Source organism: Struthio camelus, chromosome 11, assembly GCF_040807025.1.
Source record: "Struthio camelus isolate bStrCam1 chromosome 11, bStrCam1.hap1, whole genome shotgun sequence".
NCBI lineage: Eukaryota > Metazoa > Chordata > Aves > Struthioniformes > Struthionidae > Struthio > Struthio camelus.
Genome location: NC_090952.1, coordinates 11,136,423 through 11,424,780, shown reverse-complemented (window position 1 = coordinate 11,424,780; position 288,358 = coordinate 11,136,423). Strand labels below are relative to the sequence as shown.

At 40.9% G+C, this 288,358-nt stretch overlaps 1 protein-coding gene across 7 annotated transcripts; it reads left to right on the top strand.

Moving 5' to 3' along the window:
• Positions 1 to 119,097: 119,097 nt before the first annotated feature.
• Positions 119,098 to 275,473, top strand: GRIA3 (glutamate ionotropic receptor AMPA type subunit 3). Of its 7 annotated transcripts, none has more exons than XR_011143383.1 (16): positions 119,098 to 119,652; positions 120,437 to 120,595; positions 154,491 to 154,730; positions 187,964 to 188,151; positions 207,727 to 207,780; positions 209,309 to 209,470; positions 212,929 to 213,096; positions 216,236 to 216,340; positions 217,691 to 217,798; positions 219,008 to 219,214; positions 229,980 to 230,356; positions 237,832 to 238,030; positions 252,363 to 252,610; positions 253,171 to 253,285; positions 271,343 to 271,457; positions 273,850 to 273,989. XR_011143383.1 is itself a non-coding variant. In XM_068956616.1 (16 exons), the coding sequence occupies exons 1-15, from the start codon at positions 119,562 to 119,564 to the stop codon at positions 274,093 to 274,095; spliced, it is 2,667 nt and encodes an 888-aa protein (XP_068812717.1). In that variant the 5' UTR covers positions 119,098 to 119,561; the 3' UTR covers positions 274,096 to 274,097; positions 275,063 to 275,473. The 7 variants fall into 7 exon arrangements, 6 of the variants coding, with proteins under 6 accessions (XP_068812717.1, XP_068812715.1, XP_068812718.1 ...); XM_068956616.1 differs by lacking the exon at positions 253,171 to 253,285 and adding an exon at positions 275,063 to 275,473 and having other exon boundaries at positions 273,850 to 274,097; XM_068956614.1 differs by lacking the exon at positions 271,343 to 271,457 and adding an exon at positions 275,063 to 275,473 and having other exon boundaries at positions 273,850 to 274,097.
• The last annotated feature ends 12,885 nt before the right edge of the window (positions 275,474 to 288,358 follow it).

Below are 288,358 nucleotides of genomic sequence, written 5' to 3'. Positions count from 1 at the left end.
GAAGTAACTTATTTCTCTTGGTGCAAGCAAATTGCTCAACAATGATGGTGCTGTGAATTAGATAGGGAGAGCCAGCTTAGGGGCAGGATAGGGCCTCTCTTTTAGATGTAGTGATTGCAAAAGGATTAGAGCAAAAATTGTTCCACCTTTTTAGAATGGGATGATTTATATTTCCTTTATGAACAGGAGATAAAATGTTCTACTTCTTACATTATCTGCAGAAATAAAACAGAACTAAAAATACACCCTAATGCAGACAAGTTTAAAATAGAGCTCAGAGCAGACAAGTATTCATAAGCAAATGAATTAATGCTTTCTGACTAGTTGGCCATATACCAAAATATTAAATGTAACCTTTCCTAAATGTGTGTAGTTTTATTCCATTGCTAGGCAGTGAGTAGAATCGAGTGGCAGAACTGGACAATCTTTCCCTGAGTGAGGTTGAATCACTGCTTGAGACAAGGTTTTGGTATTGTGCAGATGAACTTTTTGAATTTGTCCCTTCAACACTCATTTTCCTGTATTCTCAAATACTTAAATGCATGTTACAGCAACTGATTTTTTGGCACTGGTCATTAATGTTTTCCTAAAGGCATATGAGAAGGGAGCTCTGGACAGGGCAAATGTCAGTCTTAATCTGATTTTCAGTGAAATGAGACTTTTGAATTTTATACATCTGTTAATTTGTTTATCAGAAGTGTTCCCTGTCTTACATCAACATCTAAGGTCGGGGGGAGAGCAAGTGAAAGGATTCAGTTCAGGATATTTCTGGTGGGTGGGAAAACACAGAATGAAATTTTTGTTCCAACTGTGACTGCAGCTTTGGTTGTTGGGTTTTTTTGTATCTATCTTTAGAAGATCCATTAACTAAAAAATCTTACATGGACACTTCTGCTATCGGAGAGATAGAAAACCGATTTAAAGAATTCAGCGTGATCACCTTTTCTCCATTTGGCAGTACCTGAGAAATAAAAGATTGGGTTATGTTCTAGTCAGTCACTGACTTACAGTATGATTTTTTGAGCTAATTTTCTGCAACCAAAATTCCAGAATTAAAGGTATTCTTCCCTGTTTCAGCTGATCTTCTAGCAATCTATGCTTCAGCTCGTTTCCGCCTCATTGCTATGTTTGCTAACTGGCAGGGAATGTATATCCTTCACCTTTCACCAAAGGAGAGAAATATCTTTGCCTTTCCATCATTATCATCCAATATCTTCTCAAAATGAAATAGAATTGCAACTCCACTGAAAACAGGGCACTAATTCCCAGTAACTAGTTCCTAGAAGAGCACACTGTCCATTTTAATCCATTAGCCTCCTTCCATCATAAACCATGTTAATGTAGCCTATTCATGTAATTAATCTTTTAACTCCTACAGAGACAAGAAGTTGCACACTGTGCCTCATCAGTGTGATAGGTGGCTACGTGGAGAGCTGCATCAGAAGTCAATATGGATGTTGTGTATACATGATTTGATACTGTATTTTATGGGCTTTATCTGGAACCCTGAACTTGCATCTGGTCATAGCCTTTTGCTGCATGTTGGCAGTCCTGCATAGCTCTAGGTGGGGGCAGTGCTTGACTCTGTGGGGAAGGTGGTCACAGAGTTTCCTGTCTCCAGGCCAGTGGTTCAATGCAGCGCTAAGGCAAGGTTCCTCCATTGTCATCACTAGAGGTATTGCTTCCCTTTTTGCAATCTCTGACCAGCCTTTTATCGACCAAAGCTTCAATCTTGTAGTTTGTTCAAGGCAGGAGGAGAAATCTGTGTTAGGGTTAGGCAGGTTTTTAATTTGGCAGTGGTTTTTCAGAAAGAATAGCTAGCTGCTTTGCCGACCACTAGAAATAGTGACTTTGCTCGGTCCTATCTCTCTTACACTCAAATCTTGACTCCAAAAAAAAAAAAAATTTGCTTCTTTCAACCCAGGGCATGCTTCCAGCCTTTGTTGTGGCTGCTTTTGTTCCTTACTGAACTCTTTTATAGTCCCCCACAACGTTTCTTCCTCTTCGTTCTCTTCTCAACTCCTAGCTGACCCTCTTCTACATAGTTACATTTTTTCCTTTTTTTGTACTTATTTTGTCTTATTTTTATCATGTAAGTGATGCAAACTAAAGAAATCAAGCAACAGTGCTTCTACCGGTTAAATTAGAATTAGTTTCTACTGCTTAGGGCAGCCTTTTAATAGCTTGATAATGTGATAAACTGGAAACAGAAACCGTAAAACTCCCTTCTTTGCCTAAATTCAGTTTTCCGTATACATTAACTACGTCATTACTATCGTCTGTGCTAGCAGCAATGCTTAGCATAAATCCAAATTAAAGAGTCTGTGAGTCAAAGAGATAGTGACAAGCTTGGACTGGAGTTTGACCAGCATCATATGCATTTGTAGTAGCTAGAGATAGAGCTAATGCCCTTTAAGGTGCTCTTGTTCCACTCTCTGTGGCTCTGCTTTGGGCATCGCTGCCTGAGCTTCAGTGCTGCTCTTTTAGATTAGCCTTGCAATTCTGAAGTCTCCTCTTCTTGAGATGACCACTTTTTCCAGTTGTAATGCAACTTTTGTTAAAAGGTTGATTCAAGGAAGGCTTGCTCAGAATTTCAGAGGCTGGCAGTGACTGTTGGTCAGTTTTTGCTCGGCTTTTGAAAGCCATTCTGTAAAATAGCCGTTTTTTTCCTACCCAAGGAAAAAGCTTGTGTGGAAAGTAACCCTCTCTGATCACCAGGTGTTGTAACTAGTGTGCGGGAAAGAATGAGCCAGGCTTCACTTTTATATGTTGCTTCATTTTCTCTTAACCAGACTTGGTGCTTTTGAGAGGAAATATGTGCCCTGTGGTGGGAATGTAGAGAAGGTATTTATTTCTGGGATTCTGGATGGGCTCTGAAGCTGATGGTGCCTGTAGATTTCAACACGATTTGAACTGTGAAGCGTTGTTTTGACATCTGCAAGAACACCTTCAAGATTACACTTTAAATTCTCACGTTTCACCTTCCGCTGTAACTTTGAAATGCAGCAATGTGGTCTTTCTGCAAGTAGGAACAGTTGGTCCCTTCAATTGACTAGTAATTGCAATTCCATTTGTTACTAGAAAGATAATTAATTTTTTCCAAATAAATTTTAAAAATACCTATGTATTCAGGTGTTCCTATTGTCAGAGAGGACTGAATATTTGAAGGCTTTTCACTTTCATGGGGCAGCAACAGGTAAATCCCCAACTAGAGATTTTTGTTGGGAACATCTGGGTTCAAGTTATCTGCCAGTACGTAGAGAATACAGTACACAATAAAGACTTCTCATTCGCCTCCAATTAAGCCTGCCATTGGCAGTCCTGCCTATTATCAGATGCAGAATAATAATGCAGAAATGCAGTGACCTTCTGAAGCGCTAGGGCTTGGTCCTACAATCACATCCTCAGACAATTAGATTCAGTGAAATCCCGGGGATTCTCTTCCCCGTGAGTAGGAAGGACAGTAAATCTATGGGTATGTGCCTTTACTTAGGAAAACGCTATGACGTTCCCAAGAAAGTTACCATGTCAAACTCCTACCCTGGATCTGTTGAACCTGGTGATGCTTTTTGCTTCCTAGTTTAGTTGCAGTTCTTCATGACTGCTGAAATCTTTAAAATAGTTTCATTACAGAAGATTGTAGCAGTATTCTGTTTTGCGTTTGAATAAACAGTTTGAAAGGACATAATACAAACAGGGATATCTATGGCTGAATTTAGCACTTTGTGTACTGATGCACTTGTGTTGTACGGACCAGAGAGAGCTTTTTTGGTTTTGCTTTCTCCCTTGCGTTTGCCGTACAATCTGAGCAAAATGAAACAGACGTCAAACCCCCAAACACTATTTACTTAGCTGAGCACACAACATTCCTGTTAAAAGAAGATTCTCCCTATTGCTCTGATGTAGCCCCAAACTGTGCTGATAAGGAATAGATGAATGCAAAAGCCTGAGTTCTGTCACTCTGTTAAAACAACAAGCTATGCTGATGCAGGGTTCTGTGCCATAAAGTCAAAAGACAGTGACCCTTAAAGGTAAGATATATCAGCAGGGAAGGGCCACTCATGTTTAATGAAGTGCAGCTCCTTTTCTGGTTGGTGCAGTGATGCAGTGCTTTCCTACGTTGTTTCAGTGCTTGGCAAAGATTCAGTCATGCATGCATCACTTTTATGTAAGGTCATAGTCAAATGTCTTTACTGGTTATTCTAACGTTTTAATAATAACATTATGCCTTCCATTCTAGTACCTCAAAGTATTTGTGAAGTGAGGTAGATAAGTACTGGGAGAGTAATTTGCAGAGGATAGAGACCTTTTTTTAAAATGAAGCTGTGCATAGAAACTCCTTACATGTTACTTGTTCAGCTTCAAACGTCAGTCCAGGTCTTTATCGTGATAGTAATTATTCTGTAATTCATGTGTCTGTTTGGATGATGCAGTAAGTCTAACTGAAATGAATGAGAAGCAGAGATGCGCAGTTACTCTGGAAATCGGGCTACTTGAGGTGACTAAAGGTGGATTTTGTTATGTAATGGTAGGGAACATTTCATGTATTTTCTTCCAGCATGTTGATGTTGTACCATTAACAACAATGATGATTCCCTTTTAAGTCAGTAAACTTGAAATATTTGTGAGCATCTGTATCCTTATATTTCCCACCACATTACACTTTTTCCTCATACTCTCTGCATAAGCTTTCTGATTTTTCATGTTATATACTCCCCCAAAGGACCTAGATAAGTCTCAGTTTGCATTTAGTTCTCCCCTGAAGCCCTGACCAGATGGTACAGAGGAATATGCATCCCCCAGGAGGTGCCTAAAAGTCTGTTCAGGCCTAGCACATGGAGTATATGCCTGCAACATTGGCTTAGACCTTCCTGCACTTTCATCAAACATTGTCATTGGCTGGGAGAAAATACAGGTACGTGTTTTGGGATGCTTCTCGTTCGTGGTTTGTTGAATTTGATTTTCAGAACATTCAGTACAACATCTGAAAGAGATCAGACAGTGTCCCTCAGGTGGGCTCAACAGGATTTGCAGCCAGGGCCATGCAAGGAAATTACACCTGAGTTACTGCTTACCTTGTGGAAATAATGCTGTTCAGGTCAAATAACTTTTCCTATTATCTTTTAATTCCAGGTGAAGCTAATTTGCCCTTAACAGAAATTTTTGAAAGTCAGTTACTGTAGAATCTATTATTTTAAGTTTATTAGAATGATAATACCTCTAGGAGTACGGAGAAAAGTTCTGCTAAATTGTAAGCATATGTTTTATGTGGTTTAATTAACAAAGTCTTACAACACTTGTTGAGAGACGCAATCATTACTGACTTTACACTTGCTCAAAGTGATCTATGAATTCAGCAGCAGGGTTGGAAACAGAACCCAGGAGTCCTGATTAGCGAGACAACACTTCAGATAAATGAGTCACCTAGACTCCTTCCTGGTTACCTGTGGCTGGTTTGATTAAGGAGCAGTACTGTTCCACAGAGAAGGGATTGCTTCTCCTGTGATCCAATAACAGCCGCAATTTTAAAGTTTCATCTCAAGTAATATTGCCTGCATGTAAAAGGATGAGGGAAAAAAAGGCTAGAGAAAGGACTGAAGGAGGAAGATTTTGACTTGAATATCAAAACTCTTGATTTTCCTCATAGGTAACACAACTGCAGAAGTCTTATTCCTATAATTGTGTAACTCTTTTCTGATCCATCAGATGCTCTTTGCCTAGTATTGTGTGATGGGAATTATAGATTTGTATTAAAAAATACTGGTTTCAAATGTGTTACCTTTTAATTTCATTGGTGGTCCTCACTGAGTGGAAAACACAAGGGTAGAGTTGATTAATAAATGATAATTTTCTTAAGGAATTCTTTCTAATGCTTTTGGAAGAACAAAGTATTTACAGGGTTTTGTTTGCATACAAAACTGAGATAAAGTGTTGCTAGAATTCAGACATTCTCTCATAACCACATGGAATCAAAACTTTATTTTTTTTTAGTGAAAGCTGAAATTCTGATATAGTTGGCATTTTTGGGACCCTAAAACTATCCTACATATTTTAAGCCTTATTTTGCCTCTGAGACAGGACTAAAGAAAACAAGATATATGAAAAATAACATGTAGAAGCTGTGAACCTTCAGTTAAAAGTCTATTCTGAATATCTTCATTAGTGTTAGGATGGCAATCTGCAACCTACTTGCAGTTCTCATTTGCCCCTGCTAGATAGAGGCTGCCTCCCGTGCATCATTTCAGAGCATTTTTGAGATGCAAGAACTCTCCGAAAAGGTTTTTACTTAAGTTGCAATCCAAATGATTGCAACCCATGTATCCATGGGTAAAAGAAGAGTTGTTTGAATCACTTGCCTACTTGGCTCTCTTGCAGTTCTCATTTCCAGCAGTGCTAATGATGAGAGCAGTGCATTAGCTCTTGGTTTTCCAACTCCAGGTTTATTTACTCTTTACCATAAGTTACTATTGCTGTGTCTGTTAAAGCATTCCCCCTTACAACAGGCAAATCAATATTCATTTGACATTTGCAAGTGGAACCAGAAACTGGATGGACGTGCAATGATTTTGCTATCGTAATTCTAAAACAAATATTCAGAGGAAAAGGCTAAAAAATTCAGAGGAACGGCTAAAAGAGCTTCTTAGCATTCTTCCTGTTAACCTAAGGAAGAAGTGGATATTTGGCTATTCTCAAAACTGTTTCTTGATCAGAAGCCTTGACCACACAGCTCCTGATTCAAGTGGATATAAAAAAAAAAAATGCTTGATATGCTTTGGAAGAGGGACTTGGCACATTTGTAAACAGGGTTTGGTCTCTTTTCAGGTAGAAAGATTTAACTTGCCCATCAAATGGAAAGAATATTTCTCTGTCTAATGTAAGCATTGAGTCATGTTAAATTAGTTCACTGAAAATGAAAAACATCTAAAAGTCGTTGGACAGAAGCTATAATGAAGCATATGGGAGAAACTGACTATGACTCCATTTCAGCACCGAGAGCCGAACTAGCGCTTCGTTTGGCTACCCAGATAGGGCTCCTTGCACACTTGTTCTTTCTGTAGTATTTATCTGTTTTTTATGTATTGAAAACTGCATAAAACTGAGGTAACAAAGACAAAAATGTAATTAAATGCACAATATTGTTCTGTAACTTTCAAAAATTGAAACTTTTCTAGTAAAGCTCTGCACTTAACTAGTACTAGTACTTAACTATGTATGAAATGGGAAGCGGTAGCATAGTCCTACAAGTTTTGGGGGCCTGCCTGATAGAGAGCAAACTCCGAAGGGAATAGCATCACCCTCGTTTTCAAAGCTAACCATATCCACGGGTGCTGCAGAGCATGTCTGTCTGTTCCTGTGGGTTTCACCAACACCTGCAAAATGGGAAATAGGCTGCTCCTCGCAGGGCTGGTATCAAAGCATGAGTTTAAGAGTCCAGGCAAAGCTTCTATCCAAACTTTTATTATTTTTCCCTAATCATTTGAAATGTGGAGAGAAAAAAAAGCTTTTCATTCGTATGTTTAGCAGATATTACCCAAAGAATATGGGGAACAAGCATTGATTTAGGGACTTTTAAAAATCAGATCACGTGAGCTTAAAAGCAGGACAGTTTAAAAAAAAAAAATCACAGGTGTTGATTGTAGAAACAATGATCAAACTATAAATCAGAACCAGATGGGAACTTCACTGAAGTTTTAGTTGTTTCAAACTATAGCTCTGATTTAATTCATTGCAAAGGTAAATGCTTGCTTTTTTTTTATTTGTCACTTCTAATTCTCCAATTTGGATTTTGTTCAGATCGATGTTTAGAATATAGTTAGAAAAAAAGTGTTCCTATTGAGGTTTTAAAAAATGAGGGTTCTTCAAACAAACTTTATGCAAAGCTGTCAGAAACCCACGCCACTGGTTAAATTGTCAGGTAATTTTATTTCCTATGAGAAGGGAGTCATATATAGATTCTAGTCTTAAGATGATTCATATATTTCTTGCTCATCTCCCTACTGATCCCCTCCTACAGAAAATACAAGATACAGTATCTCCTGCAGAAATCTGTGCAAGTCGGTCTCACACACGTTTTCTTCTTGCAAACAGATACATGAATAATCCAGATGTATATGGATTAAAATAGTTTGACAAGGCAATGAAGTTTCAGTATTTTAATTGATCCAGTAAACCTTGTACAGTTCTGTTCAGTTAAATGAAAGAACTCTTAACAGCGTTCTTCAGAGTATTTCATTCTTGTGTTCAAAAATGGATAGTGTTACGGCACATTCTGAAGATTAGTGTATGTCGGTCTTTTAAATGTAAGCAGAATGTCTTTGTCAAGGGAGTGCGAGTATTTTATAAACATCAGAGAGTTCTGGATTGATTTACTATGTTTAGAAATAATGTTTATATAGCCTGCTTTTTGGTATGTACTAGTCTAATATCCGTTATGTAAATGCTGCATATTGAGCACAGGGGTTCAGTTCTGCTTGCTGTTCCAGTCAGATAGTCCTATTAAGTTAAATAGCAATTTTCATGCCGGATTAAGACTTCAGCACAATATATATAAGTATTTTTTCATACCAAGAATCTAATATGAATCAACTACAATTTTTAGGTATGGTAAAGAAAGAATTGGAAAAAGAGATCTTGGCTCTTCTTTTTATCATAGAAATACAGGTTTTCAATGCATATGTCATTTGATAGCCCACCCATCAATATATGAACAATAACAATTTAGTAAAACAAGCCCCAAAATAATATTTTAATATTCATTAATGGAACGCAGTGACACTGAGGTGCATTTATCCTTTAAATTGGCCTGTACTGACATCAGGAATCATCTAATAGAATGACAAAAAACTCTTCCAAAGGGTAAAGTGATTCAGCTGACAAACTGGCAATTATTCCCACAGACTTTTCAAGTCTGTCTTTAAACAAAACATTTGTTCAAACATTCTGCTAAGTGCCTGTGTCACCTGCACTAAGATAAATGTGGCATTATATTCCATCAGTTACTTTCAATTAAAGATATTTCAAATCATGTTGATGTAACTGGAAATGCACACATTTCAGATTTTGGAACTGTGAGATTTCATTTTCTGTGGTGACTAACAGGCTATCTAACAAAACGGATGAGTTATTTAATCAGTTTAATGGCTACAGATTTTTATTCATTCGTAAGAAATATACATTCCATTTATTACGTCATGATCACCATCGATCATAACTGTTATTATTGCAGGGCCAAATAAAGCCAGATTGTTTTGCCTTTCCTTGCCCTAGTCCCCCCTGCTCTCTGCCCTTTGCACTGGTTGGACATTTGCAGCGGGTCAGCAGTAGACATACAGCACTGTATTGTTTGGTTACCGTTTTCAGCACACGGCTTCAGGATGTCAAGGCATCTTAGCCAGTGACTTTACCAGAAGAGAGAATCTGGTTAGTTTAGCATAATTTGGTAGGCAGCACACAAAATAATAGTCTGTCTCATTAAATATTTTGGCTCTGTAGAAAAGATAGTTCACATTTCTGAAGCTGAAAGCTGCTTGTAAAGCAGGGATTGCAGAGAGAAGCCATGTATTTAAATTAGCTAACTGTTAAGGTTAGAAAAGAAGGTTCGTGCAAGCTGCCTTTTAGATTTGGGAACCATGAGTCTATAGGGAAGAGTCCTAAAGAATACCTTATGTACCTGAAAGCTTTTATTTTTCCTTCCCCTCTCAGTCATATCACCTGATCTAATAAAAGTCTTACTTGTGCCTTGGACCAGTCTAGCTACAATGCCACTGTTAGTGAGCCCATAAATACCTCCAGGGTATAAGTCAATGTTCCATTGACACATAAGATTTATTCACAGTATTGATAGCAAACACCCCATCATCTGCTAAAATTAACCGATTATGTGCTGCTAAATCCTTATGGTGTTTGAAAATCCGAGAGTGAATGCCTTGCTCATACAGGAAGTTCTGCTGCAAACAGGCCAAAATCACGCCTGCATTAGAAAGCTGTTAGAGTAAGAAAAATGCCTCTTGGTCATCACGAAAGCAAAGTGGACGAGCTTCTCACCTCTCTGAGGAGTGCAGGGCACAAGCCTGTGAGCGAGGCCTGGGGTTTGTTGTATATTTTAAAACGCAAGGCACAATGAGTGGGACGTTGTTATTAGGACCGAACAGTCTTTGCCATTTACATTGTAATACAGATGCTGGTTTTAAACATATACATGATAAAGTCCTGTACTAACACTGTATTTGGTTCTCAGCTGGCCTGCCTTTGTGTGAAAGCTACATCAAAATCAAAGTTTTTTACTCTTGCTATCGGTAACAGCTTCATTTCCTGCTCGCTTTGGTTGCAATAGGAGGAGGCAGTTGCAAAGCAAATCCATGTGCACGGTGGGGCTGGGGGAAGCAGCGACGAGAGCATAGGCAAAGTTAGAAGAGACTGAGACACTCCTCCTGCTCGTCCCCCTTGCTCCCCTCCCAAAAATAACAGCGAAAAGCTCATAATTACTGCTTTCTAGCTGCAACTTTCCCAATAGAAATCCATAGGAAAGTCCCCCTTTTGTGCTGCCTGAGTGCGCCTTCACGAGGAACTGGCATGTTCAGGACTTGGAGCAGAAACAAAACCTGTAGAAAACCCCAGCAAATGGGACTGCTGAGAAAAGCAGAAGCTAAATAGTTCATGGTGCACTGTGTCAGAGAGCTCTAGTTCAGAAAACAATTTTCTTGGTTTTAGAGGTCCAATATAAACTGAAAAGAAAGTAGGTTTCATGGATTTGTGACAGTTCACACTGAATGATTAGAGAAACAAAATTAGGGCTGTAGAGAAGAAATTCTCTCTGAAATTCTCTAGATATATTTATTGAGTTAACCCGTGTGCTGGTACCTGGCACACACAAGGTAAGATGGTGACGTTGGAGACGGTCTGTGTTCTCCCAGTGTTTTGCAGAAGAGTTTTTAAACTCTTAAATTACCAGGTCAGAACCTTGGAATTTCACCTTTCTCATGGTTGTTAATTTATAATCACTTTAGATCACCTGCATGTGGTAACCTAGTACACTTTGGATTTTTTAATGCCTTTTCAAAATTGATTATTTTTATGTGTTCATAATCCTATGTTTGAGTAGTATTAAGTATTATGGTATCAAAATAATGCATTATTTCTGCTATGGCCTGTTCAATAATATATTTGGTGGTTTCTCTGTGGTAGAAAAAAACCTCAGATGGTCTTGAGAGGCTCTGAGCAACAGTTTGTACCAACACAAGGGAATTCTGGGTAGCAGCATTTCTGGAAAGCTCTTGAGAACAACTCCAAAGTATATTTATAACAAGTTTACTGTAAATTTAGTTAGTAATTGCTTCAGGATAACATGGTTCTCCTCCAAAAAACTAAAAAGATATTGTTCCCAAGAATAGCATGTAGAAACTCATGAACAAAATTAACTAACTTGTGAGCTAAGATGGAAGTAAAGCCAAACCTTCAAAATCAAAGCTAGGCTACATGCAGTCAATTCAAGTCAAAGCAGCACCTTAATTCTATACACATGACATCCTTTCCCTTATGCTTCTATTCTTTGTCTTTTCACTGGTGGCCTTAATGTCTGCCTATATAATGTAATACATTTGGGGCTCTGTATGTGTAGTAATAACTAATAATGTCTCCAGCTGGCATTCCCAAAAATGACAGCTTCTGAAATACAAGCAGTCATATGACGTATAAATCTTTCTTACGAATTTTAGCAAATTCTACTTCTCTGCTAGATTTGCCATCTGCCTTTCAGATTCATGGTCTGTGGTTTGGTTGCCACATCTTTGAGGCAGTGCAGGACAAAGTTGTTCTTCTTGTATTCCATTCAGATCTTTTTAAGAAACCCCAGAGGACTTTACAGGATTGCATGTCCCCAGAGCCTGATGCTATAGTTTAGTGCCATTCTTGCATGGAAAAGATGCAAAAGGGTTTCGGATGTGTGACTGTGCAATTGCCTCACTCGGGGAGCAGTGCCAATCCAGATGGAAATGAGAGGAAGCTCACAAGATGGCCAAAAAATAAAGTGGAGATAATATTTACCCTTCTAACAGAGTTTTCATAGGCTGTTTTGCTAAGCTTTTGTGACGGATTTGACTGGTGGTTTGCTTTATACTATTGCCTGTTAACATTAAGGTATTATAGCTCACTTAGATCAATGTCTTACCTAAAGCGCTAGGAAGACTTAGGAAGAAAAAGAAAGTTGAAGTAGATACATCCAACATATGAGTATTTTGTCCGCTTCTCCTTGTACAGGAGTTCAGTGCTGTTCAGAGGAATTGATGTGGGTTTCTGAGGCAGGACAACCAACCATGCAGTCAGCTGGCGTTCATGTGAGTATGTTTTTCTCTTGATGACAAACAGAATATCCTCAGAGGTTTCCAGACAATCATTAATACTAAATAAAACAATTAGGCTAAATTAATCTGACTGAATCATCAGTCAGATGACTCAATGTTTTTTACAAGACTTTCTCAGAGAGAGCACTTGAATGATTTAGGTAGTTTTGACTTCATATGAAGAGCTAGATCTTCCTTTGAGGTAAGTCAGTAGGCTGGCATCTGCTGAGGCTCTTGTTCTACGTGTCTGATGAATTTGACAGTTTGTATTTTGCTCAGTAAGTAGAGGTGTACACAAAACTGATGGATGTTCTCTGTTCATCTGCAGCTGGGTGGGTGTACTCTACTGCAAAGCAACCATTGGAAATGCTTCCGTTTAATACTATCATTTTGGTGAGGGTAAGGGTTTGCAAAATGAACTCCTTTGGCATTATGAGACATGGTTTCCTAGATCGTGCCGTAGGTACAGGGGTAGGTAACAAAAACATTCTTTCACATCAGTGATTTTAATCAGTTACCTTCCTCATTTTTAAAAAATATTCCTATAACATGGTAATGTGAATAGCATCATTCTTTTGTGGTTGCTGTTTTCAATTTTTTATTTGAATGTGCTTTCAATTTTCCTCTCCTTTTTTTTCTGAAATGCCTAGTAATTTTAAAGCTGAAAGCAAATCTTTCCAATCAAAAAGTTTTAGTCCTGGTGAGTCTGGAACTAGAAAGTTAGCTATTAAGGAGTGACAGCAAAAAATACTTGAAGCTTTGGAATATTTGCCATAAAGGCAAAATATACAAAGGAGTCGAAGATACAAGATAGAAGGACAATGTGCAAGAAGAGCACTTCTGACTCCTTTGGTGGCTCTCAGTGAACCTTACAATTATTTTGTATAGCTGGTATTGCTGCTGAAAGGGACAAGGGTTCCACTTCTTGTTGCGGGACTTTGTATATACTGCTTTGATGAAGTGTTTTATGAATAAGTGTTCGAATCGTCTGGAAGGAGCAAAAGGGCAGCAGGTTTACAAAGGACATGTGTAACAATGGTCATAGTTTGGCACCAGCAGCCCACTGGACAGTTTCGGGACAATTATAACCTGTAAGATATTTTAAAGAAAACATAAGATCACGTGAATTAAATCTGAAGGAGAAAGAGCACCTATACTGAGAATAACGTACTCCAACAATATGGGAGATAGCTTATTAAAGTTTTGCTTCCTTTTTTTTTTTTTTTTCTTCTAAGAAATTTCCTTCTGACAGCCTAGGACAAGGGTGGAGAGCCAAGGGTGTAGGCTCAGGAGAGGTGTCCCAAATGCTCTTTACCGTAAAAGAAGGAATAACTGTATGTGATTCTTACTGTTCTTAATGGAACGAGCACGCATTATGTTAAGAAATCTGTAGGCTTGTAGCATATTAGGCTGAAAGGTTATTTATGTAGCCTGCAATAACCAGGTAAGAATGCAGTTACTCACAGACATATAAACACATGCTAATTGCTATCAGTGGCAGCGTTCTGAAGAGCATACATTTTTTATGCATCGCAAGCTGCTAAAATATCCTGGCTGCTTATTTCTGCATGATAGCCTCTCCATTGAAAAAGCACTAGCAGAAAAGTTTTCCGTTTTAGTATTTCCACCAAGACTTTAAAAGCTTCCAGTGAAGGTGTAAGAGGGATGTGATAGACACAGTATTAACATAAAGTTTAGAATACTTATCTGCTTCTGCTTCGCAGGGAAGCACTCATTCAGCTTCCTGTAAAAGCAAAAAGCATAAAGAGACTGGGATCTGTTATCAACCCTCTTGGGCAGAACTGCAATACGGAGTGCTCTGTCTAATATTGCTTATCACTAATTTTGTGCATGATAACTGAAGCATGAACGGTATCTGAGTGGGAAGCAAACTAGATCTATAGCTGCATAGCCAAGCCTATCAAAATATATTGCTGAGCCCCTGCTGCCAAGCAGCTCTGCAGAATATCAGCTGAAGCAGGAAGTTCCAGCTCACTGGGCCTCTGCTCACCATATGCTCCTGCAGCCTCACCTGTAATAGCAAATAGCTGTGCTCAAGGGTAGGGTGCATTAAAAATTAGGAAGGGATGCTGGAGTGAACCTGCATGTCATTGAAAATTGACAGTTTTTGTTACATGCCATGTCTTACGGAGTTGTCAGGCAATGATAATGAAGTCAGCCCTGCTGAAATCACTTACCACGAGTGAGGAGCATATATATTATTCTTAGAAATATATATCAAAGTCATGCTGTGGAGAATACTCTGAAGAAAACCCGCTATTGTCTGACTGCTCCTTCTATAGAAGTACTAAAAGAAAGGATTGGGATGTTATTATATAGCTAGTTGTTTAGAAAGCAAAGTTCTCCTTTGTAGGCTTATCCTACAGAGGAGGAATCATGGGCCTTGGAAGTGGCCAGCTCTAGGTTTCCACCAAGGATATGGGATCACAGGGCTGGATTTCATGACAGTCCGTGCATCCTTCATGGCTCCATGTTAGCTGTTGGTTACGAATCTTACTCTGGTGAGGAGTCTAAGGATGGTCTCTTTTTATGATGTATGACATCAGAATCATTCTGAGTTTTGTTTCTAATAAAGTATTGAAGATAAAAACGCTGAAAGGAAAATATTAATGTCTTGTTTTATAATAACGTGTCTAATACAGGGTTTTTCTGATGTAGTGACCCTTAGCTACAAACTATTTTTTGTGGGAATTAATGCACAAATTCGTTTTTGTGAGGAAAACCTTTGGTGAGGGTTTCCATTTCCCAATTCATTTAAGAGTGAAAACCCCCTTTGCACTAACACCATATTTAGAGCAGGTTACTGAAAAAGTTTAGTGAGATCAAGTTTCTATTAATATATTATTTTCCCTATTTATAATGCAAAGGAATCTTCAAAAGTTTCAAGGCTTGAGTGCCTCAGGACAGAACGAGCTCAGCAACACCCAAGGGAAATACAGTTTCAAGTAGAACTTTTTCTTTAATGGGGGAGGATGTTTTGTTTTAATTCAAACAAAAAAAAAGCTTGAAGCCAAAAGGATATCACCTCTCATTTACTTCGCTTTCTGTTTTGTATTGGTCTCATTACTGTGATTGCATCTGAGTGAATGGCCCCAGGCAGCTGATCAAAGCCTCGCGGGTAACTGGTGCCTCTTCCCAGGAAGGGCAGAATGGGGCTACCATTGAAGCGTTAGAGTGAAAGAGTGAAGTTGCTGGGAAAAGGGAAAGGGAAGATGTCATAGAGTGGTGTCTGCTGCAGTCAGTGCAGTGACACATCTGAATGTCTTGCTGCGAGTTAAACATTGTTTTGCTGCTGACAGATAATCTCTACAAAAGAAACTTCCTGCTGCCCAGCTGCCTGGGAGTCCAGCTGTGGAGAGAGTCAGGGCAGGATTATCATGAGCTCCCTGTGAAATCTGTTTAATAGATGTGGCTTCATAGCCAGAGGTGATTTGGATAAACATGATCTCAGGCTGTTTAGACATAGCATTAGATAATGCAGTTTCAGCCAAAAATGTTTTTCTCTGTTGTTCTAAAAATTAATGTTCCTATGATCAATTTTGGTCCTAATGACATATTTTTCTCCTTAAATGTGCCCTTCTGAAAACACTGAGGGCAGTAATAAGCTGGAGTCAAGTGCAAGTCAAATAAATGGACAACTGCTAAGGGAAAAAAAATTAGTAACTGCTATAAAATCATGTGCCATTAACAGCATTTTATTTTGACCATAAATGGCAATAATTATTCTTTCATGACTATTTCAGAAGACCAGGACAAGTTATTGGGATGGAATGAGATGGGGAATTGTTCAGTTTAACTGTACTTACTTCACATTAGAAATTCAGGCAATGCTATTTTCCTTTTAAAGTAAAATTTGTCATTTCTATCCAGGTAACTTATTTGATATTTTGTGATATCAGTTATGGCTTTGATAATCTTCCTAATAAATGTATGTCTAAACCCCCCCACACACATGAAAATGAACACGTAGCCTAACTTCCAACATCAGAAAGCATCCAAAGTAAGTTTGCAACAGAGCTCTGTAGGCCGTGACACCAATTTCATGCTTTATGAAAATCTTGTGTTGTTTAAACTGTCTGGATAACCAGAATAAAATGATGAATTTGTTCACATTAATTAAACATATTACCTAAATGATGCATTATGAATGCTCTTATATCTTTACTGTTTTTAATTTCCATGTTATAAAAAGGCTTGCAGAACAAGAGGTGTGTTGCGAAGGGGAAGGAATTACTAAATACTTTGAAGATTTTAAATAAAACATTCTGTATAGTTAATTTTTCCTTAGAGCAAAATTACAGTGCACTTAAGATAAAGTGAAATGTCAATGAAAATAAAAAAAACAATATTACTAGTGACCCATAAAAAGAACTCACAAGCAGGCAGGTTAATCAAGTATTCTTTTTTTCAATACACCTATCTGAACTTCAACACAAAGTAATTAATTTCAGGTGCCAGTACAGAAATACATCAAATATTTTCTTTGGATTTGTGCTTTTTCATAATACACTAATTAGTCCTTTTTACATTGTGACTTTGTTAAAGGAGGGAGGTAGAACAATGCTGACATTTGAAAGGTCTGACCTTACATTATTCTCTAATAATGCAGTGGACTGGTAAAAACTTCTTTTAACGCCCAGACAATTCCAAGTTGCTTTGCTGTGTGGATGCAGTAAATAAGCCATAGCAAACTATTAGTAGATTTTTAATCTCTAAGTAGGTTTTCTTTTTTCCACCATAGGAAGGATCTGTTATATTCTCGGTGCAAAGGCTGGCAGGTTATGCTGACAGGTACGCTGCCCGCTAGAAAGGGTAGGGGATAGTACCAGGGCTAAGGCCTTGGTGAATTCAGCCTTTCTTCTGAGGTCCATTTGCTGTCCTATTCTGCTTAAAAGTTTGTGTTTTTCAGTCCAGTCCCACCTGGATTAAAATCTGCCAGAATGAACAGAGTTTGGAGCTGTAGCCAGCTCTCAGCCCCCTTCCTCATCTGATTCCACTTTTGCAAGGGGCTGTAAAACTTTCTGCTGACATCTTTCTTGAAAAAATGAGCAATTTAAAATTTAAAGCAGGGAGGTTTCTATAAAAAGAGAAATATTAGAAAGGAAAGCATAGAATATCTGAAAATAGGAAATGTGATTTTCACTTCTTTTTAATTAAAAGTTTCAGGATAGTGCTCACCTCTAGTTGGAGGCCAGGTAGCAACATTTTTAACAGAATGGAGTAAAATAAATAAAGGAAAGTAGTGTTTTTATTTTTAAGTGTTACTTTTCACTTTATCTCTTTGAATAGTAAGTAGTACATTCTCTATGAAACCGTTATTTGTAGCATTTACCCGTTTTTCATATTTTCTGTTTTTTTTTTAATTTCACACCCCAAATAACTATTCCTAAGGAAAAAAAGGTGCCAATTTGAATTTTTTCTCATGTAATTTCCCTTCTTATGAGTATGTCTAGTACTGAGTGCTGAAGAATGTGTATTAACAACCATAGGAACCTATTGTGAGACAGTACTTCAGCAAAGCAGTAGGATTTAGAGAAGAGATGAATTTATTATATATAATTTCCTTAAGATGTGGAGACTTCTGTTCCAGGACTTCAGTCAATTGCTCTCTACCTGGAGTTAAGGATGTTTTCTAGAAAAGTAAAACCTTTTGCAAGAGTCTGATTGACCGGATTTTGTCCATACAGGATGTGAAAATTGGTCTGTGTTCTAGCTAATGATCCAGCTAGAGCTTCCTATGCTGGACAAATACAGGGCGTAGGTAAGCACCTGCCGTTACAAACATAATAACAGAAGGCTGAAAGCACAATCCATAAAAGATAGGAACTCTATGACCATGTTGTGTCTGTACAATTGTACATTAAGTTTATTGTTGAAGTATAAAAGCTACTTTAATTTTATGAGAAGTCTATACCTGTTTAGATATATAGCTAAAGTTGAGATATCCTTTATAAAATGGGCTTTGTTATGGCCTGAACATGCAGCTTATCACAGGGAAGTAGCATATTGCATTGATCCTCACTGTAGATAATGAGGCTGCCTGGGAGTAGCAGTCTTGTCAAATGAAACAAATGGCAGGTAACGAGTCAAACATATGGGATAGTTTCATGTTTGTTTTGAATGGAACTGTAGTAAACAGGGTAAAATCGTATGTGAGGAGATACACAGGCGGGAGGGTCTATTTCCAGCCCTCTGAGAGAGCAAAGAGAAATCAAGCCCTTGAAGAAGAAAGGGGCTGAATAAGGCCTTGGGGAAAAGGAGAGAGGCTCTCACGCTTTGGTGCATGCCCTGGGGGCACAAGAGCTCTTTCTGCAGCTGCCTCTCACCCTGCCAGGTGGCTGGCGCTGCGGGCAGGATGGCAGGACATTGGGCACGGGACCCTCGTTAGCCTGGCACTTAAGTACAGGGGCGATGGCAAGCAGGTAGAGCTCTATTTCTGGCAAGCGATGCTTGTTGCTAGGACTGCTATTTAAACAGTATCTAGGGATTGAGTACGCTTGTCTTACTGCAATAGGTGAAGGGCTATTACCAAAAATAAAGTATGTTGGCAGATCACAAAATGGTAAATTTAGAAGATGAGCAGGATTCTTGTTCAAGAGTGAGCGCATCAGCATGTACAAACGCAAACACGTGGCGGGCCCAGGTGTCTGCTTATGCAGAAGAGAGAAGGTTGGGGTAGCAATGCCAGCACTGAAGAAAGCCTCTTGCTAGTGCTTGTTGTCTTGGCAGCCGTTGCAAAGCACTCGGTCCTGCTGCCGGCTTTTCAGGCTGGCCAGTGTCATGTGCTGCCGGCACCCACAGCGGTGGATGCGGCTGGGAAGTACCTGAGGGAGCTCTCGCCCCTTCCCCGGGAGCAGACATACCCGAGAGCAGCAGGGCAGACGTGGGATGAGACAGGCCTGCAGGGCTGCCAGGAGGCAGTAGGCATTGCTCGGTAGCAATGAGCTGGGGCTTCTGTGGTTAGTGGTTGAACCTGCTATCCCCATAATACAGTGTATCATTGAAATGTGCTTCTTGCATATTCTTTCCCTGTTCATTTTTCTCCTCCATAAGCTGTTCTTCCCCTAGCTCCCTTCTGCGTGTGACTGAGGTGAGGGGCTCATTCTGGGCATGCTTCTTGGCTGGTCAGTTGCTATTCTTTCTCTCGCTGATTTTGTCTTTGTAAAATGTTTTAGTACAGATAGATAAATGATATATATATCATCTTGATCAACAGCAAAATGTGATACTTGTTCCAATAAAACTATTAACTCCTGCGTGCTTCCCACCCTGCCCTTGTGGTACTTTCAGCATCCTTTGCATGGTAGCCAGAGTATGGAGACTGTTATGCAAACATGAAATGTTATCGACGTGTGTTGTGAACTTGTGAATGGATGACATGTGGTGCTTATTTATATAGACTTGTCTTAACTAAATCCTGACTATGTACCGTAAGCTTCAGTGAGAACAGTTCGGCTCTGCTCCCAGCGTGTGTGTGAAGAGTTCATGTTTGCATAAGCGATACAAGTCCAAATGACACGTGTACTTTGCACCCAGGTTGTGCTCTAACAAAAGCGTTCTGTGATAGTGTCTCTGGCTCGGGTGCACCGGAAAGCATCTGCCTGGTAAACTCCTGTGCACTTTGTTAGGCATCTGAAGATGCTGGGCAAAAGAGAAATTTGGTCTGACCCAATATGGCCAGTTTTGAGTGAGAATTCAGCCTTAGAAATGTGGTTTCACACGGTCTATCTGTGCTTTGGAATTAAAACCAGAGCGTGGAAATACAGTGTTGTCAACATGTCAGTCTAGCTGACACCTTTCAACTGGCAGTGAATACTAATTATCTTCTCCATAGCAGACAATTCTTCCGTCTAGTATTGTTTCATTAAAACACATCTGAAATGAACTGCAAAGTCTATTTGGTTCTTATTTTAAAGGAATCTTTCTTGGGTAGATCAGGCCAAAAATGCGTATTAAAAAAAAAAAAAAAAAGAAAATCATAAAAGAGGAGATTTCATTTGAGTATTAATATTTTTAATAAACTAAAGCAAGTCTTGGAAGAGAATTCTTTCCTTGCTGAAGATACCTGTACTGCCATCTTTCTGAAGGCTCAGGCAACCCCTAGGAGGAACTATGTTACCTCTCCTGTATGTTTTCATACTTTTCCCTTGTGTTGCTCTAAATATGCTCCCTTTTGATGCCACAGTAAATAATACTACTAACAAAGATTTCCCTGTAGTTTAAATGTTACAGACCTGAGTTGTTATGCCATTAGGATTTCAACAGATCTGTTCAAGCCAGAATTTCCATTTCCATTTATAATGTTTGAACTGGAAATGTAAGTTTTATATTTTTCAATTGTTTCATAAGTGAAGCAGAGCAACCAACTGCCTCGGCTCCCAGGGGCTTCCTGATTTTACCTTCTGGGCCTCCTTGCAGGACCCTGAGTTGTTGCCTGGAAACTTCAACACACCCAGTTGCCTTGAAACTGCGGACTGTGAATCTGAAGTCCATATTAAGGTACAGTCTGTATGTGTGGGCTCTCCCTAGCAATAGATCTGTGAAGACCAGATTTGCCAAAAGGCATCAAGTGAGCTGGCAGGAAATTGGTAGGTTTCTGATAGAAAATTGTCTGTGCTTTGGCAAAAGTTTGCTAAAGCTCAACTATTTCTACAAAACATCTGTTCTCAGTAAACTGGTAAAGATGTTCCCTCTCTCCCGGAAGCTTTCTTCACTGTCTCCCTGAAGTTTTGTGCACGTCTGGCACAAGATGGAAGAAATTCTGATGTTTCTCTATGACAGTTGCCTTTATACGCTCTATTCATGTCATCTCATGAACAAAAGCATTTAAAACCATGTTTCTTCTTTGGAGAGGGTAGTTTGTAAACCACCGTATATCCTTTAATTGTCCTTTTCTGCGAGACCTTTGTCTAAAAAAAGAGCCAGAGCTTAAGACCTTGGCCCTGAGTATGACTTGATATAGGCCACCTGATTGTCTGCTGATTTCCTCGTCAGAGTGGTGATGGAGGCAGCACGTCCTGCATTTCTCTCTCTAATCTGACACCTCATACATTGTCTGTTATCAGAACAAAATGGAAAAGAAAATCCTGTATAGATGCCTCTTTGGGAACCTTCAGAAGTAAGAGTTCAATAATGCTGAGATTTTTATGTCAGTATAATAAGAGCTTAACAGATTGTAGAAACTCTATTTGTTGAAAGCTGTGTAAGCTGATTCAGGGTCAAATCCCAGAGTTCTTGCTCATGCCTCCCTCTGAATTTCCATTGGTCTCACTGGGATAACTCAAGGTCTCTCTCTGTTTCTGGCAAGGTATCCCTGTGCTTCTTCACTTGTTATTCCAATGGGCGTTCTTTCTTCTCACAAGCTATGTTTCAGGGAGATATTGAAAAGATGTTACTGATGCAGTTAACGGAGCAAATAAGATCTTCTGTGCCTGCGATGCTGACTTTAACATTCTCTTGATGCTACAAAGATATGAAGGTTAGCTTGAACCTTGATAATCTCTTGTAATGTAGCCATGTGTCAACAAAGCCACAGGTGTGACCACAGAGATAAGATGATAATTTTGAGTCTATTATAGTTCTTTTTCTCACAGTTCTGCTTATAAAAGTTCAAATCTCTAGTAAATAGAACAGGGACTTACCTTTTTGTTTCCCTTTGTAAAATGGTATCCTGGGGTTGTTTCTTGGCAAATCCTGATCAAATTGGCTGAATTTATAAGGGCAAAGATGTGTTTTTTTAACTGCCGGTTTGAGCTAACCCCAGTCTTGCATCTGAAAGCCAAGCTGTATTCTGTGTGATCTAGAGAAGGCAACCTGTAGTAACACTATTGCAACAATGGCATGGGAATCAGTTCAGCTAACAAAGTGTCGTTTCGGAAGGATTATTAGGATTATTATACTGGATGTAGAAACAGGTTCTTACTTTGCAATCTTGTTTCTGGGTCACAAAAACAGTAGAACCCAACAATGTTCCCTCAATTCTGTTGTCTCTGCGATACTCAGAAGAGAAATAAGCATTCAGACTCTTTTTGTTCATCCTAGGAATATGATGAGATTCTGAATTTGCATAGGGAGTGGATCAATGACTAAGAATTTTTCTGAGATTTCTTCAGATCACTTTGCTAATCTCTGTAGTATGTGGAGACACGTTTCCTATGGATGATATTGTTTTCCAGTAGCCCTTCAAGACACCTGACCCCAAGAATACCTTTGTGCTAGGTGCTATACAAACAGGTATTACACAGCATTTCCATGTGACTGTTTTTAATCCTCAGACTATAAGGTAAACAGAGGGTAGGAGAAAGGAAATAACTGCCCTTTTTAGTGCAAAAAAAATTGCAACCAAGTTAAGGGCATAAAGGTAACCAGTAGAAAGTAAGAAATGAGCTTTGATTTTTCCCTATTATGATGCGGACTCATGGCACAAAACATTCTTCCTGTTAAAAACTGTTAGAGATGGCTCATTAATGATAGTGGAACTAATCATTTGGTGCTGTTCTGGCCCTTGCCTGAAGGTATCGCACAAGAAAGTTTCCAAATTGACTGCTCTAGAAGTAGTTCTGGTGGTCAGATATGACAGACAGGCAGCCCCACTGCAAATGTCCTGTGCTGCCCATCTAGGAAACTCTCCTAAGCTCTGTGTTTCTTCTCAGGCCACAGCATGAGCAGCAGTCGATCATGCCACAGCGAGGGTACGGTTCAGTGGAGCCAGAAGGGTGACTTGCCTGAGTCCCAGTCTCACACTTCTTTCATCTCTCATGTAATACAGAGCTCACTAACTAACCTACCTTTGGACCAAGCTAGGAGACCGCGATCATCTTCTCGAAGGGGCTGCAAAGCTGCAATTCTGTATCCGAAATACTTTTTTTTAGCACAAACTGAATTATTTCATTACCTGGAAGCTCACGCTTTCTAGAACCTGACATTGTAGGGAACAGAGCATTAAGATGACAAATAGCTTGTAAGCTTTTAACCAGACTACAAGTAATCTTTGATATAAGAATTGCTATAGTATCTGCTCAGAATGAACCTTTCCAGTAAATTGCTCTTGCCCATTTTTAATGGAACTGAATTCAGCCCTCCTCCTTCTCTAGGGGTGTTCAGATTCAGATATAAATGCTGCAGCTTATATAAAACAATGAAGTTTGATCCTGTAAGATGCTGAGCTCCCTCAAATACCTAGGTAATGTCATTGCAAGCAGGCTTTGCTCAGCACATCCCAGAGCTTGGCACACAGTGGTGGTCTCAAACTGTTCTCTGCCTTTTTCCAGCATGAACATTACCTTCCCTTCAGTTTCCCCCTTCTTTCCTTGGCATTGCTGCTTTTCGAGGTTCCTTTTTAATGAAGTCCACCAGAAAGGGTGTAAGTAATAAAAATGACAGGAAGAACATGGCTGGACTAGCATGACATTTCCAAGCCAAGAGCCTGCTTTTGTGTCACGGTGTTGCTTTCCTCTGGCCCATCCTCGCCGCCTGTTCACACTGCAGGCTCTGAGGGGCAGGTCTGGGCTTTTCCTCTGTGCCTTAGCAGCATCTGCCTTAATGGGGCTCTATTCTCTGCTGCCTCCCAGCAGCTACCAGAATAAATCATTGTAATACCAAATGGCAGGGCCCAGACTTCCAGTGCTCAGCTGTAGGCAAGATGAATCTACAGTTGCTGAGATCCTTTTTCTGTAGAGGCAGCAGACAGGTTAGGGGCATATTTCTCTATTTATTCTTGGAGAACCATCCTGTTTGGGAGCTGTCAAGTAAAATTTCAAATCCGAGTTTTCTAATTCATTAGTTCTTAAATCAAACATTTCAGCTTTGTGTGTATAGCTGACTATATTGATTGGGGGGGTATAAAAGGCAGCTTGAGACATTTCTCAAGATTTCTGCTGCTTGTGCTCTCTGTCTCTCTTCTCTCTCTCTTTTTTTTTTTTTTTTTTGGATCTGTCTTTATTGCTTTATTGTGGCAATATGTGGGGCAGGGAGGAGTTCTCTTGCTCCATCTAAGTGACACAAGGTCACTTAGACTGACATAAAAATACATTCCCTCTTGCCACTGTGGGAGATGTAATCTAGTCATTTGAATGGCTAGTGAACAAGGGCTGCATCAGTATTTCTGTCAATGTTACTCTGTTCCAGCGCATGCCCCAAGGCATGGGTCACAGTTTCAAACAGTGATGAAAATATTAACATTTTAAGCAGGACTAAATGCTAAAAGCTTTAATAATTATAAGCCTCGGTGAAAAATAAGCCAAATACATTTGAAGGAAAATAGTCCATAGATCTCTTTGCTTGAACAGATGAGGATAGCCTTGCATCCTATGGAACTGGGCTACAGAAAATCTTGGTGTAATTCCCAACACTGAAGTTTTCATGTGATTTTTCTGGGCCTCTGGTTTCACATGCTCTGTGCCTGTGCTCCTGCTTTGAAGTGGGATAATGATGCTCCCTTTTGCTACCCTTTGACCACTGCAATTACAGAGCTGGAGGTCAGTGGCACGTTAAGTGTTTCTATAGTGCCTAACAGATTCTTGGTGTTGTATAAAATATCAAGATAATTTATATCAATAGTTTATAGAGCAATAGTTTATAGAGGGAGCAAAATCATCATGTTTTCTGAATATCTAGTAGAAGCTATGTGAAATTAATTCTAATGTAAAAAAGTCTAGTTTCTAAACTTCATTACTAATACCAAGTGAGATTTTAAAGAACGTCAACTCTGTGAAGCAAAGATATGCTCTGTATATGATTTTTTTAAATCTGTTTATGGTAAGAGATGCTGTATTTTAATGCATGTCATAACCTTATAAAACACATCAGCTAAATTTCCTCTATTAACTGGGCTTTTCTCTTCCATTTGAATTGCAATCTTTTTCTTTAAGAAAACACTTTACATCATGTTGTCATGACAACAGAATATGCTCTTAGGTTGAAATGCTGACATTTCCCCCCTATGTTCATAATGCACCCACTGCTCACTCCTTCCTTCTTGGCCAGTTTGAAGGGTCTCTGCGCATAAATGTAAATCTAAAATCTACAACACAGAGATGGATTTTGGGGCCAGAAAAGGCTGGCTGCCATGTTCTTCTTTTTCTGAGTTTGAGAGTCTGTGTAAGTGGGTAATCATTTTAAACCTTGGGGATACTATTGTACCAACATCTCTAACATAATTCAAGAGATGCTCAGGTACAAGGGCATTTTCTGTATCATCAAAAGACATCTAAATTGTCTCTCAACCAAATGTTTATTCTGGAACTCACCTTCAAGCAATCTTGGATCTATTCCAAATGATATTAGGAGAAAAAAAAAAAAAAAAGCCTATGATGAGTTTGAAAATATAGAAGCCCCAGAATACGCTGTTAAAATCAGTAAATTCTATTTTGCCTTATTATCCTCTGGAGATGTTCATAAAATTGAATACATGAATATGAGAGTCCTGTAGTCCTTAGGCTATTCAGATGCAATTCACATATTTCCTCCCTCACCTAAGAGAATAGGTGATGTTGAATTCTAATTATAACAATTCCTAGAAAATTATTTTATGTCCATAGTGAGTAGAGGCCATAGTGAAACATGGAATGATATTAAACAGTAGTATTTATGAAAATATCTATTCCATGCAGCTTCGCTGGTGATTCACATGGAGTATAAAGCCTGAAGATGACCTGTTAGTCCAAGACTTCATTACGTCCCTACATTACTTCCCTATAATAATCTAACAGTCATGCCAATTTGTCTCCATCTTTCTTTTCTAAATAAAGCAATAACTTCCATTTTTGGTAACCCCTTGTCTTTGGTAAAGGTACATACATAGCTAAAATTTCTTTTTTGACCCTTACATAATCTTCTGAATGTGTGGAAAGATCTTTGTAGATAAAGGGAGTGCCTGGTCTGGAGTGAACATCTGGAATGGCTAGGAGAAAAGGGAAAAAATGGGAGGACTTACTCGTAGGGTATGGCTGGCTAGGCTTCATACAAATAAGTGCCAATACAAAAAATTCTCATTTTTTCAAGCTCTGAGGACTCTGAGCTTTTTTCCAGCTTTGTGGACGGGTTATAGTTCTGCATATGAGTTAGGCAGAGCAGATTGTCTCACATCTGCTTCCTGTAGGGTCTTTTATCATCTTTTGAAACATCTGGTACTAGCAACTGTTAGGAAGTGGATGATAACATACCATGAATGTGGTCAACCTTGGCAATTCCTTGTTGCTGTGCAGAGTGCTGTAAATAGAAGAAGTCAGGCAGGGATGGCACGAGCATAAAATAATGGATGTGGCTTCAGGGAAAAAGCTAAAGTAGCAAAGTAGAAGAGTAAACAGTAGACTGATGTAGTCGATGAATAACTTTCCCTGATTCAGCAGCTTGTGAAGTGGTTAATTGGTATTGATCATGCTGCTAGTTAAACAAGAATGTTTGTTTTTATATGCAGGACACAGGCAAGGTTAGAACTTCTTTGCAAAACCTTATGGCCCCCTTGAACATTGAAGGATCATTTAAAATCTGTGAGCTAAGGAGGTCTCAGTGGAAAAAATAATTTTTGTATTTTATTTCCTTTCTCGTTTAGCCCTTCATAAAACTACAGCTATGAGAGAAAATGGAAGGGACAGCTCAGAACAAGTCTTCAGCTACATGAAAAATTTCAGAGAGTTGAAATATATACCCTAGTGCAGAATGAAATCCAGAGCATCTAATGAAAATGAGATCACTCAAGCAGCTTCATGGTTGGGGACTCACTAGGCTGGGAGCTGTGGATTCAGCGCTCTCATGAAGAAGTGCAGCATGTTCTTTATCCCCTATGCTGTAGATGAGATTTAGCCTCTAATTTTTGATTTGCATTAGCTAGGGATTATTCTCAAGTTTTCACCAGAGAAAATTTCTGATGAAAATTTTATTAAACTGGATGCAGGTCTCTGAAAAGTTTCAATTTCAGCTAATTGGTTTATTCAGATAGGAAAAGCTTCATTCAAAAAATCCCCAATCAGCTGCAATTATAAGCCCTTTAACTTCATTACGTATGTGGGTCTTCCTGACTGCATAAAACAAGGTGCTTTCCACACCAGTACTGCATCAGAACGAAGTTCTGTGTGTGTGTGTGTGTGTGCGCGCGCGCGCACATTTAAAAGTGAAGATAGATTAGCCAAACTAATGAGTGTAGATGAGTGTAATTCAAATTAATAATGAATTTAAAAATGAGGAAATAATTATGGCATCAAGTAAAACAGCAATATGAAGAAAGCAACTGTAACAGATTATAAAGCTGCCCAGGGAGGCAGCCAGAAGACCACTTGTCTTTAGTTTACTAAACAGAATATTCAAGGCGAGGCACTTAGCCCACTCCTGACATCAGGCACAGAACAGGTTGGTCACTTAAGCTTTGATGGCAGTGACAGTAAATGAAATCTCAAAATGTTATAGTCTCCCCTGCTGCCTTGCTTATCCATAAGGCAATTCAGTACTAGCGTAAGGGCTCCTACTTGCAGTGTCTTCAGTTGACGTTTTTATGTTAGGTCTAAATCTAATCCTAGTCGACCAGTCACTGTAACCTCTACACAAAGTGTAAAACTGTGAGTTTTCTCTCTGAAATGTTTTCCACAATAAAACTAAAGCAACTTACCTCATGTCAACCTGAAAAACATCCCCATTGTGTTGCACCATGATGGAAAGCTTTGGACTACTGTCTTTATTTGTCGTCAGATTTCCACTTAAGCTAGGCCAACATTCAGACCTCACGCATATTTTCAGTCTTCATCTGATAATGTATCAACAGCATGTCAATAAAGGGAACTTCGGTAAAAGCAAATTTTATCTTCCTTTCTCTCCAATTCTGATCATTAGTCTGGTAAGGACAGGTAATTCCTTGGAAGCATTGTCAGTGACAAGCATTTAGCTGAGGTGCTTATATCAAGATTCAAGCTGTTAAAAGTCACTGTCAGTCACCAAAAAGTGAGTCTTGTTCTTTCTGCTTATCTCCCTCTACAACTTATTTCTTCAGGACCATAATTCTACCCTTGTGGTTTGTTCCACCGCTTTTTTCCTAAATGAAGAAAAGTTTGTGCATACAACTGTGTGAAGCATCTTAAAAGCTTCCACTAAGACACTTTAAGAGAGTAGAAGCATTTCAGATTCTCTCTGTTCTGATTTTGGTTCACAGATTCCTTCTTGATAATTTATAAAAGAAATCAAAATTCTTCAGAAAGCTGATACATGCCAGGTCTGGTGAGTGGGGCAGTAAGGTGCCCTTGTATCTTGCAGCTTGTGTGCAGCCTGGCAATCTGTGAGTTAACTGAAAGGTTTTTTTTTTAATTTTCTTTCACTAAACTCTGAGGGGAGTTTTTTTTTTTTCCTGAGCATTGAAGCTCTTTAACAACAGGACTGCAGCATTTCCTGAAAGAAAGAAGAATAAAAAGCTTTTAATTATCTTATGTGCATTCCAGATTTGTTCATCTAGAGGGGATTTATGTGGGCTGTTTCAGTATCACTCCATTTGTAATAATTAGAATACCCTTAATGATTTTTTTCTAGTGGAAACACTTGCTCACGTGCTCACCCTCTCAGTCAATCAGTTCAGTTTTATCTTTTGAAAGAAACCAAGGTCTGGATCATATGAATTAAATGAGCCAATATAACTTACTGATGCCTTATTGGAGTGTGGTGCACAGGGGTTCCAGATCATCTTTCTTTGCAGACCATCATGTGGTAGTGGGGTGTATCTGCCCCATCCAGAAAGCATACCTGGTGAGTTAGGACTATTGCTATGCTATGCTATGCTATTGCACTGAAGCTGAAAATTTCGCTACAAAAGGGAATTACTTTGGCATAGGGTTAACTGTAAGTGGTGGACCAGCCCCAGATCACTCACCATGACGATCTCGGGTAACGTCTGGGAAAGAGCTGTGCTTCACCAGAGGCCTCATTAAAAAAAAAAAAAAAATGCTAGAGCCTTCTTCTCATTTTAATATTAATACTTAATTTCATTATCTAGTAGTTTGTATGCTCATTCTGTTATATTTTCATTTAGTGGCTAGTTATGCGTACCTGGGTCCATTTCAATTTATTTAAAGGAATATTTGCAAACTTGATAAGACCATCATACTCACAACACCACAAAGCTGCAGCTTATGTCAGATCCCTTAAAGTTTTAAAGCGCTGTAAGTTTCCTGATTACATTTATTCCTTATTGAATCATGATAACCTCTTGTTAACGCATGGCATTCTTAATCAGGTAATGCGGGAGTCACCCTGTAGATAAAAACACACTTCCAGGTGAGTCAGCAGCGTGGCCTAGTGAATCAAATGGTAGGGAGGGACCCGTCACTCTAGCCTCTTGAAGTGTGTATCAGAGTCTGAAATAAGAACCAAAGCTTTCTGTATTGATCTGCAGTGGCCTAATACTATTCTCCATGCTAGTGTGAGACTGCCTGGGCTTCAAGAAATCAATGATGAAACCACCAGAGGCTTCCAGACATCTTGAGCCCATCCACAAGGGAACAGACAGTGCAGCAGGTCTTGTATTTCTACAGTTATGAATGGCTTAGAAAAAAATGGCTTTGTACGATGGACAGCATTTCTTCTGCAGCAATGTTTAACAGCATATGAGCCAACATCCAAACCAAACTCAAGCTGTAAAGCCTTTGAAGTTTGCCCATCATCATTTGTAGTTGAGTTCCCCACTTAGAAATAAAGGGTAGTGCTGACTAAAATAAAATTACCGAATTTTAAATTGCTTGTACGCCCACAGAAACGCAGTGGGTTTGGAATTTGACTGATGCACAAAGGCAAGGAATTCACACAACTTTTTCATAAACATTTTACTGGCTAACTTAATGCATGGTTTGTGAGTGAGAAGGATGAATTTTATATTCTGTGTCCCAGACAGGACTTGATAGGAAATTTTACTTTGTGCTAAGAGCCACGGGAGAGCATAAATAAAGACCTGGAGACCAGATTAAAAGAACCTTAAGGAGGAAAGGTGGCATCTGAATCATGTCAGGGTTTTACAGAAGTGATGCATTTCACTGAACACAACCCATTTGTAAAATTTGCTTTGAGCCTAAAGAGAAAACGGAAGCCAATGCAAAGAAATATTTGTTACTTATCTGGGCTAATGAACAATTTGAGGATGCTAATTTTCTTTTCTGTTTTTCTTTTTTTTTTTTTTTTGCATTTTTTTTGCTAATCTGTTTTGCTACTGATGGATCTTTTTTGTTAATTGTAAGTAAAATCTTAAAATACCAGCATTATTCTATTTTCTGTTACATGCATTTTTAAAAACACAGTTTTGTGTTGTGCATGTGCTTTTAAATGAAATGTATTTAACTGAAAAGAGAATTTTGCTTTTCAAGATATTAAATACAATGAGATTAGCAATCTTGCACGCATACCCCCTTTCCCCTTCAAGTCCTAGTTGGGCCTTTACATAAATATAAGCTTGCTTTGTGATAACAGATGTCTCTGATGTGTGGTGAACAACAGGGCAAAATAACACGATTGCTACTTAATCAAGACATTAGGGTGTGAACCTGCCTTGCTATTGTCAGCAAGTACTGCTGCATGTCTTGTAAAATTGGGACAGTTGCTGCAACTGGTAGAGCTTTTATTTATCAGATCCAGCAGTATCATTAAATGAAATGTGACTCTATATTCTATCTATTGAAAATAAACGTTTATGGCCAAGACCAGACAAGAGGCAAATTATCTGTGCTAGTTCGTAATTGTGAGTGAATTTGGTGCCAGAGCCCTCTTTCACCTTTTTGGCTAATGCTGTGTAATGGTCAGTGTGTTGCTCCCTCTGGTCCTCCGTGCAACAGACTTCCAAAGAGGGACCAGTTTTGCCAGCTGAAGTTCTACTTATAAACTCGTAAATCCAACCTTAACTTCTGCTAATGCAGCATGTTCCGCTAACCATAAGCAAGAGAGAATTTAGACCTTTCCTCCTAGTGCTGCAGCTTTGCTAGCAGTGAAGGATGTGGGAGGTTCACCCCATTCCTGTGGGCCTTGCTCTTGTAGTCTCGTCTGTAACTTGGGTATATGGGCCAGCCTGTGTGCACAGCTTCTGTCTCAGTGCATCGTGCTCTCCACAGGAACTTCTGTTAGCGATGTGGTTCTTGGAAAGTGATTGATCATTCCAGGGCTGAGGTAATCATGCTGTGTGGTAAAGCCTCTACTTTTTGTCATTTGTTTGAATTGGTTTCAAGCTATTATTAAAGCCATGATACCTCATCGGTATGGTGAAGAAATCAGGGCTGTTGCGCTGAAAATATTCTTATCATCATTAAGAAATCTGGTAAGTTAGATGGCTGAAGTTGAATTGTTCTACTGCTTATTGTCGGCAGTGGCTTTTTATAACAGCACATGGAGCACCTTTCAGTGACTTGCACTTGAGCAGAACAGGAAGCTGGATGGGTTATCTTTGGTTTTCTCACCTATGCTTCCCTGTGCTGTGTACCAATAAGCTTTAATGCTGCCCAGTTTAACTTTCTTCTCTAGAAATATGGCTGTCTTGCAAGTGCAGATCATGGATGGTTTGAACTGACTGACTAGCTGGCAAGGCAAGTTGTTGGTAATGTGCTCCATCTGCTTTATGTTCTACAGGATCCAGTAGCAGTTGGTAGCGAGACTACAAAGGCGGCAGTCCAGATTTGCATTGTGTCTAGTGTGTAGGCATTAAAGGGAAAAAAATAGAGGAAGGAGTGTTAGATTTCCTCTCAATCCCTGCACAAGCAAGTAGGGCACCTTAAAAGAACAGTACAAAGAGTTTCACTTTTATGGGACTGAAAATACATCAAAACAACTTTTTTCTAGATAACCATTCAATTAGTCCTTTATTGTACATCTCTAGTATTAAAAATTAAATAAATCTTCATCTCTTTAACAAAATTAGCAGAACTGTGAATGAAAAGATTTTAAATCATTTCTCCAGCAGTGTCTTTATCTTTTACAGAGATACCAGTGTATTTAAACAATGTGAAGTATGGAATATGTTAGACTTAGTTTCAGATCTTTTTTCTCTTCTGAAATTTATTCATTTCATTCTTCCTCCTTTCTCAAACACAATGTATGCTTTTCTTCAATTTTTAATTTGGTGGTCAAAAACTTAGCTTTAAGGCCTGAAGACTGAAATCTTCTTGATGCTCACAGCACAGGCATTTTACTTCCTCAGTTGCTGCAGCACCTCCTCAAGTCGCAGTCTTGTTGCAGAAGAAATGTTGTGAAAGCAGGGAGAAAGCTTCTACTTCCCTAATGGATCAGGTTCTCAACCCTTCTGCTGAGCCTTTTAACTAAGGTATTTGCATGGTAGAGGTACCTCCTAGTTAGACTCTAATTCTTGGAATATGAACTGAAGCTGTGAAATCATTTTACATAGGCAGTTATTAGGAATAGCTCTGAATTGCCATTAGTTGCAGCAAGATTTGAACTGATGTCCCTTCCAAATGCAGAAGGCTCCATGTCTTATTGCCACTTTTCTGAGTCATCCAGGTATTAAAATACTAAAGATCCAACAGTTTCCATAGTGACTGTTCTTATTTAATATTTTCCTTCGGCTGTCCTCTGTATGTCTTTGGAGTTGCTGCTGCTCTATCATTTATTTTCTTCCAGAAATTGGGCCTCATAACTGATGGTTAAAATAGCAAACTCTAGAGACCACTTTTCCCCTCAGTATATGCCCATGAGTTCTTTAATGTTAATAGAAATCACATTAGTGGAGAAGTTCATCACTTCGTAACTTACCCTCTTCCTGCTAGAAATCAGAAACTAGTTCATTAACGTTATAGATGTATCCTTTTGTTAACCTTAATCCTGTCGAGTCCAAAACTCGTGCTTTCTCTGGGACTTGGCTTTGCTATTACAAAAACAGATCCTAAGACAACACAAAATTCAACCCATGCTTCCTGTGGCTGTTTGTACAGCCTGTACCCTGCGAGCGCTCAGCTTGCACACCCTCAGCTTTACTTAGCTAGGATCTGCTGAGAAGCCCCAGGGTTAACAAGTTATAGTAACTTTATGCAGAAGAGTCAGGGTGATTTAGTAGAAATAGAAGATTCACGGAGATCTAGTAGGGTACATTCAGGAAGGCAGCTTGAGTCTGACGCAATTGATTTCCATGGCCTGTCTTTGATAATGGATTTACTACAAAATTCTAAGCACTGCCATTAGCTTAGATAAAAATCCTGACATTATATGACTTTAAACTGTGAAAAAGGGTGCCTCCCTGTGCTTGTCTGGAGTAAAAACTCCTTAAAATGAGACTTAAGACATGGCTTAAGAGAGCGATGGGGAGATCTCTTCTTCATAGCATGAGCCCAACTGAGCCCAAGCTGTCAGCAGCTCAGAAAGGAGCATCCATCAGACTGGAGCCAAATGCTCGCGGAGAACTTTAGTCCCCTTTAGCACTGACAAAAAGGGAACTGGAGGAAAAATTAACCACAAAACTAGAAACAACCCCCCCCCCCAAACGCTCTAAAATTAAGGTACAGTCCTTGGTGGTTTTGGTAATAGTTTACTTGTACCTTTGGGACAGGCTGTCCAGGACTTGAATTCAGCTTGAATTGTGTGCTGGGAACACACCACCTTTGAGACACAGCTCAGCTACAGTGAAAGAAAAGACAAAAATCTACTCAGTTAAGCCCAGCAGAGATGCAACTGATCACAGATAACAGGCCTGTCACACTGATCCTTTAGTCCAGTCTAACCCTGGAAGGTCTGCTGAAACCAAGGATTCTCCTACCAGTAATATTTATGTCAAATCCTTGCTAGTATGCCCACAGTATTCTCTAGTAGTAGGTGCTGGGCCTTTAGTAGAGGAAAGGAAGGAGAGGTGAAGATCCCAGTCCCAGGTATAAATTCCTAAGTGTAAATAACTCCAGCAAAAACAGGTTTTGACTAAGGCATTTTGTCCACAGCACAGCCTTACCAGAAGCTCCTGTTCTTTCCTTGGAGCCTTTTGCTTGACAGATACATGTGTACTGCCCTTTGTGAATATACACTTCTCCCTCTCAGTCTATTCTATCAGCCGTCTCTATCCTACCTACCAACTTGTATGAGGCATGAATTGATATATTTTTAACTTTGCATCTGTGGGGGTGCATGTGACTGGCAAGCTGCCAACATCTGTTGTTTCTGAACTCGTGTCTTCAATCATCTTGGAAGTAAGCCTTGTAGGGAGACGCTAAGCAGGGATGAAAAAGGATTTCAGCCTACCTGCTATGTGTGGCAGTAACTAATCACTTGAAAGGAAAACGTGGAGATAAAGTTCAATGCAGAATGGAATAGAGCAGCACAATTCAGTTTGTTCTTTTAAATTTCAGTTGTGAAACCCTCCAAATGGATATCTCTGTACTCAAAAACTAAAAACTATAGCCGCATTTTCAACATGGTCAGATGATGTTCTGGCACCCGTCTTCTGTGACTCCCCTTCTATCTCGCTGAAAGATTATAGATTATATGTTTTAATAGCCTTTCCTTAGTCATTGATAATACAGTTGCCTAAGAGAACAGTCAGCATGGATGATGGAAAATACCTCAGAAATTACTGATGCTGTAGTAATCCAACTCAAATGACCTTGATTGTCTTCAGTGACATCTCTTTGTCCCTGTTTCTGCATCTGGAATAACCATAGCATCTGACCCTTTCATACATCAAGGATCTTAAAACAATTAACAGACAGTAATGAGGTATTTCACCTGTTACGCAGAAAGTCCAGTAAGCATACAATGGTCGTTTTTGCCTTGAATTGGAATAACAACGCAGAGGTGTTGGAAGGGTTGACAGTGACTGTACTGCATTGTGAAGCTGTGATATGCCAATTGATCACACCTTTGTACAGTTTCTTTCTATTATTTCAGCTTAAGATGTTTAATTTTATCATATTTTTGCCCAGTTTAAAGCAGCTCTGCTCTTTGTTTTGAAATATTCTATAGGAAAGGAAATTGTTATTGCTCTTTTGTCGTCTTCCTGTGCTAAGCTTTCTGTGCTGAGCATATTTCTGTACTGTGCTCTAGTGCTCTCCTTTATCTTCAGGGCATTAGTTGTGTTTGTCATAAAACTAAAGAGCATCTGATGTAACTGAAGTTTCTCTTCCTTTTAAACCCTGGAAAAATATATTGAATGTAATGTTTGGTTTTGGAAATCTCATTTCTCTGCACTGTGTGTTGCCTTCTGTATTCAGGCCCTAGATGTGTTACACTGTATTTAAAAATCAAGGCCACTGTTTGTCAGGATACATCCTTGTTCAATTTTAATATTGGAGATATTTTGTATTACATTTCTTAGTCAAATGTTTTTATTGTTTAGCTCAGTTCTGCTTCTCTGTATGATAAAAATAACTGGATATTATCAACCTGTGGAGGCTTTTGGGTAAAACTCTTCTTAATAATTAGACCGGGAAAGCAATAGAATAGCAAAAATATTTGGCTAATTTACTGCAACAGAATCCCAATACAGAAGCCAAAGCCAAAGTCTGTTGCCTGTGCTAAACTCTCTGTGAGGTCAGTAGACTTGCCCGGTAAGGTCAGGTGAAATCATTTCATTGACTTTAGATTAGGCTCAATGTGATTTGTCTGTCTCAAGATTGCGAGACTTAGTGTAATAGTGTTTTCTGTGCTGAGTCAGCCATAGGTAGTGTCCAGTTTATTACGCTGTGAATGTGAAGTCTTTGAGCACAGGTTATTTATCCTCTCCCACTGCTGCCTGTCATCTTTAGCTTCAGATGAGCAGTCAGCCCCTTGTTACAGTCATTCTAAACATGCTCGGAAGTGAAGCAAGTTTAAGGAAGGCAGAGAGGCTGATGGGTACCTTGGTAAAGAGTTAACTTGTGGTGGGCTTTTTAATATAACCTGTTTCAATTTAAGCAAGATGAATGCAGAATTATATACTCTGTATAGTATACTCAAGTATATTTTTTTGTGTAGATGATCTTTTAATTTAGATATACAGAAGAGTTGTGCATCTTGGGAATTCCGTGGTGAGATTAAGTGACCTGTGCATCCAGAAAATTCATTCTCATTGAGAACAACTCTTGCACTAAGTGTCACCAGCCACTCTGCTACGCTACAGTTATTTCCTGCTGTATATTCTGTTCTGTCCTACATCCTGCTCTTCACACGCAAAACACTACTTGCTCTGAGGGCTGCTGTCTGTGAAAGATGCAATGTGGCACAGCTGATTTTATGGGGAAAAAATTAAAACAACAGTGATCTGAAGCAAGTTCCATTAAACCCACAGACCTTGAAAGACAAATAAAATAGATTAGTATTGTAGCAAACAACCTGACAAAGCCTGAGCATTGTTTCAGTTCATTGAGGCTTTGTGTTTTACTTGTTGAATTGGTTACTAGCATGGCAGAAAGTAGATTGAAAAATATAGAGAAAATGGTAGAAGGCAGAGGCACTCAGCTTTGTCCTTGCAAGCAAATGTGCAGCTAGTCCAAATGCCATCTATCACTTTTCACTTGAGAAGTCCATGCCACTGTGGACATTTGAGGCAAGTCTTTCTTACCTTTGAAGAATTACATCTTCCCCTCAAAAGGATGCTAATTCCTGTTTTAAACATAGATCGCAAATAACCCATCAGTAAACCTGACATATGAACGTTTCCTTCATTTATAGAGTCTAGTTTCAGGAATTATTTAACAAAGAATGCCTAAATGTAAAATAGATTACAAAAAATAATTCTCCAGTGTTTTTTTTTTCTACTTAGCCTAATTTAGATCCGTATGAAAGATCTTCTTTAATCCTCTGATATCATAACATAGAAATGTGTTTAGCCTTACAGAAAAATAAATCTTTCAGAGATGAGTTGTTGAAATAATTGATCTATTTAAGTCCTTCTTGAGACACATTTCAAGGGCAGAAGTTATTTCTACATGTCATTAAAAAGACCTAGCACGTCACTACAATGAATTCTTTGGATAATATTAAAGCAGTATCAGATATTTGGCCTCTCAACTCAGTATTACATAGCTTTTTTATGTATTGTTTAAGTGCCTGAGGATTTTGTAGCAATGTCTAATATCTGATAGAACGAGGACCACGGTTTTTTTGAAACTGAATCCTGCCCCCCTGAGTATGAATGTACCTGAATAAGTGGGGAAGTTTTGATTTGGAACTGCATTTTACGACATTGAATAGCTCACTAATTTTGAGTGGATAAAAAAGGAAATTAAACGAACATTAAAAAGTTGAAGCCTTATGGCGTACAAAGGACAAAAGTTGAACACCTGTTTTTTTGTGAGTGTGTGGCAATTGCCGTACTCAAGGAGAGATGTCCTGTTCATTCATAGGCTCTTTCTGAGAGTGGTCAGCCCATCGTGGAAAACGCAAGAGCAGCCTTCACATTTCACAAGTAGATCTCAAGGCACTTTATTGCAGAAGATCAGTATTTTTACCTCTAGTCACGGATGGGAAGAACATAGGATGGGTTGCTGAAGTGACGTTTTGGATGTCGCGCAGCAGCCATGAAGCAGTACTGGACAGAGAACCCCAATCTTCTGAGACTTTCCTCAGTGCCGTGTCTAGAAGGACACACCACAAGGCTCCTTGCACCTGCTCATTGAATGAGTTGCTATAGTAGAAGTTTCTTGCTGACCTGAAGCAGTTTGTGGCAGCCATGAGAGAGACAGTACACTGTTGATTTAATTTATACCTGCTCAGGCACATGTGTAACTCGCTTTGGAGCCTGGCATCTCCAAATCAGGGAGCTGTGTGTTACCACTGTCTGCCTCGGTGTCTAAGTTCACCTTAGATGGAAAAGAGAACTAGGCCACATTTGTCTGATCTTTTTCTGAATACTAAGTGCTTGGTCTTAATGACATAATGGTGTTATTGACTTAGCAGGTTAATTGTAAGTGATGCAGAAAAAAAGGTGTTTCTTTTTATTAGCTTTAAACTTTATTTCTTTTCAGCTTCACTGCTTATTCCCTTATTCTTCTTTCAGTAGAAAGCGTATAGGAGCTCCACATTCATCTTACTATATTCTTCTGTCATGTCCACTCTCCCTGAATTAAGTCCTACATATTTTTATATTTCTCCCTCCTTGCACAACAAAATCTGTTGAGTTCTTGTGAGGGGAAAAAAGAGCTTGCGCTCATTAGACAGATGGCATTTAAAAGGGCCAAGACTGTGTTTCAACGTTGTCAGTCTACAACTGCAGAGATGCTCAAGTTCTCTGTCTTTCCGTGATAATACCTCTGAGGCAAAGGCTGAGTAGGAAGCAGTTATGTCTACGCAGAAAACAAATGACATTTTGTCCTATCATTCACAGCCTGTGAAACCTCTTTAGTCCAAACTGAGAACAGAATGCTATCCTGAGAGCAAGAAACCCACTCAGACAACCATTTCAACGCAGCTTATAAACCATCCACGTGTCTGCGCTTTCTCAATTTCACTATTCAAAATATATTTCCCTTCGCTAAAACAATAGAGTAGCTATCCCGTCTTGTTGCTTCGCTGCAGAGATTACTGAGCTGCGACGGTGCGAAGCAGCAGCTGTGGACCAGCACCAGCCGTGTATCTGCGAGCTCAATCTGACTTAGACTGCACAGGGCCTGGGGGGAGATGGTGGCTCTTCTGTCACTGACTGCAAGTGATTTGTCTGTAGAGCCAGCACAGAGCTCCCAGCAGTGCTTGTGAAAGCAGCATCACAGATGCAGGGCTGCTGCACTAGCTGACAGTGTTGACAGACCTGTTTTGTGGGGGGGCACTTGAGTGTAGCCAGCGATTTTACATTCTTCATCTTCTTTAGTGCTGGACATTTCTAGACATTTTCTTTAGTGTTGCAGGAACAACCTACAACTCTTCTATGTCCTACTGCAGTCCAAAGTTCTGCCTTAAAGTTGGCTCTGTTTTTCTGCTGTAGGTATCTAACTGGCTTTTTTACCATCACTAGTGATGTCTCTGGCCTCGCTGTCCAGTCCTTGCCACTTAATCCCTCTCAGGAATGGTTAGTACTTGCATTTTCTTGAATGCAACCTGAAATACACTTGCAGTGAGCATTTATGCTTACGGTTTATTACATGCCCTATTTCCATCTCCTGCGAGGGATACTTAAGTCAGCTGGTGAATGGTGGTGCTGAGTGTTTCACAGTGGCTGCCGTGGCAGAAGCTGTATCTATTACAATACACTGAAATACTAAAGAGCCGACCTGGATTCTGCAGAGGAAGGTAGCCTGCTAGAGGATCATTTGTAATGCTGACAAGTGCACTAGATGCCTTATTTTAATCAAAACAAAATATTCGTCCGTAATAACAGCAGTCATTCAGAGCTAGATATGATATCATCCTTTTGTATCTCATCCTCCATGAAAATGCTCGGGTGTAGAATATTCAGGCTTGATAAATGCAGATTCTTGGGCATTAATAAGGAATTTCTTTAGATCATATCATGGCTCAGAGGAGTATGTTTTTTGCAATAGAATTTCATGAGCCCAGCACGTGCAGTAGTAGCATATAGTTGCCTTTAGACAACCTAGTCATAGTCTCTCTCTCGCCAGTAAACAGTTCTGTTCTTTGGCCTCTACCTTGAGGCCAAACCTGGGAGAAATTTTGTATCAGAAATCAGTGTGGTGTTTGGAAAAGGAGGAAGAGAAAAAGGAGGAGGGAAGGGTGAACAGAGATTCAGAGCGAACAGATAACTGTCCACTGATTCTGCTGGGTTCTACAACTCCTGCAATTCATAAGCTAGCTCTGAAATAGGATTGCGTATTGCTTTGTCTTTCAGGGTACCACAGAACTGCGCACTAATCTTCTGGAAACTTTGAAATTTCATTTCATTTGAAATAGCCTTTGTTCAAGGACAATGAGTTTCTGAAGAATAAAATAGTTTAGATAATGTATCTTCCATTTATTCTTAGCCCTGTTTCCCATCCTAATAGTTGTCTGTGTTCTGTCACATAATGTTTCTTCTTCCATTTAAAGAATACCAATTTTGACTGTACTGTTGCGGGTTTATGAATTGGTTATTTGAAAGTTGCGTTGTATTCAGAAATCTTGGTGGTGCAGGGAGTTTTTTTAAACGTCAGGATTCTGCTTCTTGGAGAAGACATTTTCATCTCCATCTACTGCTGTTTCAATAGTGAATTGTTCTTCAAACAAAGTCTTAATTCACAACCCTTTCCATTTTGCTAAATGCCAATTCCCTGAATGTGTTTATACTTTCTACATTTCTCTGATGTCTCTCATTGCCTCTGCAAGCTCCTCTGTTCCACTACCGCACATGTACAAAACCTTCATTCCCAGCCCGAGACCAAACTAAGAGCAATAAATACAGGGCATTTCGCATAGGATTTTTTTCTGTTAGGATCAACGGGAGAGTATAGGCACAAAACCATTTTTCCCTTTTTGTAGGTCACCTTTGAAAAAAAATTGGGTGCACTGAATGACAGGCTTGTCTGACATAAGACTCAGCAGCTGTCAAGATTAGCCCGAAGGCCTGGAGGATATGGCCTGACATATGGGTTTCCCAAAGCTCTAGCTGTACCTATTTCACCAGAGCAGCAACAGTAACTCAAATGCTGATGGGAAGAGCAAAACGCTAATGGCTGAGTTCTGGACTTTACTCCTTCATGGCCGAAACTTTACCTTCATTTCCAGTAAACAGGTATCATTCGATGAACCTTAGTAATGTTTTTGGCTGCCTCAAACAAGCCTTTGTTGAGTTAAGACATAACGTGGGGAAAAAGCTGAACTAACAAAGGTGTCCTATGCACAAGAGTGCAGCAAGATCTCTGACCTGGGAACTGGCCACACTGAAGGGCTTCATCCAGCAGCGATCGGTCCCACATGGTGCAACTCCAGGGCCCCCCTCCGAAGTCAAGGCATGGAGATCTCCAGCTTACCTTCCTTGCACATGCTGTGCCCAGGTCAAACTCCTGACTCCTGCAGGAAGTCGGGGGTGGGGGAGGATTACTCCTTTCTTCAGGGCAACGTTTCATTCGAATGTTGTACTCATCTTAGTCGGCTGGTGTTTCTTAGGACACCTGAAAGGTGATGAACACGTATCTGCTATTTATGGTGATGGTCGTGCATTTTGACATAAGCACCTTCTGGTAACCTGTAGCTAGCGCCAGTGCGTAATGCGAGGGGAGCTTTGGGGAATTCGTTAGTTATGGACTTGGTATCGAGAGAGCAATGTGCAGGAAGGCGACAGCAGAAGTGTTTTCTCCAGAGCTCTGTGCCTTGGGGGGCCCAGTGCTTCCGGCAGTTTGGCAGCAGTGGCTCCAGGGGAGCTGGAATGTGCATCTCCTGCAAATGCAGTGTCTCCCTTCCTCCCTACCTTTCCCCGCCCACAGTTTCTCTGCAGAACGTGGGGCTCTAGGGCTGGGCATTTATTTCTGTATTGCTGGAGAAGAGTCAGTATGCTGCTTTGGGTAGAAAAAAAATATTCACACATTGAGTTTAAACAGTTTCAGCTGGAGCAATGAGAGGACTCACCTTTGTTAAAAGGACATATTTTCCTATTTATGTCTTCTAAACAAAGTGTTTTGGCTTTTTAATTTGGAGTATTTATAAACACTTTAATAGAATTAAGAAAACAAAGGCAAAATGGCACGTTTTATTTTGCATTGCATGAAATAGCTCTGGTTGTCCAAAAAGAAACTTTCTTTTTCTTTTCCTGTGAAAAAACTGCGCTGTTTGCATGCTCTGGGTTATTTGAAGCCCTTCCTTTCCTGAGGAGACAGAGATGAAGCTCCACTGAGCTGATTGTGGTCTCACAAAAGTTCAATTTATCTCCTACCCTCCATTTTTTCTCTGTTCTTTGTATTTCCCCTCCAGCCTGTTGTGTTGCTCTCCTTACCCTTTTGTTTTTGAAGTAAATTGGGAGGAACAGTGAAGACCTCAGTGAGGGCAAACGCAGACTGAGGACACTGACTTCACTCATTTTAACACATATGCTCAGATCTCCACCATACTGCACTCCCTTAGCAGCAAGGGAGTGATTTCCGAAGGATGGCAAAGCCTGGCACTGCACATGTCCAGATACCTTGATTTTAATGTGATGTAAAAGAAATATCTGTTCAGTATTCAAGCTGTAAATTCACACTTGACTTGTAAAAAAAACCCTAATCAGAAATCCATCCTGATAGCTCAATTTCATGTCATGCAGACTGGGAGAAGCAATTGTGTCCTCTCCGTGTTTCCAATGCGGAGGAAGGAAACCACTCACCCACACTGATGGGAGCTGCAATTAACAGATCAATAGCATCTTCCCCTTAATAAAAGCCATAGGTCTGTGCTGGACTGATATTTTATTCCTTTATTGCAATCAGCCTGATGGATCTTAGTTTAATCGCTGCATGCATGCCTTGCCAGGTGCGTCCATAGGTAGCAGTAATGGGTCGGAGTCGGACCTTTGCAACAGGCGGCCAGGCTGCCTGCCGCTGGGCTCGCAGCACACCCTTCTTTCCCTACAACAGGCGGCAGCTTTCTGCACCAGTGTGTAATTACTCACCATGTTCCACTTCAGTGCCGTATGTATATTCCTAATGATTTACCGTGTGAATAAATAAGTAGAATAAATTTCCAATGACATACAATGCAAAATGTACATTTTAATCAGCGCAGTATTTAGATTTCTGCTTGGTGTATGTTTATGGGAAAGTTATTTATTTCTAATGACTGAGAGGTGCTCTAGTGGAACTAATTTTGATAGATTATTTTCTTGGCTCTGGCAATTTATCTGATGAACTTAGCCTACATTTTTTAATCTGTGAATTGTCCAAAGCACTTGGACTCTAAATATATGTATTATTTGTCAAATTGCTTTACCAATATTTTTTGGTTTTTAGATTGTTTGCAAGCTGTTTGCAAGCTAGTACTTGCTCCTGAATATAAGAACTGTGTAAATTTATTTGGATTAGTCACATGGGTCTTTAACTGGATGAGCAGGACCCTGATGTGATCTCAGCCCTTATGAATTCAAATTTTACTTCCTATGGCTACTTTTTGATTGACTTGTGATTCATAGCTGCTTTCTTCTCCTGCCAATATAATAACTGACATGTTTATTTATGGAAAGCAAACATAAAGTGGGCATGAATACACAAAGCTTGTTCTGGTTTAGGGGTGATTTTTGGTGCAAAAAATGACTGTGGATAATTACAAATAAATGATAAGCAAATCCTTAGGCTCCAGGAACCCTTCACTCCCACTGGCATATGCACACTGGAGGTGTAGGTCCCTTTCTAAATATGAGGGACAATAGTCCCTGGTGCTTTTACGTTCAGAAATGTCATTGACTGCAACTGTCCAGAAAATGGCTGAAGGTTAAGTGCATAGATAAAAGGTCACCAGTAGCCACAAAGTAAGTCATAACTATTACAATTTTTCATTTAACAACTTGAGAAGCATTAAAGTAATGAATTCTCTATTATCCTTTCCTAGTAAATGCATTCTCTGCATGAAAAGAGCGTCAAGCAATAATCAAATGTATGAATATAACCCAGATAAGAAAAGTAGCTGACACCTGAGCACTGGAAAATGAAAAGCTAACTTTTCCTGTAGCGCAATTAATTCTTGAAACAGCTAAGATTTAATTGAATGGGAAAGCACCACAAGATAACTTTATTCTTGTCATTAGGTCATTTTTACCTTTGTATGAAAGGTGTCATGCTTGATAGAAACCAATTAAAACTGAATTTAATTTTGCAAATTATTCATTTAATCTTTAGTTCTCATTTATCAGTCTAAAAAAAAAGGTAATTTAAAGACATACTGAACATGAATCAAGTGATATAAGTTGTAAGAACATTTGAAATTAGTTTAACAACTTAGATCCTCTACACCGTCAGGAAGTACCTCTAAAGACATTGACAGCCATCAGATTTGACATATGCATTTCAAAATCTTGTTCGTTCAGAAATTATTCAGCCACAAACTTAGCTCTTTGTGCTGATTTTCAGACCTGTAAGCCAGAGACTTTCCTTGCCTTTACAGAACGTATTAATGGTATTGTAGTCATGATGTGGAGATGTAAGAAGTAATTGCAGAAGTCTAACTGAATGTCAGAGAATATCAGTTAGGAGCTTACAATATACAGTGCTGCATGATACTGATGCAGTGAAAATAAAGCTAACGTTAGCAGGCGCTGGGGTAGTACTTTTCAGGATTTTTTAATGGTCTCTTGAAGCTAGACAAATGATCTTCAGAGGGAACTGGCAATGGTGGCTAGCTCTCTGATGGGCCCTTGCATTCGTTCAAAAGATTCAGTGGAGAGGAAGATGCAAATAGTCAATGACTCATGCAAGAATAGCGGTAGCCTTTTTTCTATTTTCCCCAGCTATTGCAGTGTTTTTCCTTGTGCAATCTTTTTTCAGTTTTATTTTTTTTTACTTCTTTACTTTGTCTCCTTTGTAGATTCTGTGTATGTCACTGTGTTGCTGCTGAGGATAAATAAAGATTCCCTCCCCTGGTGCAAGAGGTGGCAAGTACCTGAACACTATCTCCTCTTGAGCATTCACTGAACGCAGAGCGCAGCAGAACTGTGTGGGCGGGTGGGTTGAGCAAGAGCATTTTCAGCTCTTTCAGGAGTGTAAGAGGAGTTAAATCAGCTAGGGAGCTGGTGGTATCCTGTGCTCCTCCCCAGCCCTGTGTACGCCAGAGTTGATCTGATCCCTGAAAAGGCCTCTGAGAAGGTAACACCAGGCCTTCAGCAGGCTTATGTCTCCTGGCATACATGCCAGTGTTTGAAATCTCTTATTTTGTAGGGGATGTGACACGCAGTCCTGGCCGCATAGGTTGATCTGCCTGTGCCTGGGAGCTCTCCAGTTCACATGCGTATTGACAGAGAAGTTGAGGGTCCAGGGAGCAAAGTGCCTGCACACCGTCTTTGATGAGCGGCAGGTATTTCTCAGGCCACAAACTCCAGAATGGCAGTAATTAGAGAATGTTTTCTATGCCAGGAAAAGCTGAGCCTGTGTAGAGTATGTGAGAGTTGTACTGATTCTTTCCTAATCAGTAATATGATAGCATTGGGGAAACCAGGTGTTAATGCTCAGAAATCCTCAGTGGAGTTGTGTTTGGCTCCAGGTCCCTCTGCTCTTTGATCTGCAAGGTCCATCCAGGGTTGTGGTTGATAAATTCACTGTTACTAAAGTGGTGCTGTGCCCTGCTTCTGTCCAGTCACCCCCCTCTAGTTGGTGGTTAAGGTTTGCATGTTCCTCCCTCTGGATAAGGATTTTAATAGCCCCACGGACTGCAGGCTTGTCACACTCCTCATGATTTCCCTGTTGCATTGGGATAGCAGGTTGGTGCACAGTCAGTTTTCTGCTCAGTGCTCGTGTGTATAGTCCAGTGTTGTATTGCTGCCTGTTAGCCAGTATACAGAGAATCAGACTGGAGTCATCCAGTTGGGATAGGAACATCTCTACGAGAGCTGAGCTCCCTCATGGACAGATGCACAGGGCTTGAGGGAAATTCTGTCCTGCACCACACAGTGGGGTAGCACGGAATTGGGACTGGCGTATGTATTTGTTACTAGCGCTCAGAAATACCTCTGAGAAATACCTTGCTATTTCTAGGAAGATCCAACCAGGATTAAATTATAGCTCTGTTTAGATGGCAGTGGCACCTGGTGGCTACCGGAAGTAGAGTTTATGCACTTCCTAAGTTATTATGACACCACCTGTATAATACCCATATATTATCAGGGTGTGGGGGCGATATATCAATAGCTGAACTTCTCTTTGAGCGAGGGAACCACAGGAGATATCAGTTTCATCGATTTTGTATGTCGGGCTATGTGCACCTTTTAAAATGCAAAGCTGGAACTGTTTTGGCATCACACAAAGCTATTTTGGTTGCAGCAAACTAGCCTAAGTCCTTCAACTGCTTTGAACTTGGAAATGAAACACGTGTTACTTTTCATTTTTATTTATATTCATATTTCTCATTTTAATTTTTTATTTAGTCTGGTTTTATATAGTGGAATATGGGTATGCATTTTCTGATAACTAAACGTTATCTGTATTACAAATCATGGATAAAAGTCACATCAACAAAGAAAGCTCATCCTTCCTCTTATTTATATTCGGCCCATGTAATTTTATCCTGAAATGATAAAAATAGTTTTGAGAGATTCACATATAATGTTCATAGGATCTTAATGAATGTGTGAAGTGATTCCATCACAAATGTGTACTTATAAGTTATTCACAAGGTCAGTCTTTGACAGTATGGATTGAGAACAGAATTAAAATGCCACAACTTGTCCAGTTTATCATCAGGCTACTGAAACCATCTCCTCTCTGATATTTCAGCAAAGGAGCCTTAGGCAATCACGGTAATTATTCAGAAAAGCCAATCTCAACTACTTTTAAATGCAAAATTTTCTGTCCTAGCCAAATGGTTGTTAGCAAGGGATTACAGCATTGTAGAAGACACTTTGCCCTTCCTTGTGTGTGAATTAGGCTTTTTTACATCTGGCCAAGCAGCAAAAACAAAAATTCAGTCAACATATTCTGGAGTTCAGGCTGAGATGCACACCAGAAGGTGTTAATAAATATGAAAAAATGCAAACGTGCTCAGTAATACCTAGTTTTTAGCTGAGATCTGAATCCAAAGCATCTTGTGAGAAAAATGTCTACAATCCAGCATGACCTAAGTCTATTTTATGATAACCTTCTACTTATTACTCTTTCAAATTAAGAAAAAAATTCCCTCATCCAACAATAGTCTATAATGTGGTAGGAGAGTGGGTTGGTTTGGTGGTTTTTTTTTTTTTTTGAAGCCTAAATGACATAGGTTGGAAAGCATATAAACAAAGGAGAGAGTTAAATATGGGACTCCCACACCTTTCACAGTTATTTGAAGCAGATCTTCTTACATGCTATGGAAGCAGCTGAGATACACCGATTAAAAAAAAAAAAAAAAAGGAAGCATTGGAGTGAAAAAAAATCCTGTGGTCCGTAGCCTGCTCCCTGCCAGGAATGAACTGCAAGCCAGCAGGGTTGTTCAGGAGGTCTGGATTCAGCTGCAAGCTGTGTGTTAGCAACTGTTACCCTGCTCAGTTTTTTTAGAAGGAAGTCTTAGCAGCCTATCTTCAAAGAAGGATTTAGGACAAGGATCTTAACTGGAATTGAAATACTAAAGCTGTAGTGAGGGACAAGCTATGCACATTTAAGACACATGCCCTGTCCTTAACTCAGGCTGCATTCCTTATCTGTCCACATTAGATGTCTTCTTGCAAGCTCTTACAGATCATATTCTGCTGAAAATGAGGTCTGGATTCTTCTCTTTGGCTCCATTCCCCAGTACCTGGGAGTTGTGCATTGCAGCACCTGAGTCTTTGTGCCAAGGGCAGCCTCTGTATAGCTCTCCCTGTATAGTGAGGCCAGGTCTTCTACCTGATGGCGCTCTACATCACTCGAGTGACTAGTTTATTGAGGTTTAAATGGCCCTTCTGCCTGAAGAGAAGTGTTGGCTGCTGTCTTCATCTGTCATGGCCATCTGCTCTACTCTTTTTTTCCTCTCAGCATGCTAAAGTAACTTCCATATGAGAACAGATTGCGGGACACACATTAGCCTCTTTAGAGACCATAAATGATCCCCAAGGAGCACAGAGTTTACTCTTCAACTCTGATTCCTCTTTCCTTGCAAGCACACTTGCTATCTTATACCACTCTTCCTAAATCTGAGCATTTCAGGCACCTCAAAATAACCTTTTCTAACCTTCCTCTTTGGGGCACATTCTGCCTTTAGTTTTTACACAGACTTCCCATTGATGTCAATGAAAGCTTTATGCATATATTAAGGACGACATATGTCCCAGAGTCAATACTTGTACTTTTTGTAATGCCTTTTTCCCATAGTGTAAAATCATTTTGAATCAAATATGTATCATTAAAAATAATAACGTGCTATGGCTACTTGAGCTCTACAGTTGCATCCACTAAATGAACTTTAATACACAAGAAAGGCAACTCATGTGCCTAGCAGCCTGTGCACTTCCTTCAGACTCCAAGTTGATCAGAAATTAGTTGAACAGGCTTTTAATGTTGCTGTCAGGGATTCCTAAAAACAGGTTTTGTATATGAAAACACAAGTGAAAATGTTTCTCTATTATGTTAGTATTTATTTTCGTATCTTTGAATATCAGTCTACTCCCTACGTCTAGATCGTAAGACTGTGACACCAAATGGTTGTTACTTTGTAAAAATCCCCTCTGCTTTGTTGCGTTCATGGTACGAGCAAAATTTACCTTTGAAATGTTAAAATTATTTGGTAAAAGCAACAGATTAATGGCCACATATTCCAAATACTTAAACCTCACTATACCTTGTCTTTCTGTAGTCCTCAGATTATAAGGCATTTTGGTCCAAATATTAAAAAAATTCTACACAGATCATCTAACATTTTTAATTTCGCCCAGCATAGTATTTATTTAGAGTTCATCACACTCAGGGGACTTCTGATTTTTTGAATATATTTCTGTAACCAAGCAAAACTTAACACCAAGCAAAGATTATTGTAGTGCTGATAATAAGGTACTTCTTCACTGGGGCTCAGATCATCAGAATCACCTCATTTTCTATTAAGATCTATTAAGATTTTAGAATCCTCCCAAAATTGTCTCACAACACCCGAAATCTACCCAAATCGGTTTTCTTCAGTAAATACTTTTTTTTTAAAGAGAAAATGTGTTTGTTAGAAATACCACATTTCCAAATCGCCATTTAGTTCATGCAACATTATGAACCAAAACTGCTTTAAAGTGCCGTTTGGCCTGTCTCACTGACGTTGGCCAGAACTGTGTATTCTTAATCAAAGGCAAATATTGGCTCTTTTGCACTACTACCTAGTATTAGCATTCATGAAAGATTAAAGTACATTCCTTCTTCTTTCTCTCTCACTGTATGTTTCGTACTAAGGTTTATTCATGTAGCTAAAGAAATTAAAATGATACAAATGGCCATTACGGTTTGGACCAGAGATTCCCAGACTCCTCTCTCTGACAGCGGCCAAAAAGGATTACATAAGAAAGAGTATAAGGAGAGGGCAAATGTACACTAATGTTGTCCAGCATATTCTCCCAAGCTCCTGCAGCTCCTTGGAGAAAGTTGGTGACTTTGTATTTAATCACATTAATTTGTCTAAATAGCAGAAAATTTGCCTAGATTATAGGAAATGTGTATAAGCAGGACTAAATCAAACTGTGATACCAACAGAGATACAACCTGAAGAAAAAAAAGAAGAGTGAGATCAGGATAATTGCTTTGAAATTTGCCTGGAAATCCCATGCAGCTATAAAGACTTCCTTACCTTTATCTTCTTTCAGTTTGCTTGAAAAAATCTTTTGGCTTATATTTGCATTAGGAAGTGGAGCTGCAGGAAACAATATAGTTAAGAAATATTCCTTCCTAATCTGGTCACTCATCCAGTGATCAAACAAACTCACAAGACAAGACGTTTTCTGTACTGCTCTATGGTGTGACTCACAACCATTGCTCCGTAAAGTAGCGCTCCCCTGTGTGAATAAACCTGTTGAATCCTTAACAGCCAGCCCAAGGGCAGTTCCTTGTGCTGCTCAGGATAAGCAAAGGCTGCTGAACAAGACTCACCGTTAACATATTAGCATCTTTTTCACTTTACTAACTATAGTCCTGCTTTTATATAACAGGGAAATTTAGCATTCTTCAGAACGTGACAAATATTTTGTCAGATGCCCACAAATCAACATTATATGTAAGCAACCAGGGCCTTCACTGTTTACCTGTGAAGCAGCTTCCAGATCGAGTGGAAGTTAATAACCCTGCTAGAAGCTGACAGGTTGCTTCAGTATAATACCTATTTTAATTGAGGATTTCTGTATTCTGCAGCTTTTGTGCAGTTTGTTCAGAAATCTAATGCTACTGTCACTGATAAACCCTAAGAATAATTTTTCTTCTGTGAAGAGCAGGCTTATAGGAAATTCCTAAAGCAATGACAAAGGTGAAGGAGAGCGAGATGCTCCCATATAGGGCTGGGAGCAAATAGTTCTGTGTGTAGAATCGAGACCAGCAGGCTTTGTCTCTGCCCAAGCCTGCTGGTTTGCTTTGATTAACACACTTAACCTCTTTGTGTCCTGGCATCCCCATTTGAATGGTGAGAGCAGCTCTCTCTTGCTGTAACAGGAGTGACCTTTTCCTACCTGCAGCCCCGAAGTGCAGGCGTGCTTGTCCCTGGGCTGGCTGGTGAGCGTTTGCGCTGTGTTTAGGATGGCTAGTGCTGAGCTTGATTTGCAGAAAGGTGAAATGGCTGACTACTTTCCTGCTCCTCCTAAGGGCCCAGAGGCTTTACAGCCAATACAAGCAGCACCAATGCCTGCAGTTTCACAGTGTAAGAGAAATCTTGGGAGGCATTTGTGCTCTGTCCTTGGCCTGTCCTGCGAGATCCCCTGCAGCCTCCATGACCTGTGGGTGCTCGTTGCGTTACTCTACTGGTGCCTGTATAGCACGCTTTGTTCCTGGCTAGAGCATTTTAAATATTATTTAAATGTGAATGGAGAAACAGAAGAATCTACGTAATCTCGTTGAAGAAGAGGGGCCTAAAAACAAACATCGGTGAAAAGGTCTGACTCCACCTGCCTGTCTGCCTGCTTGAGCACTGCAGCTCAAAGCACCGGCTACCCATTCCTGGTGGCCACAGGGGAGAAAGAAATGAGGAGGGCTCTCAGATAATAAAAGCTTTTCCCACGTTGTCCCTGAATTCAGCGAATACAAGAGCAGGCAGCCCGGCCTTGGGCTCACGTGGTGCTGAGGGGTGACTCCACCACAGGAGTGGGAGAGGCGGCCACCTGCCTCCCCAGCACCGTGGCCTCCCCTGCCGCGGCCTCCCCTGCCACAGCCCCGGGGTCCTCCTATTGCACAGCAGCCGCGATTTACTTACTGACGTTTGCTGGTGTGGCCCAAGCATCAGAGAAAGGAGGAAAACTAAAAAAGTGCTGCTATTTGGGCTAGAGTAGTGACCAGATTAGTAACCCAGCATCCAAAGCGAGGAGAGGTGCAGTCAGAAACGTGTAAAAACCCTCATGGTATGCATAGGATAATACATCCCCGTGAAGGTCACGTCTTGATCTCTGCTATTTGGAAATCAGTTTAATCCCTAAAGCATGAGATTTTACACTCCTTCTAATGTTTCCCCATATTAACTATTCTAAAGCCAGATATTCTTGGCACGCTGTATTGTGCCTCAGCCCTGGAGTCAGGTAAATTTGTGGAAATAAATTTACCTTCATCCCTGCTCCATCTGCTAGGCCTAGCCCTTCCTTTAGCAGTGTCTGGCCCTGCAGAGTCTGTGCTGACCAGTGCCTCCCTGGCAATGCTTAAAGGCAGGCAGCTACTCAGAAGATGGAGAAGCATTTTTAGAAAAGCCCTTAAAAAGTTTAGGTATGCGTGAAAGGATCACTGCGCCTACTTGAAGTCAGGATTGAGACGGCTCACTAGCATTGCCTCCCAAGAGCAAAGGGATGCCTGTTGGCCCCTGTTACACAATGAATTCTACCTGCAACTAGTTTCTGCATTAATGGATGTTCATGTTTTATATTTTTTTTAATTGCTATATTACATGCTTGTAAATAATGTAGCAAAATGTTGAGGAGTTCTAGGCAAAAAATAATTTTTTCCATCAGCTTTATTTGATTAAATTAACACATTTATTTGCATGCTTTTAAATACTTTTTCCATTCCCGTAATTTATGAATTAATACCTCTGGCATGCCATTTTAACAGCATTGGCCAAAACTTAATTACTACATCATGACCACAAGAAAATCCTGTTAATACAGTTACATAATATGTGCCCTTTATATTTTATTATAATCCTATGGGCCTGATAAAAAGAAAACCATAATAAACATGTTTAAAAAATAGTGTACAAATGTGAAGAGATCAGGCTTGGAACCTGTCTTCCAGATACAGCTGCTGTGGAAACCATAGTAGTGTAGTCAGCATGGATTCACCAGAGGGAAATCATGCTTGACCAACCTGATAGCCTTCTATGATGGAATGACTGGCTGGGTAGATGAGGGGAGAGCAGCGGATGTTGTCTGTCTGGACTTCAGCAAGGCTTTTGACACCGTCTCCCATCACATCCTCGTAGGCAAGCTCAGCATGAGCAGATAACGAGGTGGATTGAGAACTGGCTGGATGGCCGAGCTCAGAGGGTGGTGGTGAATGGCACAGAGTCTAGTCGGAGGCCTGTAGCTAGCAGTGTCCCCCAGGGGTCAGTCCTGGGTCCAGTCTTGTTCAAGGTATTCATCAGTGACCTGGAGGAAGGCACAGAGCGCGCTCTCAGCAAGTTTGCTGATGATACTAGACTGGGGGGAGTGGCTGACACACCAGAAGGCTGTGCTGCCATTCAGAGGGACCTCGACAGACTGGAGAGACGGGCGGAGAGGAACCTCCTGAAGTTCAACAAAGGCAAGCGCAGGGTCCTGCACCTAGGGAGGACTAACCCCATGCACCAGTACAGGCTGGGGGTTGACCTGCTGGAAAGCAGCTCTGTGGAGAAGGACCTGGGAGTCCCGGTGGACAACAAGTTGACCATGAGCCAGCAATGTGCCCTTGTGGCCAAGAAGGCCAGTGGTCTCCTGGGGTGCATTAGGCAGAGCGTTGCCAGCAGGTCGAGGGAGGTGATCCTGCCCCTCTGCTCAGCCCTGGGGAGGCCTCCCCTGGAGTACTGTGTCCAGTTCTGGGCTCCCCAGTATACAAGAGAGAGCTGGGACTGTTCAGCCTGCAGAAGAGAAGGCTCGGGGGGATCTGATCAATATGTCTAAGTATCTGAAGGGAGGGTGTCAAGAGGATGAGGCCAGACTCTTCTCCGTGGCGCCCAGGACAAGAGGCAACGGGCAGAAACTGAACCACAGGAAGTTATGTCTGAACATGAGGAAAAACTTCTTTATTGTGAAGGTGACAGAGCACTGGAACAGGTTGCCCAGAAAGGTAGTGGAGTCTCCTTGGCTGGAGAGATTCAAAACCTGTCTGGATGTGACCCTGGGAAATATGCTCTAGAAGACCCTGCCTTGAACAGGGGGGGGTTGGACTAGATGATCTCCAGGGGTCCCTTCCAACCTCAACCATTCTGTGTGAAGTTTCTTTGTACTTTATGGCAGTACAAGCTGCAGCTACTGATCTGGCTGACTGAAGTGATCCATATACGTCAGGTGGCACGAACATCTTCTGGGCTGTGCCATGGAAACCTCTGCTTTCTACAGGCAGAATTGTTGTTGTTTGACCACACACAGTTGCTATTAGTGAATAAATAATAATTATGTGAGTTTTCTAGGCTATCGATATGCAGTCGTCCCTGAAGATGTACTGGAGTATGTATGTACATGATCAGGATTAAAATGCCCTTACTCATCTTCTCTTTAGCTCCATTCTGTGCAGCTGTGTCTTGAAACGCTTTGGGGCAGCCACTGTACTTGTCTGTTTGCTTTTGGAAAGCCAGTAGGAGCACTGCAAGCTAACTGATAAATAGCCCAGTATATTCCTGATCTTATCAGAATCTCATGGGATTTTTCTTCTGTCTCATGCCAGTGGTGTTGCTCTATATATTTACTTATTCAGAGGGCTCTGTCTTTTGGAAATGGCTGAAGGGCCACCAGGACCAAACTTTCAACAGCCACATTATGTAAACTGTAGTACAGGAGCTCTCAAAACTAGAGGGTTCTCATACGTACATAGTGCAGCGAAGCTGACAAAAACCAAATGCCATGTGTTGGCATCAGCGTTATGCAACTCAGTGTGTGTGCACAGGCCCGAGTATGAGTACGAGCAGGATTGAATATGTTTTTATGGGTAGCTACTAAATAAATCCTGGAAACAAGCAGAACAATTTTGAAAGCAAATGTATGCTCATAGTGCCACACAAAAAGCTCTATTTCACTTCTCTATTACAGCAACACCATCGCATTACCCCTGGTTTTAATATGGTAGCCCATTCTCTTTCTCCATCGGTGTGCAGCTTTGCTTATAATGCAGCAGCCTATAGCATGAAGAAAATATTTTGTAAAAGCAGAAAGAAACAATGTACAGGTGCAGAAGGCTGTAGGGTGCAGTCACGGTCGCACTGAAGGTGCACGTATGGGTTTGGCTGCAGCAAGGCCAGGTGTATCCGCAGGTTGGTTGTAGGTGCCTTAGTGCTGCGTTGCCCACACGGCTGGGTCTTCTTTCTGGTGTGTCATTGCTGGTCTGAAGGATGAGGCTTATGCACTCAGACTTTCCACAGTCATCTCAGAAAACCTGGTTAACAAGTAATTCAGGATGCACTACCAATCATCTCAAAGCTTGCAATACACGATTTAAAATTTGGTGATTTGGGTGATGCCACAGCCTCCTGAGAGCCTTCTGTAATCCTCCCTGCTTTAGGGACATTTGGGGAAATGATTAGGTAGTGATTCTATTAAGCCATATACATATTCATGCAAAATTTGTTACTTGAATGCTCATTATTTTTTTCTATCAAAAATATTTAAAAGGGAACACCTTTTGTATGCAAATTTCTGTTTAATAATACTTACCAGGCTTCAAATTAATGAATTGCAAGCGTAATTTTGCTCATGACTTTGAATCACAGAATGAATTAAAGTTCAGTTGCAAAGATGCCATTTATCTGCAGTTTTGCAGTAGATGATTCTTACTGCCCTGTGCGTCAGCATGCAGGCCAGAGATGTGCAGGCTTGTACAAACAAATTAATGAAAACTTCAGCTACAAGATAGCACTTATTTTCTTATATTCATATAAGCTTCCAGTAAGTGCATACTGAATATTTTCAACAGATGAGGATATATATACTGCATTGACAGCGTATCATGTTAGCACTATGAACAGTTTAAAAAATTCCTCCTCCTCATGGATACATAAGGGCTATATAAAGATTTGTGCAACTTAGCTGTACCTACCGATACCAGTCAAAGCGTAGCTAAATCCAATCTTAACACTTTCTAATGTAATAGGCAAAATATGGAAGTCCATGACAAAATTCTCAATATCCGTGCAGGGCTTTCTCTCCAGGGTTGCTTTTTTCTGTTATCTCCTGTGGCCTTGCGTGCAGGTTGGCTTCGCTAGGATTACACAGAGCCTCAGTTTCTCTTTGTCTAATCATTGGTTAATGTGTCCATCAAAAAACTTTAGGGCTCAATATTAGTACAACTGAAGTCTGAGGTGTAAGGGAGAGAATGAGCAGGTAATCCGGGAGCTGTAGGTTGCATTTTGCGCGTTGCAGTCAAGTGGAACAGCTCAGCGTTTTGGTTGAATGAATGATCCTTCAACCAGGAGAAACAGCATTTTAAAACTGTAATGAAGTATATATGTATTACTGAATGTTGCACGCTCCTACATGAAACAATGCTAGTATTGAAGGCAGTTCATTTTGTACTTGAGGACTGTTTCTTGGCAGGTCGTTCTTTTGGTTTCATCAGCTTTAGTTACTGCTTGGTTGGTAAAGAGGAAAAAAATTAATCAAGCCACACTACAATTAATCTATGCTATGGCATGTGCAGTTATTACCCATAGCAAAAAGCAATTTACCAGTACATCCAAAAATAGCATAGGAAAAGTCTTACCTGTAAAAATAGTCATCTTTTGCATTATATCCATTTATGCACTAGCTCAGTAAAGCTACTTCTTGTTGACACTGGGAACTGTTAGGCACTTCCATAAAGTACATATCTCAGTAGGAATTTCTGCTCTTTGTGTTTCCTTTGGATTCAAGAGCATTTTGAAGTAAAGGATTCTTAACTGTGCCCTATTGCATTTTTTTGCTTTTTCATTTTTAGATATCTGCCTCACAAACCTTTTTGAAATCATTCAGATTCTCTTATTGTTTTTTTTTTTTCTTCAGAATATTTGTGTTTTCAGGACAGGTGCTCAGCTCAGAAGCATGGAGGCAAAGATTTCAGAAGGCTCTTTCCTTATGCAGCAGGAGATCTCAGAATTTGGTCCCTTGCGCACTTCTCGCAGAGGTACTTGCCAGGTGTAGGGCAGTACCTTGTGATAGTTTTCTGCAAACAAGGATACTGAAGAGGGATTTTATCGCATTACTGTAAAATTCTTGTCTTTCTGCCAGAATAATCAGCTCCAGTAATCTTTCCTCACTATCACCCACGTAGTCAATAGCAGCACCATTTACTGTCCCCAGTAATAGACCCAGGTCAACTGTTTGAGGCTGATGCCAAACTCGTATTTAAGGGCATAGCTGTGAGCAACTTAGTTGCTATTTTAGCTCTAAGTCTCAAAGAAGCATTTATGGTAGTGAGTTTCTCAGAAAAAAACACTTTGCTTTTGCTTATTTGCTGCTGTGTTTGGCACATAACTGTAGTGGACATGGTCTGATTTGCATCCCATTAGGCTGTGTTTGGGGTCAGCTGAACTGGTTTGCTGCACCAGTCTCATTCCAGTGCGGTCTGCAGAGCACATGGGGTATGACTAGGTGGGAGTCAAGCGTCCCGCACATCTCGTGGTGCAAGCAGGGTGTGCACATAGCTTGTTACTCTAGATGTTTGCCTACCACCACAATCTTAAAAGTCTCATGCTAGTGTTAAAATTGTGGATATTTATACAGAATGAGTATATGAGGCAGATATTCCTTTGTGTGACGTATGATGAGGAATTCTGTCCATTCCTGAGTTTGACCTTAAAGATAAGGTCAGGAAGATATACTTGTGGTTAATGAGCCAATTGGTGTAAAAGACACCAGTCACAATGACTGTTTTCCCACTTCTTATTATGTATATAAATTGATACTGGAGATAGAGAAGAACTGTAGTATCTTCATTGTTCTATACACAATTAGACAAAAATTGCTTGCTGGAGATAATTACCCACTCATGTACAAATCAGAAAAACAAATGGCTCTCTCATTAAGAAGTTTGTGATTCAACACATACTTTTTTGGGGTTGCACTGGCTGTGAAGCAGAGCACATAGAAGATGTATTTTTAAGTTTTGAACTAACTTAAGAATAAATTGTATAATGTGAATTCCATTAAGTTCCCCAGGACTTGCTGATTTGTTCACTTTGCCATATGCAGGTGAAAATTTGAGTCTGTTAATGTAGCATACATGTTGAGGCACAGAAAGAAAATACAAGTTGTGGTAGGAAATGGCCCTTTTAGATGATACAGTTGTATAATGAAATACTGATTTTGTTCAGACTTTTTTTTCTTGCCTATAACCAGTAAATCAACAAATTTTTTTTTACTTAAGTTTCCAAATTGCAACTTTATTGTTGCCTAGACCACAAAGTAAAAGCTCTTTTGAAGACATTCTGTATTTTGGTTGGTAAAGTCTCCCATTCAATGGAGAGCCCCATCCTACCTTCTCTGTTTACATGGTTAATCCTTACTTGGAGAGGTACTTTCATTTGCCCATGAATAGACTACACAGACTTTTTTTTTTGTCTTTTTTTTTTCCCTGAACTATTTCCTTTAGCAGGCAACAGAAATATCCTGGGGTCTTCTTTGGACCTTCTTTCAGTAATTCTGAACTTCACATTGGTTTGGGACTTTGCAACAGTACCACTGCTTCTCTTTGTGTACTTTTTTATGTATTTTAGCTTTGTCCAATGAGTTACACCATCTGTGGTACCAGCTCTCCATCTCTCAGTTATAGTATGCATCAGTGAATAGACTAACGCTGGCCCATAGTCAAATCAGCTGACTGATGATGACCTCCCTCAACAAGCAGCAGCTGTTAATAAAAACAACCTTACTGGGTGATTTAAGTTAGTGCAAATGATTATATATTGGCCTCAAACAAGTAAGGGAAGGGGTTTGCTTTTTAAAGAAATTGAAATGGAAAAGATAGTGGCAGTGGTGCTGTTGTACCCAATATCTGCTGCTTGGCTTCTTTTAAACCTTAAATACTCCCTATAAGGAGAAAGAAGCCCCACTGAAGTAGAAAGAGTGAAAAAGATCATCTACTCAGATAAGTTAGCCTATGTTTATCATTTTGTTATTCTCAGATTTGGGTTTTTTTTGCCAGTCTTATTGCTAAATTCACTTCTCCCTTGATTCTGGGGAAAATGCTGTGTCCTACAGAACTTTGCTGCGCCTAAGGATGACCGCTACTGTTCCTTTTCTGCACAGCTTCTGAGCTCTTTCATTCATTCTCTAAGCATTTCTATCTTTTTTCCAATCACCTGATAAAGTTTTCAGTGGCATAAATATATCTCTACCATTTCAGTATATCCTTGGACTTTTAGCCATCTTCTTTGCTAAGGTCTGCAATAGTAGTTTTGCTAAGTACAGAGCAGTTTTTACTTGCTTATAATAAAATGACTTAAATATGATTAAAAATAAGGAAACTGACACTAATGAAGGGGATTTTTACAGCACTGAGGAAGCTGGGATTGCCAGTTGTGATTGATAGACTTAGAGTTTCACACCACACAGTTCTGCTTTCTTCAATCACCATGCTGGTTATTATACTAAAAAGTTAATGGTGCAGTCAGTGAATCATATATACAGTTGCTGATTATCGAGTCAGCAGAAGGGAAGAAAAAATTTTTAAAGGAGACAGTTTTGGAAAGCTAAAGTTTATCACTGCCTGTTGAGGGAAAAAAACAGTGAAATCACTTGGAGGTGTGGAAGTAGGTTAATTTTGTAATAGCTACAGATGTTCATTACAATTCATATCATGAGAATTTTGTTCGAACCCTGTTAGCATCACAGCCAAAAGATTGTTATGAGAATGTTACAAGAATTTATTCTATTTTTTGTTCTCCTTTAATCTTTGTAGCAATTATGAGTCATCACAGAATTTCTGTGCTCAGTATATTGCCAGTTTTATGATCGTGTCAAAATGCAATACAAAAAGAGAAACTGTGCAAGTTGAATCCATTTTTGTGAAAATTTTAAAGAGAATAAATGATCTGCTTTTGATAAATTGTGGTTCTAGGGTTCTTCCAGATGCAACGTTTTCTAATCATAACTGTGAAGTAGATTGTCACAGAATTCAAGACAGAAGATGTGTGAAATATCATTAAGAGTTTATAATGTGTGTAATAAGTCATATCATCCATTAAACGTATGCTTAGTAAAAATACAATGATGGATAAGCTACCTTCTAAATTATCTCATGGCAATTGAAATCAAACATATAACTTTAACAACAGCAGTATAGGTTCTGTTTCTGGCCTGTAAGGGGCAAAATGACACAATCAAAAATATACATTTTTTTGTTGTGTACAGAGGACATGGGTCATGTTTGAAGGATCTGTATAAATCCAGATCAGCTATCTTGGAGGCAGCAGACTGCCCATTGGCTTGGCCAATCTTACTCCAGATTGCAAATTGATTCTTGTCTAGCTTGGCTGAAGTGTGTGTGGTTCCAGTTAAGATAAAGTTGGCCCCAATAGAGCAAATCAAATCTGCTCAGTAGTACGGTCATGCATTTGGCAAGGCAAGGTATCCGTTTCCCTACCAGTGCCATGATGATTTATTTTACTCTTTTTAAAATTGCGAAGACCTTAAAGAGATAACATTCAGTATGTGCAATTGTATTCGTCTCTTAGAGGATGGGCTAATGAAAAACATTCCTATGATAAATACATTTAGTCCAGTTTAATGTTATTAGATGATGTGATGACTGTCAGCTTTGCAGTGGAAGGGTGAACGGATGCTCGCTCAGAGGAGTGCGAGAACTCAGTTTGCACAGGCATCAGTGGTAACTCAAGGTGCAAGGCAATGGTGCGTTAGGATCAGTATGCTCAGAGGGATGTTCATCTTAGATTTTTCTATTCTATTTCTCTTGTTTTATGTTCTGCATATCACAGGATCTGTTGCTTAATTTCATAAGTTAAAGAAAAACTCTATCAAGTGTAAACAGATCCTGCAAATACTTCAATTCTATAATGAATGGGTTTTGTCCTTAATATTAAAAGGGAAAAAAGGTTTTTAGAGATATTTTATCATTAACTTTCTTTCATTCTAAATATGCCTTAAATGGGGCTTAAGTCATCTACATTCTTCTCTATGAATTTGAGCATCACAAAAAAAGAGTTATTCTTGGGTTGCTTTTGCAAGCCGCAGCAAGCAAGAGTGAGACATGGCGAAGAGGTTGGCTTAGGAAGCACGGTAATATCTGGATCTGAACTTCTTCAACACTTAATTTTCTTGGGGCCTGCAGTCACTAACCAATCTGAATCTTTTCTTTGATATTCTCTTTGGTATGGATCCATAAAATACTGAGCTGATTTCCCAGATATAAGATCGTGCAGAATTTCCTGCAGCAGTGCCCTTTACTCCTGAGATTTTTAGGAAATTTAAGCCAAGGAACTTAAGGTAATTTAGGCTCCTACTTGAAAGCCCTACCAGCTCATTCTGTAACATCTAAAAGATTTGCTTGCTGTAATCTTGGGTTGAGGATCCCTCTTTTTGCCATTAACAGTTATATTTGTACCAATTTTCTAAAGAGGCTAGATCACCCCACAATGAATGCTATCTTCCTCTCAGTCATTATAGTGTGTGTTGTTATGTCATGTAGCGTTCTCCTATAGCTCTTTTGCATTGCCAATTGGTGACACTTGCTACTTTGTATAATTACATGTGATGGTTTTCAGGTACAGTGGTAAATTTTCTATATTATTTCATTAAGTCCTTTTCTGTCATAGATACTTACTACTATGTATGAAATACTTTGATCTATCTCCTCCCTATTTAGAAGGTGAAAGTACTTCATAAGGAATTGCAGAGCAGTAATCCCCAGCATTTTGTCAGAATTGCATTTGCGCTGCTCATCAGTTCCATCACATAAATGCTTTCACACTTCCCTGAATGGCTGCAGCCTAAATTAAAGGCAAAAATCCACATTCCATCACTGCTAATAAGAGCCATCATAATTTTCTGGTGGTGCGCAAAGACTCCACTGAAGATTGGAGCCTGCTGGCCTTGGAGCCCAGGCCTAGTGCTTGCATGCAAGAAAATAGAGACCTCCTTCCATCCTCTAGGCAAAGACCAGGTTCTGCTCCTGCTACTCATACTGAAGAATTATGAAATTACCTGCAGGGCAGAATATTTCACGGCATGAATGAAACTGTAAGATCATTGTCTTTCATGTCCTTTAAAAATATCAAAACAAGGAACCCCCAATGATGCTGGCTCATGCTTCCAGGGCTGATTATTTCAGGTAATGTAAGCTAGTGCGTGAGGAGAACTGCAACTTTCATGCTGTTGGTCTAAGTGTTAATGGATGCCTATATTTAATTCCTTGATGACAGAAAGAAATCCAGTCTCATGAAAAATATAAGGCAAAACTTACTACTCTTATTAACAGGAACTTAAGGCCATCGCTAGCAGTTGCTAGTGGGGTATATAAAGATAAGAGGAGATGTTTTATTCCCTGCTGGCACAGCTTATCAACAGCGCGTGTCTGCGCTAGCAAAGGGAGCCTGTGTACTCCGTACAGGGCTAGGACAATCTACAAAAACACTCAAGGATCTGGGAGTAGCTGCAGATGCTGCTCCAGCACAAGAGGCAGCTGTGGCCTCTCAGGCTGCCATGCTCCCTGCTCCGACGAGGAGCAGATGTGAGTAAAGAAGGGGGAATGGAAAGTAATGGAGAAGGAGTGACTGGAAAACAATTTGTACGCTACTGTCCCCAAGTTAACTGCTTGGCATATCCCAGTACTAGCAGGGCTGGGTCCAGCCTTGAGTATCTCCTGAATATTGCTGCTGTTCTGCGGTAGCTTTGGATTAGGGGAAAGTTGCAGACAAATAGTACTGGAAAGCCTTATATAAAAATGGACACAGAGAGATACCTCATGCAGGACAGTGGATGGTCCTGCAGTGGTTCAAGGACTGCTAATTGTTTCTGGATAGACCTTCCTTCAGTGGAGACATGAACTGAGACCAGAGATTCATTTCACATGGGTCAACTGAGAGCCAGCAGACAGCAGTGACCTTCAGGTACTCTCAATCTGTTCATCCCTGTGGGCTAGAACTGAACAGCCTCGCCTGCCGCTGCCAGTTCTGACTCATGCAGTTCTCTGCTGGCCTTTTTTTTTTTTTTTTTATTCTCAAGACCTTGTGCTTTGATTCTGGAAAATCTCTGCAGTGGTGTCCAGAAAAAAATATCAGCTTCAAGCCTTATTTTTACGTTTGGATATATTTATTCAGCAATGTTCAGGAGAGCACTCCTTCCTTAAAGTATCTATACCTTCCAACCAGCAATGAAGCCTCCAAGGAGCAATTTGAATCTTTAAAAGTAGGCAGTAATGCTGAGAAAGAAACATAGGTATGAGATATTACCCACAAAGATTTACAGATCCCCCGAAAGGCTCACCCCACTGGGTGCTCCTAAGCCTCTATTTATAAAGTTACTCTGCCTTACATAATTATGCTTTCAGAGAAGAAAATAGCAACTGCCCTCTGTGGACATAAATCCCTTCTCAAGATATGGTAGTAGAATTCTATCTTCCTGGACTTGCCAAGAATGATGTATGTAAAATAAATATTAATCTCATATGAAGGAAGGAAGAAGGCCAGTCATTCAAGACCCAGCTATGAAGTACTCATGCCAACTTCCACAGCCTGCTGCAAAACGCTGTAGAGCTTAGTGGTCTGAGCTGCAGTCCCAAAGGACCAGTGTTTCCAAGTATCAGCATTTGTTTCTAGAATCACTCCTGTTTTACCAGGTGACACTTCAGCTCCTTTAATTTCCTCCTCTTGTCTTCACAGCACTTTTATGGCTACCTCCAGATACATTCGTCCAAGCATTACCTTTTCAGTGCAGCAATCCATCAGCCTCATAGCGAATATTTTGATGTATTTGGCCTCCCACAGAAGTACAAAACTCCCTAGCAAATCCCCTACTCCTTTAGAAGAAGGTATAATTGTGCTATATCTTTTTTTTTTCCTTTCCCAAAGCAGAGGGGGATTTACAAAAATACCAGTAGAACATCAAAGGAAATAGAACCTATTTGTCAGTTTTTAGCTAGCAAAAGAGAAGCACCAGCCCACCTAATCCACGTGGGTGTTCTTGGTCTGTTCCAACAAGGTACATGCTTTAAAATAAGACTGGGAAAATAAAGCTTAGGAATCATTCAGCTGAAATCACCAGCATGCATAGCCTTGACAGATTAAAACTCTGGAAAATTTCAAGGTGACATTTAGAATGGAGTGAAACTGTTTAAACTGCATTTCACAGTAACTTTTCCGTGGCCCTGTCTCTTCATCTTGCCAGCATGAAGCCAGTGGGCAACCTGCTTGGCAGTCAGTAATGTGTCTGGCTGAGATGGTGCCAGTCAGAATCAATAATATATGTTGTGTATAGGCTAGGGTGATTCAGCAGGCTGTATTAAGACACCTGCTAGATACTTTGTAGAGGTGAGCCTGTTTAACCTTTTAAAACGATATCTGGAAGGTTTTTTGCAGTATTTTAAGCTCACTAGAGGAAAACTACCTCAAGTGACTGCCTGACCAACCGCTTTATTAACCCCTAGCTGCTTCTGAATGCAATGGCGCTGCACTGGGAACTGTGCAGGACGCTGGTACATAGTTTACATCAGGCTAAGGAAGCAAATTTTCAATCATCACTGGAACTACAAGTCTGTTCTTCCTGTTTTCAGAGTAGTTTTATCAGGCAACCTGCTGTTTTTGGCATGGAATTCCGAAGCGCCTATAAACACCAAGAACTTTGTTTTCCATGATTCCACTGTACTTCATGCAGTAGCAGCAATTTGCCCAGCTCTCTCTAACTAAATTTTGCTTCATTCTCTGTTTTATGCTTGTTGTGTCCAAACTTTATTTTTGCAGTGACATGTGCCACTTGGATAGTGGCAGTATGAAGTTCCTTTTCTCATTCTGACATTAGGTTTCAATCACAGTCTGGAACTGTATGTAACTTCTGTGGGTGAAAGGTGCTCACTTCATTCCTGATGCAAGGGTGGTGTTGATTTTCCATGGAATCACAGAATGGTTGAGGTTGGAAGGGACCCCTGGAGATCATCTAGTCCAACCCCCCCCTGTTCAAGGCAGGGTCTTCTAGAGCATATTTCCCAGGGTCACATCCAGACAGGTTTTGAATCTCTCCAGCCAAGGAGACTCCACTACCTTTCTGGGCAACCTGTTCCAGTGCTCTGTCACCTTCACAATAAAGAAGTTTTTCCTCATGTTCAGACATAACTTCCTGTGGTTCAGTTTCTGCCCGTTGCCTCTTGTCCTGGGCGCCACGGAGAAGAGTCTGGCCTCATCCTCTTGACACCCTCCCTTCAGATACTTAGACATATTGATCAGATCCCCCCGAGCCTTCTCTTCTGCAGGCTGAACAGTCCCAGCTCTCTCTTGTATACTGGGGAGCCCAGAACTGGACACAGTACTCCAGGGGAGGCCTCCCCAGGGCTGAGCAGAGGGGCAGGATCACCTCCCTCGACCTGCTGGCAACGCTCTGCCTAATGCACCCCAGGAGACCACTGGCCTTCTTGGCCACAAGGGCACATTGCTGGCTCATGGTCAACTTGTTGTCCACCGGGACTCCCAGGTCCTTCTCCACAGAGCTGCTTTCCAGCAGGTCAACCCCCAGCCTGTACTGGTGCATGGGGTTAGTCCTCCCTAGGTGCAGGACCCTGCGCTTGCCTTTGTTGAACTTCAGGAGGTTCCTCTCCGCCCGTCTCTCCAGTCTGTCGAGGTCCCTCTGAATGGCAGCACAGCCTTCTGGTGTGTCAGCCACTCCCCCCAGTCTAGTATCATCAGCAAACTTGCTGAGAGCGCGCTCTGTGCCTTCCTCCAGGTCACTGATGAATACCTTGAACAAGACTGGACCCAGGACTGACCCCTGGGGGACACCGCTAGCTACAGGCCTCCGACTAGACTCTGTGCCATTCACCACCACCCTCTGAGCTCGGCCATCCAGCCAGTTCTCAATCCACCTCGTTATCTGCTCATGCTGAGCTTGCCTACGAGGATGTGATGGGAGACGGTGTCAAAAGCCTTGCTGAAGTCCAGACAGACAACATCCGCTGCTCTCCCCTCATCTTTCATGTGTTGATGTCTTCTACTGCGGATTTGGTTAAGGCACTTATTTTACAAAATTATATAGTTTGTTGTAAAATGACTTCATAGACCATAGAAATCATGGAAAAATTAGTACTTTGGAATGGACCTCTGGAGATCTTTTATTCCAACGTCCTCTTCAAAACAGAGTTAATTTCAAAGTTAAATGAGGTTACTTAGGGCTTTGTCTATTCAGGTTGAAAATCTTCAGGGATGGAGATACATGTAATGTAATGTTATGGTCTCCCTTCCTTTCTCTCTGTAAATGTGTTTTCCTGTAAAGGTTGAGTATATATATTCCTTGAGTATACTCAAGGAATATACTAATTTAGGCAAAACGAGCCACAAGAGCTGCTGCTGCTTGTGTATGACCCGAGAAAGGTATAGAAACTCATTCTGCCCATGAAACAAGGGTTTTCATTCAATTGTTACAGCCTTTTTTTTTTTTTAAACAGATGGAAACTTTGTATCTTAAAGAAGCCGATCTCCATTTTCATGGTTCGTACAGAAACGTACCACCTTATAACAGTTGGCTTTGTTAATCCCTACTCCAGACCAGCAGAGAATTTTTCACATCCTATTAGTTTAGCCTGTCTCTCTAGCTCAGTTCTTTGGCTCCTGAATTGGTTGTCATGCATTCATACTCTGTAGTTTTTTAGGCCACTTAGGTCTTCAGACGAGAAGGGCTTTAAGTCTGATTTACTGTGTCTTTGTATAATACCTAGCCAAGAGGGCAATGCCTATCTTATGGATTTTGAACATGACTGAAAAACAGTTTTTTTTCTCAAGTGCATGGAAAAGGAAGATCTCTCTGGGGAAGGATCGTCTAACCCCCACACAGCTATCTAAGGAAGGAAGGAATTACCTTCTGGAGAAGTTGTTCTCTCTTCATTGACTGGATAAGTAGAAAGATGCTTAACTTGGAGAAAAGTAATGCTAGATGGGATATACCACAGCAAGAGTAGGAGCAGATGTGGGGGTCAGTTTTCAAAGAATAGCCTTGCAAATAAGCGGAGAATTTTAGTATTTAGCTACTTGCTTGTTTTGCAGTATCCTGTTGGCACGCACTGATGTTGCAAGAAGCCTAGCTCTTTTGTACAGCATTAGTTTTCACTTAAGGATTTTGTGCCATGCTCATGTTTTCATTTCTGTGGTGGGCCGAGCTGAGAGATGGGGTGGGAGGTGAGTACCACATGGCATTTCATAGCACAGTTGTCACAGGAATGGCAAAACCTACTCAGAGGATGCTGAGGAATTAGCATCCTCCTCCCAGCCACAAATGGAGAGTTTCCCAGAGCTGAAAGCAGCCCATAGCCTGACAGTGAATGAGTGCACCGCTATGGCATTTGATCTCTTCGTGTTCTGTATCACCTTATTCATGCATGGCAAAGGCCTTTGGGTCTGTCTAAAAGTCGGGATGCCAGGCAGGCGATGAGCCCTGCAGCCGGGAGCACCGTAGAGTGCGCCTACCGCAGAGTCTAGACACAGCTCTACTGTCCGAAGGAGGGTTTAGTGCTTTGTGTAAGGTGAGCAGGTAGGGGTCTTTGTCCCTTGATCTTCTATTGGATATTCAACACGTGTATCTAACAGGGCAGCTGTCCTTGCAGACCTCATAATCATGTTAGTTTGCCTTCAGAGAAAGGAGACTTTTAGTCCTCTACCAGAATTGTTCTTGTGTCATATTCAGACATGCTTCTCTGTATTTCAGTGTTTCACCATATGTCATGTGTAATCTTTGTACAGTTGTGTGAACAATATTGACATGATTCCATTAAATAGGATCTCAGCTATTAATTGTAATGAGTTGGAGTTTATTTTTAGGAGCTTAGAGTACTTAGTGTAGGAGAGCTCTGTTGTTCTAGCAACTGCATGTGTGCATACCGTCAACAGTAAATCATTGTATTCAAACCTCTTCAGGAGTCAATAATTCATTTTATTTCCTGCTATTATAATATGCATAAAATAGCACTCATCCGCTTTCAGAAATATAACTGTGTAACCCATCATCCACTCTTTTTTTCTTGGTAGGTAGACTTCTAGTGAATATCTCTAACTATAGGCATTTTTACTGTTCAGGGAAATTGTCAAGGTAGATAAGGACCCAGTTCGCACTGCACTAAACCTGTGGAAAAACTCCCGTTGATATCAGTGGCAACTGTACAAGGGTTTAAATGTTTCCTCCTCTTTTACTACCTTTCTCCTTGTACTGTTACCTCCTCTGCTAAATACAGTCCACCTATTACATTATGATGAATCCCCAAACAAGGAAGGAAAGAATCTATTAATAGAAACTAGTTGATGACAGAAGCCCGTTATAGTTTCATAAGATTGTGGCAGCATAAAAATCAGTAATGATACTCCTCAGAAAAGAGAATTTTGCAAGGAGATTTTCTTTCATTTCAAGCTGGAGTATTATATTCCTCAAAGATAGGAGAGGCACTGGGAGATGTGTTAGGCCTTACCTCTTTCAGTTACATGAGCTTGTTTCATGGAAAGCTTACTGGGTTACTTTATTTTTTGCCTCTATTGCACTCTCTTTAAAATTACACAGGAAAAAGAGGTTGTTTGGAACCTTTCTTCACACAAAATATAAGAAAACATCAGACTAGGTATGAACTGGAATGCATGCTTGAAAATGTGTAGTATATACTTGAAAGCAATTCAGCATTAAGACATTTTCAGATGAACAAGAGCTGCCTCTTTCCTAGCAGACTTTGCATAGCAAAAGTAGAAAACCTCCAATAGATTTTACTTTTAGAAACAGGAATCTGGTGCTTTTTCCCTATTGTCTCCAACTCCTCTTATTTCAGTGTTTTCTCTAGCCATTTGTAGCCCTTCTGGGAACTTTGCCTTCTAAAGTCTGGTGACTTTGCACTTGATAAAGCAGCATGTGGACCAAGTGCCACAGCTGCAGGGGGGCCTTTGCTCTGCTTTCTCTGGTAATGAAGACAGCTTAAATAATTCTCTTCCTGTCTTCACCCGTGATCTTCTTCCTCCTCCACCTTCTCTGGCTTCCTGTCCCAGCAGCTGTGATGTAGCCAATTTGTAACTTGTCCCCTGAAAGCTAAATGGTCTAATTTAGATCCTAACCCCACAAATGCTTGTGTCAGGCCAGCAAAGGGGAGCAGCGGTGACCAAGAGAGGGGGGGAAACTTCCGACTTTTGCTCCCAGCAAAGCCCAGGTGCTGTGCTACCGTGAGTGACATGTAGGTCCACAGACAAGTAACAGCTGAGGAAGTTAGGTGTGACCTTGCAGCTTGCAAACTACCCAGCAGGACTCACTGAAGGATACGTCCACATGCTGCAGCACGTACCGTTTGATGTACCCCATTTCATTTGCAGGGATGCCACCCTGCAGTGTTTAGCGTTTAGTCCTAGCTAAGGGCAAAATGGGCAACACATGCTACAGATCAGAAGCTTGTCTATCCATCTGCCATGGCCTAAGCTCCATTTAAATCAGTGTAAAACTTGAAAACAATCCAGCCATTCCTTTTTTAACTCAAATTATTTTTGTCTTTTAAATTGAGTATTTCCGTGTCCTGCTCCTTAAAACCTTCTACATGCTTTTTTCCAGCTCTCCACACAGGGCAGACTTATCTGCTGCACACGTTCTCCAGTGACTGAAAATGCTGTACTTCTCACTCCCAGTGCGGCCAAGTCAAACTGATAAACAGTCTTTCCCTTCTCCCATGTGTCACCTTGCAGTGTGCTGAACTTAACATTTTCATTAACTTGACTTTAACAAAACTTTTCGCGATCCTCCGGGGACAGCAGCTCCCTGTTGTAAATGCTCCGAGCTCCGCTCAAGTCAGACAACTTAGGACAATTTACACTGAGGACCGGCGTGAAATACCCCACTGTACGTGAAGCCCAAATTCCTTGTGAAGTTAGATTTATTGTAGCCCTCTGTCATTTCAGCGGGTTTGCCCTGTACGTGAGGAGGGCGTGTTGATGCACCGGCCATCCGAGCATGAGCGTGTTGCTCCGCACAAGCTTCCGCAGCCATTTCCACAGAAAGTTCTTGGAATTTGGATTTCATTGAGGGGGGGGAAAAGGAAAGAAAACGGCGCTCTCTTGAAATGTAATTTTCTTGCTGAATTATTTATTGGCCCTTCTGCTTGTGTGCCTCAGGTATTCTTTTAGGTGAAATGCCCTTAAAGCTGATCACATCAATGCCACTTGCTGTCTCTTCCTCTCAGTTTTCCATAGTACTCTGTCTCCTTTTTTCTTGCATCCATTAGCAGAGCTGTGGCATATCAATTGCAGAGCCTACAGCTTCACGAAGATTATGACGCTAGACAGCTTTGAGTTTCAGGACTGTGTCATGGGTTTTTTCCTTCATTTTTGTCTTTTCATAGCACAAGTTATTCATAAAGATGCCGCGGTCATTTTTCCTTTTAGTTACATTACACAATTCTGGTTATCAGATACATTTATAATCTCGTTATCCCCCCCACATACCCCAATCTCTTTCAATTTGGTGAATGTCATGTTGTCTGACCCATGACTTACCAGCCTGCTTGCATCTTATAATTAAAAGTCGAACTCAGAAACCACCACTATACTTTATACTAAAGATTTAACTCATGTCCTTGGCAGGAAGACAAAATCCTAACCATAGATTTAAAAATGGCCTTCAGAATCAGAAACCATTATGTGCAGAAAAGGTTTATTCTCAGTTCAGCCATCTATAATTACTGTACAATATCAAGCATCTGTCTATCCTATTTATATTGCCAAGATGAAATTATAACCATGGTTATATTCTCTTTATTTTTATACTGAGAGCTAGCATAATCCACATTTTTGCAAAGGTAATCACCCTCAGCCATTTAATGCTATTAGCTTTCAAATTTCACTGAGGTTTCAAAATCTCTCTCCATATTAAATGTATTAAAGATTTTCATATAAAAGTATTTTTGACATATAATTATCTGTTGTTCTTACTCTGTAGATGCGGCAGCATGAGGAGTATTACTTGATTGCCAGGAGTAGGGTTAGCACTAGATTTACTATTTTGAAAAAGGGGATAAAACTCCTAGTAACTAATATCTCCATTAAGGTCCTACTGAGCAGTTGGGTTATAGCACTTAGATCAAGGAGTAATGAGGAGCTATTCACTGCCTGCTAACTCAGACTCTAAAACTAAACATGTATTTCTCCTATGAATAATTCCATAGCTATCAAATGAGATAATGCATATAAATAAAATTCACACATGGTTATGTGTTTGCCGGATACTCTCTCTTACTCTGTAAAACCACTCAAGTATTTCTGCAAAAAAGAGAGGAAATTTCTCAGCTTGCAGTCATAGGTAACTCTCTCTGTTAGTCTGTGTCTCTCCCCTTTTCCACAGTCTCCAGTTTCACTATTAGCATTTTCTTTCACTTGGTTTGACCTGTGCTCCAAGCCTTGCCTTGGAGCCCTATGGCTCTGATTTCTGAGGTTCAGCCTTTGGCCTTCAGGCAAACCAGCCCCCTCCTGTACACCCTCCACCCCCCGAGTCTGAAGAGCAGCAAACTGGCAGTCAGCTCTTTACCATCTTCCTCATTTTTTTGATGCTGTGAAGGGACACAAAACCTGTGTGGACTCTCCAGACCTGCCCTTCCCAGCAGAAGTCTTTTTAGTGCTGCAGTCGCAGGGAGCAGATACCCTGAAGGTTTTGTCATTTGGAGCCAGCCTGGCTGAGAATGGGCAGGGTCATGGTGAAATTCGGAGGTATCTTTCACCCTGAATATGTAGAGAGGTTATAACACACCCTGAAAGAGATGTCAGAAACAGGGATATTTATAACAAAGTTGGGGATGGGGGGGGATTTTCTGGGTTGATCAGCTACATTTGGGAGGACGTTAGCTCCAAACCACATCTGTAGTTTCTAGTGCGACAGAACAGAGGAGCTAGTGGTAGCTGGAGTCTCCTTGCGAAACCCAAGCAAGCAGTTGGATATGTCCCCTTTGGAGTGCAAATGGTCTCTGTGCGTTATCTGCTCGGGCCAACTGGCTCTTCGTGGCAGGATTTCAGACAACATCAAATGCCCAATGTACACAAAAAAACTAAATTACCCTGAGAGCCGCATAGTTCTCCTCACAGGACAGAGCTTAAAGACTCAGAGGTTCTTTGGTTGGGTTTTTTCCTTTTTGTGGTTGAAAGTAAGGAATCAACATCCATACATCAAAATACCAACAAATAATTGAAAATCCAGTTTTAGAAGCAGAACTGATTTTCCTTCTAATGCCCTGACTTGAAAAAACATTATTTTCAAAATAACATAAATACATTTTTTTCTGCTCCTCTGCTGACATTTAAAGGGAATCTTTTCAGCATAGAGTAGCTAATTTTAGACAGGAAAAAGTGAAACTGGTTATGCAAAATTCAGGCTAAAAAATCTTGAGAGACTGTTGACAGTGAGGCTGTTTATTCCTCTCAGTTACAGCAGTCTCAGTACTGGAGACTACTAATAATAGCAGATTTTTACTGTTATTTTATTAATTTCTAATTGTTTTAATCATGCTGGCACAATAGTTTGAGTTATGGTTAGGGAAGCATTGGAAATGGGAATATTAAAATAAGGAACAACAAAGAATTAAAGGTCAAATACTTTGCTGATATGCACAGGCCTCTAATGATTTGGGAGAGGGAGAGGCAGTTATTTAGCAACTCATTTTCTTTGGTTAATTTTAGGTTTTCACTCTTTCTGAGCATTAGGAGAGACCAGATGGTATTGATATTTTGCCCACTTTTATCACTGCTAACCATTCAGTCTGGAACGTGTTTCTGTAGCCTCATTGTCATGGAAATGCACAGACAGGAAACTTTACATCAATTCAGTCGTGTATGTGCTTTTGCAAACTTCTTTTCCTTATTTAGCTATGAAATAAGCCTATTTCTTTCATGAGCATGCGTAGTTTTAATATTTGATGTTGAAGAAAACCTGGTAGGGTTGGCTATATGCAATTTAACGCTAAGGTACAAAATTAAACTTACTAATACTAATACAGGGGCATAGAGGCTTCAGTACTGCATACATACACAGTAGCAAAAGCAATGGAGAGGTTTCAGAAAACTGCTCCTAGACAATAAAACATTTGAAAGGGTGTTTTTTGGGTATTCCTCAGAACCATTAAATATTTACATAGGGTCAGTGTCTGCCCTCACTAAACTGATCAAAGTAAGTGTAGATCAATAATGACCTTCCTTCTGATCCAAAGCCCTTACCATATCAGAGAAAATTCCTAGAGATGTAAAATGAAGGAGAAAAGGGCTACGAGGGAGGTAAAGAAAGCAAACGATGGGGGAAGAGAGAAGCAGAGAATCCATCATTCAGAGGGTCCAGTGCAGCTCTGCCACGGAAGGGCCAGCTTGTACTGCACGCCACACGCGGGTCAGCTCCCGCTCTGTGTACGTGTCCGCTCCCGTGCCAGCTCCTGCCCTACCTCCTCTTCATCATGAGCTAACTAGGTCCCTTGACAGGGAACCCGTATGTGGAGCAGTGGCCAGAGTGTGTCGTAGGCGCTGCACCCCGTGCGACGGGGCAGGGCTGGGGCTGTTGGCCAGCCTCGTCCCCGCGCTGCAGCTTCCCCAGTGCGACTGCAGCTGGAGCATAAAGCAATTGGCTCCCACAAAGCCCATACCAGAAGGAGCCACAGAGAGTGAGGCAGCCCCTGTGAAGTCCAAAGCTTTCTGCTGCTTGTCTGCTGTGTGCACAGTTTTTCTTAGTACTCCTTTGAAAAAACAAAAATCTTACCAGTTCCTCTGAAGAAATTGAACTTTGTTAGGGATATGAAGTCTACTTTAATTTTCAACTTTTGCATTTTGAACGTCTGCATTATTTCTGTCTCCTAAATGGTGTTTGTGAGTCCTCAGACTAAAAACACACAGAGGAAAAATCATTCATAATAAATAGATTAGACAGCAGTGAGGAACTGGAAGGTAGCAATGCTGGGAGCAACCTGCAGGAGAAGGCAAGCAGCAAATGAGATTTGAGTTTGTAATTGATATGGCAGCATGAAAGACAAGTGCAATTTGGAGCAGGATATGGAAAGACATCATGTGACGGATCAGGTTGAAATGCAATATTGTATTTAATTCTGGGCACCAAATAATCAGAAAGGTCAGTTAGGAGTTAATTAGCATGCAGTATATCAGTTCTTGAAGCCACCTTCCCTGGGGGATTCTTCTAACTTTAATGCATTTAGCACCAAACACATCTTTTGCTTGTTCTATTCTCTAGCCATTCCACAGATCTTGCTTTGAAGGAGTCTTTTTCACAGCTGAAAAGTCCAACATGATTTTGTCTTTGATCTTCTTCCTGCCTTTCAGTCTCTTTTTACAAAAGTGGGTGGATGGTGACCACTTTGCCATCGCTTCCCTTCACTTTAGGAGATTAGACCTCTGCTTGCTCTTTTGGCACCTAAGAGCAAGAGTAAGCACCTTGCTTATTCCCAAGTCTTTAAATTTTCTCAGGCTTTTTTTATAAGCATTTCCTGCATTATTTGGGTCAATGTTTGAATCACAGCAGTGAAGAGAAAAGAGGCCCAGGAGGGTTAGTGGCTTCAAAATGGTGCTGCTGTTTTTGTACAGTGTTTCTGCCTCTGTCTCCATTGTCACAGTGCCAAAACCACAGGCTGAATAGCCATAAGTTTTCATGTTAGTTGAAATCATCGATTTAGGGTTAAAGTATTTGAAAAACTTTGCTTAAGCTTGACAAAGCTTACTGACATGCATGCATACTTCTATACCAGACGTAACTGTCATCTTGAAATGACCCAGGAGATGGGTGATTTGAAGGTAGAGATTGAGTGATTTATGATCTTCCCTTCTTTGTTCTAATGCTGTTACAATCTCACTTGAGACCATCGCTGTAATCTTGATGTATGTTACGAAGGTATTTGAGAAAGCAGAGCAAGGACTGGGTAATTAGATTTTGCCAAAGCATCTTCAAGAAGGTGTTATTTTGATGAAATTTTAAACCGACCCTATTGGCTGTGAAATCATAAAATAGCTACTCAGGGCTCAGGCATAAACAAGCTGCATGAAGTAGGGTTGTTCTTTTTGTTCTTGTTACTTATTGTCTCATAATAAAACCTCTGGAACATATATCAGTTTATCTTAATGAAACGTGCTGATCTGAAGTAGAGCACTAGAGGTTAGAAGACAGTGAAAATGTGTATATGTACCCATAACCCACAGCCCGTGCTTGCATCAGCCTGTCACCAAATGCACTATAATATTCTGTCCTGCTTATATACAAATACAAATTTTTAAAATTTCTCTCTACCTAGTTTGGCTATCTAATTATGCTTGATTAATTTTTTGAAGTGCATAGTATTCTTTTGCAGTCAGAAATAGTGGTCAGAACTACTCAGGAAGTTTCTATTTTCTCTCCTGTTTCTATGCCTCTATTTTATGAATTAAAAGAATGTTTTATTTTTAAAAATATTGCACTTAAAATTTCCTTTTAGAATCTTGCGATGGGATTTTAACAAGAGCTAAAATAATTACTGGAAATCACCTGGGCATGAGTTTGTACGTGCACTAGTTAGACCTCTTGAAGTTCTCAAATCTTAGCTGAAATTTCAGGCGTATTAGTGAGACAGTGGTTTTAGGTCCCACAACCTTAGTGGGATTATCTGTCCTTTTCAGAAATCTCCAGTTCCTATGAATGAACACCAGCTTTGTAGCATTGCATAACCTCTGTGCTTTTTTCTGACCTTTCTTAAAAGCTGAATACCTAAGGAAATAGAATATTTCTGCAAAATGATCAAATGTCTTCCTCAAGTATTAAAAGTACTTTCGAAAAAGTACTTTTGAAAAATGGTCTTGATGCAATACTTCACGTTAGTATAGTTATAACTTCCTCGTATTTAGGAATTTAACAAGCAGAGAATGAGAAGAGGTCAACAGCTGAACCTGAATCAGCTTTATGACAGTGGAAATTTCTGCTCCTTTTTCTTCAATTAAAAGACAAATTCCCAGATCTGCGGAGTTTAATTCCTTCATTATTACAGTTTAAGTGTGAGTAGGTGTTCTACACCTCTCTGAAGTCATCTTATTTCTAGTGTTAAAAATTCTTTTATACCAACCCATCAATTGAGAAATGTCTCCTTCTATCCTATGTTCTCTTCCCCCTTTCCAGCTCTAACTTCTTTCAGGTATAATTGGAAGACCTCTCCACCTTTCTGTTCCTCTGGAAGAAATTTAGAGTAGGAATAAATCTGTCAAAACTCACACCCAGTGAAATAATAATTTGGATCATTTACTTTTTGGTGCCTGTGCTCAGAATATATAGAGCGGTGGAAATGTTGCATAATACCTCCTGTTCTGGAGACAGGCTGCTGCAATTATATTAGCAATACTATTCCGTTTTACTTGATTACAAGTGTGTAATAAACTAAGTAAAATTTGCATGGGAGTAAAACAATTAGATTAAAATATAACCCTCCAAATAACTTGTTTTCTCAAATGTAACTGTAAATTCCATATAAACCCTCATTTCTGTATATCAAGCCTTAGTTTTCCAAGACTGCATGATCAATTGACACTTGGAAAACAGGGCGAGTCATGTTGTTTTCATAGTTTTACAGTCATTGTTGCATAAAAATTGCAAAGCTTCCTCAAAAAGGAACTTTTAAAAGATTTTTCAAAGAGCCCAATTTCCTCCCCTTCTCTGCTCCTTGGTGATGATACTGGCTGTGAGATAAGCATGGAGGAACTTGCAGATCAGAGAGACATTGCTCACTCTGTCGCACTAATGGCGCAAAAGCGAGGCGTAAAAACCAAGGACATGGGTCCTCTCCCGCTTGCAGGGTGACCACTCAGAGATAGGACCTTTCTCTGAGCCCATGGTGCTAAGCCCCACTGGCTGTGTGACCCGTGGGGCAGAGGCATCTTTTCCATCCAGGGATGCTATGCACGCAGACTGGGAGACAGGGCGCCGAAGCGTGTGACCTCGTTGCCCTTCCCCATGCCTTTTCCATCAAACATCCCTAAGCAGAAGCAACAACCTTCTGCTTTGGTAGCAGCACTGTCATCAGGGATGGTGGCGACAAAATAAAATGGTGGGTTTGTGCGATCCGGGAGATTTCTGTCTTTCGTCTCATGCGTGCTACATGGGAATAGGATCTCTCTGAAGAGTACGGAGGAGCGAACAGGGCTTGCAAGGAGGCTTGCAGATGTCTGCTTCTCTGCAGGATGGAGGGTGCCAGACACCATCAGCTGCTGTGTCTGCCAAGACCATCTGGGATGCGATCGGGGCCCGGCTGCGATCCCCATGTCCCAGCAGGCTGCAGGGGGAATGCCGGTCCCTGCCAGCCTCCGGGACCCCAACACACGGAGGAGCCGAGGCCCCCAGAGTCACCTGCTCCCACGCTCAGGTGAGACCAAGCGTGGGAACGGTCGCCTCCCCGTGCCCCAAGAAATTCACCATGTTTGAGGACAAACTCACTAACCAGGCAGATTTTCAAACACTTGGAGAAAGAGCCTGAAGAAGGAAAGGCTTTTGAGCTTTCACTAGTGTGAAAGCTGTCTTGTTGCAGGTATAAAGTCCTGGCACGTGGAAGAAATCGCTTCCTTCCTGTGCATTAGCAAAAACACACAAAAGTCACCTGAGTGGTGTTATCTGTCATGGGTAGGGATCAACTAGCATCTGCACACAGAGCTGGCAAATTTGACTAGAGGAGCACAGAGACGGCTGAAAACCACTTAGGTTGCAGCAGGTCCAAAAACATCTACCTGACCGCTGATGGATTAGCCATGGTTTTGTCCAGGTGCTTTTTCCAGCGTTAGTGCGACACACACCAAGGTTGTATATTTGTATGAGATGGCAAACATACTTGCCCTAGAGAAGATCTGTTTCCCTCATCGTGAGGGTGGCCTATAGCGCCACTGTGTTTTGAAGATCAGGTATTGCTTTAGCTACTGTATTTCAAATGGTTTGTTAACACAACTGGTCACTTGCCAAAGAACTTTAATGTTAAATGATTCTTAATATAGTGATCCTCTCTGTTTACAACTTTAAAGATTATGCTTGAAGTTCACAGGAGCGCTTATTGTCCCGGTTTCTCAGGTTTTCGCTGATAAACTTAACACTAAGACTGTGAACAGCAGGGAAGCCTCAGAGTGTATTTGCATTAGAGTGAGAGTATCAGCAAGCTTCCGTCTTGGCTAGCTTGGCTGATGTAAAAGCACATATCTCTGGGACGTAAAGGTTTTACATCATCGTGGATATCATGCATTAATTGGCACTTTGTAAGGATACTTTTTTCCTGTTGTAAGCAAAGCATTAGAAACCATCTTTACTGGTAAGCATTAGAAACCATCGTTACTGGTGTATGATACCTAGTAATTAGCAAACCTTTACTCGTTTCTCTTAGAAACAAAAAAAAAAAAAGAAAAGACAGTTTTGCTGAAGTACAGAATTTGCCCTAGGCACACAGTGCAAGGTGAGTCTGGCGATGCAGAGGGACACTGGTTTGGCTCGTGGTGCTGGTTTGGATTGTTGTGATGTGTTTATTTTGATTTGCCATGCACATTGACTAGACATATGATCTCCTTATTAGCTTAAACAAGCTTATAATGCTCCTCGAAAGAAAGAAAGAAAGATAAAAGGCCAGGACACTTGCAGCTGCACTGTTGAATGGGATAGGCAATAAAGTACACAGTGATATGTGAACGGCTAGGGTAACAAAGTCATCAAACATCTACCATTATAATGGAAATATTTTATTTGCAATTAGGGAGAACAACTGACCTACTTATTTTGCTATAATTCCAGATAGGTTAGTAATGAACCAAAACAAATCACATCTGTGCCAAACAGGCATTGTTCAGTGGTATCCCTGAAGAAAACAAACAACAGTGTAATTGCTTCATTACCCTTACTAGTTCTCTTGTAGTTCGCAGAGCAAGTAAAGAAATAAAGCAACATGGTAGATCCAGAATGGCCTCCCCCTTGTACACAACCTGGAATGGAAAATAACCTTCTTTTAGTGCTAATGCTAATCGTGCCAGCAATGTAAGGCATGAAGCAGTAGACCATTCTCAGTAGAAGAGATCTCCGTCCACCAGATTTTTATCTGGCTCATCCATGTATATCCAGCACAATAAAACCTGGACTGTGAATCCCTAATTATAGGGTCATGTAAGCACTATTTGGGAGATGGTGCATTATATTCATTCTCCCTTCTAGATACCTCAATGTTTAATAATAATAGTCATAAAAATAAAAAGAAACACACTAATAATTACATCTACCATGATAGAAAAACCACCTTGCACTCTGCTTTATCTGTCCCAGAATTTCTGGGGTTTTTTTTGTATGACCCCTGTTCATAATGTGGGAGCCAGGACAGAAGGGAGCTTTTGTTAAGCTTTTTATTGGAAACTATTCATTTCAATATAAGAGCCTGCTTTCTAACAGAAAACACATTGGTATTTTTCTGCGTTCTAGGGCTGGTACAGGCATCTAAAAAATAAGTGTCTTGCTGCAATTCAGAATACTGCTATTTCATGCACTAACTGTGTATGTGCAAATGAGGTCAAACAAAGTCAGTGAAAGAGGAAAATTAATTGAAAGTATCTGTAGGTTATTTAAACAGAATCTGGAAATTAATCTGCTCAGCTGAACGTCCCAAAGCCCAACCTGAGACAACAAAAATCTGGCACGTGTCAATGCAGCTGTAAACAAGGTGAAGAATATTTTCTGCAGAGACCGTAGTTGGCTGCATCAGCACTTTCCGAATGTCGTGCCTGATGGAGGATGTCCCCCCCTCTTCACCTCGTTGTCCCCATTTAGTGTTCTGTAAGTCAGAAGCAACGTGGTGATAACATGGCAAAGAGGTGCTCTGAACTTGATTCAGCAGCACTCAGATCTTTGAATGGTAAATAAGAGATTATCCCTGTGCACAAAAGCGATGGGAGCGTTGCAGCCAAAACAGATGTAAACTGCACTCCTCCCCAGAGACACCTGAGGACTAATATGCCATCTAATTAATAAAATCATAAACTACAAGGCCAAGAGAAACCTCTGTGCTGTAGTGATCTAGGTCTGTTAAACGTCTACGGACTTATTCTTGTTTGAACTGCAGTGCTAAGAAAAACATGTACTTTTGATATCCAAACTGCCAATGATAGAATCCATCACAACCTTGGTAAAAATATTGCAAGGTCTAATAACTGCTGCTGTTAAAAATGTGAATTCTGTTTTTAGCCTGAATGTATCTAGCATCCATATCCAGCCACTGCGCCTTGTTAGAGCTTTGTTTGCCAGCTGAAGAGCCCATTATGAGAGCCATGTTCTCCCCATGGGTTAGCTGGCCTCTTTCCCCATAATTTTCTCACTGATAAAGTAAACTGTCCGAGTTCCTGCTCTCTACACGTTCTCCAGCCTTGTAATCATTCCTACCTCTCTCCATACAATTTAGCAAAAGTCTAGTCTTTAGTAAAGGTCTCACCACTGTCAAATAAGGAAATAATATTTCCTCCTAATCAATACTTCCCTATTTATATACTCAAAGATCTCATTAATCTTTTGGACTCAGCATCACACCATGATGTTTTATCTACCAGCATCAGCCAGTTTCTTTGCAGTCAATGCTTCCATGGTAGTCTTTATCTTTTAAATATGGCTTGACCCTAGATGTAGAACTTGACTTGTGTCTATGTTATATTTTTTGTGTATCTTTGTACACCTTAGGATGTGACCTAGCACACTTAGGTAAGCAGTCTATTTACATTATATATCAACAATTTATTTCCACTTCTCTTTTAATCACCATATAGTGGTCATGTTCATTTTTTCTTAGGTCTTAGATAGAGGCATTAAGTGGCTAAAGATGTGGTTCTAATCCTGGAAGATGCTCACTAAAGGCCTCACCTACTTGGCAAGGAGGCAATTTTCAGTTATATTATAATGCTTATTCCTAGTTGCAAATTTATATAAAGCATGCAACACTTACTTGATATTTTCTTAATCAGGCAGCAGCAGGATTCTACGTATATTGTAGAGATGCCATGACCCAAAGAATGGTCTTTCTGCTCAAATAGTTTTCCAGAAGTTTTCTTCCTTGTTTTCTAAAGCCAGCACAGGAAAGTGTGTATTTGTGTTCTGTGTTACACCTATGGACTGGTTCCGGTTGTGTAGAAAAATGTTTCTGAATATAATTACTTGCTTTCTGCTAGTGTGAAATCATAAGAAAATAGGAGAAAGTGTAGTTGTACATTAATCACTGGTCATCAGTGCCTGTTCAGTTCTGATCTCAAATGTTTGGGCTAAAGGAGTAACCTTACGACTTGCACTGTTACTGTCGGTCTTGACTAGCTGTTGCAGCAAGGGGGAAGAGAAACCAAGAGGAAGCTGCCCTGATAGTGACAGAAGGATTCATTATCTACAAATATACCAAGTTAAAGAAAATTAAATCTATCTTAAAACGCTACCTGTGTCAGCTTATCTCAACCGTGCTGTCCCAGTTGGTTCTCCTGGATAATCTAAGCCATGGAAGATCCCCAAACCACCAGTATTCTATAGGAAACCCTTCAGACTTCTAATGCCTTTAATTACCAAACTCAAGTATTAAGGATCAGCAGAGGCTCAGGGCTCAAAGCATATTTTCAACTGTGCTTACAAACTTTTAGTGTGTAACATTAAATGATATGTGCTTTGTGAAGGTTTCTTTCTCATTTCAAAAGGCAGTTCATGGTATATATTGATCGTCCATACCAAAGTGCAGCTCATCAGTCCATTGCGTGACAAAGACTGAAGAAGAGATTTTGTCTTTTAGTTAAAAGAGTTTAGCACTTTCCCTGTAAGCCGCTCTCTTGACACGCCATCTAGTCTTCCTGTTAATATTCACTTGTTTCCAAGCTATTCTCCTATAAAGGGTGCTTGCTGGCAACTCCTTTTCACTTAGGCCTTTAAACTTGTGGGTGAAAGTCATTCCTATGCAAATAGGTGACTTCAGGAATTGAACTCTGCTAATTTTTCATTAGAACTGTGCAAATTTCCTAACTCTATTGTAGATAATGTGATGAGGAGCCTGTCGGCTACAGGCCAAAAAGTTGAGAAATCCAAGTGTTCTGGTGTATTTATCTATTTTAAGTGTTTTCTGATCATAAATGTTCTTGTCTGTCAACATTTAAAGAGGTCGGTTGCTAGAATAGAAGGCCATCTAGGACAAGCATGTACTGAGAAAACTGGGAATGAAAGTAAAATGTAGAAGATGGAAGTTTCCCTATAGCGCTGGTCCTTCACAAAGTCCCATTAAATCTCTTCTGCTGCTTGGTTGATTTTCCAAGCCCCACTTGGCACAAAACAGTTAAATAACCCTTGTGCTTGATAGTGATCTATATATTGGGGTGGGACTTTTTATGGCGGCATGTGATTTAGGGATTATTAAGACAACAGTGACAGAGAATCTTAAATCACAGCAGAGGTTCATGTTAAATTACATACTGCTGAGTTCTGTGCTACTTGGTATTATTTCTTAATTGTGCTTGCTAAATATATTTTAGAGTTATGTGTCTCACATAGTGATTTATAGGTATAGCTCTTACTTCTGCTCACAAATAAGAAGCATTGCCAGCTCCTTACAGCTGTTTGGCCCACTAAAAACCCGTAACAGGTAGAACATCCTAGTGAGTCATTTAGCTCATTCCCTGAAGGCCATTACCAGATGTTCTCTCAGTCTGTCTATTTTAGGGGTTTTGTTTCCATCTGTTACCCTAGTATCAGTGTTATTCTTCACTAAATTAAATCTGCACTGGGAGGTCCCTAGCATTTTTTTTTCTACTCAGTCTTTTTGGTGTTCTGCCTCAGGCCAAACCCTAACTGCAGTCAGTGAAGGAATCTGAGCCAAATTGGATTTGAACCTCGTCTTCTCCCTGTCTGTTTCTTACGTGCACCTATGGCTCCCATCAAAATTCACTTTCTCCTTGTTGATCTCAAAAGTACTCAAACTAGAAGCCAGCCTATATAAATTTGGTATTTTAAGTCTCATAAACATCAGTCTGGGAGACTTCCCTACAGCTCAAATTAAAACCAAATCTTACTCTCATTTGCTCTGGCAAACCTGGAGCAATTTGTAAGAGGAGCTATTCCATATTTCTATCCAAATTTCTAGTTAAAAATTCAGTTTCAAGATTTTGTTTTCCTGTAGAATTAAATCATTGAGTCTGCTACTGCAATTAAGCTCTCCAGTGGTTTCTTTTTTTCTCCTGCGTGGAATGATTTTTGCCTGCCCAGTGATTCTTCTTAAATATTCAGAACTCCAACAGAAGTTTGATAACAATATTTTAATGAAAATACGTGCACACCAGGACATCTGGTGGAACAATTGTACTTGTTTGTAATTAAACATTCTACAGGAGCAATTTTCATAAGCAACATTTGCTGAGTAAATGTTACATTTTTTAGCAGTACAAGGGGAGAATTTCAGGTTCAGCTTGTCCCTTCATAGCCTCTGTTTCTCAGATGATAAACAAATAAGCTGCTACTACTTGTTATTCTTCTTCTGGTTTTTGAAGATCATTTCTTATCTCTAAGGTGTTTATATGCTATAGTATTTTACTACTCCTGGCTATGCATGCACACATTCCTAGTAGGTAGGAAGTGCTTTTTTCCCAGTTTAGACTGGGAGATCTAAGGAGATCTAAGCCACAGGAAGACAACTTGAAACTGCAGGCCAATGCAGAGGTGTTAGAGCTAGCCCCAAGGTGCTGCTAGATCTGCGCAATGTGATGCAGAGCACAGGCTCCAGGGCAAGTAGAAAGGCTGAAGGGCTGCCTGTGTTAGGGCCAGCTGGTTGAGCACGAGCTCTAGGATTTCTGCAAGACCTTGCATTGCCAGATATAGACCTGCTGATTATGGTTTCTCTAAGGAATCATATCTGTATCTCTTGTGATAACAATAATCCCAAGACCATCCTTCCTCCTGCTTTTCATCCCTCCAGGGTTGCAGATCTTTCCAGGAGCACCAAGAATTTTAGGCTAAACGCTCTGAAAGCTTCACAAGCTCCTAAGTGGGAGGGAAAGAGAGATACCCAGGGCTAGCCAATAGATCAGAGATAAGGGGAAGACAATATATCAGTTGCACAACATTACTGCAACCATTAGACCGTACTCTTTCAAAAACGTGATAATTATTGTTGGTCTGTTTAGAGTTATTAAACAAGCTACTCAAAGCTTCAGAAAGAATGTTTAAATTCTTGATTCTTATTTTCAAAGATCCACATTCTTCAGCTTGAAATATTTCACTTGAATGAAAACTTGCATATAAATATTCAATGAGTTCTACTGACCAGAATAGATATGCTCGTTTATCCTTCTGGCAGGCAACATTTTGAAGAGTCAGGAACAGTTACGCTTCCTCGGGGTTTGGTCCAGAAAGCTCACCTCTGTCGGTATGAAGCTTTTCTATTGCTCTGAGGCCCCAGCTCCACTGAGCCCACCTCATTCCGGAGCTGATGCAGAATTATGTATGCATCCTGTAACATAAACTCGTTCTTTTCTCATTTCATCCATTCTGCAGAACAGATACTCTCTGCTCTCACTTCTTTCTTATGAGTCTGAAAAGTGGTTTCAGGCCCTCCCTTCCACGGTCCCCGTGTTTATTCTCTTTGCTCATAGTTCATGTTTTCTACGCTTGTTCTAGCATCTGTCCTCCAAGACGACTAGCCAGGTCTGTAGGGAAGGGCAGCTTGTGCCAAGAAAGCAGGACCCAGAATTCCTAAATTTCCTACTCACTGTGCATTAGACTCTGTGAAACGCTAAACAAATCACTTACACACACCACATCACAGTGGATGTAATAATAATGTCAGTACTGAATGATGAATGTTATCAGTTAGCAATGAAAACTGCTAGGATCATGAACATGGGAGTATGAAATGTTATTTGAAAAATAATTCAGTACAGCTGTAGCGAATAGAAACAGGGGATGTGGGGCGTTGGTTTCCATTGTTTTTATAGAAAGAGACCTGGGAATCTGAATGAGAACTGTTGATAGCATATACGATGCCAAAAAAGACAGATTAAAAATGGACTAAGTCAGTTTTATCTCTGACCAAACCTGAAGAACAGAGGTGGATGTTAGATCTTGACAGAATATAAGATAAAATGAAATAAATCAGGTTACAATGATTTTTGTATTCAGCTCTTTTCCCAGAGTATAGCTGCAATCATGGCTTAACGCCAACATTTTGCATTAATATCTCCATAAATAGTGTTATCTGGGATAAAATTTGTTTTAATTGGGATTAGTTCCATTAGTAGCATGGATTCTGACCTCTGTATACTATCTCACTTCATACAGCACGTTCAGGCAGATCAACACCTAGGCTGGCATAATTGCCCCCCCCCCCCCCCCCAAATGACTGGTTTTTGCAGAGTGAATATTTTCCATATTATTGGAGAAACCTTACGTATTTGTGATCAATTTGGCTTTTACAAGAGCTCACTAAATTCAGTATTTGCACAGTTAGTCTGGAATTGCTTAAATATAATGAGCAATGAATATCAATTAAGTGATTACTGATGAAAACCTAACCTAGCCTAAAAACAATTAATTTCAGTTGAAATCTGACCCCTCAAAATGCAGGTAATTGACTTGGTTCTGTTGTAATGGAAAGAGTTTTTACTTTAATTTAAATATGTTAACAAACCATGTCAATTTTATAAAACAGGGTGTCGAGTTGCAAAAGCTTTCTCTTTCATTTGCAAATGCATATATCTTGGAAAGCTAATACACCACATGTAATGAGAAATTTTTGCAAAGTGATTTAAAAGCATAGAGAATAATTTGTACCCAAAGGCCCCAACTTAAAAGATGTGAACATGCTAATCTTAATATCCCTGGCATGCTCTGCAAGAGAAAAGGCCTGATCTGTCAAGTTTCTAAGGAATTACATGATCCAAACTCCTTACCAAGAACCTCTTGAGTGAAGGGACAGCTTTGCCTAAGGGATTAGTAAGACCAGCACCAAGAGAGAGGGCTAACAACAGAGTACCATCAGATTCAGTGCCTGTAGCGCTATTATCCTATAAATCCTTGAACTGAGCACCTCAGTTGTGAGGGACCACTTTAATTCCTCTGTCCTGGCAGGCTTGGGTTAGGTCTGGCGCTTCACAGACAAGCCAAGGACTGGAGCTGCCCTTCCTTCGGTGTAGCGTGTTCTGCCTGGAGTTCTGGTCCTCTGGAGTTCAAAATGCAGGAGATAAGTGACATGGAATAGATTTGTTTATTTAGTTAAATTGCCAGTGAATGAATCATGTTTCTGTAGGGCTGTTGTACTAAAATACCAGGGAAGGCACAAGGCTATTTCTTAGATCAAAACTGAATTTTAAAATGTACTTGCCATGACAAGCTGGGGGGAAAAAGTTTGCCCTGCTAAGTTGCATTTCCTTTCAAGCCATTGTAAGACAAACAAAAAAAAAGAGTTCCAAAGTTACAGGAGTTACTAATCATTTCTTGTCTTGTATCCAGTAGTTCAGCAGTTGCAGCACTTCAGCTGAATAGGGAAGACCCAGTTCAAAGCCCTTGAAGGGGCTCAGCCCCACTGGCTGGGTGAGCGTCCTTCTCTTCCAGCTCCAAAACCAAGTGGGGACTTGGTCCCCGCTGCTCTCTGTGCCTAAATCTTGCAGGTCAGCAAGTAGCTAGTGAAAAGGCCTCCCCAGCTCGGGGCGCAGGACAGCCTTGGGTCAGCGAATCCCCCAGGGCTCTGCGTTCCTAATGCTACACGCTGACCACCAAGCCTGTCTGCTCAACACCCATCAGAAATCTTCCACTTTCTCCTTCTTCCATCTCAGAGTATTTGTGATATTAGTGAGTATTCATTAAACTAATGAATTTTGATCAGGTGCCGTGGCCAGCATTTCCGAAATGAGCAGCTACTGTTCCTCAGTGGCCCCTTTTTCAGTGTGTTCATTAATTTTGCACTTGCATTTTTAACTCATCGCTTTGCTCTGAAAGGAGCTCTGGAAATCAATGCAATAAATAAATACCAGTATTAAGCTCTATACTTGTTTGTTATGAAATCCATTGTTTTAAATGAAAATTTCAATACTCACACGTACTACAAAGCAGGATCATTGTGAGTTTTAACCCAACATTCACATACTGCCGGGTAAACCTATAAAATTTGTAGAGGTTATTGGATTTCTTTACTTGTAGATTTCTTTACTATTGATTTAAAATCTATTACCCAGAAGGCTTGCTGACATGCAGCTTTTTTTTTTTAACAATGAAAAAAAGCCAGACAGGACTCTTAAGTCTTCAGACCACTGGTAGTACGCATGATTTTATGTGCAGCCTTTTAATAATACAGCAGCAGGATACACAGATATGCCAGTTTCATTTACAGAGTTGAAATTTGCTTCAATAATTCTTGTGAGATGAAGAAGAGAGAAACTACATATATCCCTTTGCATCAAAAGCCCATTGCTAGCCAGCTTTTAAGACTAGCTCTGGTGCTTTCTTTGTTCTTAAGTACAGGTTGGAATCTATTTTCTAATAGAAAAAGAACACGCAAATACGAATAGGCTGTTACGTACTGGATACTTTCTATACCAGGCAGCCTGCACTGGAGTCTAGCTAGAGGTCTATTATGCATCCTCTTTAAGACCCTAGAGAAAATATGATGTTCATCACCAGTCATCGTCTGTCTATGTAATCCTTCTCCCATATCTACCATCTAGTTTGGAAGTAGCAGTGAACACTGTATATTGGGTATATATTGGATATATATTTCAAATAGGCAATTGGAAGTTCCCTGAACTTTTCTCATGAGATTGATCCCAAGACGAACTGAGATGCAGTCAGTAGTGAGGTGAGGCTGCTACAGTGTAGTGAGAAGGTCCTTCAAGGATCTTTGACTCCTTCAAGATGATCCCCTCAAAATTACAAACTTGTAAAGCAGAAATGGTACATAAATGCTAAAAAACTGAGACAAGGATATTTTGTATATTATGGCCCACAAATGTTACTAATTCTCTGGTACTCAGGTTAGTTGCCATCTACTGGTAGCATTTAAAGGCTTTTAACAGTGACAAGAATGAAGTATCATCAGTCCTTTTTTTTTTATCAGCTTGAGGTTGTTTTGGGACACTAAGCAGTTTTTGCTGTAGGAAAATGATTCATCCTATACATTACAGAGGAAAATTTGAAGTGCCTTAATTCTGCTGGTCTAGAGATCAAGCAGCAAATATTCATACGTGACTTTTCATGACTTTTAGCCAATTTCTTTTAATCAGTCTAGTTACTTCCGGAGTATGAGTACAGCACTGTTGTCATAAGGAATGCTGCCAGCTTTGTAAGTTAACTGAAGCAGTCCTTCTCTCTCCTGTCCGGAAATGGCAAGCGTGGCCCTGGGACGTCAGTACAGCAGTAGCTCAGAGAGAAGAGGGACAGGTACCAAAGCACCAGTGCCACCCCTGCAGGTACAACCCAGGGAGACAGCCATGTGTTGTCTAAGGAAGGCAAATCTCCTAGTGCAGTAAGAAGCTTTGGTCTTGCGTTCTTTTGTTATTACACGCAAAGGACAGTATTCTCCATTAGCTTTCATTTGGTTGTTGTTCCTGATAGACAAAAATATAACTGCTGTGATAAAACTGCGAGATACTGGCTGTATGTATTTACGCCAGAGGGTGAGCAGCGGCCAGGCCACCTATCATCACAGAACTGCAATTCTGCATTATTTTAGTTTCTTTAGATGCTACAATGGTATGCTTAAAATAGGTAGCCAAACCTAGGATCCCTGATGGCATTGGTATTTATCATGCAAACACCCGGCGAAGCGTTCAGCATGTGCTGCACACAGCTCTGGCTGTGTCTGAGAAGATCCCCGAGAGTGACATTTGCTGGGTATTTTCCTGTTAAAATAAGAGAAACTGTGAGGAAAAAATAATAGGCAGAAGATTTGAATGCATTTGTAGGTACTGTCATTTTCATTCTTATAAAAAGGCATATCAAGGACAAGAGTGATTGGAAAGCTTAAGGGGAAACCATAAAGTTTTGCATATTCTGGCTATGTTTACTTCTAAAGCTATGTAAGATAGTTCAAAGTACTGTAAGGGCCCTAGATTAAAGACTCTCTTATAACACTGTTTAAATCTGAGCTTATGGAGATTTAACATCTGTCAAAATAGATGGAAAAAAAAGCAAGATTAGTAACTTTAGGGCCTTAACAAATGGCAAATAGAAATGTAATATTTTTCCTTGGTCTAGTTCTGATTGAAACCTTTAATTCCTGTCCAGTTAAAACTAGTCAATGACAGGAGCACTGAGAGCAAAGAACTGAATAAAAATCAACTGTAAATTACATGGGCTTGGTCCTGTATGCTTATATAGGCCAAGGAAGATGTCCCAGATTAGACAGTGCCTTGCCTTTGTGTGTCCAACTTGAGACAAAAGTGAAAATATAAGTTACTATTTGATGAAGCTCTTAACTGACTGAGATTCATAGTGAATCACAGTCATAGTGATTCACAGTCTGACTGACTAACTTCTATTCTCATAGTAAGGCTCTTGACTTGAAGCCTACAAAACGCAAATATGCTCTGAATATTGGCAGGATTCTGACAAATGTTGCTGGGGCAGTTACAATTACTGGTGTTTTCTGTGTGCCATCACCAGAAGTTACTGTCCCCTCAGAAAAATACAGAGGGTAACATCTGCTAGGGCTTTGGCTCTGCCAGTGCCAAGCCAAGTGTCTTGGATTAACCTTAATGAAAATGGTATTGACACAAGTTGGCCGGATCTGAGCTGGAGCCATTGAAACATGGGCATCATCTGCTGGCTCCTCTAGGGGAATTAACTGCCAGCAAAAACACGCAGAGTGGACTGCTGGGAACAGCAACTTCTTGAACTCGCACTACAAAATTATCCAGCGGTCATTTCATTGCCCTTTTTACTTCTTAATAATTGTCCCAGGGTTATCTAACCCTAAATGTTTAGCTGTCACCTTAACATCTCAGTCTATAGAAAGTAGGGAACCTTCCCCAGATGCTGTCAAATAGAAAGGGGTTTAGGACGACTGCTTTATGGATCAGCATGTGTTTTTTCTTCTCAGCCTTCTACCTCCCTGTATTGGCAATGCAATACACACAAGATCCTTCAACCAACTTCACAGAGGGACAGTATTCACATCAATAAACCTCCTTTTTATGCACATTATCAGGGAATATTGCCTGCAGGTGTTATCCAAGAATAGAAAATGCACCAATCTGGCCTTTATTTAAGCAATAATGACTGATGGAGAGGGTGCTTCTTTTCAGGTAAGAGTGCCAAGACCTAGCTTATCTGGAAATTAAGTGCCAGCCTGTTCCTCCCTGTCAGTCATTATTGCTGAAATAAGTACTAGATGGGGAGGAGGGCTTATTGTTAATTGCTAGGAAATGCTAGACAGCTGCTGATTTTGCTGTTATAGATAGACCATTCAATTTTAAAGAAAAACCTACAGTTAGCTTTTAGGGTGTTACAATTATATGCTGGCCTGCAAGTTGTCTCAGATATGGATCATTTGTATATAGCATTTAGAGATCAGCATAATAACTGGGAATAAAATAGAACTATGCCAAATTTGTAATTTTCAGTATAATTGCTGTTGCACTTGGTTGCTTTTAATCTGCTTTTAAAGCATGCATTAACTTTAAGAGACTGGAACGAAGTCATAGCCACAGATACAGGCAGTTCGGATGCTGCTCTGAGCAATGAGCAGGTTGTTCATTTGGTATTTCTGTCTGGTACTGTGCTTCATTGCAATCCACAAGAAATAGAATAAATATGAAATATAGAAATAAATATAAATAACTTTTGCTAAAGAAATATAGATCTCATTTATATAAATATCTTTATGAGATTTATTTAACTCTAGACGTAAACATAGGTAAATATCACTTATATAAATAAACAGGCTAAAACACAATAAACAAATAAATATAACCTACCACATAAGCACAATATGACAAAATGCCTTATATTTCTACATAGACAAAGGAAGCTTCATTCAGAGTAGTCTTGTGGTCCTTTAGCTCCAGCTTGCAGAGGAACAGCTGCATGGACTCATTCCCATCTCTGCAGGGAATACGATGATGCTGTGCTATTAAGCAGAAGCCTGACTTCTGCAGCCCTCAGGTGCTCTGCAGAGGAGCTCCTAGCAGTGCAGTATGTCGAGAAGCCCCGGAGGCCCTGCCCCTCAGTTAGTTTGGTCCTAGTGTGAGGCCAATGTGGGCCATTGGCAACTGGTCCCGCATTGCAGCAGCCCTAAAAACTCTTCTGCTTCCAGAGTCAAGTGTCCCCTCACCCTCATTGATTAAAGGGAACAGTGGTTCCACCTGTCACTCTGTGTACGTATGTCTGTCTCAAGTGGGAGCTTCAGCGCTTGCTACACTGGGATCAAGATTTCACCCACAGGATCTTAACATGTAAAATATCACTATATGTGATGGATGTAGAACCCTGCCTATCTACTGTACCTTTGGCAACTATTCTGTATCATAATGTCAAGATCACTTCTTATATGAATTATTTGATTGAAATCATGTCCTTTCAACGGAGTTGTATGTACTGATGATACCCAGATGACAATAGCTGCCTCTCTATATGTTACCAAACTTGGCTAGTTTAAATCCTAAGATTCAGAACAAGAGATTTAATAAGGCTTGTAGAAGAATATAATGGCATAGCAGGCTACCCTGGGGCAAGTAAGAACTACTGAAGCCACAGTATTGATATTTTAGCACAGATGCAAAGCAGACTTCATGATTTGCTGCATACATCTCCCCTTCTGCAGCGGGGCTGGCGTGTTTGCCAATCGTACAGCATTTGAACATAGTGTATTACACAGCTCTGTCCTGAGAAAACCAACCAGGTTGTGTGCACGCCGTGTGACATCCACAGACAGGATCGTACCTTGTTTGGAAGAACCACTCTAGCAAGGAGACAAGAACAGGAGATATGTAGTAGAAAGACAGCTCGCGACAAGTGAGTGAGAAGGTGAAATTGGTGATTCAGAACTTTCTTTTCCAAACCAAAGACTGATCCTAAGGCGAGTAGAACAAAAGAGCACGTTGCTTTATGGTTCACACGAATTGAAAGGCATCATTTTTGTCTGAGTAACGAGGAATTGTATTTTAGGGTTAACAGGCACAGAGAGAAAGAGGCATTCTTTTTCATAATGTTCATACATTAGTCAATATTTAGTTGCAAATGTGTGGTTTTTTGAATAACTTTATTTAAATCTTTTTAGGCTTATAGGTATTAATATTACAATTCTTACAAAAATCAACTTGTCCCTGATTTTAGGAGTAATGGTTTAGGATTCAGGCAGGCTAGCTGTCAGTTCGGATCTTGCCAGTGATTTTGGGTAAGTCCGTTCAGTTCTCAGTCTCAGCTTTTCATCTGTGAAATGGGAACAGCAATGATAGTACCGCTGCTTGCCTTACCTGCTCATATATCACTCATATGCGCAGTCTGCTGACTTTTTTTTAAAACCTGGCATATATTATAAACAGTCAGATGTGAGCCTTGGTAACATCATTGGGGAAGAAGTTGTCTCTTTTTGGATGTCCTGTAGAGCCATTATTCCTTGATCTCATATGATCATAGTACCGTGATATAAATGCCAAATAATGACACTTATAGTGGCAGAGAGTCAATGTGCAAATAATTCTTTAAAAAAGATGTCCAGAAAAGGAAAGTTGTTAACTGAAGAAAGTTAAAGATGAAACAGAAACACAATAAGCCAGAATTATGTTTCAGCAGTGAAGAAAAATCAGTGTCTAAAATGAAGTTATGTGTATGTCTAGAAGTTATATATTTCTTTGGTGTCTAGTTTTCTTCTTTATCACTTTGGCTTGAAAACTTTTTCTAGTTATTTTCATTCTCGCTAGGTTCTGCTTTGAACTAGGTCTTAATTTTAAATTATATCAGCTACTTTTCCATGCCAGAGATACATAGTCTTGGTTTTTCTTATCAAAACCTCTAATTTGTCTATTGTGTTAAGGAAACATTGTGGATAGCTGTTCTGGGTTGTCCAAAAGAAGAAGAGAAAAGAATAAGCTGTGGTTATTTGTATACTTCTTACTTTAGAGCTCCTTAGTAAAAGGAAATTGGAAATGAAATGGCTAGTTCAAAGCAGAAACATTTAAATGAAAAGATCCGTGCTCAGTTTCAGCTATTGCCAAGATGTGATCAAATCATTTCTCATTTTATCAATACTATAAGCATTGTTCAAGCAAGAGGTAAAAGAGAAACTGCCACTGTAATTTTTTAATTACTTATCTTTTGTTTATTGGCTTATTTACAAAAGACTTTAGAGACTAAGAATATGTTTGTTTGTTTTTTTTTAATCAGGAAAGTGCTTAGGATTCATTTTAGGAAGGAGCTGGTTTATTCTAAAGTGGCGCAAGGCCACAGCTCGGCTGGCAGTGACAGGGACACGGTGGAGGGTGCAAAGCCGCCCCGAGGGGGCGTGCTGGCGCTGGGGAGCTTTTGCTCAGCTGTTGGCACTGTTCTCTGGCACGCCAGCTTGTGCAGGGGACATTCGCTATTGCCTTCACCGATGGGCCACGACATGAGTTGCTGCGTCCTCGTGGGCCCCAACAAGGGAGTAAATTGAGAGCTGTCACCCTCAGCCCAACCCCAGCCCAGGATGCCGTGCCGCTAACAGCAGAAGTTGGTACATGTATCTGTTTTGCCTGTTATGTTTCCAAAGCAGCTTCAAATTGCTCAAGAATGTCACAATAAGCAAATGAAAGACAAATGAACTCATTTAAAGATAAAGGGGAAGGAGGAGCTGGATTTTCAAAACAGCTTATATGATTTAGAACCATAACTCGTCTCATAACTCCCAATTCATTGGGAATTGACTATCTAAATCTTTCAAGCTCTTTCGAAACTACCACCCAGTAATTTTTCCCTGGGCAGATATCACTTTTCCCCAATGAGAAAAGTGTATCATAAATAACAATCAGCAAACTAACACCATAATATATACTTTTTATACACCTTCACAAGGGTAAAATAATGTCTATATAAAAAAGTTAAAATGGTTTAGTTCTGCCATGGATTAATACCTGCTTAGACTGTAAAATATTGATTCCTGGCCAAATCTCAACTGGGGTAGTGCTTTCCAAGTGTGTCTTCCATTTCATTTTGGTTTAAAGGATCAAAGACGCTCCATTACCCAATAAGGCCAATAAATCAGGGAGACTGAAATCTCAGATTCAAAATCAAGTGTATCTAAAGGCTAAAAAAAAGGTATTGTGTTAGAGCTAGGTAAATACTGTAAAACTGCATTCACCTCACTGAAATTAAATCTGCACCCCACTTCTATGGCACCTGCAATGCTTATTTTCAGTGAACATGCAGAAGAGGTTTCTCTTACTCCCAGCCAGACTAAAGTTCATTGAATGCTTTGAGCCACCTCAACCCCAGTGCGTCGGCACTCCTGCGCTCCCTCCTGGAGCGAGGCAGGTGCTCCCCTCTGATGAAGCTGCATCAGTGCGGCTTCACTGCCAGCAAGGCTACAGCCCCGTGTATGGTTCCCATGTAGCCCCACTCCCCTTGCAGGTATATTGAATATTTAGCATTAGATATGCCACTTCTGTTGGAAGATTTTTTTCTGCTTTTTCCGTTTGCCAATTTTTAATTATTTAGTTTTAAGAAAATATATGCATAGAATATCTGCCGCAGGCTGAGGGGTTTTGGGGACTGTTCAGCTAACATAGTGTGAGTGTTTCTTAGAAAAGGATAAGAGGAAAGGAAGATGAGTTATTTTGCTAATGTAAACATTTTTACAGCATTTTATCAAGAAACTCTAGTAATTTCATGCTTTGGAGAAGATATTTAGCATGGGGTTCTTCTCACTTAATTTTGTCCATCCAGAAACTATATGTCCAGTCTAAACTCATCATCTAGGCTTCTGTAGGGCCAATGGAGAGAGGTATCACAACAAGTCATTCACTCCATCTTTTTTGGACATTTATTTTAGAGCAATATGGGTCACCTTCTGGTGGTGCCAATGTCCTGGTAATGTACAGAGCAGAGCACTGGATAGTTTAGTGTAGACTAATGCCTAACTCCTGATATTTAATGCTAGGTGAGATGAATTCTGGCTTAAAGTTTGGCCTGGGAGATGGCCAACTGTGTGGGAATTGCCTCTTATTGCCTTCCCTGTTTCACACGTTCAGTAGGGACTATTTGTGGTGTTAAAGTCTCCAAAACATCCGTGTGTGTAGCTCCTCATCCTAATTAGACAGTTCCTGTACCTTTTCCAAACACCACCTGTGCCTGTTCTGTCTGAACACCCTGCGGCTGAGCTGGACTTCCACGCGATTATTTTTTCTGCTGACAATAGCTGCCATGGGCAGAGCACAGAAGGATTCAGAAGAAGCAGACAAGCCGAACACACATTTCACCGATGTGCATTGGGGATCACAACCCTCTTGGCCTCCTCAGATGTGTTGGTCACATCAGATCACATCATATTCTACTTTACTTGTTATCTTTATGCAGAATTATTCTCCTTAGAAGCCAGGAGGACAGGGAAGACTCAAAAACTTTTTGAACGGTCTGACACAGTCTGTCCTACCATTCTGCACGCATATGTGGTAGGGTTTCCATATCCTACACAACTTGGAGACTAGCATATAATTGTAGCATCTTTAAAAAGGTAATTGGATTAAAGCATATTTCTTAAAGAGGTATTTAATCTTGTTTTTAAGACTCCAGGGATAGTGAGTCTGCCACCTGTTCCAGTATTTAATTACCTCTATAACCAGGGACTCAGTCTACTTTGAGATTTTTCTGATTTTTTGAGACTTGTCTGATTTTAACCTTTAGCTGTTGGATTGGTATGCTTTTATGAAGGCTAAAAATCTCACATCAGCTTTTTTTTTTTTTAGATGTAATAATATACCATGATCTCCACCTTCTCCTTGGTCAACTGGAGCAGTGCCATTCCTTGATCCTCAGAGCAGAAGGCATTTCCTAGCCTCATGTCTTCCCTTCACCCTCTTAAAGCGTTTTAGCGTTTCCATGTCTTTTGTCGAATGTAGATGCCAGTTGACTTTAAGACCACTCTTGCCATTGCTATGAGGAGGGATAAGATAGTTGGATAATTCCTCCTCTTGCCATTGCTATGAGGAAGGATAAGATAGTTGGATAATTCCTCCTCCTTTTATTCATCCAAGGATGATAGTAGCCTGTACCACCACAGAACTGCAGTGACTGTTCATGTTGAGGCAACTATGCATGACGACTCCAGAGCTTCTCTGCATCAGACACAGTGTGAAGTGAACTGTTCTATTGTGTTCTATTATTGATGTAGGATTAACCAATCTGTTATTTTATAAATCATCCTTCTAATATATTGAGATTATGTTGGCAGCCACCAGCCTTTTGATATTTTCTCAGATTGTCAGAGTGTGCTAAAATTAGTATTGACGGTTGAGAGGGAGCTCACTGACTAGTTCCTTTAAGACTCCTGAGCTTGAGTTATCTGTGTATATTGGTCTGAAAACATTTCTGATTTGAAGATTTAACAGATGTTGCTTCGCGTTTTCCTTTGTTTCATCTGATAAACTTTTTTGAATGTTTCTGCTTTTTAAGCATATTGTGTGAGGTACTGCTCCAAATAGCCACAGTAAAGGGTGGATTTTGGGTCCTTTCCTGAGGAGCCCTGTAATTGCGCTCATCCGGTTTGCCTTTCTCATTGCAGTAATTCCACTTAGGTCAAATGGGAGGGTCAATATGAGAAGCAGCTGATCAAGAAGACGTCAGGTTGCATTTCCAGAACAAACAGTACCCAGTCACAAAATCCAGATCTGGTTTATCTGTATGTTATCTCCAGTTTATAGATGCATATCTACAGGGCTTTGATCTGGTAATGTTCAGATGCAAACGGATTATACTATTCATTTTAGTATCTGATCTTCCTTAGACCTGGATATATCTGAGTGAGGCCAAACTAAATTTGTGCCAGCAACAAAGGCCTTACTGGCTCTCCGTTCTTCTCCACGTAGACAAAAATATATATGTACTTAAGAAACTCAAGCAACAAATGAGAGTAGGAGAATTGGCCAAAATGTGGATGTGTGGGGATGATCAGAAATTTTAGAAAGAGGAGTGGAACATGAAGGGAAATTCTGTCCAATATCAGGAAGTATTTGCTGAGTAAATAGCCCGATGTTTCTGGCCATGAGGTGAAGCAGAAATGTTCTTATGTTCTCCATGTGGATGCAGACTTCTAATGTGTCATCCTTATTGCTCCTCAGCTTTAGCCCAAGGTGACATTTTAAAGGAAGGAAGGAGAGAGATCAGAAATAAGAGCATTTCGGCTTGAACGTAACAGTTGCCAAATGACATTGTAGGATTTACCTGTGCAGGATAACAAACCATATAGGTGCCCTCAATCATGAGAAAAGAATATTAAAAACATTTAGATACATGGTTGTTATTGCAAAATGCAAAGTGAAAATATATCTGAAAGTAATTTTTCCCCATTTCATTATAGTTCATGACATGCATGCTCAATACTAGGCCTCAGCTGTGTAAACTGTGATATAATGGCTTCTTGCCTAATCCTAAGCAGTGCCATTATAAGCAATTTTAGCATATTTTATTGGGTCAGTGAAAATCTTATTCTCTGAAAGATCATAGTGAAGGGAATTGCTTTATGAAAAGTACAGCCTAGTAGCATGTGTGGTTTGGAGGGCTGATCCATGGCAGGTGGATTCCCTGGCGTTAATAAACCTCCCGCGCTTGGGAGCCGCACGCTTCTCTGTGCGTGGCTGACTCTCACACGCGGGAGCTAGGGATCATCAGCTCAGGTACTTCTGTCAGACCTCTCCCCAAATTTCATGGTCTTAAGACAGATAGGTTCTTCTGCAATTGAGTATTTTTCCATCACGTTAACCTGCTAGCTACTGCTAGGTAAACTGCTATGATTTTCAGGCTTTTTTAACACAGAGGCCCCTGAACGCTTTCCAGCAGAAGCAGAGGCATCTGTGGCATGCGGTTAAGCCTAGTGACATCAGCCTGCTCTTCTTCCTTGCCTTTCTTGGATCCCATAATAGACCATTACCCCCCGGGGCTCACAAACCACTGCTGTAAACAAACACACAAATCAAACCATGGCGCTAACACTGCTTGCAGGTTGTTGTTCGCTTCACATTTGTTTTGTCTCTCTGAACTGCAAGGTTTTTAGAGCAGGAACTGCCTTTTTCTGTGTATAATGCTCCATACAGCAAGGGCCAGATTTCAGGTGATTATAGTGGAACCCCGACAATGAATCATGATAATGAGGAAGCACAGGGTTTGTCACCCAATGGCAGAAGGATTCCTCCGTGGAAACCTTGTAAGGCAGGGACTGATCCCAGTGGGGCAAAGGAGGAGGTGGAAGAAATTTTCCCTCCCACTATTGACTCTGGCATTTGTCTCTTTTTTGCTACTATTTTACTGGCACGGTAGGACACAGATGTTGGCCCATTTCAGGGTGTAACGTGCATTTCTTACCATAGCAATTGTACATGCAATAAGGTGCAGTATAAAGTGCTGCGCCCATGCCTGCTCTCTTACGTATGGCTGTCTAAATACTGACAGAAAGATTGTACCCGCGCTGTTAATTCCAGAAATCTGACATTTCTCAAGATGAGGCCAAATGTGTTTACAGATAGATTTCGGAGTTTATTCAAGCTGAAAGGTACCTCTCATCTTTTGAAATGTCAGGCTGCTGCTCCAAGAAAAATGAGTACAAGAGATAGGGCCATTGTTGCACAGCTCCATTTCTAAATGAGCAATATCTGACTGAAGATCTCAACATTCATATGGCTTACTGTTTTGCTATGATATATTGGCTACACTGGTGGAGTGTAGTTACTTGAGCCCACTGATTATTTGCTTTCAGCTGTTCAGACCTCAAAATGTTTGAATGAACTTCCCCAGCAGTCCCAAAATTCCTGTACCCTTTACAACCCTTATATCAATTTCAGCAACTATAATATCTTCACCTGAGGGGCTGTACTTTTTAAATGAGCCACTTAACAAGCTGGGGCATGGGTTTGCTGTAGAGCTGCTCCATATATAGGTAAAGTGAGGCACAAGGTTGTTAAGAGTCTCACTGTGAATCTGCAGTGAGCAGGCTGCCTCTGTGCTGCAAGAGCAGACTGGGAACTCTGGTACTGAAAATGTCAGAAAAATGAGGCTCTGTTGTCTCCTGCTCCAACTCTGAGTGCCTGCAGCTTTGATACTATTTCTCTATACCCACTCTGTACTTCAGAGTTCTCTATAAAATCCACATGTAATATCTAAGCACTCATACCACAATGTACATGTACCTATATGCTGGCTGGAGATGCTTTTAAACAGAAATTATTTGTTCAGAATATGGAACGTGCCTTTTTATTTTCAGCTTAGGTGAACTCAATAACTAGTCTTGTCTCTTTGCCTCCAAATTGCCAGGATATGGAGAATGCACCACTCTGGAAAATCAAACAGAAAGGCAGGACGTTAAGACATGATTAATAAATCACACGTCTGTGTAATCATTTGACTGCCAGAGAAACTCCATTTGGTTAGTCTGCTAGTGCTGGAATCACGTTAGAGGCTGCTGTGAGATGCTAATGTGGATTTGCTGTTGCCATTGAAGACTCGATTGAACCTCTGGCCCATAGTATGAAGGAGCTGGTCTGCACTGAGCAGTGGGACCACTTTGACCCAGCTCTCTGCTAGAGGAAGAAGACTTTTGTTTAGTTTAATATCATTCAATACAAAATTAAAGGTTGGATTATCTGTAACAGCTGGGTGTGGCAGAACCGCTGTGAAGGATCGGGTCACCTAGCTTCTGTTAAAAGTAAAAAAAAAAAAAAAAAAGTGAAGCAGCTTGGAAAATCTGCCTGTAATTTTTCGATGTTTACCTCTTAGGTTTCCTCTTGCTTTAGCGGAGGTGTCTGTTGTCTGCACATCACTTATTACAAATCTCAGTGTTCGACATTAGCTGTTTTATTTTCGCTTGTCTCTTCTGACAATTTCATGATAGTCTCTCTTTTTTTCCCATATGGCACCCTTCTGTGAGAACAAATACCAATATTAGATCTATTCTGCTTGTGCGGAGAAAGGAGGCATAATGATACTTAAATGACTTTTAAATCAAACAAGTGCTGCTGCTTCAGACAAGGGAAGGGTATGTGGAGTTTGTCCTATGGAATCTATTCTATGGGGAAATTTAGCAGATTGTATTTGTATGAACAGGCATTTATCTAGCTGTAAACAATAATAGTCCCTAAATAGCTCTTAACCTACCCAGAGCACTGTAGAAGAAAATCACAAGATCCCACCAAATCTGGGAAAGTAAGGTCCGTAGGAAATCTCTGGACATCGGAAGGAAACCACCTTGTTGTCGCTCTGCTGTGGTCATGCGCTTTTCCGATGAGCTGAATTCTTCGTGCTCCCTCTACATATCTGACTTCAAACGTCTTTTTTTCTGGAGACGCCCACAAATTTTGCTGGAAGGTTCAGCTTTATGTAACACTGGTTTAAACAGATGCTAAACATTGAGAAAACCTTGTTGCCTTCTCTCCTTGGACTTTGGAAAGCCATACAGAGAGGGAGGCTGGAGGTTGCTCCAGACTCAGGAGGTGCTGTCCCTTCATCCAGCAGGTTTCTCTGCAAAGGAGCGGATGATGCTGTCTGTAAGGAACAGCTGCAACAATAATGTAGCACCCGCTTTATTTCCCACAAGGCTACAGTTGCTGTTTATGAGACTTAACCCAGACCTTCAGGCCTTCCAGTCTATTTCCAGTTAATACACCCAGATGTTGAAGATTCAAATTATGTTCATTAACGTGTACTTGTGATGTCTCATGTCATGTTTTTGCAAAAATGATTAGGTATAGCAACTGACTTGGATTAATAACAGTGTGGGGGAAAAGGGATACCACTGTCGTTTTTAATGCCGTATTGATGCCTAGTAATATTATCCTTATGCATTTATTGCTAATACAAACTACGATAGTGTCCATTAATAAAATGGGATATTTTTCTATAGGACAGAAACAAATTGCTAAACTGAAGTAAAGTGAAGTATTAAAGTGAAGTAATTTGAAGTTAAGGCTGACATTGGGTGTGATTTGGATATACACAGCCCTACACCTAACCTCTCAAGAGGACCTCAGTGTCTAACATTTATGAAGCTGTGTATGTTAGTCTATATTTGCTACTACAGCAAACAAACATTTACACCTAATGATGACACATGTATCCTCTTTATGCCATAAACAATTGATTTTCAAACAAAGATAAGAGAATTACATGTTATGTATTCCATCTGTAAAACTAATTAACTCCTTTGATTTAGCTGAGAAAGGTGATGGTTTTTGAAGCTCAGCTTTACTGAAAATTGACCTTTCCATCTACAAACATACCATTTAATTTACAAGAGAAACAAAACCTTCAGAATTGTATTTACTCAGTTACTTTAATAAAGGTCAACCCTTTTCAGAAACAATTGTAAATGTGGCATTTAGCCTCTCATATTTTGGAAGTGTTACTTGAATTTCCACATCCAAATAGAACGTTGCCTTTGAATCAAAAACAACTAAATAAATATGAACAAAGAAATTTTTAAAAATTGTCTCTATTTTCTCTATTTAAGGTGTTGTAATCAACCCTTAGTTTTTATACTTCCCTAGGACTATTTTCTTTCTCCTGTGACTAAGGTCAATTGATGATCAGTACCTACAGGACACATACTAAGAACGAACATAATGGGTTTTAAAAGATCCCCCAAGTTCAGCAGGAAATAGGAGAGGCTTTTTCTTTGACCTTTAGGAAAGAGACTTGGCAAATTCATTGAAGAAAAACTTATTCATCTGAGATATTGAGGCCCCAGTTCAGCACAGCACTTTAGTATATGACTGACTAAGTGTGAGTAGCTCCACTGCAGCCAATGGGTCTGCTCCTGTGCTTGAAGGCAAGCAGAAGTTGTTATTTGTTATTTCTATTGTATCTGAGCCCTGGGATGTCAGGCTGGAACACAGCCTGCTGTGTAATAAACTAAAAAAACATAAAACAAAGAAGTACCCTAAAAAGCTGACAATTTCAGTGCTTTGTTTAGTATTAGGACCTTTCTCAGATCAAAGAATCTAATTGTGCTGGTCCCCAGGCATGGAAATAGGCAGCAGGAAAGAATTTCCACGTTGCTTCTGCCTATCTGACTTACCTGTATAGCTGCAAGGAATAATTCTTTTAACCTGCCACCTCTCTAATAGAAACCGGAACAAATAAAAGCCATTTGGATGAGATGCCCTAAAAGTTTGTGCAATATAAAGAGGAAATGACCGAATAAGAGAGAGGTGAGACAAGCAGAGATTTAAAGCTGTTCTTTTCACCCCCTCGTTTATCTCTGGAAGTGCATTCTTTCTTAAAAGTAGGCACTGCTGGTCAGCTAGGAAGTTTTTTCCCATCTCGTGCTGCTACAATAGGAGAAAGGGTTGCAAGTCTGCCGTGGACCCCAAAGAGCTGTTCGGAAGATTGGACTTGCTGAAGAAAAGCCAGTCTGTCACAAGGTATTTGTGATGCTATTCAGTGTGTGGATCCTATAAGCAACTGCAGAACCCATCCAGCAGCTTCAGTGAAGAAAGGATTTACATAAATCCAATAAAAAAGCTTACATTTGTCATCATATGATAACATTTCAAACTAGCATGAGGAAAATTCTGTCTAATAGAATTAGCCAGAGAGTTGGAGGGCTCAGGACATTTCAGTCAGATTAATGTTAATCTTACCACGATTTACAGTGTGAGGAAACTTTCTCTCCAGAATAAACATACTGGAGCCAGTTCAAAAATGTTATAACTCTGTTGACTTCAGGGCTGCTAGACCTGGGATAAATGAAATTTGTCCTCCTAAGACCCCTTTTCTACAGTTCTTACCCAATATTAAGTGCCACCACTTTTGAGAGTCCCAAATAATTATGAACGAATCCCAAATTATTGTTTCTTTGATCTTCTTCAAAGTCTCATGCCAGTCCTGCATTTTGTGGGCTGAGCATTGTAGGCCAAATTTTAAGTTTGGGAGCTGCTGAAGCAAGAAATTATTTTGCAGAGGCAGCATAAAACATCCTCTAAAACAAACTCAGTGCGACTACATATAACAAGGCTAAGCCATAAATACCTTGCTACATGCAGAAACTGTTCTGGCCTGCTGAAGTTCCCTGTGGTTTCAGTAACAGACAGGTTCAAACGTCTCTTACCTGTGAAAATCTTCAACAAAGGTGAACCAGCTTCCAGCATGATCCATTCAAGGCATTGTCTTCAACCTTGCCATCCCTGTCCGAGCTAAGCTTCGATATGCTTGAGTCTCTTGGAGCATCTCAATGAAGTCTCACCATGTCTCACCCATGCAGGTGCAGTGCATCACCCGGTGTGACTGATACTGAGAAAACTCTTCACCACGCTGCACCAAGGTGCCCTGCGGAAAGAACCAGCTGAGCGCATTCAGAAAAGCAGTGAGGCCTGTCAGTGTGAAGGGTGGCTCACCATTTTTAAGAATCCACTTCAAAGGACTCAGCAAATAAAACTATTGAAATGAAAAATGAAACCTATCCAGCCTGGGCTTGAGTGTTTTTGCAGCAGCTTTTCAAAGGGAGACCAATTCTGTTTTGTTACCAAACATGAGCAGATTCACCAAACCGTCAACCAGGTGCTGAGATCTTGTAGACATACTTTCAGAGTAGGTGGGCAATCCTGAGCCAGGACACATAAAAGAGGACAACTCCCGTTTGCTGGTGCATGATGCCCTGTCCTGCTGCAGGAGGAAGGGAAGCGTGCCTGTCTTCCCCTCGGGTCCTGAAGAGCGGGACCAGGCTGTCAGTGTTCCTGCAGCAAGGCAATGGTTGGAGCACATCCTTTTTATGCCAAATATGTTAGGCTTTTTGGAGATTACATTAGTGAGACTCAGTTGTAAAGACAAGGGTTCCTAAAATGTTTAGAAGCCTTCACTGACTACAAAAGATAATCAAAAGTCTTATCAGATTATCAGATCACTATTAATTGTGTTAATTATGGTAGGAGCTCTAGGACCAACCAGAAATAAGGTCCTCTTTTGCTAGCCTCTTGCAATCACAGAGAGATCAGTATCTGAGCAGACAAGACAAATTGCAATGAAGTAAAGGCACAACACACAAACAAAGCAAACACTGTAAAGGCAAAACCAGATACTTTATAAGTGTTGCTTTGTTTGGCTTTGGGCTGGGGGAAGGGGACAGGCCATTTGGCAAGAATGAAAAAGGGGAGGTTGTGAAGAAAGGAAAGGAGAAAGTACTACGTAAAACAAAACATATTAATCACTGAATGGACAAAGGTGCTTACTTTGGCTGCTGTGTACCTGCTTTATTTGGTTGAAGTTTCCAGCAACTCTCCGAAACGTTTTTTGCCGAAAAGCCACGTATAAAGAAGGGGCTGCGTCTCACCCAATCCTAATTCTGTCCAGTTTTGCAAATAGAGGGTCTTGAAGTCTTGATTTGACTTCATATTTTGCAACTCTGTCATCTCTCTCGGTCCTATAAGAGAGTCAAGCAGTTAAAGGTATTTGATAAGGAGAAATGTATTTTCAGGTTATTGCCTACAGCTATCAAGCCTTATAGGGACAGGTCCTTACAGTCACAAACTTTCTAGACTTCTGTATGATTTAATGGCTACAATAAGAAAAATGATTTGTTGAAGTACTTGATAGATTTTCCCCTGTAGTAGAGACCACTAACGTTTTGGCTAAATGAAGTATTTATCTCAGTACAGAAGGAGCCTAAATTCCGTCTCATTGTGAAATGGGTCTAAAAATATGAGTTGATGAAACAAGTTCAGTTTTTCTTTCCCACAGTCACAGTAATACTTGTTTCACCTCCATGAACTGACTGTATTCTTTCGGGTCTTCCATAGTCCTTTACAGTGTTGTCACTAAAAATGCAGTCTCGCTCGAGTCAGTAACAAATCTCAAAGCTAGCTAGAGATGTCTTTGTAATGTATTTTAAGTGACACTTCTGTCTTGTCATGTGTCCTTTGGACAGTAATAAAATGGCAATGGTTGGCATGAAGCTAAAAGGATCAGACTGTATGCATTGGATCAGGCAACATGTACAGCTTTGTTATAGAAGGAAAACATGCATTTTTGGCTAGGAAAAGATCTTATTTTGCAGAAGCTATAATGATAATGATGATAATATGGCAGAAAACTCAGTCTGTCCTGTCAAGTTCCAATATCTCTTTTAGAATATCCTTTCCCTTGTTCCAAAACAAATTCTCTTCTAGGCTCAGACGGTGAAATCATGGCCCTTGAAAGCCTCATTGCTCTGGAGCTGAAGTACAGTGTAGTTCAAACAGCAGTGGGAAAAAGGGGAAAATGTGTGAATGTGGAAGCAGATAGGAAGGCATATGCCAACATACTCAGCTATCTAAAAGAAACACTAATGAATGCATTATTACTTTCTGATTTTAACTCTGAAAACAAATACGTCACTTATAGAAACCTCACTACTGAAGAGTAAGATTTGGTGGAACCTCGCTATGTCAAGATAACATATTTAGTAATAAGCACTACCTTGAACCCAATAGTAAAAACAATCTGAGAGTGAATACTAAAAAGGTTCTTTTACTAATGAAGGAGTCTCCTTAACAGAAAACTGCAAGACAAATACATCCACTGTCAAGCACCAGCTGTGCTAGAGTTTCATGTTTATCTTATAGAGACCTTGGGTACTAAAAATGTGCTCCTTTCAGACTGGGCATAAATATTTCAGGAAAGAGAAGTCTGAAAATACTTCCTTTTCTTGAAAGAGGAGTAGGAAAAGTTCTGTGTGTTTATGTGCATATGCTCAAATATTGCAACATTATTTGTTATTTGTGATGATATTTGTGAATGGGATTTGTCTTTGAAAACTTATTCATAAGGGACTGCAGATTTTGCACTTGCAAACGTAACGCTTCTGGCTGCCATTCTAACACGAGCAGCATGCCAAGGGGCTGGTTGGGAAGCGTTTGGCGCGCAGCATTATCTAGCTCTGTTCACACTCCCTCATATTCTCCTCCTCCTCGCTTTTCCTCCCAGGTTGACACAAATTCCAGTAGCAGTTTAGAAACTGAAGAGAAAAAAATAACAAGTTCCCATGTATTCCTGAAATATTCAGAGGCCCCACTGATCACAGTGGGAAGTTTACATCTGAAAGGATGACAAGGTTGGGTGGTAACCAAAATCCATATTTGAAAAATGGTAAAAGCTTATTCTCTTAAGCTGTAGAGATGATTAGAATGCAGCAATTCCGTGTTTCTGTTCAGTTGCTATCCTAATCCAGGCAACTGGATTGCATAAAGATACAAAAATACATCAAAAGGCTCCTGTTAAAACCAAAAGCTGGGTTATCTTGCTTAACGGGTATTTCTTTGTTCTTTTTTTCATATTGGTTCAGAGGAAATAAGCAATAAAGAGGGCCTCTACCTAAGATGAGAATGCAAAGGGCAAGAAAAGATGAAGCTAATGGTTGTTATATTGGTGATGCCAGTGCCTCAGTATTTTGTATTCCACTTGTGGCTTCTAAGCTGCTTCAGGCTCCTTGCTAACATTTGATTAAGGCATCACATGGTGTCTTGAAGGTGATATGGCAGCTGCCGCCAGGCAATTTGAAACAAAAAATAGAGGTGTGAGTGCACCCACACACGTATGGACTGTATTGACTTATACAGAACCGGTCTTCTGAGAGTGGTGACAGATAGCCAATGAGTCTAGGTCTTTGGCTGTGCTCTGAAAAACGCTGTTCTGACTGTAAATTTTGCTGACTTGTTTGGAGCAGTGTATTAACTCTCTCATAAACTGCCTGCGCACATTTCTCTATTTTAAATGCGATTCATTCTTTCATGGTTTTGTGAGCCTCTGTTTGATGACAAAGTAGCTCTTCGCTTGTCAAAGGCTGAATGCCACTTCTGTACAACGCTGGAGCTTTTTGTGCCTAGCTATCAGTGCATGCCAGTGTTCAACAGCAAAGTGATGAATTCATAAAATGTACTAGCTGTTCAGCATTAAAAATTCTGCACTGCTGGGACGTGATAATTGTACAGACTTTTGAGAAAATGTTTTGGGGTTTGCTTTTACAAAAAGTCTCTGTGTCTGGGAGTTGATGCTCTAACCCCTACTTGTATGAGGAGGCTTCTGCAGCGTTTCCCCCCTCTCTAAAGAGTGTGTCTGCTGCCATGCTCAGCTTCAGTGTGGAAGTGCTAGCGAAGCCTTCCATTCCTCTTTTACACGTGCGAGTGACAGAATAATCTGTTTTTTTTCCCCAAGACTGTTTTTGGCAAATAAGATATCATAAGGAATGGAGCAAATAAGCATTCTCACTGCAAGTATTCAGAAAACTGATTTGAAAGAGCTGATGTGTTTGCAAATCTCTCAGATAAGGAGTAGAAACAGTGGCATGTGACTGGGGTGACCAGTCACACTTAGGAACCCCAGCGAGCCAAAACTTCATTCATTCAATATGTAAGGAAGATGCATAGTGCCATCACCTCTAATTCCTCTTGAGGGTTTTTCATATGAATATGTATATGCAGGCTCTGCTGTTCTGTTTATAGATTTAAGTTTTGAAAAAAACAGGAGAGTTTGTTATTAATGCTGAAGCTTGAAGGGGAAAGCATAGACATAGCCTGTATTTGGTTACAAAGTATATATTTTATTACATGCATTCATTAACTTGTTTACATCTCTGGATATATAGTGGTAAACAGTTACGAGAATAGCCTTAGGTCTCACTGAGCTTCATGCCATTTGCTCTTAGCAAAATTTCTCATGTTTATGTGACCATATCAATTAAGCACGAAGCTCCTAGAGGGAGGTGAAGGGGTGTCAGAGAAATGAGAAGAGTTACTCTGAGCAGACAGTGGTCAAAATTCTCTAATCTAGATGCTTAAAGATAGGCTCCTGTGTCCATGTTTGACCACAAAGTAACTAGACTTCTCAGAGGTATTGTGCTCCAGCTGCTTTCACTGATTTATATTGTTTCCAGGTGCCTAAATCAGAGGCTTAACTTCAGAGGATGTTACTCACAGTTTAGAGGTAATGCAAAATGCAGTTACTCAGTGCAGTTATTCTGCCTGCTTTTATAACATGCTCAGATGTAGAGTTAGTTGCCTATCTGGGGAATCAGGGTTTGTTTTTCACATGTCTATTTCGTTTTCTTTACATCAGTTAGTCAGTCATTCCTGGCTGTGGAAAAAAAAAAAAACCTGCTAAGCCTTTTTTAAAAAATGTGTATCACATAATGCGTTCTTTGAGGGTTTGAGCCTGTGCCCGTTGAGGTCAATAACAAAGCTTCTATTGACTTCAGTGGTGCAGAATCATGCCCTGAGGCTCAAAGAATTAGTATGTTGTTAATCCCTGCTGCTAGGAGGGAAAGAGCCTCCTAAGTGCATATCCCACCGCCAACAAAGCGATGCCAGGCAGTTAGCATTTCATGTGCCCAAAGCATATGCACTTAAAATACATACAGGCTTTGGAAGTCCAAATGAAGTATGGTTCCTCCCTAGCCTCCCCCAAAGTTACATCAGTCCAGTCCGTAATAAGGAGTATTAGCCAGATACATTCAGAGAGTAAGAGATAATTTCCTAAGAAATAGCAATGTACAATAGATCTAACTTTTCTAGTTTCTGATTAAAAAAAAACATTAATTAGGAACCCAAATTGTAATTGTGTTGAATTAATTAGACCAAACACAATTCCAGCATTTTTATTTATGGAGCAGAGGTATAGTCTGCTTGTTTTATTATCTCCTCTGTCATCGATCATGTACAGGACATTTTACAGAGTAAAGTTTTGAAATGATTAACTGCCCTGTTCCCCACAGCACTTCGCACATTTGATCGATTTCTAGTCATTTCATTCAGCCCTGACCTTGCTGAGTTTCAGTCATTTCTATACCCCCAAATCCAGTTCATCTGTGCTTCTGTATATCTCTCAACAACCAAAATATTTAAATATTAACCAACTTTTGCTTCTAAGTGTCCAATTCTGTCTGGGCTTCCTAAATTGTTGTTATGGTACGATTGTAGTACTCCATATACCAATTGTAGGACCAGATCATGAGGTCTGTAGTCCTTTCCTATGAAAATCTATTGAAGATGGAAGTGAACCCCCAAAATTTGCAAGGTTATTTAGCTCAATCTCCCTTTTTAGAAAAGAGCCTGTTTGGAGGAGAATAGCCCTCCGTGACTTTGAAGCGCTGAAAAACATTAGGCAAGGAGGGGGAGGAGAGAAGAGGAGGAGAAGGGCAGTTTTCTGATTGTCTGGCTCCAGTGGTAGGGAATATGGTCACATCTGTGTGCGCTAGCTTTTCTTTCCATGCTGCTTCTTTAACAACAGGGCTGCTTTTGTGATCAAACTACCTTTCATCTGCCTTTCCTCCCCAAATCATCCACTCTGCTGAAGAGAAGGCAAAGTCACAGAGCTGAAATACGTGCTCGCCCCTCCCTGAACAGTTTTGCCTAGAGTGGGGAGTCTGTTCAGTACACATCCTCGCTCAGCAGTCCTGCTCGCAGGGAGGGTGAAAAATCGCCTATGTTGGCTTTTTATGCCAAAAATAGGCTTTACTGCTCTCTTGCTTCCGTTTGCCAGGAAGAGCCAACATAGCTTGCAAGTGCAAGCTGGACTCCTATGAGCAGCTTCAACCAAGAGTGTTTGAAAGTTTGAGTGGCTTACACTTGATAAACCCCACCAACAAGCTTGAGGCTGCAAGGACGTCACTGGGGCAGCGGTATCACACAGACACCATCGAGGGCCAGGTTTAGCCTGCAAACACTTTTCTTGCTTGTCAGGTTGGGAGGGGACAGAACATAATTTGACTCTGAGGGCCCCAAATGAGTTTGCAGAACTGAGAGCTTGAAAGTGCATTTCTAATCTTTAAAGGAAGTATGTTTGGTACAGGTAATCCAAAGATCCATGGGACTCCATAATGCTGTTTTTACGGAGTTGCTGGGAAGTATTTCATTTCTGCATCAGTTCGAAGCATTCCACCTCCTGAATTGGAAATACATTTCCTCTTATGGGGTACGTATACATACATCTACTGTATGTTTTTAAAATAGGATGACAGATTAATCAAAATAATATTAGAATAATGCTTTCTCTCGTTTGCATATGTGGTTTTAAGCTATATAGTTTTAATATTTTCAAGACTCTTAGTGAGTCTGTGAGAAAGCCTTACACTCTGGACTGAACACGTACAGCAAACAAGATTTTGGAGTAAGTAAGTCTCAGGGTAAACAGGGTGTGACACACATGCAATGGGAAAAATCAGGTTAAAAGTGTGGAGGGGTGGTTGCAGTAAAGAGAGGAAAGGGGGACAGAAAATAGATTGCAATGAAACAACTTCATACTGGATAGTTACATATTCTACATAATGACCTGGAGTCCAGTCTGACGTCCGCTCAAGTAAGTGAGGGTTTCTTATTCAGTGCACACAAGACCAAGACTTTATCTCAAGGCTACATCTTTATATTTCTAGGTCTAATGGTCTGAAGACATTGAGGCAGTCTGTGAACTTGGAAAAATACTGTTGCTACTAAGAGCTGTCATTCAGTCTCCTTTTGGCTTGAGTAGCCTAAATGGTCTTGTATGTTCCAAAACCTCACAAATTCAGCAAAAGCCTTTTGATGAACAGCAACGAAATTGAGAGGGTAGATCTTCCCTGATGAACCAGTTTTGGAAATTTTAGTTATATTTTGTCATCAAAAATCAACATTGCTGACGGATGTGAGAAGTGCTGTCAGCTGATATTTGGGTTTTTCGCTTACAGCTATAATTCAGAGAAAAGAATTATTTTCATGTATCTATTTTAGAAGATCAATATCAGCTTCTTCAAATGTATCATAATGAAGGCATAAGGGAGTGTAAAGTTATGGAGACTTTGTTATTTGACCAAAGACCCTTCATAAATATGAGAAATACAGGAAGAGTCTCTAAAAGGTTTTTTGACAAAGTCGGTACATACATTTCATACCGAATATATGTGGAAATTAGTTGATTTTCAATTCATTATTGTGCAAAGTATGGAAAACGCGTTCACTGAGAACAAGTAAAACAGCTGGATTCTGGTCTTTTTTTAAATGCAAATCTCGGCACACTTACAAAGTTCCCAGTGTCATTGCCAATGTGAAATAGCTGTTTGAATCTGAGCAAAGCTCGCACTGCAGTCAGGGAGGCCTGAGCTAGAACAGCAGATGCATCCAGAACACATGAGCACATTTGCATCCTTCCCTGACTGTGTGGAAACATGTCCATCATGGCCGGACATTTAGTTGGGTTGACAGTAGGATTGCAAGGGTATTTCTCAGGCTGCTATTGTCGCTGACTTAAGTTTCTGTATATAGTGTTTCATGGAGTGTTTTAGAACAATTTCTGTCCTTCCTGAATTACACCTGCATTTCCTGGCTTTCCCGAATTCAAGAGGTATTACCCTCCTGAATTACAGCGTCATCCCCAAGCCTCTCCCTTTTCCTAGTCACGTAGGGTCCTTTCCCCAAAAGTCCTATGCGAACTGACCTTGTAGAGCAGCAGGACTGGGCTAGCAGATTATCGTTTCTCTGCACAAGGATTTCCCATGGACTGCTGACTGGACGGGAGCGGAGAGGGCCCCTGCCAATTAGAGTTTCAGGAGTCTGGGACATATTTTACAGTTAGCCACTGTTATATGTACAACAACACAGCTTGCTGCTGAGGTGACATCTTCCAGAGTTCTGAAAAAGAGCCAGAGCATGTCGAATGAAGAGTTAAATCCTGACTAGAGATATATAAACAGGCAGGTAGCTTCCGGCAAGAGCCAATTGAGAGACAAAAGATTCAGAAGCTACAGGGTCCAGGAAATACAGCTCCTGAAAGAATATGGTCATTATGGCCTAATTCACAGAGAACTGGAGTAACGTCCTGTCACCTTTTTGCTTACCACAGAGATTTAATTTATTTGCTTTTCCCATTCCCATTATGTTAGTAAGTCCACAAAAGAGAGAGTTATTCTCCAGACTGAATCCTTAATCCAACTGGATATATATAGCAAACACATGATTTCATGTGTGCCTTAAAGCCAAACTGCTCAACTGAAAACTTTAGGAGTGCTGCTCTACTTAAAAGTTCAGCTGAGCTCCAACAGCAAAGCCAGGTTCAAAGTTCATGAATATCTGGGCGTAAGGGCTTGTGTGAGGCTGGATGGAATGAGGTGGCCCTACAGCTACAAATAGGCCTGCAGCAAAAACATACCCTTTGGTGCTGCTGTCATTGGATTTCACCTTTGACAGCAGAATGTTTCCCTAAAGAATAATGGAAGCAAATACTTTCCAAAAGATTTCTGCATGTCGCTTTTCATATACATATTTAGTACTTCAAAAACTTACAACAGCACTACAGAAATTTACAGCACCAAGGAGCCCTGTTTAGCAACGTCTTTCCATTAATCTGCTTTTTTTTCCCTCTAGCAGCATAATTATTTTAGAAATAAGGAAAGCAACTGTGTATTCATGGTCCAGTGTAATAAGCCCCAGTACCTTGCTAAAGCACTGCAGTGGATCAGTTGGAGTTAATTATTATACAAGATTACATTGCAAATAACAGCAGTTCATCAAAGTAATGTGCGAGGTCTGCCTTGCAACACAAAAGCAAGAAATGTCAAAGTTAAGTCTCAAATTATGTGTTTGCATTTCCTCCTTAACTCACTACATAGTACTTAAGGCATTGCAGCCCCAAATAAACATTGTTCAAGACTGGCTACTTCTTAGCTAACCCTTCTGATAACTGCGTACAGCTGATGAACAGGAAGGTGTTAAGGTCAGCTCTGAACTGTCTTCCTTTTGGATATTTAATCAACTAGTTAATCACTGGGTGACTAATTGTGGAGTAGGATGCTACTTGGAGTGAGTCTGAGTGTCATAACCTAGGTACAGGAGGTAGAGCTAGTGTTTTTGAAACGGAGTGATCTTTACATAAACAGTTTTCAAGGCAGAACTGTGGGGCGATCTGTCTGCTGCCTTCCCCCCTCCAAACAAGAATGCCTACGCTCTTTTATTTTGTACTTTCTGATGTATGGAGAACTAAGAGCTTAGGAGAATTTTTTAAACAAAAAATACTAGTCCTGCCTATCCTGTTGTTCCCTAGCCTCCCTCACACCTCAATAATGTGGATAGGTATGGAAGAAAATAGGCTATTATTACCTTTATTCAAAGACCATGGAAGTCAATAGAATGACAGTTGATCAGTGTAATGGCTTTTAGAGTGAACTCTAGGCTAGTGCATCACAAGTACCAAGGAAACAGTGGCTGACGCACTGAAAGGAAGAATTTTACTTGATTCACATTTATTGTGTTGCATTTGTTAGGATACACAAATGATGATCTCAAATGGCCTACAAGACAAGGCAAAGAATCCTTCTTAATTATGGGTTGATTGTACTGTGAAGTCTGCTTTCAAACTTGGTGAAATGAATGGTGCATATACAACGCAGTGCTTGGTCATCAGAGGTGGGATGCTCTAACAACAAACTTCCCAAAAAATGGCATTTAGAGATAGCAGTGATCTTACTTTCATGTTAGTGCTTGAGCACTTAGTTATTTTGGAGTGCTTATGAGTACACAACAGAATTAATGTAAAAACAGGATTCTAGCAGATTACAGGTTCAAGAGCAGTTTCAAGACAGACCGACACTAAAACAACATTTAACAGAGGATAATAAGCAACTTTCACGCTGCAAACCAGGTCTGTGGATTCCTTGGGGCTCATGGGCGACTTCTGAGGAGTCTGCAAAAGGCAATTAAGAAGGGTAAATCTATTATCAGTCAACTTCAGTTTGCTATATAGGAACTATATCAGATCTATTGGAAAATGGCTCTTCAAATTGCTGTGCGGTGAGAAGCACTATTATAAAACCCTTTCGCATTTCTTTTTACTTCTTACACCTTCTGTTGTGCTGAAATAGCAATCAAATAATCAGTCAATTTTATACTGTAATTATCAGGATGCAGCACAATTGCTACAAGGTGTGAGTTACAAAGCCAAACAACTTTTAATTAGAACATACAAGTTTTATAAAGCATGAGAACACTTCTCTTAATATTGGTTACACTGTTAACATGAGACTGCAAACGCTTCCCTTTTCAAATAACCCACTGCATTTCTGAAGGATTTGCTTGTCTCCTGAACGCTGCAGAACCACTGTGTTATTCACATCAGTGCAAGTGTACAAGTGTAGTCATCTTTATACTCTCAGTTAATCCCACTGAAATCAATAAAACAAATCATGTTAGGTGAAATTCATCTCTGTGCAGATGAACAATGCAAGTCCTTCACAATAAGACAAAGTATGATTTAAAGGCTGTGTGTTAGGTCTTTTAGTATACAAGGGTCAAAATGTCCTGCCTGTGGGATATTAGAATAGGATATATCTCTTCTTCGTTATGATTTTGCTCTGTGGTCTTCTCAGATGCTGGACTGTTCTGTAAATTCCCTCCATTAACAGCTCGTTAGCAGCATTTGCCTTTTGCTTCTAGTTACTACCTTGTTAGACCTTGAGATGCTGTTTGAATTGGGTGGTAGGTTAAGTCTCTAGCTAAAAAAAAAAAAAGTCTTAATAGCTGCTCATTCTTACAATGTATGCTATTGTGTACTGCTTTCTTTTTGAGGAAATACTTCATTTTCATAGCAGTTGCGTAAGGAAACTTTTTCACATTCAAGGTGACATTTCTTGGGCAGTGACAAAGTAAAAGAGAGACCAACACTCCAGAGAAAATATATTCCCCAGGACTAAGGGAGAGACAGCTTAACATTCCTGTTCAGTCTGAGTTTCTTCCTATATGAATTAATATCTTATTTATATGGAGTGAATGAGTTCTAACAAGAGAAAGTGAGGCTGATTCCCTAGCCTAGTGCTCCAAGTGCTCCCTTGAGAAGTAAAACCATAGGTCCTTTGAACCTATCAGGGAACGGAATGAGAGTTTCCTCCACAAGGTTTAAACTTTGAAACTATGACTACTGGCTTTGGGGAAGCTAGGAATCTCTCACTTGCTCACTCTCTGATCTCACAGTGGAACAGAGCAAATCTGAAATCCCTAAACTTTAGTGAAAAATGGAAATTCTTATTGTCTATACATCCCTTTCCAAGAATCAATGTCCCGTTTTCCAAAGACATTGGCACTAAAAGACACTATTACAGGTCTGAACTGAGGTGAACTGAGTTATGGCAGTATACAAACACACACTAGGAGGAAAATAGACTCCCAAGATTGCCTGAAATCTGTGTCTGTAGGTATGAAAAAAGGAGAGGGGATTCACTTTATTAACTGTATATGGGATACCATTACATTTTGATTTGATTTACTGTTTCCTTAAGTAATAAATATAGGTGAACACAGCAGAAGTACAGGTTTAAATAAGAATTGCAGGGCTGCATTATGCCAACAGTGCCTAGCATACAGTTAATCAAAACACAGAAGGTAATATAAATTGTTTCTGACATTATGGGACTGTAATAACCCAACCCTTTAGCTCTTCAGAGAACTAGAAGTATGCACTCTGAAGATATCCCAAGCCCAGGAAAAATGAAGACATTTGTACATCCTGACTGTTTGCACATTTGTATCTGAGTTGTGCAATTGTAAATGCATATAGTTAATTACTATAATGGTCTATATTCAGTTCTGATGAAAGTGTTTGCAGGAAATTGCTTCTGCTACCTAAAGTTGAATTAGTGTCCAGTAATGGAGTAATGACTTATATTTATTAACAAGTTTCCTCTTTGACCCTGTTCCCATACAGATCTTGATCATTCATCCATGTACTAGAACATATTCCCATATGCTAGATCATATTATTCTCCTAGACGTATTGGGTAAAATCCTAGCTCCTGTGACAGAGGTGATAAACCTACCATACATTTCTATAGTTCCAGGATGTCACCTGTTGACTGTTATTAGCGAAAAATGTGTAACAAAAAGCAATGGTTCATTTAGTCTCATATTCTGGCTCTAATAACTGATCAGTATAAAAACTTTCAGAGAAGGTAAGACATACCATAAACTTCTGTCATGCATGGGGAGGAAGGTCTTCCTCAAGGCATACAGTAGCCACTTCTTACAATGAACCATGAATATTAATCCCCCAACACCTTTTTCCTAGTTAGTCTAATGCTTTTGCATTTGTTATTTTAATTCATATAGCATTTCAAGATTCTAAAAACAGACAACTATTTTTGCCAAGAATACTGTGTAGCAGGGAGCTTTATAGATTAACTATAAATGGCATAACAAAATATTTGTTAAAATATCTCTTATCTGCTGTCTTTTAATTTCATTTTATGTTCGTTTTATTTCATTGTATTGCATGGCAGTGAAAGGTAAACAGGAGAGCTTCGCTAGTTTGTTCTATGCACGCTCATAATTTAATCAAATCTTAACTAGATGTCCTTTTGACCTGCTTTACAAAGTATATGAAGCTGTCTGCGTTCATTTTTCCTCTTTTGACATTGTACTTTCCCCTTGACTCCTGCTATCTGTTGTTTCATCTTCTCCCTGAATCCCTTTTCATCTTTGCTTCTGTCTCCCCCTGCTAGCACTCTATCTGTAAATTGTCTACTACAGAATTAATCAGGTTAGCTAATCAAAATGCTGACATTAACATAAAGTTCAGTTAAGTGTGTCTCCTCTGTTTTATGAAGAAAAAACAATAAGAAAAAAAGCTGTAGCATGCAATTGGAAGTACATCTGTTGTCAGTTATGACCTGGTTTGGTTGGTATTGACAGAAGCACAATAACTTCTAGAAACTCACTGACTGAACCTCTCCCTTGCAATCAGAAATAGGAATTACCAAAAGTGATCAAGTCAGCTTAGTACATCTGGGGTGAAATTTGAGCCAACTGAGTCCCAGTGTGGATTTTGGCATGACTTAATGCTAATGCCATGGGTTCTCTGCGAGAACGTTGTGTCCCAAATTCCATAGCCTTTTTCTAATCCAGTATTTGACATTACAATGGGAACATATTATCTAATTATAAGTCATTACCTCCTCCTGCTCAGGTAGATAGTACTCAGAATCCCCTGGTGTTCCAAACGAGTATAAATTGTCTAAACATGTAGCTCTGATTATGCTGCAGAATATTGGTTGTATTTAGTTAGAGAAGGTTTGGGAAAGCATCTGGCATGACCTCGGTTACCATGGAACTCATTAACTCGAGTCACTGAGCATCCCTAGCAAAGTATATAAACTATTCGCATGACATGAATATCCACATAAAGCCAACTAAACTCCTACTGTTTTGACCTAGGATAGACTTAGCTCACTGTAAAACACAAGAAAGATTATTTGGGATGAGATCTCTTTGAGGTTCTCCAAAATCTGTACGGGACAGCTGCTGTCCTATTTGCATCCACAAATCTTATCAGGAGACGATTGTCCAAGCAAAAAGTAAAGTGAGTAACAAAAATGCTAATAATAATATGTATGTTTGGGGCTCCAGAAGGACAAATGTGGCTGAAAGTTACTTGTCTGTTAGCATAGACGCATTTTAGATTGTAACTAGATTTCCCATTTTGAGATGGGGCAGTTAAATACCATTTGTTTTGGGATGATGTACTCATCCTACTGGCTGCTTATGAAAATGAGATTCTGCCACGTCCCAGGCTCATTCCCCTATCTCTGCCTATTTTCTCTCTTCTCTTGTGCTAACATCTGTACCATTAAACATAATTTTTTTCATAATTTTTTCAGCACATCATCAGTGCTGAAAAACTGTCAGTGTGGCAGGTGGCAGTCAGCCTGGAATACAGCTGCAGGGACAGGAAGAACTTTGTGGCAGCGGGTGAACAGAAAGCAAGCAAGGCCAGCAGGAAAGGACACAGAAGGGAGAGGACAGCAGGAAAGTATGGAGGGTGTGTTAGAAATGGGCTGGAGGTAGGTAGAGTGGTGAGAGAGAAGTAGCTTGCAACCAGAAAGACAATTTTTTTAGTTTATAGGAACATGCTTTTCAGAAGTATTTTGAATGTCTAAACTTCAGATACCTGTCTGCAGCTCTCAGGTCTATGATGCTTTCAAAGGACATATGAGAGAAGAGTGCTCTACAGTGGTTAAAGGTGTTGCTCATGATTTTAATTCTGGGTCTGAAACCTCCTGCCTAGATGAGCTGGGTCAGTTGCTTTCCCTGATTTTTAAGTTTTCACATCTATAAGAGGAGAAAACAATCCTACTTCAGGGTGATGTTACAGAAATTCACAGATAATATTTGTAAAGTGCTTTGAGCTTGAAGAGTGTTATATATAAAGATGGCCTTTATACCCCAGGGACCACTACAGATAACCATTTCTTTAAAAAGAGGTATCAAGTGACCACTGCCATCTCAACCAAAACAGGGGACGTTACAAGGCACCCTGCAGCCTGATCCCTGCTCCTGCCTGAACTGGAGTAGACTCCCATCCTCTAGGAATCTTTCTCATAAAGGGACCCACAACATCTACTAACCGATGCATTTACCTGGGAGTAAGCAGGAGTCACACATGTGCCGCTAAGGGCATACAAATGTTTAGCAGCTCCGGCTTGATGAACGTGATGTCCTGCGCTTTGCATGTGCTTTTGGCTTCGAGAGCAATGGTTTTATTCTGTCATGTTCTTCATTAGTGTGTGTGCAGTGATGTGATTGCCACCATATCTTACTTAACACGAGTGCTTACAAGAAGCTACAGCCAGTGTCACTGGTTATTTTACAAATGCAGAACCTACTGCCTTTGATATTACCCCTAACTCAACCGAACATAGAGCAAAAACCAACCAGAGTCTGAGATTAAGAAACAAAAAGAAAAGAAAGGCAGAGGGGGACGAAGGGAAAGCGTCCCGCTGAAATCAGAGGAAGAGGAAACATCAAGTGAAGAACAATCTTCCCTGGGCCTAGGGGATGGACTGGGGTGACCTAATGTCTCTTTTCTGTCTCCATTTTGTACAGTTCTCCGAGTGTCAAAGCAGCAAAAAGAGAAAAGAGCTGCAGGATCTGTAAAGCGAAGGAGACGAGCGCAACATTAACACGTAAGAGAACCACGCTTGGCGGCAGCAGCCCCGCTACACGGGCAAGCCAGGGGCAAAGCAAGAATTGGTGCTCAGCCAAGAGGTGAGAAGCGGCGACATGCTGACGCCCACCGCCTGCCTGCCCGCCCCCGCGGTGGTCACCGGCCAGGCCACCTCCACCTTACGTGCCGGGCAACATGGCACCTGAGAGACACGCTCCCTGTCTTCCAGCGAAACAGATGAAACAGGGAGACTTTATTGGGTTTCTTCCCTTTAGAGGAGGTTTGGAGGGACTTGATATTCCCTCACGTGGGATAAACTCGTCCCTGGCTTCCTTCGCTTGGAGGCACCGTGGGCGGGTGGATGCAGGAGCCTTCCCCTGCCCCGGGGAGCCCCAACACGGGGGGACGCGAGCGGGGCAGCCCCTGGCGAGGGGCACCGTCCCCCGCCCCCCTCGCCGTGCCCTGTGTCCTCTTGCAGCCCTTCCCGCTGCCTCCGCCGGGCCTCCGCCCTCAGGGGCCTCCGCTCCCGCCCGCCCCTTCCCGCCTTGGCCGGCCGCGCGAGCGGGCGGGACCCCGGCCCCGGCCCCGGCCCCCTCCCCTCCCCTCCCCTCCCCTCCCCTCCCCTCCTCTCCCCTCCCCGCCGCCGCCGCCGCCTCAGAGCGGCGCCCGGCCCGCGCGCTCGCACACACGCCGAGGCGATGCAGCTTTAAAGGGGCCAGCTGCAGCCGCCCGCCCGGCCGGCCCACGTGAGGCCGGTGAGCTGCCGGCGCCCGCAGCCCCGCGCCGCCGCCGGGAGACGCCAGCGCCGCCCGCCTCACGCCAAGTTTGATCGATCTCCCCCGCCCGGCCCGGCCCGGCCCGGCCCGGGCGGAGCAGCCTCGGCGGCGGGGGGTGCTGCCGCCGCGCCGCGCCGCGCCGCTACCCACCATCTTTGGGGGAAGTCCCTGCGCCGGGGGGGGGAGGGGGGCGCGGAGACGGGGGGAGAAAGGCAACGGCGCAGCCAATGAGCCCTCGCAGGCTGGGGTGAAGACGAGCAGAGAGGGATTGGGAGCGGAGAGAGGAAAAAAAGAAGAAGGGGAGGAAGGCGGGGGGCGTCCTCCTCGCCGCCGGCATCGCCGCCGCCGCCGGCACTGCCCCGCGCCCGCCGCTGCGCCCATGCCCGCGCCGCCCGCCCCGCTGTAGCGACTGAACCGTCGGGGCCGGAGAAAATGGGGCAGAGCGCGCCGCGGGCTGTGCTGCTGCTGGTGGCCGGGCTGCTGGCGGAGGCTCTGGGCGGCTTCCCCAACACCATCAGCATAGGTAAGCCCCGCCGCGGCGGGACCGCGCCGCCCGGGCCGGCCCGGGGAGGGGAGGGGAGGGGGCTGCCGGCCCGGCTCGGGCGCTCGCCCTGCCCCGGGCTGCGGTGCGGGAGCGGTGCCGGGGCGGCTCGGGCTCCGCGGGGCCGGGGCTCCCGCCAGGCCGTGCCCTGCAGCAGCGCACCCCGGGCGGCGAAGCGAATCCGCGGCGAGCGCGCAGAGACGCGCCCTGAACCTGTGGCCGAGCGCGCCGTAAGGCTGAGGGCGAGCGAGTGAAACTTGGTTCTTATTTTCTCTCTTCCCCCGCCGCCTTTCCTCTCCCGGAGCGCCGGGCTGCGCGGCGCCGCTCGCCGGAGCGCTTCCCGCCCCTGCCCGGGCCCGGCGGGGCGGCCGGCTGCCCGGACCCGCTGCCCGGACCCGCTCGTCGCCCGCCCGGGGACCGGGCAGCAGCCGCAGCTCCCCGGGTCCGGCTTCTGGATGCGCGTGTGGGCATCCGCACGAAAGTGGCCTGGAGCCCGAGGTGCTGCTGCACACCTGCGGCTCCTGGAGACTTCCCCTAGCTCAGGGGGCATCTGGAGGAAAACCAGCCTGCGATGCGTGGCTTTAAAAGCCTAACTTTGGGCTTGGAGTGCGTGTTTCATGTGTGCGTGCCGCCAAGATCGTGTGCTCGCGCTCAGCCTGCTCCTGCTCGTTCTTGCCCGAGATGTGCAGTATGTAAACGTAGCTTATTACCTCTGTCGCTTCTAGCAATTCATTCTGAAATACCTCTTCCGTTTTTTCCATTATAGGTGGGCTTTTCATGAGAAACACAGTTCAGGAGCACAGTGCGTTTCGATTTGCTGTGCAGTTATACAACACAAACCAAAACACCACAGAAAAGCCCTTCCATCTGAACTATCATGTAGATCATTTGGACTCTTCCAACAGTTTTTCAGTGACGAATGCTTGTAAGTAAACACATACCTTTTAAGAATTATTTCCTTGTTATCCATCTTTACGTTCAATTTTTCCCTGGTTAGGCTAGAGTTCTCATTCATCCGATACAGTGCAACAAATGTGTGTGTGTGTGTGTGTGTACTGACATGAGGTTTAGTGGATTTGCAGCGCTATATGGTTGAATAATATCTTAGGGGAGTTCTCTCAACACTTCTTTTTCTCCCCTTTAGTTTTGTTTTCCAGAAAAACAACTGCATGATTTATATAGCAGTGTTGCATAGCTGTGATTAGTGAATCCCTGCTGAAGTAACATGCCTTTTTTTGTTAAGGCTACAGCATAGCTATGTGAAACAGCATAATTTGCAAATAATACTATGTAGGAGTGAAACAGAAACAGTTGTTTGCAAGTGACCTTGAGGAGACAGAGCTGGAGGGGCTTACTTGCCTCCTCTGCTCTAAAATACCATTTTGTTTTGTTTTGTTTTGTTTTTTCCTTACAGGGGAAAGTCCTGATTAAAAACTGATGAGACTATAAACTGATGAATACAGTTAGAGCTGAAGGGAGAGAAAACTGAACCGGAATGCTTAGCATTGTGAATAATAGCTCTGCACAAGCTGCGCATATGTATAATTTGCGCCTTTATTAACCAAAGAAACAAAATAGAACTTTGAGTAATGTTAATGTGGTGTTAAAAAGCAAAATCTCTTTCTGAAAGACTGATGTGTGTTTTGCATTTAAAAAAGCATTCATTTACCGATAGTAGTTTCTGAATATTGGCTTTGCTGTTGTGTCCAAATAAGTTCTGTTTACAGTTTTTTCATAAGCCTTTGAAAATTTATGGAATCTTACTGGGAGGTAGTTTTATATATTTTGCAGTATACAGAAATATGTCTGTACGTGATCTAAAGGACCTCTGAATTCAATGTCCCGACTTTATGTTGTGGACAGCATTCCTGTTCCTATACTCTCAGTATAGGATTTCCTGAAGACGAAGCATTGTACTGATGTGGAGTCCTGAAAAATATTGTTTACTGTTTTAAAACAATGTCATTATTTGAATATCTCATTTCTTTAATTTTTGACGTTAGGATAGTTCTTATATTCGTCTCCTGGTCTATATAATGGGTAAGCTAGAAAAGTAGTTATTTTATTCTTCCTAGAATTTCAGATATTTTTCTGAGATGCTTCATGGTTGGAAAATATATAATAAGGAAATACTCGGAGAAATTGTGGGCTGATGTTCTAACATACCCCCATGTGATTGCTTCTTGTTAGTGCAGCATCAGACTTCTTTTAAAAGGGCTTTGAATTAGGACCTTTAAAAGTTGGTATGTAATATCCAATTAAAATATTCAGTAAAGTGGAAAAAAGGGTAAATAAAAGTGTGCTTGTACTTTGCATCTTATTTTACTAATCCTATCCTGCCTCAATAGCTCTTACCACAAACATCTGACTATTAATCCTTAATCAGTGTAATCCCTTCAAGAGGCTATATCTCAAACATAGTTTCCTAAATATCAATTATATGGATTTAAACTAAATACATTAAACTGCTCGGATGATTAATTGTTTTTCAAAAGTTCTGCCAGCCCTTCCTCATGGATCCCACCAAGACAAGTGAAGCACACGCTCATTCAAAGGCAGTCGATGTGTTATTTAGTCAGCGTGCGCCTCATCTTTTGACATCTAATGATTTTTGTCATTGCTTAGTGAAAGCTCTTGCAATTTAGCAAGATGAGAGTTGCTTTTCTGTAGTATCGGGCTGCATGTTCCAACAGACATACTACTAATGCAGTAAAATTTGGAAAACTTTAATCTCTGGAGAAACCTTAGAGCAGAGAATACCAGCCTACAGTAACCTATTTAAAAATAGCAGATGTGAAAAAAGAAACAGAAGGAAGGAAATGAAAAGGTGACCTTGTCCATAGCAGTGCCAACCATCTAGTAATACTGTTAGTAGGAAAATAATATACTGAGTCCAAGTCACCGGTCTTTGAGAACAGTTACTCTTTTCAAAGATAATTGCGTACAGATCTGAAAGTCAGAATGCTTGTACACATCCATGCATGAGGATGAACTAGTAGCTCATCACTCTACATGGTAACGTGTAAAACATTCTGGTCTAAGTATCCTCTATCACATCCTCACTTCCTAGTGGAGTGGCAGATAATTTCAGGGTGCTGCCGTATCTGTGAAGGAGTTCTTTCCACGGCATTTTTACTTCTCTTGAAGATGAGCATAAGTTGTCTCAAGTGCGGTCACACAACCTTTTGATCAATGTTTGCAATTGGCAGGGATCCATGTAAGAGAAACCTGCAGTGACTGTGCCTTCACTGGAGAGAAAGGCTGCGACTGACTTTGTGGTGGGATATGTAAGGAAACTGAAAGGAAATCGGAGAAAGTAGCATGTGTAGGTTGTGCCTAGTGGCTGCGCTAGTCAGTATCTAGTAGCTAGTACTTAGCATTCCCCCTTGCTGTGAAGTATATGGTAGTGACTGTGGTAAACGTTTGTGTGCACAGGGATTGCGGGGTGTGGGGGGGGGGGGCTTTACTCAGAAAAAACTCATATTCTTACTGTACAGCTGCACATCCTGCCTGCATGGTGCAGTCTGGTGCATTCCAGAGGCAGAAAAAAAAATCTCTTCTGAAGTATTCTCATGAGCCAGAAATAAAAAGTCCACCTCTGATAGGGTTGATTTGGCAATATCCCAAGATGAGAGCAAACTTGTTTAGGGAAAAAAAAAAAAAAAAAGGCCCCTCCCTCTCATTCCTATTCCAGTTAAATGATGCTTAATCTGATTTTCGTATACAAGCTCTGTATTCTCTGCTTCGCTGCTAACACTGAGCCTGTCTGTATGTATTTAGTTTACACATGCCCATGCGTGCGCACCCATGCAGTATTCATTCACTCTCTATTTTTCCTATTTTTCTACCTACCTACTTGTGATATGTTCATAGAAAGTAAATGCAAACACAGATGAAAATTCCACTGTATTTAAAGGTGAATTAAAGTTTATTGGTTGGCTTCGAGGGATTTATTCATCTCTTAAAATATGCAGCTTTCTGTCATTAGAGAAAACAGAAAGGAAGAAGTTAACTTTAGCTGCATGTGGATAAAATCAAGTAAATCATGGATACTTTTCCTTCAAAATTGCTCATAAAGGGAGTGAGCTGTATTTTTCAAAATGGTACTAGTATAACAGCTCAAATGTATAAATTCATCAGTCAAGTGTTCTTCATGCTTTTATTACAACCTCCGATGGAGGATGTTAGTATTAATGTTGAATTATGCGTACAATTCTGTAGATCATATTCCCTAGAAATAACCCACGTACATCTTTCTGCTCTGCACTTGTAGTGCACTATACTAACACTGCTCTAGCCTCTGCAGTGTCAGCTCATTAGCACACAGATCTCATATTCCCTCTCTGCACTGTCATTGCAAAAAATTGCTGTTGTACACCTTTACAGCCAACAAATGTGCTCTTGGACTATGTACAGTTTGTGAGAAATATTTAGAAAAGCAAACTCAATCTTACAGATAATCCCCATGGAATTTCTCAAAAGAAAGCATTAGGTTTTTTGTATTAAAAAAAAAAAATCTGTTGATCATGTAATGATAGTGGTGGGATGTGTACAGGAGAAAAGGGACTTTGATTGCAGAATCTAATTAATCTACAGGCAAATTCCCTCTCTCTGCCAAGCTTAACCTATCGGCTGTGAATTCTTGTCCCATTAATTTTTCGGAGTCGTTTCTCATATATCTTCCTAACCCAGAAGGCTGCTTTTTTTAAAATGTTTTACCAAATCTTGATACGTAGTGTTCTCCCCACCCCCAGGCACTTATCCTTTAGGAAGTGAAAGGAAGAGGGGAAACATAATCATATAGTTACCATAAGTTGCTAAAATCCTTTACCTGTATATTTGGGCACTTTCTTGAGGGGGGGTCATATTTCTACCTTTCTCTGAAAATTATACTTTATCATCCTTGCTCTCCATGTGTATATTCTTTAAAATTCAGCTAAGAAGATTTTAATAGAAGAAGTGCCTGTTTCTTGTTTTTCTGAGAAGGTTGCGAAAATGATAGCACAAGGCTAGTGCTGGACATTTTTTTCCAGTTTAACTCTATTTATTCCCTTTCTCGACGCACAGGCTCATGTATATGCACATGTGTGTGCCTACACGCGCACACACTTTCTCCCTAGGTGCTGCTCAGCATTTTTCTTTGCCAGTGGGCAGATAATTTGCTTCCCTTGCCTCTGTGTACTCTTTGTCCAGCTGGCAAAAGACATTGATGCTGAAAGCGGTCAGCTCCCTGGTGCCAAAAGCATAAGCATGTCTCTCCGAGAGTCTTGCCACGTTTGAGCCATACACTGGTGGTTTTGCCTGAATAAAGACCACAGGGTAAGTGCCTGCCTGGCCCAGTAAAGAATGCACCAAGGTCTCTCCAAGCGTTCTGTGGTAAAACACCTGGAAATGTACTCTCCGCACGGCTCTGTTCATTACAAATCCAAAAAATGCCTTTGATGCCATGGAACTGTCTCAGACATTGTACAATACTGCTGTGCAACAACAAAAATAAGCTGTTTTTAGCTCAGGGGTCAAAGCTCTTGCAGTTTTGGGATAGGTGGAAAAGTGAAGCGAGATGTTTTTCCATTGAAGTTGGTCTGCACTTCGATGCAAAGCAGATGAATCGTTGTTAAGCTGAATGTGATCTTGGTGCTACTAGAAGGAACCGTATTATTTTAAGTTAACTTTCATTAAGGGTTTCTGAACTTTAAGCTGAATCCCTTTTCCTCCTCTGCTATATATGCATTTACATACTGTTTAGGTGTTAGGATTATACTTACCTCCATATTTATTATATGGACACTTTTTTGAAATTCACCAAACAAGTGAAGAGTAAAGCACTATGCAGAGAGCCGTTTCGGTGTTTAATTTCAGAAAGATTTTGTGCCAATACAGTGATCAACTCATGTTCCTCCTTATATAGCACTGGGCCTGGAGAACCCATTGGATGAGTTGGAGAGCTACCGATTAACTCCAAGTTCTAACAAAAGGTGTAATAGCTGTAGTTGATTTCCAGAAGGAAATGGAGCCATGATGGGAGACAAGCATGCCACAGTAGCTTTTTAACAGCAACAATAGACGGTTTCAGGAACCGTTCAAAGGCTACAGAACATGGTTTGTTTCTTTCCCTTGGGTTCACTGCGCGCTGGATCTGTCCTGGTAGCGTCTGGGAGGTAGGAGGCCAGTCTACTGCAAGCGTAGGTTTGTTACGCAAGACAGCGTCAAGTGAAAAGTGGGAGAGAGGGAGCTGGTATATCTTTAATGACTTTTCTTTTTGGCATAATCCAGCAATTTAACATTTTTCTATCTAAGGTACATATTTTGTCTTTACCTCTTTTGGAATGCTAATTGATTTAGTTAGGTATCCTTACAAGTTCTAGAATATGTTATTTTAAAGCAGCAGCTGTTTGTTTTTATAGTTCAGTTTCAAATCAAACAGAACAATGTCACTGAAAACTCTGGTACGTTTATTGTGAGAAAGATATTTGTTGGTTTCATGCTTGACATTCAAGGCACAGCCTAGGATCAGTATAACTTTTATTCTGTACAGTATAGATCATTGGAAGGCCAAGGAATGCCTTCTGAGGGGGCTCGTAAGGCAACGTAAAAACTCCATTCCTATTGTCATGAGGCTTAAATGTGCTATACAAGGGTTTGTACCTCCACTAGAACAACATAGCAGTCTAAAAATAGGTTGATCTAGATCAAATCAGTTTCTGTGAAACTATGTGATGATCACTGTAGTGAAGCAGTCTCCATGCTTTATCAACGGGGACTGTTTTTTTCCAAAAGTGTATGTGTTATGTTTCCCATCAGAGGCAGATGCATGCTTCCCTCAGTTATATCACCTGCTTTGTATTACTGTTGAACTTTTGAATATTGAATGCCTTGGAAACCTCAAACTCGAAATCATCTTTGAGTTTTTAATTTGCAGTCATTCTATGAGGACTCCAAATAAGAGGCTCAGGTTCAGCTGTTTGTAGGTATCACTGTGTGGATGTTAACACCTATCGCAGAGCTGCACAATATGTACTCTGAAGTGACTATGTTTCAGTGAGTTTGGAAATAGTTCTGTAGTATCTCATTTACCAGCATGTATCTGTGTGTGAAATATTCAAAGACAGCGTGTGCCTTTTTAGTTGATCTCACCAAGACGTAACCCTCAGAGAGAGGGAAAAGGAGGTGAGGCTCCTGTTTATAAGGAAGTGAATGTACAAAGGAGTTATGTCTCTGCCTCTACCTAGCAGTCACTCTCCTGCCTGTCTTTCTGCTGGATTCTGAGGCGCTGGATCTCTTTCCTCACGTTCTTAACCACTTCTAAAATAGCGAATGGCAATGTGCAGCCGTCACGCAGACGCTGACAGGAGGCACAGAGGCCCTGATGTGTGAGGATCAACCTGCAGGAACACTGTGATGCAGGTAACTTGCCCAGGCACTTGTAAAAAGGGTAAATTGCACTCTTAAAGTTGGATAATAGCCCAGGTGAGCACTCTTCTGCTGGAATGAAGTGGCCTATCGGATTACTTGTGTGTAATTGTTTTACTAGACTATTTAGACATTTCAGATATGCTCAGAACATATTTATACCTCCACTTTCAGACTGCTTGTAAGTTCTGCAATTGCATTTGGATGACTGGTCCTGCCCTTGGGCTTGTACTTGTTGGGGTTTAGTCCCAAGTGATGTTGGAAATTCTGATCAGGAATGGAAAAAAAAAAAAAGTGTAGGGCTGCACTGTGATTCCACCTGTCTGGAAACCTTTTTAATACAATAACTATCTCAGAAACGGTACGCAGGTGTCTGGGAAGTGTATGTCCACTATCTGGTGGTATATATTCCATGTATGCTTTACCCCATGTCTATTTCATTATTTTCACTCCTGTATCTCCTGGACTGACCTGTGGAGAGGTGCTTGCTACCATTGGTAGTTTTGCCCTATGCAACGTCTGTTGTTTGGCCACAGGCTATATGGTCAAGGGGCTAATCGCTGGAAATCACTGGCTCTTCCACTGGCTCTTAGCATGATTTGGAGTAAATCACTTGGTCACTTTTGGTGGCACAGTCTTGCCATCTCTTATGTCGGGGTAGTACAATTTACCTACATCAGACAGGTGTTGAAGGACTGTTTACAGTGAAGAACTTGGAGAGCCTTGGCTAGAAGGGCCTCTTCCATTTTATTGATCACTTCCACTCCTCGCCCTTCCTGTAACTGATTGATTAAATAATTTTAAAAAAAACCTCCTCATGCTCCTGAAAAACAAATCTAAATCAGCACTTACTAGTTTGCTGTATTTGCCAGAAGAAGGCAGGCGTTCCTGCTGATGAACCTAGGAGAACGTCGCAGCTGTACAGAAAGCCAATCTGTCACTTGATAAAGGAGACATCTTCAGCTCTTCACCTGAGATGAGCAAAGCTGTTGGAAAGAAAGCAAGTTCAATATTAAGAAGTTATTTACCTCCTATACATCCTGGATCTTTGTTATAAATATGGTTTATACTTCTGTAGCACAGCATTTGCCTGACTTTTGCTTACCTGGCCCACACTGAGACCGCTTATTTGAGCGGGAAAGAACAGTCTTTAGCAGTAGCGGAGCTACCTGTTGGTCTCTCCTGGTGAGGCTTGTAGGACACGCAGTAATCTGAATCTCACAGCAGCTAGCTTTTCCAAGAGATGCGGGGCAATCGATGCATTTCAGGGATTGTTGAACACATCAGACTTTGAATCCTCTGATGCTTTCTAGAGAAAGCAGATTATGTTAGTCTAGCGCTGATTCCTGAAAGAGCAACCGCTCAGAGGCTGGCCTTTGCCGGTTAGCATCTACAGCAGCTAGTGTGAGTAGTACTGGGTTCCTGATGATCACATTCATAATTGGCACCATAGTATATCTAAGCAGGTGTTGGACACGAGCTTGCTGATACATTACATTGTAGGAGAAGGCAGTCAGACTTAACTTAAATAAAGCATGATAACTAGACAGCTAAGGTAGGAAAGTTGAACAGCAGAAATTTGGGAAATTTAGTCTTACAGTCCCCTTCCAAAAGCCGGGGGCAAAACTCACCCTGACCTCAGGTTTAAAGGTTTAAGGGACCCTGGAGAAAAAGAGAACATTGATCTAGGCTGCTGAAGAGGAGATCTGGATTCCAGTCCTGTAAATCCCTGGGGGTAACTTCAACACTCAGCTTTGTCCATCCTGAGCTCAGTAAAAGTGAGTTGGCACTCAGAACCTTCCAAGACCAGTGCCTTTTAATTACTATTTCCAAGGAGGGGCTACTTACTCTTTCAAGTGATTAGCCGTGTGAAGAATCGCATGGTTGCTGCATCCTGACCCATCTTGATTGGTCTTTGAACCCTGCTATGTATCCTAAAAATCCTCAAAACGCTTTTTTTTTTTTGGGGGGGGCAAAGGAAGGGAGAGAGATGGCTTGGGGAGAAATAGTAATTGATTAGTCTTTTTCAGGTAATGAACTTTCCATAGCTTCCCTGGATGAGAACATGATATCAAGTTATTTTTTATCAGTTTTAGGATTTCCTGTCTTCGGAGGCTTTACCACTAATGTCACCAAGGTTGGATTCTAATAGAGTCTGATGGCTAGAGAACTCAAGTTCATATGCACTGTTGTTTCCCAGCAGATAGGGGAGAGCTAATTAGTGTCCATTGATTTGCAAAGGACAGACCCAGGGGTCTAACCCTGCATTGAATCTAAACCATTTTGGAGGGGGGGGGTTCTAAATTGTTTTGGAAGTTTAATGTATTTGACTATCTTTTTTCAAAGCATTTGTGCTGTGGTCTAGTTGCATCACCAGAGCAGCTTCACTACCATCACTGCAGTGATGTCAAAAGGAGCTGGACCGGAGGAAATGCTGAATGACTAACCAGTCAGCATAATATCAGCTATCTTACTTTTCATTTCTCCTTTAAAATGCTGCTTTCTAGGACAGTTTGTTTATAACTTCTTGATGAATATAAAACAATACTAAAGGAAAAAGTGGACATGGTCTTGCCAGCTAATTCTATTTCTTTCCTGTTTCAATCATGCCAGCAGAGTGAATTCTCACCACTACTGGACACAACTAATTGTAGTTCTCATATGTACATTGAAAACCTTGTACAGTTCAGGCCTTGTTCCTTCACAGCGCCATTATCTCACTGCAGTCCTGTGTGTCCTAGAAGGGAATGTCTATCCCAGAACGTCATGTTGCACGATTTCAAAAAGACACGTGGTTGGAAATGATAGGAGCTGTGTGACTTGCTAATTTTTCAGTTCAGATGTAGTTCCAAAAAGATTTTAAAGAGTAGTTTGGGATTGACCAGAAAGGCATTTTAAAAAAATAGTGAAAAATAACAACTTTTTAATTGTTTCAGACTTCAAAAATTCACTCTGTTCCAGCTGAAACCAAATTTTTTGTTTAGGAAATGATTATTTCTGGGCGATATACCTCTTTTTCCTGACAGAAACAGTTTAGTAAAGCCTGTATCAGTTAACAAAATGTTTCTGCAGACATGAATCTGCCTTTTTCAATGTAAGGGCATATAGATGAGTGATGTGAGAAACTTTTTGTATGTGTTTTGGCTCACTGCATTTTTCAGGGTATATAGCACAAGCTGTTTGTGACGGATTTTATGAACTAGCAGTTTTTATCAATTAAAGTATATATAGCACACCTTTTACACAGTCTGCAGCCACTTACTGTATTACCCAGAGAGGTAGCAGGGTGAGTCCAGAATTGGTCAGAATGAGACCAGTTTACTCTCCTGAAGTTTTCAGCTATACTACTTTGGCTGTTCCAGGTGCATGCTTTATCCTGTTTAAAGCATGAATCAATATAGCTATACTACATGCAGAGCGTAGTAGACGTACCAGTATTTTCTACAAACATGCTGTCTGGTTTCAAAAACATGCATTCATATGCAAGAAGCGTGCTTCACTGCCAGTTGTGTTTTGTGCTATGTAATATGAAAAGAAATGGCAAGCAATGATACCTAATTGTGTGTATCTGCAGTGACCACTGGCACCTAAATGTTTTAGTACTTCATTGCTCTACTCTTAACAGAAAGAAAGCCTTTTATCCCATTAAGTAAATGTGGGCAGTTCAGATTAATAATGGGGTGTTCTTCTGATCTGGCTTACACCAGGGTAAACTTGGAGGAGCTCTGTGGGAGTTTGAAGGAGTGAAGCTGGTAGAATATAGCAGGATAAAAACAGCGCAGTCCATTGTGGGGTGTTCCTGACCATGAGCATCTGGGTAAGCGAGGGCTGTGGGACCCAGGGCAGCCCCTGGATTCTCTGAGGGAGGCTTGGAGCATCTTTGTCAGTAGGTCTCCTCTCCTCCTCGACTACCCGGGTGATCCAGGCCCCTGATTTCAACAGCTAAATTTCAAGCCTAAAGTTAGACCAACTGAATACCTCCTTGTGTAATGTTGCACGTATGTCCGCTCAGAACTTTGGGAAATTTAACAAAATGTTCACGTTCAGCAGTAAGAAGTGTCCCTTTATGAATGATGCTGGGTACCTCAGAAGTATCTGTAATAGACTGTGTAGAGCAGAATCTGCCAAGGAAAGATTTTGTTTTTCAATTGAAACAAAATGGAGTAAATCAAATAGTCTCCAGCGCAAAGTGCTGACCTTGCTTTTAGCAAGGAGTCACTTAGACCATCTCTGCTTCTCAGATATTCATTTTTCTTTTTTCATGTTCCCTCCCCCCCCCCCCCCCAAATACATATTTTTATAGCTATGATCCTTTCACTGCTTTTCTGTTTCTCTCTGCATCAGTTTATGGATTTTGCAATTCTCATATGAATAGAGGCTGGGTGACATTAAAGGAGGACTTCTCTGTGAAATTTAACTCATTACATTTCTTACCTACTGAGATAAGTAGTGATAGTGCTGATTGAAAAAGATGGCACCTTTTTCTGAGTTACTCTATAGCTAATCTGAGAAAAGATCTCTGGCAAAACAGGATCTTTTGGCTGAAGCACAAAGCTAGCATTTTAGCCTATTATCTGTAAAAATACCCTGTTATTTTTCATGAATCGTGAACCTATCGTGAATAGTGATGCTGCTAACCCCTGCGTCCTGGTGAGATTCCAGCTTGGATCATTATCAACATAAACCACTTATTCTCCTGGAAGCTTCATTCAGATAAATTATCTGCACTTCCTGTCTTAAATTCTTACTGTGTTGTTCCGCAGTGCTAGCCCCCTTTCGTATAAGATGCATTTCAGATTTGAGTTGAGGCAATCTCTGCATGCGCTAGAGAATACAATTGGATATTAAAGTATATTTTCCCTGCAGGCTTTTCTGAAAAGATTTTATGCTTCCTTTCTAATCTCTGGAGATTCCCTGTGTTAATAAGAATTGTTTTGTTAATTGCTTCCAGAATCTGCTGCTCTGGAATACTCTGCATTAATCAGGATCTCCATGTGAATTTAAAAATGGCATTTTTCTGGACAAAATTGCAAGCAGGATTAATTTTTTTTTTTTTTTTTAACTACATGGTCTCTAAAAATGTTTATATCAGCCCTGTGTATGCCAGGGTAGATTGCTGGATTGAATTCAGTTTATTGCAGGGCTCTTCTTTAAAGAGATTAAAAGGTTTTTGGCAATAACTTATTCATTACTGATTATTCCCTTCTCAAGAAGGCAGGGCAGAGCTGCATATAAAAGATGAATCTACCATTTCAGTTTCTCAGATATTCAACTGTGTAATCCAGGCTATGGGAGTGCACTTGCCAAAAGTACCAGAAAGTCCCCAAAACAAGAGGCCTTGTTCTGCAAAATAGACCTAGGAAGGGCACTAGCAGTTTGAGACTCTGCCATGCTATCCTCCCTGCCTCTTTTCTGGATGAAAGATGCTACAGAAGTGTAAAGGATTAAGATCAAACCTCCTGCGTGATCAGGACTCTCTATGACTTTGTTCCGCATGAGCGAGAAGGGCCTACAGTTCAGACGCTGCCCACTGGCTTCTCCGCTGAGCCTGCCAGCAAAGGGTCGCTTAGTGCCAATCGTAGGGGATGCCAGCCTTTGTAAGAGAGCCACGCTCCTAAGAACTGTTCACTGAAGCTCTCGTTAGGGACTTTTGATTAATACCAGTCTACGCTGCTATCTAATCGTTTACCTGGAACTGAGAGACTTTATTTTACTGGTTTAGCCGTCCTCCTACCAGTTTATTCAGGGTTTTGTTTTTTTTTTTGTGACAGATTCCCACATTGTATACTTCTGTGACTAGATTTAACGTGATGCTGCAGTGATTACAGTTGCAAGTGCGTACAATAATGAACTGCAGCTTGGTAAATTCACTCATTTTCAAAGAACTGGCTTTTCTCCTTTTCTCTATGAACATCCCACAGACAATTTTACTTTAAAAATATAATCAAGGCTTTCATTTTAAAACAGCCATTGACTTTCTGTTTGCAAAGGCAGTTTCCACAGTACAGCTTGCCTCATTCCTCTGAGACATAGAGGCACCAACTGGGTTGTGAGTTTCCACTGTTTGTCCAGTGGTGTCCTTCAAAAGGAGTTAATGTCATTAATCCTTTTGCTCTTGGTTGTTAAGCCAGAAACATCCCACTGAAATGCTTTCTTGGTGTGGCTGGATGTGTTAATTTTGTCTTCATGTATTATATACCAATAAAGCTTGTAAATGGGATAATGCTGCAACTTAATGATTATTTTAATTGCCAGCATATAGATATTGTTGGCAACAGGCGTAAGAACGAAAAGTGATTGTTTATGGTTCTGGATGGAACTCTGACTCGTCAGATCTGGTCCAGCAGCAGTTTGCTTACCTGGATAGTCTATTCAGAGAATCCAGGCGTTTCTGCAGAGCTCATCTGGTGGAGTTTCTGTGCGGTGTTATGCTCTGCAGGAAAGAGCTAAAGTAATAGAGGCTTTGGCTCCCATTCCTGGGTGTCCACAAGAAAAACTGCTGCAGTCCTATGGTGTATTGAGCTCTCTGCAGCGATGTCTTATGGCAGCACAAATTCTATCCGGAAGCAAATGAGGGCCGGCTCCAGTTTCTTGGGAAAACTGGTCATTCCTCTGATTCCCTTGGAGCATGCACCAGGGATATTGTGATTCCTTGCTAACAGGTAAAAATCTGGTAGAAAACTTCATAATAATTCCCAATGGGTTAGGAGTTTTTCCTGCAGAGGAGAAGATACGTTTGTAGCCTCAGTTGTGGTGACCTGCTGATCCTCAGGCTTATAGGCTGAATAGCAGTGTTGTTGCTGTGATGGATCACAGGCTCGGCAAGACTGCCAGGGAGAGACAGTCACTTCAACTAGACCAAATGGATTTTTTTCTCGGTTTAGGGATTCAGAAATTTTCTTTGGGATCTGGACTTGGCAGAGATGTGGGGTTTTTTTCCCCTTTAGTCAACTGTCTTTAATCTTTTTCCTGTATTTTCTCCTCCTGCCATGCTTTCAATAGCTGGAAGAAGACAGACCATGATTTTTAAAAAGAGCTTTCTCACTTTAGAGAGGCAGCGAACTGGCTTGTGAGTGGTGCCTTCTGTTCCCCGTCTACCTGGGTTCACCTCACACCCATGAGCCTGAGCTTCAGTCTCATCCATATTGAGGTCTTTGGTTTACTTGGCTCTGAGAAACTCTTTTAAGGGTGGGCAGTTTTAACACTGAAGTAGTTTTTTGTTTTGTTTTGTTAAAAATCCAAAACCTGCTCAGGTTTCCTCAGAGCTGACATCAGTTATCCCCAGGGTAGGTTTATTCAGATCACTGGAGCTTTCTCTGAATCCAGTTTGACTTCTGAGATGATTGCAAATTCCTGAGATTGTGCAAGTTTCCTGCAGAGCTCTGTGCTGTCACATTGGAGGGATCCTGGCACTTTCAGTAGTGGCTGTATGTAAATACTATAATTGGGTGGTTGGAAAAAACAACAGTAAAATAATTCTTCAACATTTCATTAGTTTCTTGAAGCCTGCCATGCCTTTTGCACCAAAATGAAACTCCTCTGCTTCCCAGTGATGAACCCCCTAAAACAAACAACTGACACTAGTATTATTTATAAATAACCACAGAGATCATTCATTCATCTCAAGCTGTTTATTTTTGGGCAGCCCAGTGAAACTGATGACATTGCCAGTTGTCTGAAATGCCACTGCCAGTCGTTTGAATGAACAGTATTGATTATAGTTACAGGACCATTCATCTCATACTGGCACGTATACAATACATGTATTATAAAACGTTGTCTCTGTTGACAGCTGGGATATGAAATGATACACTGAATATACATCCTTATAGGCAGAGTATACATAGACTTTCCTTAATCCAAATTTAAGAATAGTGCAAGTTGCCTAAAGGAAAACATAATGAAGTAGCATACTCCAAAGAGTATTATAATACCTTCAGTAGAAACAGCCCGTTAGCAAATTTATGTTGAAATGAGCTGACATGGTGAAACCCCAATGAGTTGTAACTGATCTGAAAAATTCTCTGCTGTGGAGGCTAAGGAAATATTATTTTATTAAACAAGTAAACAATTTCTTATAAGCTGAAGACATAAAAGTAACCAGTCTGCTATATTACCAAAGTTTTGTTTTAAAAGCAAAGAGAACCTAGAGGCAAGCCCTGCTTGCAGGGCATGTGGTAGCAGTTCTCTGGGTTTATAGCGAATACCTTCATCTTTCTGATTTTTGATTTAAAAAATGCAATGGTTGTGTTTGTCTACTCTGTCCCTCCAAAGTTTTCCATCCCTCATCCATCACTTAGTTAATGGTGTGTATCCCAGTTGCCTGGGTGCTCCGTCACATCCTCCTTTTGAGATTGGATTCGCTGGAGAGAAGCTCAGCAGATGGCCCTTCAGCTGCAGCTTCTGTCCCTTCGCTGGAACAATTTGTTGTTCTAAATCAGAATGCTACACAAAATCCAAAAGTTGAAATAAGAGCCCTTCTCTCGTTCTTACAGGATGTGATCTTCCACTGATAGAATGATTCATGTTTTAGAAAAACTGTGATCATTAAATAAAGATTAGATTTTAAGTACTGTACTGAAAAATTTCCATTGTCTCGCTCTATGGTAATACAGAGTGATCAAAAATAGATTAAAATATTTTGAGCGTTTTTTACTTGATTGTGTCTGAAATAACTCCATTGTCTTCAGCAGTTACTGCAAATTTAGACTCTTGCAACTGCGAGCAGACTTTCCTCGCATCTATCCAAGCTAATTAAGATCTGGGATATTGAACATAACTTGAATGGTATACAGTGGTGACAGAAGTAACTTGTAGGATGGCTGGATACGTGGTTTTTAACATACACTTGCAATTGTAGCAAATTTATGAAATAATGCATTTAAGATGTCATAAGACATGTAAATTCACAGTTAGATTCACAGTTAGATTCACAGTTAGAGTAGATGGACTTAGCATGCCTTATTTGAATGAACAGAAACAGATTTATATCACCGTAATTCTTAACATGGAGTTTAGCAGTTAGTTCTTTATAACAATATGTTGGGTAGAAATCTTTACAAATTTGCATGTTGTTCTGTAGCCAAAGGATCATGTTCTTCCTCAGCTTCTACGATAATTTTCAGATGGAACTTTTTTATATTAATATTCAAAATTTTTCAGTATTCGACAGCATAAATTGTCAGTTTCCTGAACTGGAAAATCAGTTTTTCTCCTGTTCGTTCTTCCTTTTCCTTCATATTTTCAGATTGTTTTTACTGATATGTTGTAACAGTGGAAAAAAAAGGTCATTTGAGCATCTCCTGTCATTGGTGTTTCAGCTTCTAGTAAGCCAATTTTTATTTCTCTACTGATACAGAGATGCAGCTCTACACTTCTGCTTTTTTTTCTTTTGTACCAGACTCTGCAATAAATGTGTGCAATACCACCACGTTAATTGATAGTTGGGTTTTTCCTTCATTCTTGCTCTAAGAGCCTTGCCTCCTGTTATGGGACAGGGTATTTACTCTTCGTCCTCCCCATAAAAGTTGATGGGAGTTAGCGGGGGTAAATGCCCTACCCATGTGTGGGAGAATAGCCCCTGCCCCCATGCTGTCGGCATGAGGAGTGAGAGATGGAGTCTTTTGATTTGTGCAGTGCAGCAGCTGGCAAGATAGAGCAGCAAAGATAAAACACTGGCTTCTATACTTGCCAAAATTGAGGGGTCTCTTAGTTGTAAAAGGCTCTGCTTAATTGTTATCGAAACCTCCCCTGCTGAAATGATGCATCCGAGCAGCACAAACTGAATATTTGTGATGGCTGAACTTGTTCCTGCTTGTTCATGAACCAGCCATACCATAAATGCAAACAGAAGGTCCTCCCCTTACCCCTAATTAAAGCATATATGCAAGTTTTACTGTTCAATTGTAGTAGCAAGATACTCAGAAAAAGCTAACTTGGGAGTTGAAAAGCAGATATTTTTGTTTGGTAAAGTGTTCTTAACAGCTCTTCTTTTCTGGCTTCCTCAGTAGAAAGGACAGTTTTGAAGGGGGTGGGTCGATCTCATGCTCGCTCTCCCTCGATTATGAGAACCTGATTCTTGTTAACGTTCACTTCAGAGTAAAGAAGAAAGTTTCCGGGAAATCCTAAGGAAAGGTAGCCTTCCCTAAGTGATGTTCTCTCTTCTATGGAGCTTCAGTAAGACTGATTCTCTTCCCTGCTTGTCTTCAGCTTGTAGTCCAGGACACAAGCCCGCAAATGTACGCTTTTCTAACTTGGCACGCGTGAATGTTTTCACCAAAATTATGCAAAACTAATTCCATGAAATTAAGCACAAGTGTGAGCATATGGAGAGTTGACTCACGATCATAGCCTACAAACCCTGACGCTTATAATTCTGTCTCCTTCTAATACTGCTGTTGCTGGCAATAATTTCTTCTAAAAAAAACAAGGTCACATGATAGTAAGTATCATATCTGATGGCTGTCTGTACTCTTTAAGACGAAGATAGAGGAGGAAATAGGGGCAATATTGCTTGAGAGGCTCTTCATATATTGCTTGTAGGTAAAAAGCTTTGTATATGATATTCTTCAAAATTCAGTGTGTTTTTCAAAAAACAACTTCTTAGAAAACTCAGAGATTGGAACTGGACTCTCTATTATAATGTCCAAACTTGCTTTTCAGCAGTCTATTCAGTACTGTATAAAATGCTGGATAGTATAGTCTAATTCAGGCTTGTGCTTTGATCTTCGTGAGTAGCGATTCCCATCCTCAGAGCCAATGTGGCTCTGAGTAGTCTCCACCACGATCTCCCATTGGATGTCAGCCGCATCGCTCTTCTGGGGGTTTGTTTTGGTTGTTTTTTTTCCTCTTGCCAGCAAGAGAGAATATATAGGCTTACTTAGTTCAAGTAAGCCTGGTTATTCAAGTTACTTTTTTCTAATCATTGGCAATAATGTAGCTTTTTAAAACAAAAAGAAACCCTGATTATGCTGTTTTAGAGGAAGAATTCTATCTCCTGAATCATATTTCCTCTAGTGTTTGATTTCCCCCCCCCGTATATTTAAAAAAATCTATTTTTTTATTTTGTTTCAGTGTTTTGTTTTCTGTTTTTTTTCCGCTGCAATTGTCTCATGAATGAAATGCGCATCTCCTGTTTGTGCAAACATCAACTTGTATCAAGGACAAAAATTTTAAAATTATATGTAGTGGCATCATTGTGTAAAATGACTGTAATCGTGATGATTCTTGATAAAGCGATATGATGGCTTGACTCCTGAGAAGAGTCTCACAAAAATGAGGTAAGTTTTCCATGGTTAGATGAATGAGGATTTTCTTGTAGGAGATTGGGAGTCCCCCCCCAATCTCCAACAACTGACATCCAGAAATAAATCTTTTAGAAGAAGAATTTAATTAGCTTGCATTTCCCACATCATTGGGTCTAATTAACTGGCTGTGCTTCGGATTCTCTCCCCTGTTTGGGAAGTTATAATGGGCTCTGAAAGTTCTTGTAGGTATAAGAGTTTTAAAAATAGACTTTAAAATATGCATTTTCAGAAGGCTACTTGTCTATAAAGTGTGATTAGTTGCACTTGCTTGCTTCACCTGTCATGTATTCTGCTTAGTTGAAGTCATGAAAACATTAGATCCTACACTTCTTTACATTTGTTTGAATGGCCCTTCCTTGAAAAGGAAGAAATTAGTAAAAGGAAATTTTATTGTGGTGGTTTGATGTTTTGTCTTTATTCCCCAGTGATATACCCTATGATATGATTTTATTCAAAGCTACTTGTGTGATAGCAGGATGCTCTTTATTTGAGAGTAGTTTGGGGCTTGGGGGATGGGGAGCACCAAATAAATGAAGGTAAGCTGCAGTTCAGAAAAGGACACCAAACCAAGAAACATTGCGTTCCTTTGTATGAAGGCATGAAGCTGGCCAAGTGCTCTGCTCCAGGGCACAGCCGTGGTGTGTCTGCATTTGCCATTTGAAAGATTTCCAGTTACCATATCGTGGGTTGGTTTTCTAGAAGGGAAGTTTTCTTTCAAAAACCCAGAATTAAATCGTACTTGCTTCATTTTTAACTAATGTGTAATTTATATCCATATGTTCATGGCTAGTAAATTATCCTGCTTCCGTCAATCTCTCCTGTTCCCATATTCCCTCAACGAAATAAGGCGACAGGTTCAGAGTGTTTCTGGTTTCTGTAGACTGAGCAAGAACTGGTAGAGGAGGCTCCTATCAGCTGGCCACCATCTGGAGCCATGTAAAAACCAGGAGTGCTGAAAAGATGAAAGATTTTTAGTGCCCTGAACATAGATGAGAACAGAATGAAAACCCAAAGGCTCTGTGATTGAAGAGACGCAATGAATTTATGAATTACATACACTCTCCTTACTTGTAGTACCAAAACTACTGTTGCTGGAAGAGATTAAAGCGAAAAATCATTTCTTCTTTTTCTTTTCTTTTCTTTTTTTTTTCCCTAATTTATTTTGCACACGTAGCAGCAATTTCTGACTGGTTGCAAGATTGCATCTCTGTGTTAGCTATTTCCATCATTTTTCTTATCTTTATTTCTTAATACAGTTACAAGAAAGAGAGGAAGAATGACATATAAAAACATACTGTTAAATCCATAAAAATTGTTGAGAGAGTTGGGCCGAATGCAGGGCCAGAAACTACTTTGAAATCATCTTTAAAAACTGAGTTTGTATCCAGCGGAGGATGGAAGCAAATACATTAGAGAGGAGGAAAGAAAGAAGCTGGGATAACACCAATTTACTACTGGAACAATGGAAAATAAACAGCTGTTCAAATATGGTGACTCAAATCATGCTTACTTTCCTTAAGAGGATCGCTTCAATAGGACTTCATTTAGGACCAGTTGCACTGAGTTATGGAGTAGTGGAGAGCTGGGATGGTGTGTGTTTGTTTTCAGATTTTGATGGTCCCAAGCTGAGAATTGCTGTACGTGGAGTTCAGTTTGTTTGGTTTGGTTCCTACGTATATGAAAACTTCTCGAAATATTGGACTGACTGTGTACTTGAACTAAACGAGTGACAACCTAAACGTGTTGAATTCAGCCCCAGAGGGAAATAACTGAGTAGCAGAGAGATGTGTTCCTCTTTAATAGGTGATCTCGCTAGAGCAGGGGGTAAACGACATTGTCTGGGCTTCTTAGGGAAACTTGAAGAGCTGGTAAATTCATGAGTCCTTTTTTATGCAGCTCCACTGGAGGATTTAAATCTGTGTGGTTTTGATTTATTAAATTGTTATGAGAAAGTCATTCTGTTGTTATCAAATTAATTTGTCTAATTGCAAGTTTTTATACTATTTTTGTTCCAGGAAGGTTTCATCTCACTGACAACATTGCCAGCGGGAAGAAAGGCCTGGATTAGCTCATATAAATGAAAAATATACAGTCAGAGTACAAAGAAGTCTTCTGCGCCTATAACTGACATTGCTTGGAAAACGAGACTTCTTGTGCCCTCTATTGTAGTCTGGAGAGACGCTTCGTTTAGTCAATCTATTTGAAAATCTATAGTACCTGAGTTCACCAAATCTATTCCAAGGGCTACAACAATTTTGAAGTCCAAAAATAATCTGTTAATGGGCCACTTTGAAAGGATTGATGCTGTCAGTGGGTCTGCTTGAAAATCGGACTAGGAAAATTCCGTAACGGTAACCTAGCACTATCTCCCTACAATATTTTGCTTTAAACAAATATACCTTGAGCTCATCACAGTACAGTCTCTTCTTTTTTAATGCTTTTTGCTAAGCCATGTACAGCTACATGAGATAGGGAGGCATATGTGTCTCTGTATAGATATACATATATGTATCTCCAGTTTTAGAACCTAAGTTTGCGATGAGCTGCTTTCAGCCAAATGACATGAATGCTTGTGTTGATGACTATTCTATTGTTTCTAATGAAGGAAAAATATTTATTCTAAATTTAAACTGAAATTGACACTGACATTTGCAAGTTAAAAGTCAGAGTCATTAACCTATAAAACCTGGAAGATATTGTGAATTAACCTATGAAAAATTAGAAAAGCGGAAACTTAATAAATTTATGTTTGGTAGGCCATGGGTAAGTTTAATTTAAAAATAAAACATTATTTATGGTCTGCAAGTGGAGTCACGTATTAGTTTCTAGTCTGCTGTGCATAGCAAGCTTTTTTTTTTCTTTTCTTTTTTAAAGGTTATTTGAAAGAGAGCTGAAAAATGAATTGAGTTCCCTGAGCTTGTGGAATGGTTCTTCCCATACTTCCGTCTGTAGCTGTTGGGAAAAAGCGCTTCCCTGTCTGCAGAACCTGGTTGTGTTTACCCACGTGAAGCTATGCAGAATTGACAGTGTTTCTCCCCAGTTTCTTATCCTTCCCTCTGGGATTGTTGTATCCACACAACGCAGGGCTGGTTCGAAATAAGTGGTCAGTGTTTCAGAAAAGCCTTCCATGGTGCATTGAGATTCTGTGGCTGAGTCTCTGTGCTCTGGCAGAGGGAAGGTCTTCACAAGCCCCGGTGAGATGCCTGCGAGACGCCAGCAGGTTCGAGGATGTGGCGGCAGGCTGAGTCCCTGTGATCCCCTCCTCTCATCCCATTAGCCCATAGTGTTTTGTAAGCCAGTGCCATTTGTAGAGGATCACCATGCAGCAGAAAGATGATACTCCTGAGCACCAAGAGTTGTCAGGCTGATGCAGAGATACCTACAAAGACAGTAAAAGAGGGAGATGCAAGGATCTGATGGAGAGGGTGGAATGAAGCTGCCTATTCCTTAGAGCAGTTTAATTCAGTGGTTAGCCTGTTGGAACAGACTGGTGCTGCAGACGAAGAGTAAGCAGCGACGGGGAACTGCCCTTCAGAGTGACAAGGGCCACCCTTCTGCAAGGAGCTTGTCCTGCAGCGTGCCACAGAGCTTCAGCAACTGTGCAGCCATGTGAGTACTTCCTGTAGCAGAGAGAAATTCAGTGCTGAGAGTCATCCGAACTGCTGCAGTTAAGCTGGTGGGTGCCAGTAGATTGGCTGCAGGGGCTGCTATCATAGAAGTACACACTGCTGTTTTCAGGCTGTCCCCCCCAAGCTTTGTACTGACCAGAGTATTGCTGGATTTGCACAGCTGTTTGTAAGCCACTGATGAGAGTCATCTGCTTATTATTTGCCTGTTCGTGGGGGTGTTTCCTTATGGTACTGCAAGGATGGATTACTGTGGAGGGTTCACTGGCTTATGGAGAGAGGGGACCACAGTGCGTTGCTCTCTAGAATTTTGTGCTTGTTTTCTGCCACAAGGGTCAGAGTTTTTGCTACCGAGACCAGAAAAGACATGGATGGTGTTGTGATTCCTTTGTTGTGTTGGAGACCCCACCCTGCTTCTTGAGTTTATGCAGTTCTTCTGCAGGAGACTTGGGGTTTGGTGGTACACACAAAGAAGGTAGTAGCAGATTTATTGACTGTTGTGACCAGCCAGGGAAGAGTATTTTCTAAATAATTCTAAGAAGTGCTACTATTACACAGGGATTTGGATTAAGGATGCTAATGCATATCTGAGGTTGGTGCGCCTCCGTGAACCAAGAGAGCTGAGGAAAGAGATGGAAAATAAGCCTGAAATAGGTTATTAAAGAATAGGTTGGAGAGAAAAAAAAGCTTAAACAACAGCAAAGTTACTTGAATATGTATTTTATTTACGTGCAGAGAAAGATCACATAAAAACAGGCCTATGTTTGAAATATAATACATATGACTAAAATCATGTAGCAGAAGCTCAGAATATGAAAATACCAAGAAGACTGCAGTGAGTAGACTGGCTGGTAGCTTCTTCCTCATAGCACTGGAAGTTACAGGAGCCTTCTCATTTTCTGTTACCCTACCAGCAAGCTTGAGCCGTTGGGATATGGGAGAAAGGGCTGTTCTTTGACGTCACAGGATGGCAGGTATATTCTTGCTGGCAGAGATTTCAGTAGATGACGGCAGGGAGAGACTAGGCAAATACGGAAATGCCATGATGTAAACCAGACTGAATCCAAATCTGAATTTGAAGATGCCTAGTACAGCTGGATTGCCAAGCATCACTGTAGGAGGACCTCTTACTAGGGCGAGCCTTGTGTTTAATTTGGTCCTCCGTCTCCAATTTAGAGTCTTGTGTGCATACTTTAGTCCGTGCCTGCTCAGCAAAACGCTTAAGCACGTACTTAAACGTGTGCATGCAGCTTTGGGATCCAGGAGGCTTACCAAAGGGTTGCAGATGTCAGTGAAGCAGCTCTGTACACGTAGAATAAGTGGTTCTTGAGCTGCATGCCGTTTTAGAGAAACTCAAGTGCTGCTCACGCTACCAGTGTCTCATGAGCAGCATGAAAGCACCAGTGCTAGGGGTCTGATGAGGACTACTGGGACTGAAGGGCTGCTAGTCTGGCTTTGGCATGAGGCTTTTAGCTCTTCTCTATCAAGAGAAGGTAGGAGCTCCTCTCCTCTGTCGCTGTCACGCATTTCTCTGCAGGGCATGGGCCTCATGCTGCCCCTGGCAATTTTACAAACTTCCCCGCATGCGAATGTAGCAGGGTCTCGTGGAGCACAGAAAAGCAGTGGAGTTCCCCAGATTAACATTTCACTGTGCTGTTAGCTGAGAGCAGAATTTGAACCAGTATTTAAAGCTGCAACAATCTGTCCAAAGCCCCTGAGATTAACAAATAATTTCAAGCTAGGTCTGTTGTCTCGCTTGGCCAACGCCTCCTCCTTTGAAAGGGCAGGAGCCTGTTAGAAATTAACATGAAGCAATGTGACTTTTCTTTTACAATCAGGCTCTTGCTGTATCATTTCCATCAGTTCTGGCTTGCACATTATTCAGCTGTGCACCAGACAACTCTTTTGTTATGTGCCAATTAACCCAGCTTGATAAATAGTGATTATGCATAATTTATACAGAATAATATTCTCATCATTCTCTGTAAATAAGGCACTGGCTTAGCTGAGGGCACCAGGCTGTGAATTATTGTCAGATGTGATCTTGAAGGTCCAAGAGACTGATAACAAGAAGGGCTCTTTGGACTGTAAGGCAGGTAGAAATGATACCAATGATAAAACTAAATGAAGGGCATGGGGAAAGGCAGGGGGGAGATTGTTTCTGTTTTTGTAAGGGGCTTTGGGATTTTATTTTATTTGTTCTCTAGCTTGCTCTTTCAATACACTGAATAGGCCCCTCAGCCCTACTCCAGCTGTCACTGAAGTCCGTGGGAGCTTCTCCAATGACTTTGGCTATCTGCATTGGACCCCTAAGGAACATTTTAGCTTTAGCTGGCTGCTAAAGCCAGGTTTTCGCAGCCATTTTATTTCCTCTTTGACATTAACTGTCCAGAGTCTCTGAGGCTGATAAGCTGACAGCACTAGGACCTAAGGAGTGGGTGAGAATTGCTCAGCCCCATGAAGCTGGAATAACCGGAGAGGGGTGTTGGAAATGTGAAACCCAATCCAAGGTATGCTTGCAGCAGCAGTGCTTGCTGGAAAACTGTTGTAGAGCCTCCGGGAAGGTGTGGTGGAGCCCGTTGCTTTGAGTAAACTGGGCTGTCCCTTGGCCAGTACCATGCTCTGCGCTGGCATGTGTAGAGCCAACTGGAAGCTGGAGCTAGAGGCTGCTTGCAGAGCTGCTGTGCTGGCGATCACATCCCTTTTCTCCTTGGACAACCTTAATCCTGGCCTTTACCTCATGGTGAATTTTTACCCAGTTTAGTGATTCCAGGTGTGTTTGCTGTTTTGCCTTTTCTGTCTCATACTATGTAATATATCCCCACAGGCCTATAAATGGCACCACCTCAGCATACTCAGCGCATCTTTCATCGCGCTGCCAGAGTCTTGCTTTGATTTATTGCCTTTCACCACAGTGGCCCAGGATGAAGTCAGCTTCTGCAATCACTTAGAAAAGGATCTGCTGAGCAAGCACACAAAATGCCTCCCCCCTTCTAGTTCCTCCATACTGGGTTGTTGCAGTGAAATGAGTAAGAATCCCCTTCAGAATAGTGGACTGCTATAGATAGCCTCATATATAGTAGCTTCACAGTTACAAGGCAAAGCGTTGCGTTTGAGTGTTACGCTTTGTGGAACTGAGCCTGACATTTGCCAGATTGAGGGTGTTGCACAATGTCTACCATTTTCTGATAGTTGTGATTTTTATTTCTCTTTATACCACAAAACGCTTACTACTTCCTCAGATTTTTGGTTGAGGTATTGACCAAATATGTAATATAAATACTCATCTCTGAATATGGTAACAATAGTTACTTGGATACTCCCTGACATGTCAAGTCTTGCCTAGTTCACAGGAGAAACAGTTTTCCGAGCGTGTACTTTTGCTCCGCAGCAGTGCGTTTAATGTCTTGTGAAGCTTTTATTACTTTGAATAAAATCATAGAAACATTCACGATTTTATGTTGAGCAATTAAATGTTACTATGTATTTATTAGAATATGCATATTAGTAGAGTATATTGGCTGCCTGTAAATAAATTGGTACTAAATTTCCTTGTATTTTATTACTGTAACTTTTGAAGGAAAAAGACTATTTCATATTTTTCCTCTTACCAACATTTTTTAGAAAAATTACTTTAGAAACTAAGAGGAAATCGTTACAGTCCGAAGTAGTAATCATCGCATGCTGGCATAACATCTTAGTTTGAAAAGTAAGACACTTCAAATAGTGCAACAAACAGAAACGAGTTATTTAGCTCAAGTATGTGTTATATATTTGTATTGCATGCATATTATGTTTCTGCAGACATTAGTCATACAGCATGAACTGGAGTCTCAGAAGTGGAGAATACAAATGATCGTTATTTACTGTGAATATGTTCAGATTCTGTTAGGGAAGACCTTTCCCAGGTCCTTGTGGCTTCCTCCAACGGGTGGTAGTTTATCTCCCATGCTTTAGGGAGAATGGAGTGAGTGGTTCTGTGTATGCGATAGACCAGGCCTTTTCTTAAAGGTCGAAAGCTCAATGAACTGCGACACATCCATGTGTTAAGTCTCCTTAAATTTGAGGTCAGTGCCTGACCCCTAAGCATCTCAGAGTGTGGGGCTGAATGTTAGGAGCAGAATCTTGGCATTACACGTGATGCTGTGTTGTTGGCAAGGCACGGTCCTGGAGGAACGGGGCAGAAACAGCTCTTCATCAAACGTTGTTTGCATGGAAATCAGGCGGATGCCCAGTGCTTTTCCATTTCTCTGTAGCAGTGAGTTTAACGGCCAAAGTGAAAAAGGTCTTGTCACTTCTCCTACGGATACCTCCTTTGGTGCCAGGACCAGCACAGGCAGCAAGGGAAAGAGTTCACAAAGAACACAAATCCTCAACAGTTAAAGCTGGGCCCTCCGGTGGAGTTGCAAAGAATCCTTTCTAAGGGCCTTTTGTTTTGAACTGCTTGGTGTTTGTTTGATCTCTTCTCCTTACTCCTAGTTTTGAAGAAGTCTTGTGAGCAGCTTGTAGAAGAGGTGAGAGGGGGAGGGGAAGTGGACTGTTAACAGTAGAATATCATGCATTGTCTGGATGGGTTTAAAATGATAGAACAGAAAATTTGAATATTGTGGATTAGACTTTGTGGTGCCTCATCTCAGAGCTTGAACTGCATCTCGTAAAGGCACGGTACAGTTAACTGGCAGAGTAGGTACTACCCGATACGTAATAGGAAAGAAAATTTGTCTAAGCGAGCTACTGTAGTATTCTGATTAGCATGTATTTCAGTATAGACCTCAAATACTTAATTCATTTTTGAAATCATTCTCCAAAAAATTAATTAATTTTTCTGGCACATCTATATCTCCTCTTACCTTTAATCCATTTAAAGCTTTAAACCTCTATTTTGGTTTCCTCAAACTCCATTAGATTATCCTTCAAATTCAGCCATGGTAATCTGTTTAATGTTCTTTCAAAAGAAGTGTTCTGAGAACTTTGAATCCTGGACGTTTTAAAGATCAATATATAATAGTGATCCCGGAATACTGATAGTATAAAACGTTTTTGTAATTTGGACATACTGATAATGGACCAATATTTTTTTTGGATACTGAACAAACTGACTACTTGATTTCTTCAAGCATCCTAAGTATGTTGTAAATATGGAGATTTCTGAGTGTCAGATGAAAATTTTATGAAAAGTGAAACACTTATGAAAATTTGGTAAGTTTGTAGGGCAAGATGCTCACTTTGTGCTGGAATTTCTTCAAGTTTCTACACAATTTTTAGCTTTGTGTTCAGTAACCTGAAAACAGGTAGCATAATGGCTCCGACGCTGCCTAATCTTACCTCTGTAGGCAGCTTAGGAACTGGACAGTAAACTACCGAGCAAAAGCAGCAAAAGTAACATAGTATATTCCAAGCTGCTCTGGTTACCTGCGGTGTACTCTGGCTAGGTGAAGAATGCCTTTCAGAAAGCTAAGCACACTGTTAGCTTTGCCTTTCTCAGGACAGTAATGGCGGTACTGAGCCTAAATTTCTGTCTGTCTGATAACATGGTATTCAAGGATTTCCTTGTTATGACAAGGACATTTAAATGTTAGTTAAATTTTTAAAATACCGAAGCTTTTATTTGCATGCAAGTCAAACGGATAAGTTTGGGCAGAAGAGTTATGGTGTAGGTTTACCTTTTACTTGCTAAAATTATGCTAATGGGAAAATACATCAGACCAGTGTGCATTTAAGTTCCCTTTCCTCTGAGTGTGCTTTCTGGAATCTGTGCCTTTCTTCAGCCTTCCTAAGGGGGTCCAACCTCAGCCATGCTCTTCCTTCTGAAGAGCAGTCATTATAGCTCTTGACAGGCCCCTATTGGCATCATGATATGCATGAAACTTCTCACTGTTAGTGTTCCTACTAGCACTGTTACAGTCTAAGTGGCCTATTTTTATTGCTTGCAAGCTGGCATTTTTCATACTCTCATAAAATTCTCGCAAATGTTTCAATCAGTGTGAAGAACGGATCCAGCATGCAGCAAATTCATGTACGTTGTTAGGTTTTTATTTGACTATAGTAATATATATGAAGGCCAAAATGTATAAAATGTAATGAGTGGAGTCATGTATGTCATAAATAACTGGTCATATTGATACAAACCAGGGCTGTGGTAATGTATTTGCACAGCACCCAGGAGCTGTAATTGCGATCAAGGTTCCAAAGCGGTCCTGAAAAATGAATAAAAGATAAACTGTCACTTTAGACTGTGCTATTGGGCTGGAATTGGGGTGGCGTGACACAGTTGATCTAGAATGCGCTTTTGACCAGAGAATGTTTGGGGACACTTGGATCTGGGCATTTGTTTTGGATTGCTTGCAATAAAGGGTTTAAAATATAAATGGATTAATCCTCATGCCTTTTGTTTGCAATTTAATAATAAGCTTTTCCCCCAAAGCAGGTGCCTGAACATGCGAATTTTTGTCTTAGCAGCTTTCTACAAAGAAATGCAAACTAAAGAATATGTAATTATATGAAGAAGGCACTAGGTAGAACATAGCAAGTCTGAGGAGTTTTTCTCTTTTATGAAAAGAAATACATCACTCTGAAAAGTCTTTTGCCTTAAATGAAGTAACAACTGTAGGTCATACTTTTGGTTTGTTCTCTGCTGTGAGTTGGGTTTTTTTTTTTGTTTTTGTTTATGTTGTAAGGTCACATCCCTTGTTAGGTAGAATGAGAAGTGATGTTATGGCCAGTATCCTAGGAGGAGGTGGATCTGATTCCATGCTGTAACTTCCTTGGTTCACTCCCATCCCCCATGAATATTAACTATTTCAAAAACTGATGTTTTCAGAAATACTACTTTTGTCACCTGAATGTTAAACAACAAAGTGGAATCTTTTCTTCTTGGCAGAACTTAGCGTTTTAGCAATTTAACTGTGAAAACTAATTTTATTGGCTATAGACAGCTGCAGTTCGTCTCCGTTTCAGTTGTTAATGTGGCAAGTTTGTCTTGAAAGCAAATTGTCGAGTCTGATAGCCCAGAGCAGATTGCCCCCAAAGGATCTTGTCCTACATTCCTGGGCACTGCTGTGTTGATCTCTTCAGGGCTCAAGGTCAAGAGAGGGTGCCTTTTCATTCAATGTTTTAAAATTAAAGGGAAAGAAAGCAATGGAGGCATTGTCAGCCTCTCTGAGAGCCTGTGCGCTCACTGTATGTAAGCAGAGTTAATGATAACCTGTGTATTATTGCAGCGAGGAAGTCATAGGATGGAGCCTCAGACAGAGGAAAGCAGCAAGCCCGTGCTCTGAGATATGCTGTGTATTATTCTGTTACAGAGTAGTCCCATTAGTCCACTAGCAGAGGCTGGCAAGGAGCCTTGTGTGGCATCCAAGGCACTTGGCAGAGGAAAGTGGAGAGAATAAAATTATTCCACAATTAAGGGAAGCACAGAAACACAAAACTAAGGAGCTGGTGTAGGCAGCCCACAGCGGTGTCAGTTGTGACTATACTCCTACTGAGAGCTTCATTCCAAAGAGCCGAGTAATTATCAATAAAGCAGGCCTTACAGTGCCCCTTTGACACAGGTTGGTTTTTGTCAGACCTATTTTATTAAAAAAAAAAAAAAAAAAAAAAGCTGATATGAACAAAGGGGAAATGACTTCCCCCCAGAAACAGTAATGGGGAAGAAATAATGTCTTGTAACCTCCAGCTCCCGGTTCCAGACCTGCTCGGCTGGTACTCTCCTGGGCAGAAGTGTGCCGCGCACCACGTTTGTAAGCATCCTGTGTGATGTTGAAATGTCGGTCACTAATAACATCATTCAGTGGAAATGGTATTTTAAAATCCATTCATTGACATAATCCTTTTGTTGATGTTCCCCACCTTTTCTTCAAGCAAGCAAGATCCAAACCTACTTACAATGTTCCTAGTAATACTTCCATTGTTTGCACTAGAACTGGAGGTTTTTTTTTTTTTTTCAGTGCCAGAGATTTGACTTTAGCTTCTGGCCAACACACAGTAGAAATGTCAGAGCCTATACAACCTTGCTGTGTCAGGAACACTCACAGTCACTAGACGGCAGAAGAACTAAATAGTGTTAGAAAGCAAAAATAAAATTTAAAAAGATACAAAACATTCACTAACTTGTGTGAAATGAGGCATCTTTTTGAGATTTTTGCCCTGAAGCCATCCTGGGATCTGAGTGAAGGAAAAAAAAAAAAAATCACATCTGGTTAATCTTGGCACGTTTTTGTGGTGGGCCGATGTGACCGGAGGGAGAGGGAGTTGCTGGGAAAGCAGAAGTCAGCGTTTCGTTCTGTTACGCTCGCGTTTAGGATGGTTGAGCTGCCAGTCACTGCAGAAGCAGAGATTTCTATTTATTTGCATATGGGTTTTTTAGCAAAGTCTGTTTACCACTGTTATCAGCCTGTGGCCCTAAGTATTTTCTTCCCTCGACAGGAAACACTTCCGTCTCTTGTGACCATAACGCTCCTTATTGCTCGTGGCTTGCTTACGGATTCACAGGCCTCTCCCGAAAATGATGGCATGTGGCAGCAAACTTAAACTGAAAGCAGGCCCGTGCTCAACTCTCCATCCATTAAGTTGGATCTACATTTCTCCTAATGTCAAAATAATGGTTTATCATCATCCCCATTTGTGTAATGGTTACTCAGTACCTCTGTCCCTCTCTTATGCAGGTTACGTCATCTTCTGATCAGGTAATAGAGCAACCTGGTTGTGTGCCGTCCCTAGAAACGGACACATGTCCCGTGTTAGAAACAATAACTGTAGTTGAGAACAGTTTCTTAAAGACGTAGTCCAGGGGAAAAAAATTCCTTTTTTGAGGCTGCATCAGGATTTGTCAGAATTGCTTCTTTAACAGCCAGAGTGCCTGTTTGACCGTCTGCATTTTCAAATAGAGAAAAACAAACATAAAACAATTGTTAAGAAAAAATACTAAAATTCTTACTCAAACATGGAGATTTTTCTGATTGTAAATAAGTAGTAGTTTGTATAAAGAGCTTGAAGCTAGAGTTTAGATAGCCATTACACCTGTGTTTTTTTTTTTTTTTTAACTTGACTTATGGCTCAATGATATTAAATTGGTAATTTAATTAAAATGAATGTAATGATGTGTTTGGCTTTTGGAAAACAAGGAAAAATATGCCCATGGGTTCATGAACATTCAGTAGGCCCATCTGATTACATAGGTGATTAGATCACAGAGCAAACAAAATACCTGATGCTGCAGAACCATAACAAAACGGTAAGTTCAAAGATGTAATTGAACATTGAGGGCCAAGATAGTAAGCTTTTTATCTTCCCCTTATAAAAACAAAGGTTTACTTGTCATTTAAATAGTCCAGTAAAATCAAACTGGCACCCTACAGTGCATTCAGAACAGTTTAGTCAAGAAGCCTAAGCTGTAACAAAAGAAGCGTGCTCAAGAGATGCGCATATTCAAAAGCAGTGCTGGCACTGAAGACAGATAGTCTGTAAAGTGTTAAATACCTAAAGAGCCGTGGTAAATACGGACATGAACCAGGGGAAATAAGATTGGGCAGGGGGTACTCTCATTAGAAGATATTGATAATGCTCCAAAAGCTTTTAGGAAAAACAGTTGCAAGTATCTGAAAGGCCAAATCAGAAGTAGTGTCACCTGCACTAGAGTGGGCCATGTGAGCAATAGCTCCTTGCTGGTTATTGGATACTGTTTGGCAAAGACTCTTCTGCACTGTCAGACTATTCAGACTCTGGTTTCATTCTCAGTTTACTCACAAATAGAGAACAGGCCCTTTGCATAGAGGAGAACAGGCTGCTATAAAAATATGAGTGTTTTAAAGCAGTTGTGCAAGACAGAACTTTGTCCAAGGAACTAAGAGCTGGAACCATTTTGAAACTGTTGACCACGGTGCCTATATCAGGCATAGGTGCCAAATACTTAAGAAGGGAGAATGCGAGCTGGAGTGGGTCTCAGCTGGCCCCTGGCACAGTGCAGAGGAGCTGGTCCAAGCTGAGCCAGTCGATGTTGCTTAACCCATTTTTGGCGTCACCCTGGTTCTCTCCAGTGACCCTATGTGATGTAGAAACTAGGAGTCCTAATAAGAGGCAAATCTGTTTTGTTTATTATATTCTTGCACTTAGATACCACGGTAGGCTTTCTGAGAACCCCTGTGAATCTTTTTTTTCTGATACTGAGCTCCTGTAACTTTTTGGGATTTCAGTGGCATCGCAGTTTAAATTATTCCTGAGCTGTATGCATGCTATGAAAGAACAGGTGAATCCAAGGGCATCTGACATGCACTGGATTTTTGGGGTCAGGAGACTTTGGGAGTATATTTAGTTTGCATTCCAGAAAGGGATATTTCCTAGTGTTTCCTGGAATACGGTCTCTCTGCTTTCTCCACAATACAGAATCCACATAAAAAAAACTAGCAAACTACTAAAACAGGCCATTAATAAATATGTAAAAGGAGACTGATTTGTGAGACGCTTACTCAGTGTGCCTGAGGCCACCCAGCTTCTGCAAGGAACTAGTCCCACTTCACTGGATATTCCCATAGAAGTAGAGGGGTTTACGCCATTGAAATGATTTGAAGATGACCAGGCTTTCTACTGTAGTCTTTTTTTCCCCCCTTCTTTTCAACTGTAAGTTAGTGCCTTTTATTTGTTCCTTCAGCAGGTAATTTTTATGGTAGCTTTTCCACTTTATATCCTGCTGGTGTACAGTTTAACAAAATGCCTTTTGAAACACTGTATTTAATTCCTCAGTCATGCCTCAGGGAATAAATCCTTGCTGTATTATGGCTTATTTTATATCTTTTTTTTTTTTTAAACTGTTGTTGAGAACTTTAGCAAACTTTTCTTTCAGAAATTGGTACTTCCTATTCCCTCTTTGTGCCTTGTGTGCATCTCTCTTCTATCTACTCCAGCTGGTATTTGATGCTGGTATCCACTTCTGCTCATATCCTGTTACAGTGGCTTAAAAACTTAAATAAATAAATAAAGAAGTAAAAATCCTTAATAGCATTTCTATTTTTGCATCTGGATCTCCAGGAAGAAAATCGAATTTTCACACCTGAGTAGCCGTTTGAGGTGTTATCCATGATGCTGTGTCAATGAGCTGGTATTGTGGAGAATCCTTTTGAAAATTACTTTAACAGGCTTTAGTGATTCTGAATGGTAGCATTTATGGTAGGAAACGTTTCATGGTGGTACTTTTGAAAATGATTCTGTATGTTTCTGTGTAGAAGTCATGTCTTCTTTATGGGTAATTGCTTCCCCCTGCTTTTTGCAAAGTTAAATAGGCAGCTTTTTGGCAAAGGCAGTCAGTGGGGCTCACTGAAAATTTCTTTGCTAAATCCCGTTCTTGACAAGTGAACTTTTTAGGTTGAATGATGATTTTCCTTGGAAACTTGTTGTTTTTTATTACAAATGGGACTTGCTCATCTCCATCCAGAAACGTTTTGATTTAGAAGTGCTGCTGTGCTATACGTTACTTCAGTTGTGTAACGACCACAGCCTTCGTTATGGAGCAGGGCCCCAGCGTCTCGCAGGAGGCTCCTTTGCAAAGGAAACGGCAGGATGCCATTTCTCTCCATGAGAAGAACCCAGGCTCACCTCTGTTCCTACAGAGTTGAAGAACAAAACGTGTTTTCCCTGCAGCTGCCGTGAAGTTAAACTGCATTTCTAAATTGAAATATTTTCACTTTTTTCAAAAACAGCCACTGTTTCACATGCAGCGGTCACGGTACATGTGAAGCAAACCACCTTTGAGTCCATTTCGATTATTTTCCAGTATTAGATGAATTCCTCAGGACACCAGAATGGTTAGTGGTGATGACTGAGGACCTCCAGGTTAAAGGATACAAACATCTGTCCTGTGAAGGAATGCTTGTTCCTCATTTGTGCTGTCATTAATGAGTCATATGCTTTCCAAATTGGTTCTGAAGATTTTAACACTCTGTTAAGAAACCATGATAATGTCTCACGGAGAAATACTACACTCAGGTTTCACACACAGATTTCAAAGTAGCAGACTCCAAAGGAGTAAAATATCTAGGTTGCTTTGAATCAAAGCTGAATCAAGAAGGAATACCAGGAAAAACTACGTTGTAACATTTTGACTTTTAGGTGACTGATATTTGCTGTGTAGCTGCTAACAGAGCTCTCAGTGTGCCGTGCTACTCAAGGGAAAGATGATATTTTACAGAAGAGCAATGTAATCCACTGTCTTTAAAAAATATGGAGCGATTAGTGGATTGTAACGGTACAGCAGGACAAATTGCAATCAGAAGTGTGCTCAGCCCAGTTTAAGTATGACAGAAATTTGGTACAATTCACAGCTACACTGAAGGCACTATATGATGTCTCACAATTTCATTCCATCTACAATAGCGTAAGAAAATAATCTCATGATTGCTTAGAAAGCTTACTTCAAATATACTTTGAAAATTTATTTTGTATTCAGTATACTCCAGGTTATAACACCCCTGTCTTTCTCTGTTAGTCTGTTCACAGTTTTCCAGAGGAGTTTATGCCATCTTTGGATTCTATGACCAGATGTCAATGAACACACTGACGTCATTTTGTGGGGCCCTTCACACATCCTTTGTCACACCCAGCTTCCCAACAGATGCAGATGTGCAGTTTGTCATCCAGATGCGGCCAGCATTAAAAGGAGCCATCTTGAGTCTCTTGACTCACTATAAATGGGAAAAGTTTGTGTACCTCTATGACACAGAACGGGGTAAGCACCATTGCTTTAAGTGATTTTTCTATTTCATAGCTTGCTGCAAGTGTTACCAGAATCAGTATGTGTGGCACGTCCTAAGTTGTTTCTGGATGCAGGTTGCACATTCTGATTGTCCTAGAAAACAAGCTTATTCTGAAGGAATAGAAATGAAGGGACAAGTGAAAACAGGGCGTCTTCCTATTAATGGTCATCTGTAAAGAGATTGTTTGGAGGACAGCGTTAGCAGTCGTAAGCGTTCAGTTTTGAATATCTTGTTTCCATGGAACCACAGACTCAGCACTTTGCAAGGCTTCTGAGTGCTTGCAAAATAGAAAAAGTCAGCGCCATGAAGTAGGCTGTTAAGCAAGACCTTCCGCTGTGCGCGACACTGCAAATTCCATACCACTTCACACAAACGTGTGTTTCTCCTGTCACTGGACAAAGACAGTCCATGTTAAGGCATGCTCTAGAAATGACTAGGCATCAATAGTAGTCTAAGAATGTAATGCCTAAAAAGCTTTAGGGCTCTTCTGGAGAAAAGATGCTCCAGATATGTCACATGGCTATCTGGAGATGAGCTGGTCATCTAGATACATGACAAGAAAGAGAGAGATGCCTTCTACAAAATGGAAATGTATTAAAAATGTAATACAACCAATGTTTCCACACTTAAGCCAGTTGTTAACTATGAAGGATCACCAGAAGGAGCAAATCCTGTCAGAGAGATCTAAGCAGCAGCAGCTATTTTCTGTGAAGAATCTTGAGTATTTTTCTGGAGCAGCTGTTGCCAGCTGCTCTGAGTATACTGAATTTTCTTGGTTAGAGATTTTACCTGGGTAGCATTTTATTGCACCCAGTAGACGTGCCACTGCCCTCCCTCCCATATATTTAGCCAGCTTGACGATTAACAATTCCTGGGGTTCTTAGGCCTTCTTTAGGTCGAAGGAGTCTGGATAGAGCCAAAGAAGCTCTGATTCCGTTCCCTGCTCCCATGACAAAGTTCTGATGCCTTAGGCTGCTACGTACTGATAAAGATCAAGTCTTCAGTCACGATCACAGTATCTGTGCTTTTCACACCAAAGATTATTAATATCCTTCAAATAAGGACATACAGTATGTTAAAAGTAGTTTTAGACTGGTACTAGGTGAATGCTAAGAGTTTAGTGGTTTTTTTAATGATCTGGAAATGCTGAATATTGCTAGTGTTGAAAAACACTAGCTATGAAATCAAATAGAAAAGTTGGAGAAATTAAAAATGCCATTAGTTTCTCAGTCTTTTAAATCTGCTATCCAAACATCCATGTTTCTAATTTAGTCCATTTTTAAGTGAAAGCTCCTATGAATATGCCCTTTGCCTGAATAAGGAAGGTTTGATGTGACCGAATGTGATAAACTTACAGCATATGATAAGATGTTATATTTTCCAGGACTGATGGAACTTAGCATTTGTAAGGCTAATAAAGTTTGCCTCAGGAAGAGATGCATCAGTCATGTAAGATTGTGTCTAGTACTAAGATTGTGTCTAGTAGGACACTTCCGTTTGGAGAAATCTTCAAAAACAGTGGGAGTTTCTCTAGAACTGGTCTACATACTGTGACTAGCAGATTAACAGAGATGTTAGCAGAAGTCCTGAAGTCCCCTCAAACCTGAATTACTCTCTGGTTCTCAGTGCGTATAATCTTTAGGTAGACAAGAGCCTAATCATGAGCTGATTAGGATGACTAAGCTCTTTGGAAGAGTTTAGGTTGTGTAGGCTTCGTTTTGCCTTATTCATACTGAGATTTTCATCACAGGTTAAAATGCAGATTTTCCTAATGAAACCAGCCTCAGGAATCTGACTCTACCTTTGTGGCTCTCTGCCCCTCATCTTGTCCGTAGTCTTTGCTTCCCATTCACATCCAACTTACAATTACTTAATCAAAATCATGTTGTGAATCTACTGTGGCCAGCATGGAAATTATGCTAGCCATGTGTTATGTCTGACGTTGAGACCAAGTGTATCAAACAGTGGGGAATCTGAATTAGATGACAGCATGGGGCATCTGTAGAATTATAAAAGGTAGTTCAGGGTTCTAAGATGAAGGACAACCGTGTCTATGGGATGGAAGAGGCATCAGTGCGCATAGTTAACTTGATGTAATGCTTGAGTTGTTTCTAACAAAAATATGTTGAGATGCACTTGCCCACGTCCTCTCTTTCCTTTCTTTACGTATGTCTTCACTGCTGCTGTTTGATAACATATTTGCCATCTTCTGAAACAAGAACAAAAATGAACAATTACTTATGTTCTATTCCTGCTGGTTTAGTCCCGTTAAAACAAACTTGCTAGCAGTCTTTTCAAAATTATAATTGCTGTATTTTTCCCAGCATTAAATAAATTAAGATGATGCATATGTGAGGGAGAGGCAGGGCATTAGGTACTGAGAAATAGACGTTATATGTTTTTGTTTGATGAGCAGTAATCACGGTTGACAGCACCTGAACTATTTGGCAGTTCCAGTAGCCTGCTTAATCTGTTGTGATAGGCCTTCAGATACAAAAACATCTCAAGAGCTTGAACAGTAGTAATGGTGAATGACTTCTTGTGTCAGATGGTGAATAAGGGTCTACATGTTTCTGTGCTGAGGCACCACTGGAAATGAGAACACTCGTGCTGTCAGAATTTTTAATAATTCCAATCTTAGGTACGTAAACTGCTTAGGTACTCAACAGCAGTTTACTGTCAGTTTCTGAAATAAGCTATCATTTAAGTACTGCTTTTCTATGAAGATTGTTGTCTCACTAGCTTGTTCCCAGAATGAGACTATCCGTGAGAAATTGCAAAACATTAGGCTACTGTTTCTTATGGTAAATATTAGTTAAGGGATAAAGCGTTCTTGCAAGTAGTTTTACAGTGTTCTGCCAAAGGAAGGCACTGCCATGTTTTAAATGTTACGTTTACTGTTAATAAATACCGCAGCGTATTACAGATGCCACACAAAACTGATAAACCTTCTTGTGATTTTATACTGTTTACTGAACTCTTTCAAGATTAGTTTAGGAGAATCAGCTTCTTCGTAAAATTGCTTTCCCTAAGCAGTGGTGTGTCATCCCCCACATCAAGCTGCATAATCATATGGTTTCCCCCTTGGTGACACTAGGCACAATACTGTGATGCTTGGCTCCTGCAGTGAAGACGAAGGTAAATCTCAAACAACAGAATAAAGTTAAGATCTACAATTACATAGATAAATGGTGAAGCTTTTAATCCAGTGAGTTAGTATGCACGTGTTGTATATGTTTATGATTTTAAGTATGTTATTTTCTGTTGCTATGAGATGACTGACTATATGTTATAGAGTGCACTCTCAAATGTGCGTTTATGTGCAGGTGCAAAATTCAGAGCCTTAAAAACAGGGATTTTGCTTTTACTGCACAAAAAAGGGAAGGGAGGGGGAGGCAGGGAAATGTGAGGTTTCAGAATTCCAGCAGCAAGAACGATATCCCGTCATAGCTCTTTTCAGTGGCTGGACTTACTCTTCTGTGAAGAAAAATGAAATTTAAAAGAAATACCAAGTGGCACTTTCTTCCTACAGTAACAGAAGAGAAAATGAATTATACTTTGCAGAGAGTAATGATGCCTTAGGAAACAACTGTTAAAGGGAGAAAGGACAGTAAGCAGTGCATAGAAGAAATAGTCATATACGTTCATTCCATGCCACATGCTTTAGTTCATGTGAAAGGGAAAGTTGGGGTTGGTTTCTGTTAATATAAACTTAGATCAGTAAGTTGACACTATTGGTTGCTGTGATGCATGCAAAATATCTGATTAATGATATGATGCTAGCTGCCTCAGTAGGCTTCTCTGCGGTAGAACTAAGACTAATTAAGATTATGTCAGGATGAAATGATGATAGGGTTACATACAGAAAGCTATTAAGACTTTGGGTTGCACTTGTCAGGAAAGTCACCTTTTGCATCTCATACTGAGGATTGTGTTTCATCAAAAACCTCAAGTTTATTACCAGTCCTCAGGTCTATTTCTCCTCTTGCTTTACCCTACTGTGAATCGGAAGTTATTCCACTGAAGTCAGTGGGCCAGAGTAACACTCATACAAACGTACAGAGAGATAGGCCTGTGATTTTCATAGTCAACTTGCTGTCTTGTGACAGCTTCATTTAATTATAAATCATCATTTAATTATGAGAATAGTATGGTGGATTGCAATACTGGAGCTTTTGTTTAGTTTAAATTTCCAGAATGTTTCCTAACTAACATTTCAGTTTATTTTTCCCTGAGAAACACCATTTTGTACAGTTTTTCTTTCCATCTGTCACTACAACACAGGCATTTTGACCTAAGTTATTTTGACAATTCATGCCTGCTGTGCACAAAGACATTGATTTCTACTGTGCAGATCATTAAAAATCATGTCAAGTGGTCTCAATTTGTGTGCATCAAGTCCTCTTCCTCTTGTTCAGATGATACTAGCCTTCTTAGAATATCAGCCTCATAGGACAGGAGATGGACTTTTTTTGTGTGCATAAAGCCTACTTATGTGATGGGACCACAGTCCTGATAGAGGGTGTAGAGTCATATCATTGCCTTGCACTCGAGTACTCTAGTTCTGAATTTCGTGTGTCCTCTGGTTTTGATTCAGTCTATTAAGTTGTTAATGTCAGTAAATATCTAAGGAAACCTAAAATCCAAAAAAACTTTGGTAAATAGGGATCATCATTGGCTAATTTATTTTAATTGCTTAGCACTGGGCTAAGTGAAGGCTGAGGCACAGTAGTGCTTATCTGAAGCCCCAAGTTCTATGGCGAAGGAGAATTCAAAATACCTCCTTCCATTTTAGAAAGCAAATACATCTCTAACTCTACTGCCACAGAGACAAAAAATATGACATGAACATAACTGATGGATGAGTATGCGGAAAGCCTGAAAACACAGCTCCAGAAAATATGATCTGTCTCATTCCTCTTAACTATGAAACCTTCTGGTACCCTATTGCATAAATAAATGCCAGATAAAGTGCCACAGTGAAAAAATGAAATAAAAAATAAAAAGAGGCGCAACTCTAGGCTCCTCGAAGATCATGCCTAGGGCCTTGAGTTGTCTTAAATGGGGTTCTGGACCTGACAATGAGCTCTTAGTCACTGCTTCTGTTGAAAAACTCTTCTATTTAGTACTGCATTTACAGAGTAAGGTTAGTTATCTATTGCTATCAAAGGACAAGTCGCTTCTGTACAGAGGAGGAGAGATCTGAGCTGATAAAAGAAGAGGCTTATAGAACCAGGCTTATTAAATCTTGCACGTATTAGTGTGATGGAATTTTTTTTTGATGAAATATAGTTGCATTGAAAAATACCGAAACGTAGAACATAATATTTTTTGCAAAACGTGTTGGGTAAGATTAATTTCTGTGGAATCCGATTGCCAGAGATTTTTAATCGTCGGATTGTGGTGCAACTTTGGTACGTGGACTCTGCTTAAAATAACAATAAGAAAGGTAATCCAGCACAGAGTGAACTCCTGTTTACAAGCACCATCTATCAGCAGACAGGTGCAAAGGACCTCTTACCACACAGCTAACTTGTTGAACTCTGTATTGTCTTTCTGCATGTCGAGTACTTCCATTTTCTTATGATAATCATTCTCCAGTAATAGGGGAAAATGAAAATGGTGATAGCAGCTGCAGCAGCTTTAGGAAACCTCAAATTCTGTACCTGCTGAGCAGTCAAAGGAATCAAAGGAATCAGTAGCAGAGCTGACCATTATCATGTTTATTCTTCAGAGCATGGGAGTTTATTCTTCCAGCTGAAGAACTGGTCTGAATCCGTTACCTGAGGAGAAGAGGATTTACAGCCCTGGCATGGCTCTAACATAATCTTCTCAGAATTAAACCTGGGATCTTTCTATTTTAGAATGATACTTCTTGTTTGGAAGTATGTTTATGCCTCTTTCGTTCTTGTCAATTTTCCTACATCTGTACAGTTGATGCAATGTGTTTTGCTTACACTTTCAAAATTATGAAAGGATTTAAAATCTTGATGTTATCTTCTGTAAATGTTAGTCTGTGGAGAAGAAAATGGAACATGCAAAGCGTGTTTGGAAACCTGTAAAACACTGAAGGTGACAAAACAAGGAAGAGTTACTGCTAACTTTGGTCCTTTTGAGGTTTTTGGCTCTCTGGCTGGAGTGTTTTGGACAGCAGCCCAGGATCATGTGCATGACATGTAGACAATATCAGTTGCTAGCATCTAGGTAGCTATGTAGATGAGTTGTCTTGTTCTCTTTTCCCATTTCTTTCTACACTGGGAAATGCACAGTAGGAAGTGAAGCTAGCAGGAGCTCCAGAGCTGAGGCTGGACCTCCATATTAGAGAAACAGACGTCACAATGTCTGTACGTTTGGGGAATCATGTGCCCTAATAACTGCTATCCAGAAATTTGCTAAAAAGTCGTGATCTCAGTAAAAGGCAACGTGCAGGATGGCCACAAAGCGTTTCATCTTTTACATGGTTTTCCTTGAAAGGAAGTGATACATGCTCAAGTTTTCAAGCTCTGTTACGATGAAGAACACATACAGTGTTAACATCCTTATGGTAGAAAGTCCTTTATTTAGATTTTAAGGAACAATCACATTCCACAGTTATATGCAATAAGAAAATGATGCGTTTCTTTCACTATCAGCCTTTTAGGAATGAGTGATTTTACCATCTTATAGTGCCTGGAATTTGTATTTATATTGAATAGAAAGTCATAGATACTGCTTAGCAATGTTTGTATGAAATATAAGTAATTTACCCTGACAAAGAGGCAGATTTTGACATTCTTACTTAGGGCGCATTGCTTCACTGCTTTCAGCAGTGTAGTGTATGAACTAAGACACCATTCAGGAAACATGCCAGAATCTTAACTGAAATATTCCAGAATTTCTTTACTCTTTGACTTTACTGCCTAAATGTGTTAGGGAATGATCTGAGGCTGAACAGTTAAATCTAGCTTTTGATAATCATCCTTCATTTATTTCCTCCAAAATCTGTAAAGTCTCACACAGACGCCTTTATCTTGGTCTCTTGGTAGACAGATACATAAGAAAGCTCTCTCAACTGATGCTTCCCCAAACAAACATTTGAGACCCTCTGCAGGAGAATGGATGCTGGCTGGTTTTTGGATGGACTGAGAGCCTTAAGCAGTTTTCTCCTGATTTTTCCCATTAGCTGCTATTTATTTAGCTAACCCCTGATAATTACTTAAACCTTTTTTCTAGCCTATGAACAAGAGGAGTGAATCAACTTTGAAAGTCATCCAGCATAGGATATGTCATATTGGCACGGCTAAGATGCGGCTAAACACCAAGAGCATCCAGAATTCATCTCTGTGTTCTGTAGAGCAGCTTTGTGCCTCTTTACACATTTTGAGTATATACAAGGGGTTCAGTTTGGTGTTGAGATGCCCAGGCAAAATGCCTAAGCATCCCTTGGAGCTGCTGGAACATGCACTACTGTCAGCAACGTTTTCCAACAAGCATAGTAACTGCACGTGTGCAACAAATGTGTATCTTGTCTCATGGAGACCCTGAAAATAGGGATGTGTGCCAGCCCATTCATGAAGGAAAGCAGAAACGCTGGAGCAAGGTAAAACAGAGCCCCAGTATTGCTCATGCAGTGTGATGACACGGTAACGCTCGTTCTTCCGTCCACGTGTAACGGCGGTGTGGTAGGGTATTGTGGTAGCCATGGTCACACTGCGTGAGAGTCCTGTTGCAACTGAGAGGCAGAACATCAGTTAATGTGAAATCTGTTTGTAAAAATGAATCAGAGTATGTAGGGATACAGATGGCAAAATGTGAAGAGTTTTGGATAAATAATATCTAGAAGCCTGAAGCAGGATGTACATTATTCTGGTAGTCCTAGAGAAAGCAAATGGAACTCTCGGGAACATGAACTGAGGCCTTGAATGTATTACATAGGAAAACCAACAGCATTGCTGCTCACCCGTGCTGTAAGGATGAAGTCCAGAAGTTACTGCATTTATAGTCTGACTTGTGTAAATACATGCATTTAAATATTTATCTTTTTAGGAATATGCATATTTTATCAACAGTTTGTATAGCCATGACACAATTTATATATTGTATGTATGAGTAATTTAAGTAATAGAATCTTTTGTTCTCCGTTGGTTTGAAATATGTATCAACAAGGCTTAAATGGTGAGAATCTCACATTTCCAGGTTTCTTGAAACTAAGATGAGATTCTAGAAAGTTTCCAAGAGCAGGCTGGGGAGGGGAAGGCTGGGAGGACACCTGAGAGGGGTTGGTAATCCTTTTGCTATGGAGGAAAGGCAAGGACTTGATGCAAAGCCGAGCCTCAGAGGTGATGGAAAGATTTTTCCTTGGAACCAGAGGGCACTAGGTGGAATTTCTTGGTCTCAGCGAGGTGATGGGACTTTTTAGACTAGAGAGCAAGGCTGGAGAAAAGAGTACCTGTATGCAAAGCATGTGGATAAACTTCTGTCAAACAGATCTAATTTAACCTACTCACCCAATAGATCTAACTTTCTCCTTTTAAAGAGTTACTTTGTTTGAGTTTATTATTTTGCATCCACATATACAGAGCAGCATTAAAGGCAGACACCATAGGACACCATTGGTGTCCTTGGTATGCAGGTGCTCTGAGCAAGATAGGCTAGCTTTAGCTTGGGACTCTTGCTGATCCTGTGGGTGCAAGTGAGCAGTTTTGCTGGCTTAACAGTCTGCCTAAGGGGTTTGGTACCTTGACCAGGTCTCAAGCAAGCAGCACCACTAGGTAATGAGCTCAAGATGAAGCAATTCTCAAATACACATCAAAAAGAAATATATTGGAAATGTTGCATTAGTATGTAAAATTTAATACGTATTTCAGCGGAGCTGCATGTTATCATTGTGAGGTCTTTTTCCAAAAGAAGATTTTGATTTCCTATACCTTAATGCAGTTACGATGGCAATAGTTAGCATTTCAGGATTCTTACAAGTTTGTGGATTATATCACCCTCTATTGGATCTTCATTCTATATTGACTCTTCCAGTGTGTCTGTCTTCACCTAGAAATAAGTTCATTTTTAATCTGAGTTAGAGCTGTTATTGGCAGCCCATGATATTTTCTGGAACAGTTGTTTCTTATTCAGAATGAGGGAGTAGAATTACTACAGATGCCACAACAGACCTCACACGCTTGTGAGCATGCTGCAGTGGAGATAAGTAGATCTTCAACCCAGGTAAATGAAGACTCTTCCACAGGTGAAGATCTTCTGTGGAGCAAGCCCAGGGTGTTATGGCTTAATGGAATGATATAGAAATGACTGCAATAGCTGCAAGTGGTAAAACCACCAAACACGTTTCGCCAGCATTTGAGGAATATGGAGTAAAATGGAGACTCTGAACTTGTCAGTCCGTCAAAGCTTTTCCTTTGATAGAGGGGTCCTAGACATTTTGCATCTCAGCTAAGCAGTGACATGTTCTTTCGTTGCTACGAAAAGAGGGGCTTCCCATGAAGTTTGAATTCCTTTTGATACAGGACTGCATAGCATGCTGGGTGAATGGCGAGTCAGAGTTGAGCTTTTTTAAAGGCACTTTGTGCTTCTGAAATGATTTCCATTTGATGGTCTCAAACATCAATAAATGAAACTCAACAATACCTGTTTGGGGCAAGCAATGGTTTCCAATCCTGCTTTTGGATGGAAGATTCGAGGCAGTGATCAGGTTAACAATCTGATCTTCATCTACCTTCATCTAAGGAAATACTTCTGTTGAGTTCAAAGCGCAGTGAGCTATGACTTAAGAGGTATACAAAATGTCAGATTGGAAGTCTCTGTCCAGGTCACTGGTGAAAAACAGTTTTTCATATTCCTACACAACACATCCTCTCTTAAGTTTTTGTGAATTTCCCTTCTCACCTAGGAAAAAAGCTTGAGCCTCTGAAGAAAATTCTAATGGATTATGGAAGAGGCTTTGCATTTAAGGTAGTTAATTAACTGTTATTTGCTATGGAGTTTATACAAAGGAATCCAGTGGTTATAACTTCAGTACCTTCCTTCATCTATGACACTTGGCCATTTTAGATGTAGTTTGTTCTTTCAGACTTCTGGGAATTGACCAAACTGATCTGACCATATGCCTTCTGCTTCCTGGAAAATATCAACTGTCTCGATAAGCATAAAGATGACCCAAATTCTTTACAGGAGGAAAATAAATGTGAATGCATTTATGACAAACTCGCTCATCTGGCAGGTGAAATGACCTCAGACTGTATTCATGTTAAGGTAGTTTTTAAAGGATTTTTCTCTTATAGAGATAGATTTTTTTCTCTGGTTTTTCATGAGACATTTAAAATCACGCTTCTTTTTTTCAACTCTCCTTCTTGCAATTCGGAGCTTGACGGCCTTGTGAGCATGCATTTCAGAAGCTATATAACACAGTGTACTACTGTAGTACAGTGGAATGAAAAATGTCTCCATAAAATGATTAAGTATTAATCTCAAAAAAAAAAAAAAAAAAAAAAAGTGAAAAGTTCCTGACATGAATTTTATAATCCATAACAAGTGATTATTCATTTCCTCAGCTCTAGATGCATAGCTTTTGCTGGCCGGCTCTTTTGGTTTGATTCATGATGCAATGAAGAATCAGTGGGAGAGAAAGGTGACCTAAAGTTTTATTCCTCTTGGTTCTGAGCTCATCGTGTTCGTAGCCTGTTGCTTTTTACTTTAAGTATTTCTGGCTTACCTTGCTTATTATCAGCCCAAAGAAACACACTGCCAGCCAGTGATTTGCACAGCATAGCAGCATTCAGTCAGGGTCTCTTCAGTCTGTTAAAGTGATTAAGCACAAATCATCTCTTACTACAGCAAAGTATCCCCTTATTGCTGAAGTAGTTCTCCTTGAGTTTGTAGGGCCAGATTCATCAGGCGCTGCTCTGCAAAGTGGGTGTGCTGTGGAGTCTGGCTAAGCGCATGAGTTGCATCTGTGCTCCCTCCAAGTGAATGGCATGGAGCTGAAGTAAGGTGAGGTGTTTGTGCCAGGACAGTAACAGTTCGGCAAGTAGCATCTCACGCGCTAGTGCACCATGTCCGAAACTGAAGAACTTCATAAGCCAGAACTGTAACTACTGAAAGCGCAGCTCCAGTTCGGTTCTTTGCCCCAGCGTGGTGATCCGTGTTAGAGTTGTGAATGTTTGTGCAGCTATGAGATTGCAGCTCTGTGTTACGAGAAATCACCATCCGTCTGGAATGGTTAACAGACATAAAGCAGGGTTGTTGGGGTTTCTTAGCAGGTCCTAGAGTGTCATTTGCTTTGGGTATACTTTTGTTAGTGAATTGCTGCAGCTGTACACATACCAGATACAGGAGGGCCACAGTTATTTACATAAAGGGCTAACACTTTTATAGCATTCATTCTGCTGCTTGTGAACTTACAAGTTATTTCTCCGCTCTCTCTTCATGTTCAGGGGAGCAATGTTTTATGTTTAATAATACAATGCTTTTATCTGCCCAGCTGTACTTGAGAATAGTTTTATGTAAGAAGCACAGCCACTCTATTCACTGCGTTGAACCATACTACCCTAGGCCAAAGACAGATCCGAACTGCACTTATTTGTTTTGTTTTGTTGTGTTTTTAAATCAATGCTTACGTCTCTGGAGTATTTCACTGAGGTGCCTTTCCCCTTTGACACATTAAAGCCTCTTCTGGCTATTCTAGTGTAGCCGAATGAAACGGCCACTGATGACTGAAAAGCCTTTTCATTCCTTCCACGTTCTGTTTATGGCGTGGTCCATAGGGCAGTGCCAAAGACAGTGGCTCTAATCTGTTCTTAAGCCGCCCAGGTCTCAGAGCCATAGTTAAGAAGATTTTCTAGAGAAGAAGATGCGTGACGGTTATTGCTGAAATTTTTCTCAGGATACTTCAGAATATTTTAAAGCCGCCCTTGAAGCCGTCAGATAAATATGGCCAATAATGCGGATACTTTTCTAGTGTCCTTTTCAGCAAGTTGTTTCATGCTGGTGACTCTAAGCTGATCTCATTGTCATTAGCAAAGATATATAGGGCCCTGTAAATTTATACAGTGATCCCCTTGGTAATATAAAAATAAAGATCTAGTCTCAGAGTTAACATGGGAAAGCGTTTATTAAAACTGTTGAGTGCCTGGAATTCAGTAGGAGTGGTATTATTAACACTAGCTTTGGGTGGTTCTAATGGGCAAATAAACAAACTAAAGTGTTGGATGAAGTTATGGTATAAACGTTATCGTTTCTCCATTCTATGTGATTTTCAGTTGTTGCTACGTTCTGCTGAGCCGTCTAAAATATATGAAAGAATCCATAATTGTCACTCTTCTTTATGAAATGTCAAAGTCGTATACTGCATTGACCTCAATCTGTGTGCATTAATTCATGAAGAATTTAATTTGATGAGTTTAAGTCAGAACTGCAGTATAAAATCCTTTCAGTGTAGTTTAATTATTTTGCCAGCATTATATACGCATAGCACCATCATAGCCTAGACTAGATTGTGTCATGGTCTGCTCCTGAGACTACAGTTGTTGTAAATGTGTTTCTAGAACAAAGAATGGTATTTGCTGCAATCTTATTTCTTACCAGCTATTTTCTCCTGCTTAAAAAAGAGGAAGTTCTCATTTTATGAGAAAATATTGGTCTTCAGTTTGAGGTTTAGAACATACTTTATTAGCAAGGTAAGGTTTTATTCTTAAAAAAAACAAAAACAAAAAAAAAAGGAAGAGGAGGGGAGGGGAAGACAATAGATGAAAAATAGAAAATCCAGTCTTCTGACATTGTTTGGCTCAGCAAGATGGAACCTTTGAGCTGACCGCCCTGGTGACAGTAATTGCTCTGTAGATAGAATTGCCTATTGCTTAGCAGTAGTAGCTTTATCGATCAGGCATTTTTGTCCATGTGCTGACAATGATAACCTCAAATTAGATCAAGTTTTTATTAAAGAAATAAAATGTAATTATGCCTGGCTGTAGACAAATAGTTATGACTTATATGGACACATAACTATTGCAATAGCATTTTTGCAGATATTCCTTGAAAATAAACCCCAAATCCTGTCCTCTTTGTTTTTCTGTCACTTGTTACGCTCCTTTCTGCCTCACTCACCTACACACGTAATGGGCAAGCCTGCATATTTTTAATGACATTGTAATGGTTGCCATAAAAAGAGAGAGGTTTTTTGGGGGGGAGGTTAATCTGAGCTGTGGGAAAGAGAAATTTCAGAGGAGGTGTGTCAGGGGTGAACACAAGGATGCATAAGTTATTGCAGCCTTGAGGCGACAGTAATTTATGCACTGACGCTTTGAGTTTCATGCTATGTTATGCCTTCTTTTTTTTTTTTTTTTTAAAAAAAAGCCTTACAAAGACGCTGCCTCTGGTAAATGGGTGTTTGTTGGTCTTAGAGATATTCCACATCATGGAGATGGTTTGAACACAAACGTTTGAAATGCATTCATCACAGCGTGACAGTTGTCCTGTTAAAGTAAGAAGAAAACTAGTTATAGGAAAAAAATAGTTATTTCCCACATTTTTACATGAACTTAATTGCAGAAGGCTTTTGCAGGGTTATTTCATTGCTCATTTATGTTTTTAGGTATGTTGATAAAAGTGAAAATTGTGGTTTAAGAAAATGCACATATATTGTACTACTGTAGTTAACTATTGTGGTTGCCTTCTCTGGCACCATTTTGTTAGACTTCTCAAAGAAAGCAACAAAATGGGTGTGAAAGACATACATTTGAATAATGACCATTTTGGTTTGCATGTTTTCCTTATGCTACAAGCCAGAAAAAAGTCTAGTGGCACGCAGCATCAGTAACATAGAACCAAGCAGTGCTTCCCTTTTAACTGGAACTATATAATAACATTTATAGATTAATGCACCGTTTCCTTCAAAGGAAAAGTTTAGCTTGGCTCTTTTAAATTTGAATTCCCATTTAGAAAGCAATAATTTTACTTTCACTATTAGTCCATCTGGAAGTGTAAATAAGAATGGTGGCTTTGAAAGTTTGAAATGAATAGAATTACTCTGAATTTTCATTAAAAATATATATGAAACCAAGCATATTAAATGTGAGCAGCTGTAGGCTGTTACCGTTCAGATTTAATTTAAGTAATCTCTGGATTGACCTTTTCAAATACTGGCCACAGTAGGCAATATAAATACCTCATCATTGTCTGACTTACAGTGAATTTTAGATGCTAACTGCATGCTCATAACACTTTGTTCGGCCTCTTATGAAAATTATGGATAAAAAGATAATGAGAGCAGTAGTGATAGTTGTTCTTAAATTGTCAGTGCTCTTCATTTTGCATAGATGTGATCTTGGTCTAGGGGATATTCATTTGCGTTTTTCTGCAGATAAGGCTTTTGTGGCTTCAGTGACCTCCCTCTGACTGTAAAGCTTGATTTTTGTCAGTGTTTTTAACGTTAAAACTTCTACTGCAGGATATTGAAACTGCTGCTGAATGTAACCAAGTCAGTTCAGTTGCGTAAAAATGAAAATGTGCCTCCGAGCATAGCTAAAGCCACTCAGTACGTTTTTGAAGTGAAGCTATGCAGATTTGCAACAGGTGAAGACCTGACCTTCAGTGTTTTAAAAATAGCTTCCTGACAGGTCCATTTGAAACAACAACGAAATGTCTCACATGGGTAAAAACTTGTGCAAAATCATGATTATAAAAAAAAAAAAAGAAAAAGAAAAAGAAAAATTCCCCCATATTTTGATTCTCAAATGTTTTCTCTTAATCCCAGACATGTAATTTTAAGGACTTCACATGAATAATGGATGCTGTTTAAAATGTTTCTTTACAAACGATATGGTCATTGTGTAAATAATATGAGGTGTTATTGTGGGCTGTTTTGTAATGATGTGTATTTGGGTTTGCGTGTTCTGGGTTGTTTTTTTTTTTAACACCATTCTTAAAGTGAGATGGTAGAAATTCACTCACTTGTTGCATTTAAACCTGCAGTCATTTCTGAAGATGGGAACACCTTTTTATTTTGTGTTTCTACAGCATCTATCACAATGAGGGGTCTTGGGAACCACTGTAAACAAATAATTACTGATTCTTTCACCTAAATGAAAGCGAAAGGACAGTGGGTTCGGTGGGTGTTTTGCTAGAAAATTGAAAGTTAACTTCAATTTTATTACTTCAAGAACATTCGCATGAGTTACCGCGTGAAGAATAGCAGCCTCAGTTGTCATCTGCAGACAGCAGGGTCTAGGAGCAATAAAAACAGAAATTGCTATGTTGCAATGGAAACTAGTTTTCCACACATTAAATGAATAAAAACGATGTTCTGATGTTTTCTGCGTGATCCTTCAGGGATTTTTAGGGACATATTTGTTCAAGGAAAGCTGAATGCTTTTGTATTTCCCTAGCTGTAGTCTTTTTTAATTGTCCTTTACAGAATGTTCCTTGGTGTGGTGCCGCCTTCTCAGCTTACCATTCACAGTCAGGTCTCATTTCCTTTCCAGGGTTTCTACTTTATTCTGTGATGATATAGCAAGAGATCCTTTAACATGAGTAAGAAATATGTATTTTCTCTCCTGTCTGTCCGAATTAGAGCCTAGGAAGAAAATTTTGTTCAAGTTGAAGCTAAGTAGAGCCTGTGAAGGAGAGAGGAATGTTCAGAGAAACAGAAATTACGGCATTCATTTTTGGACCAACCTGAAAAATTTTAGTTTATCTGCAACAAGCCTTTTTTAAACTTTGAAGTGAAAAGTCACGAATTTTCATTCTGAAAATATTTTGCTTCATTTTTTCAGCCAGGGATATAAATTTAACTTAGCCTGTATCCCCTTATGGTTGTGGTCTTTTTCCCCTCCTAAAACTCCATTTTTTTCAGTAAATGTACTGTTCATTGGAAAAACAAAAAACAAACACAGCTCTATTACTGAATTAATGGAGCAGGAGGTATAACAGGATGCTTCCATAAACAGTAAGTGAAGTTATATGCCTGTTTGTGACTCATGGCAGTGCATCAAAAAATATTTTTAATTCTTTTGAAAATGGTGAATAGCCACATTCTGGGGCAGCCATCAAATAAGCATGGTGCTTTTTACCAAAAAGAAATGCATTGGGACCTTATTTTAGCAATCTCCACACTTCCGTTAAACATTATAATATGCTGCACAAGGGCAGCATATTTTCAGTAATTTTACTGAAAATAGAATTATTTACTTGTCTGTGCTCAAATGGTATCATCCACACTTCATTTTATTTTATTAGTAACTTTAAAAAAAAAATTAAGACTGTAATTGTATTATGAATGTGTATCTGTGTTAAATTTGGTCAAAAGCAAATCTGATCTTTAGCAATGATTTCAATGAAATCATTGAATTACAGAATTATTGCCCTTCTGCTATATATAAAATAGATTATTGGCATTCATTAATCATTTATAGACACTTATAAGTATGTCCTTAATAAAAAGTATGAAACTGCCATTAGCACGATGTCTTAGCACTTTTTGCGAAGACAAATATAACCAGTTTTTTATTGAAGTTTTTTCAGGTAGAGAGCATACTGTTTATTTTCCACTCAGTGCAGCCTTCGCCCCGTGGCCTTGGGGTGCGGTTGTATAATGTTGATCACACGTTATCTTTGTAGGCTTCTTAGAGACTGCTCACTTAAACAGTAATTTAATTCAGTAATAACATATTAATGTAAATGAGAGATGTTTTCCCTTTGCCCCAGATATTAGTTTGTATTTACAGTAGGAATGGTTAATCAGACACTGATGTCTAAAGCAGGCTTATCTCCCGAGAAGGTGTTCAAGAGCTCAGGCTATTGATAGCAGGTTCCACGCGTATACAAGGACCATCAGGCCAGAAGCGGTCAGGTTTGCTTGCTGTCATATTTCTTGTATGTTTTTTTCCAGATGGCCAACCTGATCTCTGTTGTTTTTGCCTTGTGTTATAGAGATGATGAATAGTGCTATGGCACCACAGGAGTCAAATGATGCCGTGGTACATGGTTTTTCCTTTGGCTAGTGAGAGCATTTTTGAAGGTGGTGTAGATGGACCTAGACGGAATCTAATGTTGAGATTGTTTCATATCGGAGCCTAAATGGCACGTGTCATTCTCATACTAGGATTGCTGAAGTCCTCATAAATACCATGATAAAAATCCCTAAAGCTGATGAGAGCTTTTCCTTTGTCCAAGTCAGATTGCAGTTTTCAGAAGTCAAAACTTCTGAAACAACAGAAAAAAGCCTCCAAAATCTATTAAGCTAAGTAAGAAGGAAAAAGAGAAAAAAAAAAAAAAAAAACAGGAAAGCAACATTTTTGTACTGCTTATGGAAGACCGAGAGGTTTGTGTTTCCTGCAGTAGCTATGTTTCAGATCGTAAAGGACTGCCACATACATACCCTTGTATTCTAGCAACTGGCTCAAGAAAGGAGCTACCTCCGCAGTGTTAGAAGGAGAAGACCGTTCCAAACCGCTGGTCTTTTTAGAAGTCCTATTGCCATCGCTTTTTTCTCTGCAGTTAATAGAAATACGTAGTTTAAAAGAGCAGTGTTTATACTTTGGGATGTGTTTTTCTAATGGTGCACGGGAGTTACTTTATGCATGAACTCCACTTGTTTCACTAATTGGTTTGATGCATTCAGCTATTATGAGTTGCTTTGAAAATACCCAGAGGAGCCTCTACCTACTATGGGGAGGGATACAATCATGGTGCATCAGCTTCCCTGTGCCAGGAACTCTGTTAATCCCCATCAAAATTGCTGAACTGCCAATAAAGATCGTTCTGTTTGTGACAGAGCAAGCCAAACAGAACAGTATTAAATAGCTTCTGGCCCAAAAAAAAAAAAAAAAAAGGAGTAAGGGCTTCACAACAATTGTTTGTCTTTTATGATCTCTCCCTTTTTTCCTTGGGATTCTTTCCAAAGAAATGAAGTGTATTATCCATGTAACATCTAGGGGAAAGAGCATTTGAAATTTTAGCAATATATCACTGGGTTCAGTGTGCGTATTTCAGCAAGAGGTGATGCAGTTTTATTTACTACGCAGTGTAGAGGGATGCAGTCAGTACATCCTGCAAAGTAAGGAAGAACTTGCATCCTCCACACCTGAACACAGAACAAGAGCTTTAACAGAGCGCAAGCGCTGCCACCGCCGGGCTTTGCGGTCTCCTGCCTTCCTTGGCACTGGTTCTGATGTTCTGACTCTTGGGAGAGAAATCACCATGTGGGTCTGAGGAACAGCAGCTTACTGAGGATTGGGGGCACTCCTAGGGCACAGGAGTGTTAAAGATGGAGCCAGTCTGTGCTTGAAGATCCTGCTCAGTTTTGTTGCCCTGCAGCACTATGTGAAGGACATGGGAAATGAGGCTCAAATAGGGAGTAAAACCTTTCTCACGTTGTCAGTAACAAATGTTTGTTTAAGAGAAAAATCGAGCAAGAAAATAAGACTGTCCGGTAACAAGGGAGAGTGTTGCTGTGCCACGCTGAGTGTTCAGCTGCATGCAGATTCCTAGAGAAGTTAGTGGGAGATGTGTCTAGTGTACTAGACTTCTCCATACTGCTTGAATCTCATGTCCGTTGGCCAAATACATGTAAGCAGAAATGTTTTTTGTTTGTGAATTCAAAAAAGATCATCATTTGCATTGAAATTTACCCGTTCTCTCTTCTTTGGCCATTATAAGACCAACTGTTTAAAAGATCTAACTTATTCCTGATTTGCTGTGACAGCTACATACTAATTTCTTGTCAACAGACACGAGTTTCCACTTTGGTAAGTGTTGCTGCTAAGAATTACAGTCCTGGTGTTTAGACACTGATCAGAAGGGAGCTAAGAAAGACAATCTGAAGCTTGTAAAGCTGACAGAGGCAGAGAGACTTGATTTCCAGTTTTTACTATATAAAATGTACCATTCTGCTGGAGCTTTAATACTTTACTGTAACTGGCCAACACAAGTGAATTTTTAACTTCAAAAGACCAGCCCTATTATTTGACAAGAAATAAAAAGGCACCAGCACAGTGGAAAACCTATTGCACATTGGTTTAAAAATCAGCTTTATCTTGCTAACGTGTGTTTAATAGTGTAAGCAGTTTAATACGGCACTTGATGCTGTTCCCTCTCCAGTGAATGGCAAAACTCCCTAGAACTCAGTGGTGTTGGAGAAGCGCTCAGTGATTGAGACCAAGTGAATACAGGGTAGTGATTACTTTGCTTGGAAATAAATATTTGCAGGTCTAGATTGTTAATAAGACTTCTGTGTAGCTATTGACAGAAAGCATTGCAAACCACTCTGGGGCTGTGGCCTGATCTCAGAGCCCAAGATTTATATGAAAAATATTGCAAACTGCCTGCTTTTAAATTTTGAATTAGATGGGGACCTTCCTGCCACTTAGGATTATATGGTTAGACCTAAAGTTCAGTCCTCCTGTGAACTCATTTAGGAATAACACATACTAATCTCTTCAGGAACGTGGCTGGAATATTCAGAAACGATCTTTGAATTCCCACAACAGTTTCGGATGGCTTTGCTGAGGCAGATTTAGGCTAATGTTGGTTGCCCATCTTTCCTAGCAAGCAAATGGGAAAGAGCTAATCTAGAGCATGCACACTTAATTTGGCTTCCTGCCTACTTTACTCCCAATGTGTTGCAGTTCTGAGATGTAAGAGGGAGGAGGAGATATCACTGAACATGGAAAATGAGGTGTTTTTGTTATGTGAAAGGCTGAGGAATTGGAAAGTCAGGTTGTTTCTCTTCTGCCATCCAGGACAGATAATGACATAAACACAATACTCTCCAGAGTCCTGAGTACAGAGGACATTTGGAAGCGTGCTGAAGTTAGACTGAGGGTCTGACACAGCATGCCAAGAGTACACTTTGCATCTGTGATCCTGATCCATTAGTGCAAGCTGTCATCAATGGAGCTGTAGACTGGACATCTGTTAACTGCATGGTAGGACCATGGTCTCAGCTTATGTGTCGTTAAGCGTGCTTTTGTTTTTACTGGCAGAGCAAAAAGGAAGGGCTATCTGAAGAATGATGACAATGATATAGGACGGTGTAGACCTTTCAAGATAGGGACAAAAATGTTGCTGAATACAAAAAAAAAAAAAAAAAAAAAGTGGTGAAGTGATGGGACATGCTCCAAACGGTGAGCAAGAAAATTTGACATCAAGAGCTAAGACGTGAGAGCTGGTGAGAGTAGCAGTGCGGTTAGAATGTGATTCGTGATGTCTTGATATGCTGTGGTATATAGCGCAGTCATAATAATCCTGTGATTGAGAATATGCTTTTGAAATGTTTGATTTTTTTTCCAGAAACAGTGATAGTAGATCTTTTTCCTTTAAAAATGAAGGTGTTGGCTTGGTATTTCACTGCAGGGGGAGGGTTACTTACTATTGAATACAGTCAGAGGGGACCAGCACCCTGGAGTATGCACTGGCATTGTATTTCAGGCTGAGAACATCTGTATATTAATAATTAGTCAGGTTAGATGGTTTTTTTTTTTTTTGAAGGCACCTCCAGGTGCTCATAGGCATGACTGACCTGATTTTCCTTTGCCTTTCGTACCTATACAGAAATAATTGCTATAGCGACAGAAAGTGTTAAAATAGAGAGATCTTGCTTAGTTTACCTGGGGAAAAAATAAGACTGAACTTCAAACAAGTGCCACCCTACCGGTGGAAGGGAGTAGTGGAATGATTACCTTCTGGTTTTAAGTGTTCATTTGAGCAGAACGCTTACAACCTTCCCATTCTATATACCAGGGACCTCATTTCTTTAGTGGAAAAATCTTCCTCTTCCTGAAAGACTACAGTAATGCTAAACTGGATGGCAAGAACTATTAGTGCTCGTGCAGTGCACAGTTCACTGTATAGTTTCTCCTTCAGATTAGATAATACTAAACTGTTTGCATATTTTATCATCACAGTTTGCTATCCATGCAATTAGATTTGTGGTGCCTTAGAGTCATGGAAGAGTAGTCAAGTATCAGTATAATATCAAAACAAATGGAATAGAAGAGTTCTTTTGTTTCACTGAATATTGAATTAAATATTCAAATAGCATATAAACATTTTGAATAAGAGTAAACACTTGGCAGAGTAATTGGGTGCAAAGCCTAAAGTGATGGGAGTATTGAGGCTGACTGGTCCCAGGGATGTGTTTGTTACAACTTCCTAATTTTACAAAATAGCTCTGAGAAAGCATTAAGAACGGTGTAGTTTAAAACTCTGAAAATAAGGAGCTTGCAGCTTAGCTGCAACCCCTTCCTTTTGCATTTTCCCACTCTGCAACCTTGGAGGGAAAATTTCTAACTCCCTGTTCTTCTCCAAGGTAATATTTTATAATCCTTCTCGGATATGTATACATCCCATTGAGTCAGGTGGTCCTGCTGTGTGCATTAGTTGAATGTGTTGCAATAAAGTAACTAATTAGTAATGTATTCTGCAGAGAATTCTGTGCCACTTTCTAAGCAGGCCACAGAGTACAGAGTCTCAAAAGCACATACCCTATTTCCATAAGTGATTTCCAAAGGACAGGGCTTTCAGAGGTATTTAGGGTTTCAACATACACATAGTAGCATTGTAAAAGCACCTCAATAAAATATATGCCTGTCTGCCTTTTAAGTCAAGGGAGTGCAGGTACCTCACATGCTGAGATACTTCACCATCTGCATCTTAATTGCCTCTGAAAATGTAATCGTAGCATGTTACTCAAGTTACTCCTGAAAACAAAAGACGAATACCTGTGAAAATTTTACCTACGCTGCACTGTGAAGTGAGCCCGTTTCTGAGAAGATTACGGGCAAAAGTCTTAGTTGTTGCAAGTATCCTGATTATTACCATTTTTAGATTATAAGATACTTGCCATGTGCATGTGCAAGAACAAATTTTTCTCTTTGAATCTTTATTGATAATGTGTCGTTAAAGAAATGCATTTTTAGGTGTTCAGTAGCAAATAAATAAGATCTAGTAACCATTAGTTCTTGAAAAATCCCTAACATTTTAATGGTTCCATATTCATGTTGATGCAGCAGTGTACCTTTTCTGTATGCTAATTGGGAGAAGAATTTTGAGTGTATGTGCCTCTTATCAGCATTTTATGTGCAGGACCAATTTTCATCCAAGGTGGTCAGGTAGGGTGAGGTTGAGCATCTGATGAAATTGCCTTGGAACTTTTACTCGTTATCCCCTGAGTTCTGTTTCTCTACGAAGCCCGTCATACTGGTGTTTCTAAGCCATCAGTTACAACAGTAGTAAATGAGACAAACTCTACCCGTGCCTAGATAACGTTGCCATTATTTTTTTGATAGACCAGAATTGCATTATGCCTTCCTGTATAAATTCCATTTGTGGAGCGTAAAAATGAGTGGGATGGAACCACGGGAGGAGAACGCAATCCATGTTGCAGGAGGAGGAGTGCTGTAGTCACAGACCATCTCGAATGCTGTAGAGAGGTCTGGAGCTGAAGCCAGAACCTTGCTAATGCGTGGCACCAGCTCCAACAGTGGTATCCCTCTCCTTCCTTTCCCCAGTGAGCACTTCCAAACTTGGAAAATGAAGCCAAAGCGACGCTTTTGAACCACATCCTTGTCTCCACTTAGTGAATATGTAAGCTGAAAATGTTTACACATTTCCATGCAGTCCAACCTAATGTTTCATCTAAGCTGCCTCCTTGAGTTACATCAGGAATAGCCTGTTCAGCAGCTGACTGTGGATCCACGTGTGTGCTCATACTTAAGTCCAGAAGTTTTTCCCCATCTAAGGTTACTGGCTAAAATCCTTGTATTTAGGAGTTGCAAAATGCAAATCAGCAGCCAAAAAATAATTTGGGTGTTAGCAGAGAAAGGGATGGCTAATGCTAAAATTCTTAGTGATTTTTTGATGTAATGAAACAGACCTCTAATAGTCAAATAGGACATAAGATTTAATGTTAAAAGCAAGATTGTCCTTCTACTGTCATTCTTCGAAAGCAGGTAAAGACCAAGGAATTTCCTTACTGGCAATTGGTGGTTTCTACGCTGTAGGTTTTGTGAGCCCATTCTATGTCATCACCTTGCAGAATAAATCTGATCTTTTCCCTGACCCGCATAACCTAACGCTGCGAGAAGTAATGGTGTTAGGTTACTGATACAGAGCACTGAAGCAGTACGTGCTCATTCTACCACCTCATGAGTGTTAAGTGTTTTGAAAGGGTAACTCGCTACCCCCTAGCTTTATCGCAGGTGGAGCGTTGTCTAGTGATGTCGTGCTAATTCTCTGCTAACTGGGTAAGCTGTCATCCTGTGGCCGCACCAAAGCAAGCATCAGTATAAAGCAAATTTAAATGATATATCCTGTGCCCTGGTCAGTGCTGAGGAAGTGCATTTGGATATTCAAGCTCAATTCAGATCAAATCTTTATTGCCAGGTAGGGTAGTCTAGAAGGTGTACAGACCTATTTCGAATTAATATGAGACCCTGTCATTAATGGATGTGTTAGTGGTATGGAGAGAAATGCCAGTACTGAAAAAAATTTAGGTAATTGTACTATATACAAGCTCCTCGTTGCTACCCGTTGGCAAAAAGGGTAGAAATTACAAAGTGAGTGACTGAAAAGAAACAGACATCAGGCTGTAAGTATAGATCCATAAATTATCATCTATATTATCATAAAAACTCATTTAAATTTCAGAATATTTTTAAAATCAGCACTCACCCTTTGATTGCTACATTTTTTTAGTGTTCAGAATAAATAAAAGGAAATTAACTTACAGGTTGAGACATGAGACGTATTCCAGCTGCAAGGGCAATTAAAATGCAGATACCAAAGGGTGAGATGATGATGAAGAGAGACTTTGAGTGCCTGATAACATCTGTTAATGAAAATTCTCAAAGGCAGAAGATTTGTTTGCTCAGGTTGTTTGAGAAACAGAAAGTTTAGATAAAGGTTAGGGGAGAGGAATAAATATTTTTCTAACATGACTGACTGAAGGTCAGATAGAAAGAATAATTTTACTATGTTTGAGGACAATCCAACTGCATAATCTTTTTTCAAGACATTTATCTAAGGTGAATCCAGCTTTTACTTGCGATGAATACGTATTTCAATTCATAGCCTGATTACCATAATCTCCTGATTGTTTCTTCAAAGGGATAATATTTATCATTTTTTAGACTAAGCAGTTTCTAGACATGTTTTTAGGAGAAAGCAGTCAGCAGTAATCTTGTGTGCTCATGCTAAATACCCAGTGCCTATCATGGCAAAAAATTAACTTGTATTATCAATAATTTTAAGTTTGCAGCATACTTTAAAATTACATTTTTAGCTTCTTGGATGAAAGCAATATGTGAGGCCAAGTTTTAGCTGTTGCAAATATCCTCTGCAGTTGATAAGTGGGTAAGTTTCCCTATTCCGAAGATGTCCAGTATATCAGAATAAATACACTAGCATGCTGCTTTGGCTAAAGAAAAGTTAACTAAGCTTAGAAAAGTATTCATTTTTATGTCCTTTTTTGGATGATAATTACACACAATACTTTCCTTTTTAACTCTGTTTGTAATTGTACCACAATTGTGCAACTTCACCTAGAATAACGAAGAACACTTTCTATCTGTATCTCAGTTGATTGGGTGCTAGGTAGCTATTTAATTTACTCTAGCAAATAAGATTACCAGGAAAATGTTTTCTGAGATAACATACTGGTGTTTTTACTGTATAATTTCAATGGCTAATGTGTTACAGGCAATATAGGAGTCCTAAAAAGTATATGTTCAACTGTAATACAACTTGAAATAAAAAATGAATCTAGATATATGAATCAGGAGAATCTGAATTCAAATATTGGCTCTCTTACTAATTATCTTTATGGGATAGGACAACTCGTTTCTTGATTCTGTGTCTATTTTTCTTTTCTATCTCACATAGGAATGCTGACAATATATCGGTTAATTTGTAGTGCTTTGAGTATTATTTAAGTGATAAGTGTTGTTAACAGAATTAATATTATTATAAGAAATTTCTGAAAACTGAAGGATGCGAAAACATCTCTCATGAAGTACACTGCTTTGTGTAAAGTGTAGATCGCTCTATTCAGTTGTGTGAGATCCAGACCCACATATGTACTTCCGAAATAATTAAGCTTGGCTAAAATGTGTCATTAAGACACTGTGCTATGTCAGGAGCCCTGCAATCTAGTTGGAGAGAAGAAGGAAGTCCGTATAACCATATTCACGCCAATAGGAAGGCCGGGTTTAGCATTATATATATGAGCAGCCCTTTTGCTTCCTGAATAAAGACTGTTCATTGCACCACCTCGCTCAGATAAGGACCAGGCACAGCCAAGCTTTGAAAAAGTAGTTAAATAGCTTGGCTCCAATACTGAATGGCACACTGCAAGTCACACGCTTCTTGCGTTCTGTACAGCATGGCTCTTCATTTTCCGTTTTTTCTCCAAGTGCTACAGTTAAGCCAAACATACCCTTTTGATAGTCACTCTTGTCACCAGAAGAGGAGCTGGATTCACCGTGTCCATCACAGCCGCGCGTGCTCTCACTGTGGTTTTTTTGTAAGCTTTGCCTTTGAGAGCGACTTCAGTTGTTTCGCAGGCAAGTTAGATTCTCTTATCCAGCCTGATAATTACTAGCTCTGTGATTCCTAATTAGAATCTTTTTGCTGAGATAAATATGTAAACACAATTAGATATGTATTTTTAACATCCAGTAATTAGCCTCATCAGTTGAGTGCTAGTCAACACACTGGAATTTTGTTCTCTTTCAGTTTCTCTGTTGCAGGTAAGGGTTGTGATTGATACTCACAAGATGCTGTCATACACAATTTCATGTCTGTATTTTCTTCCATTGATTTATGTGCGTGTTACAAGCACAGAAGAGTGACACAACTCTCACAGAGTGTCTCTCTTTCCCAACAAGAAAGAGAACCTGAGAGTGACTTTCTTCCAAAAGTGCCTGAAATTAAGGATACATTAGGGTTGAGGCATCTCACTTAGGTCATCCTTGGTGGCATCTGAGATTAAGAGGGTTATGAGTGACTGAAATGTTTTCAGTCCAGGGTGGGCAGACCTGGTTTCTTCAATAACCAATAGACCGAACTAATGAAAGAATGCAACCCTGGTGGTCTGAAGAGTCTTTAGTAATATTTATCTATCTTGATTTCTTCTTTCTTACTCAAAGAAACTTCTATTCTGACTATACCATTTGAAGGCTTTTCAGCTGAAGGCTGGTCTATTGCAGGCAGCAGAGCGTGATGTGAATACAGTCTAGCTTGCTCCCTACCAGAGACAGTAGTTCAGGCTCCAGAACAGTGTGATCAACCAATAGAAGTGCACAAAGGTGAACAGACGTGAATGAAACCACTACAGAAGGCTACATCTAGAAGGGGCTAAGGTATTGTGTGCTAAGGCTATGGCGTTAGGTTCCTGAGACTGGTAAGACTGTGGGACTGTACTTAGCAGATGACTTATTCTGAATTTGCTGGTGGTGTTCTGAGTGTGGCCTTGCTGGGTAATTCAGGGCACTCAGTGAAATTGGTGTTGAGAAGGAACGTCATTGGACTTGATCTCCAAGGTCTGCATCCCACTCTGTGACAGTGCTAACGCTGTGCTTACTGCATAGCATGAAACTTTCAGGTCCTCTGTTTATGCTGGAGAGGGACAAAGCCCTTCTTGAAGGATGACGTCTCTCTATATTTAAACAGATTAATTGTTTTTATTTAGCTTAAAGAATTATTGTTTTTAATGCTAAAGTAGCTTTACCGTTTTGCCATTGGCATGTAAAAATATTTTCTTTTTAGGAGGGCTCTCCTCCATTACCCCTAAGCCCATGTCTTCCACATCTTAGGACTCTCTGGTCACAGAAGGCCCTCCCCACTGCCTCTGTCAGCTTGCTGATAGTATCGGTGTCCAGAGTTCTTAGTAATAAGCTTACAGAGGATACCCTACAGCCCAGGCCCGCACAGCAACACAATGCTCTTCACCTTCTGCCACTTCTCAAAGTACTGTTCCTTCCTCTGATTTCCTGAGCTAGCTCTTCCGTCTTCTCTGCCACATTGTTTACCTGTTATGTTTCCTTCAAGGAGAAAATACTCTGGTTTCAGAGAGTTCCCATCTCATCTATTCTGTTCTTTTTCTACATGTAGACATCTATAATCACCCAAATATTAACATTTCTTTGTAAATATTTAAATAAAGAGCTGCACAGCAAAGCTAGAACTAGAGTTCAACCGTTTCCATAAGCTTTGGATTATATTATTGTTTTGAGGTATATCTATCTGTAATTTTCCGGGAGGCCTTCCCACATCACTGTGAAAGTCATGTGTAGAAGTCCCCTTACAGAAGTCACAGCATTGCTTGTGGCATCTTTACCTCTTCCCTTGGTTACTGTACTCCTTGATCCCTTATGACGTTAGTCTCATTTTATATTGGCACAGCATCATTCAAAAGCACTAAAGTTGCACTGAGCTAAAACGTCAGTAAAATGAGGGGTGAATTAGATGCAAGATTGTCAGGAAAGAACAGGTCACGGTGAAGTGCGTTCAGAAATAGTCCCTTAAAAGTCTTTTACTCACATTCAGCAGATCTGAATTCCTGCATGCTTAGCTATATCCCATCCTGAACAAGTGCAGACCAGATGGTATATTCTCCTTTAGAGTCAGGCAAGTTCATTTTCACACAACCGTGCTGACATACTGATTTGTGTAGATTTCTGTGTTTATGGATGACAGGTTGCAGTAATAAATGTACGGGGGGAGACTAGAAGTTTACTGAATAGAGAAAGCAGAAGAAAAAAACTGTTAGAATGTGTTTGCTGCTTGATCTAGAAGGTTGTCTGCTACCAGAATAGCAGAGAGTAATACTTCACGTGCAAGTTATTAGATGGAAGTAATCGGGTCAAAAAGAGATGGAATGTAATTGTTCTGCTTTTTATTTAATAATTTGAGCTTAAATGTGTTAGACTAAAAAAAGGACTTCAGGGTACTAGTCATTTGCTGCATCTCTTACCAGGGACTAATTCAGCAGCTTGTTTCTTGCTTACTCCCTAACCAAAAAAATTGCTAAGCAGAGACCGGTTATGCAAAGCATACTTGCCTAACTGATGTGTTTGGATTTTGAATGATAGATAGCATTTTGGATCGGCTGGGTTTTTTTTACTCAGACCTAGCATATTCAGATGAATCCTTTTCTCTCTTTGCTCCTAAATTAGGGCTGGGTTCAGTCCCAAGCACACAGAATATGCAGTTGTATCTCAGTTATGGACCCCTGGTAGGCTCAGCGTGTAAGCTGGCATGGAATTTGTATTTGGCATGGAGAAGCATTTGCCTTGATGGCCTCCTGTCTGGTGGGTTCATTGTGCCCTTGTCAGTCGTGACTCCACTCTTAAATGCCTGAAATTCACTCATGAGCCTAAGTCTTAGTTATTTGGATTGTGTCACAGGTGCATAGTTCAAAACACAAGTATTCAGATCAGTGCTGATGTCCATTCAGCTAATACAAACATACTGCATTCCAGGCAAATACACCCATTAAAGATCCCTGGTACTTGGCAAGGCAAGAAGGATTGCAAGCAAATACTCCTTCATTTCTAATACAGGGTAGGATCTAAACTCTTATCTGGAACATTCAGAAAATGAGTGATTTACATCAGTGGTAACTTTTTCTCAGTAAGTTCTTCAGTGCCTATTCCAAGCGCCCTCAGATGATGCTACAGAAGTTCCAGCGTGGTCATGACTCATGACGCATGAATGATTGCTGCTATTTGAACAAGAATAAGTTCAGTGATGTCGTAAGTAGAATTTTGTTTGACTGAGCAAGCTGTTCAGATGAGCGATTTTTGCTTACACAGATGTGGGAAAAGTCTTACGAGTTTCCATAGATAGATGAAAATGAGTGAAACGTCTTCTTCACCTGTGTTAGTAGTGTCAGTTGAGACATGTCTGTATCAAAGGAATGATCTGAAAGATTAAGATGCAGACTTTGCTTCCTTGTCAGAAGTGCGAAGATCCTGGGTGTTTTTGTGGCTGAGTCTGGCTGCAGCGAGGACTGCCTGGGATGTAGTTCTGTCTGGATTGTTTGAAATAGAGAGATAGCTGTAATAACAAATAACATTTTCCCTGCTTTGAGGGAGACTTTTATTAAATATTTCCCCTCTTTGCAAGCTTCAGTCAACAAAACTCAAAATGCTTGCTTTTGCTTATTGAATAGTAAACTGGACACTCATTCTGTTCTAGTTTTATTACTATAGTAGCCTCCAGCCCAGTCATATTACAGGCTGTTTAGATGAGGGTTAGCTTTTTTAAATCATCAATATTTTAGGTATGAGCCAGACATAGATACATCTCAATATTAAGCCTAGCATTGTCTAAGCACTTAATAGGTGCAGGTCAGATTGACTTGTGTGATTGCATTCAAAGACCACAGGTGTGTCCCCTCCCCAGCAGATGACTAGAAGGGACCGGAATATAATCTGGGTCTGTTACACGACCTGACAAGTAGGCGCATCACCATCGTGCCACCCGACGTATTTGTAAATCAGCAACGCCGACATATTAATGATGTAGTGCAGTGAAGGGATGTGATGCCATCAGAAAAGCTAGCATCCAAAACTGTGTTTCCAGAAAAATGCATACGGCTTCTATCCTGCTCCTTTCTCACATCCCCGGTATGTCTGAGAAAAAAGGGCTCAAAAGATCAGGTCGGAGTCGGAATTTTTCCAGTTGTCTGTATATGTGCTAACTATAGAACAAACAGCCTCTGAATTTTAGCAATGATAATATGGAACCTGTTTTGAGATTATCTCTTTGCTATCATCAGCTAGAAGGAAGATGCTTTTTATTGCCTCATCTGATGTTTTCTGGCTTTGCCTAGCTCTTACTCGAAACATTTGAAATAGTACAAACTAGCAACAATATCGATGAAAGCCTTTCCTGAATGGCTTGTTCACAGACCTGTGGTGAATTCTTTAACCTTTTGGGGTAGATCTGATGCGGAGCGCAGAAGAACCAGGAAATGGAGATAATTACAGTGGCTGGCTAGTTTCCTTTCAGGTGAATGAGACTAGAGGCACCCACGAGAGTTCAGCATTTCCAGGGTGCTCGGGGCCAGCAGCTCCTGTGAAACCTTCACACAGTACATTCATTGGAGGGTACAAAATGGAAAAGCTCAATGCACAGGTCTGATCACTGACAAGATAGGGAATATAATTTCCCTTTCAGTTCCCTAACAGAGCTGCAGAATTGTCACAGTTTGCGTTGTTATGCTAAGAAGAGTTCACGTTTACAGATAAAGTGATCCTTTTATTTAAACAATCGAACTGCTTATGTAACAGCACTCTTAATGGTAAAGTACAGCTGAAGCCTGGAACGTGTTGTTTACATAAATATCCTGTGATAGGTAACAGTGTAGTAAGTGGTATTGAAGACAGTAGGCATGGAGAGATATCAGAGGTGGGGAACCCTGAACACACGTTTGCAAAGACACGACTGCACTGCCTCCCTGAAAGCATGAGCTTGGTGCTTTTGTAAAGCAAGGGAAGCGGGGTTTGTAAAGGTCATTAGCGGACTAGCCTGGCGAGCCATCGTAGCAGGGGCAAATGATGCTTTTCCCAGTGAGGAAGGGAGAGAAAGAAGGCCCCAAAGAGGATAGTTGACACAGCACAGATAATAACAGTAGGGAGGATTTCAAGAAATGACAAGAGTAAAAGGAATTGTGACTATAAAGATTTAGTGTGACAAAGAGAAACAGGAGGTAAGGAAGACAGAAACGATGAGGAAGCTCTGGAAGTTTTTCATGCTGAGACTGATGTGATCCTATTTTCATGGAGAAACAGGAGAAAGACTGTTGAGTAGCTTGCTCCGCCCTTTCTTCACATGGTAACTACTGACTAATACACAGGCGTGGAAAAACACACACACATCCCCGCCCCCCCCCAAACATGCAATTGCATAGAATTAGGAAAATTGCCCAGCTTTTTGTGAGATATTTAAAGTTTGACAAAACAAGCTCTGACTCAAAAGAATTTTAACTGAAACCAGGATGCATGACAGTCGAGCAATGGCGTCTGCTCTCCACCATATTTGTTTTCACTTATTTCCTTGAGACAATTTGTAAGTTTTGTATATGTTATTAGCAGATAATAGAGCTATAGATTTTTAAAGGTGTCTTGCTTTTTCTAATCTGTGGAACCATTTTCTTCAATTTTGTGTGAAAAGAGAGACTTATGGACTGTTTTCTGTTGTTTAGAGCAAGCTCAAGATTCATACTTACACACCGTAAGAATGATGAAACAAAGCTGTAAACATTCTTTGCTTAGTGAAATCACATTTTTTAAAAAAGCACATCTTTATATGCAAAGCATTTGTAAATCTCCTTTAATGGCATTTGTGTTCCCACATCAGAATTCTTCATTTGTAGCTGACCAAATGTCTCAGGCTCAGATCTTCCTCCTGCATGTAATGGCATCATAATACTGTCACAGACATCACAGCCATTTTTGTAAAATACGATGTTAAGGAAGACTGAGTTCATTGTACTATACATATGTAAATGCCTCCCTTTCAGTAGTCGCAGGGGAAAGAAGGTGCCAGGAAGAATTCCCAACCACAGTACATATTAATTGTTACCACCTTTCATAGGATAGTAAAGTACAAAAATACAAGGAAAAGCATTAAGAGTCAAGGAGGCTGTGTAGAAAAAGTAAGGGCATTTCAGTGAAAGTTGAGAAAGCCATGTGATAAATTGTAATAGTCTAACTGCGATCTAGCAATGGGGAGGTCTCATGCTTTCCCTGTTTATATCAGTAATGATGTACAGTAACTCCACTGGCCTCACAGAGTCACTGCAGAGTTACAGCAGGGTAAGGGGGATCAGACTCCAGCCCGAGGTCTTTGTGAGATATTTAAAGTTTGACAAAACAAGCTCTGACTCAAAAGAATTTTAACTGATACCCCTAGAATGACAGCTGAGTTGAGAACAGCTGTCAGTGTAATTCAGAACGGTGTAATTCAGATCGGTGAATAATTTGTTCCTTGTAAGTCAAAGGCTTTTTCAGTTTCAGATGCATAGGGGACTGGTTATGACGGAACACAATTAATTAAATAATTTTTACCTGTCGACCACCTATGTTTATGCACATGTTTGTGTGTGTAAAGACATCTGAGCTTCTCAAGTGCGGCTGTGGATGAGAAAGGCCACAGTGTGATTAAATGATTGGACTGAAAACTTGGCAAATCAATTATCAGGAGAGAAGCATAGCTCACATGGAAGTTTCTGTACAAAGAAACTCCACTGGAAACTGCACTGTGTGCTTGAGATAATGAACTCCGTGTTTGAATGGCATCCTTCCGGATTGGAAAAATTACAACTATGCAAAAAATGTGTGAATTTTCTGAATCAAAACAGGTAGTTCACCAAATATTCAGCTAAATACTGTAAGAAATGGATGGAAATCAGTGCCTGAGTCCTACATAGCTTGCCTTTAAGATTACCGTTCCCAGTTCCACTACCCTTGACTTAGGCGCTTTGCTTGAGTTCAGTTTGCAGCCCCAGCACAGTTGTTCACCACGAGTGCACTGCTGTTTGCTAGGATAAATGTCCTACTGAGTAGCCTCTGTTCAGTCCATGCTGCTTCTCTGCTCTGTTGAGGCTGCTCAATCAGTTGGTATTACCTTAAGGAAGTACTGAAAGTGTGGTTAATACTGCTACACTCCAGATTTAAAAACATTTCTTGAAATCAAAGTGAATATCAGTAAAATATTCTCCTGTGGTTCATGGCTCCAACAGCCAGTACAATGACTTAATTGGCATTCTTGTATGCAGTGCTTGGATCTTTGCCAGTTAATGACCCATTGCTGCAGTATGCACAGGCAAATTACCCCTTCCGTCCAGCTCTTCAAACTTATGGACTTTTGCCCACGTAGTGGCTGCAGGCTTCTATTCTCAGCTGGCATGGACCCCAGCAGAACCATAAACATCCCTGAGAGGGTCATAATATGATATATTGGACAGATTCTGATCCGCCTCGCAGTAATATACTGCCGAACAATTCTGCTGAAGTCAGTGAATTTGGCAGCGGCATAGCAGAAATAAGAAACTGGTCCCTATGCTATTGCTTTCTCAAGTAATGAAGCAACTGCAGGTTATTAGCTCATCTGCGTCCCTTTAGATGATGTAATTTTTTGTGAAGTCCTTGTCAAACATTGAGAATAGTTTTGTTTGTTTGTTTTTAAATGGTTACATTGTCTCTTCTCCCTATAGGATTTTCCATTCTTCAGGCAATTATGGAAGCAGCAGTGCAAAACAACTGGCAAGTGACAGCCAGATCTGTAGGAAGCATAAAGGATGTTCAAGAGTTCAGAAGAATCATAGAGGAGATGGACAGACGACAAGAAAAAAGATACTTAATCGACTGTGAAGTAGAAAGAATAAACACTATTTTGGAACAGGTAGGTTTTTTAATTTTCAAGAGTAGCGGCCTTTCTGTGACAGACTTTGTTAGTGTTTTTGGAGCCGTCCATTTCTAGAACGTAATTATGAGCCCCGACAACTGGCCAATTACCAAGTAAAAATAGCGTTCCTGAATGATGCTCATAGCTAGTGGCAGCTCTTACATGTAACCTACCAGGAGACGTCTCTGCAATGTTTTTGTTCCGATCATTAATGTAGAATTATTTTTGAGTAGGCTTAGATCCTAAAACCTGAGCTGCCAGAGCAACATTAGTGGCATCAGGGCTACCTGCACGGATTGCAAGGGATTGAACTTTGTTGTTTGATTATAGGGATAGTGGTTTGTTCAAGTGGAACGTGAAACAAAAAATAAAAGGCCAATGAAGGAATATTAAATCGTGTTAAAAGAAAATTGACCCAAACAGAAATATTGCTCATGATAAATTCAGTTGGTAGTCCAAACTGTTCATTAGTTCTTTTGGGCAAATAAATCTGCGCATCGGTGCTGTGGACAGACTTAAATTCTGAATGATAGAGAGCGAACAGCTTCTCTGTGGAGAACAAGAGACAGGCGACTATTTTGCCATTGCACAGCCTTCTCGGTGTGTGCTTTGCCCCAGGAGAAGGACCCTGGACACCCCAAGTGCTACCCAGACTGGGCGTCAGACTGGGCTGTTGTACGTACAAAGATCAGGCTGTAGCAGGAGTTGTGGGTCTACTCGCTTCCATAAAGCTGATAATGGCTCAATGGGGCCATGCACGTGTCCCATTAAGTAGCAGCCTGAATCGCTGTTGGTGCTGTGGAACGTGCGTGAAGTAGCAGAGAGGCACCTCAGGGAGCTCCCTGCTGCCTGTGCTCCCAGCCAGGCTGGTGCTGGTATGGAACCAAAACCACACAGCTTATTTATTCATAAGTATGTGGGAATTCACTTACGACTGAAAAACCCTCTGATTTTTGCTACTTCATAAATATAACTGTGACTTTATACTATGGAATAGATGAGAAGTAACATTTACATTTCATGAAGCATTAGCATATCCTTTAGAAATGGTGTATTGTCAGCTAGTAGCAAATTGACCTCACTGCCATAAACAGACTCTAGGAAGTGCAAAAGATATATTCACAGAATATTCAGTTCCAACCAAGCCTTAAAAGTGTATCTCTGAGGGCCTGTCTGTGGGGACCAAATCGCTGCGTCCCAGTCAGGTCCCTTAGGTCCTGGTAATAAAGGGCAACAGGGAGGGAAAGAGGTGCTTGTTTCAAAAGAGCGTAGCACAAGCAGGCACTGGCCCTTAACTCTGACACCTAGTATGATAAATAATGCTAATATGTACCGCAGCATTTTCCACTGTAATTTTTAGTCAATATGGTGAGTACCATGCAAATGATGCAGGAGACCACTCATGAGCTAAGCTGCAACTTGGGTGCATGTGTAACATACACACGTGTGCTTTGGGCCCGCTCTTGGCTGGGAAGGGGCCTTTTGTTTGAGCTTTCTAACTCAATTTCCATTTTATTCTCTTTTTTTTTTTTCTGTCTTATATTGTGCAAGTGAGAGAAAAGAATTCTGAACCATTCCAGTGACTAAAATGAGAGCCATGTACTTACTACGCAAACCATATAGGGAAAAAAAACCCCTGGCAATCTCTTTTCTTCTGCAGCTATTCTAAGTTCAAACCTTGTGCAATTATAATTTTATTAAATGTTTGATTCAGCTTTCTATCAGTGTGCTTAGCATCCATGTAACTAAAGATTTGTTACCACGGTCTCCAAGTTTCCCCAAACTTATGGTAGTTTACTCACACTTCTGCGTGATTGGAGCCTTCCTCAAGTCATCAGTTTGTAAATAGTCCATCTCTGTACTGTTAAATGAGTCTTTTTCTGTTAGGTGCATTGCCAGTCTTTTCAACTTTATTTCCATGAAATGGTGCAATAATCCTTATCCCGACTTATCTCAAGTATGTCTAAAAGATCTTTAAATTTTCGTGTACTTGGATTTTAGGACTATATCAATCAGCTTTAGCAGTTAAGTTGAGTACTATCAATTCATTGTTTTGCAACCTATTTTCACACATAAATATATGGAGATCATATATGTTGATCCATGGGCGTAATATGAAAATTTCTACTTAAGGTAATTGAAACTACTCATGAGCAAAGTTGTTTGAATTTGTAGTATCAAAAATGGATTCAGAATTTTTTGTTTATGAAATAAAACAAGCTAGATAGCTAGATAATAAAGCAAGCCAAGCATGCACCTTCTGAGAGAAATATTCTGGTACTAATCAAATCTTAAAAAGAAGAGCAGTCTAACAAGAGGAGTCTGGCTATGCAGCACTTTTCCTTGAGTATTGTCCCATTGATTTCACTGGGACCATTCACTTGACAAAGAATTGCCCAAGCGCATCCCAATTTGGTGCCTCTTGTGATAAAAATATCTACTGGCAACAGCCTCCAGAGAACTGGCTTTTTTAATCCAAGACTTGAGCAATAACATCAGTTTCTGCAGGGAAAGTCTGTAATGGTGGATCCTAGGTTGGAAGCTGAACAATTATTGGTTGTAGGCTTTTCCTTCCATCTCCTCTGCTTACCTCTTAATTTCTCATAGGGTGGTTGGAAAAAAAAAAAGAAATCTCACAAGAGTGTACAGTGCTTAAAACTGTCCAGCTGGTTTACTCGAGGGAGCGGTGAGTTGTCTTCTTTATTAGCCCCCACTGTGTTTGCTGATAGCATGCCACTGAGGGGAAAGATAACTCTGGATTTGCGTATTTCAAATCCAGTGCGTTTTTTGCAGTTAGAAAGTCAAATTGGTGCTTTATGTGGAGTGTGTGGAGTTTGGAAAGTCTGCTCAGCTAAGAGGCCATGACATCTGAGCGTGTTAGCAGCGCGCAGGTAGCTCTGAAGAGCTTTTCCCCAGCAGGGGAGCAGAGGGGAGCCATGGCTCCACCCGTTATGGCAGTGCCCCAGTGGGCCAGCTCTGTCCTAGCGGAGGGCTGGCGCGTGCTGCCCCATGGGGGCTCCAGTCCTCTTGCTGTTCCTTTCCTTTCCCTGACCCGCTCTAGGGCACATATGCAGGTGTGTGCCCTCCCATCACCCTCTGGGAGTGGTGTCTCCTTCCAAGAGGGTGTTACTGTGATCACTGTAGGGACCTGCCAGCACCTGCCCTTTCATTCCCTTGGGGACAACGGCAGCATTTGCCACTGACCCTGGACTTCAGATGCTTAAACAGAACAAACTTCACAGCAGAAAGAAATATCCTGTAAACCGGTAAACACTCTACGCATGTGCTGAGTTTGCTCTCAGACCTTTGGGCTCTTGGCCAGGCCATTCTGCAAAGTTGTCAGTCCTCCGCTCCAGGAACCACATTTCACGGATTCGTGTTAGTGCTTGGATTAAATAAGAGTGACCTCTTCTCCTGCTTCAGGCTGGTTCAGTGAGTGCAGTTCTCTTCCTTTGATGCCTTTTTCAAGCAGCTTGAACCCAGATATACCTCACTCCCAAAAGTATGGACTAATCCAAAGTCAATTACCGATCTGAGGATTTTCTTCGGGAGCCTCAAGTGCTGCTAGAATAATCTGTACATCTCCAGCAGCACGGAGGTATGTGAGACAGTGACCTTGAGTATTCCTTATGCCTTCAGCATCTGGCACATCTGTATGTCCCTCTGTTTCCAAAATATGCTCTCTGTTACATGTCTCTTCTCAGGGCTGACTGGTATCCAGGAAAGGATCTCTCTCTCTCATGTCTCCCTGGTATGTAAATGTAACGGAGGGGAAGGAGGGCACCCCAGCTGAATTCTCTGACTGCTGTTCTTCCTGGGCAACCTGTTTTGTGCCAGGTTTCACTCTGCAGCACATCTGCTTTCATTCCCCACCCAGAAAAGCCTGTGATTGGCCCGACATCGTGTCCTAAAGGTGGACACCCTGCTCAAATCATCTCTGGTCCTGTCTCGTCAGCAGCAGAGTAAGGGGAAGCGGGGAGATTAGTAGTCATTCTCTTAGTCACCATCTGTTTCTTTGCTTGCCCTATAGCTCTATAACCATTGAGCGTGTGGATCTCCATCTCTCCTTGCGCAGCAAAACTGTATCCAGTTTAATCTAGTGGCCTCTCAAGCGTGCAGATAGCAGCACTTATCTCATGCACAATTCATAAGCTCCCCACACTTCTTGTCCCTTGGTGCTAAAATATTCCAGTATTCCTTCACAGATAGATATAAAGTTATTTTGTTCTCATAAACAGAGAAACATTTTGTTCTGAGAACTAACAGTAGGCTTTAGCCTATTCGACTGTGCATTTAGAGACATGTTTTTGAGTTCAGAAATATGTTTTTCTTATTCTCAAGATAACCAGCTGTATTTCAGAGTAAGAGTGACTTTGTGTCCATTTAGAAGTAAATCTCCTAAGGGAAAATAAGGAAGAAACTCCATTCAGGATCAGAATGGTGGAACTTTACAAAAGACCAGTTTATTCCAGAGTCTGTATGCTTTTAGCAATAGGACACCGTCTCCAAATGTCGTCATAAAGGTTAGGCTCCAAGGCAATCTCTGTACTGAGTGGAGGCATCTCACAAAGCAGAAATAATATGGTAGTAGAGAATGCAGTCCCCAAAATTTTAAAATGACAGTCAAATTGCTAAAAATACCTTCAAGTAAACATCCATAGGATTAAGAAAGGTAATCTGATTGACTGAACTCTGTTCGGTGCAAATGCTGTCTATGACTTGACCTTTGAATCTGAAATTTTGAGATTAAGAAGATGCACTGTAGGTTTTCAGTACAGCCATCGCTGCATCCCTCTGCAGAGCCGTTCACGTTTCAGGGAAGTGCGCTCACTGCACAACAGTTTTCATATTTGGGGTTTCATAAGAATAAAGACAAAACTGCAGCATTTGGTTGCCCACAACATTGATTAAAAAAAAAGAAACACCTACGCGAAAAACTGTAAGCAAAGAATCAGTGCTGCTTTCATATATGCTTCCTGTTTTGTGTGTTACATTATAAGCAGTTCCACGTGGATTTGCCTGTATTCTCTATAGAAATCATTACTGTAACAACAGCTTAGAGACACAGTGAAAGAGGAGCAGAGCTGTGGGTAGCTTCAGCTTTTGCTTCCCTTATGAGCCCCGCTGCTCCCCTGTCCCCTGAGGCTGCTGCACTGCACCAAGCACAGCTAAAGCAAAGAGCTCCACTGAGCTCCTTGGGGCTGGGAGCCATGGGCTGGCCACAGCCTAGGGTGTCATCCTTGGTGTAGAGCTGTGCTGAGCACGAGGGGGGCTCAGCAGAGGCACCAAGGGAGTATCTAATATGTACAGGGTTGTGTAGCACGTCACTCAGAAACTGGTACAGTTCATTTTTGTATTTCCAGTGAACTAGAAACTTAAAATTTAGGACACGTCTTCATTAGGTGCCCAGGAGTATCGTTGCAAATGGGATCTAAAACAGAACGAGAGGTCACTTCTTTCCCTCTGTATCCAGATAGTTTCTGCAGATCATAGGTCCACATGGGCATGTGGGGAGAAAAGGGGAATTATTTCGGTCAGTCATCCTCAGGACTGGAGCTAGCAGAAGGTAAGTAAAAATGGGCATAAGCCAAAAGTGATAGCTGTATCTGCCTAAAGGGCCTGCTGCTGTCAACTGTAAAACTAATGAAGAGCCAGACATGGATTGCTAAAGCAGAGGGAAGCAGTATCTTGGGTTAATCTACCCCATGTACAGCACCTTTCACACGTTCCTGGGAACAGGATTTCCAGCTTGTAAGTAGTACTGTCTCTCCAAAGCCACCATCCAGACGTCATAAAACAAGGCAGATTCCAAATGACAGGAGTTTAACATATCAGTCTTCCCACAGAAGAACTGAGATAACAGCACACAAAGCTTAACGGAGTCTGAAATGATAGTATTTTGAAGACATTAAAACAAAGCTGTAAATGTATCTGATCAGTAAGAACAATAATTAATTTAAAAAGTCCCACCATAAATGTGCATGCTGCTGTACGTAGAAGACCGCTTCCAAGCAACGCCGATTTCTCATGCCAAAGGCATACAAACCTGAAGTCCCCAGTAGAGTTTTTATTTTTCCATGACGATAGCAATTACTAATTTTATATTTTATGATAATTCAGGAGTCATAAATGGACACACCAGTGTTCCAACACGCATCTACTTTTGATATTTTGCATGGTTTCACCACAATAGCTGCAGCATGCATTTATGCAACCAGTTAAAGGCATATTTATATGGCAACCTGTGCATTATCATTAAATGCATAGTGAACCAAAATCTTTTCTTAGTTACGCTGCTGCAAATGTAGAGTCAACACAGTTATCCTGAATTAACTTGGAAGTAATATTTAAGTTGTCACCATTGTACTCATTGAAAGACTGAAATATGTATTTGCTTTGATCTTCGATTAATAGGCAGATCCAAAGGCAGCATTTACTGCGTAATTTGCATCTCCTTGCGGCTTTTCAGTGCAAGGGATTTGTGTGTCTGTGTTTGCCCTTACAAAGCCCTCTCCGGGCCAGTGTCTGCATCACATGAACTTGTGTAGCTGGCGCTAATGGTTACTCTTGTTGACGGTCTCAGTAAAAAGTCAAACCTTGAGGGCCATTCTGAGACAGCCCCTCACTCCCACATTTGAGGTACTTTTGAAGCAAATGTACGTACTGATGCTTCCCGTGGTGTTCCTGGACTGTAGACTAAGGATCTGGTCTTCAGGTACTGGTACTTTGCAAAAACAACATTCACAGGAAATCTGTTAAGGATGCGTAATATCTGAGGGAAAGGGAGCGCTCTAGAAAGCAAGCTAGCGTTTGCTCAACATGCGAGCTCCTCAGATTTTCTGTCCCAGTGTATTTGTCCGTCTCCCATGCCTAATTGCTGTGAGAATCTTTTTCACATTGGCTAAGCCACTGGCTGATTTTAAAATCCCGCACTCACACTCTCCTCCAGGTTTTAAAAATCAGTGCTGCATAGAAGTTGCTTTGTTACAGCCCTAGCATTTAGTGTAGTTCTTTCTTCTCCGTATAAAGGATAAGCCCTTTCATCTTTGCAGACATTACCTTAATTTCTGCATCTGTCTCTCAAATAGTTTAATGCTTGAAACTCTGCTTCTAGCCAAAGGTTTTCCTTAATTGGTTTCCAAGGCAACCATCTTGGCAACAATTCAGATGAACCAACTGCAGGGAGAGGAAGGAAACACAGTAGCAAAATGAATAGTGCTAGTACAATACCACTGTGCAAACAGGCGTTATACATCACCAGAGACAGCATGATAGTTCTGGTGTCTCCTGAGTTCATTTACAAGGGAAGAAGTCCTAACTCAGTAAAAGGAAGAGCGTATGTCTTTTTCACAGCTGACTAAGCCAGGATTAATGGCTCCAGTGTGCTGTGAATCACCGTGTCTGGGGCAAGAAAGGAGCCATTGGGGCTTTTCCGGGCCCCTCATGCACCAAGATGTTCCCAAGTGTGTTTCATACAGTGCTATAACGCTACAGTTTAAATGGTGAGATTTTCAGAGCGGGGGCTCATCTCTATTTTTAGCCTGGATGCTGCTGTGCCCCTCCCCGGGATATCTAGTCTCTAGGCATGATCCGCAGCAATGGTGCTTTTGTTCTGGGCTACAAGTGGGTTTGAATCAGGCCGTAATATGGCAAAGTACCCATGCCAGTGCAGATCGCTCACTTGAGCTTGTAATTAAACTTCTGCGTGTCATTCCTCCTTTCTTACCCCACCGTGCAGAATCCCCCTGGCCTCTCCAGGGTGGGTTAGAGCTACCCGCCTTGCACTGCCTGGGGTAAATGTAAAAGCCCTACAGATCATCACCTAGGGATCTCCTTTTATGTATACGTTTATCCCAAAGCATTCAAGCAGTAAGATAGAAATGGCAAAACAATTTAAGAAATTAATGTTCCCAGCGGGTAAAAAAGTGCCGATGTTACCAGATTAAGTTTATCGCATGCTGTGTCAGACCGTGGGTATGCATATGTAGGAATAAAGGACTACGTACTACTGGAAGCTGGTTCTTCCAAAATATGTAATGAATAAAATTATCAACAATATACATAGGCCCTTTAGAAATACCCTGTGTATCTCCTGTCCTGGGAAATTGCATGTACGAGCTCAGAGAAGCATTGCTGCAACTTTGTTACCTCATAGGAGTAAAAAGGCCTCTGCTGCTGCATAGACTAAGCCTAGTAAAAATAAACTAACTCGTCATAATCTCTCTTGGTTCGTTGTTTATGCACCAAGTTATATGGGAAACTTGGATATTGCAGAGTGCTGTTTATAATGAAGCAGAATAAACCTTTCAGACTCTTTCCAAGCATTGAAAAGAACAAATTGAATGCAATTTGAGGCACAGTGAAATTCCATTTACAAAAAGTATGAGGAAAAAGTAACCTTGTCTTTTCTAGAGGAGACTGAACTGAATTTTTTTTCTTAATTTCTTAGGACATTTAAAAAGGAAAGGAAATGCTCAAAAGGAAAAACAGAATGGCTACTGTTCAGTGGGTTTTCAGTCTGCTTGAAGGCAGTGGTCTGCAGTAGAAAACCCCTTACAAAAGATTCTCATGTGAGCCCTGGGACTGAATTACCGCGACACTTCTGGGTTATATCCAAATAATAATTTGAAGTGATCCTGACGTGCGGTAATGCTTTATGTAAGCAAAATTCTGTTTCCAAGGACCCTTGTTCAATTCCATGAACTATTGGTGGGATTTTGCCGTTAACACGCTCATGGGAGGTGTGGAGAAAATGGGAAATGTGTGCACTTTTAAAGTGAAAACTGTGTGCCTCAGTTTATCTGACCTCTTCCTCTCTTCCCCCGACACGTATACGTCCTTTTGCATTGTGAGCAGCTAAGACTGAAGTGAGTTTAATTTTTCCCTGTGGGATGTGAGAAGAAGAAATGAGGCCTGTTCATGTTTGTCTCTGATGGCAAGGGTGTACTCATAAGAACTTTCAACGTACATTTTCACAGTTTTTGGAAGCAAAATTTAGGGACAATTAGATATTCTCTCTCCTGTGTTGCAGCCGTTAAGTACATGATGCAGAGGTGGCTAAAGAGCTGCTGGTTAATGATGTAGATATGCTTTCAAACTATAGTGCTGAAGCATTTGTGATTCCTGAGAAAGGTTTTGAAAAGCATGAATAAACGTAAGATTACTATTGTTAATGGTCTTTGGGAAGATGGCTTTAGAGGTTGTGAAACATCTTAGTGAAGGAAGCTGGTCAGGAAGTCAATTTTGGTAGTGCTGATTTTGATATATTTGATACGGACTTGCAGCTCTGCAGCAGAGGACCCATGACTGACAAGGGGCAAGGAGGCAGCATAAGTGAAAAGCACATATTTGACGTTGGAAATGAGGATGTTATTGTGATGGACATATTGCACTGGGACAAGAGGGGGCTGCGTTATGGTTTGAAGGGCATGTAACCATGAATGTTGTAGGGAGAGACAGCCAGCACCAACAGTACAGCCATGTGCATTCATTTGCTTAACTCCTCTGAACTAAGGAGAATTGGCTAAGAAATACTGGTATCTTTTGAAAAGGTGGTTGTCTGTAAGTGAAAAGCATGTGATGGTTACAAGAAGCTAACCCATTTGAGCAGTTAACAGGGATTTCCGTTCTTTTCGGCTGCCTTAGAATATCAGTGTAGAGATGGCAGCGGTGCCTGTTCTTTCTTAGGTTAGCAAAAGCACCTATCTCTTCTCAGCGGTGAGAACTGAGGCTTAAACAGCAAAGGCTGCTTTCCTACCAGGCCTTGACTAGCAAAGAAGATGAAGAGTATTTTAGAATTTATCAGAAGCGGTAGATAGACGCAATGTAAGAGGGAGGATCTTTCTCTCTGTGCTCATGCCTTTCTTATCAGCTAATACAAATTTCAATTTCTCTGGATTCTTTGGAAGATCCGTGTAGATAAACAGAAGTTTTAGTCCAGTTGCAGTCACAAATAAACTACCAAATTAATTCTCTTTTAAAAAGGTCATTCAGACTTTGGGGAAATTTTCTCAGCAAATTTACAGTAAGAGTGACTGCAAGACTCTCCAGAAAATTTCAGGGTAAGATATTTTTAAGAATACTAGAATTCCACGGAGAAAGTGTCTAAATCAGCGTGATCAAGATGGTTGAAGTTTGATGACGTGGATTCATCGAAACACCTTAGACCCAAGTAATCTGTCCAACATCACACCAAAAGTTTGTGTGGGCTTGGGGGACATAACCCAGTCCCTTGATATCATAGTTGCTGACCTTCTTGTAGTGACTGAGCTAAAAAGGGTTTTTGATGAGAGGGAGGGAGGGAGGGAGGAAGGGAGGAGGACAAGCAGATCTAGGAGGTGATACTAGTGAGGACAGTACTGCAGCATGGTTTGTCATTGCCAAACCAAAGCAATTGTGGCACTCAAGGGAGAAAGCCTATTGCAGTTTGAACTTTCCCAAACACATTTCTTTTGGTTTTGTTTTCTGTGAGATCCGAAGTCTCCATGTGAAGTTTCAGGTGAATTTTGAAATTAAGATTTTACAGAGGCATGAGAAAATACTGGAATCTTCGTGAAATTTTCTTGGATGGAAAACCATTCCATTTTGAAAAAATGTTGAAGGGAAGATCTTTGTCAAAGAGCGTAGTAAAGCTATGTAGATGATTGAAATATGGCATCCTTCCTAAAAGGATCTATATCTGGAAATCACTGCTGCAAGTTGATGTATTTAAGTGATTTACAGTTCCATTTAAAAATACTCTGTATGCCTCCAAAAATACCTCCAGAATACAACTAGCTTTTTACTTTATTAAACATAAGCTTATTATTACTTTATTCAGCATAAGTCCTTTAGGGAAGCTCTCTATGGGAGAAAGCGTCTCCTCTTGGGCATCTCTTGGCAACGTAAGGGGCAAAGATCTCTCTGCCACTTTAACCATCCTTTTCATACTCAGCAAAGGAATTTTGGTATGATTGTAACAAGTGCCCGTGTCTAATCATGTTTTGAGTGAAATGGCTTTAAGTGATGAAGGGTAGTTTATGCTTTTGATTGATTTTGGTTTCAAGGTCTTTGCATTGAAGGGACATGACTTGTGAAGAGAGATGCAGTCCTGAGCGATGCGACGCTGTTCTCATCTGTCTAAAGAAAGAAAAGATTTTGATATAAAGAAAAGGTTGAAATGAACTTTATTCAGCTTTGTTCAGTAAACAATTGTGATTATGGATGTCAGTTACCAGGGATCATAAAACTCTTCATCTCGGTGTCCTCCAGGGTCTGATGCTTTTGCAGTAGAATATGTCTTTTAAACATAACTATGCCATCAGATTAGTTAATCTGATAATATTGTTAAGTCCCGTGAGGGAACATGAACATAAGGAAGACTGTTTAGGACAGAAAATTCACAGAAAACTTTGCTATCACAATAAAGGAAATTGAGGGAAAGTATCATGCCCTCAGAACCTATGCTGCAGTTTGTAATTTTCTTCTTAAGTAATTTCTAATGTAACCTTTTATGCACAAATTAAATGCATGTTTCACTGCACAGTCTTCAATCAGTAAATGTCAAATCAGTTATGGGAGTAGTTTAGCATTATGGAGGGGGAAGGAGGTGCAATGCAGCCTTCCAGTATTGCATTTAATTACCGTCCAAGGACAAACATGTGTGACCATCATCTATCTGGGGGGTGGCCTTAAAATAAAAACTCACTCTTGATGTGACTATCATCAAGGAAAGCGGAGAGGGAGAGAAAGGCATGAGAAGTGTGCAGGGAGGGAAAAGCTTTAATCAAATGCTTCAGAGGTTTCTTAGACCCCTGCTTCCAACATGCACGTTTTTGTCCCCTTCCTCTCATCCTCTAGGAGGTTATCTCATATGAGAGATGCATTGAGGTAGAGCCACAAAGCTGATTGATAGAAAAATGTTTTATTAACCTAAACCAATGATCTTCATACTATGCTATAGTATGGAGCTAGGATTTCACTTATGAGGTGTAGCAACAAATGTACAAGGTAACAGCAGCGTGCAAGTAAAATTAATAGGTCCATATACTACACAAAAATACAACATCCGGCAGTCAGGACTATGTGTGGATTTGTTACATTCCCTGAAGGACATCGAGCTTCTGAAATGGTGGATGAATTATTCTCAACTATATATGCAGTTATTTTTATCAGCTTTTATCTGCAACTAATAATACATGTGTAGAATATTCATTTTAATATTTAATACATTCTTCATTTAATATTTAACTCAAATTTAACATAGTACTCATTCTTCATATAAATGAAATCATTGTTTACCACATATTTTGCGACATCACATTCCCTGATCGCCAAACTCTCATCGCATTAGTAGTAGTGAAGAAATAAATTGCTTTCAGTGGATTTGCAATACTGTTACTATCATCAGGTTTTGACCCTTTGTATGAGAGAAGTCACTTCTGTGGGACGGGGAAATGGCTTTCTTGCTGTGGAATTAAAGTCATGACAAGTGTCACCTGTTTGGCTGTGACAGATCGCTGCTAGCTGTGACATGTCCTTCACCATCACAGCATAGTGTTTCCTTTGGAACTTCATATATGGGTAACGGTGCTGCTGGTGTGAGAGAAAGAGACAAACTCATGACACCACATATGTAGGGGGCAATATGCAATTTTTAATGTATTTACTTAAGGAAGACCTAGCCTTACTGTGTGTTTAGAATCCTCAAAGAAAACTTGGTCTTCCTACAGGAGCTTGTGAGTGAATTGGAAAGCAGGGGAGCAGGCACTGTAAATTTAAAGCAGTAAAATGGGTCTGCTGAGGTAACAGGGGATATTATTTTTACTGTGGCATCTGCTTAGATGGAAAAATGCTCTTCACTTTTTTAGAAGTCATATTCCTATATTCTGTTCTCCTCCTGTTCATCTTACTCTTATCTGGAAAATTTACATGACAAGGGGTGACCTATGCAAAGTGAATGTAATCAGGAACGGTTATACATGGCTGTCAAATGCTGTCACACCAGAGAGTTTGCATTTGCCTGTACTATAATACTGTAGAGGATACCTACCTTGCTGCTTACGGCACACTATGCCTAGACAACAAAAGTGCGGTGACTGCTCGCGCCAGGGGCAGCTCCTCCATGGGGTCACAGGAACAGGAGGGCCTGTGGAGAGGACACTGTTTTCCCAGTGAAGGGCTTCTTCAGTTTCTCCTTTTTTGTTGAGCAATAGAAGCAAGCTGAGATGCAGCACGTTGCAGATGCCGCTCAGAATAAACTAAATGAGCATCCTTGCTAACGTACTGACATGAGCTTTTTGGACCTTGACTTCAGCTTTTGTTGAACTAACTGAACTGTCACCTCAATGTTCTGCTCCCCTTCTCCCTGAAGCAGGTCTTGAAGATCGTATTAGGCAATACAGCTGGTCCAATAGGATGCAGCATCAGAAGCCGTGACTTTTTAATCATTCAATCTCATACCGGGTAGGAGCTGCTCAGAGCTGAGATATGCTCTAAGTAAAACCATCCTTAGAACAGTAATCCAGCTATCACTACAGGTACCAACTAGAAAATACCTGATCTGATACCCAGGAGAGAAGGCAGGTGCCCCACAACAATCTAAGCTTGCCAGACAATTGTTGCCATGCTTGAGATAGCAGGGACCTCCCGTCGATGCTGTTCCTGCAAAGTGCAGTCATGACTGATAGCTGATCCTGATGATTCTGTTGAAATTATTTTAGGCCTGAGGCCATATTTCTGTTTTGCTTGTTTACTGTTGAAGGAATCATGCTGTCACTTCTAGCATTTTCACACTGCTTTGAAGGCAAAGGTGTCATAATTGTATTTCTAAAACGAGGCGTAATGGTACATTACTACTCACATGGAGGTAGCTAAGCCTGCTATCCTCAGAAATTTATATTACAAGTTGGTAGAAATGCTTGCATGCTGGAAGTTAAATGTGAGTAAACCTTTGCAAAAGTGGGGCCTACGTTAGTGTATGAGTAACTTCAACAAAGACAACAAAAATCCTTTTTTTTACTCTGATCATACAGGAAATCTCATTTTTCCTGCTGTCTTTTGAACACCTAGGAAAGAAGAGTTCTGGAGTTAAACTGTTTCATTGTTCCCAGATAAAGTAGAAATGGAAAGGCACATTACAGCTGGTCAAATCTCTGCCTGTCATTCCATTTAAGTGGCATATTCTGCCACTTATCAGGTATGAAAAGCACAGGAAAAATCTTTAGACTTTCTTTTGTGGCAATACTGCCTGTCAGCGTCAGTATTTTATGTTATGCAAAGATATAATAGACTCGTAAAATATCAGGAGTTTGAGCTTTAGATCAGGCAGTCTGTATTTCTGTGATCTTTTTTTCTTTCTTTTTTTCATTTTTAACTAAAGACTGATAAAATAACATTGATTAAATGTACTAAACTGACCAGATAGTAATGCATTCAAATGAAGGGAAGATCAACTCCAAACAGGTATTAACTAGGCATGATAGTTTTCCTTATACTTCTGCCAAGATCACAATAGCTACTTCTCTGGGTAAGAATACAACCATATCCTCTTTGTACTCTTCAATGACTGCTTTAAAATCAAAACCCATAGAGACACCACTGCAGTAGTAATTCTAGAGCATTTCTAATTTGGTGTATTTTATTGTACAATTGCAGAAGATTTTGACCATGTTCAAAACTGCCTTCATCACCTCACCGGTAAGATTTGCTTTCAGGAATCCCAGGCCCCTGAGACCAATGGGAGGGTCTGGAGCAAAGCAGACTTACCTTGGTAGAGAAGGATCAGGTCAGGGAACATATAAACCAGCAAGACATACACAAGTGTGCATGGGATGCATCCACGAGTGCTGAGGGAGCTGCCTGATGTCACTGGAGGACCACTCTCTTGAAAGTAATGGCAATTAGGGAGGTTTCTGAGGACTGGAAGAAAGCAAATGCCACTTCTGTCTTCAGGAAGAGCTAGAAGAAGGATCTGGGTAACTACAGATCAGTCAGCCTCACATAAATCCCTGGTAAAATGGTAGAGCAGAGAATCCTAGAAACCATTTCCAAACATAGTAAGGACAAGAAGGTGATTGGGAGTAATCAACAGGGATTTACAAAGGGGAAATCATGCCTGACCAACCTGATAGCTTTCTACCATGAGATGACTAGCTTGGTGGAGCGGTTGATACTGTTTATTTTTACTTCAGCAAAGCTTTCTATGCTCTCTCCCACAATATTCTCATTGACAAACTGGTGAAGTACAGACTAGATAAGTGGACAGTGAGGTAGATGGAAAACTGGCAGAACTGGCACTAGTGGCATACCCCAGGGGTTGATACTGGGGCCATACTGTTTAACTTCTCTGTTTATGATCTGAGTGATGGATAAGTGCACTCTCAGCAAATTTTCAGATTATACAAAATTGGGAGGAGTGGTTGATACACCAGACGGTTGTGCTGCAATTCAGAACCTTAACCGGCTGGAGAAATGGTCTGCCAGGAGTCTCATGAAGTTCATCAAAGGGAAATGCTGAGTTCTGCACCTGGGGATATAACCCCATGCACCAGTACAGGCCGAGTGGGAGCTTCCTGGCTGGAAAGGCAGCTTTGCAGAGAGGTACGTGGAGGTCCTGGTGGGCAACAAGTTGAATATGAGCAAGCAATATGCCGTTGCAGCACGGGAGGTCAGCAGCATCTTGGACTGCATTGAGAAGAGCATCACCAGCAGGTTGAAAGGAATGATTCTTCCCCTCAGCACAGGTGAGATGCGTCTGCAGTGCTGTGTCCAGTTCTGGTCACCCCAGTATGGGAAAGACATGACCATGCTGGAACAAGTACAGCAAAGGATGATGCAAAGATGATAAAGGGACTGGAGCATCTCTTATATGAAGAGAGAGGAGAGATCTTACCAATGTGTGTAAATACTTGATTGAAGGAAATAAAGAAGACTGAGCCGGAGTATTCTCAGTAGTGCCTTGTGACAGGACAAGAGGCTGTGGGCTCAAACTGAAACAGAGGAAATTCCATTTAAACATTAAAAACTTTTTTACTGTGAGGATGCTCGGGCACTGGAACAGGTTTCCCAGGGAGGTTGGGGGTTCTCTGTCCTTGGAGATGTTCAAAACCCAACTGGACACAACCCTGAGCAACCTGTTTTGGTTAGCCCTACTCTGAGCAAGGAGGTGAACTGGAATATCTCCAGAGGTCCCTTCCAACCTCAGCGTTTCTGTGATTCCTTCCATCAGTAAATGAAAAATTATCCTCCCCCTCTGTGAGTTAAAGACAAACTGTCGATATTTTATAAAAGGCAGAGTATGACTGCTCAGTCCTACCTGCCAAACGTGCTCTTATTCTTCCATCTCTCCATTTCTTTTGAAGCCACAGACTCTTCTTTTCCTTTAACCTATTCTTTCCTTGCCTGTATTTTGCTACTTCCATTCACCTTCACTCTGTGTTCTCTTACCATTCTAGCTCCTCATCAAGTCCTTGGAGGACTATTCCAGCTAAACCCTTTTGCCCTGTCTCCATTACTACTATTTAAAGCAGGTTCCCTGTCTTGACTGCAGTCTAAGAGTTCACCAGTCTCCTCAGCTTAAGAATTCATCTGATACTCATATTGTTCCCTTCGCCCTTAACATCAACATGTAACTCTCATGGCCGAAAAAAGGAGATGCATGTTCTGGACCAGGAAATAGCTGTGGTTGTAATTTGAGTAGGGAATAAGTCAAAGGTAATGAGGTAATTTAGGGGTTAGTATTCAGGTTATTTTGCTTCCTAGTCACTGTCCTTCCTGTCTTAGATGTGTGTGCCTTTCAAGGGGACTTGCACAGCTTCATGTTATAAGAGCATCATCGTTATTGCTTTAGAAATATCAAGATGCTTCATATCAATTTAACATTAGCTGTTTTAGCTAATCTCTGTAATACTTTCTCTCAAAACCATAAAAATGTAAGAGCTCAGGCAAAAAGTTATACTTGCCTATTTATTATTATGGTGACTGATACAGCGCAAACCAAGTTGTCTTTATGCTTTCATTCAAAAAATTACTTCCCCATGCAAATGAAAACCTAAAATTGGCAATGCTGATTTATTTTCTCAAATCTGGCATATACGTCCATACTTCACACGGTAAACCTGGTGCTGGCCAGCAGATTAGGACTTTTATTTTAAAACCAGATGCGTTTTAATTATGTTCACTGTAGATTTGCTGTTAATTAATCGGCAATATCTGAAGAGTTAATTAAAAATACAAACTTTATTTGACTCTATGTCAAACCTGACATTATGATCTTTTTGTCTACAAGACAAGAATTATGTGAGATAGAAGTCTGCATTATTCATGATAGTTTCCAACCATTTTTTTCCCTCGTCCTTTGTTCAGTGTAAAATCTTATAAGCTTTTCTTTCAGTCAAGGTGAAAGCAATATTAAGTCTCAGAAGTAAAACTTAGCAAGGATGTGTAGCTCGGTGAAATCCTTGTCCTGTAATCCTAGCTTTCTATTCACTGCCGCTATTCAATATCCCACTTTCTATATAAGCTTCACAATATGTAAGTATTTGATGAGATTTATTTGTTATACTCCTGTTTTCCTTCTTCATAAAAAAGCTTTATCCATCCCTTCACTCCCATAGGAGTCTGTCCTTGTTTCTGCTAGGATCACTAATCTGGCAACTCCATTCCAGATGCTGGACAGTTGGTAGAGGGTGGAAAGTGAGGGGGTAGGAGAGTTATGTCGCGTTAAGATTTAGCATAGCATGTGTAGTGAATTTTAAAAGCATTGTTAAGATCCAGTTAAATAATTATGAACTAGCACGGTTGCTTCTGAAAGTTGCTTTATGAATTAAAGCTTGATTGTAGCATGCTGGAGCTCTCTAAGGGACTGAACAATCGGAATATGCCATTTTTGGAGACATGACAACAGATGAGATGGCAGTTGAGTCTGATCTATGCTAATGAGTCCTACATTTTCTATTTGCAGTATTGCTCCTGATGCCTTTAGCAGCTCCATGTATGTTTTCCTTACAGCCTCTGATTTCATCTGTTGTGGTATTTTATCTTAAACAAACACATTTATGGACAGGAATGTGAAAGCTCCGTTATTCGTTATTAAGGTTAAAATGACAAAGAGCATTGTCGATAAGTTCTTTGTCTCTAACCTTTTAAAAGTAAATCATTGCCTTTAAGGTAAAATTCAAGCATACAGAGAATTCAGTATGCAAATAGCATGCACACCAGATGATCTGAAGGAAGCCTGCGCATCTCCATAGAAAACAAATGTGAGTGTAGGAAAGCAGATGCTTTCTACCAACAGACTGTACATACAGTTCTCAAGAGAACTTGAACAGCAATTTATTTTCAAACTGCTGCAAGTATGCAAATTCCTCCAGAATTAAATGCAAATTTAAAAGAAATGGCATCTATTAAGCACAAGGCAGCCCAAAGAGACAATTGGGAACTTAATAATTTAATCAAGAACTTTAACAGGCCCCGCAATATATCTAAAGTCATTGACTCAAATGTCACCAGGTTTTACTGAAGAGGTAAACGGTCGTGTTGAAAAGATGTCTTTCAGAGGATGATATTTGGCCCTTTTATTTATGACTCGTGAAGAAGTAAAGTGGAATCGTGCTACAGATTTCCAGATGATTCTCCATCAAAAAATACCAGCTATTCACTTGGCCTGCTCATAGGGTACAGTCAGTGTTGCCTCTGCTGAGTATACTCAGAATTATCTTTGCTATTTTTAACTTCTAGCAGCATAACCCAGCAAAGTCGGAGTAAGCCGAATTCTGTGCTGACACACACAGTCACCTCAGTTGTTAATTAACTTGTTACTGCTGGAGCCCGTCCTCGCCGGTGGCTATGGCACTGTGTGGATGTTACTGCGGTTATAAGCTGAAGGCAAGGGAGTAGTGCAGCGCGTGTGCAGTGGCATTACCTAGCACAAGGGGTATCGCTGGTGGGCTGGCAGCCAGCTACCTGAAGCATGGGAAATGTGTTTTTCTCCTCTCTCCAGAAATGGGAATTATTTTTGGATTGGTGAGCACAAATAATGATAGGATTGAGGCTTACCAGACAGTAGTAGGCCCCACTCGTCCTCTTTATTTTTACAGAAGTCTACTGCTCAGTTTATCCTGCTGCTTTTTTGTCTGCTAGTTATTCGGTTTAATGGCTCCATTAGCGGTGCCCGGAGGGGTCGGAGGGCAGAGTGTGGGGGTTCAGCTGAACGAGCAGCGTCGCTGGCCGTGATCCGTCACGGCTGCGCTGTGTCACCTATCTCAGGCATGCCCCGCAACTGAGGAGCAAAGCAGACAGGAATCTGCTGAGCGGGAGGATGCGGTGTTACCTGAGCAGAAATAATTGAACTAGTAACCAAAATTAACATGGTCTTCTCAGCCTTGTGAGTTACTCTGGTTTGGGCAGTGCCCGTGTGTTTTTAAACCGTAAGTGACTGCAACGTGTCTGTAAAGTCACAGGTCTGGAGTTACCCATGTTACCCATGGGTTGGGTGTAGGGGATTACAAAATGTTTGTTCTCTGGCTTGTTTCCTGCACGTTGAGAATCATCCCCTTACACTGAGTGATATGTCCAATTTTTTTCTTCGCACAGGTTGTAATCCTTGGTAAACATTCTCGAGGCTATCACTACATGTTAGCTAACCTGGTAAGAACTTTCTTCGTTACAAGTATAGCTTAGTTTTGAAAGGTAATATATTCTATTCAGGTTGTGTCAACTTTAATCAGCAAAGGAAGAAATGCATGAACAAGTTCTTGGATTTTGAGAAATGACTTCAGTAAATACTTGAACTGGTACGTTATAGTCATTTGTACTCAATTACCCAGTCTTTGTTTTATCTAAGAAGCTCATATCCTCTACTAATTTTTAAATAATAATTTAATTATATATTTTGTGCTAAGTTGTATCCTCTTAAATAAAACACTTGATAATCATAATCTTCTGTATAACATATTTGAAATTTAAGCACTCCAGAAAAATAATTGCAGCATATTTGTGTATAATAGAAGTGGTAAGAAGCTGCAAATTAAAACAATAATTCCATCAAGTAAAATCGCTAAACTGTTTCGCCGTTCTTCTGTATTATAGAGGCACAGTGGAGGGTGGTGACTTTTTACACGTTAATTGATCAGGACAAGACTATGCATTTATATCCATATTAGAACTTATTCTGGATTTTAAGATTGACTTTCAGGGATATTTATGATGCTTTGAAACATCATCTTCTCAAGTTCCTCAGGAAAACTGTTACATTGTCACTGATCCTGCAGGAAGACTAACTTTTAGGTTCTGTGTCTACTATGAGCGGAAAAATGTTTTTCCAAAAATCACACTTTCAGAGTTAGCAATCCTACGTAGTAGAAGATTCTCTCTATTCATTTTTTGGTGTGATTAAAGCAGAAAAGATGAATTTTAAAATGCCCTTATTTAGTATAAGCACTGCATGACTTCAGAACGTGTCATTCTGCATTAAAGAACCAGTCATGATCTCACTGCTTAGATTGTAGTACGTGCATAGAAATACAGGGGGCCAGAATCTGGGCTGCCTTTCGGCGTGTGTAACCACTGGCGTTCAGATAAATATGACTGCAATCAAGTCCAACTAATCAAAAGGCCCCTATTTACCGCCACAGGTATAAATAACAACAGAATAGAAGAGAATCATACCATTCTATCTGAAAGTGAAGTGTTAGCGCTGTGACTGAGAACTGCCTAGCGAGGAGGTACCTGCTTTGCCTCAACAGAACAAGATGGGTGTTGAGTGGTTCTGTGCTCCCAGTGCTGAACCTTCTTGCACACTTTTCTATATAAATGCGAATGAGGTCTTGGACCCTTTTTCACTATGACGAGAAGAAAAGGGGAAATTTTACTTCACGGTTCCCCACTGTTTTCCTTCCCACTAGTGAACACTGTGTACCACCTTGCCGCAATGCAGTAAGGCAGTTTTCCATCACAAAGGTCTGAACAAGAAGACATTTTCAAATTCTGTTCTGTTGCATTATTACAGTCCCAGTATTTACTGTGACAGCCATTGTCTCCTTGGTAAAATATTTTCTACTAACAACAGGGAAATTCACAAGTTTCTTTTGTACTAAGCTCGTAGCAGCTAAAACTGAGCCAAAGAAAAGGGACTTTGGATGGCACTGATTCTTGTTTTCTACACGTGTCCTCCCAGGGTTTCACAGACATCGTGCTGGAGAGAATAATGCACGGAGGTGCCAATGTTACTGGGTTCCAGATTGTTAATAATGAAAACCCAATGGTTCAACAGTTTATACAACGCTGGGTGAGACTTGATGAAAGGGAATTCCCCGAAGCCAAGAACTCTCCATTAAAGGTATTTATTTTATTCTGGCAGTGATGGAAACTGTCTGAGTTGCTTTTAACAATCATTTGGGGGTTTTTTTGACTCCTGGTGCATGCCTGTGTATGATGCAGATCTCTCATTAAGAATGCACTGGAGCATTCACTGCACTTCCAGAAGTGAGAAAGAGACAGAAACTATTGGTTGGTCACGTGTGCATGCTGGTTCCTCAAAACAAAAGGCTCTGTCTTGCCGTGGTACAAAATCTTGTCATTTTACAGTGGATAGAAAAACTTCTAACTTGAATATCCCAAATTAATTTAGAGTTTTTGTAATTAGGTTAATTTTTAGATGTAAACTGTGGGTTATTGGTCAGTTTTAATGCTGGTGGAGAATTTCATGTACAAGATGAATTAGCATTAGATTTGTGGAGGGGCCACTGCCTCCTCCTACTCACTATTAACAGTTGCCCCCATAATCTAAGCCTGGATTTTGCCACTATGCTTTAGTTAAATGCTCAAGGTACTTTCTCTGGAGTCGAAAAAACTTTCCAAATTCTTTCTGTCACAGGTTTTCAGAAACTGTCCTAGGCTGGACAAACTAAAATGAGAGCTACTGTTATTAGGAGACTCACAACCTATTAATATCTCCCCCTGTTTATTTTCTGCCTCAGCAGCTGTATATTAGAGGGCGTGCCGTAAGGATGCACCATTCAATGTCTGAGGTCATAAAGTCTTTCAGGACCAGTGCATATTATTAACTTAATAATTGTAGACAATTGAGTTGCACTGCCTTCACCCATTTCTTGGCAGAGTTTAATTCTCTAGTGCAGACATAACTCAAAAGTGTGCCAAGACTGGGACAAGAAATAATCAGCTGAATTTATGATTTATTACAGATACCAGAAAAAAAAAATTGTTCAGTGGTATTAAGTACAGTAATATGTGCTATGAGAAGTAAGGGGGCCCTTTCATGGTGAGTAAAAAGCAACAGATTTAACAAACCTGTCAGGGATAGTCTATTCAGAGTTGGTTCTGTCTCAGAAGAAAGGGTAAAACAGGATGCATTACTGCAATATTTTCCATTTCTAGGGTCGTGTGATTTTTATGGGAAAAGGAAATTATCTTAATCCCATACTATCGCACAGCCTCGCAGAGCAAAGAAAGTCCCAAACCGAGGCCCACAAAACTCCCGATTAGTGTATTGTTCCCTGTTGATTAGGAACCAGGCCTTCTTTCTAAAAGCTTCCTCGCAGTGATGCAGGAGTGAAGATAAGTATCATACTAATCTTAAAAGCTCTGAAACGTATAAAGTTAACCTGGGAAGATTTTATTCCACTTGAAAGCAATTTGCCTTGAGGGAAGAATTATTCTCTGTCCTTAAAAAATAATCTTTAAGTATATGGTGCAAACACAGAGATTACATTTCCTTTCCACAAATGTACTGCTCGTTATAGAAATGTGCACAGTATTTGTCAATCAGACAAAAAGCATACTTAAAAATTGATGTACAATATTTTTGATTAGGAAATAAAATTGCCTAGAGATTAAAGCCCTGTTCTTTAATTTATTCTGTATTTTATCAGCATTTCCCTTCTCTCTCTTTTTTTTTTTCCTCTTTGCATGCTCATGCATTTATAAGTAGAATTCGAATAAAGTAGAAAATTAGATAGCTGTCTTGGCATGAGTTGGAAGGGACTGCATTAAGGTAACTGACAATCGACGCAGTCTGCTGAAAAAATTATCGCTGTGTAGGTTTTGTGTAGTGCTAGATTGGACAGCTTTTGCAGGATTTTTTTAATACAAGAACAAATATCTTCTTAAATTACTATCTGATTCTGTATTGTTGTGTGGAATGTGGCATGTAATCTTTGTTGACTGATTAAAAGAGGAAAAGGTGATCATTGCAAGGCCAGCATCGCAGGAAAGGAGGTAAGGGTGGGCAGGATCGAAAGAGTACCTGTAGCTAGATCCAGTCAGAGCTGGAAACAAAAATCCATAAACGGAGTTTATAAACTGCTATCATTTAAAACTCAAGAAGAAGGGCTGCTATATAACCTTTTCCCAGCGCTACCTTTGCGCCCTCATTTATCAGCTATGCTTCTCTGGATCGGCACACACAGGCTCACCTCGTTCTGTGCAGGTTACCCAAGGCTTTACATCAAACTGAAGAGCTTGCAATGAGATCATAGACATTTTTAAGAGATGTAGACCACCAGTTGTGCTATACTGCCCTGCAGGATAGAGCTAGCTGCCTCTGAATTTAATAGGTCTTATCCTCACAGAGAGTAGCTGAACCTGCAGCTGAAATGCAAATTTCCATCTTTCTAATTCATTCATAGGCAGCATGTGTTTTTTCACTAACTAACTCCAGCATAAGTTTCATTGGAAGCCAAGAGCTCTATATTATCACACAGGCAGGAAAAACGAGAGCAAGTTCATCAGTCTGTGCAGATACCCATTACACACTTTTTTCCCCCTTCTTCTTCCATTCTCATACAAACGTTGTGGAAATATGAGGGGTCAATTGTAGGGGGGTTGATATCTGCTTTTGCAGATACCTGATACACTGAGCATATTCAATTGCTCCTATGCCATATTGAAAGGGTATCCCGCTCCCCTAATTACTAGCCTAGTGTAATGCCAGGGAAAACCATTGACATTGTATGCAAAGCCTGGGACACTCTGTAGGAGGGAAGAACTTTTAGACCAGCACATGAATGCTGAAGAAATGGGAGAAAACACCTTCATGATTTTCTTGCACGTGACATCCAAGTTACAGTACTGGGAGGATGTCATCAGGTATATAAGACAATCAGTGGATGAAGTTGAGAGCAATATGAACAGATAGTTCAGGAGCCCGGAGGTTTTGTTGAAGAATTTGTTGCTGCACAAAGCAGAGCTAACTATTATGTTAGCTGTTCCCTTCGCATGCTTTTGCCTGCTGAAGTGCGGGATAGCTCACCACCCTCCTCAGGTGCAGTAAGAGAAGGCAGATGGGCAGTTACCAAGGGGTGGTAATGCTTAAAGTGATTGTAATTGTGATTACTTGTTTGTATAGCTGTCATCAAAGAAAAGCAAACTGATTTATTGCTGGTCACAGATGCTACCTCATCAGGTTCATAGTTCAGACAGAAATGATTTATGTTAGCTTTAATCCAAAATGTCTGTCTTGGCAATCTTATTAAAAAGTAGTGACCTCATTTAGATGAGCAAGTTTCCAATTAAATCTAAACCTTAAGCAACTATAAACTGATTTTATTATTTTACTGCTATATGCTCTACGACATGAAAATATATTTTATTTGTTACTTGGAGTACATGCAATTGCTAAATGACAGTTAGCATCTGTGGCAGGAGAGGGAGCGAGGGAAAGGGCTTGCAAGGATGATTCTTCTAAGAGCATTTGACAAAGAGAAGGACTAGAGCTGATAAACCTGCGGCGATTCTAAGATTGCATTTGTCACCATGTTTTATTTGCATCAATTTTAGTATACATCAGCACTGACCCATGATGCGGTCCTAGTCATAGCAGAGGCTTTCCGTTACCTCCGAAGGCAGCGTGTGGATGTCTCCAGGAGAGGCAGCGCTGGAGACTGCCTAGCTAACCCTGCAGTACCGTGGAGCCAAGGAATCGATATAGAAAGAGCGCTGAAAATGGTAAGGGCAAGCATACCATGGCTATTGGATATGTATATTCCACAACAGCAGCAACTCTGCTGGGACAGAACTGGTGTCTTTCTACTCCACGTACACAGTTTCTCTACTCATAAAACAGCTGCAGCACCTCAGGAAAAAAGGAAAGCCTTAACAATAAGGTTTAGCCCCCCAAAGGAGGGTTAAAACATATCCAGTAGCGGGCAAAGCATAACAAATTAGCTTTCAAAACTTTAGCCGAAAATCACGTCCCTCAGGCACCAGTGCAGCAGCTGCCTGATGGTCCACACCAAGGTACCTCCTGTCTGACTCCCCTCCCAGTGCTGTACTTCTCATGGGAGTGCGCATGAGCCGTTTTGCAAACGGCCATGTACTGGGGCTTCTGAGGTCAAGCTGAAGTTGCAGACTTGACTATCTGAGCCCAGCCTGATTACCTTTTGCCTGGCCAGTCTTTTAACCGTACCATTAGTTACTGCATTGGACCCTACTTCACTTGTGTCTGTGTAGTTTTGTGGGTTTTTAACTCTTTTTTTAGACTGCTATGTCTGTTAAAGCAAGTGACAACAGGAAAAGATGGTAATGTTTTTGTAGATATAAGAGGCAGGAGCGGAGTCTGCTTTTGATCTTGCTTAAACTAACGTAAAACAAACACTAGAATCAATGTTATTAATGCAGGCGTAAAAATGGAGTGAGTGAGATCAGAATTAAGCCCGTGTTCGATAGAGCAAATCCTAGGTCAGACTTCATATGCTTGACTTCACTATTGCTTTTTCTTATTTGCCAGGTTGGAAGGATTATATCAGAAAGTTTATTCTGTCCCTCGCTCTTTAAGAGTGAGAGATACGGATCGATCTCACATTGTCAGAGCTCTTCTTATGCCATTATGTCACTTCCTAACAAATGCCCTAACTGTACACTCACTCATGTAGCATTACACACTCTTGAAGTTAATTAAATTCAGCCTTCAAAATAGTTAAAGAATTTGTCCTGTCCATTTGAAGTTAATTACAAGAAACACAAAACTCCTTTGAATGAGATAAAAAGGATTCGTGTCAACAAAGAATCAAAACAGAGCACGAACACTGCTTAGGGAGAATTAGGGAGAATTTATAAAAAAACGTAATTCATAAGACACACGAAGCCAAACTCATGAATGGCCCAAATGCAGACGACTGACTTTCAGCAGGATGTCTTATATTGTTTTTAGCTATTCAGAATGAACTAAATGAGATTCATATACCACTCCAACAACTCCTACCCAAGATAAGATCATCCCACAGTAACGTTGCCTACCAGATCCCATCCTGTCCATCACAGTCTTTCCCCTACTCAGACAATGATCTGAAATCTTTGCTTCAGGAAAAAAAACGACTTCCATTAACAATGTTTCTTCCTCTCTCCAGTTGTATAGCAACTAAAATAAGAATATTTGTTCAAGACATCCTAGAAATAACTGATGCCAGCAGAAAATTCAGTGCCGGAGTATAGTCATCCTGCTGGCAAAAGGGAAATCAGCATTACCTGACTCTGCTTCCCTACAGCCTTGAAAACTGTGCACATCTGTATTTCTAAATCTGATTCAGATAGAGTGGAAGACAGTTTACCTGAACAAATCTGGGTGGTTATAAATAGTCAGATAATTTGTGATTTCCTCCACACACTCTGCTAACAGAAGCGTTCAGAGTCCTGGTGAGCCTTCCTGCCTCTGAGCAGCCAAATTTTGAAAAGTGCTGAGTTTTCCCACCAAAGATAGAAACAAATTAAATTTGAAGTCAAAAGGTGTCAAATGCACAACGCTCATATCTCAGTGCGCATCAGGATGAACCTGACCTAACAAGGTCTGCTGAGAGATAGATACTGCTGTGCTAAGGTAGGCAGACAGCTTCCAGCAAGCCCCAAAAGCAGACACAGCAAGCTCATGTCTGGCTGCAAACGGTATGTCAACTACCCTACAAACGCCTCTGCTCAGGCCTTAGTTGATAAGACCTCTTAGGGACAAGTTTGGCTTTCAAAGTCCCATTCAGCTCTCTAAACTTCAGCTTTCTGGAGACAGGAATAACTTGCATGTTCTTCCGGAGCTCTCAAATCATAAACTATTTTAAAAAAGGTTCACATCCACTTACGGATGAAAAATTAACACTCTTCATGCATCACACTGAATTTGGCTCACAGGATAATTTGAGCTCCAAGGAATTTTGGCTCTATTACATAGCCTGTCCCTCTCCATTATAACAAGTTTGGTTGAACAATCTCTAAAGCATAAATAGCAGATGAGTAACCAGCATCTGCAGGGATCATGATTTCAGAGTTTCCCTTCAACCAGTTTTCCATTAGCCATTCCTATAGCTTCCACAACAATTTGCTAAATATTAAAGCTAATTTACCCCTGCTGCAGTTTCAGACTGTTACTCCTTCTGTCTGAGATGACAGCTTGTCAGTGTTGATAAGTGATAAATGGAAATATCTCACCCTTTCACAGAGGGAAATAAAGAATTTTTTTCTTTGAAACAAAGTTCTTCATACTTCCCCTCAAAATGATTCATGTGAGTAGGTAATGATAATGACTTACCGTCTATAGTCCCATCCATCCAGACTGAGACCAGAACTCATAAGCAGTAGAGGTAATTGCCTATGTTCATTCAGAGAAAACATTCATTCCTTTCTCCTACATTGGGACTGGTCTTAAAATAAAGCACTTCCTGGTGTGAGCGAGAATATGAGATTCTCGTCCATGTTACAAATCACTCTGTGCCCTATTGTGAAGGGTTTTATGGTCCTGAATTGTTGCAGGTGCCTTGTTGGTACTCCATTTACAGCAGTGAATCCAGCGTGACTAAGCATGGCAGAACCAGTATGCTTATATTTAACATACATGCAGGGCTAATTTCACTCGAATGCAGCTCACTCTGCAGCACTCAGTGTCCCCAGCTGAGCAGCAACTAACAAAGAATATGTACAGGTGAAACAGAGGATTAAGGTTTTTTTTTATTGTAAAAAAATAACTGGTTTTATCAGAAGCACGACAAGTCTTTTGTATAGATAAAAATTGTGCTAGAACTAGTGAGTTCCTGCAGTAACAGGAAACAGAGAAAAAAATAGAGCGAGTCTTCTATTTAAATATTTTTTTCTTTATCCCCTTAAGGTGCAAGTTCAAGGAATGACAGGGAATATCCAGTTTGACACCTATGGGCGGAGAACAAACTATACAATTGATGTGTATGAAATGAAAGCTTCTGGATCACGGAAGGTGAGTTTCAAGATATGCGTTGAATTTCACATCTTCAGAAGTGTTTGTTTGAACAAACTAATGAGAATCAAAAATACCACCTAGCCACTGTAAAAACAGGATCCTGAAGAGTCCCTGCCTTTTTGCTCTCTCCCTTAGCCCAGCAATCTTCTCCTGTTTTGTTCTGGACCAAATCACTTGCCCTGCCTAATATCTTCATGGGTTTCCGTATCAACTTCGGACCCCCCCCCCCTTTCCCAGTAAAAGCCATCTGGATATTTTCCACTGCCAAGAGTACTATCTGGTGTCACGTCTCTGTGCTCAGCCCTTTTTCCTGACTTCCTCTCCATCTTTCCCTTCCTCTCCATAACAGGCCTCAGAACGATAGTGAAGGTGGAGCCCAATATATTTTAGAAACCTCCTGACATGAACAGAAAATCATTTTTGGTTTTAATTAGGATTTGCGTCTCAATCTCTTGTCTCCTAAATAAAGTATAGATCCAAAGTGGGGTAGTTGCCTAGATCCCTGTTGTAAAAGTAATTTAGGGCAGATTTTCAAAAATAATTAGGTACACGGGCTCTCAGGAGGATTGAGAAAAGAGTCTGAGTGGACCAGACACACAAATCTCCCTGATTCCACCTGGCGTTAGGCACCTAACCATGTTTAATCACTGTTGAGACTCCTTAACTCTTCTGTACATATTTGATAACAAAATACCTCTGGACACGGCCTGGCCATTCAGCTAGGCTTACAGTGCAGACAGTGTTACTGCCACGCTGTGCAGAAATAAAAGAACCAGTGTAATAGCAAGTGGCAGTGTAGCCACAGCACCATGAAGGTCGGCACAGGCCGACTGACAAATAGTCGTCTCATGCGCAGAAATGGTTTTGTAATCCATATGGATGTTTCTGCTACTGTGCCTGCGCTGCTAACAGTATCTGCGCAGTCTAGTCTAAAGCTAGCTCGAGCGTGTTCACAGGTACTGCATGCACTGTCGGGAGTGCAGCAGAATATGGGTGAATCAGTGAAAAATTTCAAAATCAAAGCTATTTAGGCTATGCGATTTATTTGCTGGTCTATAATGTATTCGGATGTTGCAGAAACACAGGAATTTGTTCCATAGGCACCATGACAGTGTGAATTTATATAGGGAGAATGAAACGTGTATTTTCAATTATATTTGGCTTGTAATTATTTCCACATGGGCTTGGAAATGTTTTTTCTTTAAGGACATTAAATTAAAGCCGGCATCGTTCTGTAATGGCAATAAATGAATAGATGCTACAAAGCTATATATTGTTCTTGTTATCAAGTTCGTGTACCAGAGTCCTTGTGAACATATATTGCGGTAACAATCTCCACTTTTATAGGCTGGTTATTGGAATGAATATGAAAGATTTGTGCCAACATTAGATCTGCTACCCTCTAATGACACTTCGTCTGTGGAGAACAGAACTATAGTAGTCACTACCATCTTGGTAAGTTTTACCTTCTTAGTGTGCTTGTGTTTAGGAAATAAGATGCATGGCTCCTGAGGTGTATTAGACACCTTGCCGGAAGGCACAGTGTTGACTTCAAGTGACTGAAAAGTTCAGTAACTTGCAGAGATGTATTGAGGCCTTGACCCTTGAATGTGTATCGGTGCTTTATTGTGTATCAAAGAGCGTACTCACAGGAGGAGTCCCACTGAATCCAACGTTGTGCTCTCCTGCTTCTCAGTTCTTGAACTCAGTGGAGCTCCTCACGTGAGTAAAGCTATGTATGCATGTAAATGATTGCAGGATCTGGCCTTCCTGCTGTAGGGTCAGATCTTGCGCCCCTCACTCAGGTACAGCTTCTGTAGACTCAGGCCCTGTGGACTGAGTAAGGGTGGTACCAGGAAGCCTGTGGAGAACTGGAAAGGCTCTAGGTATACCTAAGACTAGATATAAAGTGATCTCTACCCGTGCAGCTCCAAAGGACTGATGCTCTTCCTGTGTCTTGCAACAGCAGCACCTGTGTCAGTCCAAATACTTCTAGCGTGTGTGTTCTTCCGTACAGTATTGTTGTGTATGGTATTGTGACTTTTACGCCTGTTACAATTCTACTAAGCATGAGCCAATTATATGCTATTTCTTGAAGCATTGTATTTTATCCTCCTTTGAATTTAGCAAGATAGAATCAGCGTTTCAGCTGAAATTTTCCAAGAAGGCTGAGGGAATTTAGTGACCAAGGTTGCTGCTGAGCGTTTTAGCCTAACTTCCCTTAGGCTGCTTTGAAAATACCTCCATTAGAGCCCCATTCTGGGCCACGGTGCATTAGCAAATGCATTCAGTGGGTACAGGTACGGAGCGTGCCAGTTCTTCAAACACTAAAAATTATATTATTACTGCAGTGATGCTATGTGCTTGTCTAATCACCGGAAAATTTAGCCCTAATTTGGCAAACAAAAGTGTAACTTTGTTAAAGTGAATAGTTCTGGTGCCTTCAATGGGTCTCTACTAGGGTTAAAAGCATATGCGACTGTAGGATTAAGCCAAGGATTTTTAAACTGCAAATATTTATCTATCTAATTTCTGTACCAAAGTAGGAAATATTGTAAATATTTGCCAGTAATATAAAGTAAGGACAATAACAGCTCTCATTTTGCATGTTTTAAAGCTGTACTTTACATTCATAGACTTTTGATCTTTACTTTTGTTTCAAAGGAATCACCATATGTAATGTATAAGAAAAACCATGAACAACTAGAAGGGAATGAGAGATATGAAGGATATTGTGTAGACTTAGCTTCTGAAATAGCAAAACATGTTGGAATAAAGTACAAACTGTCAATTGTTGGAGATGGGAAATATGGAGCTAGGGACCCTGAGACTAAAATATGGAATGGCATGGTGGGTGAACTGGTCTATGGGGTAAGTTTCTCTTAACATTCATTTTAATGTTCTTTATAAAAAGTTACGCTCAGAGTTAATAAACTGCAAAATAAAGATTTTCTGTTTGAATACTACCTTTAAAATTTTAGATATTTTTTTGCAGTACCGTTGTTATAGTCTACTTTTTTAATTATTTCATTGCGGGAAAGTGTCACTTCTTTACTGCTGTTTTCTAAGTCAGTTTCCTCAAAATATTGAGAAGTGGCATGGGGCAGATTTCAAATTCCTTAACTACAACAGAATTGGCAGTTTTCCCGTCGTATACTGCTTCTGTATGTATGTGTCGTATCTTCTTTTTCCCTGTCAGTCTCGCTGGGGGGTACTCTTCCCATTAAGGATCTGCCCCTACGGTGCTGAATCTCATAGGATCATTGATGTCAGTTCATGTTTGATCAGAACCTGAAGACTCAGCTCACCCCATTCTTGTTTTTCAGGGGAAGAAACAATACGGGCCTGAAATCACCCATATCTTTTTATCTTTAAATCGTGGATTTAGCTTTTAAAAACCAACAGTCAGATGAAAAAATTCTAATTCACTGCATTCTTCTTTATATTTCTATTTTGGGCATACCGTTGCTTTGTATAGCAAGAACAAAAAAAAAAAGCCGGAATTGCCATTTTAGAAACTTCTTTAAAAACTAGAATTTTGGAATGCTGATGCAATAAACTGGATGGAATGAGGAGAAAGTTGGCTTTGCAGAAAAGACTTCACAAGCTGATGTTTCATCTTGGCTTTTTTTCCCCCACATGCAAATGAGACTATTTGTGATTCCGCCCAAATCTTCTCTATAGATTATTTTTAACAAGCTTTCCTTTATTAAAAATATCTGAGCAGAAGTGAGTATTTCCATTGCCTCCTTTTGTTCCATTGCTGAGTGTAGTTTCTAAAAATCGCCTCAAAATTTCCCCAATCACATCATCATCTCTTGCAAAATGTTTGGTGAGATAATTCTTTTCAAAAGATTCAGTTTCTTAAAAGTAGTTGCTGGATTTGCAAAAAGTTCTCTTACTCTAGAATAGGCAGTCCTAATCCGTTTATCATACACCTTGTAGCCCATTCAAGCTCTAAAATATTCCATATAAGCAACAGCGATTTTGTGGTGTGGTATTAAGGGGAGGGGGGATTAGAGAAAGTAAATAGGAGTCCGGACCCCTGGGCTCTTATCTTCACTTTCCTGTTGCATTGAGGTATGTCATTATGCGTGTCTGTTGAACTCTCAGTGCCTCAGTTCTCCTGTTTCGGAAAAGAGTATCACCTCTTTCAGAGAACAAGTTCCTTGAGAACCTCTACAGGAAAGGTTTAGTTTGTTCCAAGTGTTAATTACATTGCGATGGAAACCTAAACTGGCCGTTTCCCTGTGTGTTGTTCAAGAAATAGCAAGAATATTAGCTGTAGTTGGATCCTTTTGATATATTAGCAAGTGACAAGCAATGAAACAGTTTATTCACTTAAAAGTAATCATACCCTATTCAAAAGATATGACAAAGAGAACCTGAAAACCTGAAATTCCTAATAAAAACCAGGGCCTAGAGACCGTTCACACTAGGGAAGAAAGGTGCAATAAGAGTTACTTCCTTTGGGACTTGAGCCAAGTTAGATTAGCCTCACAGCTGCTGGGCGATGGAAGTTGCATCTGTATTGAGGGCCCACCCATCTGAGCCATAGTCCTCTTTCAACCCAGCCTTTTCTTGGATAAATAGGATGGCCACAGCTGCCTTTTCCACAGTCCCTCAGGATGAGCCTAGCTCAGAGAGCTCTGCCTCCCTGGTTTCAGATTGAGCCCTCGCCACTTGCCTTCCACCCGACTGTACTTATGACCTTTCCACCCCAGGAGAACAGCTTCACAGCCACCATAAACCATACCTTAAAACAACCCCAAACCTGCCCCGCCATTGTCATTTATTGCCTGCAAAAATTTGTTCCTTTGTATTCTGAAGCAGAATTTTCTTCTGTGTTTTCTCATTAAGGAAAACTTGAGGAACCTTTCCCTCATTGCCCCACAACAGCTCCTCTTCTCCCACCGTGAGCTCAGTTACTGACGTCTCTTAACAGCAGTGCTCAATTATTCAAAGGTCAGATGCGTCCCTTGAGAATTGACTGCAGAGCCAGGTTAATGCTCTCAGCCAAGCGCTCCTGAGCTAGCTCCCCATCCTGTGGAGCTGAACTACTGAGCTGGCACTGGCAAGCTGTGCAAAACCCACCTGGCTTTCCGTAAGCAGGGAAGACAGCTCCTCAGCTCTGAATAAAGATCTCACAGTCCCTCCAAACCGCTTCCCAGTCCTGTTGGCAAACATCATGAAATACCCTTGGCCTCTTTCTCCCTCTGTTGAGAGGGGGCTACTAACAGGGTTGTGCAGAGAGCCCTTTGAAGAGGAAAAGTGCTCCAGAAGTGCTAATTATTTGGAGCAACCGTCTCATTTACATGCTGACTTTCCTTTATCTCTCAGGGGCTTAAAACTCTATTAGGGAACTAAAACAGTATGTTTCCCCTAATGCCCCTGTGAGCCTTGTCTGCAAAATGACTGTCACATTTGGCTCCTCTGGATTCCATTTCGGGAAGACAAGAGGGAGATTAGATTTTAAATGCCTTTATTAGCATGTATGGAAGACAGACATGGAGGGATAACAGGGGTCTGATTGGTTTTGGTACCAGTTATCCAGCAGCTGAAATGAATTGTGGCAGAGCACACAGTCTTTTAGATTGCATTTGTCTCAAATGATAAACAATGACTAGTCATATGTCAGATACAGCATATTCCTGACCCAACAGGCACATCATCACCAGCTGGCACTGCTGGGGTGTCTTTTACCAATCTTTTTTTTAATACAATGCCCTTTCTTGCCTAGCCCATGCACACAACTTTTTTCTAAAACTGTTCTTGGGACAGTCATGGGAAGTGAATAGCTTGACATTTTAGTGCCAGAACCCCTAATTAACTTTAATTAATGTTTAGTTTGTGCCAGTTCTTTGTTACTCTCATTCTCCTCTTTGTCTTCTGTGGGACATAATGTAGAGCCAGGAGAGGAAGGACAGACAGGTTGTTGCACGTCAGCCTCTAGACCGCTGCGTAGGAGAGGTGAAAAGCAGAAAGAAAGAAAGGAGGGATGGGAAGAGCCTTTATGTGTAGACACCCAGCACATTCTGAAATGCAAAGCCATCTGTCCTCATCAGATTCTCTTAATTAAAAATCTGCATCAGTTTATCGGATCTTCTGGAGTGTCAGAGGAGGGCAAGATTCATAGCTGTACTGAGTGGTACTCAGAGCAACAGTGATGGTGTGTCAGAGCACTGCAGGTCTTGAGGCTGACCAGTACAGCCCTGACTCCTTTGTAAGGCTAGCTAGAAGTCAGCATTACCTAGGCTGACTAGGAACAGTCCCAAGAGTTATGCATTACCTGGGGACAGACGCACTAAAATTCTTCCCATGAGAACTTCTCCCTCCTCAGTCTCAGAGCACATCAGAGCTGGTTGGATAGCAGAGAAGTCTACTGTGCTGTAGGGTCCCCGCAAAACGTAGGACGTTCTCTGCTGGCTGTATCTGGACCTTTCCTTGTTGCTTTGCATTAGACTGTACAAAAGAATCTGGTTAGTCTAAAGAACTTGGTCTTTGACAGCACAGAGATACAAGGAGCCCTGGATGCAAGGAGGTCTGTCCAAGCATTTATTGCCAAACTCCTTTGCTTCAAACAGGAGAACCCAGAATTCTTGTTAGAGAAGAGCTAACAGTGGGGCTTTTGATTTGTTAGCACTTTTTAAAAGTAAATCATCATCATCATCTGGGGTTGAACTAAAAATGAAAATTATTTGATTTTTGACAAATCCAAAAATGTCATTTCAGGTTGAACAAAGCAGTTAATTTGGCTCTTTACTCTGATGGTGTCAAAATAAGACTTTTTGTTCTTCCAGAAAGCTACTGATTCAAGCAATATTATTTTTTAGATTAAGAGAAATTTCTAAAGCATATGTAGCGGAAACTTTTGAAAGAATAACAAAGCAAGTAGATGAAGATTTTTTCTTTAGTATTTTAGAGGAGTATCTTTCTTGCTTAACTGAGACATTAAAAAAAATCAACAGAAGTTTACCAAACACTTTAGTGTTTCATGATCTGTGTTTTTTCATTTTAGAAGTTCCAGGTAAAAAGTGTTATCCAGCTCCAGTCATCACTGAGCTGTTCTAGATAATCAAGGTGCAACAGGACCATGTTTTCTCACTCCTACACAAGTCCACAACTTGTCTTATATAGTATGAATAGTATTCTCTCTTAAGATTTATGGTACATACTTAATAGGAAGTTAAATAGGCATGTTGTTAAGGTATGAATTGATATGTGTTCCTTCTCGTATCCTTAGAGAAAATAGGGAAATTACACCATACCGATGTGTCTCAGTGCAGCTCAACCTGGTACTAAGGGGTCCGATGAGGTACACATGCTTCATGATCTCTGTCCTGCTCTTTTCCCGCTCAGCCTGCTCAGTGCCTCCACCAGCCGAGGGAGGTAGTTAAACCGTTCTCAGTCCGTGACACTGAGTCACTATTTAAATGTAACCAGCAGAGCAAACCAGCAAGGCAAATGTTATCCTCCAGTGATGCGTCCGCTAATGACATGCCCTCCACTTGTGCTGATTAGCGCCAGCACCTCCCACCGTGCGCGCAGCCAGGGCCCGTGCTCAGGGCTTTACACCCACCAACTGCTGCTGGCTAGACAATAGTCTTTCCCCTTCTGTAGGGAAAGCCTCTTTCTGTACGTGGGCTTTTATTCCTTCTTTCCCTTTCCAAGCATGCTGCTGTTCTTCCTTTATTGTTCAGACAGGGAAAACCTTCCCTCGCTGGGCCTGATGCTTTTCACATCACTGAGGTTAATTGACAGTAGGTTTAACACATATCTTAATTACAAGTACAAATGCTTTGGGAGTGCAAAGAGAGCCAAACCTTACAGCCTTTATCAACTCTCCTCAGGTTAAAAAAGGACTTCATAAAAACCTTTCAATATGTAAAATACTGTCAAGGAATGAAGTAGGACTGTAAAGGAAAGACCGTCCCCGAAACACACACATCCTCCGCAGTCTGTCAGAATGACACCACCTACACATGTGCCTGCATTTAACAGTAACCGGCTTATATGGTTCTGGCTGTCTGGTTCTCTCAGCAGCAAAAGAAGGACCATGGACGGCATGTACAGTTTTTTTAATAGCAGCTGAGAGGAAGACTAATTTGATTCCTCATTCTCTTCCAAACTTCCCTGTGATCTTAGTCTGCTGCACTGTGTGTAATTGCGCAGGGAGCAGAAGGGGCTCTCCGCTCACCCCTCACCCTCTGGTTCCTGCAGAAGGAAGGGAAACGCAGTTCAGGTGTCGAAAGACAGCCGTGAGATGCCCCTGGCGGCGGCTCAGATACTGGCCCTGTGCACACAGTTGGGTGCGCACAGGCAGACGACTGTCCTCTCTCCTAAATGCTGAGCCTTGGCTGGCCCGGGGAGCTGCAGAGCTGCGCTGGCACGGCTCGGCGCTGGGGCACCAGCTAGGAGCCCCGGCACTGTGCCGTGCTGATGGGGCTCCCACACTTCAGCTCACTTGTGTCCGAGCACAGAGAGTGGCAGCACACATGTCATGAGCTCAGAAATCAGACATGTCTTTAATTTCTCCATTTTCAAAAGGCAATATTTCAGAAGGAGTTCTGAGTACCCAAATAAAGCACGTTTTGGACAGGGAACGTGCTTAACATTGACAAGCCACTGCAGACAAGGCCGATTGCAGTTTTAACACATCAATAACATTTTACACCACTCAGCTAATACACGTTAAAAATGCAGTGCAGCATGTTGCTGGTCACATGCTAGCTGGTGTTTCTAAACAAGTGTGAGCTATAGTGTTAAAAACGCGGTGCCCCCACAGCCTGGCCTTTCAACACACCCTGCAATCCTTGAGTATAGTGGACTCTATTTACAAGGTAGCTTTTACCAGCAGACACCACAGGTGATGTGTTGCTCTGTCTGACATCCTTTTCTGACACCCGGAAACCTTAGTCTGCACCGAAAAATCCTCAGCGGCGCTCACAGTCAGTGGTCGCTCCAGAGCGTTGTCTCCTGCTGCTGCTGCTCGTACCCTCGTTCAGCACTGCCGAGGTGCCTGGCGTTTTGGCTCCCGGCGCAAACCAGGCAGTGAGCACCTGGTGTGGCATGCCCCTGCGTCGGTATGAACGTAATCTGAGTGCTGGATGACTTCCCAGATCACACAAGGATCTTGCAAAGTGACTGCAGGCCAGACCCACTTCTTGAAAAGCAACAAACTAGCAAAGGAATTCTTCAGGTCTGCAAACAGAAATAACCAGAAACACGGGAGCATAGCCTGCATCTCTTGCTAGCTCTAGTGAACGTATTTGGTGTTAGGAAGACTCATCTTTAACTCCATAAGCAGAAGAATTTGATCCTTCCTTCTGGATTACAGAGATGGAACAGCTTACCATTTTCTCTTCATGTAGAGGGATGTTTCCATTTACTGGTTTTTCTCCCCCTCCTTAAGAGTCCTGAGATTTGCAGCCCCCTGGGGTCAGCTCTGAAGAGAGTGGGTAGCGCCGCTGTGCTGCTCGTTCTCTCTAGATCCATCCCTCCCACACTGGTAGGCAGAGACCGAACAAGCCTCACAGGAATCCATGACATTTCTCTCCTAGCTCAAACGCAGTCAGGACGATGTTTGAAACGCTGTTAGTCATGAGTGATTAGCAAAGCTTAGTTGTTGAAGGTTCTCAAAAACCCCCTCCAGTGCTGCACAGGGAAAGGCGTATTTGTGGTCATGGTTTGTTTGACCTTTTTTTTTTTTTTTTTATATCTAGTTCATTTTGTATGGGTTCTGCTTATCTGCAGCCATAACAAGGAAATCCACAACTGGGCTGCAATTACTAATGATCCGCTAGGGTGCTGCAAGCTCTCCAAAAGCATCTTTTTCAAGTACTATAAATCTAAATAAATAAACAAAGAGCAGTCTGATTTTAACTTCTGCAGTGTAACTGATGTTCAGGGAAGTGGCAGGAAACCAGACTTAGGTCCTGGATTGTGGCTGGTCCACTTTCAATGCCATAAATGTTGATGGTCTCATTAAACCCTATGTCCCAATCTAGTCTTGTTCCCTCTTCGGAGAACAATTGCTGCCATATTAATTTAAGAAGTGAGAGTGTTTATTGGTGTTCCCAGTGCAGTGGAGGCCCTTAGGTGAGGTCTATCAGCAGTATTAGAAAAGAGAGTATCAAAAATGGTAGGACAAGCGTAAAGGCAGAAATGTATCAGAAAAGTACATGTTTGTAGCCCACGTAATATTAAAATGCAGTTATTTACAAAGAAGCTCATACTGGATAATATGAATGAGGAAGTGTCGTAGCAGTCAGTCTTTTGAAAACTGATTTGTCCGTGCTGTGATGAGCATCAGCGTCCTCCTCCCAACGCGTCCCATAGGAACATGCTGCAGGATCCCTGCTCAGCTGCTCGTGAAGGAGATGCGGACTTGAATACATCCTGCATTAGCGCTCAGGAAGAGGTCCACAGTGTCTACTTTGGCGATTAAAACAGGACTTTGGGAGAATTAAATTTCTCTGAGTCCGAGAAAATGCTATAGAAAGTAAAAGCTCCTATAGGTGAAACAGCCTGCTCCCACTTGGCTCAGCTGTTCCAGGGCTGCCCATCTACCCGCAGAAGTACCCGGCAGCAGGGCTGCCACCTGAGCTCCACTTCACATGCAGAGTCATTGCTAAGGCCCTGCAAGGGTCCTGATCCATTAAGCTTGCTCTAATGAGGATTAATGTGTGAGAACCTCATTAGTTCAACACCAAATGCAGTAGCCATGATCGAAATGCTTAGTCTTCCAGCCAGCAGTGCAGTTGTGCTACATTTAAAATTGATGTTCTGTGTACTTCTCCTACCTACTGACTGCATGCATTTAATATTTAACAGTAGTTTAATAAGCAGCAGCTAAAAGACAAATATATGTGTTGGAGGAATTCTTCAGTGAACAAGTTGCAGGATTATCCAGGCCTTTTTCCACACTCTACTCGTGTCCCCACAAGTCTCTCTGTTACTTGGACAATTGACACATTCATCTAAAGCCAGTAAACACCCGGGCATCCAAAAGCAACTGGCATTTTCAGTTTGTATATTCAAGCAACATCAAACTAGATTTTTGCAGTAAGCGACCACAAATCAGGTGAGGGTTTTCTCCTCAAGGAAAGCAGTCGCCCAAGGAGGAAGGCAATGTACCAGCACGCATGAGTGTCTGAAGGAGCTGAAGAGGACTGGAAAAATAGACACCAAGGGCCACGGTTTCCGAACGGCTTCCTTACTTGCACAGTTCATTGGATTATTCCCAGCAGTGACCTTGTACCCGTACGTCATGTGCCCGTGTCAAGAGAGATTCCTGAGCGGCCCGAGGCAACGCAGCGGTTGGGTGTGCAAACAGGTGTTTCATACAGTGACGCTTGCTGTCGGAAGGACGGTGGAGGGGCCAGACAAAACTGCCTTTGACCTCAGTCTTAAAACAGCTAGAAACCGCCTCAGGCTGACTCCCGTGACGCTGAGGCATCAAGCGATACCCAGCATAAGACTGAGATTAGCTTTACAAGAAGCCTTTGCCGTTTCTACTTGCTAAGCTTTAAACAAAAAAGCCAAAGCAACCGTCTAGTAAGAGGAACAAATCACATATTAATGGCAGTCACGTACATCACCACGAGATTTAAATAAAGGTATATTCAGTTCTTCTATTGCAGAGATTTTAATCACCTCTTATTAATGTTTCCTATTCCTTTTAGTTCAAAACATCTACTTAGCAGGTTTTATTTTTCTGTCAGGAAAAGATACATACTTACCAGCAGGAAACAAAAATCTGACTTAAAAGGTACACAGTGTTTTAGTCACTTGTAGGTGAAACTTTCCCTGAGAATTGCTGTTTGTTCTTTCTGAAAGTCTTAACTATCCATGATAAGCCATCTTTAAGTAGTATCAATATCATGAATAGTTATAGTATTTAAAATAGAGTATTTGATAGAGAATTTAAAATAAGACAGAAAATTGCAAAAAGTTGTATGTAGTTAGGTAGGCTCTAGTAATAATGAAAGCTTTTTTTTTTTTCCAGAACGTTCTAGTTCCCTCTGTTGCAAATACTGACACCTGCTAGACTGTTTCGCTGAATCAAGAGCTAAGTTATCTAAATAGTATGACTTGAATCTGCTGGTACAGAAATACAGATACAATTAAATATATTGGAAATCTGCTCTGCAATGTTATTTTTAATCAAGTAACTAAGTCATTTTTTTTTTACTTCACATTCTTCCCCTCCAGTGGAATCCAGCAAAGATGTAATGGTTGATAGGAAAGGGTACTGGTTTAGGGTCCATTGCATTGCAAACATCGCCGCACTGGTGAATGACAGATGCAGGGAGGCGAGATTATGCTTCCAGGAGACCCCCCACCTCAGAGCATGGTCTATATTGTAGATCCGTAGGGCTAAAGTTCTGTATAATAGGATGGTATACATTATACTGCAAAAACACTGCATTGCATTCTTCTCAGATCATACGAGCTATTTACTACTCAGGGATCGCAGACCGGGATGGCTGCTCGTCAGCGACTGCAGGAGGGGTGGGCTGTCCTGAGGTCTCAGCGCAGCGGGATGACAGGGATCATCCGTCTGCCTGTACACCCCTTTCTGCAGCAAAGTGGTTTAAGGAAACTTCTTAGCCCCAAGCGCAGGGACTGCTGTGGTTCCTCCTTGTGGTAACACAGATTGGTACATTTGTGTAGCTGTTTTATTCTGAGTGGATGACAGGAATCTGTTTTATGGTGCATGGGAAAAGCTGAGTAAGAAAAGTCATTGGTTCCTACCACCTCACTATTTTACTCTTTTTTGCCCAAACCCAGCTAAAGTTCAGTGACTACTTCTCTTAGGTTCCTTTTAAAGATCCTGGACTAATCAGTAAGTCCATGGAACTTGCTGAAAGAATGAAAAAGAGAAAATTTAAATACAACAAACACATAATTTGCCCAGAGTCCTCAAGACGGATGGACAGATACAGGCCGTCACTACTAAGCGACAGAGGAGTCAAGGGACAAGCACTTGCCATGGTACAGTGTCTAGCATGTGTACAAGGACAAACTCGTTAGAAGGGGAAAAGGACATGCTCTCCAACGAGTCCAAGAATTATTATTAGCTCCCCTTCCTTGAATTAGAAAATGAACAATGTCAAACAACTTGTTAATGAAAAAAGGGAGATTAAAAGGCCATCAAATAATCCACGTGAATTTTAAATCCCTATCGTGATCCCTTGTTTTGTTTCTAGGATATAAGTATGGTTTATGTGTTAACAATGATTCATGGCTAATCTGGACATTAAAATACAGTTCTGTATGCAGTCTATGCTGACACTACGTACATTATCCTAGAATTACAGCTTCAGCTGCAACCTCACTGTCCGGTTTATGTAGTGTTTTATGCATCCATTTTAGCTGAATAGAAATGTTGGGTACATATCTCCCTCTGTCTTAAGGCCCTTGCGCAGAATTGGTTGTAATTTTTCATGCTAATAATTTTCTAGCAGCATTATGAAGTCCTTAAACAACTTCAGTGAGTGCGAAATAGTCTGCGAAGCGAATGTTACCTACTGACTCTTGTAATTTATCATTTGATTCTTTAACCTGAGACTCTAGATTGCAGTCATGTTGCAATTGTTTTGCAACTAACTTCAGTTTGTTTTTCCCTTTTCAGAGAGCAGATATAGCTGTTGCCCCACTCACCATAACACTGGTGCGAGAAGAAGTGATAGACTTTTCCAAACCCTTTATGAGTCTGGGCATCTCCATCATGATCAAGAAGCCTCAGAAATCTAAACCTGGCGTATTCTCTTTCCTGGATCCTTTGGCTTACGAAATTTGGATGTGTATAGTCTTTGCTTACATTGGCGTCAGCGTAGTTCTTTTCCTAGTGAGCAGATTCAGTCCCTATGAGTGGCACTTGGAAGACAGCACTGAAGAACCGCGTGACCCTCAGAATCCTCCTGACCCTCCAAATGAGTTTGGAATATTTAACAGCCTTTGGTTTTCCCTGGGTGCCTTTATGCAGCAAGGATGCGATATTTCTCCAAGGTTTGTTCCATATCACTCCATCACCTTTTTGCATTTTATGGTCATATTCTGATGCCATGGTGCATATATGTTACTCTTCCAAAGTTTTATTTAATTTCAATTTTTTTTGACATTCCATTCATTGCTAAGCTTCATCATCAAGCCACTATGCTTGCCAACGTTCACCTCCAGTGTGAGTGGCATTGCCTTATAATGCCATTTATGCATTTCTGCAAAACTTATATACACCATGTTGAGGCTGTAAAATGCATGGGGTTTTCTGTTTTCAGCAATGCTTGGAGGGCTACCGTGTTTTTGCTGCATATCTCATTTTACGGTCATCTGCTTGGTGCATATAACATATTTATTATCCTTTGCAAAATAAGATTCGTTTATTTTTTTAAAAGTCACATGCAACAGCACTTTAAAACACCTCCCCACCTGTCACGGCTTTTGCTAGCCTTTAACTTTCTTTTGTGCCTAATTTCTCTATTTTTGTTCTTGTTGAACCGTCCTTTCATCTGTTACCGATTTGCTTTCCACAATGTTTCCTATGTTCAGGTCTCCTCCGTATGTGCCCCTCTGAGAGTTATTGTGTACTATCCTTTATGTGTATCATTACTGAAATCTAGTCTAATCTATTGTCCCTGTGTTCATAGTCAATACGGTCCAATAAGCATTGCCAGTTTCTTTTTTTATTCATGAAGACAAACTTTCTGAGTAAGCCTTTAGTAAAACATGTTTGATTGATAGTTTCATTTTAACAGAGAGCACTGGTATTAACAACTGTAGAATTGTATTTCTTTTTTAAAGAAGCACTTTGAAAACGACCAGAGAATAGTGAAGTTCTCTCTACTTGAGCAATGCATACCTCAAATGTTTTTTCAATAATATAGATATAAAAAATGTTTCTACGTATACACTGTTACGATACTTTGGTGATGCGCCTGTGATAAGCAGTAAAGCTATCTAGTTTCTTAGCGATGGAGCAGAAGTGATATTTTGTGTGACAATTTTTTAAAACCCAGTCTACGGCTACCTTAATTATTAAAAGTACCCATGTAGGACAAACAGGTTAAAGTTTTTCCTTTTCACAAGGTTACTAATTAAATCAAGAGAGCCAGGTATTTTCTAAAGAGTGACAACCTACCTTGGCAATCTCCATATGTTGGTACCTTTTTCAGTAGCTACGTTACTGAAAACTTACCAGGTTTTTCTCATCAATGCAGTGGCATAGATCTCGAGTAGTCTCACTGAAACCAGTTAAAAAACTTCCGTAAAGTTTCATGAAAAGGATCACGGTTTCACCCCTTGTAATGATCCTTTAAGTTCACAGTCACTGCACATTCAAATCCCCTAACGCTCGCAGTGAAGTCCAGGGTTTTCAGAGATACTAGCATATACCTGTTGCTTTTGAGGCAAGCCATTTGAATGTTTTAGAAGTGTTGATAGCAGTAATTAGATTTCATATATAATTGACACATGCACGTGTTTCTGTATAAAATACACACACAGCCTTTTTTCCTGGATATGACCTTGCTTTAGTTTTTGCAGAGATATCAGTGTTTAAGTAAGTGTGCTGCCTCATTGCGTAGTTATAGCTTTTAGTCTATTCCTCATGTTTATACACTGTGTTTCCACTCTGTTCCTAAATTCTGTAATGAAACGATGCTTTTCTGCTTGTGGTTAAAGGTAATGAGTAGTGGTAACATTTAAATTGCTGTTGACCATGTGCGTGCGCAATATAAAGGACCGGGAAATAAGCACTGGGACATCACATGGAAAGCTGCAGGCATTGCACTGTTTCCACTAGGTCTGTTTATTGACAGTCAGTAGAAGAGCATAGGATTTTTGTTAAGCTCTCATGTGACTCTTTGACAAGTTCAGCCATAATGAGTGGGATATGTATTCTGTATTTTTCAATACTACCATGATCAGCGCCTTGGAAATACCTACCGGAAAGAAACAGAAGTAAACCTATTTATTTTATCTATCCATCAGTAGCTGTTAGCTCAGTTTTAATATATGACCCTCATTTGAAGAGATTGTTCAGCTGTTTTGTTATCTTTCGTGATAACAGATTCCAGGCAGTTACATGAATTGTTACTGAAAAAAAGAGAAGTTTAATACCTTGTTTTAAATTCCAGAAATGCTGTTCCTTTGACTGATATGTTGATTTAAGTTGATTTAATGTCAAATGTCTTTTCCAATAGAAGGGACTGTTCCCAAATATTCCATTCTGAATCCGTATCTTTGTAAGGTTACGCCATTCACAGTACATTGCCTATATGAATGTTTCATACTATTTTATTGCCATTAAAAGGGGCTTCATTCTTCCATTGTGAGTTTTGTCTGAATACATTTCTTATATGAGAGCGTACAGCACTTGTAGAGAGATGCCGACAAGCAGTCTGGAGAGATCACTTTTGTACTTGCTGAGAAAGGCTCTTTCAGCTGCCTTTGTGTGGAACAGCTGTGACATCTAATGACTAGTTAGATCTCTCCTCGGTGAGTATGCTGTGCGGATATTCCAGAGGATATATCCCTATACTCTCCTCTCTGCATTTAATAGGAGTCATCTAAACTGAGTCAGATAGCAGCCAAAGGATGGTGTTCAGTTCATCCCTTGATGGAATCAACGTTTGTTCCAGCAGTTTTGTTCTGCTATCAAAGGCTGCTGTGTTTTCTGCCTAGTAAGCTAAAGTACTGAAAATTCACTTTTGATGAATCAAAAGTGGATTATTAAACTTGCTTTAAGGTAAGATATGTACAACAAATGGAAACAGGAGAAAACACAGTCACATTTGTAACACTGTTTTGAGCAAAAGTATCTTTGAAATCTGTATGAGACCATCTATTTTCATTTTGCTCTTTATTCATGTGGAACAAAGGGCCTAGAGTAATTCATTGCTGATGGAAAAGGACAGTGTCTTTCCATTAAAAATTATTGCATGAGGTAGGATGTTTAAGGGGGTATGATTACATATCCCTGCTTTCACAGCACAAGATTCAAGAGACTCCTATTAAAGGCCATGGGAATGACTCCCTGTGGGACTTTCAAAATAGCAAAGAGAGCTGGACAGCTAAATGCTTCCGAAAGTCCCACTGCTAATTCCTGTGATGAGAGAACGGAGCATCTCAGGTCAGACCTTTAGATGCTGTTGCCGTGTGTTGTCTCACTAGCAGAGGTGAGGGCCTCCTGGCCAAAAGAGGCACCTCAAGGAAGGCAGAGGGTTTGTGGGGCATGTGAGCAAAGGAGCTCATAGCTTAGAGGGTACAAAAACTTGTGTGTTCAGAATGAGAAGGGGTTCTCGATGTGCAGATTTTGCACCAAAGTAGTTCAGGGCTATAAGCAAATATAGTCATCTCAAATCAATCATAAAAGCCCAATTAAAAATTGAATAGTGTGAAAAGCTTATTATTGCTATAGGAAATTACATTTGCTTTATGGTCATGAGTAGAAACAAAATTCAAGCTATTGAATAAATAAGATTTTGTTTGAATGTATTATTGTGCTGGAAACTGAATGTGAATTTGAATATTTATTTCGTTTTTCTCTTGTTGCTAATTTGCTTTCATTTAACTCCATGCTTCCTTTTAAATTTCCTCTCAAGGTATGCACACTTCCTGTTTACTTCCTTTTAAAAATGCCATCTGACCTTGTTTTGATAATTGTGTTATAATTCTGTTATGCCAACACTTTGTTATTCCTCTCATTCATTAACTTCTTAATTCACTTTAAAATAATCTTGTGCAATGTATTGATCTGTTGAGGTAATCTGGAAAACTGCATGTTGGGATAAAGCACTGGTTGTTCGTTTTCAAATTACAGTGCTGTACATTTGGGCAGGTATGTCTTTATCAGAAAAAGCCATGTTGGTATTAAAAGCTGTGATAGATTTTTCTATAATGATAACCTGAGCAATGGACAAATATATATGTGGTTCACAGTACAAAACATACGAGTAGTCTTTTATTACCATCCCAGTGTTTATGTACTAACCTTTTTTCTCCCTCATCCCTCCACGCCAGCCCTGCAGTGGGTAGAAGGAGTCCCTATATCAACAGATGGACTGGGGGGAAGGGTGCTTTTGGAAAAGGAGGCTGCCAGGCCAGGGTCAGCTGTGTTCTGGTGCTTTGACTCTTTCTTTCTGCCTGTCTTTCCTTCAGCGTCAGCTTTGTGGTTTGTTTTGTTTTCTTTGGCCCCGTCCTGTGCTTAACACCAGTTACAGCTATGTTAGCCCAGAGTGCTTCATAATGGCAGCTGTTGAATCTTCCTTTCCATGCTCACTGGAAGACTCTGGGAGAAACAACTCCATAGCAGCATCCAGTTTTCTTTCAAGTGATCTCCATCCACTCTTCTGAGAACTGCTCTGGTCCTCATCCAGCAAGACCCCTCTCTTGCACTTAAAAGAGCCTCGGGGTAGTGCAGCCTTCTTCAAGGAAGGCAGCCAGGCCCAGCATCCGCTTCCTCTCAGCTGTTCTCCACTTTTTGTCCTGTGTCTGCCTGACTTGGTTTTTTCATGCAGGTGGCAAGATCTCTAGGGCAAAATATTTTTACGTTTCTCTGTGTGTCATATGCTGTATGAACATGCAGCTCGACACAGACGTTTTGTTGTTACAGCATTATGTGGGCTTGAGGTTTCATTGCTTTGGAAAATACTGTCTTCCTGCGCGTCTTCATCCCAGTAGCCCCTCTGTCCTGCAAGCAGAAGAGGCAGCTACTGATGCAAGTAAGACATTTCCTAAGGGAAAGTGTAGGGAAAATGAACACATATTATTTTGCTTCCTATTGTTCCGTTAAATTTATCTCAACACCCCGGCGAGGGTCTTTCCTTCATCTTCCTATTTCAAGATCTACTTAAAGCAAGAGGGCCACAGGAACCTGGAAACACCAGATAAAACTAGTCTTCTTGTATTCAGCCAGATGTTGCATCTATTACTTGCTAGCCAGACTTGTGCTTAACCTGGCTCTGAAATTGTCAGCCTTTCTGCAGGGGGAAGCTTGACTCAGAAGATGGCAAGTGTGTTGTGAGACAGTGAACAAAAGGGAATGAAACTCACCTGATGTAGCCATCTAAAAGCTATGCTATGTTTTAGTTAGGTACCTTGGTTCCCTCCAAAGTCATGGGAGAGAGATGGGCACCTTCAGTTTAATCCTATACAAGAACAAGTGAGATAAATCTTGTTCTGAGGGTGCCTCTGTCCTCTCTTTCTCTCCATTGGCTCCAGAGAGAGCCTGCTTGACCACCTTCCACCAAGTACTGCTTTGTAGATGGCTAAAATTAGGTCTTAGCCCATGTTTTAGAGGTTTGCTTGCTTTTGTAGTCACAAGTTTCACAAAGTAGCTAAAGCCAAGGCTCTAGCTAGTGAGGGAGCCAAACATAAAGGACCTTAACCAACTGCAATATCCCACAGAATGCTCGCTTCTTACCTACAAAGTGGTAGAGAGAGGTAGGGAGATTCCTTGACTTACTCCATTACTTTGCCTTTATATTTCTGCAACTTACCCTTGTAACCACCTATTCAGTAGCCTTCTGTGAGCGAGCACAGCTGGACCACAGCTGCAAGCTGAAACTTGGAAGCCTTTTACCCTCCTGGGAGGCCCTCACAAAAGGCTGGAAAGCCTCCTCAGCTTGCCAGTGCTCTGTTGGCTGTGTGCTTGCGCCAAGGAAGTGAATGCAGGCCAGAGTGCTGGAGATTTTTTTCAGAGTCCACACCTTGAAAGCCATTACGGCCTCATGGACAGAGAGGTGATGCTTCACTCCTTAAGCTGCCTTAAGCATCACAGCTGTCTGAACCACCTTGCGCCTTACTGCAGCCTTGGCATAGCAGTCCCTGCTGCTGCCTGCCTGCTCTGGTCCCATGGTGTGTGCTGTAGTCCATGGCTGCCAGCCTGTATCTGTCCTTTCAGTGGGAATTGCTGCTTCAGTTTCTTGCAAAGAGGAGAGTGAAGAATAATAAGGTTTCACCTCTTAGTTTATTTCTCCTAGTGCCTCTAACCTATTCCAGATTGCTCTCTCGGTTTTTCTGTCTTGGCAATATTTTCCATTGGTTTGTTCTTTAATGTTGGACAGACTTTTTTTTTTTCTTTCTTTTTTTCTTAATAATTTTAAGAGATTTTTTTTTTTATGGCTCAGGCAATCTGATGGTCTGGCCAAGACTAGCCAGTTTACCAGCTTAACCCCACCTTGTGTGAGCGGGGTGGGGGCATGTCGGAAGACTTTTGCTTTTTTCCTGTCTCCATCTGTTGGTAGGACAACTTGTACCCACTGTCTGGGGATGGCACTGAGGGACTTGAAGGAAACAGATAAACAGGTAAGAGATTCTCTTGTTTTCTATTTCTTCCCTGTGCATTTTACATGAAATTGAGGAGTACAACAGCCAGGTGCAATTGATTTAATATATTTGGGACTGGATTCTTCTTCCACTGATACCAGTAAAGACTAAAGGGAAAACAGATCAAATATCTTTGTCTCAGCTCCTGAAATGATTCCTGGTCAACTTGCTTTCCTTTAAGGGTGTGCAGAGTACAAATTACCCACCGGGCTGTGTGGAGTGGTGCTGGCATCCTTCAGCCCCAAAAAAGTATTTTGAGACAGATGCTCAATTACTTTCAAGCAGCAAAGAGCTCTTATCAACCGAGGATCTAGACCTCTTGACAACTAGTCATTTTGTGAGTGTATGTTTAGACACTGACTTTTTTTTCATCCTTTTGTATTTTTATAAGCAAATAGAAAGAAAACAGAATATGATTAATTTTTTTCTGCTTCTTTCTACATTGCTGTGGTGAATTATAAAGTAGGAATATGCCTGACTTGGAACTGCGGATTTTAGACATGCAAATTTTGATTAACACAAAATAAACCAGCCTCTCCCCTTACATTGATATGCAGATTCAGTCTCTAATTCCTGCTAGATCAGGAAGAGAAAAAGGCACTTGATAATTTTTGTTTTATTACTTTGAATGTTTACTCAAATTCCTTTTTGCAGTTTACCACATTTTACATTTTAAGAAGCAATGCAGCCAAAGATGCATTCATTTTCTCCAAGCTGGGCAATCCCTGCAGAGACAGCAGTGCTGGTGTGCTGCAGCAGGCAAAACTAATCAAGGGGAAAGGTTGGCCTAATAGAGAAAACCAAAAAATCTTCTGGCCAAAGACCTCCAAGAAAGTGTGTGTCAGGAGGTTCAGCAGAGCTTGTTTCTCCCCAAAAGTCACTCCCACCAGACAAGCCTTAGGATGGGTTTGGCTCAGATGAACTCTTTCTTAATTGATTGTCCTTGTTTTCACTCAAAGATTGAAAGAGAGAGTTCAACTAGGCAAGATGAGGTACCCTCCGAGTTTGCTGTCCTAGGGAAGGCTGCCAGGAACTAGCTTGCAATCAGCCTAGCCACAGATACTTGAAGAATCTGGACAAAAGGGTTCTGCAATTGAAAAAAAAAAAAAATTAAGGAATATCTTCAAAGCAATTTGATGATGTGTGTTTTTCCATAGATCTCTCTCAGGGCGAATTGTTGGAGGAGTCTGGTGGTTCTTCACTCTCATCATAATCTCTTCCTACACTGCTAATCTTGCTGCCTTCCTTACTGTGGAAAGGATGGTCTCTCCCATAGAAAGCGCGGAGGATCTGGCTAAACAAACTGAAATAGCCTATGGCACTTTGGATTCAGGCTCAACCAAAGAGTTCTTTAGAGTAAGTTACATGTTTTAAAGCAGTTCTATTAAATCTCTGTTACAGCTTTCCTAAACTGTAAATGCCTCTGGGGCCATGGTTTTCAGTCATACGCTTCTACTTAGCTGTAATAGCTGTTCTGAGGAAGGTGGCTTTGTGCAATCAGGACAGGCCTGCATGCAGATTTTAATATCAAAAGGAATTTTAACAAAATCAGTGGTTTTGCTGAAACCTGAAACATCTCAAGATGAAAAGCTGTTGCAGGGTGCGATTTTTTAACCAGTTTCAGAGTCTTAGCGTGTTGGGCAATAGTGCAGTTGTTAGCACAACATTTAGCAAAGAAAACTCTTGGAGAAGTGCCCATCTTGACATACTTGTTCTGTTTGTCCATCTGGCAGCCATTAATGTCACCCAATGTTGGTGTTTGCTTACCAGGATTAGAAAGGGGATGAGAAGCACGGGTTGCCATTTTTACACTGATTGCTGCAGTTGTTGCTGTATCTCCATTGCCCAGGAGGGGTCTAGCTGTGCCTGCATCAAGAGGTCATAGGTAAAACCTTTGCACCCCAGAAGACTGTGGTGTGTCCTAGCTAGCTGTCTTACCCTGGCTGCTGAAATGCTGGGATTGGAATATTTGGGGGAGTGGGTGGAGGGTTATATACATTTGTTTTAAGATCTTCCTTTCTTTCTCCGCTGGCGAAGCCACAAGCAGAACTGCAAAGGGTTTGATGAGGGTCATTAAAACCTCCAGCTATGACCTCAGACCAATTTTCTGTATCTAAAAATTACAACCTGAGCAGCTCTACTGGCCTTTCCAAGTATGAACTGAAATGCTAGGCCCTTTTAGCAAGTTCCTGTTTCTCTCAGCATCGCCAATCAAATGCCATTCAGACTGACATTTTTGTATATAGAAAAGTGGTCAGTGCTGCAGGACTAAGTATTGTCCGTCATGCATACTGGGCAGGTGCAAGTGCGAGGGGAAAAAGGAGAAGAAAAAAACCTTTCTGTTACAGGCTGATTAAATACTGAAGGCTCCTTGAATTTGCTGAAAATGTTGTATGCTTTAGAGTCCTTGCCAGAAAGATAATAGTGAGCAAAGATCTGGAAAAGCTTTCTAAGATGTTTATAAGAAAAAAAAAAATCACACATGTAAGCCTACACACACACACACACGCACCCAAAAACACTCACACGTGCATGTTATATATAAAACAAATATAAAGCTAGAAGTGATTACAAAAGTATTTTATGACGCTTTTATATGCTGCTATGCTTATATGTAATATCTTTATATAAAAATATAGGGTTTTTTTTCAATAGTTCTTAATAAACCATGGTAGCTGATATGTTACAACGGCCTCTATTTTTGTATTAAAAATCCACTGAAAGATAAACACTGACCTTGTTAAGGATGACATAAGTGTGCAAAATTTTGTGTTCTGCTTAATTATCAGCCTGAGGCAGTGTTACCTGTACAGCAAAAATCGGTTGACTGGACCTGTCAGAAAAGGTAGCACAACTTTATTAGAAAGATTGTTGCTGTTTACAGTCACTAGAGTGTTTTGTGTTCTTACGGGGAAGAAAATCTTTTGAGTATAGCGTTATCACTAATACAGAAGAAGGGATTGTATGGGGGTGTTTCTTCATTTCCTTAATAGTTTGACATAACATGGAAATGCTTTCTCACTGAGAGATCAAAAGAATGAGTGTTTCTTGTGAAAGGATACAAAGTCTAGCAAATGTATGAATACTTTGTTGTGCCATTAATAGTCTTGGGATGATCTGTGACTCTCTCCTGGAGCAAGCAGGGCTCTAAATGCGGATGGTCTTTCAGGAGCTGCCAGCTCCATCAGGCAGGGAGAAAAATCAGATGAGGAAGGAGGAGAGCAGAGCCCTGGGAACAGCAGAAGCAGGGCTCGCTCCTGCTCTGGGTTATCAGGGAGCGCCAAAGTAGGCAAGAGAGTGGGCATCAAGTGGTGCTTGTCTCCCCTTGGCTTTCTCAAGGAACATGACATAACTTCAGTTGTATTAAGATCCACAGAGTAATGAGTTTGAACAGGATGATGCAGCTATGCAGCTGTTGCAATTAGAGTCGCCTTCAGTTGATTTGAGAAGGATAGAAGCTTTGCTTTAGATTGAATGTATATGTTCACATAAATACTTCATTGCACAGTCTTCATTAGACACCTAATAAGATTATAAAGATGGCTGAAACTTGAAATAGTTGTTAGAGGATACCTGGTTTCTCAGTGCCTGCTGCACAGCCTGTGCTTGCTCTGTGGTTTGGGTTTTGCTGCGCTGGTGCTGTTCTCACTGTTAGCTCTTTTCTCACTACTACTAGAGCATCAGCAGGAGTGATAGTGGTCCCAGTCAGTAAAAGCCATGAATTCTCCTGGCTATAATGTAATGTTTATTCCCTTTGTGAAGGGAATATCTTCTTCCTGCCATTCCCCATCAGCGTTTAACCAATGTTATGCAGCAGCTGGCTGAGTGGGTCAGGATCTTGTATCCTACAGAAACCATACTCGGTGAGGGAGGACGTTTACAACTGTGGGGATAGCTGTGTGAGCAAGTTAGTGCAATACCTACTTGTACTGCTTGCCCACGCGCATGTTCCCAGACGCTGTGCCCATACATATGTACCCACATGCTCAGCCTGTGGCATGTGAGAGGTAGCTAAAACCGCACTAGTGGGGGAAAAGCTATTCGGCTGTGAATACAGAGGCGGCAAGAATCGTAACTTGGTTTTTTAGCAGTGCCTTGTCTTTACATAAGAGGCACAGGATAGACAGTCTCCTAAGATGCCATTAATACACTTGCATGCATATATCTCTTCGTGGAGATACAAAGCTAAAACGTTTCTCAACAGAGATATTGACCAGGTATTGATCTCAATGGCTGCTGTCGGCCAGTGGAAGATGCCAGATGAACAGTAGCAAGGAAGAATAGCCTCCTGATGCATCACGGAAGGGCACCACATAAATGAGCTTTAAATACCCGCTATTCTTGTCTGCCCCTTCTTGGAGACGGAGCTTCTTTAGAGCCCTCAGTCCATGGCTTCTTTCTGCCAACTCCATTTCCAATTAGTATCACTTTTGAAGGTTTCTTTTACAGTGTGGATACCTATCTACCAGGAGCTGGACAGCTACCAGCATCTCATTGCACACGAACAGATGGTGATGACTTTCAGCCGCTTCAGACCTGGGCAGATTCCAGCGAGTGACCTATTTTATAGTGTTGGCTGTTTCCCTAAACATCACAATGTCTCCCAGATAGACACTAGCCCAGCTATATAGATTAAAGCTAAATACAACATTGCTGTTTCAAGCATGCATGATGAATGCTGCCAGTGCAATATTACTCTCACAGTTACAACAATAGAGCATATTTTTTTCAGTGTTTTCACAGCAGGCCCTATTCACTCTCCCCACTCATTGGTGACTCTGCATCAGAGCATTTGTCACCCCAGAATATCTAAGAACCAAATGAGCCTCCGTATATTTTTGTGATTGTTGCTCGTTTCTGCTCAGAAACATTTACATTTTGTAGTAATTAGCTTATAAAGGCATTTAAATGGTAATCAATAGATTTCATCAATTCCCTTTTGGCTTTCAAAGGCCGTTCATCCATACTGAAAAGGCAAAGAACCTCTCCTTAGATATTTATTAACAAAAAGTCTCAGGTTACAAAATGCCTCTTTCTTTTTCTTGAAGACCGGCAAAGGCCTATACTAGAATGCAATTACAAATAGCTAACCTACTACTTTTGAGGGTTTGTATGTTAGAATTAACATCTTCTAATACATTCAGTTAAACTTTCAGCATATCTGAGCAGCTCATCAAATCAATACAGTACCGTTTAATCCAAATTCAGCACTGAGCCTATGTCTAACACCACATTCTAATAGGTTTCAGAACCCAATATGCATATATTCAAAAAGTGTGACCTTTACAACCACTTAGAAACTCTTATGTAAATTGGGCTGTATTTAAACTTCAGTAGAAGCAGACGTGCATGTTTCTAGACATTTAGAAATATAAATTGCTCTTGAATTTCTGCTGGTTTGTTTTAATTGATAACTGCGCTAGGAGGCTTATGAATGGATTCTGGAAAATCCATTGTGTGGGTCTTGATCATTGACAAACACACTGACCAGCTAGTACACTCTACTGAAAACTTGAAATTTCAGAAGGTGTCCTTCCTGGACTTCACATTTACATAAAAATATGATAGAAAAAGGTAAGTTTTAAGGACGGAGGAAGCCATGTTAAGGGTGGTCCCTAAGGTGGTCCCCTTTTCCTCTCTTGGTTTCATGAAGTCTGAACAGTTTGGCAAGCGCAAGAAAAGCATGAGATGCTATGGTATGAGGCTTTGCAATTCTGTCTGCCGTTGTGGTTGCCCGTGTTCACGAACGATGCTTTCATACTGAAACAGGTGTAAGAAAAGGAATGTAAACATGATAAAGGGAATGGTGACGTAGCTCTTGAAAAGAACTTTAAGTGCAACTTGTTTAGCTGGTAAACTAAAGTTGACGTAAAAAATGGTTTTGTTCAAAAGGAAATAAAAATAAATAAAAAAATCCCACCAAACAGATTAGTACCGCAGCAGAAAATAAGCATTTGTCTAAAATCCAGCACAGGAAAAGATGGGTATAAACTGACCAAGAGTAGCTTGAAAATTACATGAGGGTTCCTTAAACCCATTCAGAGGATTCTGAGATAACCTTCCAAAGAAAGCACTTTGCGCAGTTAAAGCTTCACCTCCTGTTCAGCCGGCCGGTGCTTTATCCTAGACTGTACGTGGCAAGTCTGCAGCGGGGGACAGGGCACCGGTGGCCCGGCCAGATCCAGTGAGCAGTGCGCCAGCCGTGCCCCCAGCCCCAGGGCAGGCGTATGGAGGGAGCTTCCCACTGCAGTGGCCCTGGGGGCTCAGAGTGGAGGGACATCCCACGGCGGGTTATGCCAGTCCTTAAGGGATGGCTCCCAGAAACGCCGGCAGTCAAGCAGCGGGGGAGTCCAGCCCTGTGCCTGGGGGAGAGGGGGGAATAGCGACTGAAATACATTCTGAGGCACTAGTGTATTACACATGGGGCACGCAGTAAAGAGCTCAGTGCTTTCCTCTGATGAGGTTGTGTGAAGGCAGGAGGAAGGGGAAATGAACCTAACGCAGTTCAGTGAAGGAAAAGCCTTGAATTATGAACCAATAACTGCCATGCAATTTTTATGCGTTTTATGCAATCAAACTGTATTGAGATCATCATCAGAGCCTATTAAAAACACTATAGTCAACTTCATGCCTGCAGCCCAGAGGAGTTCATCTGTAGTGAAGCTCTTTAATTTCTAATTTCAAAACATATTTTGCTTGTATGAAGATGAAGGACTTGTTTCTAGAACAGCAATCATACAAAAATGCCTTGCTTTTGTCTTTGGATGAAACTGTGATTAGTAGTTTTAAGCCTTCTATGTTCTTGGCATAAAGCAAAGCAACACCATAAATGGTAATCACCATAAAGGCCTGACAGAAGTATTGAAGGGTGATTTTATGTATAGACTTTAAAGAATAGAACATCACAGAAAAAGTGATAGCTTCAAAATGGGAGCTATGTAGGTCTTTCATGGGCAACATGGCAGCAAGTAATCAGAAAAAATACTGTGTTGTAACTATATTTTAACACAGAAAATATGAAAAACATTCACCCATATATCTCCCTTCCCTATTTTAAATAGGTAGGTGTATGCACAAATATTAAAAGATGAATGTGTACGTATGCAGAGAGATCACAACCTCTTCATTGCATGAATGGTACACAGGCAGGGTTTTTTTTTTTTTTCCTCTTAATCTATTGTGTCTCCCTTCTGCTACATGGCTAACAGGCAGTTTTAAAGAGAGTAGAAAATCAAATGTGACATAATTACAAAAGAAATGGTTTTCCATGATGTAATGTCCTTAAGCCTATGTATTAGAAAGAAAAATGTATCCTCGTGGGAACTAAAATTAGCCGCTCATCTGTCATCCACTCACTGGGAGGGATATGTTTGTATGGAACCTGGGGACGAGGTGCCGCAACCATTTTATTAGTGTCAGCAGACAAGCCAGGATTCAAAGAAACTCTCAATCAATACTTAATAAACATTTCAATAAATCACTCCTTTATCTTAATTATAAAAAGTACATATGTTAATATATAAATGTTATATATTATATATCATTATAGTGTAATATATTGAATATTCTTGTAAAAATATTGAATAGTAATTGCATATAATATGTATTAAATCATGCAAATTGTATATGCCTGTTAGCTCTACTTGTGTTTGCTGTTCAGGCTTTCCAGGACATGTATATCTCGATACTGATTTAGAAATCAGTTTAAGTAGGAATAGGGTTGCTAGTTGCATTACGCAGGTGATTTGTTTCATAGGGTCAGGCAAAGTGTGTGGAGACCAAGCCTATGGTGAAATACAGCACAGTGGCTGATAGTGGGTTAAACTGGTGACTGTGTCTTTAGCACAGAAGGGAAGGAGAGAGCGCCTGGGGGAGAAATCGCTGGCTGTTTGAATGTTCTACTTTTTGGAGAACAGCTCTGTGATAATGCTAATGACATTGCTCAAGTCAGTGAGGACCCTGGGTTTTCAAGTCTCTCCAGCTTTATGAAGTGCTGCTGTGTCACATTATTATGTGCTTGTTAGGGGTTCATCTAAAATACATGGGTGCTGATAAATTACTGACAGTGCTGCTACTGTTACTTTCGCATAATTAGAAAATACATTAAGGTTTAGAAGCTCTAACAGTGTGGATAGGAAACATCGCCTCTTGCAGTCCACTGGGATTTCTCCATCACTGCCTGTATACTGGCCTATTTGGGCTGGAGCTGGAAACTCATTAGGCCGGGCAGTGTTCAGGTACCGCGCTGGAAACGCTCTTCTGCCTTCGCTTATCCAGGGCCAAACGCGGAGTGGGCAGGCGTGGAGCGAGCGCTGCCGTGGGCAGGGAGTGTGAAAGAACTTGCAAAGGCAGCTTGTGTCTTGGCAAAGCGTTTCATTTTAATTTTCTGATTGGTACTGCGACATGGAGGAACGGACAGCAGCAGAAAGCAAGGAGAGGAATATAGCTTAGCGTGGAGTTCAGTATTGCGCCAGGAAAGGACGCTTTAAAAATCTTGATTTACGTTCTGTTACTCTGACTGCTACTGACATGTCAGTGAGGGGTAGTTACAGCCAGAATGAGTATTTGCTTGTCTGTTTATTGAATTGAGCTCACCTGAGAAAAGATGTCTGCTAAAGCAGTTACAGCACATTATCTGCCTGCTGCCAAAACTCACATTTTTAAAATGCCCATGATCCATAGGAAGATAGGCTCAAAAGAAAACTCTTATTCTGTATTGTTTGTATAAGATAAGGTAGAAAATTCTCTTATAATTCAGGCACTACATATGTCAGGTGTAGAAAAACCGTGATATTGCTGATGCCTGGAGGATTTTTTTTGCGAGCTTCTTCCTGAGCTGCCCGTGTGCCTGGTGCTGCTGCTTGAGCCTCCTTTCCCAGCTCCCTCCACTACCTCCCTGTTCGACTCCCACCTGGGCCCTGCTCGGGCACAGAAATACCCCGGCGGGTCAGAGCGCTCCTGTCGGGGCAACTGCACAGACAGACAGTAATCGTCTGCACAGCCCCTTGCAGAGATTATCCCAATCTTGACTTGAGGGACCCTAGAAGGAAGCCAGCAGCCCTGCGTTTTGTGGGTCTGATCCTTCAGCTCTCTGTGCTTGCCTTTCCTCAACAGGGAGAGAGAGAGAGAGAGAGATACTGGTTCTAAAGCAGAAGTTACAACTTTGTGAACTGTAACATCAAACCAAAATGACAGTGTCTCACATCACAAACTTGACTGTGAAATATTAATGTCTACCAGTCCACCTTTTGCTTTACATTTATGAGTATGTTATATTTGTGTAGTCCTATGAATGTATGGACTAATTCAAATATGTGTGCTTGAGCCTTGGTTATCTGCAGCATCTGGTTATCTGCAAAAGTAACTGCATTCATAAACTGTGCCTAGGGCTTGGTAGATCTGGGGACTGGCTTTGTCAGTGCCCTGTGCGTACTCATGGCATCTGACCTGTTTTCATCTGCTGAGAGTGTAATAAAAACAAGAGGTGCATGTAGTGATGGGATTGATTTTTCTGTCAGTATAGGCAAGGAAATTGCTGGCATCACAAGTTATATGTGGTTAAAAGCTGCGACATTGATCCATCAGACTTTGCCCTGTGACCTTCAGTAAATGACATCTCTGCTTTTCTGCCCTCAGTTGGGAGAGGGGGTAATGGTACCCACGGGCTTTCGGTGAGACCTAGTTCTTCCTCATTAGTAAAATGGCTTGGAAATCACAGGCAGAGGCACCCACTTTATAGTCTTGATCTCATGTTTTTAGCATTAACATAATGCCGTGATGCCCAGCTCCATGTGCAGCAGAGCTGCGTGCAATGGCGGAGGGCTCTGCTCACCACCCCTCACCCTTCCCAAACGCAGTGGCAGGAGCGTTAAGCTCTCGTCCAGAGACCAGGGCAGCGGCAGCCACTCCATGGCAGGGTTTGCTGCGCTGAAAGCCCAGGAAAGCAAAACTAAAGGATCTGAAAGTGATCCTAAGGCCAGGAGACGGAGATGGACCAGGGCAGACTTCTGGCGTTTTTTCGCTCCTGTCTAGTAACTTGCTCCCTGGTGGGTCATAACCTGGTGGATTCATTAGCAGCTGCAGAAGAGCTAATTGCACACATGGAAGAAAAGCAATGAATGATGGTAATGAAGTTCAGGTTCACATTTAACTGCCTAAGTTCATGTCAGTGAGGCGTGCATCTATATAATGGCAGCATGTATTACTCAGATTAAATACCTGCGCTGTTCTTGGTATGGACCTTTATGTTTTGTATCAGCAACATCTGTGCAACTTAGGACTATAAATTCCCCTTGTTAAAGAGCTATAAAATGGTCATAGAGCTGGTATAGTAGGAGAGTATGTTAACTCTGCTACTGTAGGTGCTTTGTGGTTGTCTCATTCACGCTTACTGCACTTGCACATTGCATTTACTGCATTTCAATGCATACTGAGCGACTCCAAAGTATATTAGAGATTAGCCTGGAACCAGCCCTGAGACCAAGTGCAAGTAACTGGCTTTCTTCCGAGTCTTCTGCCTTGCTAGTGAATTATTTCCATTTTTTACGGTGATACAGCCAATCATGAAGAGTTTCCCTGTTTTTCCTCATAGCCCAGCTCATGGATTACTGTGGGAATTTTTTCTCTTTCTCTCCTCTCTTTTTGTTTAAGTTTGTTCCTCCCTCTCTTAGTTTTGAAGACAAGAATAAAAAATTTAACATGAGTACAACCTAAAGTTTTAAACATAAAAAGTAAAAAAGGAGACTATAAAACACATTTTAAAAGTAACATTGAGTGGAGTGAATTTGGCTCATGACTGGAGTACTGACAATGCTCAGCTCCATGAGAACATATTGAGCTTTGCTGTTGGGAAACAATTTTATGGTGCCTGTCTTAAGAAACCAAGGACCATTTTGATCATGTTAATAGAATATTCAAATAGGATGCGGGAGGCAGTTTTGAAGAAGACCTGCAGAGAACGGAGAAGATGGCAGAAAGGACAAAACGGTCTAAAATGGGCAACGGGCACCACCGTAACATTTTAAGCATAGAGGAAAAATACCATTTCTTTCAAATACAGTAGTTTCGCCATTACTTGGAATTGGAGGGAACTGCCACAGGGTCACCTTTACAGAAGTCTGAGACACATGTCCACACTGGAGAAAGGTAATTCAGTCAGTGGAAGAGGTGTCAGTCATCACAAAGGTATTTTAGAGGTAGATTTAACCAACACTGATGAATCGTCCAAGATGTGCTGGGTTTTGCATCGTATCTGTAGGCAGTTTTAAATGTGCAAATGTGAAACCAAGGCATCTGGTCCTGTTTGATAGAAGCAAGGTTTGCTGATGCTGGATTTAGCTCTTTTTGTTGTTGTTGTTCTTGAATGGATTGAAGAAATAACTGCAATTGATGGGTAAATCTGCCTGTTTTCTGATGTATGTAACACTTAAGTCCAGCCTGGATGAAGCTTTTCATTTTGATGTTATGGTACACAGTGGGGTTGGTTGGTTTGTTTGGTTTGGTTTGGTTTGGTTTTTGTTTTCATTTAAATGCTGGAACCAAACACACAAACTTGGAGAATTAGAATGAAAAATGAGGTTTAAAATTGGGGATTGATTGAATTGGCACTTTCTTTTAAAGTAAAATCATTGCAGCCTAAGAGAAATACATATTTAGGTACTGATCTATAATGGCACAAATGAAGTAAATTCCCATCCGTGGCAGGTAGGAAATTAGAGCTGCTATAGCTGTTAGCACTGAAGGGTGTTGCCCGCACCCCAGGGAAAAATGCACCCTTACGGCTGAGGTGACAGAAATGTGTACGTTTCATATTTATGCATAAACATCTCCAAATAAAGGAGGAAAAACAGCATTATTGACTAAGCTAAGGTTAGGTCTATTTATATCTACAGTAAGCTTGTGATAACGAAAAGAGGCTTTAATGTGTCCCAAGGCCTAGATGAAACACTGAAAATGTTGCTTTTAAGAAAAAAAAGATAATAATATCCCCTTGAATCCCAGGGAAATGTGTGTGACGGACTTCTTGAGAGCAGTATCAAAGAAATGAAATGGGAGTTACAGAGGGAGTTATTGCAGTTATGGGCTTTGAATTGGTTTAAATCTTGTCTTTTAAGCTTTTTTTCTAAAGATCTCTTTAAAAGTAACACTTTAATGAGAAGGAAAATGTTTTACTGCTACTGAAATCTAGCAGCAGTGCAGATCTGTCAGTGCTGGTGACTACCTTATTTCAGAGCATAAATCCTGTTTTTCCCGGCTGTGCCTGCTGTCTGCCCCCTCCCGCAGGTGTAAGACTCGTCCAGGGGTGACACGTCAGCTCTGGCAGAAACTGTGACATACAGTGTGAACGCTTGCAGGGGAGGAAAAAAGGATGAACACCTTCTTTCAATACAAAATTTGCAGGTTTATAGTTAGAAAGAAATATTAGTTTTCTGGCAGTCTTTTGGGGCTTCCGGTTTTCAAGGCAACTGGAAAACTAGAAAAAGAAGAGTGCTCAATCAAAATACCATCTTTTGTATCATCAGTTATGTATTTGACTACAATGATCTTTGGTCAGCTCCTCGTTTCATTTAGTTGAGGTGTAAGATACTGTTCTTGGGACAAAAAGCTCCCTAACCAAACCTCTGAGCGCTTCGGAGTAGGTTTTTTGGCTTTTTGCGTTTTCTTTGATGGCATCACCTCTTTCTCTAAGGCAGCTCATCCCAAATAATTATTTTAGCCTCATTAGGAAGTCAGGACTGACTGTGAAGAGCAGTGCCAAGGGGGCACGAGGGCCAGGAGCAGCACAGCCCTGGGCGCCTGCCGGGAGGCAGGCACAGCCCTCGGCCATCCGGCTGCTGGGAAATTCACAGGATTCAACCAGGATTCCCCATCCAAACCCTCTCCCTTCCTAAAACAGTAAGTGTCAGGTGCTTTTCTCCTTTGTTGTCGTTGGGTTTTTTACCTTTTCCAGTCATTACATGTTCATTACTCTATATACAATACTATGTTCATTACTAGAGTGCATTTTGGCCTACCTCAACAGACCAGATCAGACCAGACTGCTATACTCATGTAGTTGACTTGGTAGTAACAAGATCTTATGAAAAACATACCTGATGGAAAAAGATGTGAGTAATGATCGTATAGAAATGTGTACTGATTTTTATTAACCGTACCATACAGAAGAGTTAAATGAAGGGAGCAAGCTATAAAGCCTAAGGCTATTTGTTGACGTTTAAAACGTTGGTGGTCTTATGAAGCGTGTGGAAATTTGTATTTTGAAGCATGATGATAGTCACCTTTTGCTCTTGGAACAGGGAAAATGCTTTGTTTGGACCATTTACAGCTCTGAGTGTGCTGTTGGCACTCATCAGATGACTATTATTATTAAAAATGCACAGATGTATTGGCAATTGCTTTTAGGTAGTCAGGCCAGCTGGAGAGAGTATGAAAGAACTTATTAAAGACAGATATTCCAGAGTAAGTTAGAAGATGAAAGGGAAAAGAAATTATGGTTCATTTGTGTAATTAAAGGTACACTCGGCAGATGGAAATGAGCAAAAGCGTATTTAGTGTATGCAAAATCTGTCAAGGAAAACCACTTTAGCTTTCTAAAAGATAGAAAGAGAAACAATAAAGCTATATTTTTAACCATCCTTTTGTCCCTTAGATGCCCATTTGTAAATGTAAATGTGCAGGTGGGTTTGTACTATTTATATTACAAGAAGATTACGGTTGTAAGGACAAGCACCTTCAAACTAGGACACATCCGAATCATCATTGCTTATGCAGTCAGTGTTGGCCAACCAGCCTGTCCCTGTAATGTTTCTGCAGGAGCGTGTTTTGTAAAAAGCGCAGGCAGGCTGGGTCTCAGTTAACTCCACGTTCTGCCTAAACCATCAGCTTTGCTCTTGTACAGGTCCCCACCAGCTGCCACCAGGCTCGGCCACCTGCGATGACAGCAGCAGCCACGGAGCCACCGGCACCACTGTGGTGGCACCAGCCACCCCATTTACACTCCCTTTCCCCAACTACTTCTTCATTCCTCATACGTGAAACGAGAATCCATATCTCCGTTTTTTATCCAAGAGACGCTCTCCATTTAAATCCCTCTTGCTTGTTTTTTAGTCCCCCGCCCAGCCAGCTCAGTCTTAACGAAGCTGCATTATTGGTGTCTCTCTGATTTCCCCTTGTCGATTGTGATGATTTTAATTGGATTGCATTTTCAGTTGTTTTTCAGCTCACCAGGAAGGATAATTAAAATAAAATCTTGCCCTCTGTGCTCCTCTCTATCAGTCATAGCTACATTCGCTGAGCATTTTAATATGAGGAATGGCAAAGATAGGATTTACTCTCTGTGAAATGTTTGGAGAGTGGATGCTGAGCATTGTATTAGTCGAAACATGTTAAATTATCCTGAATGAAGAGGAAACATGTCTTGATCTTCAGGCTGATCGACATTAACAGTCATCTGCCACAAGTTTGTTAAATTTGGACTAGATCTAGCTCCTGCATGCTTCATTCCCATTCTGCAAGGAGCGGCTGTGAACAGGAAACAGGCAACAATTTGGAAGCATAAATGCAAGACAACCACAGCTTAGACTGAGTCTTATATAAATCCTTTGAATTTCTAAACTTTACCATAGTATAGTAAGCATTCCTGCCTTCTATCAATCAAGCAGGAAATTTTAAGTGATAGTGCAATATATGAATACTTGAGATTCTTCAGATGGTTTTAAGATGTTTGGATGGTTTAAATATTGCTGGAGGGGGAGAGGGAGAAGGTGAAGTAACACACTCCTCAGCATTTGGAGATTCACAAAATATGGATGTTGAACTAGATGTTATGATTGGCTTGGTCTCAAAACCAAACAAACTGAAAAAAATAAACATACACTGCAATCAAGCAGTTAACCAGCAAATTTTTCTGCCCACTACAAATATCAGAGTTTTTGCTATCTTTTAGGCAAATGTGAAACTCTGACCAGAGAAAGTTGGATCACTGATTAGTAAAGGTGGTTAGTAAAGGTTTTTGTAATTAGTATTTGTATCCCTCCTATGAGCATTATTATAAGAGGCCGCTAGAGCGGTTCTCATATCATAAACCTTTCATCACCTCTGTGAAAAGCACACACTGCCTTGCTGGGAACTTTTCATAAGCAAATGTCTGTGTTTGCTAACAGTCTGCGATGGAACAAAAACCAATACTGAGGATCTGTGTGAACAGGCGAGTCTTCTTTGCACGTGTTGGCCACGAGAGATGAGCTCGGATTTAGCATTCTCTCTCCGCCTTGGTGTTAGAGCAGTGCCCTTATGGGTAAGAGCACTGCGTTTGGCATTAGAGCAGCATGCTCGTGGATAATAACACCGCCTAACAGGAAACCCTGGGAATGAGGTGGGCATGCACCATTTCTCATTCTGATTACCAATTAAATGGCAATTAGTGGAATAAATGTCTCAGATGTGGTTCCTCCCTTCCCAACCACTTTTTTTGTTTCGTAATTGCTCGGGGGGGGGGGGGGGGGGTAGCGCGTGTATCTTGCTCTTAATTAGCTGTACTCTTTCAGTTGTTAGCCTTAATCAGCTATAGGGTGTTAATTGCTGGAAGCCAACCAAGTCCAGGGAGCTAGGCACCATGCTAGGTCCAGTGTACGAAGACCAGGTCACCAGCAGGAATTGTTCTTCACTTCCTCTCTTTCCTCCACCCCAGAGATCAAAAATAGCCGTCTACGAGAAAATGTGGTCATACATGAAGTCAGCAGAGCCCTCCGTGTTCACCAAAACGACAGCAGACGGGGTGGCACGGGTGCGCAAGTCAAAGGGGAAGTTCGCCTTCCTGCTGGAGTCGACCATGAACGAGTACATCGAGCAGCGGAAGCCCTGCGACACCATGAAAGTCGGCGGCAACCTCGACTCCAAGGGCTACGGCGTAGCGACGCCAAAAGGCTCGGCATTAAGGTGGGTGGAATAATATAACAATATCCGTGTTGTTATAGTATTCCACCTACCCTGATGTATTGTGTTGTCATTTTCTTTCTTGTGGATTTTGAGGTAACTTTTAAAGTTTAAAATCTTCAATATTCCATGGAGTTAAATAAGACGGTAAATTATGGTTTCATTTATTTAATGCATCCATTTTTTTTAGTGTTCTCTTCGTGTTGTCCTCTCTGATTGTTTGTTGCTGTTTTAATTTTACAGTTCAATGGCTTTTTCAATTTAAATGGTAAAAGCCGAGTTAACCTGCCATATGTGACGAATGTTAACTGCATGATGTGGTGTTCTTGTTACTTTTTTTCTCAAAGACGATTTCCCCATCCCGCACACTTCAGTTTTGAGCAAATGTTATCCTCCATGCCACCTTCCAATATTTAACCCTGTATTTGCTGTACAAACATTTTTATAGCTCCACGTTCTGTGAAATTTTAGCCAATTTGTCCTCTTGTGCTCCTTTTTTTATACGTTACGATTTCCTAAGCATTTGTGCATTTTTCTTACAAGTTATGTTTTATCGTTTCAAGAAATGCTGTTAACCTGGCAGTATTAAAACTGAATGAGCAAGGCCTCTTGGACAAATTGAAAAACAAATGGTGGTACGACAAAGGAGAGTGCGGCAGCGGGGGAGGTGACTCCAAGGTCAGCCTCAATGTCACCACAATCGGGTACCTTAGCAAAGAGTAATCGGCAAGGCTGTTATTTTGCTTGTCAAGGAAAAAAAAAAAGGAATTCAAACCATTTGAATAATTGGGGAGGGGGGTGAGGGAGAGCCATTTGGTTGCCCAGTAGCTCTTTTCAAAGAAAGTTGTCTTTGCATCAGCAGCAGCTTTGGTCAAGCTTGGAAACCTTATTTAACTAACAGATAGAAACTCCAATATTGGTGAGAACCGTGCAGAAGGAATCAGTGTGTGCAACTGGATGGGACCCCAAGGATCACCTCCAGCAATTTCAGAGAGGCTTCCTTCAAGGGGTCAGGTGCGGCAGTGCAGACCTGACGGCGAGAAGGCTCCCTTCTCCTTCGCTCTCTTGAGGATGGGTCGAGGAGGGTGGTTAATCTTGGTGCAGCTCGGGTTCAAGAGAGCAAGAGTTGAGCAATGATGATAGCAATGGCGTAATGTTAAACAGAGATGTCACCCACTGATGGTAAAGTAATAGCAACAACAATATATAAGGAGCTAGAGATTGCAGCTGAAATGGGAGATATGTTGCTTGCAGCAGTGACATATTGAAATGATGCACTAAAGTGGAAATTAAGCTGAAGGAAAGCGTTTTTAGTAAATGCTGTCTAGAATATTCTGTCGCCTTTTGTACCACAGTGGCCAGACTTCTGTATGCATCTGTGCAGGAACGCTGGATTTGTGTTTGCTGGGCTTTTAAAGCAGATGTTATTTAAAATCCTATCATCTCCCCTGATGCCAGTGGCAAAGCAAAACTTTCATTGCCTTCTAGTGAGCTACGGCTTCCCCCCAGTATCTTTAGCAGCCTCTATGGTAAGCTGATTTTAATCAGTTCACGTATTGCAAAAGTTAACTACTGTGCTTTAATATTGCCAAAACTTACCTTGTAAAACTAACTGACAATTTCTGTAGCTTTTAACCTGGCAAAGAGAAGCTGTAGCTAGAATAGGCTGGATATTATTTGTCACCTTGGGCACAGGAATTACCAAGAAAATTAATTTAAAATACATTGTTATCCTGAAAAGGCCCAAGATTAATTTTCATAGTGGCAGTCTCTAGTAAAACCAGTTCCTTAAGGAACAATAACTTCTAATCTCTCTTATAAAAATGCTTCAGCTTTGGTCCAAAATCAATAATAACACTATTTTCAGTAAACTGCAGTTTTGGACAATTATTGCAAATTACTGCTGTATTCCATTAATAAGAGTTGATTACAGCTGGCTAGTTAGGAAATTACTCTGTTACTCATCTCTGATATTAGCAAAAAGCCTCATAAAAGGAAAGAAAAGACCTCAAATTCAGGTTTATTTAATAATTGGAGTTCTGCAGTGCTCAGCAGCAGCTCAGAGAAGAGTGTGAGTTTTTTATGTATATGCTCATCCTTCATGCAACATTTTTGTATAATGTTATACTTGCCAGTATATTAAATGTTTAATATTCTCCTGGGATCCAGCACTGTATTGCCTAATACTGCCTCCATGAAAGAAAACTCTTTGTACAAAGCAGCTTCAATGAACTGCATTGCTTCAAGTTCATTGAATTAAACCCAGCCAACTAATGCTTACAGCCCTAAGGAAGCTAAAAAGGATTTTAAAAATGGTCATAGTTAGAGCAGGGTCATCCTTCCATTTTTGCTTGTGCTGAAAGACCCTTTAAAAAGAGTAATATTCTCTATTAATAAGCACTCAGCCCTGTTCAGTAAATGTGGAGGGCAAAGTCAGGTATGCTATGATAAACTATGCAGTGAAGAGGGAAGAACAAATTTGATGACGCTTGTTTTGCTATTTTAATCTGTAAATCACAAAGCCCTGTCTTTCCGCAGTTTGTTGTACTATGCTGTGATAAAGGACTGCTTGTTTGTTCCAGCTATAAACGTCAATTATTGGGGGTTTATTGCTCAGGCAGCATAAGCCACCAGGGAGCAGAATGTGGGTCAGAGAAGGAGCTTCCCTGGGGGGAGAAAAATCTGCAGAAGCCTGAAGGAGAGAAAGGTGGGGGAAGGGGCTGGTTGATATTTATAGAGATGTCATAAATCAAAGGGTTTTTTATTATAAAATTGCTTTTCTTCTACGGTAGCATTTTGTAGGTACTTAATTCCACAGGCTTGATTCCACGGCATTAGCATAGAGAGGGGGACGCTTTCCCGGCAGCATCCGCTGACAACGCCAGCCAGGAAGGCAGAGTTCGGGCTGTGCCTGAGCTCTGTGGCAGGGATGTCATCTCCCCGCATGGGCCAGCGCTTGGCAAGTGCTGGCACAGCCTGCCATGCGGTCACCCTCACTTGCCTCCCCTCTCTTCCTCTCCTCCTCTTTCTCCCACCCAAAGCCTGAGTTCCCCTTGTCATCTCATCCCACTCACATCTCTGCGGTTAATTGTTTATAAGAACATGGTTTTATTTATAGAGTATTTTAGAGGAGTCACTTTAAAACGGTTCTTTTTTTCCTTAAGGAGATGGTACTTAAGGAAAATTGAATCAGTGGTCCAAAAGGACTGGGGGTTGAAAGTGCATGATGCAGAGATGCAGAATTTGAATCGTTGTGGCACGTTACTGACTCAGGGCGGCACACTCTCTACCAGTTAAGCTGACAGACCACCTCTCTTAGCTTATCCAGTAGAGGCCCAGCCTTGGGAGACAGCTGCCCTGAATTTGTAATCATCCCCTTCCTGCTTCCTGAGCAAATGAGCTTTGTACAGGTTTGAACCATTACAGACTGATGGTGTGCCAACTTCCTAAGTTGAATTTCTCTGTAAGACCTGTTATTCTAGCTTGCATTGAAAATCAGAGGTGAGTATGCAACCTGTTTGCTTGTGCCCATCACTGTGCCATAATGGATCTGGTCACACAGAAAACTCTCTCCCCTGCGCGTCCTCCCAGTCGGTTAGCATGTGGTTTCCCCGTATTTGGGAACCAGTGATTTGGAGGTGAGATGGTGGCGTCATCCCTTGTTTCCATATGTTCACTGCCACTGGAAAATTACCCAGTGACTTGGAGTGTTACAAGGACTTTGAGTCTTGCAGTAGGACACAGAAAAGGTATTAAATTGACTTACTGTAAGATTTTTCCATGTAGTCCCTTCCAGTATGCAAACTATATAAGGTTAGTCATGTGCACATCCAAAACTCACATAGGCCACTCATAATTTAAGACTGAAGAGATTGTACTATTATTATGAAATAAGTTTAAAGGGCCTCAGCTGACATATGTTGTATTTCCCCTAATGTCAGCACTTGTCAGCTCTAGGATGTCCCAGAGGATAATGATCTGCCCTGCAGTGTCTTGCTATGGTCAGCACTGCACCAGGTAGGGCAGTTCCCAAGTTTCAGTTGCGGTCTTTCTTTAGGAAGACTGAAGGGGGCCTTGCTCCAGCCATATGTAATTCCTGTGTGATGCATAATAATGCATGGAAGCGGACTTAACTGTTGCTGACATCCTGGCATGTGCATCAAAATGTGTTCACTTAGCTCTATTAAATGAACATGAACTTCATTTCATCCATTGGATTCGTGGCAAAATTACACAATATTCAAAAACCTGTTAACATGTGAGCTGCCTTCTCAATTGTGTGAGAATGCGGAGTAGCCGTTATTTTTGAAAAAAAAAAAACCCACACTCCAGGAAAATTGTTACAGCATATTACCAGTTTGGAAACTAATTTATTATTTTGTTTATGACACAATCTTATCATCTTGGAGCTGAGTGATGGCTGAATAGGAATTTAACAAGAAGTAGACAAAACGGGATGTAGCTGGAGGTAGCAGGATGAGTGACTTAAGTGAAACTAATTATTCAGTTGCATAGGAACAATTTTCTGCTAAGATAAATTTCTATAGTTCTGCTGCTCATACATTTCTTGTATTCTCATACTTTCACAGTAACACGTAATGACAGCTAACGTAGAAGGAAACAGTTTGAATTTAGCATCTAGCCAGGTTCATATGCCAAGTGTCCTTGTTGATTATTTGACTTAATTTCTTTAATATATTCTTTTTTAGGCTGATATCTCTTTCAGAGTACGTCTGTGAAGTGATGCTTGATGTAAAACTACTTAATGTTTCAGTTGTTTCTTTTTAATCACAGAATTATTTTTCCAGAGTGCTAGTTAAATTGTGCCCTTGGAACCATACTTCATAAAGCATCAGATTCTCAAGCCCTTCCGAGATGTGAATGTGGCCATTAGCAGATGGGATTTGTTCCCCCATTTCTCTGTGCTATTTTGCTTTGATACGTTTGCAGCACAGCAGTTAGCATTTGCAGCATAATTTTTAAGTGGCATATTTTTAGAAGAAATCTGTTACACATTATTTTAGATGATACCTGACATCTAAAGAGCACCACTGCCAAACATGTTATGCTTTAAAGGGAACATGTGGGGAAATGACTATCTTAAAAACATGCAGCACAATTTATCTGAGCAATTTGTTTGAAATTATGTTCATCAGCATGGATTTACTTGCCATGCTTTCTATAGGCCTGGGTTATGAGCTGGAAAAAGGATAAAATGGCTGATTAGAGCCAGTGGTAGTAGCACAGAGCTAATTCATGCTCAGAGCTAGGAAAGTAATATAAAATAATGATATTGTGCAAATTAGTGACAAAGCAAAATAATACTTTAAAAGGACGACATCAAAATATTTGTTTAATTGACAGATATTATTTTATAGCCTACTAGGAAATAACATTGTGCATGTTTTGTACCAATAATGAAGTCTTAACTCTCCAAGAGTTCATCAGAGCATCTCATTCAGAGCACTGCCAAAAAGGGCAAAGAGCCTGCTTTGATTTGCATAAAACGTATATGCTCTCGTGCAGATCACTGGAGGTTGTTTCACTAGGAACGTAACTAGGAGGCTCAGAACCACAACTGAGGAAAAGCATTTCATGCAGCCTGGGAAGCAGCTTTTGGAAAATGGTGCCTTGCACCGAGAATTAGGAGCTGTTTTGCTTTGCTTTTATGACAACCTTTCTATTTTTCTAACTATCCTGGGGATCAGCTTTGCTTTCTTGACAGAGCAGGCCCGAGTCTGCGAGGAAAAGCATTTGTGCCGTGTTCACTGTGGGTAGGGTTGAGCCTCATACAGTGGCAATATATCCTGCCTCTATGGCCACAGAAATTCAGAAGAAAAGCTGTGACGCATGCATTCATTTTGATAAGACCTGTGGTGATTAAGAGTTATTTTCCATAATTTGCTTGCATGAGTCATTTATCCTGCAATAAAAGCATCAGCATGGGAAGAGCTGAGGCGAGCCTCCTTGGGACTGGAAAAAGGAAAATGAGCCTGTCCCAGCGACAGGAGCAGGGCCCTTACTTTGAACATTTTACTGGGGTTTCGGGCTTGGATATTTCCACTTTAATGGTAACTACTGTCACTTAAAATACAAAGGGAGAATAACTGCCTTTGTTGTTCTTCTTCAAAGTAGTTCTAAATTTCAGCGTTAAGCTCCCATGCGCGTGGGCACCGCTGTTAATCCTGGTGGACTCTGGGACGTGGCTCTGCATACCTGCACTGCAGGCACAATTTGGACACCTGTAGCCTTTTGCCACCAGCTTAGCTATTCCCTGAGTGCCTTGTGTGCCCGTCGGACTAAGCAGCACCTACCTGCAGCCTGCTGAGGACCAGAGAGCAGGAGGCTCAGAAGAACTACCCCAAGAGGAAAAATAAATCATAGAAGACGGGGGGAAAAAATGGATGTTTCTAGAGGCAAGAGAAAGAGAAGGTGAGGGGATAGCCTGCATGTAAGGTAAGTTGAGTCTCTTGCTCATATCCATCCAGCTTAGGAAAGATGCAAGTAAAGACAGGGAAGATACCGTGTTGCTGTTTCAGAAGAGGTAGGTTTTAGCCCGACTTCAGCCATCTGGCCCTTCTTGCTGTGCCCCTCTGTTTAGGTCGTTCTTGCTTCCACCCTCTCACCACATTGCAAGTTGCAGGCACGGTTATAACTGAACTACAATGACTTGTTATGGTTTGCATTCACTAATCCAATATGCATGTATTATTGCATTAGCACTTGGCACTTCTATTAAATTATGATCCTGTTAGTATAGCATTTAATTTGTTGGAGCTACATTTATGAAACATATGAATATACTCTCCTAGAGACAGTTGCTGCTGCCAAACACTGGCTGCAAACTCTCTGCAAAGAGTAGAAAAACTTGCAGTCTCAGCTGGTATCACATCTGGCCTTACACAAGTATATTTAGAGTGTGTGTAGGTGTTATATTCACATTGTGCATCTGTGTATGTCTTCCATGTTACAGTAAATACAGCATCAGTTAAAACTTGATTTTTAAAATGCATACCTGGTTGCTGCCATGAAAAACCCCACAAATTCCACAAGGATGCAATGGTTGCTCCGGCCTGCCTCTAAAAAAATAATACAAGAAACCTTGAAATGACCAAAAGAACACTATTTATGGAAAAGCATGATAATGAAGACAAAATTGAAGTTCCTTTGTTATGGAAACTTGAGCTTGTAGCTACTAAATACTCAGCAATAACTAAAGAAACCTATCCCCTGATAGATCATTTGCATAGCTTTCACATGGCCAGTGCAAAATCTGTGTTGATCACCTTTTGCAAAGCCCCTTATTTACAAACAAGTGCTATCAGAGCAGAATTAAGATACTAAGTTTGCCAATACAGGGGTAACTACTATCCTTTAAATAGAAGCAGTCCTCATAAACCATTGGGCACCAGCTGCACTCCATGTAATTATGACAGATGAAGACACTACCTGTATTCATCTCCTGCATTTCCTAGCTCTGTTGCTGGCAATATGACAGCATTATATGTATGTATGTATGTATGTATATTTTGCTTGCTAATCCAAGATTTTTGTCAACCTGTGACACCATTCAATGCTGAGATGCCCAAAACAGGCAAAGCATGCAGTGACCTCCATTAAATATTTAGAAGTCACAAGTCAGCTCTCATTAACAGATAGTGATTAACCACGGTTGGGCAGGCTGAGCAGTGCACTGCCGTCCCTCACGTGGGAAGCTGCTCACCAACAAGTAAGGCCTCAACACCTTGATGGGGGGAAAGGGAATCATTTCTGGTTGTACTATGGAAAAAAAATAGTGTCCTTTTACTGGAGGATTTCACAGTGTTGGGATATATGGGGATGGAGGTGCATGTTTTTAATCATCTTCTCAGTTTAAAAATTTTTTGTGTTTTCAAATTAGATGGCTTTCACTTTTTATCCTTTCCTCTGCTCATCCATTAAGCATTTCAATCCCTAAAACGTTCAGTGTTGTAGGTGTGCAATTGCTGGTTAACACAGGGCAGAAGAAAAAAATGATGGTCTGAAATGGTGCGACAAAGAGTTCAGTTTTTAAAAAAGAAAAGTTTTGTGATTTTTAACGAATATGTTCAGTGTGAAATACTGAAGATCACTATTTGAGACAAAGATAACAAACAGGAATAGTGAGTGATTATATTTCCTTAGACAAGCATTTTCAGGGCTCTCTCCACTCCTGCATGAAGTACTGTGTAACTTTATTCTTTTAACAAACAGAGTGAGTTTTAATGATAAGCCAGTTTCCATCCTACATCTTCCCAATTCCATATGTTTAGATACATAACAAAACATGAATTTATGGAACAGAGGCATTGCTAAATCAGGAAATTATGACAGGATCTATCTTGGGATGCTCTGATCTAGGAGAGAGCGGAGCACTTGGACAATACGTTTACCCTAAGGTTTTGCATCTAGTCAGAAGTTATTTCAGTAGAAAGATCTGACAAAAAGGCCATCCAGTAGTTACAGCTCAGACTGGGATTTATAGAGCTTGAGGGGATAAAGTGCCTTATATGATTTAGACTGGTCTTTAACCTCTAGCAATGCCCTCCAGAGGGTAATGCTGGATTTGGTATCTCTTCCAGGATTGTTTCTATCTTTATATTGTAATGATATCAAGATGGTTGTTGGTTAGATTTTTTTATGGTATCCTGTCAGGTTGAACAGAGTGCTCAGTCCTGACTATTACGTTGTGCAACGTCCTTTCCTGCAGCGCGCCCGTACGATTGGGTTTGGGGATGTAGGTTTTGCTGACTTGCTTGCTGTTTGACCCACTGAGTTACAGTGAGCAGAGTTAGAGGCCTTGTTATTAACCTCCTTTCGTAACTTTGTGACTGAACAGCAACACTCATGATTTGACATAATGTGTGGCGTTGGGATTTCTCCGCAGGCCTGGAGGTATGGCGCTACAATCTCTGCCAAAAATGGTGCAGTCATTTGGGGAAGTTTTCCCTGTCCCCTTCAGATATTTCTCTCTCAGGTCATGGTAGGAGGTGAAACTTCCTACGTATTGCACCAAACTTGATACGCTGCTTCCCCTGAAGTTAGTGGATATTTGCCAGTGATATCAACAGGAACAATTGATTCAGTGTTTTCAGTAGTTTTACCCTAAAGGACTTTAAGAAGCTTTTTCAATTAAAAAAAATGCTTGTTTGTTTGTACCTTATTTCACTTCCCTTTTCTCTGTCGTTATGAGCTGCATATAAGAAATGTAAACATTTCATGTCCAGGCTCTTTGATGTTGCAACTTTATTAGTTGGGTTGTGTTGAAATCAGCAATTCCAGTAATGCTTAAGCCAGCAAGGACAGCTTTGGTTATAAGGAACAAGAGAAAAATGGTCATAAGGAACAAGAGAATAATTCATGCCATACAAGTTAGAGTGCTCTAAATATGTCAAATTCCTAAATTAAAGGGATTAGGTAAAAATACCAGGTTTAGAAATAAAGCTCAAAAACATTTTATAATGTACTAATAGAGACTTGGTACAGTCATGCGCTTTAGCCTCCTTCATGTCACTGAGATTTGCATGGAAGGGTGAAGAACCCTTTGCAAGGGATGTAGCTGTTGATCACAGTTTCTCTTGCTTAGTAAATGCTGCATGTTAACTCAGTGAGAGGACGTCACTCTTCATTAATCTAGCAATCTTCAGAGGGCTTGGTTTGCCAGAAACCTCCTGTGGCTTTATGTTGCTCTGATACCACAAACCAGTCATAAACCTGACCGAGCCAGATACTAAACTAAATTTACAGCTATTCTGCAGTATTTGCAGTGTGACGCAGCCAGAGCCCAAGGGTACCTCTGACTCTCTGGTTTTGCCTACCCTAATGTACCCCTAATAGCCAGTGCTGGGATACAGCACAAACAGCTTTTCTGTAAATACCGCAGCCCTAGTGATGTGTATGTGCATTTTCACAGGATTCCTCAAACTAGCATTATCTGGCATGTAGTGTTGCACTGTCGAGAAGAAAAGGAAAGGGCATGTTAGTGGCTATTCAGATTTCCCCGTGTGGAAGATCTGGCCATCAGTATATTGTGAAGTTACAGCTTTTGCCCTTTAGGCAGAGCTGTTTGCAGTGGGCAGGGCTGCTGCTGGCCACACGCACCGTGCGTTCAGGGGAGCTGCCGTCTGCCTTGTGACAAGGAACTCAGTTGCCACCAGCCAAATTTCTTAGCTTCATCAGGTTATCTCCGTGTCAGACAGCAAACATCCCTCTCAGCCCAGCCCCTTGAACATGGGCACCCAGGTCTTGTAATGTGCTGGCAGCCCTTTCCTCTTCTGTGTAGAGGCCAGTTCACTGGAGCCGTGGGGCTGAGGGCCTTTCTGGCTCTCAGCCCCCTATTCTGCTCCCTTAAACCCCTGCCAAACAGTTGGTTCATCTTGATTTTTGCTTATTAATAGTCCTGTTACAGGCAAGTTGCAGAATTGTGCTGGCCCAGATTTCATGTACGTAGGGAAGTGTGGACGAGCGGCTCTCCAGGAAAGCCAGTAATTCCTTTCAGCATCAACACCACCTTGGCAGGCTTCATCATGCTGGTCATTCCATTAGAGCACCGTGAAGTATTTCTTTATTTTAGATACTTTAGTTAAAGCTCTACTTCCTTTTTTTTTCCCCCTGACAGGGTGAAAAAAGATTTGGGGCAAAAAGAAATCCAGGCCCTGCCTTCCGCTTTCCATCCCCGCTGCATTGGCAGTGGCATACCATGTTCTCGTGTTTCACCATGGAGCTAGCAAGTGTGATTATCACCTCTGTTGCACACTTCCATTTCCTCAGCAAATGCTGCCGCCTTCACATCCAGCTCTGGAGCTGAAGGGAGCCCTGTCCCCTGTCTTTCGGGCTGTGGCAGGGAGCTGCTCTTTTCTGGAACTCTTTCCCTCTTCTGAGCCTTTAGCTCAGGGCCCAAGTGGAAGAAGGAAGTTTTCAAAACCAGTGTAGAGGTCTTATTGGTGATATGATTCTGGGCTCCCTTCGAGCTTTTGGGTGATTTCTTCACCCCATACCCCCAGAAAGCTACATTTGGACTCTCAAGATGCCACAAGTAATGGTGCTGACAAAATACAATGCTGTACCCTGTGCACCAAATACTGTACAAAACATGAGGAACTGACTGATGATGGGTGGAAGAGTTACTCCAGTTCATCGTCCGTAAAACCAAGAGGGCAGAAGGTGCAAGATCAGCCTTTGCTCAGCCTCCTTCCTAAGGGGCTCAGGGAAGTCCATTGACCCATCTACCCCTGTGCAGCTTCAGCTCCAAGGAACCCTTTAATTAGTGCTTTAAGGAGCCTTAATTGCTATGCCTTTTTTGTGCAGCTCCCTTTTTCTGAAAGGTTGTGCATAAAAATTCTAAATTAATTCTGAGCAAAGTTTCATCTGCTTTGAGAGGAACAACGTGCTATCTGCAATGTTCATTGGCTGTCCTTGGCAATGATCTTTTTTGGGTATAACATTTATATTACATTCATTAGAGTACAGAATGGGGTATGAATTGTCCAAAGCTGCTCCAGTCGCCACTTAAATCTTTATTGGTTGCCAGTAATAAACATGACTGTGATATTGCCTAGAGTTTGCACTGAATAGCATGAATGCCACTCAAGCACTGGTTATGGACAGCTGACAAAAGTCTAAGGATTACAGGGTAAGGTGCTGGAAGTGCATCCTCATCCTGTGCATCCATGCCCAGGAGACAAATGGACAGACGGACAGCAAGCAGCTACATACAGCAGGCTGCTGTGGAGCAGTTGTCGTCAGGACACCTGATCTCTCATTACTGGAAAATGGAGCTTTTCTGGCAAGATCTGCAAACTGGATGTTCTTCTGATAAATGAACACCACTTTTTCCAAGAACCTGCTCTGGCTCTTTTCAGCTGCGGTCAGCATCTGTTCAGCTCAGTGCACTGTTTGCAACGCTGGCACATAAACATGATAGTAATGGAAATCAAAGCACCAGCTTTTGCAGTTTTAAGTGGAACTTCACACTGTCAAGTGTCTTCCTTAAACCTGTAGGAGCTGGAGAGAGGTCACTAAATCAAATCTCTATGTTAGAGTACCTATGTTATGTAGGTGCAAGTGAAATCATGAAAATGAACCTAAGCGGTCATTAATGAAATAAAAAAACTGTTATAATTTGAGAGGAGCATAAGTTACACCTTCTAACACTTGGAATTGATAAAGAGCTATTTGTTTGATAATTAATTTACTTTTCATCTACTTTCAAATACTTCTGTCCAGAAAGAAAAATTAGAATGACCTCAGTTTTCTTCAAGGAGAAAGAAGTACTGCAACTAACCCAAAACTGCTGTTCAGCTACTGTGGCAAGAGGAGACAGGACAAGTCCCTCAGATGGGGTAAAAGTTTGATGAAGAGAAATAAGAACGTAGAGCAGAGGTGCTCTGGGTCATTGTATTTCCTCATTTCCATATTAAAATGGCATAGATGGAAATATTGGGCTAACACTGAAAAAAGCAGCTTTCTTCTGAGGGAATCATCTCATGTGTAAGCACAGAGAAACATACTCAACCTGGAATCAGTGCTATATTTTATGCAAGATCACCTTCATGACAAAGAAATGCTACAGCGATCCCTAAATTTAGCAGGAATGGTGACCAAGATTTTTTTGACTTAACTGGAAGCTTTGGGGACTAATTTCGTGGGCTTGATTTTAATGAGTGCATGCACAGCATTTTTTGGAAACTGGTTTGCTCTGTGAGCCCCATTCTGTCACCTGGGGTTGGCCGGCATGGGCAGGCAAAGGGTGGTGGCCCGGGGTCCCATTTCTGATGAACCGTAAGGAGACACGTGCCCTCTGGGACAGTGCGCAGCACAGGCAAAGGGAAGTCAGCTCCTTGAGGTCATGCCAGACTGCACTTGGGAAAAAAATCTCACCGCCCCTTGTTTTCGAGCAGTAACTAATAGCCAAAGAGGGAAAGGTAATACTGCCAGCACGCCTTGGGTCTTCCCACAGAGGAAGAGAGAAATCAAAGTGCTGAAACACTGATAAAAAATGTCTCTGTGCAGGAGATTTTAATAAAGTGAAGGCTGTGAGAATAGGTAGGCACCAAACTTCCTACAGCCATTCCACTCTTAAATAAATCAACCACAGCAAACGGGCTAATTTGCCCATAGGGGCAGTATTAATCAGTATTAGGTTATTTGAACCATTTCCCTAGATTTGAGTCTTCAAGTTGTATGTGGATGTTAGCAAATAGCATTTTAGCTGAGGTTGGTTAAGCTGCCCAACGAGACCAACATCATGTGACTAAGCCTGGTTTAGCCAAAGCTACTAAATGTGGATCACAAACAAAAAAGAAAGGCTTGTTGGAAACAAACAAAGGAACAAAACAAATCCGTCAGTTATGATTAGGAGGAAAAACACTGCAAGTTTCTGCGCAAGAATACCATCCTGCAGCATAGTGAGTGCTGACATCGTGATCCTAATTGCCTCAGCTCATGTTCTTCAGAATACAGAGAGCACCAAGAGAGCACAAGCCCTCAAACCTCTGAACGTTTTACCTTGATAAAAGCAACAAAACTAATAGAGAGCTGATCTGAAAACCACAGAGGGAAAGATGAAAAAGAAGCCTATCGTCAAGGAAAGTCAGAGGAAAAATAGCCAAAAACATTAGGGAAAGTAGTAAGGACGTCATAAAATATTCCGTACAGCATAAGAACAGTAAAGTAACCTAATTAAAAAAGCAGCTGGAAAGCACAAAATTATCCCAGTAAAATGATGAAGAAATGTAAATCTTTAGGAGAGGACCCAGAAACAGAAGGAATTGTCCTGTAAGCCATTCCTGGGCAGCCTACCCATTGCAGCCAGCCAGGGAGCCCTTCCAGGCTGGCATGCCAGAGGGCACATCTGATGGCTCAGGGCTGACCCAGCTCTGGCACAGCCTTCCTGTGTAGCCCTGGGCAAGTCAATCTTTCTGTTCCTTTGCCTCTAAGGCAACGTAGAGCCTCCCCATAAAAAAATCACCCTTCAAGGAAACAGTGCCAGGGCAAGCTATGAAAAAATCACCTTCCTACAGAAAACAGACCTCCCCTACGGAAAAGTTCCTTCTATAAAAGCACATTTCTTTAGGTGAAACACATACAAACTACAAGAGCAAACAAAACACTTGGCAGCTTGGTACCCAGCCACACTTGGCCTTCCAGGGCAGAAGCACCCTGAGTGCTGGGCACCCTGGCTGGCCTCATCCTAGAAAATGTCAGGGACCTTAGCAAGGCTCGCAGTTCCAGGGGCCTTTTTTTTGGATGGGCTGAGCTGTAAGCCGAGATGCAGTGCATGAGGGTTGGTATTTGAAGTGTGCTGTGAGTGTTCACTGGGTACTGCTCTGCTAGAAAAAATACCAGGATCCGGAAGTGCCCTTCTGCACCTTCATAAGCACCTCAGCCAAAGCATGTCTAACTCTGATTTATTAAATTGAACAAGGCTAGACAGCTATTCAGAGACGAGTAATCTCAAAAATGTTGCAGACAACCAGTCTCACTTCTCAATATATTTGCTTAGCTTGGGAATTCGAAAACTAAAGAATCCAGCCCCGAACGAAGTTCAAATCACATCTCAGTGTAGTCAGGTGTTTAAGTGGGGGCCTGCTGGGACCAGTCCAGCAGAAGTATTCAGCCTTCTCTCAAGTACGGGAGGGATGTATCTTCTAAAATTATACTGCATGGGGGACCAACTCACATAGTAAGAGGTCTCAGAGTTAATTTCTTAGAAGCAGACAAAATTGTTGCTTAGGAATTTGATCAAACAAGCTACGTTTTTGTGCTCAATCTGTGAAGTACAAATTAGCGTCACTGCTAGCACATTAAGAGTGCCCTTCACCCAGGTCCACGCTATTCATCCAGGCGGCCAAGGCAGTGCCAGCAAAATAGCGGAGTCGAGGGACCGAGGTGCTTGCACAGGCGAGCGGCCAAGGTGCTGCCTGCCTGTGTGGGAGAGCAAACAGGAGCGGGAATAGGCTCGTGCAAGAGGAAGACAAACGCTTGCACCAGAAATTACTTCATTTCAAACTTTCCTCCCATATTCCCTTCTTACGCACATATTATATGATCTACCCATCTCATAACATCTGCATGAAATCAGTATCCATGACTAGCAGAATTACTTACAACTCCCATGGCTCATGAATACCCCATCAAGACACCGGCGCAGCTGTCTAAGAGAAATGTGGGCCTGAAGCACACAGACGGGCTCCTCTGAACTCATATTCCCAGTCCTGTGCTGCTTTCCATACTCATACAGACAAGGAGGATGAGAACAAATCACTGCTCAGCTTTGATAGGCAGAACTAGTTATTTCAGCAGGTCACATGACAAAAAGGGACCCAACATACGATATTGAAAACCTTGGTTTAGGCAAATTCCCATCTGTTTAGTTAAGATAATTTTAGTTTACTTTTTTTTTTGGCACTTGCATGTGCACAATTAACTACAATCTTGGCTTTAAATAAATAAATAAAGCACCCTAATTAGCATGTTAAGCTTCCTCATTTCCCCATACCGTATAATGTTGTGAAAGCTAATCTATAATGTATTGGATGTTATGCAAATTCTTTGTACTCCATATGGGTTTTATAAAGACATGCAAATTAAAAATAGTGTTTGGAATAGGACTGGGGGGAGGGGGAAATTTGCATAATAAAATATGCAGACAGTAGAAAAGGTGTTTATAACCTTCTCCCTATTGTTTGTGTATTCTCAACAGCATAATGCTTTTCAAAGTGGAGAGATGTATTGCATAAAATCGCTCCAAATTGGATAGTTTTTAAATGAAATTTAAAATTAGAGAGCTGTTCTCTAAGCAATAATCTATACCGCTCTTTCTGATGGGGCTTGTAACGGTGGGATAAAGGCACTCAGCTTTCACCGACTTGCATTGCAATAGCCTAAATAATGCATAGCCTCTTGCAGCTCCCTCGCCTGTGTGTCTCCGGGGTCCCCATCACATGCCAGCTGCACGGGGAAGGGGTGCAGAGCAGGAGCCCCATGCAGGAGCTCCTCGGCCAATGCCTGGCCAGCTCCGAGGCGGCAAAACTGCTGCGGACCAGGCTGGGGTCCCTACATCACTTCGGCCCCCTGGGGCACCCATCCATAGTGCTCGCTTTGATACCTCTGATGGGTCGTAACACTAGCTGTACCTTGCTGCAGACAGAAAGCTGCGAAGCAGCTGGCTTTCCATTACGCCGTTAGTCGAGAGGCTCTGCAAGTGCTGTGCTGGAGCTGAGAGAGCAAACGTCATCTCTCCTGAGGCTTGTCACCACCATGCCCAGCTGAACATGCACAGCTTCCCTGACTGAAAGTTAATAAGATTACAGCTGCTGCTTAAAAACAGCAATTATACAAAAATAAAATATTGCCATATATCAAAACTAGCCCTGTGCAAAACACAGGGAGTGGCACTGCCTCTGCCTGGCAGGCCAGGAAAGCTTGGAAAGCATCCCCTGCACCCGCGGGCTGCCATTGCCAGTTGTGGGGTTGAGGAATGCTTGGACAGCCAGGTCTACAGCATCAGCTTGCCCCACGTAGATGGGAATTTCCACTGGCTCCTGTTTTTGCCATGTGAACCCAGATAAAGGCCACGCCAGGTCACACCAATTGCAGCCTTTGTTAGTTAGTTCAGGTACTCTCGAAGCATGGTTTTCTCCTTAAAAAAAATATATATACAGGAATTAAACAGTACTTGATGACACAATGTGGTGGTAGGTATGTTTGCTGACAGCCTATATCTCAATGGAAAAAGTCTCTCTCATCAGGGGCAATGAAGAGGATCCTGTCCAGCGGAACCCAAGAAGGAACCCAAGCTGTCGTTACTGAAGTGAACCCATGTCACTAAAAGGGCCAGCAAAAGAGACTTTGCTGAATTCCCAAACTTGTCTGCCAGCACCCAGGACTCGTCTGCTTGCCTGGCATTCATTTGCACTGCAGAAGAGACGCTGCAATGCCTGCCAGCGCTGCCAAGGTGAGACTCCACCACCACGCTGCCAAGGTGAGACCCCCCACCACCGTGCTCCAAGGTGAGACCCCAGCACCACACTGAGAAGGTGAGACCCCACAACCACACTACCAAGGGGATACCCTCCCCACTACTATGCTCCGAGATGAGACTCCACCACCACACTCAAGACCCTACCACCATACTGCCAAGGTGAGACTCCCCCACCACCCTGCTCCATGGTGAGACGACACCATCACGTCCCAGGTGAGACCTGCACCACCACACTCCAAGGAGAGCCAGACAAGCCTAGTCCCATAAACTGCAGTTAACTCTTGATCATGAAGTTGGAAATGAAGTTACACAGCAAGGAACCAGAAATAAAATGCTGTCTTAGCCTCTACCACAAATCATGTCGTCCATCCGTGCACAGGCTTTCTTGTGGCTCCCAAGCCCAGAGGCAGCACTCATGGCCCTGGCTTGTGCGTGGTGCTCAGCAGGGTGGCAGTCACAGACAAAGCATAGCCTGGGATGGGCGCCAGGATGGCTGCTTCGCCTCCCACGCAGCTCTCCCACAGGGAAGTGACATGGCGAGCCCAAGCCTGAAATTGCTACACAGGTGCCACCACCATCCCTATGGTCCCTGCCTCCCAAAATTTCCCCAGCTCTCCTCACCTGCCAGCACCTCACAAGTGGCCAGTGGCAGCAGCACCCACAAGCCACAGCAGCGCCCAGCTCATGCAAGGGCTCCCATGGCCCTGTGCAGCTCCAAGGAGGTGGGGAGGGGGCCTGAACTCACAGAGTACTTGCCGAAACTGTTCCGAGTCTTCAGGGTAAATCTTATTTGCTCAAACAGCCCAAGAGCACGCAGCAGCCTTAGCCCTGCTCCGGGTTTGCAGTCTCTTAGCAGCAGCAGAGTCACTAGCTCCCTTCCTCCTGCCATTTCATGCGCTGCACAGCTTAACCCATAGCTTCCTAGGAGTTCACTAATTTGTTTCATTAAGGTCTTCATTGGTTTATGTACTCCTGTAGCTCCCTAGACCACCCAGTGTTCAGGATGCATCAATTCTAATGGAAAAAAACCATCCACTTGTGTGTTGCCTGCAGAGCAAGGAGGGGGCGAGGGGGGGGGCCTGCCGAGGTCATTCACATTTGCTGTAACACATCATGGTGCAACTGAAAAGTTGCAGGAACCGCTTGAAGGTGTGAGCGGGATGAAGCAGTGATGTTTGGCAAAATGCCCCTCTCTGCTGGTGCGAGATGCAACCCTCACAGGCATTCAGGCTCAGTGGTTTTGCTTCACACGTCCTGCGAGTGCGTGGGATCCCCAGGGGGTGCTGCACCCATGGGGCCAGTCCCGCATGGCACCAGCCACGTCGCAGGGCTACCCAGGCCTCAGGGCTGCCGCTGTGAGGCCACCACAACTGCGCCTTCCGGGGTTGCTGTCTGTTAGTGCAATTTGAGGTCCTGCTGGATCAAACTCCTACCAGTTCGTAAAGCTACTGTGAACTGCCTGCTATTCTACAAAAATGGGAAATTGGAGTTGCTTTGTTTCTGCTATCTTCATTTAACAGTGAGTGCCGATTACTCAAAGCGATATGGGCAGGACCTGGTAATATAGCGTTGCTCTAGCATTAACTTAAGGGGATGATCCAGTTGCCTGCAGTATAAATACTTTGTGGCCAGGAACCCTGCTTTATCGCTTTGTATAGTTTTAAAGTAGTTTAAAGCTTGAATAACATAAAATAACATAATATAATGTTATTTATGTTATTTCCCACGTGAAGAACTCCTGTAAACCTTGCAGTATTGAAACTCAGTGAACAAGGCATCTTAGACAAGCTGAAAAACAAATGGTGGTACGATAAGGGTGAATGTGGAGCCAAGGACTCCGGAAGTAAGGTCAGTCGCTGAAGGTCTTTTTGTACTGATTAGAAATCACATTTTGACCCAGTGTTTGTTTATTCAAAAAATGGCTTTCAAAAGTTAATATTTACATTTTGAAGGTTGAAAGAAAAGAATAGAAAAAATAATTAAGTCTCCGAACATGACAGCATTTTTTCTTTTACAGTAACAGACTTTAGCTGTAAGTATGTTCTACTATTTGAATATTTTGCTAGAAAAACATGAAAAAGAATACCCCAAAAGCCGTCAAAACTGGTATCTTCATTTAAATTTGCAAGTTTCCTTACAGACAGTGTGTGTTATTTAGTCAAGCATCCTTTTTTAATTTGTAGTTTTATCGGACACATATGTTTTTGTTTCAAAATTGTAAGTTAGAGCTCTATACATGTCAATTTGGAAAATAATCGCATGCTTCTTAAGGGTGGACAATTTCAGGACAGACATCACCTGATAAGTAAGAAAATCCTTCCTGTCCCATTTTCCAATTTAGTTTAAAATCTGTTTGATTAAAAAAAAAAAAGTTTAGCAATATTATCAGTAACTCATTCCATAAATATTTGATGTTCTTTTAATTGTACTTTGAACCATTTTGCTACTGTATTACTCTATTCCATGCCAGATGTGTTGTAACTACTGGGGAATCTTAATACCTTACTTTTACAATACCTTTACAATTGGTATTGCTGCTGTTTTCATCTAAAAACAGAAAAAAATACGTGACTGAGGGCCAGATATATCCAACAACCCTGTAGTGGTTCCCAGTACAGAAATTCTGTAGACCCCAGTGGAAATTCCATATGTGAGATGGTAAATGGCTCAACCTACTAGTTGCACATTACATTTGGAGGAAATATTTATTTATGCCATTCATTTAAAAAACACAAAATTTTTTTGTACTTACGGAGCCATTGAGAAGAAAAACAGAGAAGTGCAAGGCTTATTGGAGTAAAGGACATTTTCAATGGCACCAAGGGGAGGGAGAAATCCAGCTCCTATTGAAATAATTAACAGCCGAGTGCCTAACTCCCCCGCTGCCTTTGGAAATACCCTCTATAATTATTCAAACAGAAAATTATTATAGTTTGGCAGCACCTTCTTAACGTTCAAAGACCATTTCAAGCTCCATCAAAGTCAATAATAAAATTCATCGATTTCAGTTGGCCTGGAATTTGCTTGGGGCACAATCTTGTAGCTATCGCATAAGATAAATTTGGGATCACAGGAGATCTGAGTGCACAGCAATTGCAGAAGGAAACTATATAATTGAAACAGTGCAAATGAATAATATCTTTAGTTTATATTGCGGGTTGCTTGCTAAAACTGCATCTTCCTAAACTGCCTGTGAAATGCACAGACATTTACAAGGTAGAGCTTATTTCATTCTGAATATGTGAACGTTTTGATGTCCCTGGAGATTTTGGTAAATTGAGGCCTATCTGTGTTTTCAGTAAGTGCAGACCCCCTACTGCGGGTTGGTTTGGCATGTGGCTTGCTGGCAGCCAGTGAGATTCTCTTTGTGTTACAGCCCAAACAAGGAACGTTTGAACAAATAGTATCTAATAAAGGCACCAAGCTAGCCAATTCAGCAGCAAAATGGTTGCAATTCTGTTTAATCTGACTACAAAATCCTGTTTTAAAAAACGAAAGCCTTCTCCCCCATCTGTCATGTATTGAAAGTACACCCCAGCCAGCATTTTTTTGGTGTTACAGTGACTGTTTTTATTCAGTAACTCTCTCACTCTTGGTAACTGAAGGTGCTAGTTTAGCTAGGGCTTTACTGCTCGACCTTAAAGTAACTGACCGTCTTCCTAGATTCATTTTTTGTAAATTGTTGGGAAAAGGTAGATAAGTTTAGCAGCATCTCAATTATTTTCTCTACGTTCACCAAAGCCAAGTGTCTAGTGGTTGGGTTTTTTTTTTTTTTTTTAGTTTTATATTGTCCTTCTGTAAAATCTGGGTTATTTTGCATAGCCACTGCTTTGCCTATTTGGGCCTTCACCAGGCACCTTTGCCTGCCGCCAGCGCTGCTCAGCCAGAGGCGGGTTTGCACTGCCCACTGAGGGCCTGGCAAAGCCCATGGCAAATGTCTCCTTGGCCACCTGGCAGCGAGAGCCAGAGCTGTTCCTGCCGCGAATCCCCAGTTTATCCAGGGGCAAAGCTGAGAATAACACAATAAATGAATTTGGCAGTGTAAACTCAATGGGTAAGACTATCTGATCACTCTCACTCAGATTGATTTTGATGCAGGGGTTATAGGGAATTTGAACTTCATATCAGAAAGCTGTGTATGTATGTTTAGTTATTCCAGCTAGGACTAACTGCAAAGTAACCTGTTATCTACCTGTCTTCTTCTCACAGCAAGACTAATCAAGCGGTTCGTTTCTCTTAGGACAAGACCAGCGCTCTGAGCCTGAGCAATGTCGCTGGGGTTTTCTATATTCTTGTCGGAGGCCTTGGGCTCGCCATGATGGTTGCCCTAATCGAGTTCTGTTACAAGTCACGGGCAGAGTCCAAGCGAATGAAACTCTCCAAGAACACACAAAACTTTAAACCTGTTCCCACAACCAGTACCCAGAATTATGCTACGTACAGAGAAGGCTACAACGTGTATGGAACAGAAAGTGTTAAAATCTAGGGGTACGATTGAGGTCCAGTGAACTAAAATACCTCTTTTTTTTTTTTTTTTTTTTGTTAACTGTGTGTGATATTTTGTTCTATGCATTAGTGGGCTGCTGTAAAATGTCTTTCAAAATATGGTCTGGTGGCACTCTCTTTTCCACAGTGCAGCATATAAGTGACTTAAATTTCTTTCCTGAACAGAAGTAAGCTTGTTGCCAGCCTATATTGCAAACAATGATCAACAACTTTGTACCAAGTGAATAACTCCTCTCTCCAAAGGTCTGATATCAATGGTTCACTGAATCCAAACATTCCAGTAATTCTTATAAACATTACTGCAACTCAGAGTTTACAACCCTTTTGCTTGTGACCTCCTCCCCTTGTATTTATTTTTTAAGCTATATTCAGGTCAGGTAAGTGCTTTTAGGAAAAGTCTCCAAAAACTTCTTCAATAGAAATAGCAATTTCTAAAGCATGAGACGTAGAGCCGAATCGCTAAAAAAAAAAAAAAAAAAAGCCTTCTTGACTCAGTTAGTCACAAACTGTATCCTTTACCTAGACCTAAGGGCCAGTGCCAGGCTTTGCTGTCCTGGGCAAGGCAGGCGGTTTGGGAGTGAGTTCGAGCTCCCAGCACAGGGTCCTGGCGGGAGACCCCTCGGGAACTGTCCTGGGTCTTTCAGCCCCTTTTGCCAACTTACTTTCTGAGAAGCTCACTGGATATTTTCAAAACCTGAGGAACACAGTTTAAAGTTAGCAAGGTCGTTAGGGTCAGCAGGATTTGAGTTACGGGGTGTTCAAGGGCACCCTGTGCTGGGCACTGCAGAAAAAGAGGGAAGAGAGGCTGTACCCCTGAAAGACCTGCTTTTAGGCTTTGTACAGCTAGTGTTGTTTCCTCCTTTCTTACTGAAAGTAGTTCATTACCTTCAAATAGAAGGATCCCTCTTGGAGGAAAAAAAAGTGAAATCTTTGTATTGTTATTGTAGATCCTCACTTCTGACAGCATGCAAGAGGAGAAGCAGCAGAGAATGTGGCTACTTCATGGATTCGGACCACCCGAGCCAGTCCTACTCTCTCCAAGGTGTCAGGCATGACACGCATTGATGATGGTGCAATGAACTTTTAATAGGAAAAACTGGGTTTTTTTTCCTTCAGTGCCTTATGGAAGACTCTGAGACTCACAACAATGCAAACCATCACTGAAATATTCTTGCTTTGCTTGAAAAGAGAAGAAGAGAAGAAAAGAAAAGAGAAAATAAAAGAAAAAAGAAAAAGAAAAAGAAAAGAGAAAAGAAAAGAAAAGAAAAGAAAAGAAAAGAAAAGAAAAGAAAAGAAAAGAAAAGAAAAGAAAAGAAAAGAGAAAATAAATGAAAAGTGAAAAGAAAAAAGAAAAGAAAAGAAAAGAAAAGAAAAGAAAAGAAAAGAAAAGAAAAGAAAAGAAAAGAAAAGAAAAAAGAAAAGAAAAGAAAAGAAAAAAGAAAAGAGAAAAGAGAAAAGAAAAGAAAAGAAAAAAAGAGAAAAAAAAGAAAAGAAAGAAAATACTCATGACAAGACATTAGTATCTGGAAAAAAAAAATCTTGTAAAAAAATCAGAACAACAAAAGCCATTCTTTGATACCACTGCACAGTATATGAACTTGTGTTCTAAAACCAAACCACAGTCAGTTTCATCAAACATCCCCAATCGTATCAAATTATTAAACTCTTCCTGTTATAAAGCCTCAGATTTCTGCTGCATATGAACGCTGACTGGCCTGTCACGAGTTGTATGATCAGATGTCAAGATGTTTTGGGTATTTACTTACTGGTGATGTGGTTTTGATTTTTTTTTTTTAAGCCACTTTAAACTCTCCAGCTAATGTGAGCAATTATGTATATCAGTAAAAGGTGTAACACCCGAAGAAAAGAATATGTGCATTAAAAACAGTTAAGACTGTTAAGTTTCTGTAACAGTTAAGAATCTGTACATCCAAAAGAAAGTAATTCGTGGAACTGCATGTCTTGCTTCCAGATCAGTAAATTAATTTTCTTGACAAGGTAGCTAAAGTGCAGGCAGAAAATATTGTATTCTTTTCTTTCTATCATCAGGCATACCTACAGGTGCTTTATTAAAATGACATTGGGTGGCTTTAAAAAAAAAAAAAAAGCTACTTGCTGTTTAGGTTCTGACCATATATCTCCTTTCTTGCTGTGCGTTTGCATTTTAATTCAATGTTTAATATCAAGCAATGAAGCAAGAGAAGTGCAGGTTAGTTTTTCCCAGGCCTGCTTCACACCAATTTTCTCAAACTAGCACTGTGCTCAGCTAATGCTTCTTTATAATTGTCATTTTAAAACAGAAATAAGGAAAGAGGATAGTAACTCAAATTAGATCTGCAGTTCCAGAGTATTATTAAGCGATCTAACATTACTATTGCTAGTACTGTTATATTCTATCAGCTCCTGCCAATTCTTGTTTCATGGCTACTCATGAGAGGACACTTGTGTCCGTCCCTTGTACATGAGGAACACGGTGCGTTCCCAGATGTACTGCTAAAGGTAGAGGCTCACTATTACTCACATCCAACGTCTTAGAGAGCAGCAGCGTTTCAGCCTTGACCCTCTGCCTGAAAACTACTTAACTTCATCTTAAAAATAAAAAGAGAAAAAAAAAACTTTAAACATATTGTCAATCACATGTTCAATGTTCAATGAAATATCTGCATACTAATTACCTCTAATATGACAATATGTATTTTCTGTAGTTTACTATAGAGTTTTATTTCATCAGTAACATACAACAAAAAAGAAACTCATTTAAAGCAAAAGTTTGACCCTTAGGCATTTAGTTTGCTGATGATAGATTTGAACTTTTAATAGAATAAAAAGAAGAAAAAGATTATATGGGAAAAGTCTTGTTAAAGATATGTATTTCCAACAAAATGTAATATAAAATCATTTTAAAAGTTCATAGGAGAATAATTTATTTCTCAAGTTCTTAACAAGATATTGAACAAAGAAAGGTTTTGTTTTTGAGTTTTTTCATGAAACTGTGATTTTTTTTCAACTTCTGAATGCGATAATGTCCCCAGCAAGGGAGAGCTAAAGCTGTGCAGTTGTAAGTTGTGTTAAAAACAAACATTTTTCTTAGAAGCTGTATAAAAAAATGTATGTTTATCAAATCAGTTTTTAAGAGTGGAGGCTTCACACCAGTGAAGGGAGTTTGGTAAATGGTTCAATATTTTTTAGACTTGCATGTAAAACAAAAACAAACTGTGTTGATTGCTTACAAATTCCGGCTACCAACTTTGAGCTATTGGAAGTTCAGCAGTAGTCACTCGAGGATTTGTTTCAGTTAAATTTTTACTTCGTTTTGCTTTGGGGTTTTTTGGGTTCTTTCCTTTCTTTTAAAACCTTTATTCCTTCCTTTTTTTTTTTTTTTTTTTAAAGTTCCTAGTTTTGGTCGTTAAAACTGCACTTCAGTGAGCAGAAAAATTGCCAAGCAAACTAATGGCTGTAAAAGCATAAACTGCATGTGTGGGCATCAATTACTGAGCCTCATTTTAATGAGGTATTGTACAAAGAGTTTTAATACATTTTGTAAATAAAATTGTAAAGAAAAAAAAAAGAGCGAGGCTGGTGATCCTTCCGCTGAGGCCCCCACCCATCGGCCGCGTGCCCGCCGAGCCCAGCCGGGAGGGGTCCTGCGCGCAGGGCGCGACGAGCGCCTGGGAAACCGGGCCAAGGGCAGCAGCGCGGCTCCTCTTCAGGAAGCCAAACCTGAACCCAGGATGGCGCAAAACGCAGTTCCCAGCTAATGATGGAGCGCAGGGAGCCGCCTAGCAGCCCGCCTCAAATGCTTAAGATACAACTGCATTCTCCCACGTTTTTAACACTGCTTTAAAAAAATGCCTTTGCCCAACAATCCAGCTAAACTGTCTACGTCTCCCCATCTCTAAATTATTCTCTTTATTGCAATGCTGAAAAAATTGTGTTTCCAACAGTCGCCACAGACCATAAAAACCACACAAAGCACTGCTGATACTAAACAGCCAGTGGGCACCCAAAACTCACAGCCCCAGGTGGCCACTGTGCGCTGCTGGGGAAGCTCCTGGCTCCACGGTGGCACAACCGGCCGGCGAAGCCTTGCCAGATGAGCGGCCACGTGCCCGGCGCACACAGGCACTCGTGCCCTTGGCTCACTCCTGGGACACCGGGAACAGCGCCCTGCGCGCCGCCGCGGGCAGCCGCGCTCAGGGATGAGCTGCAGCAGGAGTGAGCTGCAACCAGCTGTCCAGAAACACACAAATCACTGAAAACAACAACAACAACAACAATCACCTGGCATAAGCAGCCTGGTGCAGCAGGCCTTGCAAAACACACCTATTGCGTGCAGCCTTACGCACACCTGCCTAAAAAGAGCAAGTCAGGCTTGCTCTGCTTGGGCTGCCAGGGTGCCCTTTGCCTCGGGGTGCTCGTCATCACCAAGCACCCACTCAGCTTCCTTCAGGCCATAATATATTTTTATATATATATATATATTTATTTATTTATTTATTTATTTATTTATATGTATGTGCGGAGGGGGCATATGTACATATACACACATATATGCCTATGTGTGTATAGAGCTATATATAAATATATACAGTATATGCACACACAAAATGTAATCTATGCAGCCTATATGGGGGGGAAACTCCTCCAGAAAAGCCAAATGAAGGAGCCAACCTAAGTTAATGAAAAGCGCTGCTCTTCACCAGCCTTAAGCTGATGGGAGGGGAGGGGCACACTTATGGCAGGGCTATGTGAGCATGGTGCATTGGTTGGTGAAGGCAGGGCTGAGCCCACCTGGGACCCGCGGCACAGCTGGCACTCCCCAAGCCACCCACTTTGCAGGACCCTCGAGGCAGGCCCATGGGCAGCCCCAGCATAGGAAACACTCTGTGTGGCAGGACACTGGAAACGGTGTTGCTCACAGATGTGCCAGATCAATAACAGCGCTGCAGCCTATGCAGCGCAAGGGCCTTCCAGACCCCACGCTTGGTCTCCTGTGCTGCCCCCAGCCCTTGTTTCCACCCTCATCCAGCCCCTGGGCCCTTTGCTTTAGCAAAAGCTATTTAAAAAAAAAAAAAAAAAAAAAGGCATGGGAATAGGCATGTTCTAGTGAGTGCAACAAATGGTGATGCTTCTAACAGCGAATGTTTTATAGCAATGAAGTTTCCAAGCTATTCTGGGGAGAGAAAAGTTTACTGATCCACCCAAGCCTGCGATATAGGTGGAAGATCTTTACCCCACAGCTGTCATGACGGGGAGGAGCACTGGGACCAGGTGGTCTGTGCTTCAGGGTTTAACACTACCCACTCAAAGGGTGAGCGGGACCCTGTCACGATGTGGTATTTAAATATGCCACCTGCACATTAGCGTTGTAGAAGAACATGGTGAAATGAACCTATTTATATGTAAAGCATCCCACACAATGAATTAAGAGAAGCATGGGGGAAAAAAAATTGTTCTTTACTATACTGTTCCTTTCATGCTCAAAATCCAGCCAAATATGGGAAATTTGAAAGTTTCTAGAAAATAGTTTTGACCTACTACACAAGGCACAAGAAGCCAGAAAGCAGAACCGGTGCCAGCAGCGTTCTGGTGATTGATATGCTCCCACCTGATGTACATGTCAAAATTTCCAGCATGCCGCTGCGAGCCAGGGTGTTAATTTGTCTGCTTATTCACAATGTGAGAGCTATAAAAGTGTGAAAGAAACTGTAATGACAGACTAATAAATAATACTCTCCTGGTGCGAGCAGCCTCTGCAAAGCTGCCCCTGCAGTTGTCTCACTGAGCATCAAGAATGTAGCAAAACGGTTCATTTAAATTTGTCTAATAAATATTCATTAGGCTGAACGTGTCAATTAGTGCTGCGGCTGCTGCTTGCCAGGACACACAGGCACCAGCACCGGCCCCGGCCCCAGCGCAGCGGCTCCAGCGCAGCCCTTGGCCTCGCCATCGCCCAGTTTCCAGGCACATCACCAGGAGCAAAAGGAGATCAATATTTTTCAAGGTCAGACCTAAAAACCATAGAAGTTCCTCCTCCAGGCACGGCGCGCATCCAACAGTAGAATAAAATAAACAATAATATACTACAGTGCAAATCCGGTTGTATTATTAGAACACAGCCTTTCTTCCAAGGTTTGGTGTGGTGCATTTCAACTTTCTTTTTAAAAATAATTATTATGGTTATTAAAATAATAATTTATGGTTATTAAAATTAAATTACAAAATTTCTTTGGTGCTCTTATTCATTGCCTCAGTCTGGAGAATTAACTCTATTTTGCAGACAGCACTACATAAACAAGCGCCAGATAGTGCTAGTTCTATTCAATTAAACTAAGGGATTTAAGTATATAGATAATATTTTCATGGCTATTATAAATTTCAAAGTAATATTAATTCAGAATATAATACGTTTAAAAACTGTTTTCAGGGAAAATATTGCCCGCAGCAGTAGCAGCAGTCGTCACCATCCCGGGGTGCTATTGACCCAATCTCAGGTTCTCCGCTGCTCCGCAGAGAGGGCGGAAGAAGAAATTAAGGCGTTCGCCAACATTCAGGCCTTTCCATCACAAGAGAGCTGTTTTAACCTAACACCTTTCCTGCTTCCCACCTCAGTTACCGACCTTTAATGCTGGTCTGAGCACAGGATGTCGAAGGGATCAAACCGAACAAAACCAGGACGAGGTTGATGGCAGCCGCAGGGCCCACAAGATGGCGGCCGCAGGGCCCACAAGATGGCGGCCCTGGAAACACCGTGGGGCTTTCCGCCGCCCTGTGCTCGTCCTCCCAACCCTCCAGAAGGAGCAGCGATGGCACAAAGCCAGATTTGCGACAGCAATTCTCTTCAGCTTCATCAGCTCCAAAGTTTTTGTAAGAAAACCAAGCAAACCAGGAGGCCAGGTGAGCCCCGGTGGGGCCATTTCCCTGCGCTCGGCCCTCGCTGGAAGCGCGGCAGGGCCAGTGCTGCGCCGTGGCAGCACGACCTGCTCCGGGCTGTGCCGCCCCCTGAAAAAGGGTTTGCTGAAATCTGGAAACGCGGCGTGGGCCAGGCGCCTCAGGCGTCCTGCAAGTCTGCAGGTGCAGCACAAAACCAGCCAGCCAGCGCGGCCCACGCAGATCACCATTTGCTGACTATATGTCCTTAGATGTCAATAGAGGTATTATTGAAAAATGGGCTGTAGGGTGGAAACGTATCTGGCACAACTGTGACGGAGGTGTTTTCATGCTTTCCACAGGGCCTCAGCCCAGGTACGAGGGCTGTCTCCACCGGCGAAGGTGGGAGCAGACAGCAAGGGGCAGCTTCCTAGCCTTTTCACTTACACTTGCTGCCTTTTTATGTATTTATTTTATTTAAAGCTTGTCTATATCAGTTTTCCCTTTGACACCATGGCAGCAGTAGATGGATGTGCTCCGTGTAGGTGCCTCTACAGGCTGACACAAAGAGCAGGATAATGAAACCTTTTTGCTTATACTAAGCTTTTATTTAGCCCGATTTCTAACATTGAACTGTTATCCCTAAATTATTTACTGGGTCTATGCCATTTGAGGATGACAGGACATCTTACAGAAGAAGAGGTTGCGGGCAGAAGCAGCGGATCGGCAGGATGGGGCACGAGCAGGACAGAAAGTGTAATGAGAAATGACGGATCGGGGGCGAAGACAGACAGAGGAAAATGGAAGAAGAGGCTTTTGAGAGGAACACTGTTTCGAAATGGCGAGGAGGCCGTTGATGTCTCCAGCGAGCAGGCAAAACCGACACCCAAAGGGACCTTAGAGCCCCTGCGTAGCAGCAGACACGGATTGTAACACATCCGTGATTCAGTGTGGAAGAAGCTGCGCCCACCTGGGCTGCCTCCAGGAATACAGAGAATTCACATCATTTTGTTTCAGTTGCAGGTTTCAGTTTATTTTATTTTAAGGCAGTGTGAAAGCGGCAGTGAAGAGCTAAGGTTTACTGTGTAAAATGAGCAAAAGGGAGAAGGCTAAGAGAAAAGACTGGACACCTAGCCATGAGCTAGGTGTTCCAGCCAGGCAAGGAAGAGCTGCCAAGGCAGAGCAAGGCAACGCAGGTCTGAGATACAGGGAGCATAGTGCGTCCGGGTGCTAGCAGCATGAGGGTGACAGGCACGTGACTGATGAACAAAGGGTTAACAAAGACCTGCACAAGGCACCTGCAGCCTTCTATAGCCAGGACAAGGCACAATACAAACAAAGCATGTAAGAAAAAACACACGCCAAATACACGATGCTGGTAATGACTGGTGCTTTAATAATAATGTTAATAATGTTTAATAATGTTTAGCATATAGATTAAAATAATCAACCAATTAATGAGTGCACAGCAGATACTTGATACATTAAAACCAGCAGGAAAATGGATGATATAACACAAGAACGGATTAAACTTGTGTACAAGTTGAACTCGAGCTGGACAGTGAGCCCAGCACGTGACCTCTTGTCTCCAGGATAGGGCTCTACTGACTGGCTGGTTTGGATCCCAGGCTCCAGCCAGAGGTGAGGGACAGGGGAGGCAGGTCCCTGGCTGTGAGACCGCCTCTGGAGCAGTCCATCCTTGGGGAAAAAAGTCAACATCAGAAAGCCATGGTCCCTGAAACACCACGAGTGCCCAGAAAGGCAGATCTGGGAACCAACCAACTGCACCAGTGGGCCTCTGTCCCATTTGTAAACAATTTAACAGTTTGATCATAAAAAGAGTGCAGTAGAGTGTTTGAATTTAGATACGAGATTGCAGGGATAGTGAGAATCAGACAACTAGTTCTATTGGTGTTCATCTACTTAAGAACAAAGAAAAACTTTAAACCTATGAAGTTTCGTCTTCACAGAAGTGTTCTTGTGCACAATGCCATTGTTTGGAGCAACACTGACATTCAGTGGCCAGTACGGGTGGAAAGTATTAATTTGCTATGCACACCTATTCAATACTGCACACACATCCTAAACTCATTTCCCAGCCTATAGCCCCAGTGTTACTAAACGTTTCCAATACAGAGCCAAGGAGACTCAACAATGAGCAGAATTGACGCTCCCAACAAGAGTTACCCCACCTGAAGCCCAGCATATGCCCCTTGCTGAAAATCCCCCAAGGTCAGCACGGCCCTAGAAGAAGCACATGGCTTTGTACTACTCCCAGCAAGTCCACTCAGTTCCAGCTCATGGTTTTGCACAGTGCTTTTGCCCCTATATAACCCCCCCCCTCCCCCCGTATTTGACTAAATCACTTCCTACCCATTCTGCCTTGAAAGCTTTCAGTCCAAGGCTGGCATTTTCTAAAAGAGAGAGGTGTTTGCTGTGTGCTCTGGGAGCATATTTTAATATGATTTGAAGCTTTTCAACAAATACTGAGTTTGAATTCCAAATATGAGCTGAGCAGGCTAATTACCAAAAATCTACAAAATTAATGTAAGAGCCACATTTTGATTGGATGTAAATCAATATAAACGGTATTTATTTAATATTCCCCTGCCCTTTAAACAGGGTGAGTTTGCCATATCCAGCAAGATAGTTTATTATAAAATAGCTAAAGCGGTGACCTATCACAGATGCTGTAGGTTGTAGAGTAATTAGAATATCTTATCAGAGAGGCTGCACCAGGAACTGGGCTTAATTAATGGCTCTTTTTTTCTTTTAAACAGATTTTCTTCAGGTGCCATTGGTGTAGTATTTTGCTTTGTAATGTTCCTGGAGGAAAATATGCTCACGATTCAGAAGGAACAGGAACATTTAATAGCTCCTCCTGTGACTCAGGGCTGCAAGCCCCATAGCTTGTCAGTGCTCTCCTGCCAGTTCCTGCTCCTCAGCTTGTGAGCCTGATGCCGGCTTTCTTTCTCCCCTGGAACTCAGTCAATTGGATGATCACAGAAAAGGAGGCTATTGAAAACACAGATGAACATGTCCCCAGCCTTGCAGCCACAAACCTGCCCCAGCTCAAGCACCTTCCTCTCTTCCTGCACTTTCCTGCCTCATCTGGGGTATTGCTGCGCCCTGGGCCTCACTATACACGCAGTTCCCATCCCCAAACACGCCCAAGCTCCTGCTGATGTCACCATACATACACCCAAGCTCTTGCGGAGTGCTATATGCGAGAAACAAAATTTAACTTCCTTTTAGAAAGTTTCGGGGGGGGGGGGTCAGGGGTCCCCTAGGCATAAACTGGGTGACAGACAGTTAATGCTTATTAGTCATTATTAGCAAAACAGGAAGCTTCAGAAAACATTGGAGTTAACACAGGTATATTATGTACTTTTAGAAAGTCAAATATTTCCCTTCTATTTTGACTGCTGCAGTTGGTTTCTGTTGTTAACTTTGCACTTACCAAACAAGCAACAGGCTTCAGCTAAGCATCCCACTTCCCACTTGATTCTCCTTTCCCAGCGCAGCTCACAGTACCATTACAACCACTGCACTGCTTCTGCCGCATAGTCTGAGACATCACAGGGGGAGAATAAATCCTCCTGCCAGTACAGGGATATGATTCCTTGAAGTTTGTTTTTAAATGATTATTTCAGTTCACCTTTAAATGTCTGAGCTGACAGATTGTCTCCTGTTTCCTTTAAAGATTACACTAAATTCAAAGACCCCACTGTGACCTTTTTCTTTGCTCAGTTTAATCCCATTTTTGACTAATAGCCCTAAGTACTGATAGATATCCTTCAGGTGCCAGTTGTTACCTCCCCAGCTGTTTGTCATTTACACAATCAGCAAGCCAAATCCTGATCTCATTTGCATCCATCTAAATCCCAAGGACTACAGTCACTTTGATGGAAGTTTTCATTCCATGCTGCCCTAATGAGTTAATTAAAAGTTAGCCCTAGTATTTAGCTTGGTTACTCTCCTTTTTAACAATTCCTCCTCACCTCTAATTAGCCTAGTAACTCTTACCCGAATCCCTTCCCAGTTTGGCTATGTCTTTCTTGCACTAGGGGACACGGATTTGTAATCTTGTCTAATTCATTCAGAAGTAGCCTCTAGTTAACAAGGTCAAATCTAATCAGAAGAGTTTTACTGATCAAGTCTATAAGCCCTATAGTTCCTTGATATTCAACGCTTCAGCTACAGCCACAAACAGGAGACTGCTCTGTCCCAAATCCTGGATTACTTAAGGCAAACTGACCTCCACAGAGCACCAAGTATGTCCTACTTGTGGTTCAAGTTTATTTTTTCTAGACTATGTAAAAAGTTTTCAAAGCAATATCTAAATGTGTAAAGCATACAAGTAAACATCTGTGTTGAACACTACTAAGAGGTGATACAAAAAGGTTAGGTTTATCATTACAGCCAGCAAATATTATATTAGATTTAGGTATGTTTTTTATAGTGTTGATCAATGCAAAAAATGTACATCTAAATACTCTTGAGAATAAAACAAATTAATATGCTTCATGGACAGCACCTGTAGGCCAAGATCTTCCTTTTCGATTAAAAACCTGTCTAGGTTACAACTTTACAAGGCTGTAATTTTAAGTTGGCAAGTGCTCAATCTCCTTGCAGTCACAGCTCCTTTAATGCAAACAGCATCAGGCGTCCAGGCATGGGAGTACCACAAATCCCCATCACCTCCGAAAACAAGCGGGCTCATGGCTTCAGGTACAACAAACAAGGTCACTTTAAAAGATGTTTGCTGAGAACAATACGATTCCAGAAGGTCAAAAAATTTGCTATTTTGCAGTTATATTTAAAAGAGTTTTAGATTGTCTGCATAACATTTTTTCCTAGTATTTGTCACTTATATTTTGGGAACCAAAGATAAAAAAACCCCTCCTATTTCGAAAGGCCACGCACAGTGAACATCCCTGCACAATCAGTCCCAAGTGCAGCAGGAGCACGGACATTTGTATCTGTGTCTGAAGGAGATGCTTGCAGGGAACTAACAAAACCAGAATCACAAGCAGTTGTGCTGCGTGCATTGGCACTTTCCCTGCTTCTGAAACTAACTTCTCTAGTTTAAAGATACTCATTAACCACGAAACAGAATCTCTTCACAGAGATGATTAAGGCAAGTCTGCTTTTCCTGGTCATGAGTTAAGGCAACACTAATTATTTGTAGGAACTATTTCAGCAGCTGTAACATCCTCAGATGACTAAGTAATGAAAGATACTGCTAGAACTGGGAAGAGAATTTAAAATTAGTTGCTTACCAGTTAAACAGCTAATTCCTGATGCAATTTTACTAGGCTCAACACTGTTAAAACAAATACAATATCCTCTTAACACAGCACATAACTTTAAATTTTAAAATAGTAAAAGGTGTAACATAAGCAAATTCTAAACAAACAGATCCAGCCTCATAGAAACGTATGCTTAGCACTTGAGCCTCAAGCCAAAACAGACTGTCTACTTCATCTTTTAATAAAGTTATACTGACACAATCCTATCTGTAATCAACTAGAGTGCAGTGTATTTCCTTGAAAAAATAGACTGCCTTCAACTGAGACTTGAGCTCTTAATGCCCTCTTTCTCCTAGCTTCATATGGGATGTTGCTGGAGTATGGGAAGAGCAGGAAAGAACAAAACAATACAGGCGTGACATTTCATATAAAGCAAAAAAACTTTCAAGTGAATTGTTGCATGCTGTGTTTATTTGGAACACAATTTAAGTTTTAATCTGTCATCCTTATTTCATTGTGAGCTTCTAAAATAGAAGTTCACATGAACAGAATATCAAGTATTTAAATCTATTAAGCATGTTTCTTAGATTGAAAAATCACTAAAAATTAGTTTACTCTGGCAGAGCTGAATTTTATACACTTCTCTTTGTGAGCAAACCTTGTTTTCCAAGGCTATTCAATAAGAACCAATTCCCCAGTGTAAGCTTAAGTTGATTTGTATCAATTTCACCAGTAAGCATCAATGAACCTCCTTTTCGGACCACACAACCAGCAGAAAGCACTTATGGGAATCATTGCTACTAGAAATGAACTGCTTAGCACAGGTAAACAGGACTAAGGCTGAGATCAATAGGCAATGTTGCTGGCGATAACATAACCCAAAGCAGACCAATGAACAGAATCAAGTTCCTGCTCGGAAACCTGAATGTATAACCTTGAGAAGCATCATCATCCTCTTCTGTTAGAAATTACAGGAACGAAGACACATTCACTTATAAAACTCCTTGAGGACTGCATTATATATAAAGGGAAATACATCACAGTCCAAGAGGATGTTGTACCTATTTTGGTCTCAGTTGTATATATCAGTTCTCTCTTTACAGGGGTTAAACCTTTCAAGCTACTTAAATCCCACAGCTCCTGTAAGGCTCTGCTCCTTAAGTATCACAACTTTTATCTTTGAAAATAATTATTCCAGTTAAAGGGACTATGATCAGTTTGATATTTGCTTTGACTTTTAAAAAAAATTGGGGAAAACTTCACTCAAGCATTTGGGCAGCAGGAGTGACAGCTCCAACTACTTCAGCTTTTAATTTTCCTGAAGTAGCATGAGGATGAATTTTAAAAGGTTTGTTTTACACTTTGCTAATTATTTCAGCCATGTATTGTGGGACTCCTCCCACTAGCATCAGATTCCCTCCCCAGACTAGTTTTATTTAATCTATTTTGAAAAGAAAGCAGATCCTTGTCAAATGGATGAGCCAAATTTGATCAGAAAAAAAGGAGAAAGAAAATACAGTAAACATAAAGGCAGAAGAGAAACTACTCAGTGCAGTTTCATATTACAGTTTAATTGATTTGATGTGTAAGTGTCCCCAGAAGGGGGGAAGTCTTCTCCTCCCCTCCAGGTCACTGCTTCTCATTCTACCATATTGAGCAACCACAGAGGCAAAGGACTTATCTGTATTTGCTGGGGGTGGGGGGTGGAGTGGGGGGGTGAGGGAAGATGCATCTCCAAAATGTAAAAACGGCTCCTACCTTTCTTCGAGCACAGATTCATCATGTATTTAAATGACTGTACACAGGCCAAAAAAGCCCAACTTCCAATTTCACTTTTTTGGTCTAAATAGCAAACAATTTATCTGGACAAGATATTAGCATCACCCTTTCTCCAAAGAATATAAACTGGCATTGATTTCACAACCCACATTTTCTAGTTCAAATTATTGATTTTTGTGATTAAAAAAACCCCACACCTGAGGGGAAATTAAATTATTAGTCATGAATGCAAACCTGAAGACTTCTAGATCTGAAGATTTCTTAGATGCTCATCTGGATAAGACAGTCTCAAAAGTAAGGTTATATCATATCAGATACCAGGCAGAGTCCTTTTTGTCAGCC

What these genes read in the sequence shown, in the direction of transcription:
- GRIA3 (XM_068956616.1), top strand. Translation starts at nt 119,562, where the DNA reads ATGGGGCAGAGCGCGCCGCGGGCTGTGCTGCTGCTGGTGGCCGGGCTG. An exon ending in CCCCAACACCATCAGCATAG is followed by an intron (nt 119,653 to 120,436) that starts GTAAGCCCCGCC and finishes TTTCCATTATAG; the next exon opens with GTGGGCTTTTCATGAGAAAC. An exon ending in CCAAGGACTCCGGAAGTAAG is followed by an intron (nt 271,458 to 273,849) that starts GTCAGTCGCTGA and finishes CGTTTCTCTTAG; the next exon opens with GACAAGACCAGCGCTCTGAG.